The sequence below is a fragment of the Coregonus clupeaformis genome, unplaced genomic scaffold (genome assembly GCF_020615455.1).
Source record: "Coregonus clupeaformis isolate EN_2021a unplaced genomic scaffold, ASM2061545v1 scaf0005, whole genome shotgun sequence".
Taxonomy (NCBI): Eukaryota; Metazoa; Chordata; class Actinopteri; order Salmoniformes; family Salmonidae; genus Coregonus; species Coregonus clupeaformis.
In genome coordinates this window covers 51,691-340,048 of record NW_025533460.1, presented here as the reverse complement: position 1 = coordinate 340,048, position 288,358 = coordinate 51,691, and the positions used below count along the sequence as shown (strand labels likewise).

At 43.0% G+C, this 288,358-nt stretch overlaps 14 protein-coding genes across 28 annotated transcripts; 4 read left to right on the top strand and 10 right to left on the bottom strand.

Moving 5' to 3' along the window:
* Positions 1-35,851: 35,851 nt before the first annotated feature.
* LOC121578577 (HIG1 domain family member 1A, mitochondrial-like) lies at positions 35,852-37,696 on the top strand. Its single transcript, XM_041892945.1, has 2 exons — positions 35,852-36,505; positions 37,183-37,696. Exons 1-2 carry the CDS (start codon positions 36,418-36,420, stop codon positions 37,326-37,328), a joined length of 234 nt encoding a protein of 77 aa, XP_041748879.1. The 5' UTR covers positions 35,852-36,417; the 3' UTR covers positions 37,329-37,696.
* A 6,384-nt stretch (positions 37,697-44,080) lies between these two features.
* Positions 44,081-68,967, bottom strand: LOC121577820 (natural resistance-associated macrophage protein 2). Of its 2 annotated transcripts, XM_041891736.2 has the most exons (17): positions 68,313-68,967; positions 65,222-65,327; positions 57,202-57,356; positions 56,548-56,667; positions 53,163-53,282; positions 52,937-53,043; positions 52,613-52,683; positions 52,428-52,495; positions 52,120-52,275; positions 51,635-51,793; positions 51,388-51,474; positions 51,085-51,204; positions 50,744-50,893; positions 50,335-50,408; positions 49,894-50,047; positions 49,621-49,683; positions 44,081-44,778 (listed from the first exon to the last, which is right to left on the bottom strand). In XM_041891736.2, the coding sequence occupies exons 2-17, from the start codon at positions 65,253-65,255 to the stop codon at positions 44,701-44,703; spliced, it is 1,716 nt and encodes a 571-aa protein (XP_041747670.1). In that variant the 5' UTR covers positions 65,256-65,327; positions 68,313-68,967; the 3' UTR covers positions 44,081-44,700. The 2 variants fall into 2 exon arrangements, with proteins under 2 accessions (XP_041747670.1, XP_041747669.1); XM_041891735.2 differs by lacking the exons at positions 65,222-65,327; positions 68,313-68,967 and adding an exon at positions 64,546-65,199.
* Positions 68,968-77,092: 8,125 nt separating this feature from the next.
* Positions 77,093-82,316, bottom strand: LOC121578802. Its single transcript, XM_041893175.2, has 3 exons — positions 82,011-82,316; positions 81,612-81,724; positions 77,093-81,218 (listed from the first exon to the last, which is right to left on the bottom strand). Exons 2-3 carry the CDS (start codon positions 81,692-81,694, stop codon positions 77,093-77,095), a joined length of 4,209 nt encoding a protein of 1,402 aa, XP_041749109.2. The 5' UTR covers positions 81,695-81,724; positions 82,011-82,316.
* Positions 82,317-82,905: 589 nt separating this feature from the next.
* Positions 82,906-85,289, bottom strand: LOC121578576 (EEF1A lysine methyltransferase 3). Its single transcript, XM_041892944.2, has 3 exons — positions 84,826-85,289; positions 84,538-84,649; positions 82,906-84,261 (listed from the first exon to the last, which is right to left on the bottom strand). Exons 1-3 carry the CDS (start codon positions 84,988-84,990, stop codon positions 83,864-83,866), a joined length of 675 nt encoding a protein of 224 aa, XP_041748878.1. The 5' UTR covers positions 84,991-85,289; the 3' UTR covers positions 82,906-83,863.
* Positions 85,290-85,498: 209 nt separating this feature from the next.
* On the top strand, positions 85,499-102,491 carry LOC121577818 (syntaxin-16-like). 5 transcript variants are annotated; one of them, XM_041891733.2, is made up of 10 exons: positions 85,499-85,890; positions 86,787-86,816; positions 87,821-87,832; positions 87,991-88,098; positions 90,759-90,899; positions 94,346-94,508; positions 94,758-94,846; positions 100,643-100,786; positions 100,911-100,991; positions 101,145-102,491. In XM_041891733.2, the coding sequence occupies exons 1-10, from the start codon at positions 85,810-85,812 to the stop codon at positions 101,244-101,246; spliced, it is 951 nt and encodes a 316-aa protein (XP_041747667.1). In that variant the 5' UTR covers positions 85,499-85,809; the 3' UTR covers positions 101,247-102,491. The 5 variants fall into 5 exon arrangements, with proteins under 5 accessions (XP_041747667.1, XP_041747662.1, XP_041747668.1 ...); XM_041891728.2 differs by having other exon boundaries at positions 85,499-85,941; XM_041891734.2 differs by lacking the exon at positions 86,787-86,816.
* A 661-nt stretch (positions 102,492-103,152) lies between these two features.
* LOC121577817 (probable aminopeptidase NPEPL1) lies at positions 103,153-120,651 on the top strand. Its single transcript, XM_041891727.1, has 12 exons — positions 103,153-103,329; positions 104,427-104,612; positions 105,103-105,273; positions 113,292-113,381; positions 113,633-113,714; positions 116,873-117,015; positions 117,281-117,358; positions 117,525-117,625; positions 117,871-117,994; positions 118,936-119,112; positions 119,334-119,444; positions 119,883-120,651. The coding sequence occupies exons 1-12, from the start codon at positions 103,180-103,182 to the stop codon at positions 120,045-120,047; spliced, it is 1,578 nt and encodes a 525-aa protein (XP_041747661.1). The 5' UTR covers positions 103,153-103,179; the 3' UTR covers positions 120,048-120,651.
* Positions 120,652-121,652: 1,001 nt separating this feature from the next.
* On the top strand, positions 121,653-134,975 carry LOC121577815 (cathepsin Z-like). 3 transcript variants are annotated; one of them, XM_041891726.2, is made up of 6 exons: positions 121,653-121,791; positions 128,320-128,483; positions 129,167-129,346; positions 129,507-129,657; positions 132,699-132,864; positions 133,438-134,975. In XM_041891726.2, the coding sequence occupies exons 1-6, from the start codon at positions 121,766-121,768 to the stop codon at positions 133,561-133,563; spliced, it is 813 nt and encodes a 270-aa protein (XP_041747660.1). In that variant the 5' UTR covers positions 121,653-121,765; the 3' UTR covers positions 133,564-134,975. The 3 variants fall into 3 exon arrangements, with proteins under 3 accessions (XP_041747660.1, XP_041747658.1, XP_041747659.1); XM_041891724.1 differs by lacking the exon at positions 121,653-121,791 and adding an exon at positions 122,414-122,568; XM_041891725.1 differs by lacking the exon at positions 121,653-121,791 and adding an exon at positions 127,036-127,077.
* A 213-nt stretch (positions 134,976-135,188) lies between these two features.
* LOC121577814 (negative elongation factor D) lies at positions 135,189-140,732 on the bottom strand. Of its 2 annotated transcripts, none has more exons than XM_041891722.2 (15): positions 140,095-140,732; positions 139,779-139,891; positions 139,587-139,696; positions 139,269-139,378; positions 138,901-139,008; positions 138,654-138,806; positions 138,130-138,260; positions 137,555-137,720; positions 137,144-137,278; positions 136,800-136,939; positions 136,554-136,668; positions 136,113-136,208; positions 135,862-136,002; positions 135,575-135,704; positions 135,189-135,461 (listed from the first exon to the last, which is right to left on the bottom strand). In XM_041891722.2, exons 1-15 carry the CDS (start codon positions 140,149-140,151, stop codon positions 135,427-135,429), a joined length of 1,740 nt encoding a protein of 579 aa, XP_041747656.1. In that variant the 5' UTR covers positions 140,152-140,732; the 3' UTR covers positions 135,189-135,426. The 2 variants fall into 2 exon arrangements, with proteins under 2 accessions (XP_041747656.1, XP_041747657.1); XM_041891723.2 differs by having other exon boundaries at positions 139,779-139,910; positions 140,095-140,731.
* Positions 140,733-142,677: 1,945 nt separating this feature from the next.
* Positions 142,678-168,449, bottom strand: LOC121577810 (lysine-specific demethylase 5B-B-like). 3 transcript variants are annotated; one of them, XM_041891714.2, is made up of 27 exons: positions 168,311-168,449; positions 167,733-167,900; positions 163,101-163,178; positions 158,493-158,615; positions 158,115-158,285; positions 154,283-154,408; positions 153,865-153,964; positions 152,668-152,762; positions 152,283-152,441; positions 151,827-151,946; positions 151,482-151,640; positions 150,983-151,164; positions 150,531-150,693; positions 150,324-150,443; positions 149,807-150,001; positions 149,386-149,567; positions 148,891-149,015; positions 148,398-148,548; positions 148,080-148,200; positions 147,489-147,844; positions 146,441-146,579; positions 146,152-146,331; positions 145,795-145,953; positions 144,961-145,489; positions 144,593-144,792; positions 143,945-144,196; positions 142,678-143,595 (listed from the first exon to the last, which is right to left on the bottom strand). In XM_041891714.2, exons 2-27 carry the CDS (start codon positions 167,883-167,885, stop codon positions 143,461-143,463), a joined length of 4,473 nt encoding a protein of 1,490 aa, XP_041747648.1. In that variant the 5' UTR covers positions 167,886-167,900; positions 168,311-168,449; the 3' UTR covers positions 142,678-143,460. The 3 variants fall into 3 exon arrangements, with proteins under 3 accessions (XP_041747648.1, XP_041747649.1, XP_041747650.1); XM_041891715.2 differs by lacking the exon at positions 168,311-168,449 and adding an exon at positions 168,013-168,028; XM_041891716.2 differs by lacking the exon at positions 168,311-168,449 and having other exon boundaries at positions 152,677-152,762; positions 167,733-168,056.
* A 166-nt stretch (positions 168,450-168,615) lies between these two features.
* Positions 168,616-171,065, bottom strand: LOC121577813 (guanine nucleotide exchange factor MSS4). Its single transcript, XM_041891721.2, has 2 exons — positions 170,474-171,065; positions 168,616-170,039 (listed from the first exon to the last, which is right to left on the bottom strand). Exons 1-2 carry the CDS (start codon positions 170,624-170,626, stop codon positions 169,791-169,793), a joined length of 402 nt encoding a protein of 133 aa, XP_041747655.1. The 5' UTR covers positions 170,627-171,065; the 3' UTR covers positions 168,616-169,790.
* Positions 171,066-172,081: 1,016 nt separating this feature from the next.
* LOC121577811 (adiponectin receptor protein 1-like) lies at positions 172,082-177,830 on the bottom strand. 2 transcript variants are annotated; one of them, XM_041891717.1, is made up of 9 exons: positions 177,674-177,830; positions 176,963-177,047; positions 176,656-176,878; positions 175,962-176,069; positions 175,440-175,611; positions 174,886-175,072; positions 174,515-174,702; positions 174,068-174,261; positions 172,082-173,512 (listed from the first exon to the last, which is right to left on the bottom strand). In XM_041891717.1, the coding sequence occupies exons 3-9, from the start codon at positions 176,797-176,799 to the stop codon at positions 173,384-173,386; spliced, it is 1,122 nt and encodes a 373-aa protein (XP_041747651.1). In that variant the 5' UTR covers positions 176,800-176,878; positions 176,963-177,047; positions 177,674-177,830; the 3' UTR covers positions 172,082-173,383. The 2 variants fall into 2 exon arrangements, with proteins under 2 accessions (XP_041747651.1, XP_041747653.1); XM_041891719.1 differs by lacking the exon at positions 176,963-177,047.
* A 103-nt stretch (positions 177,831-177,933) lies between these two features.
* Positions 177,934-192,781, bottom strand: LOC121577812 (NADH-cytochrome b5 reductase 3-like). The gene is made up of 9 exons (XM_041891720.2): positions 192,643-192,781; positions 183,183-183,329; positions 182,904-182,976; positions 182,313-182,419; positions 181,940-182,069; positions 180,315-180,398; positions 180,090-180,175; positions 179,804-179,903; positions 177,934-179,608 (listed from the first exon to the last, which is right to left on the bottom strand). The coding sequence occupies exons 1-9, from the start codon at positions 192,655-192,657 to the stop codon at positions 179,436-179,438; spliced, it is 915 nt and encodes a 304-aa protein (XP_041747654.2). The 5' UTR covers positions 192,658-192,781; the 3' UTR covers positions 177,934-179,435.
* A 128-nt stretch (positions 192,782-192,909) lies between these two features.
* On the bottom strand, positions 192,910-201,298 carry LOC121578801 (aminopeptidase B-like). Its single transcript, XM_045212317.1, is given in 11 exon segments — positions 192,910-193,674; positions 193,926-194,026; positions 194,029-194,067; positions 194,305-194,529; positions 195,981-196,089; positions 196,322-196,437; positions 196,611-196,654; positions 196,656-196,710; positions 196,993-197,228; positions 197,500-197,616; positions 200,935-201,298. Coding segments are annotated over 11 exon segments (1,212 nt in total). The 5' UTR covers positions 200,958-201,298; the 3' UTR covers positions 192,910-193,527.
* A 277-nt stretch (positions 201,299-201,575) lies between these two features.
* LOC121577808 (innate immunity activator protein-like) lies at positions 201,576-277,559 on the bottom strand. Of its 4 annotated transcripts, none has more exons than XM_045212277.1 (10): positions 277,478-277,559; positions 213,489-213,598; positions 211,939-212,072; positions 209,447-209,569; positions 208,932-209,163; positions 208,757-208,810; positions 208,407-208,644; positions 207,156-207,317; positions 204,600-205,350; positions 201,576-202,666 (listed from the first exon to the last, which is right to left on the bottom strand). In XM_045212277.1, exons 2-10 carry the CDS (start codon positions 213,541-213,543, stop codon positions 202,574-202,576), a joined length of 1,842 nt encoding a protein of 613 aa, XP_045068212.1. In that variant the 5' UTR covers positions 213,544-213,598; positions 277,478-277,559; the 3' UTR covers positions 201,576-202,573. The 4 variants fall into 4 exon arrangements, with proteins under 4 accessions (XP_045068212.1, XP_045068213.1, XP_041747647.2 ...); XM_045212278.1 differs by lacking the exon at positions 277,478-277,559 and adding an exon at positions 221,160-221,289; XM_041891713.2 differs by lacking the exon at positions 277,478-277,559 and adding an exon at positions 220,311-220,416.
* Positions 277,560-288,358: the final 10,799 nt, after the last annotated feature.

Sequence of the window (288,358 nt, the reverse complement as noted above, 5' to 3'; positions counted from 1 at the left end):
GCAAGGTAGACCAGGAGAACCGTCAGTTCAAAACTGACTGGACTGAGAGGTATTGCTTTTTTTTACCGGACCACAACAGTGCTGAGCCCACATGCTTAATATGCATGCAGACTGTAGCTGTAATCAAAGTGGACAATCTGAAGCGGCATTTTAACTCTATTCATGCCAGTTTTAATGCAAACTACCCAAAAAAATCTGACTAGAACAAACAAAAAATTGCAAGCATGTTAACGTCATACAAGCACTCGGTTTTAACTATGTGTAAAACAACATCGGCACAAGAGAGCGCAACAGCTGCCTCATTACAAGTTTCTTGGAAGCTTGCAAGAGCTAAGAAGCCATTCGCCGATGCAGAGTTAATTAAACAATGTGCAATCGACATGGCTGCCGAAGTTTTAAACCAAGAGGAACCAATAAAAAAAGAAGTTGTTGAGCTGTTGAAGCAAGTGCCGCTGTCGGCTAACACGGCAACTAGAAGAGTCGAAGTTTTAGCGGAGGAGTGTTTTTCCAGTCTACTCACAGATTTGAGGAAAACCGAAGCATTCTCACTGGCAATAGACTCGTCTTGTGACCGAACCGACATGGAACAGCTGTCTGTGTTCGCAAGATTTTTTGATGGGAAGACATTCCGGGAGGAGCTGCTGTGTTTGATTTCTCTACCCGGGCGTACAACCGGGGAAATAATATTCAACGAGCTGACACAGTTCTTCGAAAGGAATGGCTTAGATGTGAGTAAAATTGTCTCTGTTGTTACCAACGGGGCTCCGTCAATGGTGGGACACCGCCAGGGCTTGGTAAGCAGGCTTTCTGCCGTTAACCCAGCACTCCTGGCATTTCACTGCATTATTCACAAGTCAGGTTTATGCACAAAACTGTGTGGAAAAATGAAAGAGACCATGGATACTGTGACTCGACTAGTTAACTTTGTCCGTGATAGCTCTAGTCTGCAGCATCGCCTTTTTAGAGCATTACTCGAGGAAATGTCAGCTGAACACAAGGATCTTTTGCTCCACAATGACGTTCGCTGGCTGAGCAAAGGCTGTGTGTTGGAGAGGGTGTGTGACCTGCGTGATGAACTTGTGTCATTTTTATCCAGCCTGCAGAGCCAAAAAGCCAGTGACTTTTTGAACTTTTTAACTGACAACAAGGTGATATCAGATGTTACTTTTTTGTGTGACATCATGTCTCATCTAAATCACCTTAACCTGCGACTACAAGGCAAGAACCACACTTGTTGCTGACATGTATGAGGCGATTGAAGCTTTCCGGTCAAAGCTGCACCTCCTGGAGAGAGACATTCATGGGAGAAAGTTGCACTTTCCACATCTGTGTGAGCATTGTGAGAAGAATAAAATGCAGGAAGATCCAGCAATGAAGGATTTTGTGTCCAGGCTGGCAGAAAACTTCAAGGAAAGATTTGAAAGCTCCCCTAAACTCTCAGCTGACATCCTTCTCTTCGTAAGACAGCCGTTTTCTGTGTCAGCTGACGGCCAGTGGACTGCAGAGGCCAAAAAGCTGGTGCCTTCCATAGATGAGGCTGCTCTTCAGATGGAAATCTTGGAGATGGGAACATCTGATTTGCTTAAAGCTCAACACAAGGATGCACTGGTGAGTGACTTTTGGATCAACGTGGTTCCCCAAGCTCGTTTTAAAAACACCAGAGATATTGCAATGCTCCTACTCACGATGTTCCCCTCAACATACATCTGTGAATCAGCATTTTCTTCAATGAATGCTATCAAGAGCCAGGACAGAAACAGACTCTCAGATTCACATCTTGGACAGTGCCTCAGGATTGCCACAACAGAATACAAGCCTGACATCAGAAAGGTTGCCTCATCCCGTCGCTCTCACTTCTCTCACTGATTGGTGAGTGAACCAGATCCAATTATTTTTTTGCTATTTTTCAATCTTCTTGTGGTATAATAATTATTACAATGAAATAACCATTTCATATTTAATAGCATGTTTCCTACTAAATATGCTACACAGCTTAAATAAAAGTAAATGGCATCCAGCTAGTTAGTAAAATGTAAAACTTAATACACAGCAATAAAAAAATAATACACAAATAAAAGCTAATTAATTATATTGTCACATTAATATCAAACACTTTTGGTTGTTAACAGCTTGATATTATTTGGTTCACATATTTTAAAAGTTTAAAAACGAATGTGGCATATTCTGATAACACATTTGAAAAGTACCTAACTAAAAATCTCTGTCTGTCTGTGTTTGTCCTTCTGTCTCTTCTCTTAGAAAGACCGCCTGAACGCAGATATCCAAAGCATGGGTGTTCCAGACAGAAGTGGGCGCTGTGTGTGTGTGTGTGTGTGTGTGTGTGTGTGTGTGTGTGTGTGTGTGTGTGTGTGAATGTGTTTGCTGGACTTTTTGTTTGCTGACTGTTTGCACAGAATATGCTCCAGGGGCATTTCATAATTAAATAGTTGGTTGTGGACTAATTTAGTATTTTTCTCTTATGTGACTCCTAACACCACTACTAATAATTATAAAATCACAATAGAAGTGAAAACTGATAAAACATAAAACTGTCGCCAAAAAAACAAACATGTTGGCCCTCGGCTTGGCATGCCCTTTTGGAAATCTAATTGGGGAACCCTGCAGTACATACTGGTCTGATGTTATCCTACAGATCCTCTTGTAGTTTTATGTATGCATGTAATAAGACCTCAAAGTCCATTATAATAAGATTTTCTCCCCATAGTGCAGAGAGAGAGAGGATACAAACCTCAACATCAAAACCTTCAATCCAAACAAAATTCCATACCTAAAACCTTGATTTTGGACAGAATTACCTGAATGGACTATTACTACCAAGGACTATCAATAAAAAACTTCTAACAAACCAAAACCTGCAGAAGAAACACAGCGGAACCTGGAAATACCATCCAACACAAAACTGAGTGAGTAATATTCAGTCTGAAGCTACTTCTGAAGCCAAAAAGTAAAAGACAATCTTTAGGTAATTTTGTTATATAAAGCTAAGTAAAGCTACCGAGCTGCTAGGACACAACAGACCTGGCTGCAACTTCAATTAGCACTGAAGTGGGGAAGAGGGGAACGTAAGCAACTTAATTTTCCAAACAGACCATCCCTTGGCATGGCACAGTGCTATAAGAGCACACTACCCCTATGTCAAGAGAGAGGGTATTGGCCCAGGGTGGAAACTCAGAATTCTAGACATTGAGGAAACTGAAACAACCTCAGTCAACGTGTACAAGTCTGGGACAGTAATGGTGCAGGGCATCCTCATGCAGTTCCAGCAGGACTTTTACGGGATCAAAGAGAGAGCACAGCAGGAAATCTCTCTCTCTGTGACGACTCCCCCATGCTGAGTGAGTCTGATCACACCTCTTCAAACTGTCCTGCAGACGAGGATAGTCAACCCCCCCAGCACTGAACACACCCAGGTCCTACAACTGCACTGCTCCTCCATCATTGAGAGGGATACATTCACAAAGCTGGAGAGAGACATGGTGGAGCTCAGAGAGCTAGTCTACACAATCCAGACAGAACAAACCCACAAAACAGACCAGCACAACAACACCCCCCCAACAAGACACAGAGGGCAGAAGGTGGAGATTGACGGCTGTCTGAGAGAGCTGGCTGCTCTATGGACTGAGGTGAGAGAACTTAAAGAGGGAAACATGGCACTGAAGGAGGAGGTGAGAAAGCTGAGGTGTGACAGAGAGCAGGCCACTCCCCCAGAGAAGCCAGCAGAACAGCCCACCTCAGACCTGGACCACAACCTCAACACCACAATGGGACAGACAACACAGGACCCACCAACCCAACAGACCCCACCCCCTCCTAACAGCCCTACTGTCAACTACCCCGATAGCCCTCCTGACAACCCCCCCACATCCACTGAGGACACACAAAAGCCAGAGATTTTGCTCCTCATTGACTCAAATGGCAAATACATTCAAGAGGATAAACTTTTTCCCAAACACAAAGTGGCTAAACTCTGGTGCCCAAACACTAGGCATGCCCTGGAGCTTTTGTCAGAGGACAGACTAGGGTCCCCCAGCCACATCATAATTCACAAGGGCACAAATGACCTGAGGGCCCAGAAGGAAAGGGTGGCCACAGCACTCAAGGGAGTGATTGAAAAAGCTTTTTCCACTTTCCCCAAGCACAAGTGGTTATCTCCACCCTGCTACCACGAAAATACTTTCACCCTGCCACCATACAGCGGGTGAATGCAAGCATTTCATGAGACTGTGCCTCAAAAACCTAATGTCTACCTGGCCCACCACTCCACCCTGGACTTGAACAGCCTTTACGACCAGGTCCACCTCTACTTTTGCCAGGACCCTGAAGGACATCAACCTCAACCGTCGCCCCAGCACCTCACACAGGAGCAACAAAGCAACGGACACCCCGCCCAGACCAGCGAGACTCCCTCCCAGACCTGCAAGACCCCCTCCCAAAGGACCTGCACCGAGAGAACCCACGCCAAGATGACCTACACCCAGACCACAGCCTCATCAGCCACACCACAACCAGCTAAGACCACCCCAAGCAAACCCTGGCCACACCCTATATAGGCCCCCCCATATCAGACCTATGCCCCTTCTGCCCACCCCATGCCCCCCGCCCCTTTGGCAAGGACCTCAACATGACAGCAGGACATATGCCCAGGCCGTGAGCAGAGCAACAGGCCCAACCCTCACTATTACACCCGCCCAAGCCCCATCCTGTGACCTAAGAGGTATGTATCAGATGCTCAACATGCTCTGCTCACACCTACTGTGATGGTCCGGGCCTAAACCCCACAAAAACAACACTAGACACTATGGAACACAAAGCTTTTACTATCTCATCCTGGAATATACCAGGTCTGAGGTCATCTGCCTTTGGCCTAAAGAGCTGGAACCCAGACTTCATCAAATAAATTGGAAATACAGACTGTCATCCTACAAGAAACGTGGTTGCCCTCTAGGTTTCAGAGAGCTGGTAGTCCCATCCACCAAACTACTCGGTGTGAAACAGGGAAGAGACTCAGGTGGTATGCTAATTTGGTATAGAGTAGACCTAACACTACTCTATTAAATTAGTTAAAACAGGAACATTTTACATCTGGCTAGAAATTAATAAGGAATTTATCTCAACAGAGAAAAATGTCCTCATGTGTGCTACCTATATCCCCCCCAATAGAATCCCCCATACTTTAACGATGACAGCTTCTCCATCCTAGAGGGGGAGATCAACAATTTCCAGGCCCAGAGACATGTACTAGTCCATGGCAACCTAAATGTCAGAACTGGACATGAACCGGACACCCTCAGCACACAGGGGGACAAACACCTACCTGGAGGTGACAGCATTCCCTCCCACATATGCCCCCCTAGACACAACTCCTGCAGCTCTGTCGGACGCTGGGTATGTACATAGTCAATGGTAGGCTTCGAGGGGACTCCTATGGTAGGTACACCTATAGCTCATCTCTTGGCAAGTAGTACTGTAGACTACTTTATCACTGACCTCAACCCAGAGTCTCTTAGAGCGTTCACAGTCAGTCTACTGACACCCCTATCAGATCACAGCAAAATAACACTCTACTTGAACAGAGCTATGCTCAATCATGAGGCATCAAAGCCAAAGGAACTGATAATATTAAGAAATGCTATAGATGGAAGGAAAGTCGTGTGGAAATCTACCAAAAAACTATTAGGCAACAACAAATTAAATCCCTTCTAGACAATTTCCTGGACAAAATGTTTCACTGTAATAGTGAAGGTGTAAACTTGGCAGTAGAAAATCTAAACAGTATATTTAACCTCTCAGCTTCACTATCAAATCTAAAAATTTCAAGTAGCAACAATGACAAATGGTTTGATGAAGAATGCAAAAACCTAAAAAATAAATTGAGAAACCTATCCAACCAAAAACATAGAGACCCAGAAAACCTGAGCCTACACCTTCACTATGGTGACTCACTAAAACAATACAGAAATACACTACGGAAAAAGAAGGAACACCACGTCAGAAACCAGCTCAATGTAATTGAAGAATTCATAGAATCTAACCACCTCTGGTAAAATTTGAAAACAAACAACAACACGAAGAGTTATCTATCCAAAATGGAGATGTATGGATAAACCACTTCTCCAATCTTTTTGGCTCTATAACAAAGAACAAACAGCAAAAACATATACATGATCAAATACAAATCTTAGAATCAACTATTAAAGACTACCAGAACCCACTGGATTCTCCAATTACATTGAATGAACTACAGTACAAAATACAAACCCTCCAACCCAAAAAGGCCTGTGGGGTTGATGGTATCCTAAATGAAATGATAAAATTACAGACCACAAATTCCAATTGGCTATACTTAAACTCTTTAACATCATCCTCAGCTCTGGCATCTTCCCCAATATTTGGAACCAAGGACTGATCACCCCAATCCACAAAAGTGGAGACCAATTTGACCCCAATAATTACTGTGGGATATGCGTCAACAGCAACCTTAGGAAAATCCTCTGCATTATCATTAACAGCAGACTTGTACATTTTCTCAGCGAAAACAATGTACTGAGCAAATGTCAAACTGGCTTTTTACCAAATTACCGTACGACAGACAATGTATTCACCCTGCACACCCTAATCGACAAACAAACAAAACAAAACAAAGGCAAAGTCTTCTCATGCTTTGTTGATTTCAAAAAAGCTTTTGACTCAATTTGCCATGAGGGTCTGCTATACAAATTGATGGAAAGTGGTGTTGGGGGAAAAACATACGACATTATAAAATCCATGTACACAAACAACAAGTGTGCGGTTAAAATTGGCAAAAAACACACACATTTCTTTCTACAGGGCCGGGGGGTGAGACAGGGATGCAGCTTAAGCCCCACCCTCTTCAACATATACAGTGGGGAGAACAAGTATTTGATACACTGCCGATTTTGCAGGTTTTCCTACTTACAAAGCATGTAGAGGTCTGTAATTTTTATCATAGGTACACTTCAACTGTGTAAGTAATTAATTTGCATTTTATTGCATGACATAAGTATTTGATCACCTACCAACCAGTACGAATTCCGGCTCTCACAGACCTGTTAGTTTTTCTTTAAGAAGCCCTCCTGTTCTCCACTCATTACCTGTATTAACTGCACCTGTTTGAACTCGTTACCTGTATAAAAGACACCTGTCCAAACACTCAATCAAACAGACTCCAACCTCTCCACAATGTCCAAGACCAGAGAGCTGTGTAAGGACATCAGGGATAAAATTGTAGACCTGCACAAGGCTGGGATGAGCTACAGGACAATAGGCAAGCAGCTTGTTGAGAAGGCAACAACTGTTGGCACATTTATTAGAAAATGGAAGCAGTTCAAGATGACGGTCAATCACCCTCGGTCTGGGGCTCCATGCAAGATCTCACCTCGTGGGGCATCAATGATCATGAGGAAGGTGAGGGATCAGCCCAGAACTACACGGCAGGACCTGGTCAATGACCTGAAGAGAGCTGGGACCACAGTCTCAAAGAAAACCATTAGTAACACACTACGCCGTCATGGATTAAAATCCTGCAGCGCACGCAAGGTCCCCCTGCTCAAGCCAGCACATGTCCAGGCCCGTCTGAAGTTTGCCAATGACCATCTGGATGATCCAGAGGAGGAATGGGAGAAGTACATGAGGTCTGATGAGACAAAAATAGATATTTTTGGTCTCAACTCCACTTGCCGTGTTTGCAGGAAGAAGAAGGATGAGTACAACCCCAAGAACATCATCCCAACCGTGAAGCATGGAGGTGTAAACATCATTCTTTGGGGATGCTTTTCTGCAAAGGGGACAGGACGACTGCACCGTATTGAGGGGAGTATGGATGGGGCCATGTATCGCGAGATCTTGGCCAACAACCTCCTTCCCTCAGTAAGAGCATTGAAGATGGGTCGTGGCTGGGTCTTCCAGCATGACAACGACCTGAAACACACAGCCAGGGCAACTAAGGAGTGGCTCCGTAAGAAGCATCTCAAGGTCCTGGAGTGGCCTAGCCAGTCTCCAGACCTGAACCCAAAGAAAATATTTGGAGGGAGCTGAAAGTCCGTATTGCCCAGCGACAGCCCCGAAACCTGAAGGATCTGGAGAAGGTCTGTATGGAGGAGTGGGCCAAAATCCCTGCTGCATTGTGTGCAAACCTGGTCTAGACCTACAGGAAACGTATGATCTCTGTAATTGCAAACAAAGGTTTCTGTACCAAATATTAAGTTCTGCTTTTCTGATGTATCAAATACTTATGTCATGCAATAAAATGCAAATTAATTACTTAAAAATCATACAATGTGATTTTCTGGGTTTTTGTTTTAGATTCCGTCTCTCACAGTTGAAGTGTACCTATGATAAAAATTACAGACCTCTACATGCTTTGTAAGTAGGAAAACCTGCAAAATCGGCAGTGTATCAAATACTTGTTCTCCCCACTGTATATCAACGAATTGGCGAGGGCACTACAACAGTCTGCAGCACCCGGCCTCACCCTTCTAGAATCTGAAGTCAAATGTCTACTGTTTGCTGATGTCACGAATTCAGCCGAGGCTGCCCCTCCTCCTTGCTCGGGCAGGTTTCGGCGTTCGTCGTCACCGGCTTACTAGCCACTACCACTCCATTTATCATCACTCCATTTGTCTTGTCTTGTCTTGTCAATCACACACACCTGGTACTCATTCCCTCATTAGTCTGTGTATAAGTGTTCCCTCTGCCCCCTTGTCCTTTTTGAGTGATTGTTCTTTGTGAGAGTGAGTAGCTCGGTTGAGCTACTCTTTCCTTGTATTTCCTTCTATGCCATTAAAAGGAACATAAAATTCGACATACTAATTAGGATCTGGCTAAAAATACTTGAATCAGTTATAGAACCCATTGCCCTTTATGGTCGTGAGGTCTGGGGTCCGCTCACCAACCAAGAATTCACAAAATGGGACAAACACCAAATTGAGACTCTGCATGCAGAAGTCTGCAAAAATATCCTCTGTGTACAACGTAAAACACCAAATAATGCATGCAGACTAGAATTAGGCCGATACCCGCTAATGATCAAAATCCAGAAAAGAGCTGTTAAATTCTACAACCACCTAAAAGGAAGCGATTCCCAAACCTTCCATAACAAAGCCATCACCTACAGAGAAATGAACCTGGAGAAGAGCCCCCTAAGCAAGCTGGTCCTGGGGCTCTGTTCACAAACACAAACAGACCCCACAGAGCCCCAAGACAGCATCACAATTAGACCCAACCAAATCATGAGAAAACAAAAATATAATTACTTGACACATTGTAAAGAATTTACAAAAAAACAGAGCAAACTAGAATGCTATTTGGCCCTAAACAGAGAGTACACAGTGGCAGAATATCTGACCACTGTGACTGACCAAAAATCAAGGAAATCTTTGACTATGTACAGACTCAGTGAGCATAGCCTTGCTATTGAGAAAGGCAGCCGAAGGCAGACCTGGCTCTCAAGAGAAGACAGGCTATGTGCACACTGCCCACAAAATGAGGTGGAAACTGAGCTGCCAAATATATGACCATATTAGAGACACATATTTCCCTCAGATTACACAGACCCACAAAGAATTCGAAAACAAATCCAATTTTGATAAACTCCCAAACTCCCATATCTATTGGGTGAAATACCACAGTGTGCAATCACAGCAGCAATATTTATGACCTGTTGCCACAAGAAAAGGGCAACCAGTGAAGAACAAACACCATTGTAAATACAACCTATATTTACAGTTGAAGTCGGAAGTTTACATACACCTTAGCCAAATACATTTAAACTCAGTTTTTCACAATTCCTGACATTTAATCCTAGTAAAAATTCCCTGTTTTAGGTCAGTTAGGAACAACACTTTATTTTAAGAATGTGAAATGTCAGAATAATAGTAGAGAGAATGATTTATTTAAGCTTTTATTTCTTTCATCACATTCCCAGTGGGTCAGAAGTTTACATACACTCAATTAGTATTTGGTAGCATTGCCTTTAAATTGTTTAACTTGGGTCAAACATTTCGGGTAGCCTTCCACAAGATTCCCACAATAAGTTGGGTGAATTTTGGCCCATTCCTCCTGACAGAGCTGGTGTAACTGAGTCAGGTTTGCAGGCCTCCTTGCTCGTACACGCTTTTTCAGTTCTGCCCACATATTTTCTATAGGATTGAGGTCAGGGCTTTGTGATGGCCACTCCAATACATTGACTTTGTTGTCCTTAAGCCATTTTGCCAAAACTTTGGAAGTATGCTTGGGGTCATTGTCCATTTGGAAGACCCATTTGCGACCAAGCTTTAACTTCCTGACTGATGTCTTGAGATGTTGTTTCAATATATCCACATAATTTTCCTTCCTCATGATGCCATCTATATTGTGAAGTGCACCAGTCCCTCCTGCAGCAAAGCACCCCCACAGCATGATTCTGCCACCCTTGTGCTTCACGCTTGGGATGGTGTCTTCGGCTTGCAAGCAACCCCCTTTTTCCTCCAAACATAATGATGGTCATTATGGCCAAACAGTTCTATTTTTGTTTCATCAGACCAGAGGACATTTCTCCAAAAAGTACGATCTTTGTCCCCATGTGCAGTTGCAAACCGTAGTCTGGCTTTTTTATGGCGGTTTTGGAGCAGTGGCTTCTTCCTTGCTGAGTGGCCTTTCAGGTTATGTTGATATAGGTACTTTTGTACCTGTTTCCTACACCATCTTCACAAGGTCTTTTGCTGTTGTTCTGGGATCGATTTGCACTTTTCGCACCAAAGCACGTTCATCTCTAGGAGACAGAATGCGTCTCCTTCCTGAGCGGTATGACGGTTGCGTGGTCCCATGGTGTTTATACTTGCGTACTATTGTTTGTACAGATGAACGTGGTACCTTCAGGCATTTGGAAATTGCTCCCAAGGATGAACCAGATTTGTGGAGGTCTACAATGTTTTTTCTGAGGGCTTGGCTGATTTCTTTTGATTTCCCCATGATGTCAAGCAAAGAGGCACTGGGTTTGAAGGTAGGCCTTGAAATCCATCACAGGTACACCTCTAATTGACTCAAATGATGTCAATTAGCCTATCAGAAGCATCTAAAGCCATGACATCATTTTCTGGAATTTTCCAAGCTGTTTAAAGGCACAGTCAACTTAGTGTTTGTAAACTTCTGACCCACTGGAATTGTGATACAGTGAATTATAAGTGAAATAATCTGTCTATAAACAATTGTTGGAAAAATTACTTGTGTCATGCACAAAGTAAATGTCCTAACCGACTTGCCAAAACTATAGTTTGTTAACAAGAAATGTGTGGAGTGGTTGAAAAACGAGTTTTAATGACTCCAACCTAAGTGTATGTAAACTTCTGACTTCAACTGTATGTTTATTTATTTTCCCTTTTGTACTTTAACTATTTGCACATCATTACAACACTGTATATAGACATAATGTTACATTTGAAATGTCTTTATTCTTTTGGAACTTTTGTGAGTGTAATGTTTACTGTTAATTTTTTATTGTTTATTTCACTTTTGTTTATTATCTATTTCACTTGCTTTGGCAATGTAAACATATGTTTCCCATGCCAATAAAGCCCCTTAAATTAAATTGAGAGAGCGAGAGAGCGAGAGAGAGAGGGGGTCTGAAGGATTGTTAGGAAATGTAGAATATCTGTTATATTGGCAATCACAGAATCTTTGCAACACCATCTGCAAAACAATGCAATACCAGTCAGAAATTAAATTAATCTATAACGTTTGTATATGGGTTTGTTTAATATTTTTTTACTAATTGTCCTAAGAAATGAAAATATATTGAAAGTGTTCACCAGCTGACATAAAACAGCTGGAAAATAAATGTATGGAATGAAAACAGAATACAACATGCATAACAAAAATGTCAGGAGGAAGTTCAAACAAACAGCAAGTAAAGAACACAGGAAGTGTGGGTTTTTATAAGAGAAAAGGCTAATGAAAAAACAGCAGTGTGAATAGGCTGCAGATAAGAGCTATACATTAATTATATGAATTTCATTGTGATATACAGTGGGGAGAACAAGTATTTGATACACTGCAGATTTTGCAGGTTTTCCTACTTACAAAGCATGTAGAGGTCTGTAATTTTTATCATAGGTACACTTCAACTGTGAGAGACGGAATCTAAAACAAAAATCCAGAAAATCACATTGTATGATTTTTAAGTAATTAATTTGCATTTTATTGCATGACATAAGTATTTGATACATCAGAAAAGCAGAACTTAATATTTGGTACAGAAACCTTTGTTTGCAATTACAGAGATCATACATTTCCTGTAGGTCTTGACCAGGTTTGCACACACTGCAGCAGGGATTTTGGCCCACTCCTCCATACAGACCTTCTCCATATCCTTCAGGTTTCGGGGGCTGTCGCTGGGCAATATGGACTTTCAGCTCCCTCCAAAGATTTTCTATTGGGTTCAGGTCTGGAGACTGGCTAGGCCACTCCAGGACCTTGAGATGCTTCTTACGGAGCAACTCCTTAGTTGCCCTGGCTGTGTGTTTCGGGTCGTTGTCATGCTGGAAGACCCAGCCACGACCCATCTTCAATGCTCTTACTGAGGGAAGGAGGTTGTTGGCCAAGATCTCGCGATACATGGCCCCATCCATCCTCCCCTCAATACGGTGCAGTCGTCCTGTCCCCTTTGCAGAAAAGCATCCCCAAAGAATGATGTTTCCACCTCCATGCTTCACGGTTGGGATGGTGTTCTTGGGGTTGTACTCATCCTTCTTCTTCCTCCAAACACGGCGAGTGGAGTTTAGACCAAAAAGCTCTATTTTTGTCTCATCAGACCACATTACCTTCTCCCATTCCTCCTCTGGATCATCCAGATGGTCATTGGCAAACTTCAGACGGGCCTGGACATGCGCTGGCTTGAGCAGGGGGACCTTGCGTGCGCTGCAGGATTTTAATCCATGACGGTGTAGTGTGTTACTAATGGTTTTCTTTGAGACTGTGGTCCCAGCTCTCTTCAGGTCATTGACCAGGTCCTGCTGTGTAGTTCTGGGCTGATCCCTCACCTTCCTCATGATCATTGATGCCCCACGAGGTGAGATCTTGCATGGAGCCCCAGACCGAGGGTGATTGACCGTCATCTTGAACTGCTTCCATTTTCTAATAATTGCGCCAACAGTTGTTGCCTTCTCACCAAGCTGCTTGCCTATTGTCCTGTAGCCCATCCCAGCCTTGTGCAGGTCTACAATGTTATCCCTGATGTCCTTACACAGCTCTCTGGTCTTGGCCATTGTGGAGAGGTTGGAGTCTGTTTGATTGAGTGTGTGGACAGGTGTCTTTTATACAGGTAACATGTTCAAACAGGTGCAGTTAATACAGGTAATGAGTGGAGAACAGGAGGGCTTCTTAAAGAAAAACTAACAGGTCTGTGAGAGCCGGAATTCTTACTGGTTAGTAGGTGATCAAATACTTATGTCATGCAATAAAATGCAAATTAATTACTTAAAAATCATACAATGTGATTTTCTGGATTTTTGTTTTAGATTCCGTCTCTCACAGTTGAAGTGTACCTATGATAAAAATTACAGACCTCTACATGCTTTGTAAGTAGGAAAACCTGCAAAATCGGCAGTGTATCAAATACTTGTTCTCCCCACTGTACATACAAAATACATTGCAGCGAATGATGAATAGGCCAATATGTCTACAGTTGACACCAGAATGAGACATGTTTTCTATATGTTGTTTCTACAGTGTTTCATCATGGCCTCTGATGACTAATGTAATGGACTAAACTTTCACATGTAATGTCTCACTCTCTGACAACATACTCCTCCAACAACCTGTCCCTGATGTGCCTGATCAGCAATACAGTGTACTGTGCATTGTGGGAGGTCTGGCTTGGCCTTACACTATAGATTAGCCTATACATTGACCTATAGGGAGAGAGACTGAAGAGAGAGCACACGTGCAGGCAGGAGTGAGGTAACAGGGAAACAGAAGGGTTTGATACTGGATGCCCATTGGTTGAATGTAAGGCATTTATGGAAAACCTACACAGAGGTCACGTGATCCTCAGTGTCTGGCAGGAATGAGGGGGCTGGAGAGAGGGGGACAGGATAAGCATGGAACACCAGAACTAACAAGGGTGGGGCAGGTTGACACACATAGCGAAGCTAACTAAAACAGTGGTGTCGAAATACTACACAAAGCTGTGCAGTTTGCATATCAGGGTAATCACCCACTGTACTCCATGCTTCCATTTATCTCTCAACCACATCATAGACCACAAACTGAACTCATTTAAGACAAGAAGTGATGGCACCTCCTGCACCATGTGATTTGCAGGAAGACGCCTGTTCCCCCTCCTCCTTCCCATCTTGCCCTTAGGTGGCCTCAGCCATAGGGCCCTGTTTCCAGGAAAAGGGTCCTAGAAGGCAAACTGTGATGCCTGGGCTGAGTGAAACAGGGGGATATGAGAGAGAGAACAAGATAGAGAATGTGAGAGTGAGGAAAGCGAGAGAGACAGCCCACACAGAGAGGTGTAGTGAAAAGAGGTGATGAAACAAGAGAAGCAAACAAAATTACCCAAATGGAGAGAAGGAAATAAAAGGCGGGAAAACCCTCCCATCTTACATAACTCCCAAAACAATCTCACTGCCCAGCAGTGCAGACTGCTCACTTTGGGAGAATTGGCATTTCATTGAGACAAACCTTCTGTAGAGTGACAAGTCGGTGTACCTGTAAAATGGCATAGAGCATTATGAGTTATGAAAAATTATGAATGTATAAATGATGTGGCTTATTTGATCGAATAGAGGTTTCGTAATGATTAGGTTATTCCAAGTGTAATGATTGATATAAGTAGGACACATGACATCCCGGTGTCGATGCCAGATCTGACTGCCTACCGAATTTGACAGACCGTCGCGCCAATCTGCGTCACAAATAAACGGTTTGGATGCTGATTCGCTGCTTCTCTCCCACAACTCCGCCCGATAGTTACTGTTGCAATCAGTTCCTGGGAAAAGGGGAGACGGATCGGGCAAGCAAGTTGCTGAACCGAAAGCTAGCAATATGATGGCTAATATGTAGCTAGCTGGCTATGGTGAGAGGCACCGGTGTGTTCTGCTAACTGGTTAGCAAAACCGCTTTACTGTATAAATTAGCTTGATTAGGTTACATTTATTTTACTTTTCCATTTAGAATAAAGACTTCTCTCTAGCCACTATCTGAAAAGCACGTCAAGGTAATTACACCATTAGCTACAACATTTGCATTTTATTCTGTTTCGCAGTCTGCCAGTACATCTTTTTGTCTGCCTGTCCACCTAGGACTTCCAGTACAAGGCTGGAGAGTGATGGTGGCCACTGGAGGGCAAGAAACTTCACAGAGCACAGCAAAAACAAATATATTACAAATCTGAAATATTACATTTACATAAGTATTCAGACCCTTTACTCAGTCCTTTGTTGAAGCACCTTTGGCAGCGATTACAGCCTCGAGTCTTCTTGGGTGTGACGCTGTATTTGGGGAGTTACTCCCAATCTTCTCTGCAGATCCTCTCAAGCTTTGTCATGTTGGATGAGGAGCGTTGCTGCACAGCTATTTTCAGGTCTCTCCAGAGATTTTCGATCGGGTTGAAGTCCGGGCTCTGGCTGGGCCACTCAAGGACATTCAGAGACTTGTCCCGAAGCCACTCCTGCGTTGTCTTGGCTGTGTGCTTAGGTCTGAGGTCCTGAGCGCTCTGGAGCAGGTTTTCATCAAGGATCTCTCTGTACTTGGCTCCATTAATCTTTCCCTCGATCCAGACTAGTCTCCCAGACTCTGCCGCTGAAAAACATCCCCACAGCATGATGCTGCCACCACCATGCTTCACCGTAGGGATGGTGCCATGTTTCCTCCAGACGTGAAGCTTGGCATTCAGGCCAAAGAGTTCAATCTTGGTTTCATCAGACCAGAGAATCTTGTTTCTCATGGTCAGAGTTCGTTAGGTGCCTTTTGGCAAACTCCAAGCGGGCTGTCATGTGCCTTTTACTGAGGAGTGGCTTCCGTCTGGCCACTCTACCATAAAGGCCTGATTGGTGGAGTGCTGCAGAGATGGTTGGCTTTCTGGAAGGTTCTCCCATCTCCACAGAGAAACTCTGGAGCTCTGTCAGAGTGACCATTGGGTTCTTGGTCACATCCCTGACCAAGGCCCTTCTCCCCCGATTGCTCAGTTTGGCCGGGCGGCCAGCTCTAGGAAGAGTCTTTGTGGTTCCAAACTTTTTCCTTTTAAGAATGATGGAGGCCACTGTGTTCTTGGTTTTAGTACCCTTCCCCAGATCTGTGCCTCGACACAATCCTGTCTTGGAGCTCTACGGACAATCCCTTTGACCTCATGGCTTGGTTTTTGCTCTGACATGCACTGTCAACTGTGGGACCTTTATATAGACAGGTGTGTGCCTTTCCAAATCATGTCCAATCAATTTAATTTACCACAGGTGGACTCTAATCAAGTTGTAGAAACATCAAGGATGATCAATGGAAACAGGATGCACCCAAGCTCAATTTCGAGTGTCATATCAAAAGGGTCTGAATACTTATGTAAATAAGGTATTTTTAATTTTTAAAATGTAAACATATACAAAAACTTTCTAAAAACCTGTTTCGCTTTGTCATTATGGGGATATTGTGTGTAGATTGATGAGGAAAATGTCTTATTTAATCAAATTTAGAATAAGGCTGTAACGTCACAAAATGTGGAAAAAATTAAGGGGTCTGAATACTTTCCGAATGCACTGTATACAGGGCGCATTTGTAAAAGGTCTAGGTCTCCAAAATATTGGTGGCAAGGAAAAGCTCAATACGCATTGAATGTAGGATTTTCACCCTTGTGAAGTAAGGTGTATCTTTAAAAGTATTGAGTCAAGCAAATATGGTGTACACAGTGTAAGAGTACTGAAGGGGCAGAGCAAGCAGGTGGGCTTCATCCATCTGTGGAGATCACTGGGTGGAGATACTCTGATTGGCGCAAACTGTGTGGAAGAGATGATGACCAGTTGTAAGCAAGCAGACTTTAGTGGACTAGCTACAGTGGCTTGCAAAAGTATTCACCCCCTTGGCATTTTTCCTATTTTGTTGCCTTACAACCTGGAATTTAAATTGATTTTTGGGGAGTTTGTATCATTTGATCTACACAACATGCCTACCACTTTGAAGATGCAAAATATTTTTTGTGTGTGAAACAAACAAGAAATAAGACATAAAAACAGAAAACTTGAGCGTGCATAACTAGTCACCCCCCCAAAGTCAATACTTTGTAGAGCCACCTTTTGCAGCAATTACAGATGCAAATCTCTTGGGGTATGTCTCTATAAGCTTGGCACATCTAGCCACTGGGATTTCTGCCCATTCTTCAAGGCAAAACTGCTCCAGCTCCTTCAAGTTGGATGGGTTCCGCTGGTGTACAGCAATCTTTAAGTCATACAACAGATTCTCAATTGGATTGAGGTCTGGGCTTTGACTAGGCCATTCCAAGACATTTAAATGTTTCCCCTTAAACCACTCGAGTGTTGCTTTAGCAGTATGCTTAGGGTCATTGTCCTGCTGGAAGGTGAACCTCCGTCTCAGTCCCATATCTCTGGAAGACTGAAACAGGTTTCCCTCAAGAATTTCCCTGTATTTAGCGCCATCCATCATTCTTTCAATTCTGACCAGTTTCCCAGTCCCTGCCGATGAAAAACATCCCCACAGCATGATGCTGCCACCACCATGCTTCACAGTGGGGATGGTGTTCTCGGGGTGATCAGAGGTTCTGGGTTTGCGCCAGACATAGCGTTTTTCTTGATGGCCAAAAAGCTCAATTTTAGTCTCATCTGACCAGAGTACCTTCTTCCATATGTTTGGGGAGTCTCCCACATGGCTTTTGGCAAACACCAAACGTGTTTGCTTATTTTTTTCTTTAAGCAATGGCTTTTTTCTGGCCACTCTTCCGTAAAGCCCAGCTCTGTGGCGTGTACGGTTTAAAGTGGTCCTATAGACAGATACGCCAATCTCCGCTGTGGAGCTTTGTAGTTCCTTCAGGGTTGTCTCTTTGTTGCCTCTCTGATTAATGCCCTCCTTGCCTGGTCCTGGTCCTCTCTTGGCAGGTTTGTTGTGGTACCATATTCTTTCCATTTTTTTATAATGGATTTAATGGTGATCCGTGGGATGTTCAAAGTTTTGGATATTCTTTTATAACCCAACCCTAATCTGTACTTCTCCACAACTTTGTCCCTGACCTGTTTGGAGAGCTCCTTGGTCTTCATGGTGCCGCTTGCTTGGTGGTGCCCCTTGCTTAGTGGTGTTGCAGACTCTGGGGCCTTTCAGAACAGGTGTATATATACTGAGATCATGTGACAGATAATGTGACACTTAGATTGCACACAGGTGGACTTTATTTAACTAATTATGTGACTTCTGAAGGTAATTGGTTGCACCAGATTTTATTTAGGGGCTTCATAGCAAAGGGGTGAATACATATGCATGTACCACTTTTCCGTTATTTATATTTTAGAATTTTTTGAAACAAGTTATTTTTTTCATTTCACTTCACCAATTTGGACTATTTTGTGTATGTCCATTACATGAAATCCAAATAAAAATCAATTTAAATTACAGGTTGTAATGCAACAAAATAGGAAAAACGTCAAGGGGGATGAATACTTTTGCAAGGCACTGTACTCGAGTCCTCTTACAAATGGACAAAGACATCACTTGTTGATCAAGCTAAATTATACAGTAAAACGGGTTGCTAGACAGTTAGCAGAACAAACTTACCTCGCACCATAGCCAGCTATCTAGGATAGCTAGCTAGCTAGCTACATATTAGCTATCATATTGCTAGCTTTCGTTTCAGCACCTTGCTTGCCCGATCTGCCTCCCCTTTTCCCGGGAACTGCTTGCATGCGCCTGCTAGTCTTAGTAACTATGCAGCGGGGTGGTGGGAGAGAAGCAGCAAATGAGCATCCAAAACATTTATTTGTGACGCAGATCTGCACAACCGTCAGTCAGATTTAGTAGGCAGTCAGATGTGGCATCAGGGTTGCCAGGTCTAGCTAAAATATCTAGCCCAAAGACCACTCAAAACCTGCCCAAAAGGCCTGAAAACTAGCCAAATTGTTTTTTTCTCACAGCAAGAGAAGAGTTGCCATATTTATACAATGAACACTTTTTCCATAACGTTAGCGAGCCAATTAAAAAGGAATATCGTAGTACCTTGTAACGATGTTATAAGCAAAATTAGGTATTCCTCAAAATAATAATTATTGCGGGCTATGACATGACGTAATAAAGGAATTTGAATATGTGACAGGAGAAAAGATAATTCACCCTTAAACTCGCAGACCATTTTCCATCATTGGATGTCGATTTAACTCGTTTGACTGATATGATTTGTATTTGTATTTATTATGGATCCCCATTAGTTGCTGCGCTACTCTTCCTGGGGTCCAGCAAAATTAAGGCAATTATACAATTGTAAAAACATTACAATACATTCACAGGTTTCACAACACACTGTGTGCCCTCAGGCCCCTACTCCACCACTACCACATATCTACAATACAAAATCCATGTGTACGTGTGTGTATAGTGCGTATATTATCGTGTGTTTGTGTATGCATGTGCCTGTGACTATGTTTGTGGTGCTTCACAGTCCCCGCTGTTCCATAAGGTGTATTTTTATCTGTTTTTTAAATCTAATTGTACTGCTTGCATCAGTTACTTGATGTGGAATAGAGTTCCTCCCATTGTCTGTTCTGGACGTGGGGACTGTGAAGAGACCTCTTGTGGCATGTCTTGTAGGGCATTCATGGGTGTCCAAGCTGTGCGCCAGTAGTTCAAACAGACAGCTCGGTGCACTCAACATGTCAATACCTCTCATAATTACAACTAGTGATGAAGTCAATCTCTCCTCCACTTTGAGCCAGGAGAGATTGACATGCATATTATTAATGTTAGCTCTCTGTGTACATCCAAGGGCCAGCCGTGCTGCCCTGTTCTGAGCCAATTGCAATTTTCCTAAGTCCCATTTTGTGGCACCTGGCCACATGTCTGAACAGTAGTCCAGGTGCGACAATACTAGGGCGTGTAGGACCTGCCTTGTTGATAGTGCTGTTAAGAATGTAGAGTAACGCTTTATTACGGACAGACTTCTCCCCATCTTAGCTACTGTTGTATCAAAAGGTTTTGACCATGACAGTTTACAATCCATGGTTAATCCAAGCAGTTTAGTCACCTCAACTTGCTAAATTTCCACATTATTTATTACATGATTTAGTTGAGGTTTAGTGAATGATTTGTCCCAAATACAATGCTTTTAGTTTTAGAAATATTTAGGACTAACTTATTCCTTGCCACCCACTCCGAAACTAAGGCACTGCTTCTCAGTACTTGAGGCGTCACTACAGACTCCCTGGTTCGATTCCAGGCTGTATCACAACCGGCCGTGATTGGGAGTCCCATAGGGTGGCGCACAATTGGCCCAGCGTCGTCCGGGTTTGGCCGGTGTAAATAAGAATTTGTTCTTAACTGACTTGCCTAGTTAAATAAAGGAAAAAAATGTGTTATGGCTTTACACCCCCTGCTATATTGTGGATAAAGAGTTACCTGTCTAACAGAACACAGAGGGTGTTCTTTAATGCAAAGCCTCTCCAACATAATCCAGGTAGAATCAGGAATTCCCCAGGGCAGCTGTCTAGGCCCCTTACTTTTTTCAATCTTTACTAACGACACGCCACTGGCTTTGAGTAAAGCCAGTGTGTCTATGTATGCAGATGACTCAACACTATACACATCAGCTACTACAGTGACTGAAATGACTGCAACACTTAACAAAGAGCTGCAGTTAGTTTCGGAGTGGGTGGCAAGGAATAAGTTAGTCCTAAATATTTATAAAACTAAAAGTTTTTCCAGCAGCAGACTATGATCAATAATGTCAAAAGCCGCACTGAAGTCTAACAACAGCTCCCACAATCTTTTTATCATCAATTTCTCTCAGCCAATCATCAGACATTTGTGTAAGTACTGTGCTTGTTGAATGTCCTCCCTTATAAGCATTCTGAAAGTCTGTTGTCAATGTGTTTACTGTAAAATAGCATTGTATCTGGTCAAACACCATTTTCCCCAAAAGTTTACTAAGGGTTGGTAACAGGCTGATTGATTTGAGCCAGTAAAGGGGGCTTTACTATTCTTAAGTAGCGAAATTACTTTTGCTTCCCTCCAGGCCTGGGGGCACACACTTTCTAGTAGGCTTAAATTGAAAATATGGCAAATAGGAGTGGCAATATCGTCCGCTATTATCCTCAGTAATTTTCACTTTATGAAATTCAAAATGACAATGCTTGTCTTTCATAATTTGGTCAGATATACTTGGATGTGTAGTGTCAGCGTTTGTTGCTGGCATGTCATGCCTAAGTTTGCTAATCTTGCCAATGAAAAAATCATTAAAGTAGTTGGAAATATCAGTCGGTTTTGTGATGAATGAGCCATCTGATTCAATGAATGATGGAGCTGAGTTTGCCTTTTTCCCAAATATTTCATTTAAGGTGCTCCAAAGCTTTTTACTATCATTCTTTATGTAATTTATCTTTGTTTCATAGTGTAGTTTCTTCTTCTTTTTATTCAGTTTAGTCACATGATTTCACAATTTGCCATTTGGTTGTGCAGCCAGACTTATTTGCAATTATTTTTGCCTCCTCCCGCTCAACCATAAAAAATTTCAATTCCTCATCAATCCACGGGGATTTAACCGTTTTTACAGTCATTTTCTTAATGGTGCATGCTTATTAGTAACTGGAATAACTTTGTTAGCTTTATGGCTAGCAGCTTAGCGGCTCTGTCAAGCAGGCTTCAACCTGTCTGTTAAGTGGGATTCCGGGACAAGAAATAGCGGTTCTAGCTGTTAAAAGCTAACCGTGTTCCGGAATCCATGCAAAAACAAGTTCTGTATTTATATTTAACGAGTATTGGTTATGTTTTAGTAAAAAGTAACAAACTGAGTGTTTCCAGCATAAAGTGTTCAGCTGCGCACTCTGATGACGTCACTGTTCCCTCTGTCGCATGTGTCTGTACACTTTCCAGCCCTTGTGCCTTATTAAGCAATAAGGCACAAGGGGTATGGTATATGGCCAATATACCACGGCTAAGGACTGTTGTTAAGCATGACACAACACAGAGTGCCTGGATACAGCCGTTAGCCGTGGTATATTGGCCATATACCACATATATTGGCCATATACCAGAAACCCCCGGGGTGCTTTATTGCTATTATAAACTGGTTACCAACGTAATTAGAACAGTAAAAAGTAATTTCTTGTTATACCCATGGTATATGGTCTGATATACCACGGCCTTCCACCAATCAGCATTCAGGGCTCAAACCAGGTTTATAATTGTAAATAAATCCCCTTTGCGCATGTGCATAACTGTAGATAAATCCAACAGGACAGTTTGAGTGATGAAAGCTGGACAGGGGATCTCGAAATCTCTGAGCAAAAAACACTTGGACGAACATAAAAAAACTAATGTCAGGGTATTTTCTGGCAATTGTGCTGTTATTATGTGCCAGATGTTAAGACTACAAACCGTTATAAAATGGTCAATTTGCGAGATCGACTTGTCATTTCAATAGGCATAGGCTATAGATACAAATCTGGGTTTATGATTGTAATTCAACTTTGCCATGGTTTGCTTGGATCAAGGCAGGCAGCCTATAGCCACTGTAATGCCTACATCTCATTTCAGATAGTCTACAGTAGCTTAGACAAGATGTAGGCAAGATGTAAACTGAACGATTTAGCAGCTTGCTTAGTTCAAATTAACAGACTAATTTATTCAACATGAATAGCGAGGCGATTTCGAGGTAATAAGTGCTTGTGTTTCCCAATAGCCTTCTGGAATAGGCTGCTGAGGATGGGGGTCATAATTTCAATAACTGAATTAAATATGAATAATATGTATATGAACTGAATATGCTTGTCAACAACAGCCAGTGTTGTTGACAAGCATTTTTTATTTTTTTATTTACCTGTAGCCTAATCTGACTACTGTTACCGTCAATCTAATGCGTTCTAACAACTGATTGGCAATTGCGATAGAGCTTTGATAACTTCCAATTTCATTAAACATGTCCTTTAATAATTGCATAATAACAAGGCTACAACATCAATAAACTGAAGTTATAGGCTATTTATTAAATTGGTTTGCCAGCTCCAGGTAGGCTAAACAAGTGGTACAAATTGATTTGCAATGACTCCAGTGATATCGTCATTTCAACATATGTATTGTATACAATGATAGCCTACAATGGCATATAAATTAATATGCTACTTGATGGCCAACAGAGAGGCACATGTATCATTCTCCACATTTAATATCAGTTTCATTGAGGACTTTTCCCCATAAAAAGAACCACGCGAGGGAGTTCCATATCTTACATTTCAAAATTCCACCCGGGCAGCCCCCAAGATCCAAGAACTGAGCATGCATAAAACACTTTGTTTGATACCGTTTTCTTTAAGCAAAGTCAACTTTAGAATTAAGCAATAAGGCACGAGGGGGTGTGTTATATGACCAATATACCACGGCTAAGGGCTGTTCTTAGGCATGATGCAACACAGAGTATATTGGCCATATACCACAAACCCCTGAGGTGCCTTATTGCTATTATAAACTGGTTACCAACATACTTATAACAGAAAAAAATATTTTTTTGTCATTCAGCCAATAAGCATTCAGGGATGGAACCACCTGTTTATAATGCAGTTTAAACCACATCTGAGTGAATTTATGTAATACACTCTAGTGTGCCAAAAGTAGTTTTCCAGTGCTTTGTCTCCATTATTTATTGATGTGCATCAGTTCTAGTGTATTCATATGTTTTATGGAAAAAGGGTTGGAAATAGATATCTCCATAATGAAAATCTAAATAGCGTACCTACAACTGGTAAATAGTTGTCACGATGTGCGTGCTTGCTGCCAGTGTTGCCAACTCCTCAGTAAGGAAAGTAGCTATTGACTGTCCTAAAAGTCGATAGAAGTCGCTAAATGACGTCATCACCTCATTTGCATTATTGGCCATGTGCATGTAATTGTGATGGAAGCTGTAGGAGAGAGGAATAAAGTCGTGGGAGAGACAAAAAGTGAGTAAAAAACACCCTAAATATGTTTAAACTACAAATGAACTTTCTTCTGTCGATTTTTGTTTTAAAAAATGTTATACATTTACATCCCGCCCTGAATGTAAGCCAGGGCGGGATCAGCCAGCGGCGGCTTCCCGCATGCGCGATTCATTTGCAGTCTGGATGCAGAGGGGTGAACATCTCCTGCTCTGACTGCAGCTGGGAGGGACTGCTGCGAGAGGACTGGGCCGCCTGTAAGTGCTTTGGGACGTTGAGAAGAGTAAGAACGATACGTGCTTTCGCGTCAGAGTCTCCAAAAGTCTCCAATAACACCAGAAAAAGTAGCTAGATTTGTCGCTATTCGCTTTTTTGAAAATGTGTCGCTAGAGGGGTCTGAATACTCGCTAAATATAGCGACAAAGTCGCTAAGTTGGCAACACTGCTTGCTGCCCTCGCTCCTCTCGCTCACGTGACTCAGCCAATAACTGTAGTGCTCTCAACACACACACACACCACTCCGGCCCTCCCCACCACTCACTCACTCAGCAACAGCCTGCCTCACTGCCTGACAGTCAGCAGCAGGTCACAGTGAATATCACAGTGAAATATATATTTAAAGAGAAATGCCATGGCTTCCGCAGTGCAATTTAGAAATAGCCCAAACACCCGCAACCCGTGACCAATTAATTTTCACCCACCACATCATTTTCAAAGTAGCCCAATTTGGTGGGAAAAACGCAAACATCGACACTAGCAACTTTGAGAAAAAACACTTTATATCAGAGTTGTGCCTGGTTGTCTCTAGTTACCACAAACACAAAGCCATAAACCCAGCCTCTTCTTAAAATGTGATTTTAAACCTAACACTAATCTTAACGACACTGCTAACCTTATGCCTAACCCTAACCTTAAATTAAGACCAAACAGCAAATGTTTGTTTCATTACTTCTTATGTGGCTGTGGTAACTAATGGAAACCGTTGTACCTGTTGTTCATCACACGCGTATCTGCCCTCTCATTGGCTAGAATGGTCCCACCTGATCTTGCCTCCTCCTGAGTGCCTTCCATTTTGGAAAACATTTATTTTCATTGTGAAAGCGGCCACTAGAGTATCTGGTCAATATAATGGATCATCTGTGGTTGAGGTCACAAGACAGTTGTTTTTGCTCACGGGCACCCCCGTGTGTATTCAGATGGTAAGCATTGCCAGAGATTTGGGTGCCATAGCATACCAAGTATGGGTAACTGCATACGTGAAGTGTGTCTGAAAGTGGGCGTGTCAACTGAAGTGGGAGGCTCAACAGCGATAGGCGTTACACCTGCGCTCTGTAAACTCTGTAATTGGTTAGATGGTTTTGATTGAGCGTGTTGTTTTTCGTTTCTCAGCACGTTTTTATTGTTCAGTTCCCAACCGTGTGAAACAAGACTGGGAGAGCAAAAAGCCAGTCTATTGTTGATATATTATCATACTGTGCCATTTGAATGTTAACAAAACAAACACCTCACTTATAGCCTAAATATAAAAATAAAATAAATGTTAAATCAGTTATTAGTCCACCAGTTTTTCATGTATTACCAGTAAATCTTAATTCATTATTAGGCCTATAACTCAATGACATCTGTTCGGCTATCTGATGAAGACAAAATGGTGTTTTGTGAATAAGACTATAATTTCTCTTGGGCAGCAAACAGCCTACCAATTTTTCATTTACAAATACATCTATGTTTGATTATTTTAACTCATGGCATCTATTTGCCTATCATCAGATGATGAAAATGTAATTGTGTTTGGCTCAATGTAATTATTATTGTAGAATTGGGCAGCAAACTAGCTTAGAATTTTGTGTATTCAAGAAAAAGGGTTAACAATAAAATCCATCACTAATATGACTCCCATCAGAAAACCACTGTATACAACAGGCGAAAAGAAAATGGCAAATTAACTTAATGACTTCTGCATAAAGTTTGACTGACATTACTTCTCTGCCAAGTGTGTTAACAGGCTCAGCACCATTGTTATTGATGACTGAGACCAAGTTAGAATTTAACCCTAGAGAGGTCACAAGAGTATTTTAGCAAACAGGCAACAGGCCCAATGGGTCTCTGCTTTGTGCAGAGGAACTTACACCAGCCTGGGGCCCTGTCTTTCAGAGGTCTGTACATTCCCACACAGTTTCACCTCGATGGAAGAAGGCAATCATCACCCCTCTTCCTCAAAAGCCTTCTCCCAAAGAAAACAAAGACTGTAGACCTATTGCACTGACCTCCATTGTAGTGTCTTGAAAAGATCATGGTGTGTAAGCTTCAGTCAAACTAAACACACTGTTGGACCCGTATCGGTCCAAATACAAACGTGGCACTGATGAAGCAATCCTCAGCATAGTGCATCTCATCCTGCAACATCTGGAGATCCCCAAGGCCTATGCTCGACTACTATTTGTGGATTTTAGTTCAGCATTTAACATCTTGCAGCCACACATCCTTCTCAGTAAGCTCAGACAGATGTCAGTCAAACCCTATACCATCAGTTGGTATCACTCATTTCTGACCAACAGGACCCAGCAGGTCCGAGTGAACAAGACCCTGTCCGAGCACAAGGTCATTAAGGTGCCCCCCTAACACTGTATACAAATGAATGTACAAGTAGACACCCTGATAACTATATTGTCCAGTTTTCTGATGATACTGCTATATTGGGTCTAATGTATCGACACTACTGTGGATAGGTCAGAGATAGAGGTTTGTGCAGTGGTGTGATGACCAACACCTCATCCTAAATGTCAAGCAAACTGAGGAAATGGTTTTTGACCCCAAATCTGTTGGTGAACACTCACCAGTGGTGGTCCATAAAGTGGACACTCTTTCAAATGCTCTAGGGTCCAACAACGCCTTTATTTTTGGGTAGGTTCTGGATTTTTGAAGTCAAACAGAAGGTCATGCTCCTATTCTACCAGGCTGCCAGAGAGCATTCTATTCTGTAGCATTTCAGCCTGGTTTGGCAATTTGTCAGTTACCTTAAAATCACAAATCAATGGCCGTGTCTAGACAGCCATGCAGGTGATGGGAGTTAGGTAGCACCCATTACTGTAGACTGTCTTTGAACAAACAATCATGAGACGGGACAAGAAAATAATGTCAGACCCCTCCCATGTACTCCACCCAGAGTTTCAGCTTCTCCCCTCAAGCAGACGAAACAGGGTTCCTCAGTGTAAGCTGAACATATATAAGCACTCCTTCATTCCCCTGTCAGTCAAACTCCTAAACAGCAGTATGTAGGTGGAGACCATGTGCAATGTGATAAATACTGTATGTAGGTCTGATTAAATCTGTGATTTGGTGGGCTATGTATGATAGGGACACATGCAATGTTTGTGATTGAATGCACTTTCATGTTTGTATTGTTACTGTAAGCAGCAGCTATACGTGTCCAATAAACATTTCCCCTTGGGGGACAATAAAGTTCATCTTCAATTACCTTTGAAAACACAATGATCTGTCCTGAATGATAGGCCTACATATTATTCTGATACATAGCCTATTCATCTTGACAAACATTAAGCTATACACCTGATGAAATGTACAGTGGGGAAAAAAAGTATTTAGTCAGCCACCAATTGTGCAAGTTCTCCCACTTAAAAAGATGAGAGAGGCCTGTAATTTTCATCATAGGTACACGTCAACTATGACAGACAAAATGAGAAAAAGAAATCCAGAAAATCACATTGTAGGATTTTTTATGAATTTATTTGCAAATTATGGTGGAAAATAAGTATTTGGTCAATAACAAAAGTTTCTCAATACTTTGTTATATACCCTTTGTTGGCAATGACACAGGTCAAACGTTTTCTGTAAGTCTTCACAAGGTTTTCACACACTGTTGCTGGTATTTTGGCCCATTCCTCCATGCAGATCTCCTCTAGAGCAGTGATGTTTTGGGGCTGTCGCTGGGCAACACAGACTTTCAACTCCCTCCAAAGATTTTCTATGGGGTTGAGATCTGGAGACTGGCTAGGCCACTCCAGGACCTTGAAATGCTTCTTACGAAGCCACTCCTTCGTTGCCCGGGCGGTGTGTTTGGGATCATTGTCATGCTGAAAGACCCAGCCACGTTTCATCTTCAATGCCCTTGCTGATGGAAGGAGGTTTTCACTCAAAATCTCACGATACATGGCCCCATTCATTATTTCCTTTACACGGATCAGTCGTCCTGGTCCCTTTGCAGAAAAACAGCCCCAAAGCATGATGTTTCCACCCCCATGCTTCACAGTAGGTATGGTGTTCTTTGGATGCAACTCAGCATTCTTTGTCCTCCAAACACGACGAGTTGAGTTTTTACCAAAAAGTTCTATTTTGGTTTCATCTGACCATATGACATTCTCCCAATCCTCTTCTGGATCATCCAAATGCAAACTTCAGACGGGCCTGGACATGTACTGGCTTAAGCAGGGGGACACGCCTGGCACTGCAGGATTTGAGTCCCTGGCGGCGTAGTGTGTTACTGATGGTAGGCTTTGTTACTTTGGTCCCAGCTCTCTGCAGGTCATTCACTAGGTCCCCCCGTGTGGTTCTGGGATTTTTGCTCACCGTTCTTGTGATCATTTTGACCCCACAGGGTGAGATCTTGCGTGGAGCCCCAGATCGAGGGAGATTATCAGTGGTCTTGTATGTCTTCCATTTCCTAATAATTGCTCCTACAGTTGATTTCTTCAAACCAAGCTGCTTACCTATTGCAGCCTGGTGCAGGTCTACAATTTTGTTTCTGGTGTCCTTTGACAGCTCTTTGGTCTTGGCCATAGTGGAGTTTGGAGTGTGACTGTTTGAGGTTGTGGACAGGTGTCTTTTATACTGATAACAAGTTCAAACAGGTGCCATTAATACAGGTAATGAGTGGAGGACAGAGGAGCCTATTAAAGAAGAAGTTACAGGTCTGTGAGAGCCAGAAATCTTGCTTGTTTGTAGGTGACCAAATACTTATTTTCCACCATAATTTGCAAATAAATTCATTAAAAATCCTACAATGTGATTTTCTGGATTTTTTTCTCTCAATTTGTCTGTCATAGTTGACGTGTACCTATGATGAAAATTACAGGCCTCTCTCATCTTTTTAAGTGGGAGAACTTGCACAATTGGTGGCTGACTAAATACTTTTCCCCCCCACTGTATCTGTATGTCCTGATCTAAGGTTTTAAATGGCTTTTTGTACATAATGTTGTCATGTTTATACACTACATGACAAAAAGTATGTGGACACCCGCTCATCCAACATCTCATTCCAAGATCATGGGCATTAATATGGAGTTGGTCCCCCGTTTGCTTCTATAACAGCCTCCACTCTTCTGGGAAGGCTTTCCACTACATGTTGGAACATTGCGTCGGGGACTTGCTTCCATTCAGCCACAAAAGCATTAGTGAGGTCGGGCACTGATGTTGGGCAATTAGGCCTGGCTCGCAGTCGGTGTTCCAATTCATCCCAAAGGTGTTCGATGGGGTTGAGGTCAGGGCTCTGTGCAGGCCAGTCAAGTTCTTCCACACCGATCTCGACAAACCATTTCTGTATGAACCTCACTTTGTGCACGGGGGCATTGTCATGCTGAAACAGTAAAGGGCCTTCCCCAAACTGTTGCCACAAAGTTGGAAGCACAGAATTGTCTAGAATGTCATTGTATGCTGTAGCGTTAATACTTCCCATCACTGGAACTAAGGGGCCTAGCCCGAACCATGAAAAACAGCCCCAGACCATTATTCCTCCTCCACTAAACTGTACAGTTGGCACTATGCATTGGGGCAGGTAGCATTCTCCTGGCATCTGCCAAACCCAGATTCGTCCATTGGACTGCCAGATAGTGAAGGGTAATTCATCACTCAAGAGCACGTGTTTCCTTTGCTCCGGAGTCCAATGGCTCGAGCTTTACACTACTCTAGCCGACGCTCGGCATTGCGCATGGTGATCTTAGGCTTGTGTGCAGCTGTTAGGCCATGGAAACCCATTACATGAAGCTCCTGATGGACAGTTATTGTGCTGACGTTGCTTCCAGAGGCAGTTTGGAACTCTGTAGTGAGTGTTGCAAATGAGGACAGACGATTTTTATGCGATACGTGCTTCAGCGGTCCCGTTCTGTGAGCTTGTTTGGCATACCACTTTGCAGCTGAGCCGTTGTTGCTTATAGACGTTTCCACTTCACAATAACAGCATTTACAGTTGACTGGGCAGCTCTTGCAGGGCAGAAATTTGACGAACTGACTTGTTGGAAAGGTGGTCACACGTTGAAAGTCACTGAGCTCTTTAGTAAGGCCATTCTACTGTTGTCTATGGAGTTTACACTTATCAGCAAGGGGTGTGGCTGAAATAGCCGAATCCACTAATTTAAAGGGGTGTCCACATACGTTTGTATATATAATGTACTTTAACAGGCTAACTTTACTTTGGTAGATTATATCAACGTTAATGATAGACAGCAATAAAAACCTAGTATACATACACCAAAGACACCGCTCAAAGCGAATGGCACAATGTTTCGCCTAACTGAAATTCCTTTCTGTCATCTCTGCTAACCAAGACCATGACGAAGATTCACTGAAAGTTTGAAACATGCAGCAACGCAAAACGGTCTTGAGTGACAACAAATCTGCCCAATTAGCTGGTTCGCTTGAAATATGCCCACTTCGGTTGATCTGCGTACTTCGGTTGACACGCCAACTTCCAGACACTCCACGTACCCATTACTCTAGCATACGGCACCATACCTTGATGACTCAGGCATACTTGCTGACTGAGATCAATCAGCACCTTTTATTAATTTGAAATAAACGAATGTATACCTTCCAAAAATCACTGGTACCTAACGTTACCTACATAAAACATCGAAGAAAAAAATAAAATATTGGATCATTTTGTCCTTCTGCACGTTTTTATAGTATATTACGGTACACTGACGTTCCCGCTGCTGTTCTATCGTGGGCCCTTTTCACGATGACGTCATCTAACTTCCGCCTTTCCGCGTAGCAGGTTAACTTCACTTCCGTTCGCCCGTAACCTGAGACTTCTCAACGAAAATACAACTGTTGACCACTAACTAGCAAGCTAGCTACTTGAAGAAATTCCAAAAGGTACGTTTAAGTTAAATTAGTAAAGTTAAGAGTAATAATGTTTACGTATATGCAATGGTTTGTAACTTGCTAACGTTATTGTTAATTCATAATTGTTCACTGCCTTAGTTACTTAAAAGTGGGCTAACGTTAGCTAACAACAACTTAGTACCAGATACCGATAACGTTAAAAGGTAGCGTTACATTGCTGCCTGGCTGTAATGTAACAAGTTTACTTAGCTAGCTATCTAACCCTTTGTTAGGCAGTTAGTTTATTCATGAATGTATAGTAACTCACCTATTCAAATACTGTTGTGCATGATAGCTAGATAAATATTGATTCCTGGTCAAAGCTGAATGTTAATTTAGCTGTTTCTTTTCTCTCGGTGTCTGTATCGCAACAGTATCCCATCCAACACCGAAGCATGGCACAATCTTCGAGAAGATGCTATTGCAGTGTACCATTTTGTTCAAACAACAAACAGAAATTCCTGTATCTGAGTTTTCACGATTTCCCTGTTGATGGAGAAATACGTGCCCGTTGGGTGAGGGCGATCAGGAGAGATGAGGGACCAAGTTTTAAGATTCTTCGTGGGAGCACCTTTGTTTGCAGTCAGCACTTTCCCCCTGAGGATAGATACACATCTGCCAGTGGACGGATCCGTATTAAACAGGGATCAGTGCCGTCTAGATTCCACTGGAATGATTGGGGTAAGGATAGGTAGACAGCGTTAAACGTAATACTACTGTAATCCAATAATATATTACTTGTACAAAATGTTTAATAATTTAATCCTGATGCAATATAGCTGCTACTGAAAGTCTGTATACTAAGTAACAAATAATAATCACTTTTATGTTTGTATTATTTTAGAAATGCACTAAAGTCTTTGTGCTCTAGTACAGGCGGGGGCTCATTCAGACTCACCATCATAGGCTCGGTACAGTGTGCACTTCACACCAGCTCTGACACTTGTTTTTTTCTTAGCCGCTGGTTTACACACCGCCATATCATTGGTGGCCTCTGGTACAATTCCCTGTGATATAATAATGATGAACAATACATTGTCAAAAGTCAATACAAACTGCAAAGTTCTGCATCAGTGTAACAAATAATGTCTGACCTGTGTCCTAGGCCGGTGCCAGGTCTGCAGTGCGCTGGTGCATGACAGAGGCAATGGCACTGTCTTAAAGCCCATGGTAACATAGTGAGCACTTTGAAAAAGAAGTGCTACTATGTGATTACATAGTGCTTTCCCAGCAGAGCAGGAACATGACATGTGATTGAGTACCACAGGAACCTCTGCAGAGTCTAGTGTAACCTGTTCATAGAGACATAACAATTAGTGCAGTACTTACAAAACATTTTTTCTGCGTTTCATTATAAACTACTGTACACAATTTTCAAAACCCAATTTCTTTTTTTAATTAAGAAAAATTGGCTGTTCTGAAACCTTTGACAAGTAGTGCCAACACTTATCGAAAATTTGAACATTTTGAGTTATCACAGAATCTTTCCCAGTCTTTATTGCCGTCAACAACCCACATCGGTTTGTAAGAATTTCGTTGTGTATTAAGTTTAATGATACAAAATCAGAGCTCAGACTGAGAAACAAACTGATCCACAGTGGAACTTTGTGGAATCATTCTTATTAAATCTGCAACCGCAGCAAAACACAACAAAAGAAAACTTATCTATCTTAACCTATCTTATCATAATGTTAGAGAACTGTTTATCTGAGAAACCTGAAGCCGATGAGCCTCCTCATTTTTTTTTTTTTTTTTGTAACATCGCCCTCTCACTGTCACCTCACCGTTAACTACACTTGAGACTGTTTCAATACAGTGATTGGGAGAAAGGGCGCAGCATTAGCCATTAATACATTACTGACTCTTATCTTACGGTCGATACAAACAGCAGTAATATTAAAAAGAGGCTGCAAAACAGAAACTCGTCAGCTCATAACCTTCGCTAGCATAGGGCTAATTTAAGCTAAATAAAGATAAACACGTACCTTCATAATCAAACAGGTAACCTTCAACGAAGAACTTGTAGCCTTTATCAAGCTTCGATCTTGAAGTAAGGGACCACTTGTCAGCAAGTCGTTCTACGTCGTTAAGTCGTATTGGTGGCAGATGTGAAAGGGACTGGGTGAACTCCATAATGATGTGCTACTAGCTAAGCGTTCCTAAGCGACACCGGATGTAAACATAACCTGCATCGCGGCAGAACGGAAGTTGTCTGACGTCACGTGAAAAGGGCCTATTGCGTGATACGGAAACGATACATTGACTTGACTTCAAAGGTTGGAATAGACAGCAAAAGGTAGCCAAAAGAGAACGTCGTTATCATTTAACCGGATCGTTCTACAGAGAACGAATGTAAGTTATTAACCTACTAACATTAAAGCTCCCTCGAAGGGCTGTGTAATGTGTCCTGTGAATACTGAGAGATGATGTTGTGAATTTTTATTTTATTTATTTTTATTTCACCTTTATTTAACCAGGTAAGCCAGTTGAGAACAAGTTCTCATTTACAACTGCGACCTGGCCAAGATAAAGCAAAGCAGTGCGATAAAAACAACAACACAGAGTTACATATGGGGTAAAAAAAAAACATAAGGTCATAAAATACAACAGAAAATATATATACAGTGTGTGCAAATGTAGCAAGTTATGGAGGTAAGGCAATAAATAGGCTATAGTGCAAAATAATTACAATTAGTATTAACACTGGAATGCTAGATGTGCAAGAGATTATGTGCAAATAGAGATACTGGGGTGCAAAATAGCAAAATAAATAACAATATAGGGATGAGGTAGTTGGGTGGGCTAATTTCAGATGGGCTGTGTACATGTGCAGTGATCGGTAAGGTGCTCTGACAACTGATGCTTAAAGTTAGTGAGGGAGATAAGAGTCTCCAGCTTCAGAGATTTTTGCAATTCGTTCCAGTCATTGGCAGCAGAGAACTGGAAGGAATGGCGGCCAAAGGAGGTGTTGGCTTTGGGAATGACCAGTGAGATATACCTGCTGGAGCGCAGACTACGGGTGGGTGCGCTATGGTGACCAATGAGCTAAGATAAGGCGGGGATTTGCCTAGCAGTGATTTATAGATGGCCTGGAGCCAGTGGGTTTGACGACGAACATGTAGTGAGGACCAGCCAACAAGAGCGTACAGGTCACAGTGGTGGGTAGCGTATGGGGCTTTGGAGACAAAACGGATGGCACTGTGATAGACTACATCCAATTTGCTGAGTAGAGTGTTGGAGGCTATTTTGTAAATGACATCGCCAAAGTCAAGGATCGGTAGGATAGTCAGTTTTACGAGGGCATGTTTGGCAGCATGAGAGAAGGAGGCTTTGTTGCGAAATAGGAAGCCGATTCTAGATTTAACTTTGGATTGGAGATTCTTAATGTGAGTCTGGAAGGAGAGTTTACAGTCTAACCAGACACCTAGGTATTTGTAGTTGTCCACATACTCTAGGTCAGACCCGTCGAGAGTGGTGATTCTAGTCGGGTGGGCGGGTGCCAGCAGCGTTCGATTGAAGAGCATGCATTTAGTTTTACTAGTGTTTAAGAGCAGTTGGAGGCTACTGAAGGAGTGTTGTATGGCATTGAAGCTCGTTTGGAGGTTTGTTAACATAGTGTCCAATGAAGGGCCAGATGTATACAAAATGGTGTCGTCTGCGTAGAGGTGGATCTGAGAGTCACCAGCAGCAAGAGCGACATCATTGATAGAGTGAAGAAGAAGAAGAAGAGTCGGCCCAAGAATTGAACCCTGTGGCACCCCCATAGAGACTGCCATAGGTCCAGACAACAGGCCCTCCGATTTCACACATTGAACTCTATCTGAGAAGTAGTTGGTGAACCAGGCGAGGCAGTCATTTGAGAAACCAAGGCTATTTAGTCTGCCAATAAGAATGCGGTGGTTGACAGAGTCGAAAGCCTTGGCCAGGTCGATGAAGACGGCTGCACAGTACTGTCTATTATCGATCGCGGTTATAATATCGTTTAGGACCTTGAGCGTGGCTGAAGTGCACCCATGACCAGCTCGAAACCGGATTGCATAGCGGAGAAGGTACGGTGGGATTCGAAATGGTTGGTGATCTGTTTGTTAACTTGGCTTTCAAATACTTTCGAAAGGCAGGGCAGGATGGATATAGGTCTGTAACAGTTTGGATCTAGAGTGTCACCCCCTTTGAAGAGGGGGATGACCGCGGCAGCTTTCCAATCTCTGGGGATCTCAGACGTTACGAAAGAGAGGTTGAACAGGCTAGTAATAGGGGTTGCGACAATTTCGGCGGCTAGTTTTAGAAAGAAAGGGTCCAGATTGTCTAGCCCAGCTGATTTGTAGGGGTCCAGATTTTGCAGCTCTTTCAGAACATCAGCTGTCTGAATTTGTGTGAAGGAGAAGCGGGGGGCATGGGCAAGTTGCAGCGGAGGGTGCAGAGTTGGTGGCCGGGGTAGTGGTAGCCAGGTGGAAAGCATGGCCAGCCGTAGCAAAATGCTTGTTGAAATTCTCGATTATTGTAGATTTATCGGTGGTGATAGTGTTTCCTAGCCTCAGTGCAGTGGGCAGCTGGGAGGAAGTGCTCTTATTCTCCATGGACTTTACAGTGTCCCAAAACTTTTTGGGGTTAGTGCTACAGGATGCAAATTTCTGTTTGCTGAACCATCCTAGTTAGCCAGATTATGACTCCTGATTCTGTTTTTTGAAGGGATGCTAGCTGGTAGCAATTAACGTTAGGTGAAAATCTAAGGTCACGACGACAAATAACTTATGAAAACAAAGCAGTGACTAATGATTGTCAAACATCTGTTTGTTTAACATGCGACATCAAGTCGCTGGGCGGAAGTTCGAACTGGGGGCGCATCAGTCTAGTATTGAGTCTGTACTGTAGTTGATTAGTAAACTGAAACGGTTAAGTTCAAGGCGGGTTCCTGCTTTGTGTCACGTAGGTAGTATGTTGTGTAAGGACATGTTGTGTTATAAGCAATGCATATGGAATATAAATGATGATGATTAAATTATCGACTTTGTAATGGACTTGTAGGAAAAACGATATACATTATTTTAGCAACAGTCAGTATGACAGACTAGAGTACCTACTGAAATTAGAGGAATACAAGTTGGACTGTGTGTTATGGTCCATCAAGCCAGTATTTTCTCATGTCTGCCTCTCTTTCCTCCCAGTCATCATGTCCAACAAAAATGTGTCATCATATGATGATGAGAATGATTCAAAATGTATGAGGAAAGCGAAGGAGTCGCCATTTGTCCCAATAGGTAAGTGAAGCTGTACACTGTAGGAAAAAAATAATACTTCAAGCGCAGGAATTATGTTGGTGGTTTCACTGCAGTGGAAGTAGTCCATAGTGAATGTTTGATTGAATCCCAGTCAGTCATGGAATACATTGCAATCCACTTTTCCAACCCTGGTTCTATGGTTAGATATCATACACCCAGTAACATACACACACAATTGGCCCAGCGTCGTCCGGGTTTGGCCGGTGTAGGCCGTCATTGTAAATAAGAATTTGTTCTTAACTGACTTGCCTAGTTAAATAAAGGTAAAATAAAAATAACGTAGCAGGCATAAATGAACTCCGGCGCGGAGTTCTCACATCTGGTTTTAAGCGGAAAAGGAAGCTAGGTTGAATTAGCTGTATCCCTGAATACCGGATGCATCCGGTTGTTGGCCACTCCGCTAAGCCCAGTGCTTGACTTGGGCAGGAGCTCAGCGGAACTAAGTACCAGCACCTGAAATGTTCTACTGCTTGAGCTCCTGTACCTCTTATAGAATATCAGTTCAAAAGTATTGTGGAGCTCCTGCACTTAAATGTAAACAGTACCGGCACCCAAAATGAGTACCGGCACCTATTTCAGTCCAAGTCGAGCACTGGATAAGCCTATACACACAGAGACCCAGTCATCATTACATTTCCCATGTGTGTGTTTTACAGGCATGGCAGGATGTGCTGCAGTGGTAGCCTTTGGTCTGTGGAGTCTCAAGTCGCGGGGGAACACAAAGATGTCAGTCCACCTCATCCACATGCGTGTTGGAGCTCAAGGCTTTATAGTAGGCGCAATGACATTAGGTAAATCCTAATCCAATATGTGCTGTGTAACAGATACACAGGCCCAACAGCTAATATATCTTTATCACTTTACAGGGGCAACATGTATCACACAAGACTGACCGTGTTGTGCCCTTACACACTAACATAAAATAGAACACTAACATGACTGTAATGTTTGTCTATTTTGTAAGGGTGATCTACTCTATGTACAAAGAATACCTGGCCCACAAGAACCCAGGTAAAGACAGCAAGTGAGCCTACCAGCCAATCAGCAAGTGGCTTGACCAGAGAATGCGTCATGCCTGCCATTCCTGCATTGTACCTTTCGAAATAGAGGTCCTAGAATGGATCATATCTGTCAAAGTAACATTCCATTGATAGCAAGCCATTTATACTGAACAAAAATATAAACGCAACATGCAACAATTTCAAAGATTTTACTGAGTTACAGTTCATAAAAGGAAATCAGTCAATTTAAATAAATAAATTAGGCTCTAATCTATGGATTTCACATGACTGGGTGGGCCTGGGAGGGCATAGGCCCATCCACTGGGGAGCCAGGCGCAGCCAATCAGAATTAGTTTTTACCCACAATAGGGCTTTATTACAGACCGAAATACTCCCCCGTTTCATCAGCTGTCCAGGTGGCTGGTTTCAGACAATCCCACAGGTGAAGAAGCTGGATGTGGAGGTCCTGGGCTGGCGTGGTTACGTGGTCTGCGGTTGTGAGGCCGGTTGGACGTACTACCAAATTCTCTAAAACGACGTTGGAGGCTGCTTATGGTAGAGAAATGAACATTCAATTCTCTGGCAACAGCTCTGGTGGACATTCCTGTAGTCAGCATGCCAATTGCACGTTCCCGCAACTTGAGACAGCTGTGGCATTGTGTTGTGACAAAACTGCACATTTTAGTGGCATTTTATTGTCCCCAGCATGAGGTGCACCTGTTTAATGATCATACTGTTTAATCAGCTTCTTGATATGCCACACCTGTCAGGTGGCTGGATTATCTTGGCAAAGGAGAAATGCTCAATAACAGGGCTGTAAAGAAATTTGTGCACACAATTTCAGAGAAATAAGCCTTTTGTGCTCATGGACAATTTCTGTGATCTTTTATTTTAGCTCATGAAACATGGGACCAACACTTTACATGTTATGTTTTTATTTTTGTTCTGTATATTTTGGGTGAGGTCATAATTTTTTTGTTTAGTAGCATTTCAATCTGGCAATCACTTTGAAAAAGGATATACATTTCAGAGGAAATTGGCCGGCACATCTATTGTGTGTTCTGTTTCTATCATTATCTCTCTGATAGACAGCTGCTGTAAACCACTAGTAAAATATCACCTTTTAGGCAACTAAATCCATAGACTACTATAGCTAATCCACACACTGACCACTGATAACCTCACCATGAAGGGTTATTATATTATATATAATATATAGCTTATTTTCTAACATTTACAGTGAAATGTGAGTAAACTGTTTTTATTCCACATGAACAGGTACAGAAGTAGGTTAAAGGTTATATTTTCAACCAACTATCCACACACTACTACCTAGTCTAACGAGAAGTATTGGAAGAAAACCTCATCATGGAGCTCAAGGGGTCTCACTCTTTCCAGTGTCCAGCCTCACTGTTCATGAGTTTGTACATTGAGACATTTGTATTTATCTTTGGAAAGTGACAAACGGAAATAAATAAATATTTTTCATTTTTTTGCCATGATTTGTACTTTTAATAATACAAAATATATGGTAACAGCTAAACTTGTAACATCCACAAACTGTTGTTCCTTTGGTTTTCCTTTGAAAAATAATATATATATATATATATATATATATATATATATATATACAGTGGGGCAAAAAAGTATTTAGTCAGCCACTATTTGTGCAAGTTCTCCCACTTAAAAAGATGAGAGAGGCCTGTAATTTTCATCATAGGTACACGTCAACTATGAAAGACAAATTGAGAAAAAAAATTCCAGAAAATCACATTGTAGGATTTTTTATGAATTTATTTGCAAATTATGGTGGAAAATAAGTATTTGGTCACCTACAAACAAGCAAGATTTCTGGCTCTCACAGACCTGTAACTTCTTCTTTAAGAGGCTCCTCTGTCCTCCACTACGTTACCTGTATTAATGGCATCTGTTTGAACTTGTTATCAGTATAAAGACACCTGTCCACAACCTCAAACAGTCACACTCCAAACTCCACTATGGCCAAGACCAAAGAGCTGACAAAGGACACCAGAAACAAAATTGTAGACCTGCACCAGGCTGGGAAGACTGAATCTGCAATAGGTAAGCAGCTTGGTTTGAAGAAATCAACTGTGGGAGCAATTATTAGGAAATGGAAGACATACAAGACCACTGATAATCTCCCTCGATCTGGGGCTCCACGCAAGATCTCACCCCGTAGGGTCAAAATGATCACAAGAACGGTGAGCAAAAATCCCAGAACCACACGGGGGGACCTAGTGAATGACCTGCAGAGAGCTGGGACCAAAGTAACAAAGCCTACCATCAGTAACACACTACGCCGCCAGGGACTCAAATCCTGCAGTGCAAGACGTGTCCGCCTGCTTAAGCCAGTAAATGTCCAGGCCTGTCTGAAGTTTGCTAGAGTGCATTTGGATGATCCAGAAGAGGATTGGGAGAATGTCATATGGTCAGATGAAACCAAAATAGAACTTTTTGGTAAAAACTCAACTCGTCGTGTTTGGAGGACAAAGAATGCTGAGTTGCATCCAAAGAACACCATACCTACTGTGAAGCATGGGGGTGGAAACATCATGCTTTGGGGCTGTTTTTCTGCAAAGGGACCAGGACGACTGATCCGTGTAAAGGAACGAATGAATGGGGCCATGTATCGTGAGATTTTGAGTGAAAACCTCCTTCCATCAGCAAGGGCATTGAAGATGAAACGTGGCTGGGTCTTTCAGCATGACAATGATCCCAAACACACCGCCCGGGCAATGAAGGAGTGGCTTCGTAAGAAGCATTTCAAGGTCCTGGAGTGGCCTAGCCAGTCTCCTGATCTCAACCCCATAGAAAATCTTTGGAGGGAGTTGAAAGTCTGTGTTGCCCAGCGACAGCCCCAAAACATCACTGCTCTAGAGGAGATCTGCATGGAGGAATGGGCCAAAATACCAGCAACAGTGTGTGAAAACCTTGTGAAGACTTACAGAAAACGTTTGACCTGTGTCATTGCCAACAAAGGGTATATAACAAAGTATTGAGAAACTTTTGTTATTGACCAAATACTTATTTTCCACCATAATTTGCAAATCAATTCATTAAAAATCCTACAATGTGATTTTCTGGATTTTTTTTTCTCATTTTGTCTGTCATATTTGACGTGTACCTATGATGAAAATTACAGGCCTCTCTCATCTTTTTAAGTGGGAGAACTTGCACAATTGGTGGCTGACTAAATACTTTTTTTCCCCACTGTATATATATATATATAAAAATACAGAAGTCATAAAATATATCTACTCGATTGTTACATTTGACAAATTACGAGTACTGGTCTGGCTTTCTACAGTACATAAAATCCCACTTTAAAATCAGTTTCATAACTATATACCTTACTCAGTGGATGATTTCTGTTAGAATATTACATAATTAAAACAATCCAGGGTAGTAACTTGACTAAAGTGGTGTGACCATGCACACGCAGAGACCTTATATTTGTGATAGATATTTATGAGCTACGCTCCAAATGCCAGTAGATGGAAACTCAACAATGGTCACCACCATGGTTGATTCATATTGGCTTTGTCATCAGGAGCTGTACAGTGGGGGAAAAAAGTATTTAGTCAGCCACCAATTGTGCAAGTTCTCCCACTTAAAAAGATGAGAGAGGCCTGTAATTTTCATCATAGGTACACGTCAACTATGACAGACAAATTGAGATTTTTTTTTCCAGAAGATCACATTGTAGGATTTTTAATGAATTTATTTGCAAATTATGGTGGAAAATAAGTATTTGGTCACCTACAAACAAGCAAGATTTCTGGCTCTCACAGACCTGTAACTTCTTCTTTAAGAGGCTCCTGTCCTCCACTCGTTACCTGTATTAATGACACCTGTTTGAACTTGTTATCAGTATATAAGACACCTGTCCACAACCTCAAACAGTCACACTCCAAACTCCACTATGGCCAAGACCAAAGAGCTGTCAAAGGACACCAGAAACAAAATTGTAGACCTGCACCAGGCTGGGAAGACTGAGTCTGCAATAGGTAAGCAGCTTGGTTTGAAGAAATCAACTGTGGGAGCAATTATTAGGAAATGGAAGACATACAAGACCACTGATAATCTCCCTCGATCTGGGGCTCCACGCAAGATCTCACCCCGTGGGGTCAAAATGATCACAAGAACGGTGACCAAAAATCCCAGAACCACACGGGGGGACCTAGTGAATGACCTGCAGAGAGCTGGGACCAAAGTAACAAAGCCTACCATCAGTAACACACTACGCCGCCAGGGACTCAAATCCTGCAGTGCCAGACGTGTCCCCCTGCTTAAGCCAGTACATGTCCAGGCCCGTCTGAAGTTTGCTAGAGTGCATTTGGATGATCCAGAAGAGGATTGGGAGAATGTCATATGGTCAGATGAAACCAAAATATAACTTTTTGGTAAAAACTCAACTCGTCGTGTTTGGAGGACAAAGAATGCTGAGTTGCATCCAAAGAACACCATACCTACTGTGAAGCATGGGGGTGGAAACATCATGCTTTGGGGCTGTTTTTCTGCAAAGGGACCAGGACGACTGATCCGTGTAAAGGAAAGAATGAATGGGGCCATGTATCGTGAGATTTTGAGTGAAAACCTCCTTCCATCAGCAAGGGCATTGACGATGAAACGTGGCTGGGTCTTTCAGCATGACAATGATCCCAAACACACCGCCCGGGCAACGAAGGAGTGGCTTCGTAAGAAGCATTTCAAGGTCCTGGAGTGGCCTAGCCAGTCTCCAGATCTCAACCCCATAGAAAATCTTTGGAGGGAGTTGAAAGTCTGTGTTGCCCAGCGACAGCCCCAAAACGTCACTGCTCTAGAGGAGATCTGCATGGAGGAATGGGCCAAAATACCAGCAACAGTGTGTGAAAACCTTGTGAAGACTTACAGAAAACGTTTGACCTGTGTCATTGCCAACAAAGGGTATATAACAAAGTATTGAGAAACTTTTGTTATTGACCAAATACTTATTTTCCACCATAATTTGCAAATAAATTCATTAAAAATCCTACAATGTGATTTTCTGGATTTTTTTTCTCATTTTGTCTGTCAGTTGACGTGTACCTATGATAAAAATTACAGGCGTCTCATCTTTTTAAGTGGAAGAACTTGCACAATTGGTGGCTGACTAAATACTTTTTTCCCCACTGTACCTATGATGAAAATTACAGGCCTCTCTCATCTTTTTAAGTGGGAGAACTTGCACAATTGGTGGCTGACTAAATACTTTTTTTCCCCACTGTATTTAGCAGTGACACCTCTGACTTCATAGACAGCGCCACGCAGCAGAAAAGGCCTGCATCTTTAATTTGTTATGGGCTTTGGATACAAACTTACTCTTCAACAGAATTTAAATGGGTAGAGTTTTGTACAAACAAAAACACTGGCTTTTACAGAAACATAACATATTTGTTAGTATCACATCGTCATTTTCCCTTAAATGATCCTCAGGAAATGGGATAATTTGGGCATGACATGGGCTTTCATGCCTTTCACTGTAAAGCCAAAGCAACAGTTTTACTGAGGTGCTTTGACCAAAATAGCAGGAAATTAGTAAAATAATCAAATTATACAACAGATTTTAAATGACTACACCCAATAAATCTATTAGCGTCTTGGGTGTGATAAATTGCATTTTATAAATAAAATCTATTATTATTTTGAGCACCCCTGACCCAGTTTAAGAAGTGCAGTGGGTGTATATGCATGTTTATCTTCTTTTGAAAATAAATAAAATGGTGGCCAATATATTCCAAGTGCCTGAGCAATTAGGTTAGGAAGTTAAATCAAATTAAAATGTAGAAGATGTTCTTAACAATAACAAAGCCGTCACCCCGCCTGTGTATTGTAAAAAGATGAGGGATGGGCCTGGAGAAATGTAACCACTCAAATTCATAGACCGAGCTATGGAAGCAAGGACTGACCTTCCAAGATATCAAAATGACAGCTTTAAGCATGTGTCGAGGCTATACAGTGTTTGTTTACATTTACAATGTTTACAGACATTGGCGTAAAACAAGCTTATATTTTTGGTTCTGATGGGGTATACCAGTTGAACTAAGCTCATGAGGCATTTCTAAGATATAATACTCTTCAAGAATCAATAGATATACACTGAGTGCATGAAACATTAGGAACACCATCCTCATATTGAGTTGCACCCCCCTTTGCCCTCAGAACAGCCTCAATTCGTCAGGGCATGGACTCTACAAGGTATCGAAAGCGTTCCACAAGGATGCTGGCCCATGTTGACTCCAATGCCTCGCACAGTTATGTCAAGTTGGCTGGATGTCCTTTGGGTGGTGGACCATTCTTGATACACACAGGAAACTGTTGAGCGTGAAAAACCCAGCAGCGTTGCAGTTCTTGACACACTCAAACCGGTCTTGCCCATTCACCTTCTGAATGGCACACACACAATCCATGTCTCAATTGTCTCAAAGCTTAAAAATCCATCTTTAACCTGTCTCCTCCCCTTCATCTAGACTGATTTGAAGTGAATTTAACAAGTGACATCAATAAGGGATCATAGCTTTAACCTGGTCCTTCTATGTCATGGAAAGAGTCATGTTTTGTACACTCAGTGTATATTAATTTATACACAAAACAATTCATGTAGCAACTGTGGATAGGCCCTTTAAGTGCTCTATATCTTCTCAATTCTTACCAAAGTGAAGTTCTCTGTTCTCAAATAAAAACATCTACAACATTCATGCATATCAATTGGAGGAAATTGCCTTTTTGGTAACAAACTGTGTAATACATACTGTGTATTTCCCATCTAAAATTATAAAAGCTTTTCATAGTCATATGGAAATGCTGACCTGTGAAAAGGCCGGCGCACTTGCAGATTTTTAAAAGCATGCTCGACACGATAAAAACCAACAACTGATTGGGGCTAACTTTAAGATATTGCCAATCATAGTTAGGCTACCTGCCTAGTGGAATGTCAAGTGAAGGGTTCAAGGCTTCTTGTAAGGGATAGATGATGACGAAGGGCACTTACAATGGTCTCGTTGGCACTAAGGCAAAGGAGGAGGAGCACTGTACTGGCTGAGCCTGTGGTCCCATGCATCCACCATGTTCGGTCACCCCTGTCTAGCTAATGACTGTACCACTGCTAATATCCACCCCTCCAACGTGTCCTCCTTATCTCTCCACCATCATGTTGCTGTCCATGTCATTCAGCAGGTAAATGTCCGTGTGGCACGTCAGCCTCAGACGCATCTGTTGAGAAGAGAGGAGGGTGAGAGATGGTTCATCTCATGTAATCTGAGTTTGATTATCGTATTACTTAAAGTCATATGCACTCGATTGGTGGGACGTCCCGTTCATCAACTCATGAATCATTCCCGGCATGCTTAAGCAGTTGTATGTTGACTACGCATAGGCTACGTACTGTAAGCAGCAAAGCACTTTTCATCAAGTGATCGTGACTGGGATTGTTCAATACTAATACGTTGGAATCTATAGTCTCAAAAACTTAGAAATGCAAAGAAATCTATTCACTGACACCAACCAAAAACATAGTATGTGCTTACCAACACAACACTTTTTACTCATTGGGCCTGGTGGTATTTATTAATTATTGTGAAATCACAGTACAAAGTTCAGGAGCATAAAATGCGATCAGCCCAGTGCAATGCATAACTGCAGGAGTATGGGACATCAGGACTTTTATTATGAAGTGGTTGCTAAAGACCAAGAGCTAAAACACCACCCACATCAACGGATAGTGGTTTGGATCAATTGCAAGTGATCATATCTTGAGTTCATTCATTTACATTTACATTTTAGTCATTTAGAAGACGCTCTTATCCAGAGCGACTTACAGTTAGTCTCTTGCTTTGATTGTTCTTCATAATGGTGGAAGTATCAGGCCTGCTCACCTTAGGTGATAAGTCACATTTTGAAACCATGGACGGTGGGGTATGGATGAAAATTAATTCCCACACCCACTGACACACAGTCATGCTATGTATATTTTTTGCCCCTGGTGGAAGGGTGCATGGGTGGAAAACAAACTTGCCGTGACATAACTGGTAACACTGAAGTAGAAAGGCTTTATATAAGACAGTGACTATCTACTTCGGTGGATTACACCTGACACAAAACATTCATTAAAATTATCAGTTGTGTGTATTTTTCTTCCCATGAAAAAATATGAATACCCCACTTTGGTTTATATAATTCTACTCATGAACATTAATAATATTTTATCATGTATTGACTACACCTCTTACACACCCTTTCCCTTTCAATGTTGCCATGAGACAAGATGGAGTTTTTTTTAACAGGTTGGTGATGAATAGAGTGGGGTGGGGAAAGATGAGTGTTTTACTTACTGCATGGACGTCCTGTACAACAGGAACAGCCAGCTTGTAACATAAGTCAACAGAAACGGGCGTCAAAGACCACCTAATTACAGACATCGGAGTAAAACAAGCTTATATTTTTGGTTCTGATGGGGTATACCAGTTGAACTAAGCTCATGAGGCATTTCTAAGAAATAATATTCTTCAAGAATCAATACACTGAGTGTATGAAACATTAGGAACACCTTCCTAATATTGAGTTGCACCCCCTTTTGCCCTCAGAACAGCCTCAATTCGTCAGGGCATGGACTCTACAAGGTGACGACAGCGTTCCACAGGGATGCTGGCCCATGTTGACTCCAATGCTTCCCACAGTTGCGTCAAGTTGGCTTGATGTCTTTTGGGTGGTGGACCTTTCTTGATACACACGAGAAACTGTTGAGCGTGAAAAACCCAGCAGCGTTGCAGTTCTTGACACACTCAAACCGGTGCGCCTGGCACCTACTACCATACCCCGTTCAAAGGCACTTCAATCTTTTGTCTTGCCCATTCACCCTCTGAATGGCACACACACACAATCATGTCTCAATTGTCTCAAGGCTTCTTTAACCTGTCTCCTCCCCTTCATCTACACTGATTGAAGTGGATATAACAGGTCACATCAATAAGGGATCATAGACTATCCAGGTGAAAGCCATGTCATGGAAAGAGCATGTTTTGTACACTCAGTTTAATCTATACAGGACCTTCTAAGCAGGTTTGCATGGCTGGGAGTTTCAGCTTTCCGTGGTGACATCACCACGTGGTACATTTATTAATAGACCAATAACAAAGAGTTCCAAACCTCTCTGCCAATAACAGCTAGTTTTCTGTTTGCCACGCCCCAGACCACTCCCAGACAGTCCTAGTACAATTCTTGCTTGAGAAATAGTTGTTTGCTAAAAAGCAGTAAGGTACTTAATTGTTACCCAGAAGCCTAGTGTTTAAGAGCGTTGGACCAGTAACCCAAAGGTCGCTGGTCCGAAACACTGCAACGACTAGGTGAAAAAATAAAATATCTGTCTGTGCCCTTGAGCAAGGCACTTAACCCTAATTGCTCCAGGGTCGCCGTCAATGGCTGATCCCTGGCTGTGACCCCACTCTCCGAGGGTGTCTCAGGGGGAGTGGGATATGCAAAAAAAAAAAATGTTCAATTCACATGCATATAATACACACTTGTACATGTGTGAAATAGGACAAACATAAGCACCCACCTAATTATTATTAAAAGAGGATTTTTGTTGTTGTTGAAGAAACTGATATTAAAAACAAAGTTGTATCGTAAATCCTTTATCGGACACCAAGACACGAGACATCTAGAAATATCCATGTTTGTTTTGATTTTTATTTTGGATACATGGTGTTGCTTCATTCAGTAGTGAGAGACAGACACTGTCGTATAGCTTATATCTACAGTATGCTTCACTTGGTTCTGCTGGGTTCAAACACACCTCTAGTCAGAACAATGCACTGGTAACAGAGTCTGCTCAACATGTCTGTCTGCCTGTATTACACAGAGAGAGGTACTGGTATGACACTACAGATAAAGTTACATTTGAGTTTCATCTCTTAAAACATTGTTAAAAACATAGTAAAATCCTTAAAACCTTTTATAGCTGCTGAATATTATTCTTGGTCAAATAGATTGAGCTTGACCATGCAAGAACTGCATGAATTAGGCTTACAGATTTCATTTGGTCTGTTGCATTAAACATCAGCAAGAAACCAGTTCTGTGTTTGTATGTTCAATCTTAAAACAATAATATATTGCTGACAAGCAAAACATTTTGGGACTATGTCAACAATGGACTAATGAACCAAATACCAAAAGATAGTTTTTGGGTGGAATCTTCCTTTAAAGGGATGTCCCAGAGTCAGATGAACTTGTGGATACCATTTTTATGTCTCAGTGTCCAATATGAAGGAAGTTAGAGGTAGTTTTGCGAGCCAATGCTAACTAGCATTAGCACAATGACTAGACTTCCAGTCATTGCGCTAATGCTAGTTAGCAATTGCGCTAGCACTAGTTAGCAACTTCCTTCAAATTGCATGCAAAGACATAAAAATGGTATCCATGAGTTCATCTGACTCTGGGGAAGTAGATAAAGGGCCTCATCGCCAAAATCCCGAAGTATCCCTTTAAGGGCAATCAACTTGTTATAATAGAATTTCAGTGTCTGACTTTGATCTCACTTTGAATTATAGGTTTTTGTTATCTATCCAAGGTTTTGTTGGAATGAAAACAATCATATAAATCTTATGAAAAAGCATTGAGGCATGATAGGAAATTACTCATGAACACTTTTAACAGTCCTGTAATTCCAATCTGATGTTTATCAAAACTATTACAATTAACATTCTCAAGATAAAGAAACTAACATCAAGTGGTATGTCATAACAGACGTAATTTAGTAAAGTGAAGGTAGCAAGGTGCAATGTTATTAGTATCACATTACAAAAAGTCTACCACAGGGTTTTGTTAGACAATTGGCAAAATTCTCAATTAAAAGATATGCGAGAATTCTTTAATTACTCGCCATAACAAGGACATTACACTTAAAGTTTGTTGTCCTTTCTAGTCACATCCAAATTGTACACACTTGTCCATGCCTCTGTCCCAAATCCTCACTTCTAGTGGGTAACAAACCCTCAATATACGAACGGATGATAACGTTAACAGTTTTGAACTCTGAAAAGATCAGTTTGAATGTAGAGGTGTGTTCAGAATACTGACTAAAAGCTAGTTTTTAAAATGATGCTCAACCCAAACTAAAAGTGTTCCCTTCCCATGTTTTCTTTTGCTGAAAGGTGAGAAGCTGGACTGTTAACTGTAATTATAATGTTGAACAAAATTCTAAAATTAATTCAATAATACAGCGAGGAAGAGAGATATACTCACAAGTTCTACATTTGACCAAATAATCATAAATGGTGTCTTCACATACAGAGGTACAATAACGGAAATACATACAGATAGATAGCAGCTGCCAAATACTGTAGACTTCAGCTTATTATGATGTCAGCAGGTTAAGAATTTCCATTTTGCCAGATCAGAACTTTTCATATCTTAACCTGGAATAGGACTGCAATAATTGGAGAGAAATAGAATTCAAACTTAATTTTCTAATTGAAAAGCATAAGAATGTCACACCCCCTCTGCTTGAGCATTGAAAATAAAGGAGATGGGATATCAAAAACTATGGCTGAACACTGAGGATTCTCTCAAAGGGACAGGGAGGCCTTTGAACAGGAGGGAGGTTATTTGTTGTAACTGGGTTTTACATAATAAACTTAAAATAAACCCCACATACCAGTAGCTCAACAGAACTGAACACGATAAAACATTTAGAATAGTGGGGGGGAAATGTTCTCTAAACTGTTGATCTCATGATTAGAGATATCGGGATATGTCTTAAAATCTCTATAAAAGGTGCAAGTCTCTCTCTCGCGAAGCCTGAAGGACAAGACAGACCAACAAGAACATCTGTTATGCGCAGCGAGTGCGTCATTTTCTGTTCGGACGTCATTTTCTGTTCATTTCCCAACGATTCTACATGTTGAATGGCCAACGTTTGTCGACACCTAGCAGGTGATCTACTGTGCACGGCCGACGTTCGTGTTGGTCTGTCTTGTCCTTTAAACACTGTCCTGTTCCGTTTTAGGTGTCATACGCTGGCTGTTCCTCAATGAACACAGCAGGTCTGTTGTTGCTTACCCTGCTGCCCAGACAGGACACGTCCAGACAGGAGACCCCGAGGGCTATCAGACACTGCCACGTCTGTAGACACACAGAGAGGGGAGGAGGTCAGAAGAGGGTCACTGTACTCCCTATAATAGTTTAGAATCTATCTTTCCAAACCATATCCCTGCATTCAGTATCTAGTATTCAGCATTGAAAGGTAGCCACTTTATTTCGGAATTGATCTACAGTGTTGTGTGCTCATCTAGCCCGGTTCATGCTGTTATAATGAATGCTACAGTAACTCACCAGGTAGCACACAAAGCTTAGGTAGGCTATGCAGAGCAAGGCCACCAGCACGTAGAGCGCCACACTGTTCAGGCTGGTCACGTAGACCACCACAAAGTACATGTTTATGGCACAGACCACCAGGATGACCACCCCTCCGCCAATCTTCCACACCCTGAGGAGCACAGTCACAGCCGAGACGGTTAGGCGTCACAATGATAAAGTGTCACTGTTATCACATTAATTAATTAATTGGTCTATCAGTGCAAATACAGAAACAATCTGACTGCGTCCCAAATGGCACCCTATTCCCTACAGAGTGCACTAAGTAGGGCACTATATAGGGAATAAGAATCCATTTGAGATGCTTCCCGTCATCACGTCTATGAATGAATTGGTCTATCAGTGCAAATACAGAAGCAATCTTCAGTGTTATATGGGTTGAGGGTTATGGTGACTCACAGTCCATTAGCAAAGTCATCCATGATGGATGTCAGACTGGTGAAGGTCAGGATGGGGATCAGAGCAAACGGCAGCTGTGGAACAAGGAGAGACAGAAAGAACAGTAAGAACTCACTACATTCAGTCTCCTTCAATAGCTTTTAATACAAGCATCAGTATAAAAACCCCAAAGACTCCCAACCAGCCCAGAGTAGCTGCTACCCCTCTCTCTAACCTGCAGTCCCTAGCCCCCGTCTCCACTCTCTCCTCTCACGGTCCTGCACCCGTCTCCTCTCCTCCCTGACCAGCCCAGTCTCTTCTCTCTCTGCATGTCCCCAGACCCCTTCTGCGTCCCAAATGGCAACCTATTCCCCATTTTGTGCACTACTTTTGATAGGGCTCTGGTCATGTCTTCTCTTCTCTCTCTGACCTGCATGCTCTGCAATACGTTGAGGAAGTCGTTCATGCCCGTTAGGTGCTGCACGTCCTGAAAGATGGCCACCAGCAGGGTGGGGAAGATGGCGATGGAGCGGGTGAGAAGCACCCGGGCAAAACGGGACCAACGCAGGTTCAGGAAACCCTGAGGCAGGGGAAGAGAGAGAAAATAGTCAACATACAGACAAACACACATCCCGACTGACAGAACCCTGAGGTGTGTACATACCAACACGCATACACAAGGATTAACTTAAAAAGGTTAACAATACAATGTGCACTCTCACACACACAAACAAACAAACACGGTAGTTGGGTACTTGTGCATGTTCTCACCTCCATGACAAACTGGCCAGAGTAAGTGCCTGTCATGGTGGAGCTCTGTCCGGCAGCCAGGATCCCGATGGCCCAGATGTAGAGGGCCGCAGGGCCAAAGAAACAACCCAGCACCACCCCCTGTATAGAGTGAGTGAGAGAGGGAGTTTGTATACATTCCCTCCATGGTTATTCATATTATCAACACCGAACAAATGTTCATTTCATGGCAAAATGATCGACTGAGATAGCAGGTATATGCAGTATCAAAGTGATTTCATATCACAGGTTATATAGATTGTTGTTCATCCTTAAAAGACGTACCCCTTTGTAGATGTCCACCTGTAGCGTGCTGTTGTCCAGGGGGAAGAGGTCTGTGTGAGGACTGCCTGATGCATTGCATTTTGCATTCTGTGACAAACAGATAGGAACAGCAGCACATCACAAACAAGGAAGGTCACTGGTTTAAAGGTGCCATACTGATGCTATATTACTGTATAAATCATCTGTAACGGATTGTTACATTCTGAGACAAGGAGACATGCTGGGTCTGGTTAGTTGTTATACCCACCACCTCAATGTTGGTTTTGTCATAGAAGGCCTCAGCAAACACTGCTACAACAAAGACGTTGATGAGGAAGGAGATGAAGAGAGCGATAGTTGACTCGATGAAGTAGTATTTGTTGGCCTCCTTCACCTCTTTCTTGTTCCCACGATCTATTTGCCGAGACTAGACGATAAAATATCATTCAAATTAATGAACTAACATATAATCCCAATTCCTGTGACATTGTACTTTCTGGTTGTTTGGCCCAAAAATGTATAAATGATTTTATTCCAATCGTTCTTAAATGTTTTCACCAATATTTTGTGTGTCATAGTAAAGGTCCGTGACGACCCTGTACTATGTCATAGTGAAGGTCTTTGACTCCTCAGTGCTATGTCATAAAGCAGGTCTTTGACTCCTCTGTGCTGTCATAAAGCAGGTATTTGACTCCTGTGTCATAGTGAAGGTCCTACACTCCTCTATACTATGTCATAATGCAAGAGACCTACCTTGACGAGGGCAGAGTGCAGGTAGATGTTGTGGGGCATGATGACTGCTCCTACGATGCCCACAGCCTGCTCCATCTGAGAAGAATCACAGTCCTCACAGTACGGCAGAAACATCCCCTTCAGCAGCTCCCCCTGGTCCGGACGCACCATCACATACTACAGGCACACGCAAGAGAAGACAGTCAGATGCACACACGCAGAAACAAAAACCTACCAAATTCTATCAAAGCTGCGCTACATACTATCAAAACCAGCTGCCAGGTTTACGGAAGTTTTATAGATGAACACTGGGAAAAGCTTGTTCTTACCTCATACCCAAAGCTTACAGCCATGATGGTGATGAGAAACCCAAAGAAGGCTTCAAGTTTCCTCAGGCCTAATAAACAAAAGTCAGATATCATATTGAAACACGCCCAGACAGAAATGGACACACACCTGAACCCAAGGATTATTATATCACATACACATCTTAATGTGTCGAAGAAACACTCACCATATTTATCTAGAAAAAGGAACACAAAGGTGTCAATGATGGTGATAAGGACACCTCCCCAAAGTGGAATCCTGGTAGATAGCAAACAACAATGTTAGTTTGACCCCAATACATTTACCTCTAAAGCGGCCGTTGTATGCATCCCAAATGCCACCCTATTCCCTATATAGTGCACTACTTTTGACAAGAGGCACCCTATTCACTATATAGAGCACTACTTTTGAACAGGGGGCACTGTATAGGGAATAGGGTGTCATTTGGGAGGCACTCTTTGTGTAGTGTAGTAAAGTGTAGTTGGGTGCTGGTGGGTGGTACTGTAGCTACCTGCCCATAGAGAGGAGGTTGAAGGCGATGGCACAACCGATGACCTCCTGCATGTCTGAGCCGATGATGGCCAGCTCCACCATCAGCCACAGGATGATACGAGGAACCTTGGACAGGATGGAGGTGTGAAGAACAAGACTGGATATAACACACAGCAATCACATTCAATTAAGTTCACCAAAACCAAACCCTTCTATATGGTGTAGGGCGAGGGAGGGTTACTCACAGTGGGGTACTGGCGGTTGCAGACCTCTGCGAGGTGCATCCCTGTGACGACCCCCAGGCGTGCAGCCAGTCTCTGCAGGAGGAGGCCGATGATGGTGGCCCCCAACAACACCCACAGGAGCTGAGAGAGAGAGAGAGAGGGGGGGAACAAAAGAACGGTGATGAATCATGGGAGTAAATGAGTAAATAAAAGATAACCAAGAGCAAAAAGACCAGAGGGAATGCTGATTATAGAATTTAATAGAATAAAATACAACATTACTGTCCAACCGGAGATAGAACTTTGCCTTTGAGTAAATTATTTTTCATAGTATTTGAGCATGGTTCAAAAAGCTCTACAGCTGCACCATTGAAAGCATCTTGTTGGGCTGCATCACCGCTTAGTATGGCAACTGCTTGGCATCCAACCGCATGGCGCTACAGAGGGTAGTGTGTACGGCCCAGTACATCACTGGGGCCGAGCTCCCTGCCACCCAGGACCTCTATACCAGGCGGTGTCAGAGTAAGGCCCTAAAAACTGTCAGACTCCAGCCACCCAAGTCATAGACTGTTCTCTCTACTACCGCACAGCAAGCGGTACCGATGCACCAAGTATGGAAACCAGGACCCTGAACAGCTTCTACCCCCAAGCCATAAGACTACTATATGATATATTTGACAAAAATCACAATACAACCACACATGTGGATACAATGCATTTAAAAATCATCAAGTATAATTAAAAAAGGTTTGAAACTTATTATTTCCATTGTGGTCCCCTCTTGTTAACTAAATACATCATTCATCAATGAACAACAAATGAAAGCTGGAAAACGAATAGAGTTGAGGCAGTTTGGAAAAGTCAGTATGGCTTGAGTGGAGGGGGCATCGATGGTACAGTACAGCTAGGGAGAAAGTCAGTCTGTCAGACAAGCTAGAAGCTCTTCATCAGGGTCCATCACTTTGTCTGACGTTCCCAGTTCCTTCATAGTAGCCGCTCCTCCGTAGGTAGCTGATCCTCCATTGCCGACAGTGTAGCACCCACCTGGGTGATGCTTTAGCTTCAGTAAAGCACCAGAAAATTAACCACATATCAGCAGTGGTCAGGAACAGTTCCTCCGCCTCTCTGACATCTCAGACACCGCAGTCTCCACCTTCCAACCGGCAGGTGAAACAAAAAAGCCGGAGCTGCTGCTGCTGCATTATTTAAATGCAAACATTAGACATCCAGCTAGCTAGCTAGCCAAAGCAAACACACGGATTTAACATCAAAGTCCTGTAACTTTTACATTGAAGACCACCATGTGATCAAAACAGAGAATTATAAAAAATAAAAAGTTTATTTAAAAATGTAACATAAACGAGTATGAAATATTTACAAAATGTACAGGAGCTCTCTTCCTAGGCTCACAGCACCATGGCTAAATAGTTAGTTAAATAGTTAACCAAATAGCTACCCAGACTATCTGCATTGACCATTTTTACACTAACACTAACTTTGACTCATCACATATACTGCTGCTACTGTTTATTATCTATCACGTTGCTAGTCACTTTATTCGTAGTTATATGTACAGTGCATTCGTAAAGTATTCAGACCCCTTGACTTTTTCCACATTTTGTTACGTTACAACCTTATTCTAAAATTTATTTTTTTATAATCTCATCAATCTACACACAATACCCCCATAATGACAAAGCAAAAACAGGTTTTTAGAAATGTTTGCAAATGTATAAAAAATAAAACACGGAAATATCACATTTACATAAGTATTCAGACCCTTTACTTTGTACTTTGTTGAAGCACCTTTGGCAGCGATTACAGCCTTGAGTCTTCTTGGGTATGACGCTACAAGCTTGGCACACCTGTATTTCACTCCTGAGTGGCGCAGTGGTCTAAGGCACTGCATTGCAGTGCTAACTGTGCCACTAGAGATCCTGGTTCGAATCCAGGCTCTGTCGCCGCCGGCCGCGACCGGGAGACTCATGGGCGGCGCACAATTGGCCCAGCGTCGTCCAGGGTAGGGGAGGGAATGGCCGGCAGGGATGTAGCTCAGTTGATAGAGCATGGCGTTTGCAACGCCAGGGTTGTGGGTTCGATTCCCACGGGGGCCAGTATAAAAAAAATATGTATTCACTAACTGTAAGTCGCTCTGGATAAGAGCGTCTGCTAAATGACTAAAATGTAAATGTAAATGTATTTGTGGAGTTTCTCCCATTCTTCTCTGCAGATCCTCTCAAGCTCTGTCAGGTTGGATGGGGAGCGTCGCTGCACAGCTATTTTCAGGTCTCTCCAGAGATATTCGATCGGGTTCAAGTCCGGGCTCTGGCTGGGCTACTCAAGGACATTCAGAGACTTATCCCCGAAGCCACTCCTGCATTGTCTTTGCTGTGTACTTAGGGTCGTTGTCCTGTTGGAAGGTGAACCTTCGCCCCAGTCTGAGGTCCTGAGTGCTCTGGAGCAGGTTTTCATCAAGGATCTCTCTGTACTTTGCTCCGATCATCTTTCCCTCGATTCTGACTAGTCTCCCAGTCCCTGCCGCTGAAAAACATCCCCACAGCATGATGCTGCCACCACCATGCTTCACCGTAGGGATGGTGCCAAGTTTCCTCCAGACATGACGCTTGGCATTCAGGCCAAAGAGTTCAATCTTGGTTTCATCAGACCAGAGAATCTTGTTTTTCATGGTCTGAGAGTCCTTTAGGTGCCTTTTGGCAAACTCCAAGCGGGCTGTCATGTGCCTTTTACTGAGGAGTGGCTTCCGTCTGGCCACTCTAACATAAAGGCCTGATTGGTGGAGTGCTGCAGAGATGGTTGTCCTTCTGGAAGGTTCTCCCATCTTCACAGAGGAACTCTGGAGCTCTGTCAGATTGACCATCTGGTTCTTGGTCACATCCCTGACCAAGGCCCTTCTCCCCCGATTGCTCAGTTTGGCCAAGCAGCCAGCTATAGGAAGAGTCTTGGTGGTTCCAAACTTCTTCCATTTAAGAATGATGGAGGCCACTGTGTTCTTGGGGACCTTCAATGCTGCAGACATTTTTTTGTACCCTTCCACAGATCTGTGCCTCGACACAACCCTGTCTCGGAGCTCTACGGACAATTCCTTCGACCTCATGGCTTGGTTTTTCCGAATGCACTGTACATATCTACCTCAATTACCTCGTACCCCAGCACATCGACTCAGTATTGGTACCCCGTGTATATAGCCAAGTTATCGTTACTCATTGTGTATTTATTATTACTTTTCTATTATTTCTCTATTTTCTTTCTCTCTGCATTGTTGGGAAGGGCCCGTAAGTAAGCATTTCACCTGTTGTTTACGAAGCATGTGACGAATAACATTTGATTTGGTACCCCTGCCCCTTGAGCGAAGGTCAACCAAGGCTGCTGTTGTGTTTGTGTTCACCTTAAAGCCAGCTTTAGCTCCAGACTGCAGGTCGGACTCGATGTTCCCTGGGTCAAGATAGGCTATGCTCATCAGGAAACCTGGTCCCGTAAAGGCCCAGAGTTTACGGAAACTGAACATCTGAAAAGAGAGGATCACAAATAGTACAATCAACACCTGAAAATAAATCTTAACATGAAGTATTATCTGTCATTGAAGTTATAATTTCTAAATTATTCTATACTAATAGTAACTTTGTGTATCACTTTATTCAGGTCATAAGCTTAGTGTAATAGGCTCTTTGAGGTCATAAGCCCTTAGAAGATAGGCCCTGTGATGTCAATGACCATGTGAGGTATTGATAATCCCTGTGATGCCATAGGCTCTCTGACTCAATAATAACTGTGATGTCATAGACCTAATGAGGTAATAATAATTCCTGTGATTCCATAGGCTCTATTCCTCAATAATAACTGTGATGTAATATACCTTATAAGGTCATAATTGCCCATGTGATGCCATAGGCTCTGGGTTCATCTGTGTGAGGTCATAGACCTTGTGAGGTCATAACCCCTGTGATGCCATAGGCTCTGTGAGGTAATACTTCTTGTGATGTCATAGACCCGGAGGTCATAGGTAATCTGTGTGAGGTCATAGGCCACATGGCCTCAGTACCTGGGTGACATCCTCTGGAATGGGCACCTTCTCCTCAAAGTATGTGGAGAAGGGCTCGTCGTCCAGGTCCCCGGCCACTGGCGAGGCAGGAGGGGAGGTGGAGCTGTACAGGCCCTGGGTGCTCTGGATGACCCCATTCTCCTGAGGAGGTTCCTCTGTGAGTGAGTGATTGATTGAGAGCGAGAGGCAAAAATGACACTAAAATTTCCACCCAAGAAGCATGTTGCCTATACTTTGTTCTACTGACATGAAAACAACTATTGTGATCACATGACCCTGAGCAATATGAAGAGAGATTCTATTCTACCCACACTATTCCCATGACCAAGACATTTGTTCCATACAGCAGCAGATTAAAGCAGACATTCATTGGCAACCTTGCCACAGTCAAGATATTGAAAACCATACTTTCAGTCTCTACTAGCTACAGTGGGGAGAACAAGTATTTTATACACTGCCGATTTTGCAGGTTTTCCTACTTACAAAGAATGTAGAGGTATCTAAAACAAAAATCCAGAAAATCACATTGTATGATTTTTAAGTAATTCATTTGAATTTTATTGCATGCCATAAGTATTTGATACATCAGAAAAGCAGAACTTAATATTTGGTACAGAAACCTGTTTGCAATTACAGAGATCATACGTTTCCTGTAGGTCTTGACCAGGTTTGCACACACTGCAGCAGGGATTTTGGCCCACTCCTCCATACAGACCTTCTCCAGATCCTTCAGGTTTCGGGGCTGTCGCTGGGCAATACAGACTTTCAGCTCCCTCCAAAGATTTTCTATTGGGTTCAGGTCTGGAGACTGGCTAGGCCACTCCAGGACCTTGAGATGCTTCTTACGGAGCCACTCCTTAGTTGCCCTGGCTGTGTGTTTCGGGTCGTTGTCATGCTGGAAGACCCAGCCACGACCCATCTTCAATGCTCTTACTGAGGGAAGGAGGTTGTTGGCCAAGATCCCGCGATACATGGCCCCATCCATCCTCCCCTCAATACGGTGCAGTCGTCCTGTCCCCTTTGCAGAAAAGCATCCCCAAAGAATGATGTTTCCACCTCCATGCTTCACGGTTGGGATGGTGTTCTTGGGGTTGTACTCATCCTTCTTCTTCCTCCAAACACGGCGAGTGGAGTTTAGACCAAAAAGCTCTATTTTTGTCTCATCAGACCACATTACCTTCTCCCATTCCTCCTCTGGATCATCCAGATGGTCATTGGCAAACTTCAGACGGGCCTGGACATGCGCTGGCTTGAGCAGGGGGACCTTGCGTGCGCTGCAGGATTTTAATCCATGATGGCGTAGTGTGTTACTAATGGTTTTCTTTGAGACTGTGGTCCCAGCTCTCTTCAGGTCATTGACCAGGTCCTGCCGTGTAGTTCTGGGCTGATCCTCACCTTCCTCATGATCGTTGATGCCCCACGAGGTGAGATCTTGCATGGAGCCCCAGACCGAGGGTGATTGACCGTCATCTTGAACTTCTTCCATTTTCTAATAATTGCGCCAACAGTTGTTGCCTTCTCACCAAGCTGCTTGCCTATTGTCCTGTAGCCCATCCCAGCCTTGTGCACGTCTACAATTGTATCCCTGATGTCCTTACACAGCTCTCTGGTCTTGGCCATTGTGGAGAGGTTGGAGTCTGTTTGATTGAGTGTGTGGACAGGTGTCTTTTATACAGGTAACGAGTTCAAACAGGTGCAGTTAATACAGGTAATGAGTGGAGAACAGGAGGGCTTCTTAAAGAAAAACTAACAGGTCTGTGAGAGCCGGAATTCTTACTGGTTGGTAGGTGATCAAATACTTATGTCATGCAATAAAATGCAAATTAATTACTTAAAAATCATACAATGTGATTTTCTGGATTTTTGTTTTAGATTCCGTCTCTCACAGTTGAAGTGTACCTATGATAAAAATTACAGACCTCTACATGCTTTGTAAGTAGGAAAACCTGCAAAATTGGCAGTGTATCAAATACTTGTTCTCCCCACTGTATCTATACAGTCACTTGTAAGCATTTATTACTTTAATGACAGACGTGTTTGCCAACTTCAACAAGGAAGTGCCACAAAGTCCCCTGTAAAGAGCGTGTCAATCAACTCTCTGAACCCGGCTGAGTCTACAGGAAGTGCCAACAAACCTGTTTAATGACACATTGTGAAACACTTCAGGTTATAAAGTAAAGGATACGTAACGTTTTTATATATATATATATTTTATATATATATATATATATATATATATATATATATATACACACACACATACACTGCTCAAAAAAATAAAGGGAACACTTAAACAACACATCCTAGATCTGAATGAATGAAATAATCTTAAATACTTTTTTCTTTACATAGTTGAATGTGCTGACAACAAAATCACACAAAAATTATCAATGGAAATCAAATTTATCAACCCATGGAGGTCTGGATTTGGAGTCACCCTCAAAATTAAAGTGGAAAACCACTCTACAGGCTGATCCAACTTTGATGTAATGTCCTTAAAACAAGTCAAAATGAGGCTCAGTAGTGTGTGTGGCTTCCACGTGCCTGTATGACCTCCCTACAACGCCTGGGCATGCTCCTGATGAGGTGGCGGATGGTCTCCTGAGGGATCTCCTCCCAGACCTGGACTAAAGCATCCGCCAACTCCTGGACAGTCTGTGGTGCAACGTGGCGTTGGTGGATGGAGCGAGACATGATGTCCCAGATGTGCTCAATTGGATTCAGGTCTGGGGAACGGGCGGGCCAGTCCATAGCATCAATGCCTTCCTCTTGCAGGAACTGCTGACACACTCCAGCCACATGAGGTCTAGCATTTTCTTGCATTAGGAGGAACCCAGGGCCAACCGCACCAGCATATGGTCTCACAAGGGGTCTGAGGATCTCATCTCGGTACCTAATGGCAGTCAGGCTACCTCTGGCGAGCACATGGAGGGCTGTGCGGCCCCCAAAGAAATGCCACCCCACACCATGACTGACCCACCGCCAAACCGGTCATGCTGGAGGATGTTGCAGGCAGCAGAACGTTCTCTACGGCGTCTCCAGACTCTGTCACGTCTGTCACATGTGCTCAGTGTGAACCTGCTTTCATCTGTGAAGAGCACAGGGCGCCAGTGGCGAATTTGCCAATCTTGGTGTTCTCTGGCAAATGCCAAACGTCCTGCACGGTGTTGGGCTGTAAGCACAACCCCCACCTGTGGACGTCGGGCCCTCATACCACCCTCATGGAGTCTGTTTCTGACCGTTTGAGTAGACACATGCACATTTGTGGCCTGCTGGAGGTCATTTTGCAGGGCTCTGGCAGTGCTCCTCCTGCTCCTCTTTGCACAAAGGCGGAGGTAGCGGTCCTGCTGCTGGGTTGTTGCCCTCCTACGGCCTCCTCCACGTCTCCTGATGTACTGGCCTGTCTACTGGTAGCGCCTCCATGCTCTGGACACTACGCTGACAGACACAGAAAACCTTCTTGCCACAGCTCACATTGATGTGCCATCCTGGATGAGCTGCACTACCTGAGCCACTTGTGTGGGTTGTAGACTCTGTCTCATGCTACCACTAGAGTGAAAGCACCGCCAGCATTCAAAAGTGACCAAAACAGCATAGGAACTGAGAAGTGGTCTGTGGTCACCACCTGCAGAACCACTTCTTTATTGGGGGTGTCTTGCTAATTGCCTATAATTTCCACCTGTTGTCTATCCATTTGCACAACAGCACGTGAAATTCATTGTCAATCAGTGTTGCTTCCTAAGTGGACAGTTTGATTTCACAGAAGTGTGATTGACTTGGAGTTACATTGTGTTGTTTAAGTGTTCCCTTAATTTTTTTGAGCAGTGTATATATACAGTGGGGGAAAAAAGTATTTAGTCAGCCACCAATTGTGCAAGTTCTCCCACTTAAAAAGATGAGAGAGGCCTGTAATTTTCATCATAGGTACACGTCAACTATGACAGACAAATTGAGAAAAGAAAATCCAGAAAATCACATTGTAGGATTTTTAATGAATTTATTTGCAAATTATGGTGGAAAATAAGTATTTGGTCACCTACAAACAAGCAAGATTTCTGGCTCTCACAGACCTGTAACTTCTTCTTTAAGAGGCTCCTCTGTCCTCCACTCGTTACCTGTATTAATGGCACCTGTTTGAACTTGTTATCAGTATAAAAGACACCTGTCCACAACCTCAAACAGTCACACTCCAAACTCCACTATGGCCAAGACCAAAGAGCTGTCAAAGGACACCAGAAATAAAATTGTAGCCCTGCACCAGGCTGGGAAGACTGAATCTGCAATAGGTAAGCAGCTTGGTTTGAAGAAATCAACTGTGGGAGCAATTATTAGGAAATGGAAGACATACAAGACCACTGATAATCTCCCTCGATCTGGGGCTCCACGCAAGATCTCACCCTGTGGGGTCAAAATGATCACAAGAACGGTGAGCAAAAATCACAGAACCACACGGGGGGACCTAGTGAATGACCTGCAGAGAGCTGGGACCAAAGTAACAAAGCCTACCATCAGTAACACACTACGCCGCCAGGGACTCAAATCCTGCAGTGCGAGACGTGTCCCCCTGCTTAAGCCAGTACATGTACAGGCCCGTCTGAAGTTTGCTAGACTGCATTTGGATGATCCAGAAGAGGATTGGGAGAATGTCATATGGTCAGATGAAACCAAAATAGAACTTTTTGGTAAAAACTCAACTCGTCGTGTTTGGAGGACAAAGAATGCTGAGTTGCATCCAAAGAACACCATACCTACTGTGAAGCATGGGGGTGGAAACATCATGCTTTGGGGCTGTTTTTCTGCAAAGGGACCAGGACGACTGATCCGTGTAAAGGAAAGAATGAATGGGGCCATGTATCGTGAGATTTTGAGTGAAAACCTTCCATCAGCAAGGGCATTGAAGATGAAACGTGGCTGGGTCTTTCAGCATGACATTGATCCCAAACACACCGCCCGGGCAACGAAGGAGTGGCTTCGTAAGAAGCATTTCAAGTTCCTGGAGTGGCCTAGCCAGTCTCCAGATCTCAACCCCATAGAAAATCTTTGGAGGGAGTTGAAAGTCCGTGTTGCCCAGCGACAGCCCCAAAACATCACTGCTCTAGAGGAGATCTGCATGGAGGAATGGGCCAAAATACCAGCAACAGTGTGTGAAAACCTTGTGAAGACTTACAGAAAACGTTTGACCTGTGTCATTGCAAACAAAGGGTATATAACAAAGTATTGAGAAACTTTTGTTATTGACCAAATACTTATTTTCCACCATAATTTGCAAATAAATTCATTAAAAATCCTACAATGTGATTTTCTGGATTTTTTTTCTCATTTTGTCTGTCATAGTTGACGTGTCCCTATGATGAAAATTACAGGCCTCTCTCATCTTTTTAAGTGGAAGAACTTGCACAATTGGTGGCTGACTAAATACTTTTTTTCCCCACTGTATATATACAGTACCAGTCAAAAGTTCGGACACACCTACTCATTCAAAGGGTTTTATTTATTTTTTACTATTTTCTACATTGTAGAATAATAGTGAAGATATAAAAACTATGAAATAACACATATGGATACATGTAGTAACCAAAAAAGTGTTAAACAAATCTAAATATATTTGAGATTTGAGATTCTTCAAAGTAGCCACCCTTTGCCTTGATGACAGCTTTGCACACTCTTGGCATTCTCTCAACCAGCTTCACCTGGAATGCTTTTCCAACAGTCTTGAAGGAGTTCCCACATATGTTGAGCACTTGTTGGCTGCTTTTCCTTCACTCTGCGGTCCAGGTCATCTGATGCAGCACACCATCACTCTCCTTCTTGCTCAAATAGCCCTTACACAGCCTGGAGGTGTATTGGGTCATTGTCCTGTTGAATAACAAATGATAGTCCCACTAAGCGCAAAGCAGATGGGATTGCGTATCGCTGCAGAATGCTGTGGTAGCCATGCTGGTTAAGTGTGCCTTGAATTCTAAATAAATCACTGACAGTGTCACCAGCAAAGCACCCCCACACCACCTCCTCCATGCTTCACGGTGGGAACTACACATGCGGAGATCATCCGTTCACCTTCTCTGCGTCTCACAAAGACACAGCGGTTGGAACCCAAAATCTCAAATTTGGACTCATCAGACCAAAGGACAGATTTCCACCGGTCTAATGTCCATTGCTCGTGTTTCTTGGCCCAAGCAAGTCACTTATTTTTATTGGTGTCCTTTAGTAGTGGTTTCTTTGCAGCAATTCGACCATGAAGGCCTGATTCACGCTCTGAACAGTTGATGTTGAGATGTGTCTGTTACTTGAACTCTGTGAAGCATTTATTTGGGCTGCTATTTCTGAGGCTGGTAACTCTAATGAACTTATCCTCTGCAGCAGAGGTAACTCTGGGTCTTCCTTTCCTGTGGCGGTCCTCATGAGAGCCAGTTTAATCATAGTGCTTGATGGTTTTTGCAACTGCACTTGAAGAAACGTTCTTGAAAAGTTCTTGAAATGTTCCGTATTGACCGACCTTCATGTCTTAAAGTAATGATGGACTGTTGTTTCTCTTTGCTTATTTGAGCTGTTCTTGCCATAATATGGACTTGGTCTCTTACCAAATAGGGCTATCTTCTGTTTACCACAGAGTGTGCAAAGCTGTCATCAAGGCAAAGGGTGGCTACTTTGAAGAATCTCAAATATAAAATATATTTGGATTTGTTCAACACTTTTTTGGTTACTACATGATTCCATATGTGTTATTTCATAGTTTTGATGTCTTCACTATTATTCTACAATGTAGAAAATAGTAAAAATAAAGAAAAACCCTGGAATGAGTAGGTGTATCCAAACTTTTGACTGGTACTGTATATATTTTTATTGTCACATACACTAGATAGGTACAGTGGAATGTGTTGTTTTACAGGGTCAACGATTGTAGTACGGCGCCCCTAGAACAAATTAGGGTTAAGTGCCTTGCTCAAGGGCACAGAGATTTTTCACGTTGTTGGCTCGGGCATTCGAACCAGCGACCTTTCGGTTACTAGACCAATGCTCTAACCACTAGGCTACCTGCCACCCAATAGATTAATGGAAGGTGGCATATTTTTCTCTTTCAATGCACCTTCTACATGAATAGGCTATATCATACCTCCGAAAAGTATGCTAAACAAAGAGCAATACTTAGGCTAAATATCTATTTGCGTAACAGTTTAAATATGAACAACAGACTAATCACATGACTATTCACGTCATATGAATCAAAAGCCTACCAATCACATCATTACACAATAATTCTAGACCCTTAATGCATCCTCCTCACATTCTTACACTAACAGTGTACCAGTCTACCGATGGTCTGATACAATGATCTGTACTTACTCAGGTTGGAGTGTTCATTGTGCTTCTCTTCCTTCATCTCCCAAAGGTTCCTCTCTCACTACGGTCTCTCAGGGTCCAAGTCTACTTCTACTTCTTCTAACAGGAGCGTTGCTTACATAGGCTATATGTAGCCTACCTCACTGAATGTCTCAATAACTTCCTATTTCAATACACGAGTCAGACTCAGGATGACTGACTTACTACCCCATTCCCCTTCAATCCATGAAAAGAAAGCTTGGTCACAACCTCCTGATTTCTATTATTGCCACATCATCATCCCCCTTACACCTACACACAGGAATTCCTTTAACAAGCTTCTATGCAATTCATTAACCAGGGAGACAATCTGAAGAAAACGCAGGATATTGCAACAGATGTGATAGACAAAATGTGTGAACTAATTTTATACACTTTAGAAGAGGGTTATCACACACACTACCACCAAGTTTCTCTCATTGTAGTGCTGGGAGTTACTGCCCTAAAATCAACAAGGTGAATCTCACTTTGTCTTGAAAAAGGTATTGGATCGAAAATGTGCAGAGATAAATTGTGTTATTTTTTCTACAATGTATTGTGTATACTGGCATAGAGCCTATAGTGTACCATGTGTGCTGAGCTGACCACAGTAAGGCATGGGAGTTAGTGTGGTGGAGTGTCTTGTTTCTGTTAACATTACCTTCCAGGAGGTCCGCTTCCCACTCTGTCTCCATAAGGGTGGGTTGGGGTTAAAGGGGGGTGGGGGCGGAGGGGGAGCTCTGGAAACGCACGGACTGGAGATCTGTCTGGAAACAGACAACTGAAATTAAACAACTGTAAATATTAAGAGAAATATATATAACACAACACTGCAGAGACTAGTAACACTGTTATTTAGGGTTTGAAAAAAGGTATGCTTCCATCTCTAGCCTTAATTCCTGACCAATTAAACTCTGGTCATTGTGGGTATCTGCAGGCTGTCACTCCAGTCAGCCACTGAATCACAGAAGGATCCCAAACTGTGGGTCGCATCCAAGGGGTCGGCGGGGGGACGCAAACTCAGTCCGGCTTTAAACTTACTCTTGAAAGTTGTAATAGTAGAATGCACAAAGTGCAATTTCGAAATTGAGTAGTGCACCATTAGTTCCTCTTACATTTACATTTACGTCATTTAGCAGACGCTCTTATCCAGAGCGACTTACAGTTAGTGCATACATTATCTCTTGTTTTGTTAGTCATTGCATACCTTAGAGAACTATTTATAATTTGTCAGAAATGTCCAGATCAACTAGCCCATGTCAGCTAATGTTTTTTTATATAGGTTTTTTGCCCATAGATATAGTTGTAATTTTTAAGTCACTCAAATATCACATGAATACACACTGGGCAAAATGTATAGAATTGCAAGGACATTTGCTTTAAAACTGAACATTTTCTTTGCACCCCATGACAAAATGTGTAGAATTGCAGGAAATAAGCTTTAAACCTGCCAAATTATCTCCACCAACAAGAGGGGTGTGAACAGTTTGTGTCATGAACAGTGTGTCATGAACAGTGCTTGTGCCCATAGAAATAGGCATGGCGCATGCGTGCGGGGGGGCAAGGGATGTTCCCCAATGCTGTAAGGGGGGCCCCCCTAGTGAAAAAGTTTGGGAACACCTGGGTTAGAGTTCCATTTCTTTCCACCATTTCTCCACTTGGGCCTAAATACTGCTTTGCCAGAGAAGAGCAGGACCGCTATAGAAAATGGTGAGAGGCTGACTGGTGCGTGCTGTACTTTGTAGCGTTAGACCAGATCTTACACATGACAAGATAAACTAAACAAAAGTAACCTAGAAAAAAGGTATTCATAACAATGGGAAATAAGCACTCTTTAAACTAGTATCAATAACCCATGACAGAAGACACAACTGATGCTGCTGAGTAACTAATTCTGCAACAGCAAAATGACTCAGCAAATGCACATGACCGCTTCATTCAAGTTTAAAGTTTTTTATGTCACATGCACAAGTACAGTGAAATGCCTTTCTTGCAAGCTCTAACCCAAACAATGCCGTAATCAATAACAATGTAATACAAAAAATATTAGGTTAAGTGTGAGAATATTTGGTACAAAAGCCTTAAATAGACCTCAATATGGTCTCCGTGATTTGAATACATCTTATTCAGTACCCACTAACCAAATTTCACATCCCTCAACGAGACCATATTGAGGTCTATTTAAGGCTTTTGTACCAACGAGACCCTGACCTTATTCACACAGTGTACCGTCAACACTTTACAAATGCCCATACAAGATAAATCAGGAGACGCTATCCTTTGTCAACCTTGGGCTTACACCCCTATCAATGTAAATAAAATAAGTTGTATACTGTGTATATACTCACAGTCAAAATTGTCAAATTAGAAGCTCCGATCATTCATTCTTCCCAAGAAACAGAAGCATGAGACTGAAAAGAATGAGGGGCTGTGAAAGCGTGTAACTATAAAGTCATATGACTCATTGAAAACTTGGGGTGGGAAAGAGAGAACCGAGTGGAAGCAGTTTTGCTCTCCCCCTAACCTTGGGCCTTTCCTCGCCCCCCTCCTCTCTCTCTAACAGACCTAATCTGTAAAAAACAGCTCACTCTATATCTATGTCACCTCCCTAACGGAACAAGGACCTTAAACACACACCCATCTACCCATCTCTTTTGAGGTATAGCAGCCTAGGAAGAAAACACAAACCTTTAGGCTACATTCCTCACATAAGACAAGGACTAGGCTTGAAATCAGGAAACAGAACAGTTTGGCCTAGAAATGTCTCTGAGGGCTGAATGCCTGTGGCAACAGTCTGGCAACTTCAGAACATGTTATAGTGTGTCCAAATCAATGATTAGACCTACATATCTGTCAAACCAAGGTCAGGCTGACCATTTTCAGGTCAAATCTCAAAGGTTGTGGTTTAAACAGTGAAGTGATTAAAGGTATTTTATATTTATTCAATCTTGTGCAATCTAAAAGCTGTCCATTAATTTCCATCTACACTGCATACACTAGACTAGATGTATTTATTGTAAGCTGTTTGCTGGTATGGGCTCACTTTGACATTGAAACCCAGTCAAAAACAACTGACTAGCAAGCAAGTGTGGTCAACTGGATAGGAAGGGAGGCCAGAAAGTCTACACATTTTTATGGCAGCCATCTGAAATGACCTAAAAGTAAGCATCAAAGGAGTGCCATAACAACCCAATGGAATGTGAGCAAAGATATGATTGTGACTTTCCTTTTGAGTCTGTTTAAATGTAAGAAGTCAGATGAGTGACTACATCAGCCAAACTGCCTGGCTGACCAGTTTTCTGACGTCTATGCTAACTAACTGTTATATATCTGAGAAACATTGATTATCGCCAAAATCTTGGATAGGTAGCTAGCTAGCTGGCAAATAGTTGGCTAACCACAAACTAGCTACATTCCCCGGCTAGCGCTGCAGCATTGGGTAACTAACGCTAACATTGACTCTAGCTAGCTAGTTACCAAACTTCTACCTAGATAGCTAGCTAACTAACATATGCTGCATTAATATAAAACTTCAAATACGTGTTATTTAAATAACATTGCTGTCAATTATTTACAGTAACATTTAACTAGACAACTAACTAACCAGCTAGTTAGTTAACTTTGACCTATGATGTGGCAAGCAATTAGCCTAACTAGCTACTAATGTTAACTTGGATGCCATGTTGTTAGCCGGCTAGCTGTAAAGTTAAAGTAAAACAACCACTGGAATGAATAGATCAGCGTCGTCTTACCTGGAAATAGCTTATGTACAAAACGTGTGTTCATGTACATTTAATTACGTTAAATAACGAATAGATAAACTGACATAACATTAGGACAGTATGAAGGTTTCCATTGACCCAGGTTTATTCGACAAAAGCAATGTCGCAAAAAAAAGTCATTGCGACATGTGTAATGGAAACGGCAATTTCTAAAGATCGACAACATTTTTTATCCCTTGGACAGGGGTGGATTTTTCTTCTGTCGAACTTTCTTTATTGCGACAAATGATGATTGAAACTAACAAAAAAATATTCCAATAAATGATGATTGCGGAATCATTTTAAAGATACACGGGGCATGCGATGTCACCGCGTAAATATTAAGCTCCACCCCATAATTAATTCTAAATGCCTACGTCTTGGGAAATCATTTTTTTCGAATATAAAAATGTTTCTTTGAAGGACATGGATTGTCGAGCAGCGTGCTGACTAGCGAAGGCGTCCAGACTTATTGGTTGGCAGCACATTGCACCGGAAAAACAAACACATTTTACTCGGTGTGGCGGAGGTTTGGCACGGCGTGCTGTGAATGGGTCAGAGATGGTAGGAGATAGTGATGGAAAGGAAAGTGAAGCAAGTATGGAACATAGTGGTACAAATAAAGGAGCGAGTAAGAGAAAAAGAAAGCGGGAGAGAAAGGGAGTAGGGCAGGGTTCTTAAATTCCGGTCCTGGAGGGCCGAAACACTTCTGTTTTTTAATTCTACCTGGTAGTTAATTGCACTCATCTGGTGTCCCAGGTCTGAATTAGCCCCTGATTAGAAGGAGAGGATGAAAAACAGGTGTTTCGGCCCTCCAGGACCGGAATTGAAGAACCCTGGAGTAGGGGAATGAAGGGGAGCGAGAGGTCTATGTCGGTAGAGAGGAGGCAGAAAAGGAAGTTTGAGGAGAGCAACCTAGCTTCCAACGCTAGCGGAAGTTCGGAGGTAGAAAGTGCAGAGGAAGGGCAAGATAAGACACGAGAGGAACATGGAGGTGAGGAGGAGCATAAAATGATTATGAAGTTTAGGGAGGAAGGTGGAGTTGGGGCGACGAGTCCGATAAGGTTGACAGCTGTGAAAAGAGTTGATTGGGGAAGTTGTTAATGCTAAAGTGTTAAGAGATGGGAGATTGTTGGTGTGCTGTAAAGACATTGCCCAGAGGAAAAAAGCTATCGGAGTGAAGCAAATAGGGAAGTGTAAGGTGGAGTCGAGCAGCTGGACTGATCAAGCAGGGAAGCAGTGGAGTAAAGGGGTGATAACAGGAGTGCCTGTGAGTGTTAGCACTAAAGAGGTAAGGGAACATTTGAGAGGAGGCGTTCTAGTGAATGTACAGAGATTGCAAGCAACAAGGGGTGGAGATAGGTAGATAGCATGTCTATTCTGTTACATTTTAAGGACTGGGTACTGCCAAATAAGGTAACAATAGGATATATGAGGTATTATGTGAGGGCTTATGTACCGAAGCCTTTAAGATGTTATAAATGCCAGAGGTTTGGCCATGTGGCAACAGTCTGTAAAGAGAAAAAGATGTGTGCCAGGTGTGGAGGAGAGCATGAGTATGGGAAGTGTGGAGATGGTGTACAACCAAAGTGCTGCAACTGTGGAGGTGCTCATAGTGTGGCATATAGTGGGTGTGAGGCTATGAAGAAGGCAGTGGAGGTGCAACAAGTGAGAGCGGAGAGAAGGGTGTCATATGCTGAGGCAGTGAGGGTGGTCCAGGAGAGAAGGGTGTCATATGCTGAGGCAGCGAGGGTGGTCCAGGTCCAGGGAGAAACAGGTTCAAGGGAGAGATGGGTAGGTGACCTAGACCTGGGATTACGGGGCAGGTGGGAAGGGATATGGTATACATAGAAAAGAGAAAGCTGGTGACGTTCATAGCAGGAGCTATCAATAGCACTGATAAAGTAGAGTCTAAAATGGAGAGGATTAAACTAATAGTGAAAGCTGCTGGGAGACATTTGAGTATGACAGGGTTGACATGGGAAGAGGTTCGAGATTACCTCAATCAGCCGATGGTGGAGTCATGTATTACTGAATCTTAGTTATGGTGGTAGTACTACAATGGAATGCTCGAAGCCTGTTGGCTAATGGGCAGGAATTCAAGCAGTTCATTGTTGATATGATAGCTAAGCCTGATGTGATTTGTGTGCAGGAAACATGTCTCAAACCAAATGTGGAGTTTATCATTCAGGGATATGTAGTGGTTCGTAGGGACCCGAGATATAGGGGGAGGGGGCGATGTGCCACCTTCAGAAAGCAAGGAATTCCCTACAAGATGATAGGCAAAGGTATTGAACAGGTGTATGTGGTGGTGGAGGTGTGGATGAGAGGAGGGGTGCTAGTGGTAGTGAATTACTATAATCCATGTCAGATATTGGAAATGGAAGTGCTGGAGAGGGTGGAGGGCCAGGAAAGAAGTAAGGTAATGTGGTGTGAAGATTTTAACGCTCACAACACGCTTTGAAAGATCTGGTGTGCCTGAATGATGGCCGAGGGACCAGGATTGATGTAGCCACAGGGAAAGAATCTGCCTTGGACCTCACTCTGGTATCTAGTGCGATGGCAGGAATATGTGAGTGGGAGGTATGGGAGGAGTCGACAGTAGGGAGTGATCATTACCCCATTGTATGTACAGTAGGCCGGAGGGAGGAGGAGGTGTCAGTGGATGGAGTAGGCAGGTGGGTGTTTGGAAGGGCAAAGTTGGATCAGTTTCAGGAGCTGAGTGAGCAGGTGATGGCTCGGGTGGATATGAGAGGGGATGTAGATGGTATGAATAACTGGGTGAGAACAGCGTTAGTGGGGGCAGCTACTGAGGCTATACCTAAGAGTTCAGGGAGGAGGAGGAAAGCAGTCCCGTGGTGGACGGAGGAATGTGGGGCAATGGTGAGGAGTAGGAACAGGGCATTTAGAGTACTGAAAAGGACGCATAACTTCCAACATCTGATTCAGTATAAGCAGGCCCAGGCCATGGTGAGGAGAACTATCTGTCAGGCAAAGAGATCATGTTGGCATCGGTTCTGTGACACCATTGGAAGGGCAACACCTGTGGGGGATGATTAAGAGGATGAGTGGGATCAGAAGGGAGTGGCATTATCCAGTGTTGACTAGTGGGGAGGATGTGGCAGTAACAGATGAGGAGATAGCAGAGATGATGGGCAAAGCAATTGTCCAAGTGCATAGCTCTGCAAATCTGTCAGAGGAGGGGCAGAGGGCGAGAGAGAACACGAGAGAGGAGCATCCTGGAGTGCTGGAAAGGCGGGAGGATGTAAATGATGTGTTGAGTGCACCATTTACCAGGGCAGAGGTGAAAAGAGCAATAGGTAAGGGTGGGTTAACTTCACCTGGGAAAGATGAGGTGTGCTATGTTATGTTGGCCCATCTTAGTGATGAGGCACTGGATAAGGTATTGGTGTTGTACAACAGAGTGTGGGAGGAGGGGAAACTACCAGGCAGTTGGAAGGAGGCAGTAGTGGTACCTATCCGGAAGCCCAGGAAGGATCCAACGAAGCCAACAAGCTATCGGGAGGTCGTTATTTGCAGATGATGGTGCCTTATGGAAGAGTGGAAGAAATGTGCCATACTTAGTCAGGAAGCAATTGATGAGGTAGAGCGGTGGGCATTAATGTGGGGATTCAGGTTCTCTGTAGAGAACTCAAACAGTGTTCTTTACTAGGAGGAAGGTGGGAGATGAGGTATGCTTGAGGTTATATGGGAGAAACTTGGAGAGGGTGGGGGCCTTCAGGTTCCTTGGGGTATACTTTGATACTAGACTGACCTGGGCAGAACACATTGAGAGTGGTGGGAAAGTGGAAGAAGGTGCTAAATGTGATGCGCTGTCTGACGGGGAAGGAGTGGGGGGCTGGGCGTTCCTCATTGAAGACCATGTATATTGCATTGATCCGATATGTAATAGACTATGGCAGTATAGCATATGGTTCGGCAGCCTGGACCTCACTGGAAAGGCTAGATGTCATACAGGGGCAAGGACTCAGAATATGTAGTGGGGCGTTTCGGATGTCCCCAGTGGCTGCATTACAGGTGGAGATGGGGGATATGCCGTTGCAGATTAGGAGACAGCAGCTGGCAATGAATTATTGGGTCAACCTATAAGGACATGGGGTGTCTCATCCTGCGAAAGGGATTTTACAGGCATGCTGGGAACATGAGTGGAGACCGAACATGAGCTTTGGGTGGGTGGGTAATACCCAGGCGAAGGAGATGTGACTGTATGGAAGGGAGTTTAGTCCAATGGTAGTTATTCCTGTAAATCCACCATGGCTACTCCCGCCTCCAGTAGTTGATCTAGAAGTGTTGAAGAGAATACAGAAAGATAGGGAGGGGGTTGATTCAGCTGATTTCTTTAAGAGACTTCTGGAAACTGTGTATCAGGATTTTGTTGCCATTTACACAGATGGTTCAAAAGATCCAAGGACAGGACGTACTGGGTCAGCATTTGTAGTGCAGGAGTGTGGGGTGGAAATCAGGAAACGTATTACAGATCATCTGGCTGTATATACGGCGGAGCTGATGGCCGTAATGTTGGTCTTGCAGTGGGTGGAGGAAGTTAAGTCAGACAGAATAGTTATTTGCGCTGACTCATGTGCAGTGTTAATGAGTCTCCAGTCCTTTAGCTCACGTAGCAGACAAGACCTGCTTTATGAGGTGCTATAAACCCATGGAAGGATTAAACAGATGGGTATTCAGATAAGATTTACTTGGGTTCCATGTGGGGGTGGAGGGGAACGAGGCAGTAGATGAACATGCTAAACAAGCACTTAGTAGTGGGGATGTTGAAGTGTCAATGAGCAAGGCAGAGGCAAAAAGACTGATATATACAGTGATGGTGCAGAGATAGCAGGAGCAGTGGAATATAAATAATAAGGGAAGGCATTCATTTCCGGTACAGAGGAAAGTCAGGGAGGGGAGGACGGCAGGAAGGGACAGAAGAGAGGAGGCTATTTTTACAAGATTAAGGGTGGGACACAGCCAGTTGAATAAGACATTAAACGTGATAAGAAAGCATCCATCAGGAAAGTGTGATTATTGTCAGGAAATAGAGACTGTGGAGCATGTATTGCTACAGTGTGGGCAGTATCAGAGGGAAAGAGAGGATGATATTTAGTATGAGGGAGAAGGGGATACAGGAAATTAGTTTAAAGAGTATATTGAGCAGAACGTCATTAGATATAGTCTCAAATATTTTTTCTTTTTTAAGAGAAACAGGGTTGGCAGGTAGGATTTAGTTTCTTCCTGTCTCTGGCCCACATTCCAGTCGGTAGGTGGCGGTAATGCACCATAATGTTGGATGCCAACCACCGATAAACCCCACTGAAGAAGAAGAACATGGATTGTCCTGACTTTCAAGAATACCTGAATTGCTTAAGCTTGCTTTTCTGGTTGGCTGGCAAATTTTGTATAGCCTACATAATGAGATTATTATGGACAAAAGAGTGAGATTATTTTTATTTGTAAAATGCAGCCAAGGATCGATAATCATGTCACCAGAGACCCTCAATATTTATTGGACAGGAGCATCAAGCTCATCACCTTGCACTTTCACCACCCTGTGAAGTTCATCATAATTGATTTACTCTGTAGCCTAATAAACTGCATGTTTTCCTGACGAGTTGTAGTGGGAGGACCACACAACATGTCATTTCATGACTCCAAATTTACTTTGATATGGTTATTATATCAATATTTCGGCATAAAAGCATTTCCACCTACATTAATTTTACTGACACAAAAAGATCCCACCTTGTTTTGTCGACATTTGGAAAGTTTACCGGAAACTGTTATTTCCATCAGGCCAATCATTACATTTTTTATCCGACATGTACTAGCATAAAAAGGTTGGATGAAACATGGTTAGTGCATTTCTCGAATAAACTGGCTAGCTAGCTAGATGTCGAAACAGGCAAGTGGGTAATGGCTAGAAGGGATCCAGCTTTAGTCAAATTAATGTCAAAAGTTTTTATTTTGTATTTTTTAAATTTTAGCCCTAACCCTTTTCCTAACCTTAACCTAACTATCCTAACCTGCTAAATACATTCTCCTAACTTGCTACGAAAAGTCAAATCTGAAGTTATTTGACGAAAGCTGGATACCTTCTAGCCATGACCAGGCAAGCGAAGTGACACTTCTAGACACTCACCCATATGCTCAGGTTATTGGATAGAGAGACTCTCATTGGCTGTTGAGATCCATCACTCAACAACTATACAGTAAAACGTTTCATCATGGTTCTGTCCACATACTGTTCTGACTAGAGGGAGTACAGCTACAATTGGAAGTGACTTTTTCGTAGCAGGTTAGGAGACTTAGGTTAAGGTTAGGAAAAGGGTTAGGGTTAGCTAAAACACTCCTAACCTGCTAGGAAAAGTAAATTACAGTCATAGATGTACTCCCTCTAGTCGCAAGCTTTCATCACTTCAGCAACTTCACCTTCAAATGTCAAAGGTGAGCCTTTTGGCTGCTCCATATGTAGTCTCAGGCTGGGTAGAAAATAAATTGGGTACTGTTAAATCAGTGAAGGTAGCTTGAAGTGGACTTGTGATGATTTTCTGTGTTTCTTCCGTCCAGAGGGAGCGGGCACTTTGCATCATCCGACTAGGGACAAGACCTGTGACTTGCTTTGCTCTCCAGAGCAGGGCGTCTTTGAAAAGAGTGATTACTGGGGTGGCGTTAAGTGTTGAGGTGGAGCAACTGAAATGGAAAATTCCCTGTGTCTGTGAAGCCTGCCATTTAATGCAACGCAGACCCGGTGGCAAGCGTGGTGAAACTGAGAAGACATTGTCTGTCCTTTTGAGTTTTGAAGCAGAGTCTACCTGATAATGTCATGTTTGGATATGTCAGTTCTCCAGTGAGAGCTTTTGTGCTGAACCCAGTAAGGTGTTTCAGATGCCAAGCTTATGGTAATGTTGTAGCAGTGTAGGGGGGAGATTCTGAGATGTGAGAAGTGTACAGGAGGGCATGGGAAAAAGGAATGTGTAGTATCGGTGGAAAAAAACTGTGTGTCAATTGTGGGGGTGCCCATGTTGCTGGGGATCAGAAGTGAAGAGAGTAGAGGATGATGGGTCAAGGGTGAGTAGTAGGTCAATACAGTGATACAAATTTGTGCTTCAACAAGGTTGGCTTCTTAGCATTCATTGCCATGGTTATCAACTGTACCACAGAAATGTAATGTAAATCACTGAAAATACTGTAGATGTTGTGGTGGCAGCTGCAGAGAAGTACTTGGGTGTGCAAGGTTTTACTGCAGAAGAGTTACAAGGTATGTTGAACGAAAGAGTCCCGTCCTCCCAGGCCGTTAGCCTGGTGGAGGATCAGTTAGTGTCAAAGTAGTGGAATGGGCTGGTGATGATTTTCTTTTATGAAATAGTGGTATATAGGTGTAGGGTTAGTTGATGGTGCAAACTTTTCCTTTCCCCCCTTTTTTGTATTTTTTTTAAATCACAAAATGTAACGTGATTGACCACACACTATCGCACAGTAGGTGGCAGCATGCACAAATAAAATGTGCGAACGCCATGATACCAAAGAAGAAGGAATTCACCTGACACACAAATTGTATATAAACGCATAAGGTTTATAAGAAAATATTTGCATGACCTAGGCCTAACTCAAAGAAGATTTGAATAGGATAGTTTTCAAAACTCAATAGTTATACAATAAATTATAGCCTACATTAAATTCTATGAGAATAATTCTAGTGTGTTTTACTCATTTCCACATAAAGAAAATGTAATCTCTGTGCTATATGAATGAATTGTTCATGAAATAATTCAGACACCTTGCTAAAAGTAGGCCTAATGAGTTGTCATGTAAATCATGAAGAGGACATACTGTATCAATACTTCAAAAGGCGACCAATACCATAAACAAATTATTGACTTGTTGAAAATGATATATTACACAGACTATATCATCGTTCACTTATTCATTTATTTATTTATTAAAACAGCACAATTATCGAAGCATAATTATGTCAGAGTATGTCAAAATGCAGCATACTAAATGCACATCTCTAAGCCTATAATCTCACAGCATAAATATTAATGGAAAAAGTAGCTCTATTCCCAAACACAGCAAATAGATTGTGACCATTGAGAGATGCTTTGGCAATAACTACACCCTGCCATACAATACATCTCGGAGGTCTTGCAAAATGCCCTTTAAAGGGGCAATTTGTATTTGCTACATACATTTTTCGACTTATAAATTAATGATATGTACCCATTGATTCTTGAAAAATATAACTTAGAAATGCCTCATGAGCATAGGTCAACTGTAGTACCCCATCAGAACCCAAAATATAACTTTGTTTTACTCCAGTGTTTGTAAACAAAGTAAATGTAAACACACTGTATAGCCTCAAAACATGGTGAAAACTATAATTTGTGATATCATTGATGGTCAGTCCTTGCATCCCTAGCCCATCTCTCAGCGTTTTAGCAATACTGTGATGGGTAGAACACCTTGTTATTGTTTCAACTGCTGATTGCCGCTTTAATAAATGAAATATCCTTATTCTACTATTTAAAATTCTGTATGTCTATAAATAGTCAAAGCCCACACACATAGACGTTTCCTCAATCTCAATATAAGGCTCTGAAGGAATTTAAAATGTAAATTAGCTAATTCAAAATTGTATGCAAGATCAAGTTCATGCTCTGATAGAATGATATACCTCTTGCAGCCCTACCTATTGACTTGACTGACAAGGAATATCCTCCTGAGTCACAGGATTTTTCGTCCAAAATGATATTTTCTTATGCCACATTGCTGCTACACATCTCCTCAACACTTTCCACCACCTCAGTGCATTGTGCACTATAAACTGTTTCACCATTGTTATGGTGTTGCCCATTATCACTTTCCTCTATCCCCTCTACTGTCATGCATCCATACTGACCCTTGTCACCCATAGCCCCACCAGATAACTTTTCAGATGTGGTTATGTTGACCAAACCTCTGCTCTCCTCCCCCTCAGAGTTTCTCCCTTCCCCAGCGTTCTGACTCTCTACCATATGCCTTTCCTCAATTTGCAGTGTTGTCACCTGTGTCTCAGACAGATACCCCTTGTTTTGACAAGGCTCAGCTGTGTCCCTCACCTCCCTGTCTCTCTCATCATCTCCCTCCCCCTCCACTACAACATATCTCTTTAGGCCTACAGTGCAGCTCCATTCCTCTCCCTCAGCAACACAGTGCTCCACGTTGGTGTCAGGCTCCTCCTCACTGATTATCTCAGATTCACAATCTGTCTCCTCCTCAGTCTCTGTCTCAGAGTCAGACTCTCCCTCAGCCCCCATGATGACCGTGTCCCCTGAGCCGTGGCTGTCTGTGCTGCTGCAGGAGAGCGTGTCATCTTCAGCCAGCCCGCTGGGCTCTTTCTCACAGCGTTTTTCATCCTGTGTTGACGTAACCAAAATGTGTCCCTCTTTGTGATCCCTTTGCACCTCTAAGTCCTTTGCTACTTCAAGGGAGCTTCCGCCAGTGCTGAAAATGATCCCCTGTCTCAGGCTATTACTACTCTGGAACAACATCTCCCCAATGCTCAAATCAAATTCTTTGCATAGTGCAGCACCATCCTCACCAGCACTCTCTGGATCCCACAGCTCACCTCCCTCCTCCTCATTTTCTGAGTCAGGGGCTGTGTGCTTCCGGATGCATTTCACTGCATCCCAGAGGGACTTGGGGTATTGGGGCTCCTCTATACGTGTGGTGGGTGTGGTGGATGCGGACAGGACAGGGGTAAAGGCCTCGGCCAGTATCTCTAGGCTCCAGGGTCTAGAGGAGGGGTCTGGAGGGGGAGGAGATCTGGAGGGGGAGAGTGGGACCGAGGGAAATAGAGGGGGAGAACTGGAGGGGGAGAGTGGGACCGAGGGAGATAGAGGGGGAGAACTGGAGGGGAAGAGCGAGACTGGGGGAGAGGGAGGGGGAGATGGGAATCGGGACAGGGAAATGGAGTCTGAGAGTTGAGTAGGAGGGAAATCAGGGTGACGGGGTAAGCTTATAGCTGAGGGAGAGAGTGGATCTTCAGGGAGAGACAGGGGATCTGTGTTAAACTCAGGGGGGAGAGATAATGAAATGAACTGGAAGGGTAAAGTCAACAAGTGATGAGAGGAAGAGGGGGGTCTTGAATTAGAGGGGGAGGTAGCATCTAAAGGTAAGTGTGGGGGAGAATCAGGGTAACTTAGAGGTGGGTTGAGGCACTGAGAGATGGGTGGGGGGAAACCATCATCACCAAATGGACCAAATTGACCTGCTTCCTGGCAGGGATCGAATGGAGGCTCGTTTGCGCTATCTGTCTCTCGTAAAGACATAACCTTTACGTCAGGCAGACAGTCACTGGAGTTCTCCACAGAGACATCAAATGTTTGTTCCCTCAGCTCCATCTTGGGCTCTGCAACTATATCTGGTGCAGACTGGTCATCTAAAGTGACAGTAGTGTCTGTAGCAGAAATATCATCTTCAGTTAGACCAATCTCAGGCGATGCCTCTGACACTGGCTCAGGAAGGCACTCAAAGGCGTCATTGTTCTCATCTTTTGGTGGCTGTGGCATCTCATCCTTTTCTGTTTTATCCTGAACGCTAGAGTTCAGAAAAGGGATCCCCAAAATCCTCTCAGCACGCTCCTCCCAGGTCTCATTGTCAGGGATCGAAGGTGAGGGCAAGAGCGATTCAGGGAGTTGGCTTGTCTCCTCTATCTGCTGAGGCAAGTCTTTTTCAGTGACAGTTGTGTCAGAGGGTTTGAAATCACTCACAGGCTCTTCACTATCTAACAGGGGGCAGATCTGGGCTGATATATCAATGCCCTGATCAGGTGTAGTATCCTCCTTGACTTGGTTATCTATTGGGATAGCGGAGCTCGGGTCTAGATCAGGCACAGGTGGGTCACTAGGAGTTGGTAAGCACAAATACTGGACATGTTCTTTTTTAGGAGGGAAAATGAACTCCACTCTGACTACAACACAAGTTGCGTTGATGACCAGAAGACCACTGCTACCATCAGACTCTGTGTCTCTCTTGAGCTCCAATCGCCTCACTTCAACATCAAGAGGATGATTGCAAGCATCAGGGCAATTTTCTGTACGATCATCATTCAGATTCTTACCTGGTTCGCCCTCCTCCCAGGTACCCTTCAAATAGTTAGGTGAGGGATAGTCACTCTTGACTCGGCCCATGTAACTAGGCTCCCTCCATAAGGGATACTTGACTGACACAGGAGCCAGTGCTTGCATCCCTTTTCTCCTGGATACAGGGGATGAAGCATTAACCTGGGTGCCTTCTGTCAAGGCAACTTCACTGTCTGTTGTACTGGGTAGGCTTTGGAGGTCTCTTTCCTCTCCTTGAAGCCTTGGTCTGCTCTGAATGGCCCTGAGAAGCTCATCCCTGTGGGCTGCTACTTGCTCACTTCCCATCCAGTCTAGCGCCCCCTTCAGTTTAGGTTTGAGATTCCTGTCTCTGATGGAGACAGAGGTTTGGGCTGAAGCACTGGAATCATGCTGGAGTGATGGCACACCTGAATCAACTTCATCTGCAAGCTTATGCGATTCGTTACTGGCACCACACTCCTCTAGGTCGCTAGATACCCTGCTTAACTCACTGTTTGACACAGTTGTCAGAGGTGAGGTGGTGAAGAGTGGCAGGGAAAGGGTTTTTAGTGGTTCTTCAGGAGAACTTGACAACCCTGCCACTTCACCCATGCGAGACACCAAGCAAAATATGGTCTCCCCTCCTCTCCTTTTCTTTAGGCTGACTTTCCTTTCTGTGTTGGCACTGTGGTAGGCCGTCTCACTGAGGTTGGCCATCTGAGGCTGTTGTGGGGACTGCAGCAGAGGTGAGAGGCTTTCAGACTGGATTGGCATGTTCTGTGGATGGGCTGGAAAGCCTGTCCATTGACCAACTACAACATGTCCTTGCTGCCTATGCCCTCCAGGATCAGACCAGGTCCTCTGCTTCCACTCCTCTTTCATAAACTCATCTCCCCCTCCTCTTTCCCTATGAAAGTCTAGTACAGAGTAGTCTTGCTTCCTCGGAGTAGGCAGTGTGCAGTATTTGTGTCTGCTAGCTCTTGGATCCCACCCTGCATACACAGAAGCCATCGCTTCTTTAGTGGTATGTTTCTCAGCATGTTGCATTACTGGTGAAATGTTATGTGGGGCATTATAAGGCGGAGGTGGAATGTAGCCTGGAGGTTGACTTAACACCCTCTTCTGGTAGCTTGTCTCATTCTCCTTGGTGTCTGATGGGCATGTTGTATAAGGAATGACCGGCTCAGACAAGCGGTGGCGCATAGTTTGCTGTGTGTCCCTCCTCTCCCACTGTCCCGCTGGATGCATTGCACATGCTATGGGTTCTGCTCCACCTCTGTTGCCCCATGACTCTCTCTCCAGGATTCTCTCACTCTCCGGCACCCCCTGGGCCCCCCCCCACAGCCCTGCCTCCAGGCGTCTCTTCCTGGGGAGTGAGTGGCTGTAGCGGGCTGCCCAGGCCTCCAGCTCCCGATAGCTACTGTCGCTCAGACTTCTCTTGGCTGGCTCCCTCCTGTAGCGGACAGGACTACAGGGCTCCCACCTCCTCTGCCACCCCTCCCTCTGCATCCTTCTCTCACACTCCCTTTCCCTCTCCCTAGCTGCTGCTCTATGAGCCTCTCCCACCAACCATTCCCTCTCTCTCTTCTCTTGAGCCTGATAGTCCCTTGAGCCCTGGAGCTGTCGGGGCTGGCTGTCTAGAGCAAAGGGGAAATGAGGGCCAGAGGGCGATAGACCTTGATCAGTCCAGTTGGAATAGTCCTGTAGGACCCCTCCGGTCCTAGAACCTGGTACTGTCCAACAACTGGGCTCCCTGCCCTGGTATGGTTGAAAATCTGCTGCCTGGTGCTTGTCCTGATATCTGTGGAAATAATAGGGTGGAAAACAAAACATGGAGATTACCCCCATACCTAGCTTTGCAGGACACAGTGTAGTAGCATGTTACAAGGACACCTAATAACCCATATAGACAATAAAGAAAATATTGCATGTAGTAAATTCACTTGTAAGTGAAATATATTTTTGTATGAATACAAACAACCTTATTTACATGATCTTTATGTGATACTATTGCAGGCAGGTTTCTTTTTTTTAGGATTATGAATATTCTGCTCTACTTCTGTTTGCCAACAAAGAGACATGAAAACAAACTAAGCAGACTATATAGCTATTTGTTTACGTTTCTCACCTGGCAAGCTTTCACAGAGACAAACACAATATCACTTTGAAACAGCTTAAAGTGAACTGAACTCACACATGTGCAAAGTTTTGTCCAGGAACAGTCCCAAATTTAGCATACATGGGTGGTTGCCCCTGACTCCCAGCCCAGAACTGCATCACAAGAGGTTTGAAACCAGGGACTAACTCCTAAAATTATTGTAGAGGAAAAACATACATTTTATTGTTCTATCCCTGATGTAGATATGCCTTTTCAACTACAGAATAGCTCTTAGCATTTTGAAAAATGTTTTCTCTATTTCATCAAATGAGATGCAATTTCACTGTTGAAGTAGAAAACTACACTTTTATAGTCCAGACTTGCATACAAAAGTCAAACTTTAGATTAAACCAACAAGTGTGAATTTGTATGAATATTAAATAAGATAAACTGAAAGCACATTTAATAATCCAATGACTGTCATATCACACATACCGCTGGTCAGTGCGTCTGGATGAAGGTCCTTGCTTTTAGGGTATGGTCTGATGATGACCACGCCAACTGGGCAACTTGTTTTAAAAAGAGAATGTTATTGATCACCCCCTCCTCGTGCCACACACACTCACTCCCCCGTCACCGCCAGAGAGGGCATCCTCCTCGTCCACAGCCAACATTCCCAGTCAAAACATCACAGTGGAATTATTTTAAGAGGCACACTCCTGGTTGCAACAAACATTCCCCACTCAGTCACATTCCCTGGGCTGACGGATAGCAGGATGAGAGAAGTGGGAACAAAAACTGTGTCTGTACATACACACGGACCAATGTGACACAGCTGGTAAAAAAATACTATGGCTGCTCCCAAATGCTTACTTCAGCGTTTTTTGGCTGAAGTTAATTGTTTGGGGCGACAAAGGCTGTCTGCCATGAATTTACGGTCCTTGCTATCCGGTATCCTTGGGACGTCTCTACCCGATTTAAGTTTAAATAAAAAATGGTTAAGGTAAGGGTTAAGGTTAGGTAAGGGTTATGGTTAGGATAAGGGTAGGGTTTAGATTAGAGACGCCCTAAGGATCCTGAATATAATTTATTGGGATTTAAGGACTGATCGTTTTGGGGTCAGATTGAGGATTAGGGACTGCAGTGGTGGAGGATTTAAGGATGACACTGTACAAGATATCTTTCCAATGATGTCATCCTAAATACCTTGATTTTTATGTTTGCTTGTACAATGCTGAAATGACACAGAGGGTTGGCACGCTTCACATTGTGTGTACATGGCTGATGTGCTTAAAAGTGACTGACATTGCAAGCCAAAGGAAAAAAGCATTACAACATGTAATCAATTATATCAATGACAAAGCAGACAAGGAGATTATGTTGCTGAAAAAGTTGTATACATTTTAACTTTATTTCTCAGAAGTGTTGCTTCTCAATCAATCATTTGATAATTGAAAAAGAAATAATGTATCTTACAGGCACCATAGGCATAGGAAATTAACGCATAACATTGTATTTTATGTTGTACCACAGGTTACTTTTTGTACAACTTGCTTGGGCATTATCATTACAATGTTGATCAAAGGATTATTACACGCACAATGAATGACAGTTTCTTGTATGGGGACCCTGTGGACCACTGGTGGAGAGCAGACTGTGAATATAGATAGGGATCTGTTGTTTTGTCGGGTGAGCTATAGCACAGAGAGAGGTGGAGGGGGGGTAGGACGGCCGGTCTCTCTTTCTTTGAAACTCTCCAGCGGAACAAACAGGCTTTTCTTTTCTAAACAGAAACTCTGCACATCAGCAGAGAGCAGGAGAGTGAGGGGATGAAGTACGTACAGGCGGAGGGAGGGGGGGCAGAATCTGTCAATGTTGCCAGAAAAGTTCTGCAAGTGGATGGTATAAACAACGTTTTCCCAGTAATCAACCCCGTCAACCTGTACAATATAGCACGTCCTCAAACCGGATCAAACACAACTTGATTTGACTGTAGTAACCTGACAAAGACAGGAAAATACTTTTACTGCCCACAAAAGTATTATTTTATCTCTGTTTCTTACTAGACCATACAGATCTTTTCATTCAAGATGATGACCTATTGGTCTATATTTTGTTTATTAATAACACTTTTGGGAGCACTAAAATCAGAGTGAGGAGCCTTTTGTGTCAGTTGCCTATTCTTTCGTACCAGCACCTGCACAAAGTTTTTTCAGAGAGGATATCTAGAAGACTCCCTCTTAACCAGAGGGTTCAGAGAGTCAGGCACTGTTGTGTGGTTCTCCTCCAAGTCTAAACCTATTTTACAGTCCATCACAGTCTCCCAGTCCTATCCAGTCTCATTTCTGTCACTGCTTCCCTCTCAGAGTAGCGCGGTAGATGTTGATGTTCTGTGTGGGGTCGCGGTGCACCAGCTTTACATGGAACCTCTGTGGCAGAGTGTCTCTGTAGAATCCAGGTGTTCCGTGCTCTCCTCGCATCTTGGATGAGAGGTACGCTACGGCCCCATCCTTGCACAGGTGAACCAGTGTGTCCAGCAGGAGGGAGTAAGTCTCAGCCAGGTACACAATGTCTGCACCCAGTACCATGTCCCAGTCCATGGGGAAGATGTGCTGGTCCTGGCCCCAGGAGAGGGGGAGGACGGAGGGGGCAACAGAAGGCCAGCCGGAGGACGGCATGTTGGCTGATACGTTGCTTTGCAGTTGTGGGACAGCAAGGGGGAGGTCTGTCAAGGTCACATCCGCTCCTGTAACAGTGGGAAATTAGGTAAATACACCTTATGATTATGTTTGTGATTTTGTAATGTTTTATTGTAGTGTTTCAAAACCTTTGAAAAGTGCATTTGTAGGCTAATGTGTGTGTGACAGGATGGAACAGTGTGATGGGAAAGGCAATGAAAAATCTATAAAAGGCTATTAAAAAATAAAAATAATAATGACTAGGCTATTGAAATAACAGTGGCTGCTACTGAAAATCGACATTGCCGACCTCTACTGGACGGACAAAGAATGAACCAACATACCCAAACGTGCTGCCAAAATGCCAACAATGCCAGTCCCTGCGCCCAACTCAATGATGCGCTTTCCCTTCAGGTTGAGCGAGTTTTCCTCGAAATAGCGGCATAGATGAAGCGCCTATTTAACCAACAGTAAGACAAACAGTAAATACAACAGGCAGCTCATTGCATTCCTTGTATAACAATACTGTATTAAATGCACTACTACATAACCAATAAAGCTTTATTCATAATGTGCAGAATAAATGTAGGCAATGTAGCCAGCGTGTACTAAGGAGCCAATCGTGAATTTACCGCGTCCCACACTGGCGCTGCCACGCCGAGGTTGGCGCTGAACACCTGGCTGATCTTTAACTCTTGACCGATGAATTTGTACACGCTATCATCAGAAAATGTATCAGCAAATAAACCGTCATCTACAGGCAACATGAATCCCTCTTCCTCTCCATATTCTGTCATTGTAAATAAAAATGGTTAGACTGTTTATGTAGTTTACCCTTAGCCATTAGCTACGCATTCAAGGAAGCATGCGCGCTAGAGCTTCCAATGGGGACGTTCCTGTTCGCTGATAGTTGTAGTTGGGGGTAGCGCTAATACTGACATTCGTGAATTAGATTTTCTCTTTAAAAACGAATATATTCCTCTGTTTTATAGATGGCAATGCTTTTATTTCAATATAATACTATACAATGCAGAACTATGTATCATGCATCCTTGATTGTCTTCATTATTTAAACTCTTCCAAAATATCGGTGAACTGAAACCTTGTGGGATTGACCCGGTAAAGAACACCTTTCTCGTTTTTATGTATTTATTTTATTAATATAACATTTTATAGTATGAAAATAAATAAAATATTATCAATGATGATTCGATTCAGTTTTATCGAGCTTTAAAAATCTATTCTCTTTGATAGAGGTCTCCAATTCAAATTGAAATTGTTGACCTGGAAGTGTTTGGTCACGAAGCTCTTATTGTGTATTTATATTTTCCACGTAGATGAGGCCATAACACCGACCCTCTCTTCATTACGTTTTTCACTGAAGACAAACGACATCCGTCATATTTTATGTTTTATTTATGTACTTCATGAAAGCGAACAAGCTATATGTTATTGTGAAGATAGAAAGGGGAAGAACCCTTCGATTAGCCGGTGCAGGCTAGCTGAGTTCGCTAACTTTCCTTGCATTGTAGCTAGCTAGCTAGGTTGTCGTCGTAGTCACTGTGCGCTACGGTTTGTTATTTGATAGCTGCCAATCCTTCGTGTGTAAATTAATCATGGCAACTAGGCGCTTGACCGATGCCTTCTTATTAATGCGGAACAATGCAATCCAAAATCGGCATATATTGGCTGAGCAAGTGAGTACATACGACCCCCGTCGTACTCTGAGTACACGTAGCAATGCTGCGGTGAGTCTAACGTTAATCGTCTGGATTTGACATTTGATGTATGTGTGTGTGATGATGGCTAACACATTCATAAACTAACCGTATCTTGATTAAGTCTCCTCGTTAGCTAACTAGTTAGTGGCCATCTACCAAACATTAATCTGATGTTGGCTACTTTCTGCGTTTAGCTGTCAAGCTAGAACGCAGCAGCTAGGTACAGTTCGCTGTCAAGCTAGATGCGCACATTTGCTTTGGCTTGAGTCATGTCACAGAGGCATGCATTTGGAGTACTGATGCCCTCAACTTGCATTTCCTGTCTAGCCAACACATTTGACCAGCTCAGTTTGCTACCAATAATCAAAGAGCGTGCATATTCCTTTGACATGATTACATCAATTGAAACAATGCATTTGTCAGAGTAAGAAATGAATTAAAAGTTTAGATAAAGGTAGAACATGAAATTCAATTTAGGGGCAATGTTCAGTACTTGATAAAGAAGTCATAACAGTGCATGCTGGAATGAGTTGGCTTGTCTTTTGTTAAACAGATGGTCAAATGTAACAGTTGACATGTTACATTTAATGAGGTGTTTGTTTATAGTGTGTGCCCTTTTTTGCTTTTTAGTGAGTTGCATGTCTTTCTCAAACCTACCCTTTTAGATGGTGCTTTGCTCTCAGTTTTAGATTTAATTGATCCTGTGCTTCGTATTGGGTTGTTAAACTGTTATTTTAAAGGTATTTGACAAACTTTACATTAATATAGCCTCGGCCTAGTTGTTACTAAGATATTTGTGTATGGTCATTTAGAATACCTAGTTTGCACTGTTGGTTACTGATATATATTTTCTATTTTTCATTATTGACCAGGATGCAGGGCCTTTTACAAATGCTGTCTATGTAAGTCTATAATATCTTAGCCTATTTATTTTGCATAGTTTCAAAACTCTAAACAGTTTTCCCTTTCAGTCCCTCTTTCATTCACCCTCTTACTTTTGGGCTCGAAGGTGTTTTGACTGTGGGACCATTATTGTGTCTAGCAGCTTCGAAGTAGATCTTAAATCCAGACATTGAAATGCCTTCTTTTCATCCACCTAATTGTGGATAGTAGCTTGGATAGGCTACTCAGAATTGATCTGGCACTGACAGCACCAACGGCAACAAAAATGATTTTAAAAAAGTTAATGTTTGTTCGTATCTGAAGAGGAAGCGTTAGGCCCAATTCATTACAAGACAAATCAGTCGTCTGGTGTTTTGGGGAATGGTAATGTTTGTTTGGATCAAAGAGCAAATCCAGTGGTTACTAGGCTTTGAGTTTATGATTGATATAGCTTAGGTGCTCCTCCTTGTTTTTATGGCATTATTTCTCTTGTATGGTGTTCTGTGTGCTCATGCTGAGTGATCTGCATGCATATCAAAATCCTGTTATAATGCTAATTATTGGCCTGCATCTTTCCTTTCTCTAGGCCTATATGAAATGCTTCTGTGGTTAGGATAATCATTTGGGAATCGGGGACATAGGCTAGCCCTATATCTTTGCCTTCACACACACACTCATGTCACACTTCACTGACCCAATGTATTTAGGCCTAGCATAGATTTCTCAAAGACTGACCTACATTTTTTAAAAGAGTGATTTTACAGGTTTTAAGAACCTCGATTGATATAAAAATGTTAAAAAATGGTCAGTCACAGAATCTGGTGACTCAAAATGAGACATTTTGGAACATTTGTATGATCCCTCTTTAAACGGTATCTGTGACATTGCATGCAAAATGTCTGTGTGAAGCTGATCACTGCTTTTTGTCAGGGGCTCACTTACTGTTACTTCTGTCTCACGTCATTTCACCTCTCCCTCTCTCCTCATTGGATGGGACTTCGCTGGGGTCTGCCAATCACATTAGGAGCTTGATGAGGTACTGTCCAATCTCCTCTTATCCAAACTGTACTATTAGTCACAAGGACCTATTTTTCTGGGGGGGAAATAAACCATGCGTTGTATGGAAAGTCTGCAAACAACAATGCTTGAAATGGGTAGTGATATGCTGTGTAATATCTGTGATGTTCCTGTCAGTTGGCTGATGACCGCATGGCCCTGGTCTCCGGGATAAGTCTGGACCCAGAAGCTGCCATCGGAGTCACCAAGAGACTGCCACCCAAGTGGGTAGATGGGGTAGATGAGGTAAGAACCAATCACATGCTTTCTACAGTACTTCAGTATGAGAAGTTTGGATATTTGATTTTTCTATAGAGTGCATTCGGAATGAATTCAGACCCCTTCACTTTTCCCACATTCTTTTAACGTTACAGCCTTATTCTAAAATGGATTTTAAAAATAATAATTCTCATCAATCTACACACAATACCCCATAATGTCAAAGTGAAAACATGTGTTTAGACATTTTTGCAAATGTATTAAAAATATCAAAATTGAGCTCCAGTGCATCCTGTTTCCATTGATCATCCTTGAGATGTTTCTACAACTTGATTGGAGTCCACCTGTGCTAAATTCAATTGATTGGACATGATTCGGTAAGGCACACACACCTGTCTATATAAAGTCCCACAGTTGACAGTGCATGTCAGAGCAAAAACCAAGCCATGAGTTTCGAAGGAATTGTCCGTAGAGCTCCGAGACAGAATTGTGTCGAGGCACAGATCTGGGAAGGGTACCAAAAAATGTCTGCAGCATTGAAGGTCCCCAAGAACACAGTGGCCTCCATCAGTCTTAAATGGAAGAAGTTTGGAACCACCAAGACTCTTCCTAGAGCTGGCCGCCCGGCTAAACTGAGCAATCGGGGGAGAAGGGCCTTGTCAGGGAGTTGACCAAGAACCCAATGGTTAGTCTGACAGAGCTCCAGAGTTCCTTTGTGGAGATGGGAGAACCTTCCAGAAGGACAACCATCTCTGCAGCACTCCACCAATCTGGCCTTTTATGATAGAATGGCCAGACAGAAGCCACTCATCCGTAAAAGGCACATGACAGCCCGCTTGGAGTTTGCCAAAAGGCACCTAAAGGACTCTCAGACCATGAGAAACAAGATTCTCTGATCTGATGAAACCAAGATTGAACTCTTTGGCTTGATTGCCAAGGGTCACGTCTGGAGGAAACCTGGCACCATCCCTACGGTGAAGCATGGTGGTGGCAGCATCATGCTGCGGGGATGTTTTTCAGCGACAGGGACTGGGAGACTAGTCAGGATCGAGGGAAAGATGTACGGAGCAAAGTACAGAAAGATCCTTGATGAAAACAACATTCTCCAGAGCGCTCAGGACCTCAGACTGGGGCGAAGGGTCACCTTCCAACAGGACAATGAACCTAAGCACACAGCCAAGACAACGCAGGTCTCTGAATGTCCTTGAGTGGCCCAGCCAGAGCCAAGACTTGAACCCGATCGAACATCTCTGGAGAGACCTGAAAATAGCTGTGCGGCGGCGCTCCCCATCCAACCCGACAGAGCTTGAGAGGATCTGCAGAGAAGAATGGAAGAAACTCCCCAAATACACGTATGCCAAGCTTGTAGCGTCATACCCAAGAAGACTCAAGGTTGTAATCGCTGCCAAAGGTGCTTCAACAAAGTACTGAGTAAAGGGTCTGAATACTTATGTAAATGTGATATTTCAGTTTTGTATTTTTAATACATTTGCAAAAATGTCTAAACCAGTTTTTGCTTTGTCATTATGGGGTATTATTGTGTGTAGATTGATGGGGGAAAAAATGATTTAATCCATTTTGGAATAAGGCTTTAACGTATCAAAATGTGGAAAAAGTCAAGGGGTCTGAATACACTGTATATATCATATTTTTATTCACAGTGAACGAAAGATACAAATTTAAAGACATTGTACATTTTCCCCCTTTTTGTCCCCCCTCGACCAATCTTTGAGGCTAAGGGAGGATTGATAGATTTCCAATCCAATAAAATTATTCTGCAGGCCAACAGGGAGGAAAAGGCAATGGCATCTCGCTGTCTATTGGTCAGGGAAGGATTGTTGTTTGGTAGTCCAAAAATAGCCTTTTCTGCACTAGGCTGCAACTCTATATCAAATGCTTCAGAAAGGGTTTTAAATAAAGTGGACCAATAGTCTGCCAGACGGGGACAGGACCAGAACATGTGAGTCAAGTCCACCAAGGAGCTTTTACACCTGTCACATGTACCATTCATATTTGGGTAGAATTTGGACAATCTGTTCTTAATGAAATGGATACGGTGAAGTACCTTAAACTGTATAAGGCTGAGCCGGGCACAAGAGGAGCTTCCATTTACTCTAAGTAAGGCACTATTCCAGACTTCATCAGAGATCTCTCCACCAATTTCCTTTTGAGGACTTTCTTATTAAAGGAGTAGTTTACTATTTTACAACTTGATGTTAGATGGTCCCTCATCCTGAAAGTAGTCTATGGGGTCAGGATAAACTAATCCATGGTTCAGTTTTCTTTAAACAGCCACTACAAACGTCAGCTTACTTTAGCCACCACAAGCTAACAATCAATGGACGTGAGCATGTCTTTTTTGTTTTTTTTCTAATGGTCAAATCGCCTTTTAAGTAACATCTAACCAAATATGGAGTTACTTTCAGGGTGAGGAACAATCTAACAAGTTGTAAAATAGTGAACTAATCCTTTACGTTTAGGCTATTACATATGCCTAGTTTCACCACCATAATGAAACTATTGAGCTATAGATACTTCAGAAAATGTCAGCCTACTAATATTAGCCTATACCAAATTCCAAGATCCTGTGTTAGTCTTCTTTAAAATTGCATTTTTATTGGAGCTTTCAGTGCATGTGCTGTTCTCTCGTGCATCTGTGTTAATCCTGTGGTTGCGTGGGCTTTCAGATTCAGTATGAAATCACACGGGTCCGGCAGAAAATGAAGGAGCTGGCCGCCCTCCATGATAAGCACATGAACCGTCCCACCCTGGATGACAGCAGTGAAGAAGAGCATGCCATAGAAATCACTACTCAGGAGATCACACAGGTTGGTCAGTGACAGAGGAGTCCATACAAGAAACCCCATTGAACGAACTTTGAAGAGTCACTACTATTATTATCACCTAGGATACCTGCTGAGGCAAAAGGTGGCACACCTCATAAGTGGCCTTCTGGAAAAGCCACCGCCTATAAGGAGTGCCTAACTATTGTTGTTATGAATGGAGCTCTTTGTTTGACAATATGATCTAAAAATATTTAAGACTTGTACATGTTTACATTTGTGCCTTTTTATAAGGGCCTACAGTATACAGTGAGGGGAAAAAAGTATTTGATCCCCTGCTGATTTTGTACGTTTGCCCACTGACAAAGACATGATCAGTCTATAATCTTAATGGTGGGTTTATTTGAACAGTGAGAGACAGAATAACAACAACAAAATCCAGAAAAATGCATGTCAAAAATGTTATAAATTGATTTGCATTTTAATGAGGGAAATAAGTATTTGACCCCTCTGCAAAACATGATTTAGTACTTGGTGGCAAAACCCTTGTTGGCAATCAGAGGTCAGACGTTTCTTGTAGTTGGCCACCAGGTTTGCACACATCTCAGGAGGGATTTTGTCCCACTCCTCTTTGCAGATCTTCTCCAAGTCATTAAGGTTTCGAGGCTGACGTTTGGCAACTCGATCCTTCAGCTCCCTCCATAGATTTTCAATGGGATTAAGGTCTGGAGACTGGCTAGGCCACTCCAGGACCTTAATGTGCTTCTTCTTGAGCCACTCCTTTGTTGCCTTGGCCGTGTGTTTTGGGTCATTGTCATGCTGGAATACCCATCCACGACCCATTTTCAATGCCCTGGCTGAGGGAAGGAGGTTCTCACCCAAGATTTGACGGTACATGGCCCCGTCCATCATCCCTTTGATGCGGTGAAGTTGTCCTGTCCCCTTAGCAGAAAAACACCCCCAAAGCATAATGTTTCCACCTCCATGTTTGACAGTGGGGATGGTGTTCTTGGGGTCATAGGCAGCATTCCTCTTCCTCCAAACACGGCGAGTTGAGTTGATGCCAAAGAGCTCAATTTTGGTCTCATCTGACCACAACACTTTCACCCAGTTCTTCTCTGAGTCATTCAGATGTTCATTGGCAAACTTCAGACGGGCCTGTATATGTGCTTTCTTGAGCAGGGGGACCTTGCGGGCGCTGCAGGATTTCAGTCCTTCACGACGTAGTGTGTTACCAATTGTTTTCTTGGTGACTATGGTCCCAGCTGCCTTGAGATCATTGACAAGATCCTCCCGTGTAGTTCTGGGCTGATTCCTCACCGTTCTCATGATCATTGCAACTCCACGAGGTGAGATCTTGCATGGAGCCCCAGACCGAAGGAGATTGACAGTTATTTTGTGTTTCTTCCATTTGCGAATAATCGCACCAAGCTGCTTGGCGATGGTCTTGTAGCCCATTCCAGCCTTGTGTAAGTCTACAATCTTGTCCCTGACATCCTTGGAGAGCTCTTTGGTCTTGGCCATGGTGGAGAGTTTGGAATCTGATTGATTGATTGCTTCTGTGGACAGGTGTCTTTTATACAGGTAACAAGCTGAGATTAGGAGCACTCCCATTAAGAGTGTGCTCCTAATCTCAGCTCGTTACCTGTATAAAAGACACCTGGGAGCCAGAAATCTTTCTGATTGAGAGGGGGTCAAATATTTATTTGCCTAATTTAAAATGCAAATCAATTTATAAAATTTTTGACATACGTTTTTCTGGATTTTGTTGTTGTTATTCTGTCTCTCACTGTTCAAATAAACCTACCATTAAAATTATAGACTGATCATGTCTTTGTCAGTGGGCAAATGTACAAAATCAGCAGGGGATCAAATACTTTTTCCCTTCACTGTATGCAGCCTGCTGATGTAATATGTCAACCATTGTGGCCATTCTTGTTATATAGTAGAATAAGAACGTATTTTTTTTCAGTAAGCTTTTCTGCCGTGCTCTCTCCTTTGCTTTGGTCTGTGTAGATTAGTGGTGTGCGGGTCAGCTGTTTGTTCACCCGCACCTGCCCGCAATTGCTAATAACCCATCAACAACATATGATAAAGTGAAAATCTGAGGCCTGCACCCGACCCTAACCCGCAAATATAGAAAATGCGCTGTAGGCTACAGTCAGATGGCGGACCGATTTTTTAAAAAAAATTTACAAAAAATTTTTGGACAGGAGGTGCAGGAATTTTTCTTGTATAATTTAGATATGTTTCTGCTTATAATTTCTGACATTTTGGTAGGCTATTTGTTAGTCAACTTGTCTATAATTAGAAACATGCAGCTTCTCTTCTGTCATTATATGTTGCCCCAGAAGACTAAATAAACCCTTCCTCACCAGAATAAATTATAATGAATGCTTTAATCTAGTTGACGTCGGTATAACGTTTTCTGTCATCGCTGCTTCTTTCGTGGAGCAAAGACATTTAGGGACCGGGAAGAAAATGCAATAACTCTTTCTTTGCAAAATTTCCAAATTACGTCAGTTTGACAGGTTGTAAGGAAATAGAAAGCTGTGAAAACGACGCAACACGTTTCTGATAAGATTTCAGTTTGGCCTGGATGCATATTTTATGTGGTTGAAATACTATCAGCTTTTATGATGCTGATTAAAGATAGCACCTCTACAGACAGTCCCTAACTGCACATTCATTCGCATTCTCTCAAGATGCTGAAACAAATAATATTTATCTACTCCTGTTCCCAAGTCTAAATGTACATTTAGTGAATCACTTTACAGCAAGAAATGCTTAATTATGCAGGAGTTAATGTTAAAACTATGTGAGAGGCTATAGACCTACAGTCAGTTTCCATTTCACCCATCTACCCCAGTAGGCTACAGTTCCCTTGACGTGCCATAGGCCTATTTGAAGTTCCCGTCTTGTGACTGTCAAATTTGTATAGCACCTCAGAATCATCACACACAGCATAGGCACTGCTATCGTCCTCTTTTACCATCTTTCCCAAACATTCTCTTTATTTTCAACTCTCCATTTCGCAGCTTTTCTCTTATTTCTCTGACATTGTCCTTTTTGCCTCAGTGGATGACATTAACTTTTTCTGCCCGTTCCCAAAAGCGTTTGGTGATTGGCATGTAGGCTATTTGGCACGCGTAAAGTTTACGCACTAATGCCAGATAGCCTAAAAATAATGAAATAAAAACCTCAATGTAGCCTATAGATATAAATTGCACAAGAATTATACATTTATGGATTTATTTTCTCTTTATTCAACCTGACGCCACCCGCCCGCCATTCATCCACACAATATTGAATGACCCTAAACGCGCCCGCCCTACGGATATAACCACGGGAACTGTGGGTTGAGTCAACCCGTACATCACTAGTGTAATGTTCATTATTTATTTTTGAATTTAAATTGAACAAAGGTCAAATGTTTTTCTCTAATATGGCAAAGATATATTGAGTGCTCTCTCCTTTGCTGGTGTGTGTAGATGTTCCACCGGTGTCAGCGTGCGGTGACAGGTCTGCAGTCTCGCTGTGGCCACTGCACAGAGCAGGAGGAGAGGCTTTTGAGAAACGTGGTGTCCTCATTGGCAGGGAGCCTGCAGGAGCTGTCCACCAACTTCAGACACACACAGTCCAGTTACCTGAAACGTAAGCGAGCACTCACTCAAACTGAATGGTGGTATTTCACTTGTTACTGTATTTACTCCTACACCTCGCAGCTATCTTCATTTTTTCCTTTCCATTAGTTTCCATATTCCATCCCTCACTTCTCTCTCCTTGCACGAACTTGCACACATACACCAAACACACACACTCTTCATTTCTCTCGTCTTTGGTTTCACCTCCACCCTCATCATGTCTCTTTTATTGTCATAATGTTGATGTTTTCTGTTACAGGCATGAAGAATCGTGAGGAGAGATCCAAGCACTTTTTTGACTCCGGTCCTCTAATGGAGGAGGATGAAGACATAGCACTATATGACAGGGTGAGCTTGGAACTGACAGTGTATTTTGACATTTCCCTGATCAGCATCGGTGCTTATATATGTCTCTCGGGAAAAATATAATATCCAGGTGTAATAAATTATATATAATATAGAAATGCATGTTTTTGTCTGCGAATGTAAGATACAGTAGGCAGGGCAAACCAGTTTTGGTGATTTCTGGTATATCAAAATAAATCAATCACAGCATGTTTTTGGGCACATTCAGCAGTTTTTACCTGGTTAAGTACAATACCATTGGAAATTAATGTTGAAAGTTCCATTTATATTCTTAAAACTTAAGTTGAAAATGATGCTGTCGCTGCTTCCTGTTGACAAGACATTTTGATAAATAGCCCAATGTCAAAACTGTTTGTGTCCAAATCGATAACCAATTTGCAGAAACAGTTTGTGATATATTGAAAATCTAAACAGCGCCTTTTAAACACACTAATTAACTCTGCGTTCGAAGTCCTGCGCACCCCAGCGCATGTGACAAAATCAACGGTACAAAACCAAAGATATTTATCTGTTTTAAGCAATCGATCTTATGTCATCGTGATGACTATAAACTTTTATACTAACATTTACATTTACATTTACGTCATTTAGCAGACTCTCTTATCCAGAGCGACTTACAAATAGGTGCATTCACCTTATAGCCAGTGGGATAACCACTTTACAATTTTTTTTTGTGGGGGGTGGGTTGGAGTAAAGGGGGGGGGTAGAAGAACATCACCAATCTGCGGTAAAAAGGACGTGTAATTCCACAATATTTTATGAGGTGAAAATGCAAGCTTGTGTACAGTAGTAACACAAACTGTCCACATTAGGGAAATTAGCACAATATAAGTTAATATGGCAAAATAATTAAACATGTCAATTTTAAGATGATAGTATAAGTTTCCCTCTCACAAACTATTGCAACAATGCCTCTATTTCTCCCTCATTTAACCATTATAGAGTAAAAAATGTCTTAACACAATTTAACTGGCCGCTCTAGACTAGAGCCTCCGTAGTGTCTGAACGTTTTGACGTCCCGAATTCACTTAGTAAGGGATGGATCGGAATTTACATAATGGGTACTTGGAGGAAAATTAGGGAGGGTCATGCTTTTTCAATTTCCATCAAGGGGAGGGTTTAGTATTTTTTTAAAGGGAGGTTCATGTAATTTGTAATTTATGAAATTCTTATAAATATTGCACGCGGACTAGCATATAGTGTATGTTCTGTTCAGTTTGAGAAGGAGAGCGCGAAGATGATGTGTACCAGAGGTCAACTTTGATACCTTGTACTACTATAATAGATTTTTATTAAAAACAATATGTTTCTTGCCCATTATGTATTTATCAGAGTTATTGACCTCACAATAAGCCAGATTCGAGTAACTTACATTGTGGTGCTGAAACTTGTAGCAGCAACCGCGGCACAATCAATCGGAAATGGACAGCCCATGGTGCTGAAAGTAGGCAAATTCAAGTAGGCATAATTTTTTTTTTTTTTTATTATTTAATTTTATTTAACCAGGTAAGCCAGTTGAGAACAAGTTCTCATTTCCAACTGCGACCTGGCCAAGATAAAGCAAAGCAGTGCGATTTAAAAACAACAACACAGAGTTACATATGGGGTAAACAAAACATAAAGTCAAAAATACAAACAGAAAATATATATACAGTGTGTGCGAATGTAGTAAGTTATGGAGGTAACGCAATAAATAGGCCATAGTGCAAATTAGTTACAATTTCGTATTAACACTGGAATGATAGATGTGCAAAAGATGATGTGCAAATAGAGGTACTGGGGTGCAAAATAAATAACAATATGGGGATGAGGTAGTTGGGTGGGCTAATTTCAGAATGGCTGTGTACAGGTGCAGTGATCGGTAAGCTGCTCTGACAACTGACGCTTAAATTTAGTAAGGGAGAAAAGTCTCCAGCTTCAGAGATTTTTGCAGTTCGTTCCAGTTGCATCCAAAGAACACCATACCTACTGTGAAGCATGGGGGTGGAAACATCATGCTTTGGGGCTGTTTTTCTGCAAAGGGACCAGGACAACTGATCCGTGTGAAGGAAAGAATGAATGGGGCCATGTATCGTGAGATTTTGAGTGAAAACCTCCTTCCATCAGCAAGGGCATTGAAGATGAAACGTGGCTGGGTCTTTCAGCATGACAATGATCCCAAACACACCGCCCGGGCAACGAAGGAGTGGCTTCTCAAGGTCGAAGGAAGCATTTCAAGGTCCTGGAGTGGCCTAGCCAGTCTCCAGATCTCAACCCCATAGAAAATCTTTGGAGGGAGTTGAATGTCCGTGTTGCCCAGCGACAGCCCCAAAACATCACTGCTCTAGAGGAGATCTGCATGGAGGAATGGGCCAAAATACCAGCAACAGTGTGTGAAAACCTTGTGAAGACTTACAGAAAACGTTTGACCTGTGTCATTGCCAACAAAGGGTATATAACAAAGTATTGAGAAACTTTTGTTATTGACCAAATACTTATTTTCCACCATAATTTGCAAATAAATTCATAAAAAAATCCTACAATGTGATTTTCTGGATTTCTTTTCTCATTTTGTCTGTCATAGTTGACGTGTACCTATGATGAAAATTACAGGCCTCTCTCATCTTTTTAAGTGGGAGAACTTGCACAATTGGTGGCTGACTAAATACTTTTTTCCCCCACTGTATATACACAGAGAATAGTCGGCCCGAGAATTGAACCCTGTGGCACCCCCATAGAGACGGCCAGAGGTCCAGACAACAGGCCCTCCGATTTGACACATTGAACTCTATCTGAGAAGTAGTTGGTGAACCAGGCGAGGCAGTCATTAGAGGAACCAAGGCTATTTAGTCTGCCAATAAGAATGCGGTGGTTGACAGAGTCAAAAGCCTTGGCCAGGTCGATGAAGACGGCTGCACAGTACTGTCTTTTATCGATCGCGGTTATAATATCGTTTAGGACCTTGAGCGTGGCTGAGGTGCACCCATGACCAGCTCAGAAACCGGATTGCATAGTGGAGAAGGTACAGTGGTATTCGAAATGTTCGGTGATCTGTTTGTTAACTTGGCTTTCAAATACTTTCGAAAGGCAGGGCAGGATGGATATAGGTCTGTAACAGTTTGGATCTAGAGTGTCACCCCCTTTGAAGAGGGGGATGACCGCGGTAGCTTTCCAATCTCTGGGGATCTCAGACGTTACGAAAGAGAAGTTGAACAGGCTAGAAATAGGGGTTGCGACAATTTCGGCGGCCAATTTTAGAAAGAAAGGGTCCAGATTGTCTAGCCCAGCTGATTTGTAGGGGTCCAGATTTTTCAGCTCTTTCAGAACATCAGCTGTCTGATGCGGGGGTGGCATGGGCAAGTTGCAGCGGAGGGTGCAGAGCTGGTGGCCGGGGTAGTGGTGGCCAGGTGGAAAGCATGGCCAGCCGTAGCAAAATGCTTGTTGAAATTCTCGATTATTGTAGATTTATCGGTGGTGACAGTGTTTCCTAGCCTCAGTGCAGTTGGGAGGAGGTGCTCTTATTTTCCATGGACTTTAGTGTCCCAAAACTTTTTGGAGTTAGTGCTATAATTCATTTCAACAGTCTTCATTTTAATTACACTTTACTAACAACAAGAGGGCTTTGTGTTGTAGCTTATTTCTTCCTATTTAATAAATAAGAGGTAGGCCTACGAAATTAGGATGCTATATCCATAGATTTGTTGGTCAATTCCTCCAAATCAACCATGCGGTAGCAGGGAGAACAGTCTATGACTAGGGTGGCTGGAGTCTTTGACAATTTTGAGGGCCTTCCTCTGACACCGCCTGGTATAGAGGTCCTGGATGGCAGGAAGCTTGGCCCCAGTGATGTACTGGGCCGTACGCACTACCCTCTGTAGTGCCTTGCGGTCGGAGGCCAAGCAGTTGCCATACCAGGCGGTGATGCAACCAGTCAGGATGCTCTCGATGGTGCAGCTGTAGAATTTTTTGAGGATCTGAGGACCCATGCCAAATCTTTTCAGTCTCCTGAGGGGGAATAGGCTTTGTCGTGCCCTCTTCACGACTGTCTTGGTGTGTTTGGACCATGATAGTTCGTTGGTGATGTGGACACCAAGGAACTTGAAGCTCTCAACCTGTTCCACTACAGCCCCGTCGATGAGAATGGGGGCGTGCTCCACCCACCATGCACTCTTTAAATAGCCTACCTCAGTGTCAGTGAAGGGCTGTTAAGTTAAAACCAAGACTCGAATTGAGGGGGTATGAGAGGGTATGCCATAGGCCTACTTTTTTATTAAAGAAAATGGTAAAAAGCATAGGCCTACCCCTTGTTAGCTTAAGATTTTAAAGAAAATAAAACTGATCCGATTATATAAAGTAATCTATAACAGCGCCTGACATTGAGGCTGAGCTACAACCTTCTATAGCCGAGGAGACAAAACATGTACTTTACTTGGAAAGTAATCAAATTCTGTCACTATCAATTGATTTAAACTATTCACTTTCTGTACAATAGAAGATGTTTAAACCCAGACAGCTTTTAGGGAAACACTTGGGTTAAGCCTTGAAAGAAGAGTAGCCAGCCGTTAAAGCTTACATTTTTCTGCATCGGTAGGCCTACCTACTCTGTCTGGGGTGGAAGGTACCATGCTCAGATTCCTAATGACGTCTCAGATTTCATTATTTGCAAACAGGGACAGTTTAATTGCAAACAAGACGCACTGATTTGGCATTGGAGAAATATGATAAGATGTCCATTCTTAGACTGTAATTTCAGTCATTTGTGTGGTATTAAAAAAGATTCTGCTAATATGTCAAATATAATTGCATGAAATGTTTATAAAAGGCTTTTTTTTTCTCTGACCTGCAAATAAAATGATAGATTAATGCAATGCTTTTACTATGAAGGAGATCTTTCCATCCCTACTCTTGTCCATGGTGGTCTGCGAACCCACAACCTTCAAAATTCCTGCGTTTCCATGTAATGCATACAGTACGAAGAACAGTTTCTAAAACTGCATATCTAAGGCTCTGGTCTGTCCAAGAAGTGAGGTTAAAAGGTAAACATGTTCTCTGCTATCCACTTTGTTTTAATTATTTTTTGTTGTTTTTTTCAAGCGTTCAGGGAGGGTTTAGGTAAAATATATTATGTTGAAGGGAGGGCCATCCATTTTCATTTCAGAGAGGTCAGATTTTCTCCACGTAACCCTTATTATAAATAACCTTCGCTCCCTAACAAGAATGTGAGTTTCACTAAGTTGACTTGTTGAAGCCTCATGAAAATCGGCGGGGAGGAAAAAACCCTGTGTTCTTTGTTGTGCTTTATTTTGATGTAACAGGAAGTCACCCTTACATTTTAACAATACTCCTCTGATTCATCTGATACCACATGATTTATGTGGACATCCACCAAAACGTTTACATACCTTCAGTTTCTTTTCCTGAGATGGGCAAAATAACATTTATTTTTAAAGGATTCCTCTTTTGCTGTGAGATAAGCAATAAAATGCCAAGCCGTTTACTAAAGCAATGCAATTGTGTAATCAGTTCGAAAGGTGCAATGAGAACCTGGTCAAAAGTAGTGTGCTATGAAGTGTTGAGAAATAACTTGTTCCAAGGATCAGGCAGAACTCATTTTCCAGTTTATAAGAGTTACTGGACAGCAGGGGAAATTACCAGTGAATAGCTCTATTCAACTCAAGCATTTTCATAGTAAATTTAGACTGTAACAAAACAATTGTTCCCCCACAGAAGGGAATAGGGTGCCATTTGGAACGTAGACAAAGTTCTATTCAGTGAGCCCATATTTCTGATCTCTCCCAGGGGTTTACAGATGACCAGCTGGTCCTGGTAGAGCAGAACACAGTGATGGTGGAGGAACGCGAGAGAGAGGTCAGACAGATAGTCCAGTCCATCTCTGACCTGAATGAGATTTTCCGAGACCTGGCTGGAATGGTGGTGGAACAGGTCTGTGAGGGAAACCCTATTCAGTGTTTGGAAACATAACAACACCATCATGTGTCAGTATGGCCCATGGATATATGGCTTTATGTCTTCCCAACTGATTGTTTCTTTCTTTGTCCAATATCAGGGCACAGTACTTGACAGAATTGACTTCAATGTGGAGCAATCGTGTGTCAAAACAGAAGAGGGGTTGAAACAGTTACAAAAGGTGAGGACACAACGTTAAAGATTGTTGATGTTTCAGATGTGTGTAGTGCACAATGGTTAAAACGAAGCCCAATTGATGATGTCCACGACAAGGGGAAATATGTTATCTTGCCCGCAAACTTAATTATAACATTTTCTCTCTGATTTCTTTCAGGCTGAACAGTATCAGAAGAAAAACCGAAAGATGCTGGTCATTTTAATCCTTACCGTTATAGTTGTTGTTCTAATACTTATTCTATTTGGGACAAAGTTCTAGTGATGCATTCCTTTGCTTTTGGTATGTCTGTGTGTCTGTTTGGTGTGCATATGTGTGCTTGTATGAGGGTCTTCTCTGTACTTCAAACAATGCTGACTACCTGTCCAACTTTCCAATCACCCTTCCAAAATCTCTCGCTGTATGGCTCATGGAGATGTGTTGAATGCATGATCCTTAAGAGAGGACAGCCAGGGAGAGTTCCTATTTAACTTTGGAACAGGCCTGCACACATGCCCACTGTCTGCCCCAATACACTCTTGAACATATCCTCCATGTGTCATGGTACTGCTACAAACAAACACAGAAAAAACACTCCTTAAATTTCCTTGTGGTCGACTACTGATTGTCATGGCCATACGTTTTGCTTTGTTTTTGGAGAAAATAAGTGGTTTTCTTGTGATAGTAAGCATCATCTGTCCAGTTTTATTGTAAGCTATAGTTGTAAGCCCTGCTTTCCCATGTCTGTTATTCCAAGAGAATAATTCTGACAACTCAGCTACTGCACAGGTGAATACTGAATGTCTATGAACATTTGTGTCTCGTGGTGTTGCTTTTACGGACCCTGGTCATTGCAGACACTTGATTCGTTGTGCATTTGTTTCATTTTCTGCTTTATCATGTTTCCTTTTTTAAAGAGGGAGAAATTACAAGGGTTTTTGTGTCTCTCAGTGACTGAAGAACTACAATACTGATTCATTGATCACCAAAACTTCCTTTTGGATTCAGAGCTGTACTTGACCATCCTAAATTCATGTCTCTGTACCAACAGCAGTGTCTTTCATGATGTTGCACATTTTAGATCACTTGATGACTGCTTTCTCTTGTTTCACGACCCTTTATATTGTTCGGTATCGCTAACTGATACATCAGTTGAGTTTATTATTTAGTATTTTATACCTCTCACAGTTTGCACATATCGAAAGACTGATGTTTGGTTTCATGTCTGTCAAACTACTGTCTCCTGTATAATATGAAATTATAATTATTTATTTTGAATTCAAATTGTATAAAAGGTGAAAGGTTGTCTAATATGGCAAAGATGTATTGAGTAGCCTAAATTGTGTCTATGGCAGCCTGTGTTGGAATGAACAATGTGATGCAAGCCTTTGTGCTCAGAAATTACTTTGCCGATCCCACTACAAAATCAACACTACTCTACTGTTTCTTATGAAGAATGGACCTGTTTTTTGGAAAGATGTGACCCATTTCATGTTAAATTCAGTATAGAATTCTTTGTTTGCTCAAGTCTTCCTTTATTACTGATGATGAAGCTGAATTAATGGCTAAGTCCCAAATGGCACCCTATTCACTAAATAGTGTACTACTTTTGACCAGGAGCCATAGCCAGGGTATAGGGTACAATTTGGGATTTTGTCATGGACAGAATTTTCCATTTCTAAAACATTGCCCAAGTTCAGTTATATATAGATAATATTTATACACACTTCAATGATAAATCATAATCGTTCATGTCTGGATGTTTTCTGTGTGGGAAAAAAACCCACCTACGTCCCAATGGTATGTTATGGCTAATGTTATCTTATGGGGGGTTTTTTCAATAATTTTTTACGATTGTGGATATTAGCAGTTCAAAAATAATAATACACGTGCATTGCATTGGTTCGTATCGGCAGTTTGAGATCCTGCTGCTTGCCAAGAAAACAATATGCGTAAGTAGGGTTGGATAGGCTTTCCATTGAGTCTTTTCCACTTAGATTTTACGGGGGAAATGAAAATTTACTGATTTAAAAATCTATTTCTCACACACACACACACTATGTACAACTACTGTACAGAAATATGGAAAATCCAATACTATTCAAGGACGGCGGTAACGCTGACCTCCCATTCAATCTCATCTGTGACACTTCTCTATGAAAAGCAGGATGTGCGATAAAGTGCAAAGGTCATCAAGCCATCGCTTTGTTCAAAGATGGCGAACGTGGTGCTGGAGTTCAAGGCTTCTGCCGGAGACTCCGAGCCCCAAAATCGCCCGGTCCTCATTGTCGGTCAACTGAATAACCTGCAGCAAGCAAACTGGACCCAAGTCAAGGGAAAATTGCAGCCAGCTGTCAGCGAAAAGGTGAGGAAATAAAAAAATAATCGGGGCTGCTCGCGCTAGAACAGAGTGGCGCCAGAGCTCCCCGGCAAGCACTCACTTGTCCTCTCGCGCTAACTTTGCAAGCTAGCGTCAGTAAAAATGTTATAGCTAACTAACTAGTAATTATAATATGAAATAATGCTTAATTTGACTCTTGGTATTGTGAAACAGTTCAATGGGCCATGTATAGCTCCTTACATTGAATCTGACTTAATGCTAACGACGTTGCCTAACTTGTTTGCTAGCTAAGTTAGCTATCACAAATCAAGTCATGCTAGCTTAGCTTTTAACATGTCATCTCCATTCTCCAACCAACCACATTGGCTCGTTACTTGATCCCTGACTATTTTATTGGCCTTTATTCTTTAATTTCAAGAAATTCTAATTTGTAACTTTTCCCCCATTTTACTTGAAGGAAAGTCAGTCTTACTGGGTTAACTAGCATGTTCCAACCTTCGCAATTATGTTCATTTGTCAAGTTGCATGTGCCCGACTAATCTAACTATTGTTGCTCATGACTACTTAATGTTTGGTCCAGCCAGGTTGACTGTGGAGTCAGACCAATTATCTTTTGCCACTAATTAGTCTTTTGACCAATCAGATATTTTGCCAATAATTGGGGGAAATGGTCATTTGACATTTACATTTTAGTCATTTAGCAGACGCTCTTATCCAGAGCGACTTACAGTTAGTGAGTACATACATTTTCATACTGGCCCCCCGTGGGAATCGAACCTACAACCCTGGCGTTGCAAGCGCCATGCTCTACCAACTGAGCTACACAGGGCCAGATCAGTATTGGGCAGCCTGTGTGAACGCAGCCTCCTATTTGGTCTTCTGCTTTGCAAATATATTATCACTCAGTTTGACAGCACTGTGTGTGCAACTTGCAGGTGAATTGTTCAACAATTTGCCACATTGTGTCAGACAACTTATGTCATATGCCTTCCCAAGTCTTACTGTATTCAGGGCCATTCAGAATTGGTGCCAGCGCTTATGTGATCATCATAATATAGCCAATGATTGTCACTCAGTCAGAGCTAACAAAGTGAAATATTTGTTCTTTATTTTTTATCCAGGTCTGGCAGGCGGCCCTCACTGCTCTGAACCCTAACCCTACGGACAGCTGCCCTCTCTACTTGAGCCATGCAGCCGTGGCAGCCCTGCCCTCCCGGGTTAGCAGACACAACAGCCCCTCCTCTGCCCACTTTCTTTCCCGTCTGGTCCGTACCTGCCTGCCTGGAGGGACGAGCCGCTGCATCCTGGTCAGTCAGTTCACCGTACTGAGATTAAAGACCTATACGGGGCCGGTTTCCCAAACACATTAAGCCTAGTCCTGGATTTAAACGCACTTTGAATGGAAATTGTCCATTGAGAATAGTTTTTAGTCCAGGACTAGGCTTAACCTGTGGCGGGAAACATGCCTGTGGAGTTTATGGTAATGCTGACCTTATCTTCCATTATGCGTCAGACACCAGACATTTATTATTAGATCCTTAGTGATAATGTGATCGTTAAGCCATAGATGGGCCCCTACAGCTGTCCAAAGTCTCAAACAAATAAAGGTTAGGCCTACATGTGGTTGCATAGGTCAAGTAGGCCTATGTCCTGTCTTCTTTTGATTTTACTTCTAAGGCAATATGCCAAATTGCATGCTTTGTGATTAACACACTGCATTCATTGATCATTTTAGACAGACCGTTATAACAGATTTGTTATCAGACAGTAAAAGTGTGTTTGTTCCTGTCTGTCCAGGTGGTGTGTGAGCGGTCTGATGTGTTTGCCTCAGCCTGTGCCATCGCCCGGGCCTTCCCCATATTCTCCCGTCGCTCTGCCTCCTCCCGCAGGACCGAGAAGAAAGAAGTCACTGTGGAGTTTATCACTGTGGGCCAAGATAACGGACCACTGGAACTCACTATACTGCAGGTACCTCTGACTTCTATACTAGTGAATTATGTGTGTCTGTCTCATTGCCAGAGCCATTGTGGACCTATATCAGCCACTGTTGTTGCTGCCACCCACTGGTTTTGTTTTGTTGCTGGCTGACCAAACTGACTCCAAGATCTATATGGAGTGCTTTTATGATGTGCATTTACTAGGGGTGTAACAGTACAAGTATAAACCGTTTGGTACGGGGACCTCGGTTCGGTCCGCACTGTGAACCTGAATGAATACATTTAAAAATAGATTTATAAAAACAATAGGCCTATAGAGTAAATCTGAGCTGAAAAAACATTTTAGGCTATTCTGTTAAAACAACTACAGTGCTCGACATTGAGATTTGTCCGCTTGCCCAGGGCAAGTAAAACAAATTGTTGGACAAGCAGATTATAGATTTAAAAATCACTATCAAACAATTATGCTACTCCGATCAGAATTGGATCAGTATCCTCCGGACGCGATGTTTTGCTCACTCTCCGCCCAATGTCTGTAGTGTGCATCGGAGTATCATTATTGTAGGCCTGCATTGACAGGCACGAGCGGTCTTTCAATCATGCAGTCGCGAGATGTTTTTGAGATCAAAGCGAGCAGTGTTTGCACATTTGTTGATATTCATTGCTAGTGACGTATTTGCCCAGTTATAGCAAATTTTTGGTCAGCAATTAAAATCCTGGAAAAGTAATGGTGTGTGCATTACCTGCAGAGAGCGAGACTAACTAGATAGCAAATTCAAAACATGTTGTAATTTGGCTGCTTAACTATTTAGCATACATTAATGTCATTGTCATGTCCTAAAATAACTTTTCACCGGCACTCGTGTATAACCGCAAATGGCCAACACGCAGTTGATACGTGTGCGCAGTTGATGAAACCAATGCTGCATACTGTTGTAAAACTGTCTCTCAAGCGCTCAAAATTGGCTAGGATTCTCTTCTATTCAATACTAGCCATGTAATTCTAACAAAGTAAAAAAATAATAGCCTAATTGACAAGTAACTCCTATGCGGTCAAGATCTCCTCTGAACACAGAATATTTTAACCATACAAATAGATAAACACCTTAGTTAGCTACCTTAGCCATTGATCCCTGGTTCATTGAATGAGGGAATTATTTTACAAAGACAAAGTATTTGGTTGTAATTGTAATGTTGCAGGGTTGCCAAGCCTCATCCTGTAGAGTCCAGGAGAGCTAATAGGTATGCAGGCTTTTGCGTCAGCCCTGCTAGAACACACCACATTGTAAAATAAAATCAGCTGCTCAACAGGACCTTGATAAGCTGACTCTGTTTAAGCAGGGTTGGATAAAAAGCCTGCACAATCAGTAGCTCTCCAGATGGAGGGTTAACGGACCACGTGTTTTATACAGTAGCCTATCAGTGCAGTATTTTACTTTGTAGGGGGGTTGTTAAGTGCCTTCTATGTAGCCGTTAGCGATGATGCTAATAATGACAACCGTCTTCTGGTAGATGGAAAGGCTTTCCCAAAAACCTTCTCAATGTTAACTACAAAGTAGTCTATGCATACCTGGCAGAATGATATGATTATTTGCATCAATCAGTGGTGATTTGTTCAGCAAACTCTGCAATCACATGTGTGCTACAGAAACACTGCTAACCAAGCAAGGCTCTTGCTGGTGCTCACCTAAATTAAAGGGTATCTACTAGAGTTGGGTGATATGGACAAAAATCCATATCGCGATAAATTGACATTTATTGCTTTAACGATAAATACTTTTTTTGAGGGGGAGGTGCACAGTTACTCTACCCTGGCTGACGCGTGACTACACAGCGAGCTGCAAAATGTAGAGGCTGGTGTTAGAAAGACTACAGTTACTCTCCATTACCGCCCTTTTTACACTGTCATAAATTGCCATATTAGCCTACGTTATTTGGTTACCAGGTGATCCAGCATATGATTTATAAGATGATATAACGCTGCTACAGAAAGAGACCTGTATTTTTAACATTCATTTAGTTATGCATTTCTTATTTTTAAATGTAATAGCATTTCAAACCAAGTTCAAGATCATTAGTATATTTCTTTGGTAATTGCAGCATATTATTTGCTCCAAACACAATCAAAATGTAGGCCTATAACTTTTTCCTCAATTATATTTAACTTTATTACAATAGAAATACATAATGATCGCGAGATTAAGTCTATGGCCAAAACACTGCAACCTCGTCCATCCAGTTTGGTTGTTGACTTTCACGACGTTTGCCCCACTGTCCGTCGCAATGCTGATCCCAGGCTGCTAGCGAGATCCACAGCCCCTGGCCTGGGCTATCATCTCCCCAGTGTGGTCCTCTGGAAAGCCTGCTGCACGGCTTCCAGTCGGGATCGATGTAGGGCAGTGTCAATTACATTTTTGGATCCAGTTGTCGCGAAATGGTGCACCTGTTTATATTTTTTTTTGCATGACATTTCTTGTACATGGCATATTGTATTTATTGTCCAGAGTGTGAACCATCTACTTGAACCCACTTTGTTCAACTGTTGAATTTGGGGCCATGTCTTTTGCGATGTCATGTTATTTCATTCCACCGGTGAGAGCGTTGCGTAGGGAGTTGTGTGTCTGTGTGCAAACTATTCCGTATTGGGTTGTTGCCTGGGCTTTGCTCTTGTCATGCGGCTTGTTGGCCTCTGCCTCATTTGTCTTCGCCATCCATTCGTCATGCTGTATTACATGCCTGTGTTTCAAAGGGTGGAATAAGTTGCTCGTGTTTTCTCAACTGGTTGCTATAGTTTTGCGACAGTTCAAGCATACTGCCTCACTCTGCTCGATGTCACTAGGTTTAAAAGCAAAATAAACCCAAACAACCGACACAGCATCCTTCTTTGGCATTAATTGTTCTTGGATTTCTGAGACTGCATTTTCTTCGTCGCCGTTCATTTCCCCCGCTATTGAACGAAGCTACTCGCAACATCACTTGGGAGAGATGCCAACAACCGGGTCGGAAGCGTGGGATAGAACGCTGCTCTGATTGGCTGCTGTAGTCTTGTTTCAAATTAAACTGCATAGAGGAGTGTTGAGCTCCAGAGCGCAATAATTTTTTTCTATGGCGTTTCGCTTTCATATATGCCGCGCGGCTCCGTAGGTTATTGTTGAATGCAGGCAGGAACATTGTAATCGCCTAAAATTACAGACATACGCAAAATTGCTTCGGTATGAGGATATAAATGTCGGTGTCTGTAATTTCCGGTTTATAGTCCCAGCTCTAGTGAAAATGTATTTGATTTTCCCCGAGACCTCAAATGGTCTCCTTATGTGGTTTAAGCATGGTTGTGGACTTAGAACCTCAAATTTTGTTTTCCCATATAAAAAGTGTGATTTTGAGAGTGAACCTGTAAAACAGGGAAAAATCTGAAACCTGGAAAACAGAATCGGGCAAAAAAAAACAACAGATTTTTATAATAATAATATAATAATATGCCATTTAGCAGACTCTTTTATCCAAAGCGACTTACAGTCATGCGTGCATACATATATATTTTTTTGTGTATGGGTGGTCCCGGGGATCGAACCCACTACCTTGGCGTTACAAGCGCCGTGCTCTACCAGCTGAGCTACAGAGGACCACATATAGGGCCCTACATTATGTCTCATGACCTATTCCTGGGTTAGTTGACCTCATGACCCATTCCAGGGATGTAGCTCAGTTGGTAGAGCATGGCGTTTGCAACGCCAGGGTTGTGGGTTCGATTCCCATGGGGGGTATGAAAAATAAAAAAATAATGTATGCACTCACTAACTGTAAGTCGCTCTGGATAAGAGTGTCTGTTAAATGACAAAAATGTAAAATGTAAATGTAGTTTAGCATATTTTGCCAAAACAAAAATGAACTACAGTAACTGCTGGCATTAGGCTTGGGCGGTATACCATATACCGGGGTATTTGGAAAAAGCCACAGGATGGTTTTTCAGTACCGTTGAAACTAACTTTTTTAATAAATGTGCATATTTGTAAATACTTTTAAAGTTAATACCTGCAGTCAACTTGTGCAATACATTAGGAGATAAAGAACATTGCCTTCTTCATTTCAGCTGTCACATTATTATGAAGCTTATGGTAGTCCCCAGTCATGTGGTGTTTGTTTACAGGCACACCCAAGCCTTGTGAATCACTCATTGTTGTGCATCATTCGCCAGGTGATCTAGTTACAGAATGGAATTCAAAACTTAATGTTTGCCTGCTAGATATCATATAACTATTAATTTAACTGTCTAAAATGTGCTAAATGCTCTGCAGTTTTTCATTTGGTTTGCTAATTTAGTAGCTAGTTAGTTATCTAGCTAAGTTGTTAGCTTCTTCCCAAATCAAGCATTTGCTTGATAACAGCAGAGAATCTCCTCCTGGATCAAGAGCCTCGCTGGCTAATATTTATTTTGTGCTTGCAGAAAACTGTGCATAGCATTTTTTTTTTGTTACTTGTATAGTTTAGGTCAGACATTTAGTTGGCTTTCTCTATGGGGTTTTACATGTACTTGTTAGCATTGCTAACCTTCGGATTACAGGGTATTAGTGGGCATTTGAAAACGGCGCCCCTTTTGTTCAGTGCCGGTATTACTGAATATCCCGGTATGGCACAAGGTCAGTATGAAGGTATGACAATCTGGATACTGCCCAAGCCTAATTGGCATTTCATTTTCCTGCTGTACCAAACCGTGACTTCAAAACTGCAATATGTACCGAACCGTGGGTTTGTCAAACGGTTACACCCCTTGCATTTACTGAACAAATGTCCCATGTGTTATTTTGTCTGTGGTGGTATGTACAGTGCATTCGGAAAATATTCTTTTTCCACATTTTGCTTTGTTACAGCCTTATTCTAAAATGGATTAAATACATTGTTTTCATCAATCTACACACAATACCCCATAATGACAAAGCGAAAACAGGTTTTTATTAATTTGTGCAAATGTATTAAAAATATTCAGACCCTTTGATATGCGACTCGAAATTGAGCTCAGGTGCATCCTGTTTCCATTGATCATCCTTGAGATGTTTCTACAACTTGATTGGAGTCCACCTGTGGTAAATTCAATTGATTGGACATTATTTGGAAAGGCATACACCTGTCTATATAAGGTCCCACGGTTGACAGTGCATGTCAGAGCAAAAACCAAGCCATGAGGTGGAAAGAATTGTCTGTAGAGCTCCGAGACAGGATTGTGTCGGCACAGATCTGGGGAAGGGTACCAAAACATTTCTGCAGCATTGAAGGTCCCCAAGAACACAGTGGCCTCCATTCTTAATTGGAAGAAGTTTGGAACCACCAAGACTCTTCCTAGAGCTGGCCGCCCAGCCAAACTGAGCAATCTGGGGAGAAGGGCCTTGGTCAGGCAGGTGACCAAGAACCCTATGGTCACTCTGACAGAGCTCCAGAGTTCCTCTGTGGAGATGGGAGAACCTTCCAGAAGGACAACCATCTCTGCAGCACTCCACCAATCAGGCCACTCCTCAGTAAAAGGCACATGACAACCCGCTTGGAGTTTGCCAAAAGGCACCTAAAGGACTCTCAGACCATGAGAAACAAGATTCTCTGGTCTGATGAAACCAAGATTGAACACTTTGGCCTGAATGCCAAGTGTCACGTCTGGAGGAAACCTGGCACCATCCCTATGGTAAAGCAGCATGCTGTGGGGATGTTTTTGAGCGGCAGGGACTGGGAGACTAGTCAGGATCGAGGGAAAGATGAACGGAGCAAAGTAAACAGAGATCCTTGATGAGAACCTGCTCCAGAGTGCTCAGGACCTCAGACTGGGGTGAAGGTTCACCTTCCAACAGGACAACAACCCTAAGCACACAGCCAAGCCAACGCAGGAGTGGCTTCTGGACAAGTCTCCTGAATGTCCTTGAGTGGCCCAGCCAGAGCCCAGACTTGAACCCGATTGAACATCTCTGGAGAGCCCTGAAAATAGCTGAGCAGCTACGCTCCCCATTCAACCTGACAGGGCTTGAGAGGATCGGCTGAGAAGAATGGGAGAAACTCCCCAAATACAGGTTTGCCAAGCTTGTAGCGTTATACCTAAGAAGACTAGGCTGTAATCGCTGCCAAAGGTGCTTCAACAAAGTACTGAATAAAGGGTCGGAATGCTTATGTACAGTGGGGGGAAAAAGTATTTAGTCAGCCACCAATTGTGCAAGTTCTCCCACTTGAAAAGATGAGAGGCCTGTAATTTTCATCATAGGTACACGTCAACTATGACAGACAAATTGAGAAAAAAAATCCAGAAAATCACATTGTAGGATTTTTAATGAATTTATTTGCAAATTATGGTGGAAAATAAGTATTTGGTCACCTACAAACAAGCAAGATTTCTGGCTCTCACAGACCTGTAACTTCTTCTTTAAGAGGCTCCTCTGTCCTCCACTCGTTACCTGTATTAATGGCACCTGTTTGAACTTGTTATCAGTATAAAAGACACCTGTCCACAACCTCAAACAGTCACACTCCAAACTCCACTATGGCCAAGACCAAAGAGCTGTCAAAGGACACCAGAAACAAAATTGTAGACCTGCACCAGGCTGGGAAGACTGAGTCTGCAATAGGTAAGCAGCTTGGTTTGAAGAAATCAACTGTGGGAGCAATTATTAGGAAATGGAAGACATACAAGACCACTGATAATCTCCCTCGATCTGGGGCTCCACGCAAGATCTCACCCCGTGGGGTCAAAATGATCACAAGAACGGTGAGCAAAAATCCCAGAACCACACGGGGGGACCTAGTGAATGACCTGCAGAGAGCTGGGACCAAAGTAACAAAGCCTACCATCAGTAACACACTACGCCGCCAGGGACTCAAATCCTGCAGTGCCAGACGTGTCCCCCTGCTTAAGCCAGTACATGTCCAGGCCCGTCTGAAGTTTGGTAGTGTGCATTTGGATGATCCAGAAGAGGATTGGGAGAATGTCATATGGTCAGATGAAACCAAAATAGAACTTTTTGGTAAAAACTCAACTCGTCGTGTTTGGAGGACAAAGAATGCTGAGTTGCATCCAAAGAACACCATACCTACTGTGAAGCATGGGGGTGGAAACATCATGCTTTGGGGCTGTTTTCTGCAAAGGGACCAGGACGACTGATACGTGTAAAGGAAAGAATGAATGGGGCCATGTATCGTGAGATTTTGAATGAAAACCTCCTTCCATCAGCAAGGGCATTGAAGATGAAACGTGGCTGGGTCTTCAGCATGACAATGATCCCAAACACACCGCCCGGGCAACGAAGGAGTGGCTTCGTAAGAAGCATTTCAAGGTCCTGGAGTGGCCTAGCCAGTCTCCAGATCTCAACCCCATAGAAAATCTTTGGAGGGAGTTGAAAGTCCGTGTTGCCCAGCGACAGCCCCAAAACATCACTGCTCTAGAGGAGATCTGCATGGAGGAATGGGCTAAAATACCAGCAACAGTGTGTGAAAACCTTGTGAAGACTTACAGAAAACGTTTGACCTGTGTCATTGCCAACAAAGGGTATATAACAAAGTATTGAGAAACTTTTGTTATTGACCAAATACTTATTTTCCACCATAATTTGCAAATAAATTCATAAAAAATCCTACAATGTGATTTTCTGGATTTCTTTTCTCATTTTGTCTGTCATAGTTGACGTGTACCTATGATGAAAATTACAGGCCTCTCTCATCTTTTTAAGTGGGAGAACTTGCACAATTGGTGGCTGACTAAATACTTTTTTCCCCCACTGTAGATGTGATATTTCAGTTATTCATTTTTTTTATACATTTGCAAGAAATTCTAAGCCTGTTTTCGCTTTGTCATTATGGGGTATGTGTGTAGATTGGGGGGGGGCGATTTAATCTGTTTTAGAATAAGGCTGTAACGTAGCAATATGGGAAAGTCAAGGGGTGTGAATACTTTCCGTATGCACTTTACATGCATAAATGTACATCTAAAGTACATGTTTGCATTGTTGTAAGTCTCACTGGATAAGAGCGTCTGCTAAATGAATAAAATGTAAACGTAATTTATGCTTTGGTTCTTGCCAGTGTCTTGCCAATGCTGCTGATGGAGTGAGACTGGCAGCAAGGATTGTGGACACACCGTGCAACGAGATGAATACTGATCACTTCTTGGAGGCAAGTGATATCCTAATGGGGTTATCGGTTGCGTCCCAAATGGCACCCTATTCCATACACAGGGTACTGCTTTTGAGCACTATGGGCTCTACTAAAAAGTTGTGCACTATATAGGGAATAGGGTGCCATTTGGGACGCAACCATCATAAAGCAATAGCACCCAAATAATGGACAATCGACAGTGACTTCTTAAAACAACTTAATTAAACGAAATGTAATTTATTTGACTGGGTATACCTTTTTGTCTTCAGGAGATTAAGGCAGTGGGGACTGAACTGGGCATTACTCCTGTTATCATTCGAGGAGAGGAACTGAAACAGAGAGGTTTTGGAGGTACTGTATCAGGACAGGAGGGTCTTGGCTATGCGTTATGCTTGGCTGTTATGCTTCTATGGATTGGGACCAGAGTATGTGAGCGGAGCTGGAGCGGAGCGTGCCCAATTTGACTGGATCGCGGAGCGAGTTTCCCGAAGGCTGGAGCATCAGCCTTCCTGCTCGCTTCAATTTCACTCCAGTAGCGCTTACTTCACGAGCTCAGGGCATGCCCGGCCCAGCATGCATTTGTAGGCTACTTGTGTGCTGCTATAGCCCCTTGCTTTAGCTACTGTAATGGAGTTTTCTAAATATTTTCATAAAGAAACTGATAAAGCACACCGGTGCAGAATCAAGGTGACTTACAAAGATTAGGACCAAGAGCAAGAGAGGGAGTGTTATGATGTAGTGTCCACAATTAGTCATCGCGAAATCTGAAAAGACTCGTATCCCGAAAGCATGATGGTGTACTACGTGCAAATGCTAACAGAAAGTAGTGAGGTGGTTAGCAAGCTAAGTGTCATTGTAGCAAAGTATTTACAAACAAAAAATCTGATCTCCTTAATTTTCATTCATTTTTGTTCTAGTATCTATACAATAGACTATCATTGATTTTGGCACAATAGGCCTGACATATTACCTCTTTCCGTTTTGATAGGGTTATTTTGCCTAAAAACCTTTAGGCCTACCAATAGAAAAATAACTCTGCATCCCTGCCCAGCCTGGCAAGAGTGGCCCGAAGGGTGTTTAGCTCTACAAGCGCGGAGAGGGTATTCTCTGCGTCTGGTCTGCTCTGCAGGCACCATCACATGAGCCTGAAGCCACACTCTGGCCAAACTTGTGTTTCTAAAAGTGAATTCAAAGGCACTAATAATTAATTAGATTTGTATTTAATTCTAAGTAAGTCACAGCCTATATGCACAATTTATAGACTATAATGACTTAATACAACACAAAATGTTTTTTAAATGCTGAGCGCTTAATGTTCCTGCCAGCCTAGTGTGTCGACACTCGCAAATGCTTCAAAATGTATTTATTTGTAGGCTATAGCCTTGTAATAATAGGCCAATAATATACAGTGCTATGAAAAAGTATTTGCCCCCTTTCTAATTTTCTCTACTTTTGCATATTTGTGATACTGAATGTTATCAGATCTTCAACCAAAACCTAATATTAGATAAAGGGAACATAAGTGAACAAATAACACAACAATTGCATATTTATTTTATTTATTTCATAAACAAAGTTATGCAACACCCAATTTCCCCTGTGTGGAAAAGTAATTGCCCCCTTACACTCAATAACTGGTTGTGCCACCTTTAGCTGCAATGACTCCAACCAAATGCTTCCTGTAGTTGTTGATCAGTCTCTCACGTTGCTGTGGAGGAATTTTGGCCCACTCTTCCATGCAGAACTGCTTTAACTCAGTGACGTGTGGGTTTTCAAGCATGAACTGCTCGTTTCAAGTCCTGCCACAACATCTCAATTGGGATTAGGTCTGGACTTTGACTAGGCCATTCCAAAACTTCCAATCTGTTGCTTTTTAGCAATTTTCATGTAGACTTGATTGTGTGTTTTGGATCATTGTCTTGCTGCATGACCCAGCTGCGCTTCAGCTTCAGCTCACAGACGGATGGTCTGACATTCTCCTGTAGAATTCTCTGATACAGAGCAGAATTCATGGTTCCTTCTATTAAGGCAAGTCGTCCAGGTCCTGAGGCCGCAAAGCATCCCCAAACCATCACACCACCATGCTTGACCTTTGGTATGATGTTCTTACTGTGGAATGTAGAGTTTGGTTTTCGCTAGGCATTACTGGAACCATGTCGTCCAAAAAGTTAGACTTTTGAATCATCTGTCCATAGAAAGTTCTTCCAAGAGTCTTGATGATCATCCAGGTGCTTTTTGGCAAACTTGAGTCAACTTTTTGGACGAGATGGGTCCCATTATGCCTGGCGAAAACCAAACACTGCATTCCACAGTAAGAACATCATACCAAAGTTCATGCTTGAAAACCCACACGTCACTGAGTTAAAGCAGTTCTGCATGGAAGAGTGGGCCAAAATTCCTCCACAGCGACGTGAGAGACTGATCAACAACTACAGGAAGCATTTGGTTGGAGTCATTGCAGCTAAAGGTGGCACAACCAGTTATTGAGTGTAAGGGGACAATTACTTTTTCACACAGGGGAATTGGGTGTTGCATAACTTTGTTTATGAAATAAATATGTAATTGTTGTGTTATTTGTTCACTTATGTTCCCTTTATCTAATATTAGGTTTTGGTTGAAGATCTGATAACATTCAGTATCACAAATATGCAAAAGTAGAGAAAATTAGAAAGGGGGCAAATGCTTTTTCATAGCACTGTAGCCTAAATAATTCATTTTCATTCCTCCTTAGGCTTCCTGTCTGGCTCCTGACCTATTTAAAGTGTTTGTATGCTGTTTAATACGACATGTACAGTAGCCTATTTGAAATTGAGTGCTTTTAGTCACCTTTTTATTAAAATCATATGGTTTGGTTTCAATACTTCAAAACCAAATGGAAGTTCCAGGTAGTCACAAAAATAAATGGCTGTTGGTTAAATTGTGATTTTAAGGAATGGAGCGAATTTGGAGCATCAGTTTTTTTTCTTCCTGTGAATGAGGAGTGTTTTTTAGCGGAGCGGTTGGAAAGAATGTGGAGCGCCAAAGCAACTCCGCTCACATACTCTAATTGGGACTCAAATCTGTTTGGTTCTTTGTTTGCCATCACACAGACTAACGTGTGGGCCGGTTAGAAAAACGTATTTTCAAACTGTCTGCGCTCTTGTGCAGTGTGTTTTTATTTTTTTAGCATATGTATTAGCTCGCATGTATGATGACCACACGCTTTCTTCCACTTCCCTTTTGGAGTTTTTTGGGGGTTGGTTTATTGGTTCTCTTCTCTTTGTCTTTGAATGTGCAGTGTTTCTATTCTGCTTTATTACTTTCTCAGCAAAACTAGCTAATTAATGGGACCCAGAAGATTTGGGCAAAAAGGAATGTCAAATTAAATAGTTTTCCCACATTGGAATAAAGCTTGTATTTTAGTTTGAGTTGTCAAATGATGCAGATATACTCATGGTTGTTTTCCTGATAACTCAAAATTAGTTTCTGTGGTTATCAACTCAATCACTTTGGACTGTTTGGGCCCTCAGGGATATATGGAGTGGGCAAGGCAGCGGTGAACCCCCCTGCTCTGGCAGTCCTGAGTCACAAACCAGATGGCGCCACCCAGACTATTGCATGGGTGGGCAAGGGCATCGTATACGACACTGGAGGCCTCAGCATCAAGGGAAAGGTAAAGGCAAGCATGAGGCTGGTCAGTTGGGTTGCATCCCAAATAGCACCATGTTCCCTATAGTGCAATACTTTTGAACAGAGCCGTATGGGCCCTTGTCAAAAGTGGTGTACTATAAATTGAATAGGGTGCCATTTGGAACAGGTCCTTGATGTGATCATTGTCTTTTGTATAATTAAATGGCTATTTAACAGTAGCCTGCGAAATAAGTATTCAGTTACAATGTTGTAAAGGATGAATGTACTTTTTTTATTTTTCTTATAAGACCAACATGCCTGGGATGAAGAGAGACTGTGGTGGGGCAGCAGCCATTTTAGGCGCTTTCAAAGCTACTGTCAAACAGGTGAGGTCTACCTACTACCGCTGGTTAATCTTTCAAATCAACCTCTTATTTTGCAACATAAGGTCCTGTTCGGAGACACCCTATGGGAACGTATTGACAGTTTGGTTAGAGCTTTTGAAAAGTTGTGTGCGAACCTTTTTTGAAATGCATGTCTTTTTTTTTTCAGGGCTTCAAAGACAATCTCCATGCCGTATTCTGCCTGGCAGAGAATGCAGTCGGACCCACTGCCACACGGCCAGATGACATCCACACTCTCTACTCTGGAAAGTGAGTACCCTCCTAACTGTTAGGTTCATTTTAACCAGTTAGGCAAAGTAATGGGAAACAGGCCAATACAATGGCAACCTGATGGAGCAAAGTAGGGTTTTTCCTTCTGATGAGCTTTGTGTGGGAAAGACACAATTGGCTGATATTTGACCAAGGATCCATTATTACGTTGCTGGCTTAGTTTGTGGTTGATTTGTGGTTTGAATAGCCTTTTTTGTTCTCTTTTTCCTGCCTTTCTGATGAAGGACTGTGGAGATCAACAACACTGATGCCGAAGGCAGGCTGGTGCTGTCTGATGGTGTGGTGTATGCCAGCAAGGACCTCTCTTCGGACATCATCCTAGATATGGCCACCCTGACAGGGGCACAGGTGTGTGACTGGCGGCCTCATCTAGGACCACAGCACTGCATCTTTGGCAACAACAGACACCTACATTACTTTGGTGCCCCACAGTTCTTTAATCACTTATTGTTGTTGTGCTTCAAGCAATGGATATAGTTTTGCCCTTATAGAATAGATTTAAGCCTCTAGGCATTTGATATATTTGTATTTCTATAATATTTGGTCGGTACATTATTTTCAGAAGTGATGGTTGGGTAATAAATGTTAGCACAAGGTAGTCACACCACATGTACATTGTGGAAACACTCATAAAAGCCGGTCAGGGCTGTTTAACAGTCACTGCACTTTGATCAGAGCCATATATAGGCTAAAATGAACATGTGCAAAGGTTAACAGGGCTTGTGACAGACGTAATTATACCCAGTACCCCGAAAGTTTTACTTTTGCTGATCTTTGCCTTAACTGACATTTTCGTGGGCTAAAGCTAAAACTCAGCACATTCTCTGAGGAACTCAAAACAACTGTTATCAAGGTTGTCTCACACAAATGCATGGTGTGTTTGTGTCCAACAAAATCATTAGGCCTAAATATTTGATCTTCCTTATAACAGTTGTGTTCTAACTCAAAACACAGCTTGTGCTGACAATGATAAAGCCACATCATGTGGTAGCCCTCATGATGCACTGATGAGCTCATTCTGTAAGTCACATGCACCACACTGAATTATTTTGGCTACCCAGTGAAGTAGTTAGCTAGTGAAATGTCACTGAGGTCTGATGCACAAAAACAAGGCAGATTTTTGTTGCTGACCATCATAAGCGTTAGGTGAATTTGTACTCAATATACACATCACTGAACTTCTTATTACCACCTTTCACTTTAGTTCATTACCATAGTTCCTGTATAACAAATTACTACACAAGTATATGTTTCAAACAATGGTTTTAATTTGTGTCTGGCTCTCCTAGGGGATCTCCACAGGGAAGTACCATTGTGCCGTGATGACCAACAATGAGCAGTGGGAGATTGCATGTGTGAGTGCAGGCCGCAGCAGTGGAGACCTGGCTCACCCACTGGTCTACTGCCCAGAGCTGCACTTCAGCGAGTTCACCTCAGCTGTGGCAGACATGAAGAACTCTGTGGCTGTGAGTGGCCCCACTACTCCTCTCTCTGCTGTATGCGCAGTCTACCAGGTCCTAATCCTGGATCGGAGTACAATCAAAAGTAGCTCAGAAGTAGAGTTAATGCTTCTACAGTTTATAATGATTGTTGATCATTTTCCTTCAGCCTATTATATATTTTCTGGATAAGAGCATCTGCTAAATGACTCAAATGTAAATGTATGCCTTTTCTGTGTCTTTGAAAGGACCGGGAGAACGCTACGAGCTCCTGTGCCGGCCTCTTCATCGGCTCTCACCTGGGCTTCGACTGGCCTGGGGTCTGGGTCCATGTGGACATAGCCTCCCCCGTCCATGCTGTGAGTGACTGGATATTTGGGTTAAGTGGGGGTGTTTTCCTGGACACCGATTTTAAGCCTAGTCATGGACTAAAAAGATAACTTAATGGAGAATCCCCACTGAAAATGCTTTTTAGTTCAGGATTAGTCTTAATATGTGTCCAGGAAAGTATAATATTTTCAAAGTATAGACATGATCTATTAAATCCATTTCAGCCCCTCACATATCTTGACAGACTCAAATAAACAAAGGATCTTCAGAAAAAGTGTACCCAAACCTGCTTCAGCCCAGCTTGAACAAATAGGGAACAAAGGATCTTCCTCTGTATACCTTATCTGTCTAGTGCTTGCAGATCGGTGAAAAAACAAATGTGTAAGAGCTAAGGGAAGGGGGGCTGGGAACCAAAATAGAGTTGAGTCATGGTGTAACCTGTTCTCTAATTTTCTTCCTTTCTGCAGGGGGAGCGTGCTACCGGCTTCGGCGTGGCTCTGCTCATGGCTCTGTTCGGCCAGGCCTCCGACGACCACATGCTCAACCAGGTGTCTCCTCTGGGGGCGGCCAGAATGAATGCTGCGTCCGGGGACCCGATGGCGCGTGACAGCAAAAGGAGGAGACTGGTGTAAAACCTCTAAGCAGCCACCTCTGCCTCACCAACTCTGCCTCACCAACTCCAGACCCTCACCTGACCCACACACCTCCCCTCTTTACACTGACATGCACTGATCACCTAGAAAGCATTTCCAATCGTCAATTCTTATTCTACTCCTTTACAATGCAGTGAATAAAATGTGAAAAAAATAAGCAGGTGGCTAGAATTTCTCTCAGATTTGTTCATGTTGTATTTAATTGACTCTTTGATTTTTGTCTCAGATGTCCCACAAAGAATTGGCAGGAATTATGAATATGCAAATGTTTATAGGATGTTGTACACTTAAGGGTTTTGCCTTCCTTGAATAATTACCAGAGCATTATCTCAATTTCAGAAAATTTACCATAGCTGTAATGAAATCAAAATACGCAGTCTGAAATTGACTGTTAAAGTAACTAAATGAGGTATGTGATCCTGTGTTATAAGTGATTTTCCTTTTTATGTTTCAATGTCTTTCTTGAGCAAATTAGCTAGGCAAACATGTATTTTGGTTTGCGGCCATAGCTTATCCACTGATGCCAAACTTGTCATTATGGACATTGGGAATAACGTGAATAATAATAAAGCAATCTTACCTGCTTTGTCTTATTCCTTGTCAAATGATAATTGCATGAAATAAATAGACAAACTTGCCTGTAACAAATGTGGAATGTGTTTGGGTAGCAAGCAAACTATATAATTTGCACTTTATTGACGCAGGTCTTATGATATGGGGGGTAGTTTAGTGTTAGCAGCCAGGCAACATACTACCAAGATACACTACAGTCCATCCCCAGGTGGCAGCACCAACTCGGTCAAGGGCTCTGCTCTGCCAGGAAGCCTGGATAAATCGACAGGTGTGAGCAATCAGGATGATTGGCATTCTCTGACCAGAGTCTTCTCGGCCTGTTAGTGTTTGTTGTTTTGTGTTAGTTAACCTCTAGTTTATGCTTGCCTCTGTAGTTATCTTTTTGTATATATTTATTTTCAGTCAGCACTTTTAACAAATACTAATTGCTTGGACTGAGCTAGCCCTGGAGCTAAGGTAAGGTTACTGTCTCCCGGACACATGCATTCAACACCTGGTCGCATATGCTTACTTCTCACATTTATGCACACATCAAATCAGGTTACAGACCCCGACATGACAGGGCGGTTTCGCTGGCAGATTAAGCCTAATCCTAGATTAAATTGCACTTTTAAACTCAATTGACTGAAATGGCATTTATCAGACATGCCCTAGTTTAGATTGAAAAAGTATTGATTTCCAGAAGGACGATTATAGGTAATTTAGATCTAAGTGAAGGCTTAAATTAAACCTGGACAGAGGCAACTTTAACTTCAGATTAATGGATGTTGGCAATGGAGGAAAATTGGTTACCTGGACTATTTCAATGATCAAAGAGCACCACCAAGCCCAGACAGAAGGGCGGTTATAGACAGGAGCAACCCACTGAATGATTTAGATTAAATCAATTTTCCATGCAACTGACATTTGTTTGCTTGAGCCAAGGCTTTCATCTGACTCTCTTAGGGGAAGGCCCATTCCTGCTTCCCTACAAATACTGATCACCTTGAGGATTTTGGCATCTGAAACCTGCCATCATGAAACAGGAGATTTGTGTGGTGTAAGTGAACCGACTGTATGCGGAATAGTCCACAAAGTCTGCACTGCTATATGTGAACTGAAAGACAATTACATCAAGTTCCCTGATGCTGCTGCCCAAGCCAACTACAAGGTAGAGTTTTATGAATATGGTTACTTGCCTGGAGTCATTGGCTGTATAGATGGATGTCATGTCACAGAACAGATATACCGCTTCTTAGACTTGCTTTCGATGATAATTAAATATCTATAACTCACATTTCTATATGAATTTGGTCTGGTCGCCCAAAAAGTTACACATTGTAGCTTTAACTATGTGTTGAGGCTATATAGTGTTTGTTTACGTTGTTTACAAACATTGGAGTAAAACAAGCTTTAATTGTTTGTGTTTATCAATGGGTATATATCATTAAGTCCACAAATGTATGTAGCAACTAAGGATTCTAGCTTTAAAAAGCAACAGTGGGTTCAGTTGTTGGTTGGTTTATTAATTAATTAGAAGGTGCAACGTTTGTAAAACAATCAATTCAGCTGTTCCTGTTATACTGTGTGTAGTGAGTCACTAATCACGGGATGGCATTTGCTATGTGGTTGTTCACATAGGTCGAACTGTGCAGTGAGAATCATATCGTCCTGTCTGTAAAACAGGCAATCAATGACAGGGAAGTATAATCCTTACGACACAAAGATCAGCGAGTCTGTGCTGCGCCTGCGCGTTGTTCAGGCTGACCCTCGGGTGAAACTATAAAAACCCACCAAGTTCCTATTAAGTCATATGACTGATATTTTCCAACATGGCTCGAGCGCTGTTGTTGTTTGTGTTTATGTTGTCTGGTGTCTTTGCTGGACGCTACTTTAACGAGAAACAACCGTGCTATCGACCCAAGCTGACCAAGCACAATGGAGTCAGGTAACTTTAGCTGTCTTCTATCATCTAATTTGATATGTTTTCTGTCGAGTGCTTGCTCTCGAGCAAAAAATAGTAGCTAGAGTTGTTGCAACATGATTCTAGTCATTTTCTTCCAGCTGTATCAGGGTGTTTTCACATAGGCCTCTTTAAAATAACCGATCTCAGTCATTTTTAAAGTGAAATATGGGGTAAAAAAAACAACCTGAATAACTCCCGTCATCTTTGTATTCACACTGCCCTTGCCTTTGAATAAGGGCTCAACTCTTTTGCCAGTTCACTTCACCAGTTGAGTGGTCCGAGTACTCTTTGCATTCACATTGCTATGTTTAGAAAGGAACCAAGGTCTTTTTCCAACGTTCACTCAATGCACTCTGGGTTTTTACAAAGTGCAGGACAAGCCATTCCATCAGATCGTGCTATCGGATAGCTTGATATACCTACCGTACTTACATTTTGGAAGCTAATAGATTACATTTAGTTAAGAGATGAGAAGGCACTTTAACTTTTCCCGTTAGCGCTGACTTTGCTGATGAATACTTTGAGGGAAAATGTACTTGATACGATTGTGATGTCTTGTTGTTTCACCTAGCGATCTTAAGATGAACGCACTAATTAAGTCGCTCTGTATGAGAGCGTCTGCTAAATGACTAAAATGTAAACAATTTATAATTGTAATAAGATACTATTAACATGTAAATATTATTGGTAACAGAATAAATAGCAGAAAAATAACTGCGGATTAAATAATGCTGTAATTGAAAATAGTACACCCAATGTAGGCTACTGATCCTTTAAGAGCTATAATTGATTTTGTACCCTATGTTGTGATACTCACCAAATATGTTGGCTTTGTTGGCTTCTAACACTATTCAAACCCCACAATCGAATAAACAGTTTATGAAGCTCTCTTACATTTACATTTTAGTCATTTAGCAGACGCTCTTATCCAGAGCGACTTACAGTTAGTGAGTGCATACATTTTCATACTGGCCCCCCGTGGGAAACGAACCCACAACCCTGGCGTTGCAAGCGCCATGCTCTACCAACTGAGCTACACGGGGCCCATATATCTTAGCCTATAGATCACATATTGCAATAAAAAAATCTGAACTAAAAACACCACACATATTTTGTAATTTCTGTACATTCTTGACAATCGCTAATCAATATGCAAAAACAGCACACGTTTTTTCAACGCACCTGTACATCATCGTCTCCCTTTTGTGGCACCAATGTGAGGAGTTATGGCCGGGGAAACGTTGTTTCAGTAGTCTCGTGTGGGGTGCGGGAATAATGACAAGCGAACCTGGGGAACTTTGTGTTCACATTGCTCTAAGTGAACCAAACTCAGACCACCTCTCGAGCTCGCTTCGGGGGCTCTTTTGAGTGTTCACACTGCGCAAAAAATTAAGCAAACCGCACTGAGTTCACAAAAGTTGTATGAAAGGGACCAAATGTGAAAACACCCTTAATGTCTAAAGATGGTCAATTATTTTGTACTTGCACAACACTGCATCATTCGTTTTTTTGTAGTATATACTCTGATAGCATATAATCATAGCCATCTCTCTGAAATGGGAAGTAGGGTGGCCAGCAAGCTAATGTCATAGAGATAGATGACTCAAGTGACCAAAAGCCTGTTTCAGCATGGGTAGCGCCATTTGAGGACTTTCACCATTTTGAAGTAGTCAACTGGGTGGGACTTCCTATGGGTTAAGGAAGGATCAGTCAATTAATGATTTGTAAGCAAACATTCCATAACTGCAGGTGGCAGTACTTCTTCTTCGATGAGGTTTAACGGCGGTTGGCATCCAATTTGTTGCATTACCGCCACCTATTAGACTGGTGTACAACTCCCTTATACACTGCTCAAAAAAATAAAGGGAACACTTAAACAACACAATGTAACTCCAAGTCAATCACACTTCTGTGAAATCAAACTGTCCACTTAGGATGCAACACTGATTGACAATACATTTCACATGCTGTTGTGCAAATGGAATAGACAACAGGTGGAAATTATAGGCAATTAGCAAGACACCCCCAATAAAGGACTGGTTTTGCAGGTGGTGACCACAGACTACTTCTCAGTTCCTATGCTTCCTGGCTGATGTTTTGGTCACGTTTGAATGCTGGCGGTGCTTTCACTCTAGTGGTAGCATGAGACGGAGTCTACAACCCACACAAGTGGCTCAGGTAGTGCAGCTCATCCAGGATGGCACATCAATGCGAGCTGTGGCAAGAAGGTTTGCTGTGTCTGTCAGCGTAGTGTCCAGAGCATGGAGGCGCTACCAGGAGACAGGCCAGTACATCAGGAGACGTGGAGGAGGCCGTAGGAGGGCAACAACCCAGCAGCAGGACCGCTACCTCTGCCTTTGTGCAAGGAGGAGCAGGAGGAGCACTGCCAGAGCCCTGCAAAATGACCTCCAGCAGGCCACAAATGTGCATGCGTCTGCTCAAACGGTCAGAAACAGACTCCATGAGGGTGGTATGAGGGCCCGACGTCCACAGGTGGGGGTTGTGCTTACAGCCCAACACCGTGCAGGACGTTTGGCATTTGCCAGAGAACACCAAGATTGACAAATTCACCACTGGCGCCCTGTGCTCTTCACAGATGAAAGCGGGTTCACACTGAGCACATGTGACAGACGTGACAGAGTCTGGAGATGCCGTGGAGAACGTTCTGCTGCCTGCAACATCCTCCAGCATGACCGGTTTGGTGGTGGGTCAGTCATGGTGTGGGGTGGCATTTCTTTGGGGGGCCGCACAGCCCTCCATGTGCTCGCCAGAGGTAGCCTGACTGCCATTAGGTACCGAGATGAGATCCTCAGACCCCTTGTGAGACCATATGCTGGTGCGGTTGGCCCTGGGTTGCTCCTAATGCAAGACAATGCTAGACCTCATGTGGCTGGAGTGTGTCAGCAGTTCCTGCAAGAGGAAGGCATTGATGCTATGGACTGGCCCGCCCGTTCCCCAGACCTGAATCCAATTGAGCACATCTGGGACATCATGTCTCGCTCCATCCACCAATGCCACGTTGCACCACAGACTGTCCAGGAGTTGGCGGATGCTTTAGTCCAGGTCTGGGAGGAGATCCCTCAGGAGACCATCCGCCACCTCATCAGGAGCATGCCCAGGCGTTGTAGGGAGGTCATACAGGCACGTGGAGGCCACACACACTACTGAGCCTCATTTTGACTTGTTTTAAGGACATTACATCAAAGTTGGATCAGCCTGTAGTGTGGTTTTCCACTTAAATTTTGAGGGTGACTCCAAATCCAGACCTCCATGGGTTGATACATTTGATTTCCATTGATAATTTTTGTGTGATTTTGTTGTCAGCACATTCAACTATGTAAAGAAAAAAGTATTTAATAAGATTATTTCATTCATTCAGATCTAGGATGTTATTTTAGTAGTACCCTTTTTTGAGCAGTGTATTTTGCTTGAAAAATAAAATAAAATAAATACCCTACCATCTAACACTACACTCACAAATTCAAAATTATTATTAATAATTACCACCCCACTCCTTTAATATATTCATTCCTACCTCATGCCCTCAACCTGAGATGATGGAACATCACCACTTAACACTCCCTGTAACTCTTCTGATGTCAAGTCTCGCACACCCAAATACCTCTCTGCAGCTGCCACCACAACCTCAATTTTTTAATTTTACATTTGAGTCATTTAGCAGACGCTCTTATCCAGAGCGACTTACAGTTAGTGAGTGCATACATTTTTCATACTGACCCCCCCGTGGCAATCGAACCCACAACCCTGGCGTTGCAAGCGCCGTGCTCTACCAACTGAGCTACAGGAGGCTTACATTCCATCCCTGCAGTACAATTAATAACCATTGCTATAAATGCTAAAAATCCAATCTTACTGACACATATATCACTTGTTGTCCTATCCCACTGTACTGGTACATATATCCTACTCTCACCACTCCTCCCCCTTGACCCATCTTCCTCTACTTTCTTCACTGTCTCAGCATATGACAACTTCTTCACTACTCTTACCCTGGAAACCTCAACCTGCCTCTCTCGCACAGGACATTTCTGATCCCTGCAGGTGGCAGGAAATCACCAACCTTGACTTTATACCTGTTAAAACCAATGGGCCAGGGTTCTGGTCTAGCACGGTTGACTGCTCCTACAGTTTTGCTTCAGTACTGCAGTTTAACTGACACCCGGCCCAGACAGACAATTTCCATAGACGGCCACATAGAGAAGTCGGATTTGAAAATTCCTAATAAGACACTTTAGTCATTCCTTTGTGCACAAGACATCCATTAAATTATATTAATAATTGTCACTGAGGCCCATTATCACTCACAGCTGAAGATATTAATATTTTATATTCATCCAATGTCTTCCATGTTTTTGGATGGCGTGATGGCGTCGTCGCTTCTCTCGCTGTTCCCTGTGCTCATGTGATGTTGCTCCGTATAAACCAGATGCAACCCAGATGTAGAAGGTCCATGAATCGGCGTATGCGAAAGTGAGTAGATTCCCTTGAAAACAATGGTCGGACATCTAAGACAGTCTCCATTTATTATTATATCTCAGTGGTTCAAACACACTACAGGTGGCAGTAGGCACCCTTTGTTTTCCAACTCATAGAAGTAGTAGAAGAAAATTGACTACTTAAAAATGGAGATGGTCTCAATGGCGCTGCCCCGCACCCACAGGCGCCATAATGGGACAGATACAATGATGCGATGTCTATGGCGCATGTCTGTCTTTTGCCTCTAGTGTTTTAAATTGTCTAGTGTTGATTTTATTTAAGTGTTCTTTATTTATTCAGGTGTGAATTGCCTGCATCTTCTGCACTCAATTGATATCATTAGTCAGTAACTGAGTATGAGTTTATTGCACATCATTCTTTCATAAAAAGGTTTAATAATGGTTCAAATGTTGCCAAGTTCCTGCAGGTTTCAGAATTGTCCCAGAATGAAAATTAGCTGATTGGTAGGCTACTACATAACTTTCTTCTTTAAACAATACTCAAGTGCAGAATTTTTACCCCCTGTGATTTTGACTCAAGTGTTAATCAGTTTATTACAGAAAAGGCATATCATGGCTATCCAAAGTTTGAAATCAATGAAGCAATCAAAGCCGAGGGTGGAAACAAGGTAGCAAAGTTCTGACATGTCTGTGAGTGGAAGGAGATGACTGGGTCTCCAGTAGCATGGGAAGAAATTGTTTGGGATCTGACGTTTTTAAAGCTTTTCATCCCATTTTGCTATTGAGCGCTCAAAATTCTGCCCTCCTGAAATATATAATTTGACAACTGGATGTCTCCAGAAACATGCATGGCCCTTTCAGCGGTAGTAGCTATTTGGCTTCTGAGTTTTGAAAGTATGCTTGTGCTGTGGATGCTTTTGAATGCTTGACCTTTGAATGGAGAGGCAGATCTGCCAAGCTTGATCTGGGGTGTATTCATTACACCGATTTCTGTTGCTAAACGTGTCTTAAACGAAAGCAAATGGCACGAAACTGGGAGGGATCTACCTGAATTTGTCCAATCAAAACTCGTGTTTTAGTTGCAACCCATTTTGCAACTGTTTGGGCTAATGATTACACCCCTGGTCAGGTTTTGAATTGGCCTGTCATGGTATGGGACCTTATAAGTGCGCACTGCATTTTGTTATCCATCATGTTTGCAGAGACTGTTTGAGCCGCTCTACATTAGGAATTCTGTCTAGAAAACCTTGTACCCTGATGTCATGTCTTTCATCAGGACGATGCCCAGACCCCACGAGTTCCTGAAACTCAATGAGCTCCCCAAGGCGTGGGACTGGAGGAACATCAACGGCACCAACTACGTCAGCACCACCCGCAACCAGCACATCCCCCAGTACTGTGGCTCCTGCTGGGCACACGGCAGCACCAGCGCCATGGCAGGTAGCCTAACCTCAAGTTTGCCTTTCCGCGGTCATCCGACTTGTACAGCTCATAGAAATGAACAAACCATATACAATTTACTTGGTCGTTTTACAGACTCTCTTGCAACAGAAGGGAACACCGTACGAAGGGACAAATGGATGAAGATCAGATTGTGAAATGCTATCCTATTATTTGGCCACAGATGTCTGCAAACCTCTTCACTATAAGTACAGTGTTGTACATTTTGGTAATTCACCTTCAAGATGGTCATAAAGATGGTTTACCAATCTAAAGTCACTTGGAAACTAGATTTTATAACCAAGGTGGAATAAACATTGCAGTAATTGTTCAGACATGCATGCCTGTCAGGCTTTTAACACATGACTCACTCCACTGACTCAAATTCAGGGTGGTATGGCAGTGAAGCGTTGTGGCAGTGCCAACCCCTGAATGTGCAGACATGCAGTTAAAGCTTCATGGTTTCCTGTAATTCAGGTTTCCTGTAAATCTGTGCATGTTTGTTGTAAAATGCAGTTCCTCCTTTGCTCATACAAGTAGTCCTTTAGCATTCTGAAGTCATGGTATTGTTATGATAGAGTAGTCCTTACTAATTTTGTTGACTTATGAACATCTAAGAGCAGATTCTGTCACCTGTACTGAATTAATGGACTGGTTGTTGGTGGTTTGCTCTCCTTTGTCAGATCGCATCAACATCAAGCGGAAGGGAGCCTGGCCCTCTGCTTATCTGTCAGTCCAGAATGTGGTGGACTGTGGCGAGGCCGGCTCCTGTCATGGAGGGGATCACTCTGGGGTGTGGGAGTACGCCAACAAACACGGCATCCCTGACGAGACCTGCAACAACTACCAGGCCAAGGACCAGAGTAAGGCCTCAATAACTCTGCTATCTCCTAGCTGCACATTACTTTTACTTGGTTGAACAGTTTTTTTCCATGACTTGATAACAAGAATTTCTGTCACATCAAATTAAGGTTAATTTACAATTTCTCATGCTTAATATGTTCTCCATATTGTGTCTTGCAGAGTGCAAACCGTTCAACCAGTGTGGAACCTGCACAACGTTCGGGGTCTGCAACATCATCCAGAACTATACCCTGTGGAAGGTCGGAGACTTCGGCGACGTAGGTGGGAGGGAGAAAATGATGGCCGAGATCTACGCTGGAGGACCTATCAGGTTAGTAGCTGGACTTGGTCAACATGGGCTGTGTCCCAAATGCAGGGGTGCAACTTTCACTGGGGATGGGGGTGACATGACTCCCCCCCCCCAATTTTTGTCCACCCCAGTTTTATCATTAGCGGCATCGTGTGCTTTAGGACCATGCTGAGCTAGTAGTGTAACTGACATGTAACGTCAGCTAATGTTTCATCCCCTCTCGACTGAAATTCTGTCTGAAGAGAATGAACTAGCTAGCTAGTAGCTACCACAACCAGTTGAGCTTTAGCTATCTGTCAGATAGCAGTATCTAACAGTTGTTGTGTGTATGGAAATGTCCTTTTTGTCCCGTTTCAACAGAAGTAAATTAACTTGGCTAGTTTTTGCCAGTTGATGCACCATTAGAGCTAGCCAACATTAGCTAGCTAGCTAGCTAGCTCACTAACTTTAGGTATTATTTTTGCCTGTGTAACATTATTGATCTGTCAGTTTCCCTAGCTAATTCCCTACTTTTCGCACTGACACAGTATAAACAGCTCTACAGACTACACTGTCATGGTGCACAGTCAGTGCACAACACAATATTGATGATGACGATGAATGGATACAGATATTTTTGAATGCCCAGTCATGTTCATATAATCTCAGACATAAATTACAGTTTAAGATCATCAATAGAACATCCTATATGCCAGTGAAACTGAATATCATGCACTCAGACATGTAATTCCTCTGTTGGAAGTGTAAAACACAAAAGGGGACATATTTTGCAGATGTTATAATCATTTGAAGGCTGGCTGAATTCTGGCAAAGTGTATGTTATTTTATCTCGGCATGTCTACAGGTTCTCCCAGTTTTTTTTGCTCAGAAATGTTGATACTGGAGACTGTTATCAGAAGAAACTGTCTAACCTTGCATTTATAGCGGCTAAGAAATGCATCGCCATTTAATTGGAAGGTTGATTATCCTCCCACAATGTATGGCAGAAATGTCAAGTTATGTATCACTAGATTTGATTTTATACAAGATTAAGGGTATACTGTGGAACTTTCATAACATCTGGGTGCCTTATATGGAATAGCCTACTATATGACAAAAGGGGTCTGTATTGAAAACATGAGATTTTATTTAGTCGAGCAGTCGCAAATAGATTATATTTTTCATGGCACACGAGACACCTGTGTGATTTGCGCCTGTCTCGGTGGACTAATCCATTGAGGAGGCCACGGGGATGCCACGGTCCAAGAATATGGCACCTCTCTCCAGAATGCACGCTCTCCTGCCATTTTGTGGGTATTCATAACTTAATTGTGTGCATTGTTTGCTGTGTATCAATTCCCCATTACGTACATCACCAGTAGTAGCCTACATTGACCTTTAATTCCCATAATTTTAATCTGCGATGTTTGTTTTGTTTATGGTAATTTCTGTTAATGCATTCAATATATTATTACAGTCATTTACCGTTCTCGTTGTCTGTGTGGACATGTGTTTTGCAGAACTCACAACCTATGCTACACTTGTGAGAAACAAGTTTTTGTTTATTTCATTCCATTTACGAGTTTTGTCAATGTATTCATCGTCTTTTGTTTGAAACGCTCCTGTCAATGTTGAGTAAGGATGAGCACCTGATTACGCATATAGAAGTAGGACTAGTCTACCTGGCCTTCGTGCAAATGTAGCCCTATGAATGTGCCCATTTGGGGATGTCTGATAGTATTTCTGATTGTCTTAACTCACCACCACTAATGAGCTGTGGAGCTTCTCAAAGTAATTTTTCTTCACCTCAAACAGCAAGTAAACAAAGTCTGTTTTTAGAATCAATTGAGAATGACAATAGTTCCTCACAGTATTTGAACAATATTTCCAGCTCTCTCCCTTTCGATAACCACATGCATTAAAGGGAAACATGTAATGCTCTGATCCAGTGGAAACGTCCTAAAATACCTGATTTTACTTCTTATCCCCCCCTGCACAAATAGCCTACAGCTGTGTCTGTCCCGAGCTCACTGGCGCAGGAAACTGAGGGTCCAGAATATTTTATACAATGTTTCAAGTTTTGGGGTGACCCAGTTAATACAATGTTTCAAGATCGTTGCAGACAGGCCATGCATAGCCAATGTGATTCATAGGATATTTATCTGGATATTTTCTACTTGCAGGCTGCAAGGTTTTGGCTTTATGTAGGTTATTATTACATAGTTGGCAATGGCAAAAAAGCTACTTTTAGATTTGAATATTTTTCATTTAGATAGAATGTAGATTAACCACAGACAAGGATTTTGAGATACAAAGATTATTATAAATGAAAAATGTGCATATGAAAATCATAACTGTTATCTCTGGCTCCCTCTTGAGTCATTTGTGTGTCTTCATTATTTAATCAAACAGCGTACTTAAAGCATCAGACAAGTTCAGTACAAGTTCAAACACATAGGGTGTGTCTATATAGGCCTGTGGAAAAATAGACGCTTAAGACTACTCTTGGTGTGCCAAGATATTTTTTTAGTCAGGGACAGCCCTAGTAGAAATGCAAAGTTGCGCTCCTGCCCAAATGGCACCCTATTCACTATACAGTGCACTATGTAGGGAATGGGGTGGCATTTGGAACTGGACTGGGTCAACATGGTGACTGTTTCTCTTCTCATGAGCTCCACCTGTCCTAACAGTGACTGTGTATGGATTCGCACGAGAAGTAAAGCCAAGTCACAGTCAAATAGGCAAATATCTGATGTGTAACAAAATGACTGGAGTAGCAATATGACTTGTTGTCAAAGCTTAAAGGAATACTTCAGGATTTTGAAAATGAGGCCCTTTTATATACTTCCCCAGAGTCAGATGAACTTGTGGATACCAGTTTTATGTCTCTGCGTGCAGTTTGAAGGAAGTTGCTAACTAGCGCAGTTCCTAACTAGCGTTAGCGCAATGATTGGAAGTCTATGTGTATCTGCTAGCCCTCTATTCTGTTTCCCTTCCCGCCCCTGCAAAAACATACACAAACAAACATGCAGACTGTAATTAGTTAAAGCGAAACAAACATTTTTGTTTTCTGTCCTTGGTAGCTGTGGAATCATGGCCACCGACAAGTTGGACGCCTACACTGGAGGCCTGTACTCTGAGTATATCGAGGAGCCCTCCATCAACCACATTGTGTCTGTTGCCGGCTGGGGCATGGATGAAAACGGTGTGGAATTCTGGATCGTCCGCAACTCATGGGGAGAGCCCTGGGTAAAATTTTAGTCATTTAGCAGACGATCTAATCCAGAGCTATTTACAGTTTGTGCATTCATTTTAAGGTAGCTAGATGAGACAACCACCGATCAGTCATAGTACTTTTTTTTAAATTTTTTATCCCAAAGTAGCTATCCGCAAAGTCGGTGATAAGAAAATAGAAGTGAGTGCTGGTGCAAGAAAGGCAAGGGTGTTTATTTGTATTTTTTTTGGGGGGGGGGTGCTATGGGATTAATCAAGATGAAGAGGTAGGTTTTCTCTGCTGTCCTGACATTAGGGGGAAGCTTGTTCCATCCTTATCGACTGAATTAACACAATGCATTCCATATTGGAGCTGGTAGTCTGTAGTGATCTTTCATGGCACTAACTGCAGCAGAGAATTTAAAACCTCATGCTCTACTATAGAATTACATTTAGTGTTCAAAATGGGGCAACAAATCCTAGCCTATAGCAGTTCCTGTAGTTTATTAACTTTACTTCTACATGAACTTCACTTTCTATTGTTTGTATGTTCTACCATATTTATCTAGCTGAAACTCCAGATTGAGTACGTTTCTGTTTTCTTGCCAGGGTGAGAAGGGCTGGCTGAGGATCGTGACCAGCGCATACAAGGGAGGAAGTGGCAGTCAGTACAACCTGGCCCTGGAGGAAGACTGCATGTACGGAGATCCCATCGTGCCTAAGACCTACCTGTAGACAACAGGCAGTGGGACCAACCAATGTTTCTTCTAAAGACCTGGGGCCTCTTAACAATCGTTGCGTAAATTTCACACTAAATATCTGTCCGCCATTTCTGAGAAGAATACGTAGGTATAAAAATAGAGATTTTATAAATCAGACCTGTCCTACAACTGTGCACGCATGAACGAGCGTTATAACACCGCCTGGAAAATGCCTCCATTCACCTTTTTATGGTGACAATAACGCCCTTTATTTGCTGTATCATTTGGAACTATTGGAATTGGCCCAAAGATTTTTTTTAAACGAGCAAATTTAGTTAGATTGTATCTTATAAACCGCGCTGCCTATGGGATCGCATAGGCTACAGTAAAACTTGAAATGCATAGCCCATCTATTTACTAGGCCCAATTAAATGATGTGCATGGTAATTTGTTATATGGCTAGCGTCCAGAAAAGTTGAGGAATTTATTCTGCAATGGTTATGAAAATAAAATAAATAGGAAATAAATGTCTAATTATTTTAGATTCCAAAAACAAAACGAATACCGGTACATTTTTGCTCTTCTAACTAACTAAACGCAAATGGTTGAAATCTTGTTTATTTTTACATTTTATTTTTTTATCAATAAGCATGTCAGCATATCCACCATTTGCACAAAATACTTACTTGCCTGCTTGCAATACCATACTTCAACCACTACAAAATGTGCGTACGCATGGTCTGAAGTTTGCATGGAGGTAAGCACATTTGATTATATAAATGCCAACTTTTGCAGGTAAACTAGCGCACGCATGTTTTGGGGGTATATTTTGTATGTATGAAACGTTTGTAAATGAGGCTCAGAAGCTGTTAAACTGAATAGACAGCATTGTATATCTACAGTTTTCTATGACAATCTCAGGCTACTTCCACATTGTAACAATGTACCATGGTAAAATGGAAAGGGGACATTTTTTTTTGCCTTTGTGTTTTTTAAGATCTTTTCTTATACAAAATGTGACTGAACAAGTCATTATGTACTTCGCCTTTTGAACAAGTACAAATGCTGACAATATTTGGTGCACAATTAGCTTAAGATCTAAGTGCCAGTAAGATAACTAATTGTGGCTGTAAATGTTGAAGCCTTGATAAATTCTGATGCCTTTTGTTGTATGCAAATTTAACTGAATGATTTTTCAGGATTTTAACAGCAATCCACGTGGCTTACAGGTAATTTATGCTTGAGTCTTCATGACGGTTTCCACAAATGTGATCTCTGCTAAAGTCAGATTGTGCAGTTCAATGTGTTTGAATCCAGGCCTAGGATGGAAAGTTGTAATAGTTGATACATTTTCTGAAACGTACTTTCCTTGAACCACCTCAAAAGAAGTGATGCAGAACGGTGGATGTCGCTTCGTGTGAAATGAATAAAACCAAGACGTGTCAATATTCTTGTCAAATTGAAAAGGATAACCATGAAAAAGGCTTAACCTTTTCAGTGGGAATTTCAACAAACCTTTTGAGCAGTCAGTCATACATATTTAAACACAAAGCAACATAGAAAATGAACAACGAAACCTTAGCCCATACCAATGGAAACTACAGTGAAACAAATAATGGAGCTAGAGAAGTTCTCCTCATACCTCCAGACAAGCAAAGATACACTACATCCTTTTAATTCTGAAAGTAATTTGTGTTTACGCCACATTTGAAAATAAAATTGCAGGTCAAAGTCTATATGCAAATAGTCAGCCGTCTGCCTCAAAATTGGCAATGTTCAATTCCTCGTTCAGCAGAACACATCCAGGGATTGGCTCATAACCAAGAGATCCCGCCTTCTGCCCCTCCCTGCTCTTCCCACTACATCCTCAGTCAAGTTAAACCCACCAGTGTCATTCTCAGTTCATCATGATGAAGTTGGATTTGCAGTGAGCTGAAACAGAGCAGAATGATAATTATATTTTAAGCTTCTATAACTGGGCCAAATGAAAGTAATCAATATGTAGACAGTTTTTGGCCATGAAAAAGATGGTATAAGAGACTGACCTATGAACTCCACGACAGGGTCATGTTCTCCCTCTGTCCGAATGGTTCCAGCGATGCTGTCGTTCTCCAGGATGGGCAGGAACAGCTGGACGAAGTCTGAAGTGTATGGAGGGGCAATCACATCCAACACCTGATAGGGCAAACAGAAATATCAGTATTTTCACTTCCACTACCATTTCTTCAAGCGCAACTAAATTGGACTGACGGTGTCTTTAGAACGTTTCACTTCTCTTTATCTGGAATGTTTCACTTCTCTTTTAATAGTTTCTGGTTTCAGCAGGCCATACTTCTGTTACAAAATAGCGAATGAGAGAGATGTCTGTGTTGAGCTTCTCCAGGCACTTGCGGATGTATCCAACCACAGGCAGCACGTAGCCCCGACTCAGCAGGTGGACCATACGATCCAACAGGGTCTTCTTCAGCTCCATCTGAAAGGGACAACACTCATACAGTCAGCTAAGAAGTCATCCACTGAAAGTCTATGGGGTGGTTGCATGGGCCCAGATTAAGCCTATGCACGCATGCACAACCCACACACCTGCTCCATGACATCAAGCTGGGAGTGTTCTGTCTCAAATAGCTTGATCAGCAGCTGGAGGACCTGTGGGTGCAGGAGCTGGTGACAGGTGCTGATCTGGGGAATAAAAACAAACATAATGGTCTCATTAATCTCTGTCCCTACCACCTGATTGGGGATCAGTCCTAGTCTTTAAACCGCAAAACAATTCCAAGAATGACAGTTAAATGCACAATTTGTGTGTACAACCAAATTGCACCCTATTCGTTATATAGTGCACTACTTTGACCAGTTCCAAATGGCACCCTATTCCCTATATAGTGCACTACTTTTGACCAGGGCACATAGCGTAAAAGTAGTGCACTATATAGAGTCATTTGGGACTTATATATCATAGTGAGTTATCCATAATAGCACAACAAAAACATCCTCCCTCAACCAGTGAAAAAGTGCAACCTCTACCTCATCCAGAAGTGCTAGATGGACAGGGGTATGGTCTGTCTGGAGCTGGAAGTAGCGAGGCTCAGAGACTGTCCAATCAACCCACTTCAGCACCCCCATGGAAACAACCGGGAACCTGAAAATGGACATAATGATGTCTCAACCAACAGTGGTAACCAATTACATTCTTGGAATCCTCTGGCTTTAGCTACATATTGGAGATCCATGATGGGCTCACTAGGTTGGCTAGTTGGCTGCTGGGCTCACCGGATGCACTGGTACAGAGTGCTGAGCTCAGCCACCAGCTCTGTGGCTCCTTTGTTCTCATTGCAACACAGGTTATGGACCGTCTCAATGGCCTTGGAGGTGGACTTGAGCTCATCCTTGTTGATGTTCACTCGCTTGTTCTGTGGATGGATGAAAAGAGAGGCATACTGTTATCTGGGCGTTTTTATTTGGGAAAAAACAACACCTGTCATTGGAAAAAATATTTGTACATACTGGTAAGAAAAACATTTCAAATTCTGCACATAAGTATGAGCAACGACAGAACATCTGATAAACTTAGTAGTATGAGGGATTTATGTCAGGGGCGTTTTTGTTTCTGGTACCTTTTTCCATGTCTCGACCACACTGGCAGCGTAGGCCAGGATGTGAATGTATTTGTGTTTATGGTCCTGGTTGATCTTGGAGCCTGGCTTGAACAGCGACTGCATGAACAGGTCCAGGAAGGCAGGCACTCGAATCTGAAGATATACAAGGGAAAATACTTCACCCATTCTCTCAAAAGACAATATCAACAGCTGAAAGACAAGCAATTCTCAGTTTAGCTTCCAGCTAAGGCTAGCCTGGTCCCAGATCTGTTTGTGCTGTCTTGCTAACTCATATTGGTCATTGTCACGTCAAACATGCAAGGCAACCAGTGAAAATATCCCTCCATCTAACTTGGATAATGGCACCTTATTCCCTATGTAGTGCACTACTTTTGATTTTTAAAAAGTGGCTTGATGCCCCACACTAACCAGCTCTACGGGAGGTGGGTCCATGCTGCTGAACATCTTGAAGAGCACAGTGATGTCGGCAGGGTTGAGTGCCCCTTTGGACAGCATTGCACCCAGGGCCTGGCAGGCTCGAGGGTAGGCTGCTGCTGTGCCCAATGCCAGGGTGATCTGACTGGCATCATGGCCCCTGCACAGCACAAGGAACAGTAAAACACTCAAATTAGCTCACTTACTTACTTAAACCGCTTTGCTCCTGGAGGAACATATGGCCTGTAATAAAATTAGCTACTATACAACATTACTACACCCATTCAGTTGAGATTGTGACAGTTGAGAGCATAACTTCATTTTCCACAAAGCTGCTCACTCAATGTTAATGTTTATTGTAACACTGGATTTTACAGATAATACAACCATAATTTTCAAAATGCAGAAATCAATTGAAATAAATGAAATACATTTCCTCTAATCATTATGTAATTCTGCCAAAATGCTGCCAAGATGGAGGACATTCGTCAACGGCCTATGCTCCTTATAGGAGCCAAGAGCTTGTCAAGTAAGTCAATGCTGGCAAAATAGTGTAGAGGGCAGGATACCTCTGATGTGCAGACTTCTGTACTTCCTGGCCGATCCTGCGCATGGCCGACCCCCCCTGCTCCTCCTGAGACATGATGGACATCATGGCCTGGGCAAACAGGTAAGTGTGCTCCCCATGACACACCATCTTCTGTGTAACACAGAAATGGAGGAGAGAACAGTTCAGCTCCAAACCAACCACACAAACAAAGACACTCATGCCAAAAGACAGGTAACCTGCAACATCATGTTGTGCTACCAATGTCCTGCAATTCCATATTGGTTAGAGCAATATTGATTGTAGTACCGCTTTCAAATGATTGAAAACCTTGAATACAACACATTTCCAAAACCATCAAACCAAGGATTTGTATTGAGTGAGATAATGACAGATATGCCTAGATCTTATTCTTGGGAACACCAGGGCCGGTATTCATAAAGCGTCTCAGAGTAGGAGTGCTGATCTCTATAATCAGTATTGCCTTTTAGATCCTAATTAATATAATTATATGGACAGGGGGGGGGGACCTGATTAGAGACTCACAGCGAACTCTGGCAGGTTCTTCTCCAGGTTGTCCTCACCTCCATCCAGCAGTGTGGCCAGAGAGGTCCTCAGGACCCTGGAGAACACCTCCAGCTGTTGGCACGCCGTGGACACACTGGTGATCTCCCCCTGGTAGCCTGCGTCTGAGATGAGCTGAGGACGGACACAGTCAGCAAGGAGAGGAGGAACATGGCACTGTTTGACCCATAAAGACATTAGTTATTAACTGCTGGGTGATCATCAGTACCTTGACAGTGAAGTTGAGCATCAGACAGTCTGGGTGGGCCTCGGCCAGCTTGTAGAAAAGGTCTCTCCAGGTGGTGTGGGCGATCATCTGTTCCAACCAGGCAGGAGTCTGAACCAACACAGGAGGACAGGGTTACTATATACTCTGTATACTATAGGGTTTCTACTATACTCTGAGGGAAATGCATCACATGCAAGAACACAGAGAATTAAAACAATTTATATGATTAATCAAGTTTTTTTCTAGGAGAGGAAAACAGTGAAAAAAACAGCAAGCAAGCAAGCAGGAGAGCACCAGTTTTGAGCTGTCACATCCAGACCACAGCAAAGCATTGGTGGTTTGTCCTTCACTGGCGACTGATATCTCACCTCTCCCTCGACGGTAAAGATGGAGTCAGCCTTCTGGGGGTCAAAGTGCTTGATCAGGAGACTCTTCAAGTGATTCTCTACCCGTTCCTGCACCTGAGCTGGCTCTACACCTGCGATACACAGACAGAAAAAACATTAATTCTACTATGCGTCTCAAACAGTGTGAGAGGAACAAAAACCCTATATTTTCAGTGATTGTGGAGTCCAGGGCTTCGTCCCAAATGGCACCCTATTCCCCATGTAATGCACTACTGGTCAAAAGTAGTGCACTGCATAGAGAAACGGGTGCCATTTGCAGCTCAGTCCAGTGTTGTTTACCCATCTGGATGAGCCACTCTGCCAGCAGGTTGACAGTCTGGGCCACAGCTGAGTAGTTCTCCGACAGGAGCTGGATGACGTGTTCAGGGGAGCCACCAGCCTGGAAATACCTGTGGAAACAGAAGCCTCTTCAGGAAATGATTTGACTCTTCACACACTAACGTTACTAGACACACACAATACTGTGTTTACGTTTTAAGGGTGTTGAAGACAGCAGGCTCCATGATGTAATCTCTGCTGGAAAACTTCTGTAGGCAGTCCTCCTGAACTTTCCCATCGTTCTCCCCTTCAATATAGTCGTCTTGCTATATGAAAGTCACATCACTTCAGCCAAGGAAAGAACATCTTAACATTGAATCTATCACCATATAAATTCGCGATTTGGCTCCGTCAAACAATGAATCAACAGCCAACAACAATGTAGTTACTAGCTATCTTAGCTACATTGCCATTACTAGCGACATTGTACATTCACTAGCTTGCTACAGTAGCTAAAGATGATGCTTACATTGCCATCCGGACCATCCCAGTCTCCAATATTCCTCTCGTAATATTCCTCGTCCATGATGACGAGAGAGTGAGTATGGTTTATAATGTGAAGCACACGACAAGTTATAATAAAGCAAGCCTAGAAAACAAAACAATACAGAATGTGTTTTCAAAACAATTAGATAGCCTTTGCCTAAGCTAACTGGCTAGTAAAAAAATCTCAATCAGATAACTGAAGGTCCATAGTTACATGCGCCCATTGCGCCGCCTTGTGGCTCGGCAGAATATATGCATGTTTCCTTCTGTAGTGTATACAGACCACGAACAAGAGACAGACAAACAAATAGAGATTAATTCCAGTTGATTTGCTCTCGAAAATAATGGACATATTGTTGTGCGCCTTTTAAAACTGGAGTTGCACGACTGGGGGGTAAACAAAGGGTAAAAAGATGGATATGGAACTGTTTTGATAACCGGTGTTAGGATTTGATAGAAGAAAACAAAATGGTGGAAAATAGAGCATTGGGGAAAGAAATCTCGCATCTTCACTCATCAGTGGTTAAAGAAAAGATGAGGACTGGAAATTACACTGAACAAAAATATAAACGCAACATGTAAAGTGTTGTTCCTATGTTTCCTATGAGCTGAAATAAAAGATCCCAGACATGTTCCATATGCACAAAAAACTTATTTCTCTCAAATCTGTTTACATCCCTATTAGTGAGCATTTCTTTGCCAAGATAATCCATCCACCTGACAGGTTTGGCATATCAAGAAACTGATTAAACAGCATGACCATTACACAGGTGCACCTTGTGCTGGGGACAATAAAAGGCCACTAAAATGTGCAGTTATGTTACAACACAATGCCACAGATGTCTCAAGTTTTGAGGGAGCGTACAATTGGCATACTGACTGCAGGAATGTCCACCAGAGCTGTTGCCAGATAATTGAATGTTCATTTCTCTACCATAAGCCGCCTCCAACGTAGTTTTAGAGAATTTGGCAGTACATCCAACCGGCCTCACAACGGCAGACCACGTGTAACCAAGCCAGCCCAGGACCTCCACATCCGGCTTCTTCACCTGCAGGATCATCTAAGACCAGCCACCCGGACAGCTGATGAAACTGTGGGTTTGCACAACCAAAGAATTTCTGCACAAACTGTCAGAAACCGTCTCAGGGAAGCTCATCTGCGTGCTCGTCGTCCTCACCAGGGTCTTGACCTGACTGCAGTTCGGCATCCTAACCAACTTCAGTGGGCAAATGCTCACCTTCGATGGCCACTGGCACGCTTGAGAAGTGTGCTCTCCATGGATGAATCCTGGTTTCATCCGTACCGGGCAGATGGCAGACGTGTATGGCGTCGTGTGGGCGAGCGTTTTGCTGATGTCAACATTGTGAACAGTGCCCCATGGTGGTGGTGGGGTTATGGTATGGGCAGGCCTCAGCATGATAATGCATGGCCCCATGTCGCAAGGATCTGCACACAATTTCTGGAAACTGAGAATGTCCCAGTTCTTCCATGGCCTGCATACTCACCAGACATGTCACCCATTGAGCATGTTTGGGATACTCTTGATCGACAGCGTGTTCCAGTTCCCGCCAATATCCAACAACTTCACACAGCCATTGAAGAGGACTGGGATAACATTCCACAGGCCACAATCAACTCTATGCGAAGGAGATGTGTCAAGCTGCATGAGGCAAAATGGCGGTCATACCAGATACTGACTGGTTTTCTGATCCACGCTGGGGAGCCAGGCCCAGCCAATCGGAATGAGTTTTTCCACACAAAAGGGCTTTATTACAGACAGAAATACTCCTCAATTTTTAAACGTTATCTATGACCAACAGATGCATATCTATATTCCCAGTCATTATGGCCTCCTGTAAGTCGCTCTGGATAAGAGCGTCTGCTAAATGACTAAAGTAAAGTAAAGTAATGAATTTATTTCAATTTGACTGATATCCTTGTATGAACTGTAACTCAGTAAAATCTTTGAAATTGTTGCATGTTGCGTCTATATTTTTGTTCAGTGTAAAGGAATTATTTATTTGGATAGAAATAGCTAAGCATCAGCGTGAGCTGAATAAGAATACAATTTGTAATATTTTATTGGAAGATTGGAATGTGACTCATTTGATTGTTAACAGTAGGAGTTATTTTTAAAGTTGTCTTTGGATGATATAATCCTACATAATATTTAATTGTAAGTAGTAAATATCTCATGTATCATGTTTAGCCCACTCTATTCACAGTACACCAGTGGATTATTATTCTCAGCCATTATAATCCCGTTATTCTTCATATAATGAACTATTATTGTCCATGTGAGACTCAGATATTAAAGTTAAGAGTAAGGGGTGGCAGGTAGCTTAGTGGTTAAGAGCGTTGTGCCAGTAACCGAAAGGTCGATGGTTCTAATCCCCGAGCCGACTAGGTGAAAAATATGTCGATGTGCCCTTGAGCAAGGCACTTAACCCTAATTGCTACTGTAAGTCGCTCTGGATAAGAGAGTCTGCTAAATGACAACAACAAAAAAGAAGGAAAAAAAAGAGTTTGGATAGCTTCTACACTGAGGAAATAAGGACAACATACTTGTGGGAACAAATTATTTTATTTCTTATGCAAACTGCAACGCATGAATCATATTTACCCAAAGGAGGAAAAAAGTCAAATGATACCCGTGGCAGTTAATTCACACAGTTCCTTATGTTAGCCATGTTGCAAGTCAAACACATCACTTTCAACCTGCAAGGGCGCTCTATAGGTTCTATAGTATAGAACCACTTCTAAGCAAACATAGCTCAGACAAAAACTGAACTCAAATGAATTAACAACTCAGTTATTGCTCAGATAAATAATATTAGCTCTACAAGAGAAGAAAAGGGGTTCACATTGTTGTTCAGATGCATGTATAAAAACTGGGTTCCAAAAATGTTGTCCAATTGACTTCTTCTGGTTGAAAAATCCCTGCGTTGTCTTGTTATACATGCAAGTAAAGTCAGTCAAGTGAAAATGTCTTGTTTCCTCCACTTTATTCTCCTTCGTAGACAGTTGGTACCTCACACAGTACAATCGCAATCATGTCGTTGTTGATTGGAAAGATAAAGTTGATTGGCTGTAAAGCCAGCCACTATAACAAAATAGTGATGAAAGAGTCTCAATAGCTCTGAAAAGCAGTCTGGGCTGGGAAGGAGGAGGAAGTAGCACTGTTGTCACCAAGAGTAGCCAGATCAGGAAAGTCAATGAGGAGGCAGTGGGGCCAGAGCATAGCTAAGAATGGGGAAGGGAAATCACTGGGTGGTTATACACCCAGAGCTGTGACTAAGCTAAAACTGATGATCCTTCAAAACTGTTTTTTCTTTCTCCTTTCGATCTTCACTCCCTGGTGTGGTCTGGCTGTGTGCAGCTGATACAGATGTAGTCCTCTTTCTCTGCCTGCTTTGCAGACACTCCCACACAGATCTGGTGGAACCACTGCTGGCAGCTGCCGTCACACTGGACCCAATTCACCTGAGAAAAAGAGAGGGAAATAGACACTGATCACCTTTTGTATAATGGTATAATGCAAAATGCATCATACCGGCTGTATTTCTGTATTTTGAAAGTTATATATCTTGATAACTTGATTTCTGACATGCAAAACATTTTGGGACTATGTCAACAATGGACTAATGAAACAAATACCAAAATATAGTTTTGGGTGGAATTTTCCTTTAATACAAATCATACTACATACTATTTTCAATATACTACGATAAGTCTATTAGTCTAATTGCTAAAACAATTTGATATGAGGGGAGGGAAAACACACTGAAATTACCCACAACATAATGCATTGGAGGGGGGGTTTAATGCTCACCTGTTTCCCCTCTGGCTCTCGGCACCACGGTGCAGCGCACAGGGTGAAGTCTTCATCAGAGTCCGACAGGGAGAGGTCAGAGTGAGTGGTGGTGGGTGAACAGGTCCCCTTGGCCCCCTGGCTCCTCTCCATCTTGGGCTTCTTCTTGCGGGGCTTCTTGGCTTTGTCCTTGCGCTCGGAACCCTCCTTCTCCATGTGCCGCTTGGTCCGCTTGCCATTCATAGCCTCCTTCTTGAGACAGGCTACTCCGTTCTGGTGAAAACAGTAAACACGCATTAAGGTCACACACATGAATGTGATGTTTTTGTTTGAATGTAATGGTTTTGTTTGAACGTCAATGTTTTGTATGTATGAATGTAATTTTGTTTGAATGTAATGTTTTAGTTTTGTAACTTTAACTTGTCTTTTAAAATCATTAGATGTTTGTTTTACCATCGTGGACCACTTTGGAAATAAGTGTTTTAATTAATGCTTTTAAGTGTCATCTTCTGGGATCCAGTGCAGATCTTGTTGTATTATTTTTCACCCAAATAAATTCATTCAAAATAATTAATGTCAACATGAAGAACAAACGTTCAGAAACTTCTCAAACACATCAATACAACAATTTTATGAGCTGTGCCTCACAGTAGTAGACTAGTATGTTACCTGGTTATGAGGGGGGCTCCCTCCTTGAGAGTTGTGCTTGTGTTGGTCCTGCTCTGTGCTGTGCTGGGGGGAGGGGCTGTCTGTGTGGTTATGGGAGGCCAGTCTGCTGAGGAGGGACATGTACAGCTGCTGGGTCTCAGGCAGAGTCACCTGCAGCAGGAAGCCCTCCACCATCAGCTCCTCCAGCTCAGGGCTCAGTCCTGAAACACACACCAATAACACGGCTCAACACATACCTTAAAGGAATAGTTTATTATTTTTTTCTGTGCAATACATTTTATGTGATAGACATTGATAGAAATTTGATAAAAATGTGAATTGTTATGAAAGGTTGGGATATTGGATGTTGTTGCTAGCCCGACACTGACCTTGCAGAGGAATGCACTGGTGATCCGTGTAAAATGATGCGCTGTATGTTTCCTGAGATGGAACCCAGGTGGGACTGGATGAGCCCCAGCGCTGATGTGATGTCATCACAGCCACCCCCTCCCCCAGCACCCCCTCTGCGGAGGCCTGCTGCACGCGGTGCTGCCAGCGGACCGTCCTCTCAATGAGGAAGCGTAGGGCATCGCCTTCAGGCAGCCGCACCCTGATGCGCTGCAGGGAGGCCAGCAGGGGAAGCACCCGGTCCAGAGGTGGCTTTTCCGAGCGCCGGCAATGGGGGCACAGCCAGGCCTGGTTGGGCCGGGGGTCCTGGTTGGAGCCTGAGACACAGCTGCGGTGAAAGGTGTCACTGCAGAGCTCGCACTGCAGCATGGCTCCCAACGGGGCCTTGTGGCACACGCACACCCTCAACGCCCCGCAGTCGCCCGCTGGGAGGAGCTTGGACTCATTGGAGGCCCTGAGAGCCAGCAGACTCTCCATCTCCTTCTGACGCACCTCGGCTAGAGTGGCCATCTACAGAAAGGGGAACCAGCACAGGTTGGCATGACAACACGCAATGCTCACTACATCAACATACATGTAACCAAACAGTAACCTACACAGTTACAGTATATGGAATTACAATACTGTATCAAACCATACATTGAATTATTTGCACTTTCATATCATGGGTGCTTATATCAATCAATGTAGAGGATTGCAATAGTTGGGGTCTTTAGAATATGTTGGAAGCTAATCAGTGAGTTCAATGGTGTGCTTTTTATTTTTATTTTTTTTAAACATGTACGTAGACAGATGGAGTAACAAGCAGCACGTACAGCAGAGGCGGAGTCCTTGCTCTCTAAAAGGGCCCTCTCCACGTCACTCAGGCAGTCCAGCAAAGTTTCATTTCTCTTGCTGCACTGGGCTGCATCCTTTGCCCTTTTAGACTTTGACTTCTGAGACCCCGTCCCACCCTCACACTGGGGGCACAGCACCTAAACACACAAAGGAGACAATGAGCCAAATCCCAAAAGACTCTCCTTAGGATAAAATGATAGGGGTCTGGTCAAAAGCGGTGCACTATAAAGGGAATAGGGTGCCATTTGGGACGTAGCCTAAGTGACTATTTAGTGAAACAACCCCTAAGGTGTCTGATTATATGTATTGGCATTAGATTGTTGTAGGTAGTTTACCTCCAGCAGGGAGTAAGGGGAATTCTTCATTAGAAAGGTTTTGGCGGCGCTCTCCTTCCAGGCCTGCACGTCAGAGACCAGGGCCTCCAGTCGAGCCAGAGGGTCCAGCCAGACAGGGATGGCCTTGGCCCGGGACACCAGGTCAGTCAGGGTATCCAGTACAGGGATACGGCCTCCCAGCTACACACAAACACACTCTTATAAGCATATAGACACTCTCACAAGCAGTCTGGCTCCCCCCCCCCCAAAAAAAAGTAGTGCACTACATAGGGAATAGGGTGCCTCATACCTGCAGGGTGTCTGCTTCCTGAAGCCAGTCTTTAGCCTGGTCCACCGTGTCCTTCAGCAGCAGACAGTTGGGCAGATAGGCAGGGATACTATCCACCTCCTGCAGAGTTGCCTCAAGAGTTTCCACACAGTGACAGGGCCTGGAGAAAATAGAAGCTAGGCTTAAAAACACAAATAGACACAGTACTGCTTATCTTTAGTGTCAAGTTCTGTCAACACCTTTCATAACTTCTCAAAACCAGGTGGTACAAATTAGTCACTCATTTCACAGTTCATATGGTTCTACAGTGGTCACTCTTCACATTAGCACTATGAGGAGCTAGATTTCAGCTTGTCTGAAGAGAGCGAACTAAACCAATAGAATAAACCAACTCTTTAAGCGATGTTGCTTATGGACAGTGGAATTAGATTTCTGTACATAATTTCTCTATTTCAAAAAGTTCAGAGTTGTCAAATAAGACCTTAGGGTCCAAGATGTCTCAATTCAGGCAACCGCCACAGTTTACCCTCATAGCAATGGGACCCAGCTCTGCGACTAGCGCCTCTGTGTAAACTGTTGCGTGAGCCAGCCGAGCAGAGCATTGTCCCAACCCACTGATCCAGTTAATCAATCAGTGAGCAGCTTTCAACTCCGAATGCAAACCTTGCACTTTTCACTCTCTGCTGGCTGAACTTCTAAGCAGCTTTTCGCAAGGTAGGTGTCAGGGCTTCATATTTACTATTAACTATGTCAGTGTGCTTTATTTTGTTTTACACATCTCATTCGATTTTTAAAATCTTGTTTTGTGCATCCTAATGAAAACATGTCTATGGCTTTACTATTAAAGTTTTTGTATTACTCAAGTTATGAAAGAAGTGGCCTTGAGACATGGCTGTAGACCCCCACTACAGCTAGGAGTCTACAGCCATGTCTCAGGGAAAGAAGGAAAGGTGAAACTACTGAATCAAGAGTTTTTCCTGTACATAATGTGATGTAGGATAGAACTGGTCAACTTGCATATTCAACTACAGTACTGTCTAAGGCGCTCTCCTCCTCCCTTGCCTCTCACCTGGCCTCCATGAGGCCGAGCGCCCGCTCCTCCCAGTGCTCAGACATGGTGAGCAGCTCCTGCAGGCGCGCCATGGCTTTCTCTACCAAGGCGTGCGGGGCCAGACCCACCCCCTGGTCTATCAGCCTCCGCATGGTGTCCAGACAGAGGCTGTGGGGCTGGCTGCTGGCCCCCTGAACCACCTCCAGCCAGCGCGCCTGCTCCAGCCTCTCCCTGAGCGGGACCAGCTGGGGCAGCTCCACATCCAGACCGAGGCTCACGTCCAGCAGGGTCTGCAGCTCCGCTGGGCTGGGGGCCCCGTCACAGAGGAGCCGCTCGCTGCGCTGCTGGAAGTCATCCACGCGGGTAAGCAGGTCCTGGGGGGAAATACAAGCAAGTAAAAGGGTCAATCAATGAACGCTGTTGTTGTTTTTGTTCAGTGTTATCCTTGTCCTGAAAGACCACTGTGGCTGTACGTAGGCTTTGTCCCCGCCTAGTGCATCTTCAACTAATCAAGACTGTGCTGAGCGGAGTCAGGTGTGATAGCGAAGTGAGGAAAGCAGGAATTGTCACTGTGATAGTAGTGGATATATTCTGGCCCTATAGTTGTACCATGAGTAAGGGGGCCTGGCGGATGCTGCAGGGCAGGTTGTGCAGCTGCCTGACAAACAACCTGAGCTCCTCCACCGTCAGCAGGTTCTGGCTCTGGGACTTCCCTCCACCTGAACGATACCTGACAACAACACACTAAAGATCAGAGACACGGCTAACCAACAGAGCACACAAGCTTAAACTATTTTCACTAGAGCACATTATTGCTTTGCGCATTAGTTATGACTATTTGTCTAACCATGTGTCTAGCAATACTAGAATTAGGAGTGGTAAAGGATTTTAACATTAGAAAGCATGATAATACAATAATAGAAATACCTGGTCTGCCTTTTCCCATTGAGCAGCTGCTGGGCCACCACGGCACACTTCTCAGCATCCAGGGAAACAGTGCAGAGCTGCCGCAGGAGGTCACTCTTAGGGAACTGCTTCACCTCCGCCTCCTCCACCAGGGAGCGCAGTACCTCCAAGCCTGAACACATAAATAAACAAACAGTGCTTCAGAACACTGCTTTAGACACAGTCATCAATTCATCCAAAGAATCAAGGTCCAATTATCAAGTAAACTGTATGATTAGCAAATGGTAGAAAATAATCTATTCTGGTATTTTGTGTGTATCATTAGACAAAGGCAACATATTTGGGTGACGAGAAGTACAAAACATTCCATAATACATTTGAGAACATCCTGTCTACTTGGGGTTATGCAAATAAGCAGCAATAACATAATTTTGCATTTTGTTATGTAATGACCCATTTAAATTCCACAGACGCCTGATTCCAAAGAGGTATCCTACTTAGGGTTAGTACTTACTGCTTTTCCTGTCTTGTTTGGCCTCCAGTATGTTACTGACATGGGAGACCCAGCCTGTGTAGGACTCGGCACGCAGAGTGACTGCTTCCATCATGGGGTAGAGCTCAGCCATGGTAAACCTGTAGCTGAAGACCAAGACACACAACCAGGTAAACACGTCTATAGTGTTTCTGAAGACTGGAATCTTGGCTGAGTAACTGTTGTCACAACTGTTGATTTTCTGGCCAGGTGACACTTGTTTGTTTTTCATCAGAAGGTTCTAGAAGGCTTTTAGAAGTTTTAATGCTGCTCACTCTGAATTTGACCCTGACTTTAAGTTGATAGATGTTCTTAAAGGGGCATTTTACTTGAAAACTGCAAAAAAAAAAAGTTTTAACTTATGAGCTTCTGTTGATTGCCCGTTTCTGTAAAACATGGGATATATGTAATGATGGGGATGAATGTTAACATTCTAATGTGTGCATCTAGCACCAACTTAGCTGTGGATAGACCTACTTGAGTGTGAGGTTGTTGGGGGGGCAGGAGCAGAGGTCTTGGGCATGGTGCAGACACACCAGCTGGCCGGGGTTACAGGGACAGGTGAGGGCAGACAGGTAGCAGGTGGTCCTGCACTTGGAACACTGGCGTTCCTCGTCTGGCAGCAGGTCGTACTCCACCTGCTGGGACTGCTGCACGCCCTGGGGACACACGGAAACACAAACAGATTAGTAGTATCACACACAGACAGATGATGAGTGTCATAAACACACACCCACAGATGAGTAGTGTCACAGAGATCACACAGACACCCACACCAGTAGTGTCCTATGGATGACTCAGGCACAGACACGAGGAAAGTTTACTCTGGCCATTTGCTTCTCTAATGATAATGTTGTCAAAAATCAATGAAAGTGTGCCAGTATGAGAGGCCTCTCACCATCTTGCGGACTTTGTCCCTCAGCTTGTCCTCCTCCTGGAGCATAACGGTCATGTCCCTCTGCACGGCCGAGGCCAGGGCCACGTCCATGGTGTCCGCCTTGGACGTCATCTTGCAGACCATCTCGTCATGGGAGAAGACACAGTACCTATTCAGCTGTCTGTAGTGGTCCACACACATGCGGCCCATGGGCATCTAAAATGACAGAGCAGGAGGCTTTAGGTTAGAACTATACTATAGATTTAACACTATTGAACTGAGCCGTACACAGTGCTGGTTACATCATTAATAACCAAACTTGATCCAAAGAGCTACAAGGTATACAGCCTTTTGTTCAAGCCCAGCATTAACACACCTGACTGAGCTAATGTATTGTTCATCCGGACCATGACAAGCCTGTACATCATGTAGCTCTCCAGGACCAGGTGTATTGACCACTGGTCATTAGAAACAGCTTCCAGTTATTCATTTATTAGCTTCTGTATGGTATTGACGAGGGACTTCCAAGGCATCTTACCCAGTCCATGGTGCAGAAGTTGACAGCCTCAGCGAAGTTGAAGCCCTGGTTAAATCCGCTGTGGTAGGCTCTAGGGAAGGTGATGACAAACTCACCAGCACACTGATTGGTGCGATAGATCTAGAGATGAGTGGGTATGCAGTCATGGTTAGACCATAACTATAAACACAGTGTGTGTGTGTGTGTGTGTGTGTGTGTGTTACTTACGGGGACACCATGGTTCATCAGTGTGTTGGGGTTCATGATGGTGACCAGCTGGTGCAGGAGGTCAGGTTGAGACTCAAACAGCTCGGGGGCCAGTTTCCTCATCACCCCCTCCAGCTTCTCCGCAGCGTACCCCGGAGCGCCGTACCACGTCTTGGGCTCTCCCCTGAGGACACAGATGCCAGTTTGTCAAAAACACTGATTGCTGTTATCACTCTGAAGATTGAGGTATATTGAGGTGTTTAATACCACGTCAACCAATAAACTCCAATACTATGCAAGCAATTGGGTTTGACAAGATTCCTCAAAATGAAAGAAGCAGAGGCCATTTGCTTAGACCTATACAGTGCATTATCCTGTGGAACAGGAGTCTTTCCTGGTCCAGTCACAAGGTCAGGTAAAACTCCAGTCCCATACTAATGGCCTATGGGGCCTTAGAGGCAGCCTGTATGTACCAGTGCAGGTAGTTGATGGAGTAGCTCCAGTGGTCCTCAATGTGCCAGCAGAAGGAGGAGAAGCACATGCCCACGTAGAGCCATGGTAACTTCATCCCACAGATGTCGGCCGTAACGTGAGTCAGCACCGAGGAGTCTATCACGGGCATGTTGTTCAGGTTCCAGCCGCTGCTCAGGTAATTCTATGGGTCAGAGACAAGTACAAGTTAAGGCTCGACTCAACTGCGGGTGATACTGGCTAGGGTTTAATCTCCAGTAGAACTCCAATATCACCTTAAATATAAGCCACAAGTGCTACCACAGTCTGAGAGCATAGATGTATGTGGGTTGTGAGCTATAGAACTATTTGAGAGTAGTACATTTTCATTTATTTATTTTTCATGACAGTTCTCTTGGTCTGAAATTGTGTACCGTTGCCATGATGTTGTGGTACAGTCAACTTCAGAATCATCCCAATACTTAGCATATGTTAACTTGTAAGAGGAGAGCCTTTGTGTACCTCATCCTCAGGGGAGACTTGGAATCGTCCGCCCCTGATGGGGAAGCCGCTCCCAAACTCCTTGGAGGCGATGTCTGCTCCATACTCCACAGTGACGTCCTCCTCGATGGTGCTAACCAGCCGCCAGAACTCCTTTTCCACCAGCTCTGTGGGAACCATCTGACAAACAGAGACAGAGAAAAACATTACCTCAACTACAGGCTGAGCTTGGTTGAGCTACGTCTAATACAGCTTATATCAGGTGGGGGTTCAGTAGGCACAAAGACACTGGGAAAATACTTTGAAACCGAGGTTCCATCTTAAACATGACACTGATGAGGACAGTACATCTGCTGCCAAACTTACATGAACCGGCATGTTGAAATAGTCTGACTTGAAGGAGTCGGCCATGTCCCCAAAAGTGCGTAGGGAGTAGTCCCTGCCAGCCTGCTCGAAGCCAAAGGCTACCTGGGGTTTGCCACACTCCTTTAGGGAAGACAAGGATGAGATAAGCACTAATGCAGCAAAATGTCAACATCAAGTTATACTTGCCGAAAACAATACCAACAGGAGTAGGATTCTACTGAGCAGCTCCGGTATATGAGATAACCACAAAACAACAGAGGTTTAGCATTCTTTTGTTTCGCTTTAAGAGTCTAGTGTTTTAGCCTTTTAATGAAAACAAGATTCAGTTCCCATTTCACGACTACTGCTGCTTCTGCGTTCAGCTTCCCCAGTGGACGGGGTGTGTCGAGTTGGTTTACAGAGTGACAGTGTAGTACGGTAATTAGGGCTGGGGGAGAGCGGGAGCATGTCTGTCACCTGAGCCAGGCACTTGGGACATCTCCAGTCTCCTTTGGGGACATCGTGGAGGGGCGGGATCAGACAGAAGGTGTGGTAGCTGTCGTCACAGCCATCACACAGCAGCAGGCGGTCCTCTTCACTCCCGCTGCCACACACCAGACACATGTACTGATCCACCTGAGGAGACAGAGACAAGACCATGAGGCTTCTTATCCACTATAGAGCAAAAACATCACCCAGGTTGGTGGAAGGGATGAGTTAACTAACCATTAAAATGTAAAGAGCTTAAGCAATTGTACTTTTGTGAGAGACCTGAATAAATGCTATCCATTATGGTTATTATCATCATCGTAGTAATAATGAAGTGACAATTAGCCTTGATTAGCTCAGCATATAAACGTACTTTACTCACTGCAGGGTCGTTTTTCTTAGCAAGCACACTTTCTTTGTCACTTGTTATTGGCTCCTCGTGCTCAGTGGGTTCCAGTTTCACTTCCACTGAAATACATTTATCACATGAATAATGGAGGCCAGGGCATACAGTATGTACTCATATCAACACAACCCTGTTCTTATATACACTGCCGTTCAAAAGTTTGGGGTCACTCTGAAATGTCCTTGTTTTCGAAAGAAAAGCAATTTTTTTTGTCCATTAAAATATCAAATTGATCAGAAATACAGTGTAGACATTGTTAATGTTGTAAATGGCTATTGTAGCTGGAAACGGCAGATTTTTTATGGAATATCTACATAGGCGTACAGAGACCCATTATCAGCAACCATCAGTCCTGTGTTCCAATGGCACGTTGTGTTTGCTAATCCAAGTTTATCATTTAAAAGGCTAATTGATCATTAGAAAACCCTTTTGCAATTATGTTAGCACAGCTGAAAACTGTAGTGCTGATTAAAGAAGCATAAAACTGGCCTTCTTGAGACTAGTTGAGTATCTGAAGCATCAGCAATTGTGGGTTCGATTACAGCCTCAAAATGGCCAGAAACAAATAACTTCCTTCTGAAACTAGTCAGTCTATTCTTGTTCTGAAAAATTAAGGCTATTCTATGCGAGAAATTGCCAAGAAACTGAAGATCTCGTACAACGCTGTGTACTACTCTCTTCACAGAACAGCGCAAACTGGCTCTAACCAGAATAGAAAGAGGAGTGGGAGGCCCCGGTGCACAACTGAGCAAGAGGACAAATACATTAGAGTGTCTAGTTTGAGAAACAGGCGCCTCACAGGTCCTCAACTGGCAGCTTAATTAAATAGTACTCGCAAAACACCAGTCTCAACGTCAACAGTGAAGAGGCGACTCCGGGATGCTGCACTGTATTTCTGATCAATTTGATGTTATTTTAATTGACAAAAAAATTGCTTTTCTTTCAAAAACAAGGACATTTCTAAGTGACCCCAAACTTTTGAACGGTACTGTAGATTTAAAATATTATAAAATGTTAATTTCCTTCACCATTTTACTTTTTTTAAATGTAATAATTATCAAAACTTAAATTAAACATGAGAAACATTTTCATTTGTTCATGAAAAATATTAAAATTATTTCACATTGCACTAGACTTTGCCAGAGGACAGAGGTCAGTGTTTACCAGGCTGTGGCTCTGGCTTGGCCACGTAGGAACCCATCCTCCTCCTCAGGTTGGGACGGTTCTCACAGTCATCTTCGGTCTCAAACTTCATACAGCCTCCCTGTCAGAGAGAGAGGGGTTCATGCCATGTGGACTACGACAGGAAATTCAGGAAGAGCAACATCCTTTTCTAGAGGTCACCATTGCATACACAAACAGGCTCTTTTGGTCAGTATCCAGAAATATACGCAAAGCTGCGAACCAAATTGTGCCTTTGGGCTTTTCACACAATGACTCGGATAGAGCTGTCTTCCATGTAACTATTGTGGGTTAGAATTGTGACTTATGGGGAACCAGAGCCACTGACTGAGGTAGAATGTTTACTTATGGCGACCTAGAGGTAGAATTGTGACTTATGGGGAACCGGGAAGAAGCTCACCTCAGCTCTCATGCGCTTGGCTCTGCGAGCAATGCTGCAGGTCTCCAGGGGCTGGACAGACTGGCGCTGGGGCAGGTCATGGGGGATGTAGTCCATGTCCTTGGTGTCATTAGTCAGAGTAGGCTTCTGTAGGGGAGACATGGGGGAGTGAGTGGGCATGTAGAGCTTTCTAACACAGAGTCCCCATAATATCATCAATGAGACATTTTCACAGATATCAAACATATGTTTGTTTGAAAATAATGAGAAGCAAATGACAATAATTCTGTTTGAATGACAACAGAAAGTGCTTTGCTAGCTCCTTGTCACTCCTACTACTATTATGCTGTGACAAATTCAATTTGCCAAGAACAAACTAGGCATCGTACTACACCGGCTCTGACGCTCGTCGGATGTGGCAGGGCTTGAAAACTATTACAGACTACAAAGGGAAGCACAGCCGCGAGCTTCCCAGTGACACAAGCCTACCAGACGAGCTAAACCACTTCTATGCTCGCTTCGAGGCAAGCAACACTGAAGCATGCATGAGAGCACCAGCTGTTCCGGATAACTATGTGATCATGCTCTCCGTAGCCGATGTGAGTAAGACTTTTAAGCAGGTCAACATTCACAAGGCCGCAGGGCCAGACGGATTACCAGGACGTGTACTCCGAGCATGTGCTGACCAACTGGCAAGTGTCTTCACTGACATTTTCAACATGTCCCTGACTGAGTCTGTAATCCCAACATGTTTCAAGCAGACCACCATAATCCCCATGCCCAAGGACACTAAGATAACCTGCCTAAATGACTACCGACCCGTAGCACTGACGTCTGTAGCCATGAAGTGCTTTGAAAGGCTGGTCATGGCTGTCAGGACAGCGGAGTCACTGACCACCTTCCGGAGACACTTGAAACCCTACCTCTTTAAGGAATACCTGGAATAGTATAAAGTAATCCTTCTACCCCCCCCCCCATAAAAAAAAAAAAAAGTGGTTGTCCCACTGGCTATCATAAGTTGAATGCACCAATTTGTAAGTCGCTCTGGATAAGAGTGTCTGCTAAATGATCTAAATGTAAAGGCTCACAACACCAATATCCCAGAAACGCTAGACCCACTCCAATTTGCATACCGCCCCAACAGATCCACAGATGATGCACTCTCTATTGCACTCCACACTGCCCTTTCCCACCTGGACAAGAGGAACACCTACGTGAGAATGCTATTCATTCACTACAGCTCAGCGTTCAACACCATAGTGCCCTCAAAGCTCATCACTAAGCTAAGGATCCTGGGACTAAACACCTCCCTCTGCAACTGGATCCTGGACTTCCTGACGGGCCGCCCCCAGGTGGTAAGGGTAGGTAACAACACATCTGCCATGCTGATCCTCAACACAGGGGCCCCTCAGGGGTGCGTGCTCAGTCCCCTCCTGTACTCCCTGTTCACCCATGACTGCATGGCCAGGCACAACTCCAACACCATCATTAAGTTTACCGACGACACAACAGTGGTAGGCCTGATCACCGACAACGATGAGACAGCCTATAGGGAGGAGGTCAGAGACCAGGCCGTGTGGTGTCAGGATTACAACCTCTCCCTCAACGTGACCAAGACAAAGGAGATGATTGTGGACTACAGGAAAAAAAAGAGGACTGAGCACGCCCCAATTCTCATCGACAGGGCTGTAGTGGAACAGGTTGAGAGCTTCAAGTTCTTTGGTGTCCACATCACCAACGAACTATCATGGTCCAAACACACCAAGACAGTCGTGAAGAGGGCACGACAACGCCTATTCTCCCTCAGGAGACTGAAAAGATTTGGCATGGGTCCTCAGATCCTCAAAAAGTTATACAGCTCCACCATCGAGAGCATCCTGACTGGTTGCATCACCGCCTGGTATGGCAACTGCTCGGCTTCTGAGCGCAAGGCACTACAGAGGGTAGTGCGTACGGCCCAGTACATCACTGGGGCCAAGCTTCCTGCTATCCAGGACCTCTATACCAGGCGGTGTCAGAGGAAGGCCCTCAAAATTGTCAAAGACTCCAGCCACCCTAGTCATAGACTGTTCTCTCTGCTACCGCACGGCAAGCGGTACCGGAGCGCCAAGTCTAGGTCCAAAAGGCTTCTCAACAGCTTCTACCCCCAAGCCATAAGACTCCTGAACAGCTAATCATGGCTACCCGGACTATTTGCACCCCCACCCCATCTTTTTACGCTGCTGCTACTCTGTTAATTATTTATGCATAGTCACTTTAACTCTACCCACATGTACATATTACCTCACCTACCTCAACTAGCCGGTGCCCCCGCACATTGACTCTGCACCGGTACCCCCCTGTATAAAGCCTCCCTACTGTTATTTTATTTTACTTTACTTCTGCTCTTTTTTCTCAACACTTTTTTGTTGTTGTTTTATTTTACTTTTTTATTAAGAAATAAATGCATTGTTGGTTTAGGGCTGTAAGTAAGCATTTCACAGTAATGTCTACACCTGTTGTATTCGGTGCATGTGGCAAATACAATTTGATTTGATTTGATAAACAGAGGCAGGGCCATGTGGTTGTTTAGGTGCCTAGTTGTCTTACAGTTCCCTTGGGGGTTTGATTTCCAATCTTTCATTGTTGCCTTTGAACAAAATAATTGTAATTGAGTTGTTGAATACCATGGCTTGATAAATTCAACCATCTAATTCAAACTTCAACATTACCCACCACTACACACATGGGCTTCAACTGTTGATACTTGTTTTTGTCTTGCCAGATCAGCACATGGTCTCTAATCTTTCTGTTGACACCACTCACATGACAAAGAGGAAGACAAGCAGCAACACTGAGGTGAGGTGGGGGTTGGGATCACTGACGCTCTGCTGTCTCTGGTGTATCAGGAGGACAGTGCGAGGGCAGCAGCCAGGCCAGAGACAGCTAGGCCTCTACACAGGGAGGGTGGGGCAAGAGGGAGGAGGGTGAAAGGGGAGGAGAGGGAGGGGATCAGGGGAGGTCAAGGCCATCAGGTTGAGAGAGAGGCATGCAGCACTGCAAAGAGAGGATGAGCTGCTGCTAACCACAAAACCCAACCAGGGCCCCAAGGTACAATCAGAGAAGCTGCAAGAGACAACTTAGGCCTTCAATAAAATAAACACGGAAAGAAAAGAGGAAACCGGTACTAAATTATACAAAAATAACCCAATGGGGAGGAGAGCTCACTAAGAAAATGGTTGGTTTGTTGCCAGTTTGTTGTCAGGATTCCAGTCATGCTTTTTAAAAGTCCCAGGCTTCATCTAGCATATAACTAAATGTGTGTGCAAAACCCAGGACCCTTCAACTCCTCGTTATACCAAGGGACAAAGCAGACCTACTGCAGTTAAGAAGACCTACTGAATACATAATTTGACATTATCCCTGGCCAAATATCAAACTTATAGAGTAGTGTGGAAAAGAGGCCACGTGAGTGCCAGTTCACTTCTGACGTGCCTTCTCTGCAGTAGTAGGGCAGTTAATAATGAGCTTGGCTGGTATTAGCTTAATTTAGGGTGATGCTCTACATACCGAGACAGCAGGGAGTGACAAGTCACTTTTACACATTTTACGCAGGAAAAAAGAACTGCCAATTATTTGTACAGTTGACCCATTTATAAAGTTGACCCTGCTTCCATCTTCGAGCAGGTATTTATTGGAAAATAAATGTTATATCAACAGCTAAAACTTTTTTCTTTTTTTGACATTTCGCTATGGACAATGTCTACACCTTTGACGCAGCACAACCTCTTAGTCCTCAACTCGAGATAAGAGCACATTAGTAAACAGCCCAGAGCAGAGCACCATCTGCTGAGAGAGCGACCATCTGACTCACCAGAAGGTTGGCTCCAGTCTGGAACAGGTTGTAGGGGTAGAGGATCCTCTCATAGTGAGAGCGCAGATGAGAGCCTATGGCCTTGCCTGGAGCAAAGCCCATCTTTAGGGCTATCTTAGACCAGCGTCTCTCTCTGCAAACCGCGTCAAAACCCCGGTCATCGTTCACCAACTGGGAAAGGAAGGAGGATACCAATCAATTAGATTTACTGTGTGTGTGTGTGTATGTGTATAAAAATGTGTAAACATAGCACAATAAGAAGCATATAGAGCTCCCATGCTTATATGAGTGTATAACACAAATGCCCCCTGGATCATATCCAAGAATAGCTGGCCAGTTTCCTGCATCCAGGGTGTGCCAGAAGTTGTAGCTACATACCTTGTTGAGTTGGTACAGGTCCAGATTCTTTCTTTCCACATGAGGGATTTTCAGGGTGCACCCTTGTAGCTCCCAGAACTTTGCGATTTGATCCAGGAAGTTGAGCTTGACTCTGGTTTGAGCCTACAACATAAAATCACAAAACATTGGTACATTTCACACATCGGCAACATAAAAGAAAAAACAAATAATACTTATCAAATGGTGCATTACATGCCATTGTTTCTATAATAATTAATCCCCTGCAGCGCTACTTTTAAATGCAAATGATAGGACTTTAAGGTTGGGCGATATAACGTATACAGGGGTATTTTTTAAATACCCACGGTATGATTTTAAATACCATTGAAACAAATGTTAGTTTAATAGATTTCGATATTTGTACTTTTTAAATAAATACCTGCAGTCAACTTGTGCACTAGGTTAATCGATAAAGAAGATTGTGCTCTTCATTTCACATGTTATTTTTCATTATTAAATTGACTGGTAGTTCCCCCAAAACAGCTGATTGAGCGAGCTTTGTGAAGTGAGTCACTCCTGCAGTGCAACTTAAGTGAGGTGATCAAGTTACACATTTCAAGTTATGAAATTCACTACCAATGTTTGCGAGCGAGATGTACAGTGGGGGGAAAAAAGTATTTAGTCAGCCACCAATTGTGCAAGTTCTCCCACTTAAAAAGATGAGAGGCCTGTAATTTTCATCATAGGTACACGTCAACTATGACAGACAAAATTAGAAAAAAAAATCCTGAAGATCACATTGTAGGATTTTTTATGAATGTATTTGCAAATTATGGTGGAAAATAAGTATTTGGTCAATAACAAAAGTTTCTCAATACTTTGTTATATACCCTTTGTTGGCAATGACACAGGTCAAACGTTTTCTGTAAGTCTTCACAAGGTTTTCACACACTGTTGCTGGTATTTTGGCCCATTCCTCCATGCAGATCTCCTCTAGAGCAGTGATGTTTTGGGGCTGTCGCTGGGCAACACGGACTTTCAACTCCCTCCAAAGATTTTCTATGGGGTTGAGATCTGGAGACTGGCTAGGCCACTCCAGGACCTTGAAATGCTTCTTACGAAGCCACTCCTTCGTTGCCCGGGCGGTGTGTTTGGGATCATTGTCATGCTGAAAGACCCAGCCACGTTTCATCTTCAATGCCCTTGCTGACGGAAGGAGGTTTTCACTCAAAATCTCACGATACATGGCCCCATTCATTCTTTCCTTTACACGGATCAGTCGTCCTGGTCCCTTTGCAGAAAAACAGCCCCAAAGCATGATGTTTCCACCCCCATGCTTCACAGTAGGTATGGTGTTCTTTGGATGCAACTCAGCATTCTTTGTCCTCCAAACACGACGAGTTGAGTTTTTACCAAAAAGTTCTATTTTGGTTTCATCTGACATTCTCCCAATCCTCTTCTGGATCATCCAAATGCACTCTAGCACACTTCAGACGGGCCTGGACATGTACTGGCTTAAGCAGGGGGACACGTCTGGCACTGCAGGATTTGAGTCCCTGGCGGCGTAGTGTGTTACTGATGGTAGGCTTTGTTACTTTGGTCCCAGCTCTCTGCAGGTCATTCACTAGGTCCCCCCGTGTGGTTCTGGGATTTTTGCTCACCGTTCTTGTGATCATTTTGACCCCACGGGGTGCGATCTTGCGTGGAGCCCCAGATCGAGGGAGATTATCAGTGGTCTTGTATGTCTTCCATTTCCTAATAATTGCTCCCACAGTTGATTTGTTCAAACCAAGCTGCTTACCTATTGCAGATTCAGTCTTCCCAGCCTGGTGCAGGTCTACAATTTTGTTTCTGGTGTCCTTTGACAGCTCTTTGGTCTTGGCCATAGTGGAGTTTGGAGTGTGACTGTTTGAGGTTGTGGACAGGTGTCTTTTATACTGATAACAAGTTCAAACAGTTGCCATTAATACAGGTAAAGAGTGGAGGACAGAGGAGCCTCTTAAAGAAGAAGTTACAGGTCTGTGAGAGCCAGAAATCTTGCTTGTTTGTAGGTGACCAAATACTTATTTTCCACCATAATTTGCAAATAAATTCATTAAAAATCCTACAATGTGATTTCCTGGATATTTTTTTTATCTATTTGTCTGTCATAGTTGACGTGTACCTATGATGAAAATTACAGACCTCTCTCATCTTTTTAAGTGGGAGAACTTGCACAATTGGTGGCTGACTAAATACTTTTTTCCCCCACTGTATATATACACATCTGTATCCATCTCTATCTAATAAGTGCCAAATAAACTCTTTCCAGCTGTGTATTTAGTTTGAATCTTGGTAGCAGCAGAGACAACCCCCTCCTGGATTAAGATCCCTGCTGTCTAATTTTTGTTTTGTGTATGCTCAAACTTTGAAAGGCTGGTCATGGCTCACATCAACAGCATTATCCCAGAAACGCTAGACCCACTCCAATTTGCATACCGCCCCAACAGATCCACAGATGATGCAATCTCTATCGCACTCCACACTGCCCTTTCCCACCTGGACAAGAGGAACACCTACGTGAGAATGCTATTCATTGACTACAGCTCAGCATTCAACACCATAGTGCCCTCTAAGCTCATCACTAAGCTAAGGATCCTGGGACTAAACACCTCCCTCTGCAACTGGATCCTGGACTTCCTGACGGGCCGCCCCCAGGTGGTAAGGGTAGGTAACAACACATCTGCCACACTGATCCTCAACACGGGGGCCCCCTCAGGGGTGCGTGCTCAGTCCCCTCCTGTACTCTCTGTTCACCCATGACTGCATGGCCAGGCACGACTCCAACACCATCATTAAGTTTGCCGACGACACAACAGTGGTAGGCCTGATCACCGACAACGATGAGACAGCCTATAGGGAGGAGGTCAGAGATCTGGCCGTGTGGTGCCAGGACAACAACCTCTCCCTCAACGTGACCAAGACAAAGGAGATGATTGTGGACTACAGGAAAAAAAAAGGACTGAGCACGCCCCCATTCTCATCAGCACGGGCTGTAGTGGAACAGGTTGAGAGCTTCAAGTTCCTTGGTGTCCACATCACCAACGAACTATCATGGTCCAAACACACCAAGACAGTCGTGAAGAGGGCACGACAAAGCCTATTCCCCCTCAGGAGACTAAAAAGATTTGGCATGGGTCCTCAGATCCTCAAAAAATTATACAGCTGCACCATCGAGAGCATCCTGACTGGTTGCATCACCGCCTGGTATGGCAACTGCTTGGCCTCCGACCGCAAGGCACTACAGAGGGTAGTGCGTACGGCCCAGTACATCACTGGGGCAAAGCTTCCTGCCATCCAGGACCTCTATACCAGGCGGTGTCAGAGGAAGGCCCTCAAAATTGTCAAAGACTCCAGCCACCCTAGTCATAGACTGTTCTCTCTGCTACCGCACGGCAAGCGGTACCGGAGTGCCAAGTCTAGGTCCAAAAGACTTCTCAACAGCTTCTACCCCAAGCCATAAGACTCCTGAACAACTAATCATGGCTACCCAGACTATTTGCACTGCCCCCCCCACCCCATCCTTTTTACGCTGCTGCTACTCTGTTAAGTATTTATGCATAGTCACTTTAACTCTACCCACATGTACATATTACCTCAACTACCTCAACTAGCCGGTGCCCCCGCACATTGACTCTGCAACGGTACCCCCCTGTATATATAGCCTCCCTACTGTCACTTTATTTTACTTCTGCTCTTTTTTTTCTCAACACTTTTTTTGTTGTTGTTTTATTCTTACTTTTTTTGTTTAAAATAAATGCACTGTTGGTTAAGGGCTGTAAGTAAGCATTTCACTGTAATGTCTGCACCTGTTGTATTCGGCGCATGTGACCAATAAAATTTGATTTGATTTGAAACTGAGTAGCCTTTTGAGATACTTAACTTTATGAGCTGGGTTGTCTGTCCTTGCAATTTATGTTTGCATGCTCTCGTTAGAATTTACTATGGGAATTCCTTAGTACATGTTAGCATTTTTTGTTTGTTTTTTACAACAACAAAAAATCGTGCCCTTATGTGCACCACTGGTAATACCGTATACCCCGGTATACGACAGGCATGGTATGAAGTTACGGAAATCTGGATACCGCCCAACCTTACAGGACATTGACATTTAAAGTAGCTCATTGTATCAAAAAAAGGGGTTAAAGGTCTAGGAACCAGTGACCTTTGACCTGATGTCATCAACTTTTTCTACAAGGCACACTTCAGAGGCCAGAGAGCACTCTGGCTTCAATAGACACCCTGTTGCTGGGTGTTATTAGCCTGTTGAAGCCACTGTTTTACTGACAATGTCACTCAATGCATCAATGTAGCCTTCAGATTCGCGTTAGATTAGGCCTAAAGAATTAGCAGACTAATGTGTTTATTTGTCAGTTTTCTTTTATTTCTTTAGCACTTATAAAATAGTAGGATAATAATGTGGATTGAGAAGATGTATTCCCCAAAATAACTTTGTGGAACATCTCATTGTAAAAAAGTAATCTACATATTAAAAATAAAAACGTGGCTACATACATATCCAGTCGCTCATAATAAGGTAACTAGATATACTATTATTAAAAATAGGTACTGTATGGATAAACCAGTTAAGTAGTAAAATGAACATACCTCCAATTCATTAAGTCTCTGGATCCGGGGCGTGAAGTGCAGTCTGTCCACATCACACGCAAACGGTGGCTGCCATTCCTGCAGGAGTAAATACCATCTTGTCAAACTGACTGAGGTGTCACTCATTTTTCCTAGCTCATCCTCCATTTTGAAGAATCATTATCAGTTGAGCCACAGTCTATGCTGTATTTGAATACATTTAAATACGTCATCTATACTGCACCATTTAGGAACATTGTGACATGGCAGGCCATGTTCCATACAGAAAGTAATGTAGGCTGTTCATCTTTAGTCTAAATCCATATTTGATCTCTTCTGTTACACTCCTAATAAACACGACTAAATTCCAATCAAACCTGAGTAAAATACACATGAAAATGATTTTAATATTATCACATAAAACAATGTGACCTGAGTGGATATGAAACCTCTTATAAACGGGTGCATGTCAATAGTTACCTACTCAGGTGAGATGCTGATTAACCGAATGCAAATGTTATCATTTACAAATAGTCCAATACATTTGCATAACCATAGTTACTTTCATTGTGCATCTCAGTCTTATTTCAGCACTGGACCAGCAGTTGCAATGCAGTATTTGATGCACATAAAAGAGGACTCAAGCATTTTCTTTGATATAGGCCCTCTGAGGAGAGTTGGTATTTCCAGTTCTCTTGTTTTCTATTAAACATTGGGTTCAGAGAGAGAGAGAGAGAAAGAGAGAGAGACTGTTTGACTGGAATCAACAGGAAAGTGTGGTGCAGATAGAACATTAAGGTCACTACAGCCTTCTTATCTTTGGAGACTACACTGTCTCTGTAACCTTGCATGGCATCTCAGAGTGCCAGCATGCCTGTTCGAATGTGCATGATAACTCAGGAATACAGAAAAGGCTTAAATAGGCTTTAAATAGGCTACACAAGTGCTAGCCTCTATCACACAGCAATTCTGCAAATTCATCCCAAGTGACAAATAGGACAAAACCCTTTTTGATCAAAAGTGGAAGAGTCCATCCTAAAAGCCACTACCTAAACAAGAAGACCTAACTGTCACCTCAGACTGAGAAGTGAACCAGCTGGGGACGTGGACGAGTCCAAGTGCAGTCATCAAAAAATGCTGGGAAAAAATATGGCTCCCCTGGAGCCGGGGAGGAGGGGTGTTGATAAGACCACCATAAATTTAGCCGCCATAGATTACCCTTTGACTCTGCACCCTTTGTCTGCAGTGCACAGCCCAGATGGGGGCATGGCTTATGAAACAACAGCTCTGGCTGTATTTCCAGCAGCCCCTTTGTGGAGTAGTGGAGCTACGACAACGGACAGGCCCATTGCATAAGCACTCCCATTCTGCACAAACAACTTCCATCCTCTGAACAGCTAGCCAAATTCAGCCATCATTAGACTACCTACAGTAGGCACAGCTGAGCGATCTGGAGTGCATATTTTGATGTTTATCCAGTGTTGTAAAAACAACATTCAGATTACACAACTGCTGTGCAAGATAGTAAATCGAGAGAGAGGGGTAAAATTGTGGTTATTGAGAAAGCGGTTCACTTTCTTTGTGCCCAGTGCAGGGCAGCTAGACCAGATAAGAAACAAAGCCAGTCACAACTCTACAGATAGGTAGGAAAAACTGTTTGAATGAAGGAGGAGAACAAAATTGATCACATAATACAAAACAAATGGTGGAAGGAATAAACACCCTACTGCCAAATAAATAATTATGCATAAATAAATAAACAGGTTGCCTTTGTAGTTTCTCAAACAATTCACATTTGGGTTATTTTAGGTGTACATTATTGTTTCATAGTATTTGAGTAATTGTAAATTAGCATATTTCATTATTACACCAGTGGAATAAAGGACAGTCCCTATTCCTGTTGTGTAATTAAATTCTCAACTCAATTAGGTCTAATCAATTAGTCTATAATGCAGTTACTATGGTGTGCAACAACATTAGGCTAATAGGCCTACCAAGTGCAATTACAGTTTTACTGCATAGGTATAAGAATAACTCATGTAAAGTGTTACCCAAATTACTATGTTTAATCAACTACTATCAACTCTTGTAGAGATCTTTTTTTTTGCAAACCAAAATGACAGTAATACATGCATGCCCCAGTAAAAGTTAAAGCTGCAATAGATGGGTTGGCTGACAACATCACGAAAACGATGTGCACGCTTCATGGGGCAGAAGTCAGTCTTGTTGTGATTCTGGATGGCCAGATTGCTAGCAAGAATGACAAGAACCTGCCATGTCGGGAATCATAAGTGTCTAATTTCAGCTTGTTGTTGATACCATGTCTTGTTTTGAGGCGTTTTGACTGATTTCATGTCAATGCTAATATGGCTAAAATTTGCTAGCTAGCTAAACAACAACTATCGATGTATGCGAGACAACAAGTGGTCATTGTGCAAATGTGTCTGTTTTCAATATACATTGTTGACAACATGTAAGCTATATTTAGTCTCCAATCTAAACCAACCTCTTCTGTTCGGCCCCATGGTTGTGCATGCGTCGTTTTTGTTGCTAAACAACCAACCCCTCTATATTTAACTTTTTGGGCGACCCGACCAAATTCACATAGAATTGTGAGTTATAGATCTGTCATTCTCATTGAAAGCAAGTCGAAGAAGCGGTAGATATGTTCTATGTGCGCTATTTCTATGCTTCCCGGTCTTAAGTTTTGTTTTTGCGTCTTTTACTTTCGGTTTTGTACACCAGCTTCAAAACAGCTGAAAGTACAATATTTTTGGTTATGGAAAATATATTTCACAGCGGTTTAGATGGTACAATGATTCTTTACACTATGCTTGTTTTGTCAGAAACTGAAATTAGGCAAACTATTAGATCAAATAATTTCTGCCTAACAATTAGGTACCTTACTGTGATTGTTTTCAATTAAAATGGTCAAAAAGAAACAAAAATAACTAATGCCCTTTAAGTGTAAGAGCTGTTTGAGAAGACCACCTGACATTTTAGCCTGTTTTGGTGGGATGGAGTTTTGGCCTGCCTAATCCCCGAGCCAACTAGGTGAAAAATCTGTCGATGTGCCCTTGAGCAAGGCACTTAACCCTAATTGCTCCTGTAAATCGCTCTGGATAAGAGCGTCTGCTAAATAATGTAAATGTAATCACTAGGCGGTAAATGAGTTGATAGAACAATAAGAAAGAGTTTCAAACCTCTCTGCCAATAACAGCTAAGACAGTCCTAGCAATATTCTTGATTGAGAAATTGCTCTTTACTAAGAATTGTTTCTTTTTGAACATTTTAATTGAAAACAATCACAGTAATTTACTTAATTGTTACCCAGAAATTATTTGATATTGAGACAAAAATGGTTGCATTGGACTTTTAAACTAATTTACCACCAGGCAGGCCAAAACTTCATCCCACCAAAATAGGCTGACATTTCAGGCTGCATTTAAAAAACAGCTCTTACACTTAAAAGGGCATTATCATCATTTTCACAATATTATTCAGTGATAACCAATGTTCAGAGGCCAGCCCTTCAAGAAAACCAGTTGGTTACCATTGGAAAGCGGTACATATTTTTCACAGATGAATTATAACAAATGATCCCTACCAAAATCGTATTATTCTTTAATATGTTAATAAACTCCAAAGGAAAAGCCACACAATCCAGTCCACACCCACTACCACAAAGGCAACATGGAGGACATTAACAAGCTAGAAGAGTCTTCTCAGCAGGCCTACAACATACAGGCCTCTAAATCAGCCCCACTCTCAGTTAATATCAAATAATCTAGGTTGTGTAGGCAAGAGGCAAAACAACATTTCAGTCAGCACAATAAGCTGTCCCTAATACCCTTGAGGAGATTTAAGGGCGCTCACTGCTCACCATTACCTAACGTGGTCAAATAAGCAACGGGATGAAAACAAGAAATGTCGCAAGTAGTGCAGACCAATACAGAACCAGGAAACTTCCTCCCCCATGTTCAAGAAACAAGTAAGCTCATGTATGAAAATTGCAGCACGGTAGTCGACAATGCAGTTTCCTCACCAACTAATCGGTTTTCCTTTACAACGAATCACACTCCATAAAGAGTTCGTCATTGTGCACGTAGCTGTCACACGGAAATCCAGCATCAAAACATTGTGATGTCAATACAAGTGAATATAAAAAACAATATGGTATGTTAAATTATACATATCTTTCAATTTCACATTCGAAAATTGAATTGATAACAAGCTGGAAGGCATTAAAGTGATTTGGTGAAATGTCTTATTTCCGTGTCATTTTACAATTAACAACTCGCAGGAAGAGAAAAGGTAACCAACCTTCTCACCCATCAATTTGACCAATAGCCTCTAAAGATGCATTGTACTTGGGTGTAACGTTCTCTGGAATATAAGCGATACTTTATTGTAACTTTGTCGCGAGTCTGTCTGCACAGAGATCACTGGGCGCGTGCGTGTCCTTGCACACCTACACAGAGGCACACAAATAACCTACGCTCGCATAGAAGCTGGCAATTCAACTCAAGCCGCAATCCGCCATGTTGAAAATATGTCTAAAAAGATAACTAAACGACCACAAATGTCATCAAAAACTGTTAGAAAATGTTTTCAGCAGGAGTTTGAAATCATACCCTAATTAAAGACACTCACCTTCGGCGGTCGGACCTTGCAGATACCCGTTTTCTCTGCAATAGGCCGTATTTTGTTGATATACGCAAATGGGTCGGCAAATTCCTCCCAAGTGGGCTCAAAAACAGGACACTCCGGTGGAGCAATGAACTCGTTGGGCCGAGATTGGGTCATCGTTGCATCTTCGTTCTAAATAGTGGAGAGTTGCGATTCAAAGTATTTTAATTAAAGTTCAATGAAAGCTGTCCCCTTTGAAGAACTGTTCCCTTTAACTCGGTCAATTAAGAACATCACCACTCACTCATTGAAGTCGCACTAGCATTATCTGGTCGGGGGACAGCACCTAGGCTACTTCCGCTTCAGAAAGTAGAAACCACCATACACACGGATGACAATGGCATACTAGCTACAAAATATAAAACAAATAACTACACATGGAAGGTAAATTCATGGCATGTCATTTTCTCGGGGTTTATATAAAAAAAGACCTCATTATCAATGCACTAGCAACGAGAAACTAAATTGATTGCTGTAAATAAGAGACAAAAGGTCAGTAAACAAAAAATCCACGTAATCAAAATATGGTGTACACAACCTACCGTTTAATTTACAATTGGTAGTATAAAAAAAATATTGAAGTGAAAATAATTGTCCTTTAGGGCTATATATTTTAAAATAAAACGAATTAATAAGCAAAATGTATAAGGCTACATTTGAGTTAAGCATCCTAGTGGAAGTGAAACAGATGAGCGCATTCATACTAAAGCCTCGTGGTGACCGGGACTTGTTTTTTTAAATGGACTCGATAGGCTCGATGATTGGGTGTCGTTCCTTGGATTCTGGTGAGAGGGGGGCCACCGACTTTACAAGTGACATGTAAAAATTACAAGCTATAGGCAACATCTAAATAGTGAATATGTTTAAGTTAGATAAAGACATGTTCCGAACCAATTAAAGTATTGTAAATCTCATGAATTCCATCAGCAGCGACTTCCTATTTCCCATGCAATCAAGTCAATGAGGGTGAACTCCATTCTAGAACTAGAATTTACAAACTGGTCAAAAAGCACATTAGTGAGTGATACATTTTATTTTACAGAGTTTATAACCGTTTTAGAGAGCATTAAAATGCAGCGAAAGAGAAGCGACAAACAATAGAGCTCACATAGTCAATCCAGTCCTCAATGCAGATGGAATGAAATACATTCCAGAACATATGACCATGATGAGCATGTACTGTGGAGATCTAATGGGGGCCTCTGGTATTAGTTGGCAATAGCTGAGGGCCAACATGGTGGCAGAGCAGCAGTCAAAGCCAATGTGGTATATCAACAGACAGAACACTGTCACTTGAAATGTATCAGCAACAAATGCATACAGCACACTCAACAAATACAACCACTCCCATTATTCAGCATGCAAGGCAAAGGGTGTGCTATGCTGATAAGCACACTAATCATTCAAACAGTAGAAGTCCAAATGCACCACATCATTTCACATTAGCATCTGCAATAAGTGTTAGAAGAACAGAGATATTCTGATAATATTTCAGAAGTTGAAAGTAATAATAACAAGTAGGCCTATACAAGTAATACAATTCCAAAGGCTGTAGCGTTAACCTCAGACCAAAGCATAACACCTGAATATGGGTTAGTTACAGTATTGGATTGAATAACAGTTTTATAGACTGATAAGACATTTGTTCAGAGAACCACATCAATACGATTGTTGATCAGTAGAGAACAACGTTGCTGAACTAAGGAGTCATCATAATAACCGAGACAGCATCCAGCACCAGCCAGAGGGAAAGTGAAGATCGAAAAGAGTTAAGGACAAGCCAGACCAACGCATATGTTGCCCATGCGCAGTGGGTGACCGTCCTATTGCCTCTGACCACAGAACATTTGCCGTCATTTTCTGTTGATTTCACGACAATTCTACATGTTGAATCGGCACTGTCTTTCGACACCCAGCGAGTGATCTACTGCGCAAGGCGACGTTTGTGTTGGTCTGTCTTGTCCTTCAGTTCCAAATGTGTACACCCTCTTAAGTTTCCCCAGGTTCTTACAGTGGGCCACACTAGGCATGATTGACTCTTTCCAATGCAACATAGAAGCTCTTTTTGTCATCCAGGCAGTGCCAGCCAATGGGTCCAATCTCACAGTCTGCACAAATGAGGTACTTGATTCTCCCCACGTCCTTAGTGAAGCCCACATTCTCAAAGGTGTACATGTCGTCGACTAACCAGTGGGTAGTCAGTGTGTCCCCATCCACGGATCCCTCTGATTGGGTGATAGTGGTCTTCTTCCGCATTGAGGGCAGGAACAGCTGGTGGATATAGGGGAGGAAATACCAGACAAGATTCATCATGACAATGACCATTAATATGAATAGATAAACAGAAGTGATATTCCACTCCCTGACATTTTTTAGTCACATCATGACATAGCTAATTGCACATTGTAGGATCCCCTATAGCTCAGTTGGTAGAGCATGACGCTTGCAACACCAGGGTTGTGGGTTCGTTTCCCACGGGGGGCCAGTATGAAAAGGTATGCACTCACTAACTGTAAGTCGCTCTGGATAAGAGATTCTGCTAAATGACTAAAATGTAAAAATGTATGAAAAATATCATTTTGTGCTACAGTTTAGGTGGTGGTAAGACATTGCACTAACTTGAAATAAAGCAAATGATGAATGCCCATTCAGATAGGAAAATACGTCAGTTATGAATCACATAACCTGTCTGAGGTGAACCTTACCTCCTTCTCTGCAAAAACTGCCATCCCTGGGCAGAGGACCTTCGATCCACAACGTTGGCACAAAATTGACTTGATATTCTTTCCAACCCCCGACACCAGCGTAGACCGGTCGACGCATCCTTCAGAGGGAGAGCAGTGTTCTTGGTTGTCCATGTTGAACGCGAATGGAAGGCAACTTATGTGACTATACTACACTTATAAAGCGAATGCTAAGATGGTTAGCTATAGTCAAACCACTGCTCTATATATTTGTTCAACTAACGTTACCAAGCTAGCTAACGTGAGCTAGCTAATATCGGATAATGTAATGCGAATTTTGAGGCGTCAACTCACATCTGCTGAAAAACCTGCTCAGAAAGAATGGCTAGAGTACACCTAAACTATTACCAAGCGGGTAGTACAAGTAATGTAACTAGTAAAACCCCTCGGCCATATAAACATTTTGTCAAACAGACCGACCGAACAAGCGTTGCTGGACAGTGTGCACCCGCTGAAACTTCCGTTCGGAATCCACATCGCTCAATTATATCGTTCCTCCGTCGTATAGATCGTTCTTTATCCACAATTAAACAAATAATGTCATTTAATCTAATCACAATAACATATTTTAGGGAAATAGTTACTATATCTCAAATATGTTTAAAACCAAACCATTGTTTACCTTTGGATAAGATAAAAATAGACTTACACTTGTGATAAAATCGGATTAATCTGAGTAATAATCATATCCACCCAGTTAACCAATTAGTCAAGCGTAAGGTCAACAATATAGAAGATGCCAGGATGTGGCAGATACTGCACAAATCATTCATAATGAAAGGGCACCCTTGAAGGGAAAGGGGATACTAGTCAGTTGCACAACTGAATGCATTCAACTGAAATGTCTTCCGCATTTAACCCAACCCCTCTGAATCAGAGGTGCGGGTGCTGCCTTAATCGACATACACACGTAGGGCGGTTGTTGTTGGGGGTTTACTGCCTTGCTCAAGGACAGAACGGCAGATTTTTTCCACCTTGCCGGCTCGGGGATTCGAACCAGCGAACTTTCAGTTACTTCACCTTTAAGCTACCTGCCTTGTCATATGACCCATCCAACTGAACAGGATTTTTTTAGCTATCATACATAGACTGTACCTCTCTGCAAGTTCTAAGATACTGTATTTCTAATCAGTGGAAGTCATTGCAAACCACCAGTCTCCCCATCTCTGCTACCTTCAGGCAGAATTGTAGAACTCCCAAGGTGTGTGGTCTTAAGAGACATCGTTTGCACTGGGTAAAGAGAACGTTCCAACTTTTTGCGACCATGCATGCAGCGAGCTACATAACTAGCCCAGGTGCATAGCCCCCTGCATGAAACTAACAATGACATTCCATAACCTGAGTGATTAAATGCTATGCAACACCCCAGATAAAATATTATTTGTAAAGCTGTGTGGATATAGACAATACATGTGGCAGAAATATGGTCAAATATGAAATTGACTACATTGCAGCAGCATTGGTAACCCCAAAACATAGTGACAATGACAAACCATGTTCATGTGTGTGAAAAGTAAAGTGTGATGAAGTGCCATAACACTACATTGGAAAGAAAAGGCATGACTTGGGTTAGTTTCCCATTTTACCATTAATAAATATTTATTATGTGTTTACATTTCAGGGAAATGTATGATCCATCAACTTGTCTACACGGGACACAACACAAAGTCAAGAATACACAGATTGTTTAGTCTTTGTAATAAAGCCACATAAAGTCAGCTTTTTAAAAATGGTTGTCTTAATAAACAGCAGTTTGAGCAAACTATTGGAGGTCAAAAGTTTAATAGTGATTTCATTGGGTATAAGGACAAGAAAACAAAAAAGTTTGTTATCATCATTATATCTGGAGATCCTAATGAAGTTCACTTGACTGCAATATTGGCCCATCTATTTAAAAACTATTTCCATTGGCCTAAGGCACAGGAATACTAAAATATTATTCCTATTTCCTACACACTACATGGTGGACCCCATGCAGTGACAAAGTTTAATGGTAATAACATATTGTTAAGCCGCAATAATTTGACCTTTAGAGTTCTGAAATATAGCCTTAAAAAGAAACAAATCTCAAGCTGAAAAGGGAAAGAGTTGACCTATTCCCAGATTTGCCCATTGTGCGTTTCCCGGTTAGTTTCATACCAGCTATCAATCATACAAGATTCTGTTTGATTGAAAAGATTTTGTTCAATTGAAAAGGGACATGAGGGGTAAGGGTACCAAGCACTGTGTCTTTTAGGAAAGTAATTCGATTGTTTGACTTTCAGTTCCATAACCCATACCTGGATTGTGGTTGATTGCATGTCAACTAAATGTAAATCAACAAAATAAAAAAAAGCTCTTAATCAATTGTTCTAATTGCCCATTGTTTTAAATTAGGACTTTTACATTTTAAAAATTCATGAATTGAATTTCGATAATTCCTTCTATTGACAGAATAAAAATGGAAAAGCCTGACCCCAACCCGGACCCATTCTATCACATAAGCCTCCTACAGCTTGATTTGGGAAGCTCTGGAGGCCAAGAGAGACAATATTACAATATCTCTACGCCTCTCAGAGGTTGAAGGGAACATGTAATCAATCTGGTCAAAATCCGCTGTTGTTCTTCATGAGCTAAAGTGGTGCCTAGAGCTCCCTTTTGATTAAAAAGTGCTGCTGCATCACTGAGATGCCCCTCCATATAGTTCACTGGCTAAAGCTACTTTAATGGAGAAAAGCAGAAAAAAACACCACCAGAAAACCAAATATGACATGAGCAAATCAGGGGGGGGGAAGAGGGGCGGAGAAAAGGAGGACCATTGCGTGTTCCAGTAGCACTTTATAGGGAGGGGGATCGACTAGGAAATGGCTGAGGGGGCCACAGCTGGGCCTCTCAGAGAAGGGTGTCGTCAGTGCACCCGCCCTCCAGGCCGTAGCGGAACTCCTGCAGGTTGGAGACGCCGTAGAAGTGGATAAAGGCTGCCGCCACCACCAGGACGTGGAAGATCTGGTGGGAGTGGAACTGGGGAGAGAGGGATGTCAGAAGCTGCTTACCAAATGGCACCCTATTCTCTATTTAGTGCACTATTCCCATAGGGCTCTGGTCAAAAGTAGTGCACTAAATAGGGAATAAGGGGGGGGGACCGCAGACAGAGTATGTCCAAAGGCTCCTCTGGTTAGAGCATGGTGTTTGCAACACTAAAGTTCTAGGCATTTGATTACTGCATGGGCCACATATTCCTACAGTACAGTTCAGTACAGTGCAGAACATGTGTGACCGTAACTCATATCGCATAAAATGACAATAACATTATAATAATAATATATAATCATCATCAGCATCATATAAATGAGGACATGGGGTTAGTTCAGGAGCCAGCGACAAGCCTGCGTCTGCATCCCAAATGGCAGTCTATATCCTATATAGTGCACTACTTTTGACCAGAGCCCTATTTAGTATTTTATTATGATCCCCAATTAGCCACACTCTTCCTGGGATCCCCCTATGGGCCCTGGTGAAAAGTAGTGCAGTATAAATGTAATAGGGTTAAATTTTTAGCCTCTGTTACACACTTACCCAGATGTCACATTTGCCGGGGAAGTAGCGTTCGGGGATCCTGGCTGCATACAGTCCGGCGCCAGTGATGTACATGGCGCCCATCAGGTAGAACCAGCCCATCTGTCCCACAGTGGTGGCCTTGACGAAGCCCTCCTCAATGGTGAAGTGCACTGTGGGGACGATGCCACTCAGTCCCAGGCCCATGAACACTCCTGTGGGAGACATGGTGGGGAAAGGTTGGTTGGTAGAAGCAGGAGCAACTGGAGCAGTCATAGTATAGGATCCTATAAGATAGTCAAACTTATACCAGCTATACACACACAAGTAGGAGAAAAAAGCAATTCCTGATGATTTTCTCATGGTTTTAGCTATATGGTATGTTGTATTAACACATTTACATGTATGCCATTGCTCTGCATCTATGTCATAATACACTGACAGGCTGGTTAATATGTGGTGCAGCACCTGCTCGTGTGGGCCGGTGTGCGGGCGTGGAGAAGCGTTCCCACTGGGCCACTATGATGGCGGCGATGCCCAGCACACAGACAATGGTGAGGTAGATGAGGCGCGGCTGCGGGGAACAGTAGAACGAGTAGTAGAGCCAGGGCACAAATGAACCCATGATCAGCAGGGCGATACCAGAGTAGTCAAGTCTGAGGGAAAACATAACACTGAGTTTAGAAGAGGAACATCCATTTAAATGACACTTTAACATAAAAATAAATAAAAATGAAATGAAACGTCACATTACTTTTCAGAAACACAGGAGAGCTAATCGAAAGAAGAAAAAAAAACATTTATGTGTGAGCAAGAGGGAGGGGGGCATGCAGCCTTACTTGGAGAAGGTGCGAGACACTTTCTCGGAGTGGCAGTAGACGGTGTGAAAGAGCCAGGAGAAGCTGAGGCAGAGCACGGCACCCAGAAAAAACATCCCAAACACCACCTTCTCCTGCAGCGGGGCCATGAAGTACATGTTGGGCCGTAGAATGGTGTACGTACCCAGACAAATAAACAGGATCAACCCTGGGGGTTGGAGAGGTGAGGACATCATTAGTGGACCAGTAATCATATAGGGCATATCTTAACAAATGAATATTAGCAATAGAAAGGGATCTCTATGTGGCATACTGTATATACAGTGGGGGGCACAATCAGGAGCATTGTATATGGACATGTGTTGTGTAGAAGAGGCACTCTTTTTTGCTATGTAGTATAGATAAGTGACTGCACTATACATACATTGCTTAATGGCAGAATGCTGAACTTAGGACCTACTGAATGTACTCTAGTTGTGGGTAACGTGGACTTGTGCTTCACTGCAACTTTATAGGCGATGGTGTGAGGTTCAACATGTGAGGATTCAGTCTCCTCAGATATCTCACACACTCACCCAGAAGGTGGGTCCAGATGTTGCCTGTTTCTGTGTGGATCCTGAAGATGCTTCCAAAGCATGCGCGGAAGGAGGGCATGGGGGGCCGGTGTCCATGCAGGAGGTAGTCGTTGTCCTTCAGCCACTCCGGCAAGACATGAAATGGGATGACCCTCCAGCTACCCTTCCACACCTTAAAACACAAGGGTATAGGCTACCATGAATGTCCTGTTCATCTCACCAGTCTTATTCTCTTATTATCTCTGTATATGAAGTTAGACAGAGCAGCCATGGGGGCTGTTCCAGAAAGCAGGATCAATGAGTTAGCCAGCTAACTGTCCCAGAAATTCTGAAATAACTTCATCTTTTCGAGAAATATAGACTTGAAATGGGCATGGTATAATTGACTCGACAACCAACAACCCATTTTCAAGTTTAGCTTTCTAAATGAATCAGAAAATCAAGAGATACATTTGGCTGCTTATCAAAGTTAGCTGGCTAACTTAATGATCCTGCCTTCTGGAACAGCCCAATGATGCCTACTTTGTGCACAAACTCCTCCATCTTCTCCATGGCGTGGTGAGCCTGGAGGGGCAGTGTCAGGACCTCTTCCACCTCTTCATCATCCTCATCAGGCAGAACTGAGGCCCCCTGCAGAGACAGAATGTGGAAGGTGATTTAGTTAGGTGAGTAGAGCAGATGTCTTTGCAGCGCAGGATAGAAGTTAAAACATGGGAACGAATCCCAGTTGGTTTGGTCTACGTTTCCCTGACCATTACTTAGGTGTGACCCCACCCAAGCTGAGCTCTATTGCCCAATGACCTCCACCTACATTTGTTTTGTCTTCAACTGGGGTCTATTCATGAGGGTGCAATGCTACAGAACATTCAGATAGAAACTCAGTGTGTAGAACAAACAAGTTTGTTTGCGATGTAGAATAGGCCAATGGGGAGATCTGCAACATTCTGAACTTTCACCTCTCTGAATACACCCCTGGTTTCACTAGAAACGTTGGTCTTGGCAGATCACCTGAATCTTCCAAATGTTGATTTGGAAGATTCTGCGCCCGCTTTAGAAAATACCTAATACCTGTGGTAATAGAGGAGTTGAGTCAGGCTACATTCCAACTGGCACCCTATATAGTGCACTACCTTTGACTAGGGCGCTGATCAAAATTAGAGCACTGTGTAGGGAATAGGGTGCCATATAGGACATAACCTGTCTCCCCCACTCTCACTTCTGACATCATGCCTTTCCCCGCTGTCTGCCGTCCCGTCTCCTCCAGCAAGGGTCCCAGCTCCATCAGCTCCACATCTGGGACCCGACAGTCCTCTGAGATCCGACAGTCTGCATCACTCGCAGACCCGTTTCGGCCTGACATAGGGAGACTGCCTGATGACCTGTCCTCTGCCTGTGTGTACTGCTAAAGCCTGGCACTTCAATCCGCAGTTGGCCCAGTGCTGAGAAATCACAATTAGACAAATACATTAGTTACTGGAGTTTTTCACTGAAATAACTAGATTCCAAATTTCAACTAACTTCACCTGTGACAATTGGACCTGATGTGGACTTTTGGTAGGTCTATATTTCCCACCGACAGATGGTCCTTGCCTGCTCTTGCATTCAGCACTGAAGTAAAAAGTGCATCTTCCAGTTTTACTTTGACATACATTTTTACACCATCAACAAAGTCTAATAATATCATGTCGTGAACATATTCACTCGTTAAATTAGTATTTTACAACAGTTAAGACGAATAGCTACTCGGCTAACATGGCAGGAAGACCAAAATTATTCTTGCGAGGCGGCCGAAAAAGATAGTTGGCTGGCAGCTAACAAACAAAACTGGCAAGACTTTGTTGTGTCAGCTGGTTGGCTGCCTAGAACAAAGCAATCATACACTAGCATCCGAAGAAACATGGAATTGGAATAACAATATAACGACTTGATTTCCCCCAACAAAACTCCTTCAACAATATGATTTAGCTGACATGATTCCTGACGTACACCGGCAAATTATAGCTAGCTAGAGCCCTAAGGTAACGTAGGCTAACCGCAGTTGCTAGCAGTCTAGGCTAGCACTAGCAGGCTAGCGGAACTAGCTAGTTAGCTTTCGCATATTCGAAGAAAACTGGTCATCTGGCTGTATCGAACCAATACCAAACACCCCGACACAGTTGCAAATACAATGCAATAATATTGTTCATTGTTGTAGCTAGTTAACGTTTGCATTTTCATTCAGCAGACGTAGCTACCTGATACTCCAGACGTCAAAGGAAATGTGATCCCTTCTCGATTCTCACAAAAACAAGCCGAAGCCCGGAACGAACAGTTACGCAGCACGGCTAACGAAAATGACAAGTCAATGCCAAGCTAAGTTTCAACTGGTTCTCATAAACAATGAAGCAGCGTCTCCATCTAGTGGTTAAAATTACAATTTAAAAATGTTTTAGAAGTAACACCAAAATATTATCTGTTTATGTAGCTATGATATCAAATTAACATAGACTCAAGATAGTAGTACACTGTTTTATTCCCAGGTCATGCACGTGCTTCTGCTATAAATGATTGAGTGGAATCACATTACCTCCATAATGGTGCCTGCATGAACCCACATGAAACATGACACCCAATCAAAACAGATGCTTGGTGTAGTTTACAATAATGTATGTACAGTATGCGAAAAGTTCTCTTCAGCACTGAGTTGCCTAACCCACATTTTAGCAGCACAAGAAAGGCTGAATTAAAAATGAAAATAAGAAACCCTCATCAAGCCCTTTACTTGTGGATAGAGCTACTCCTACTCCTACCCTGTAAACAAACTACCATCAGCATCTCCATTCCTCAATAATCCCTAATCCCTGTCAACAAAGGGGTCCTGTACTGTAGTAGGCAGTGGAATTAGATGACATTTTCCAACTCCCACTCTGTCCCAGCATTTAGACCAGACTACATACTGCCCCAAGCACAGATTACTCCTTGTTGTGACAGCATTCAACTGTTGCAATCAGAGCCACGTTGTTCCAGCAAACTGAATGGTGTCAAAATTGTTTTCCTCCTCAACACTCTATTTTGCAACAAGGGATAATATCTAAGGAATGGTCCAGCCAATACATAAAGAGAACAGGATTATGGATCACGTATATGAGTATAGACAATTTGAAATGCTGGCAGAAATGTTGTCTTTTCTCTTCATAAACACATAAAACATTTTACAAAGTGTAGTGCATTGCAGATTAAACTCTGAAATTATAATATATAAAACAAAAAGAGCCTTGAATAATTATGTTCACTCAATCTCACAGAAATCCAATAAGAAATAGAGTCAGATCACATACCCACACAACAAAAAGCCCCACATATATGTCACACTCACAACTGAAGCAGATGCCAAAATACAGTATAATGCATCTCTACAGAAGCTGTAATACTTAAGTGCATATAATTTGTTATGTGTGCGTTTAAAGCAAAGCTGCCTGTGCGGCCTCCTCATATTTAGCACCGCATCCCTGGGCGTAATCCAGGTCAGTATGCGGCTTTATCTTTAAGTTATGTTCTCTCTGTCCTGTTTTTAGGAGGAATGCTCAAGGCTAAGAACATCAATAATAAATCAAAGCCTCAAACCTCACCTAAAAATACACAGGGCCCAATCAATTGTAGATATCAGTAGGAGATGGAGGCTAATAATACAAAGGTAGGACCTTGGTTGCAAGTGAGCATTTAATGCTCAACCTGATAGATAAGAGGCCATGTCTGCACTTCTCATAAGGGGCTTTTGGCAGTATACTTGATGCAGTGCTTTCAGTGGACTGAAATTGGTGCCCGTACTCATTTTGGGTGCCGGTACTGTATATATTTAGGTGCTGGAACTCTGCAATATTTCTAAGCCAAAATTCTATAAGAGATGCCGGTACTCAAGCAGTAGTTCCGGCCCAATCAAGCATTGAATTGATATCATTGTTGCATTGAGAATGCCCATGCTGGGGGTGGCTGGGAGGATAGTTCCTAGGCTGGTGACTAGTAGCTGAAGCACTGACTCTGCCGGTAGCCCAACTTGTCCAGGTTGGGGTTGCAGGCAAACTGGATCATGGGGGGCGGACCGCACATGAGCACCATGGTGTCCTCACTGAGGGTGGGCAGATGCTCCTGGATCATGTCCGCATTGATGAAGCCCTCACTGTACTCCCAGCCTGAGCGACACAAATGAATCATAATTCAATCTTTCATGGGGTCGCAAACAAGTACCGTTATGCATAATGATTGTGCCATAATATACACAATTAAAACAAATTCAAAAGATGATAAAATGTACACATTTTGTTAAGACTTCTGAAATCTTGATGTCAACACTTGAGCAATGCAAGCAAAAGCCGTAAGGCACATACCCTCGGGTGCCCTGTCCACTGTAAACCACAGCTTGAAGCGGTCTGGGTGTCTGGCCTGGACCTCCTCCAGCTCATCCCTCAGCAGGATGTCCTTCTCAGTCTGCCATGAACACACCACACACACACAGTTCAGTGTTAACTCTCAACCTAAGCAAACCTATGAACTACATCCACAGTGAAGCTAGTACAAGCATTTACAGTATCTATCCTTTATTTATAGAGATGAGCCCATTGATATTAAAAGTCTCTTTTAGGAGAGAGGCCAGTGTGGGCAGCGGCCACACACCTGGTTGGCATATAGCAGGCTGCAGGTGGTCCTGTCACTGGGGTCCTTCATGATAGCGCGCACCAGCTGTAGCATAGGGGTGATGCCTACAGACAGGGAAGGGAGTTCAGCACCATGAACTAAAAGCGCTCACTCTACATTTACCCCCTGGCTACAACAAGACAACATTTAAGTGTTTAGGTTCAGAGTGCTAGGTTGCGAAGGGAAAAAAATAAAAAAAATCACCTGTTCCTCCAGCTATAAGACCAAGAGTACTGGCAACTTTTATCTCCGCAGGATACTTCTTGTCTGTCTGAACTGCAAACTGCCCTGTTGAATGGAATGGGAGAAAGTGATGAGACACAAAAATTAAGCCAACACAATCCAGAGATTATTTCCCTTTTCCAGTGTGCTTGGGGAGCAAATGAACAAGAGTTATCTGGTCCCAAATGGAAGACAGTTGTTGGGTGTGTCCATCATCCTAGGTTGTGGAACATACAATCAAATAATACTGGGAGTATTAGTATACATTTTAAGTGACAATACAGTAAATGTATATCCTTTAGGCAGCGCTTTTCTGGAGCCTTTGGGGCATGAAAGTTTCAAAATGCGATGCAGCAAGCCAGCAAATTGCTCAGAGATATTGTACATTTACTGTTGACTTATTCAGTAGACTTAAGGTTGAAAAGAAGTGTGTACACACAATCACTCTCAGCCAGCCACACCCAAGTACACAAAGCTAAAACCCCCATTCCATTAGAGACTGTGTGCGTCCCAAATGGCACCAGATTTGCTAAATAGTGCACTACATTTGACCAGAGCCTTACGGGCCCTGGTCAAAAAATAGTGCACTAATATTAGGGCTGGGAATTGCCAGGGAGCTCACGAAACGTATGTGTCGATAAGATATGTACAGCGATTCTCATGATTCTATTTGTATTGCGATTCGATACTGCAATTTTATTGCAATTTGATGTTCCAAACATATTGCTCACTATACGTTTGCTGCAAAGAGACAAGAGAGAGCATGAGAAAATGAGTTTTGATCAGTGAAGGAAATTAAAGTGCTGAAAAATACTGGAGTTTTGGCGCAGGTACAGCCGACTAGCGCTAGCTAACGGCATCTACATTAGCACCTTTTTTTAAACTATTTTTTTTTGTTTAACTTTCATTTTACAAATTGATACTTGGGAGTCAAATAGCAATATTATATAGTCCAAAAATAATATTGCGATATGTAACTGTATTGATCCCCCCCCCATCACTATGCACTACACAGTGGACAAAACATTAAGGACACCTTCCTAATATTGAGTTGTACCGGCCCCTTTTCCCCTCAGAACAGTTTCAATTCATCAGGGCTTGGACTCTACAAGGTGTCGAAAGCATTCCACAGGGATGCTAGCCCATGTTGACTCCAATGCTTCCCACAGTTGTGTCAAGTTGGCTGGATGTCCTTTGGGAGGTGGACCATTCTTGATACGGGAAGCTGTTGAGCGTGAAAAACCCAGCAGCGTTGCAGTTCTTAACACAAACCGGTGCGCCTGGCACCTACTACCATACCATGTTCAAAGGCACTTCAATCTTCTGTCTTGCCCATTCACCCTCTGAATGGCACACATTCATAATCCATGTCTCAATTGTCTCAATGCTTAAAAATCCTTCTTTAACCTGTCTCCTCCCCTTCATCTACACTGATTTTAGTGACATAAATAAGGGATCATAGCTGTCACCTGGTCAGTCTGTCATGGAAAGAGCAGGTGTCCTTAATGTTAAGTACACTCAGTGTACATAGGGTATAGGTTACCATTTGGGATGCATCATTTGTAAATATCAGAAGGAGGGTGTGCCAGGCAGCGGACTGGTCGTACCATGCCCTTTGTACTCCAGCAGTCCTCCTGGTCCTCTGAAGTTCACCACGTCTCCCAGGTGCAGACTCTCCAGGTACTGGGACATCTTGCCTCCGTCAGGAAACTTGAGGTGCACATTCCTGAAGTAGATCTGGGGAGGAATTTTCTACATGAAATATGGTTTGCAGATCAGGGTCTGTATGTATCAAGCGTCTCACAGTAGCAGTGCTTATTTCAGATATTTTTTCCCCTTTTAGATCCCAAAGAATAAGATGACATGCTGGACCTGTTTGTAGATCATCACTCCTACTATGAAATGCTTGATACATATGGTAGTACTAGTGTGTTCAGTTTCAGTATATGATATAGGATTGCTTTGACAAGCCATACATACTTTCACAACCAAGTCAACATAACCTTTGTCGTCGTCGCTGGACACAGGTGTGTACGGTCTGACTACCAGGCTGCCGTCAATACGGGCAGAGAGGTATACATGCTTCCCTGGAGGAAACAAATAAGGTGGTTAGAAACACAAAGACAACACTGATTGAAAATACTGATAGGGTCATTTTGTGTGGCTTCATCCACTGATTGTTCTGCTAAATGACTCATACAGTAGAGGGCATTCCAGGAATGGGAAGCTAAGCTTTCTAGTTTCCATCAGTGCAATACAACGCCATCAAGTATTACATTATGAGTGTAGTTATAATGCTGGTGAGCTAAAGGACTATTTGAGCGTCGGGCCACTAAGCAAAAGGTTGCTGGTTCGAATCCCCATGCCGATTAGGTGATAAACAGGTAGATGTGCCCTTGAGCAAGGCACATAACCCTAATTGCTCCTGTAAGTCGCTCTTGATAAGAGCATCTGCTAAATTACTAAAATGTATTTATATAAATGGCATGGCACTGTCTCAAATAATAATCAATTATCAAACACTGTCACTTGACAAAACCCAAAAAGAACAATGTGCAAGCGAAGACTTACCTACAGGCAGACCCAGGATATGTTCTGCTGAGGGAAGTCGAAAGCGGAACCTGCGAGTATCATGGCTGATCACCTATGGAAAGAGGCCAAAGACATATCGAACCATACATACATTGGTTTTGTAAAATAATGTGTCAATTCAATGCAAAGACATCTACTACCAACATTTGATTAAATGTTACACAAAAATGATTTCCATGGAGTATATACATGTATTAAGCACAGGCCTCTGAAGCACATACCAAAAATGTCTAATTGATTTCAATAGCACACATGTACCTCTTTATCAATGAGCGTTAGCTGGTATTTTTGGGTAGCGTCAAGCAAGGTGACTGGAGGCTTCTTCTTCTTGCCTAAGTAGAGGGCTACAATTATGCCCACAGTGGACAGCAATACCACCCCAGCAGTCACAGCTACCGTCGAGAACTATATACAAGAGAGAAAGAAGATTGTTTTGGCATAATCATTATCATGTATAACATGGGTACTGTTGAAAAAAAGAATACAAAAATAAAGAGAAGCAGATATTTGACTCTGTTTAAAGGGGCAATCTGCAATTCGTACATCCCTTTTTGGACTTAAATTAATGATATATAGACACTGATTCTTGAAGAATATCACTTATAAATGCCTGATGAACTTAGTTCAACTGTCAAACCCCTTCAGAAACCAAAATATAAGCTTGTTTTACACTAATGTTTGTTTACATTTACAATGTTTACAAACTGTATTGCCTCAAAACATGCTTGAAACTATAATTTTGATATATTGGATGGTCAGTCCTTGCATCCAAAGCTCTGTCTATGATGCAGTCTATTTTTTGGGGGGGTAGATCAGCTTAATATTGCAGATAGATTGTAATTGTCTGCATCACTTCCAATCCCCCATGTTTTTACACACATACATACATACATACATACATACATACATACATACATACATACATACATACATACATACATACATACATACATATATATACATACATACATACATACATACATACATACATACATACATACATACATACATACATACATACATACATACATACATACATACATACATACATACATACATACATACATACATACATACATACATACATACATACATACATACATACATACATACATACATACATACATACATACATACATACATACATACATACATACATACATACATACATACATACATACATACATACATACATACATACATACATACATACATACATACATACATACATACATACATACATACATACATACATACATACATACATACATACATACATACATACATACATACATACATACATACATACATACATACATACATACATACATACATACATACATACATACATACATACATACATACATACATACATACATACATACATACATACATACATACATACATACATACATACATACATACATACATACATACATACATACATACATACATACATACATACATACATACATACATACATACATACATACATACATACATACATACATACATACATACATACATACATACATACATACATACATACATACATACATACATACATACATACATACATACATACATACATACATACATACATACATACATACATACATACATACATACATACATACATACATACATACATACATACATACATACATACATACATACATACATACATACATACATACATACATACATACATACATACATACATACATACATACATACATACATACATACATACATACATACATACATACATACATACATACATACATACATACATACATACATACATACATACATACATACATACATACATACATACATACATACATACATATACATACATACATACTGCTCAAAAAAATAAAGGGAACACTAAAATAACACATCCTAGATCTGAATGAATGAAATAATCTTATTAAATACTTTTTTCTTTACATAGTTGAATGTGCTGACAACAAAATCACACAAAAATTATCATTGGAAATCAAATGTATCAACCCATGGAGGTCTGGATTTGGAGTCACCCTCAAAATTAAAGTGGAAAACCACACTACAGGCTGATCCAACTTTGATGTAATGTCCTTAAAACAAGTCAAAATAAGGCTCAGTAGTGTGTGTGGCCTCCACGTGCCTGTATGACCTCCCTACAACGCCTGGGCATGCTCCTGATGAGGTGGCGGATGGTCTCCTGAGGGATCTCCTCACAGACCTGGACTAAAGCATCCGCCAACTCCTGGACAGTCTGTGGTGCAACGTGGCGTTGGTGGATGGAGCGAGACATGATGTCCCAGATGTGCTCAATTGGATTCGGGTCTGGGGAACGGGCGGGCCAGTCCATAGCATCAATACCTTCCTCTTGCAGGAACTGCTGACACTCCAGCCACATGAGGTCTAGCATTGTCTTGCATTAGGAGGAACCCAGGGCCAACCGCACCAGCATATGGTCTCACAAGGGGTCTGAGGATCTCATCTCGGTACCTAATGGCAGTCAGGCTACCTCTGGCGAGCACATGGAGGGCTGTGCGGCCCGCCAAAGAAATGCCACCCCACACCATGACTGACCCACCGCCAAACCGGTCATGCTGGAGGATGTTGCAGGCAGCAGAACGTTCTCCACGGCGTCTCCAGACTCTGTCACGTCTGTCACGTGCTCACTGTGAACCTGCTTTCATCTGTGAAGAGCACAGGGCGCCAGTGGCGAATTTGCCAATCTTGGTGTTCTCTGGCAAATGCCAAACGTCCTGCACGGTGTTGGGCTGTAAGCACAACCCCCACCTGTGGACGTCGGGCCCTCATACCACCCTCATGGAGTCTGTTTCTGACCGTTTGAGCAGACACATGCACATTTGTGGCCTGCTGGAGGTCATTTTGCAGGGCTCTGGCAGTGCTCCTCCTGCTCCTCCTTGCACAAAGGCGGAGGTAGCAGTTCTGCTGCTGGGTTGTTGCCCTCCTACGGCCTCCTCCACGTCTCCTGATGTACTGGCCTGTCTCCTGGTAGCGTCTCCATGCTCTGGACACTACGCTGACAGACACAGCAAACCTTCTTCCCACAGCTCGCATTGATGTGCCATCCTGGATGAGCTGCACTACCTGAGCCACTTGTGTGGGTTGTAGACTCAGTCTCATGCTACCACTAGAGTGAAAGCACCGCCAGCATTCAAAAGTGACCAAAACATCAGCCAGGAAGCATAGGAACTGAGAAGTGGTCTGTGGTCACCAACTGCAAAACCAGTCCTTTATTGGGGGTGTCTTGCTAATTGCCTATAATTTCCACCTGTTGTCTATTCCATTTGCACAACAGCATGTGAAATGTATTGTCAATCAGTGTTGCTTCCTAAGTGGACAGTTTCACAGAAGTGTGATTGACTTGGAGTTACATTGTGTTGTTTAAGTGTTCCCTTTATTTTTTTGAGCAGTGTTTATACACACACACACACATATACATATACAGTGGGGAAAAAAGTATTTAGTCAGCCACCGATTGTGCAAGTTCTCCCACTTAAAAAGATGAGAGAGGCCTGTAATTTTCATCATAGGTACACGTCAACTATGACAGACAAATTGAGAAAAAAAATCCAGAAAATCACATTGTAGGATTTTTAATGAATTTATTTGCAAATTATGATGGAAAATAAGTATTTGGTCACCTACAAACAAGCAAGATTTCTGGCTCTCACAGACCTGTAACTTCTTCTTTAAGAGGCTCCTCTGTCCTCCACTCGTTACCTGTATTAATGGCACCTGTTTGAACTTATTATCAGTATAAAATACACCTGTCCACAACCTCAAACAGTCACACTCCAAACTCCACTATGGCCAAGACCAAAGAGCTGTCAAAGGATACCAGAAACTAAATTGTAGACCTGCACCAGGCTGGGAAGACTGAATCTGCAATAGGTAAGCAGCTTGGTTTGAACAAATCAACTGTGGGAGCAATTATTAGGAAATGGAAGACATACAAGACCACTGATAATCTCCCTCGATCTGGGACTCCACGCAAGATCTCACCCCGTGGGGTCAAAATGATCACAAGAACGGTGAGCAAAAATCCCAGAACCACACGGGGGGGACCTAGTGAATGACCTGCAGAGAGCTGGGACCAAAGTAACAAAGCCTACCATCAGTAACACACTACGCCGCCAGGGACTCAAATCCTGCAGTGCCAGATGTGTCCCCCTGCTTAAGCCAGTACATGTCCAGGCCCGTCTGAAGTTTGCTAGAGTGCATTTGGATGATCCAGAAGAGGATTGGGAGAATGTCATATGGTCAGATGAAACCAAAATAGAACTTTTTGGTAAAAACTCAACTCGTCGTGTTTGGAGACAAAGAATGCTGAGTTGCATCCAAAGAACACCATACCTACTGTGAAGCATGGGGGTGGAAACATCATGCTTTGGGGCTGTTTTTCTGCAAAGGGACCAGGACGACTGATCCGTGTAAAGGAAAGAATGAATGGGGCCATGTATCGTGAGATTTTGAGTGAAAACCTCCTTCCATCAGCAAGGGCATTGAAGATGAAACGTGGCTGAGTCTTTCAGCATGACAATGATCCCAAACACACCGCCCGGGCAACGAAGGAGTGGCTTCGTAAGAAGCATTTCAAGGTCCTGGAGTGGCCTAGCCAGTCTCCAGATCTCAACCCCATAGAAAATCTTTGGAGGGAGTTGAAAGTCCGTGTTGCCCAGCGACAGCCCCAAAACATCACTGCTCTAGAGGAGATCTGCATGGAGGAATGGGCCAAAATACCAGCAACAGTGTGTGAAAACCTTGTGAAGACTTACAGAAAACGTTTGACCTGTGTCATTGCCAACAAAGGGTATATAACAAAGTATTGAGAAACTTTTGTTATTGACCAAATACTTATTTTCCACCATAATTTGCAAATAAATTCATAAAAATCCTACAATGTGATTTTCTGGAATTTTGTTTCTCATTTTGTCTGTCATAGTTGACGTGTACCTATCATGAAAATTACAGGCCTCTCTCATCTTTTTAAGTGGGAGAACTTGCACAATTGGTGGCTGACTAAATCCTTTTTCCCCCACTGTATATATAAACCCCAGTCGTACTTTATCAAATGCCTTTTCGAAGTCTGCTATGAATAGCAGGCCTGGTTTCTCCGATTTTCCATAATGTTCTATTGTTTCCAATACTTGCCTTATATTATCTCCAATGTATCTTCCTTGTAAAAAACCTGTCTGATTAGAATGAATAATATCCGACAATACCTTTTTAATTCTATGCGCTATACATTTTGCTAGAATTTTTGCATCACAACACTGAAGTGTAAGGGGCCTCCAATTTTTTTTTATGGACTGGATCTTTATATTTTCCACTTGTATCCTGTTTCAGTAATAATGAGATCAGACCTTCTTCTTGAGTGTCAGATAATCTACCATTTACATAGGAGTGGTTAAAACATGCTAATAGCGGTCCTCTTAGTATATCAAAAAAGGTTTGGTATACTTCGACTGGTATGCCATCCAACCCTGGAGTTTTCCCAGACTTAAAGTCTTTAATTGCATCCAGAAATTACACCTCTGTAATTTCACCTTCACATGAGTCTTTGTTCATTTTACATTATCAATAGAAAAAAAATCTCTACAATTAGCTTCAGTTAGAGGAGATGGAGGCGACTGAAATGAAAACATATGCTTAAAGTACCTTGTTTCCTCCTTCAAAATATCATTTGGTGAATCATGGGTTACTCCGTCAATTGTAACCAATTTCATTAAATTATTTTTGGTAGCATTCCTATGTTGAAGATTAAAAAAGAATTTGGTGCATTTTCCCCCATATTCCATCCAGTTTGCTTTATTTTTATAATATATTACACTTGATCTTTCTTGAATAGGTTTCTCCATTTCTTTTTGTTTTTCCTCTAATTTATTCTGAGCCTTTATGTTACAGTTTTTATTGCCATCTATCTATTCTGTTAGACTTTCTATTTCCTTTGTTAGTATAAACTCTTTTGACCTAAATTGCTTTTGTTTTCGAGATGAGTACTGAATTGCATGGCCTCTAAAGGCACATTTAAAGGTGTCCCATACAATAAGGGGATTTGCTGTACCTATGTTATGTCGGAAAAAGTCAGTTATAGTTATAAATTCCTTTGTTCTAGTTAAAAATAAATTATCATCTAATAGGCTTTGATTAAATTTCCAATATCTTCGCCCACGTGGAAATTCAGTAAGAGTAATGTATATGCCAATTATATGATGGTCCGACCGCATTCTGTCCCCTATCAACACTTTTTAAACTTTTGGTGCCAACGAGAATGAGATAAGAAAGAAGTCAAGACGACTAGCTTGATTGAGTCTCCGCCATGTACAGTGGGGAGAACAAGTATTTGATACACTGCCGATTTTGCAGGTTTTCCTACTTGCAAAGCGTGTAGAGGTCTGTAATTTTTATCATAGGTACACATCAACTGTGAGAGACGGAATCTAAAACAAAAATCCAGAAAATCACATTGTATGATTTAAGTAATTAATTTGCATTTTATTGCATGACATCAGAAAAGCAGAACTTAATATTTGGTACAGAAACCTTTGTTTGCAATTACAGAGATCATATGTTTCCTGTAGGTCTTGACCAGGTTTGCACACACTGCAGCAGGGATTTTGGCCCACTCCTCCATACAGACCTTCTCCAGATCCTTCAGGTTTCGGGGCTGTCACTGGGCAATACAGACTTTCAGCTCCCTCCAAAGATTTTCTATTGGGTTCAGGTCTGGAGACTGGCTAGGCCACTCCAGGACCTTGAAATGCTTCTTACGGAGCCACTCCTTAGTTGCCCTGCCTGTGTGTTTCGAGTCATTGTCATGCTGGAAGACCCAGCCACGACCCATCAATGCTTTTACTGAGGGAAGGAGGATGTTGGCCAAGTTCTCACGATACATGGCCCCATTCATCCTCCCCTCAATACAGTGCAGTCGTCCTGTCCCCTTTGCAGAAAAGCATCCCCAAAGAACGATGTTTCCACCTCCATGCTTCACGGTTGGGATGGTGTTCTTGGGGTGGTACTCATCCTTCTTCTTCCTCCAAACACGGCGAGTGGAGTTTAGACCAAAAAGCTATATTTTTGTCTCATCAGACCACATGACCTTCTCCCATTCCTCCTCTGGATCATCCAGATGGTCATTGGCAAACTTCAGACGGGCCTGGACATGCGCTGGCTTGAGCAGGGGGACCTTGCGTGCGCTGCAGGATTTTAATCCATGACGGCGTAGTGTGTTACTAATGGTTTTCTTTGAGACTGTGGTCCCAGCTCTCTTCAGGTCATTGACCAGGTCCTGCCGTGTAGTTCTGGGCTGATCCCTCACCTTCCTCATGATCATTGATGCCCCACGAGGTGAGATCTTGCATGGAGCCCCAGACCGAGAGTTATTGACCGTCATCTTGAACTTCTTCCATTTTCTAATAATTGCGCCAACAGTTGTTGCCTTCTCACCAAGCTGCTTGCCTATTGTCCTGTAGCCCATCCCAGCCTTGTGCAGGTCTACAATTGTATCCCTGATGTCCTTACACAGCTCTCTGGTCTTGGCCATTGTGGAGAGGTTGGAGTCTGTTTGATTGAGTGTGTGGACAGGTGTCTTTTATACAGGTAACGAGTTCAAACAGGTGCAGTTAATACAGGTAATGAGTGGAGAACAGGAGGGCTTCTTAAAGAAAAACTAACAGGTCTGTGAGAGCCGGAATTCTTATTGGTTGGTAGGTGATCAAATACTTATGTCATGCAATAAAATGCAAATTAATTACTTAAAAATGAGATTTTCTGGAATTTTGTCCCCAGCACAAGGTGCACCTGTGTAATGATCATGCTGTTTAATCAACTTCTTGACGGGCCACCCCCAGGTGGTAATGGTAGGTAACAACACATCTGCCACGCTGATCCTCAACAAGGGGGCTCCTCAGGGGTGCGTGCTCAGTCCCCTCCTGTACTCCCTGTTCACCCATGACTGCATGGCCAGGCACGACTCCAACACCTTCATTAAGTTTGCCAATGACACAACAGTGGTAGGCCTGATCACCAACAACGATGAGACAGCCTATAGGGAGGAGGTCAGAGACCTGGCCGTGTGGTGCCAGGATAACAACCTCTCCCTCTACGTGATCAAGACAAAGGAGATGATTGTGGACTACTGGGAAAAAAAGAGGACTGAGCACGCCCCCATTCTCATCGACAGGGCTGTAATGGAACAGGTTGAGAGCTTCAAGTTCCTTGGTGTCCACATCACCAACAAACTAAGACAGTCGTGAAGAGGGCACGACAAAGCCTATTCCCCCTCAGGAGACTGAAAAAAATTGGCGTGGGACCTCAGATCCTCAAAAAGTTATACAGCTGCACCATCGACATCATCCTGACTGGTTGCATCACCACCTGGTATGGCAACTGCTCGGCCTCCGACTGCAAGGCACTACAGAGGGTAGTGCGTACGGCCCAGTACATCACTGGGGCCAAGCTTCCTGCCATCCAGGACCTCTAAACCAGGCGGTGTCAGAGGAAGGCCCTAAGAAATTGTCAAAGACTCCAGCCACCCTAGTCATAGTAGACTGTTCTCTCTGCTACCACACGGCAAGCGGTACCGGAGTGCCAAGTCTAGGTCCAAAAGCCTTTTCAACAGCTTCTACCCCCAAGCCTCCTGAACAGCTAATCATGGCTACTCGGACTATTTGCACTGCCCCCCATCCCACCCCATCCCCCTCTTTTACGCTGCTGCTACTCTGTTTATTATTTATGCATAGTCACTTTAACTCACTTTAATGTACATATTACCTCAACTAGCCGGTGCCCCCGCATATTGACTCTGCACCGGTACCCCCTGTATATAGCCTCCCTACTGTTATTTTATTTTACTGCTGCTCTTTAGTTATTTGCTTTTATTTTTATTTTACTTAAAAAAATAACTGCATTGTTGGTTAAGGGCTTGTAAGTAAGCATTTCACTGTAAGGTCTACTACACCGGTTGTATTCGGCGCATGTGGCAAATATTTTTTTTTTTGATTTGATATGCCACACCTGTCAGGTGGATGGATCATCTTGGCAAAGGAGAAATGCTCACTAACAGGGATGTAAACACATTTGTGCACAACATTTGGGAGAAATAAGCTTTTTGTGCATAGAACATTTCTGGGATCTTTTATTTCAGCTCATGAAACCAACACTTTATTTTACTTATATTTTTGTTCAGTCAATTATGGTATTGGCAATTGTCTAAGGTGAAATAAGCTTCATTTGTTTGCTTAGAAGGCTGTTAACACGGTGACAGATGTACCAGCACAGTTGGTTGCTTGGCTGACAGCTAGCCAAGATGAGTCGCCTGCACAAGTTTACAACATGAGTTAAAACATTTATTAGCCGGATGTACAGGATACACATGGTATACACTGTCCAACGAAATGCTTACTATACTTGAGTCACTTAGCTAACTGTACTAGGCTAGTTTGTGATATTTTAAATCAGGTCAATCTCAGAGCCAAATCTTCCAATTATGTGCATTTACTTTGACATAATATGACCAGTTAAGGGCAGATAAATTATCTGACAGTGAGTGACAGTTGCAGTGCCTTGTTACTGCTCTGTTTAACTTATCAAAGTACCGTTAGCGAACGTTAGCTGACTGGCTAATTTACTACTATCACAGATAAAAGGTGAAACCAAAGCAACCCTGGAAATAATTTCGACAGGATATTCTTACCAATGCGTACTTCATGGCGATTCTGAATCCTCAGAGCAAGGTCACATTGGTGAAGCGAAGAAGTACTTGGCTATCTAGTTAGCTTCTCATCAAAGAAGCCACACCTCAAAAAGAATTGAGTTGTGGGAGGGCGTATTTAGCGGTTACACCAAATATGTACAACTTCCGTTGGAGAGAAGCAGAAATGCCACTAACAGGGATGTAAACAAATTTGTGCACAAAATTTGAGAGAAATCAGCTTTTTGTGTGTATGGAACATTTCTGGGATCTTTTATTTCAGCTCATGAAACATGGGACCAACACTTTACATGTTGCGTTTATATTTTTGTTCAGTGTAGTAAAATAAAGTATACAGTTAATGGCGAATAGGGAATGAAAGCAATAATATACATTGAATCTTTCAGGGGAAAAACACCAACCACTACAGATTTACTTCAAAATAATGTATTTTTACTGTTTGGAACAGTTTAAAATACAGCTTAGTTTGGATGAAAAAACACAATCAAACTGTTTTCCAACATACTCAATACATCTAAGTAGTAATTTAATTTTTCCTTAAATCCACTTTTTGTAAAAAGATAATAATAATCATAAATACAGCTTAATTATGGTCTTAAGCCCTCCCACAGTATGCAAAGAATTTACCATACAAGCTCCATGTGAAATATGTAAAATTGCCTCTTTTCCTGTGACACTGACCAGGCTACAGAAAAAACAAGATGATATTGGCATCTCAACCTGACCTGGTACAGTACATTTAAGGAACGGAGGCCATCTAAAAAGTACTGGGAAAGACCACTACTGCTACTCCTCCTCTATAATATCTCTAGGCCAGGGTTAGCTAGACTACACTCTGGATCTCATGTTCAGCTCCTATGATGACACTCAGGCGATGATCTTCTTGACGTAGTTGCGGACATTTACGTGGAGCTGATGTGAGGTGGCACTGAAGATCTCTGTGGCCAGAGCCCTGGTCTCCTCCGATCCATTCCACAGTGCACGGTACACAAGCAGTGTGTACATCTGTTTCCCCTGGGAGCAAGATACAATGAAACTATCTATTTATTCATATATTATTGCTAAGATACTACTATTTACATGATCTTTTAAGATACTTGAAAAACACTAATTTAACTTTAAACTGACACACAAAAAAAAACATCTGCTATATCATAAATATATACATTATATTTACTATAATAAAACATTAAACTGGCCTAAAACACTTGCTTGACAAATACTGTAATTGATGGTTGAGGACCAAATGCATTTGTTTTTCTAACCTGGCAGCTGAGTAAGCTGCGCACATGTTGATATCCTGGCTGGTGCTGATTCTTGGAAATTATCTGGGCCCAGCGCAGTCGTAGCTCAGCGTTGTTTGACTTATGATGTGAGGGTACTGCTCCTCCAGTTTCTCCATATTACCTTATCAAAGTAAGAGTGAAGGTACATGATTGGTGTGACTAATTTTAAAAGTACTTTACGCACATCCAGACTTACAGGTGCAATGTACAAAACATAAAGTAATGAAATAAAGAATAGATAGATATCCGCACACTGATGAATTGGGGTGAATCACATACTGGTAAATCACATGTATATCCAGTACAATGATAGTGCTAGGGGTATCAGTGCAGAAGTGTTGCTACCATCGTGTCCTACCTCTAGGAAGTGGGGACTTCTCTATGATCTTCTCCAGGAAATAGACAGTCTGGTAAGTCTTCCAAGCCTGGATGTTGGTCTTCTTGATGCTGGCCATATCCAGGCCCTCGACAGCCCACAGCTCTGACAGCTGCTCAGTAGGCTTCATCAGGCTCTGGCCAGCCGACAAGTCAGGGAGATAGGGAGGCCAACCAGGCACATTGAGCCAGCTATCAAACTCCAGACCTAGCAAAGGAACCACAGGGAGAGTGAGAGGTCAGTTTCAGTGGCGGCTCCTGAAAAAATTCTCAGGGGGGGCAATTTTTCTGATGATTTAGGTGACCTACACACATTTTAAAAAAGATATGTCCAGCAACAACATGAAGACAGGGGCAGCATATAAGTCAATACCAGAAGCATTTATTGACTGATCTCAAAAGTGTTGGCTTACCAGGGTTGGTGGAGCCCTCAGTTTCATCTTTGCCTCGCAAAGCTAACTCAAACACTCCGCAAAACTTCACACACTGGATTAGCCGGCTGAGGATGTGGCGGTTCTTGCTAATGTCGTAGTAAATATATTTGTTATAGTGAATATGGAATATGATATGTTGAGTAAAATGTTGTGCTAAGATCTATTTAGGTCAGGAGCTGGTTATAAGTTCTGTTCCTATCCAATAACAATGGACAAAAGGGTCCTATCTTGTCAGCCTTGTCAGTTTCAGTTCTCCAGTAAACTTGTGATTATCAACACTAACCTCATCGTTGTGGCGGCGGACAGCTAGCCTGTATCCCTCATCCAGTTGAGTGGGAATGTTCACTCTCCCCAAAGCAGACAATCTCAAACAGGTATCCATGTGGGTCTTTGACAGCTCATGTTTCTTAATCTTTCCTGAAAGATGGTGCATGTCCGTTACACACCAGTCGCTGTCCAAGCGGTGCTGTCTGCCGTGCCGCCTTCAGGGTGAAAGAGTAAGCAGGGGGTAGCAGAAGACTGCATTAGCTACATCGCAGCCTGCTAGCCAGGTTTTTCGTTCGTACCAATTTTTGGAAAATCCTCGGGTGTAGGACTTCCCCCCTTTAGTAGAAACCTGTTGAATTATTAAATTTGGTCTGGGAGGTCCTAATTGTTTCGTTGCCAATTTATCTTCATTTGTTCGCCGACAAAAAGGAACTTCTTTCAAAGACACAATCGAGTTGCACTGAAGCCTAGCCATTTTGACAGTAATAGTGAATTGATTGACGCTGCTACCCGCTCTTTTCTTAGTTACGTTCATGGTTATGTTACGTATGACGAAAGCGCGTAAGTGCAAGCCCTCAGAAACCCATAGAGATTGTATTGAAAGCTCTGATATTTGAAAAAAAATAGATTTTACATGGGAGTCTATGACAGACTTCTGGGCGATTTTCAACCTGACTGAAATCGCCCCAAAAGGGGGGGGGGGGGGGCCATTTGAAGCACGACTTTAGCCTGATTGGACATTTAGTGGCACTGTGGCAGATCAGACGTCTAGATTACAACACTGATAACTACTGTTGCCGTGATATAATTGATTAGAAAAAAAATCCCTTCCTTTTCCCGTTTGGCAGTGCGTCGCCCATATCGCCCTATTGAACACACCGCCCCTGGTCAGTTTGCTGTTACAAGCTCACTCTCATGCTTAAAGACACGGTCTACAGTCAACTACACTGCCTTTTACCCTCAATCTTGTGCACTCCTTTCTTCTTCAGGTCAGGGAAATACTCCAGGAAGAACTCCAGGGCATCCTCTGCCATAACACTGTGGAACTTGAACCTGTCAATATAGGCCTGTGAGAAGAAACACCCACATGTCAGACTGTTGCCCTCATACCCTCCCATGTACTCTCTGCAAAATAGCCTACTACGTGCAAGAAGCCTTCATTTCTGTCAAGTAGGACAGTCAGGAGAGGGATGGTGCTTATGTAATAACCTTTAAAAAATGTTCTATCAAGCAGACATTCTTAGTGTGTTTACTGATGAGTAGCACAGTAATATATACAGAATGAAAAGTAACAGTAACGTTGAGGAAGGCATTGAAACAACTCTGGTCGCCAGCCAGGTGGGCCAGGTAGGAGACAAAACAGAAGCCCTTCTCATAGGACGTGTCATTGTAGGTGTCATCAGGGTAAACACCGGAGGGAGGGGAGAAAATACAGATGACATTTGTTGCTTTAACTTGAGTAGTCGTGATCGAGTGTATCAGTTCTTTTGGGTCTGCAGCTTAAGGCAAAATCTCAGTCGGTTGAACTACTAATTAAATTGGACATGGCCTTAGCAGTAAAGGGTAAATGTAAGCCAAGTCTGACCTGGTTTGATCTTCACATGCAGTTTGTTGAGTGGGTGGTCCTTTGCTGTGTTGTCTGAGTAAAGCCCTCCCAGTCGCTGCCTCCAGACTAGAGTAGGCCTCTCCTGCAAATAACAACAACCCAATACACTTCAGGGCTTTGAAAGAGATAATACAGCCAGGTGTGCACGTTTACTTTGGAGACAAAAAACAAATAGCTGTGTAGACAACCCCTGTTAACTTTCAAATGGAAAAAGTTGTGGGACTTGAGGATGAGCCCATCATACTATGTGAGGCAAAGTCAGTCTACAGTCTACTGCAAAACACTTTGACAAAGTGATGTACTGTGCTGATATAGAAAAGGCTTTATAAAATAAATGTGATTTATTAAATTGACAGTATCTTACCGTAGTGCTCCCTGCACACCCGGCGCTGGGCGTACATGGTGAAGCCCTCGTTGAGCCAGAAGTCGCCCCAGTTGCCATTGGTTACCAGGTTACCGAACCAGCTGTGACAGATCTCGTGCACAATGACGTCAGCAAGCGAGCGGTCTCCGGCCAGGATGCAGGTGGTGATGAAGGTGAGGCAGGGATTCTCCATACCCCCGAAGGGGAACAACGGCGGCTTGAACAGCACGTCATACCTGACGGGCAGAACCAATGATGTAGCTGTATGTCTATAAGCAGAAGAAGTCATGTCACTGCAAGCTCCAAGTCGGTGGTCACCATCCCTAGTCATCGAAAGAGCTACAGAGTGCATTGACTTTTCAACTAATCAAATTCTTGTTGAGCTGTTGTCAGGTCTGGTGTTTTAGTCCAGTGCTGGAACAAAATCCACACGCTGTAGCTCTTCAGAACCAGGGTTGTTGACTGACCACTGAAGTATTGGACATATTGTTTATTGGGGAATCTCACCTTCCCCAGATGTAGGGTCCAAATAGTTTCTCCCCAACGACCAGGAACTCCTCGATGACTCTGTCATACTCCTGCTTGGCTGCCTGCAGCAGGCATGGCTCTGTCCACACTCGGGTCCTAAAAAATACAGAATTACAATGACTACCAGGTATTGAAACGCCATAGGCAAACACTATCGTGCATATTCTTCAGCAGCATTATATAGCCTCTAAGTGGAAAGTGCAGTTTTTACTCAAGTTCAAAGTCCATTGAAGTTGAACTTTCATCCTGCTATTTGATTCTCATCTCTCTATTCAGTCTGAAACTGAGATTGCATGTTGTGGTTCAATGATCAACACACCCAGGTTATGGTATCGATAAATGCTTTTGACAGGAGAGGAATATTGACTGTCCTGTACGTAACCTCAGGTCTATAATACATGCCATTTAGCAGATGTTTTTATCCAAAGCGACTTACAGTCACACTTGCATACATTTATACGTATGGGTGGTCCCAGGAATCGAATCCACTATCCTGGCGTAACACGCACCAGGCTCTACCAACTGAGCTACAGAGGACCACATTTACATTTACATTTACGTCATTTAGCAGAAGCTCTTATCCAGAGCGACTTACAAAAAGGTGCATTCACCTTATAGCCAGTGGGATAACCACTTTACAATTTTTTTTTTTTTTTGGGGGATGGGTTGGGGTAAGGGGGGGTGTAGAATGATTACTTTATCCTATCCCAGGTATTCCTTAAAGAGGTGGGGTTTCAAATGTCTCCGGAAGGTGGTGAGTGACTCCGCTGTCCTGGCGTCGTGAGGGAGCTTGTTCCACCATTGGGGTGCCAGAGCACCCCAATGAGTGTAATTTGCTCAATATTAGGAGTTGAGAAATAAAGTTAACATCATTAGAAATAATATATTCTCCTCTTTTCTACTGTAGGTATGTAATTCACAATTAGTTTATTCTGTTGTTGCTAGCGATATTCATAAAAACATTTTAAAATATTATATTTATTTTATTTATTTAAACAAAACAAAATTTGCGGACTGCCTGCAGTACCCCCAGTTGAATACCAGGGATTGTAGGTTCTAATCACTGAGCTATAAGGAGGTTCTAATAGAGTACAACAGTATGAGTCAAAATACCCATAAAACCTAGCGGTCAAACAAGGAAATGGTTCCAGTTTTTTCCACCATTCATTTTTCCCATAGGGGATTTTAGAAACAATGAAAATAAGGGCTTTGTTTCACATAGGCTTACCCTGGCATGATGTTTTGATAACCATGTAAATCTCTCTAGGACAAGGTGACTTTTATCAATATATTCACCTGTATTTAACCCCAAAAAATTTAACGCTAATTTGCTGCTATCATAAAGAACTATACTGAACAAAAATATAAATGCAACATGTAAAGTGTTGGTCCCATGTTTCATGAGCTGAAATAAAAGACACTAGACATTTTTCAGATGCACAAAAAGCTTATTTCTCTCAAATGTTGTGCACAAATTTGCTTACATCCGTGTTAGTGAGCATTTCTCCTCTGTTAAGATAATCCATCCACCTGACAGATATCAAGAAGCTGATTAAGAAGATGATTAAACAGCATGATCATTACACTGGTGCTGAGGACAATAAAAGGCCAGTTTTGTCACAACACAATGCCACAGCTGTCTCAAGTTTTGCGGAAGCGTGCAATTGGCATGTTGACTGCAGGAATGTCCACCAGAGCTGTTGCCAGAGAATTGAATGTTCATTTCTCTACCATAAGCCGCCTCCAACGTCATTTTAGAGAATTTGGCAGTACGTCCAACCGGCCTCACAACCGCAGACCATGTGTAATTTAGCCAGGACCTCCACATCCGGCTTCTTCTGAGACCAGCCACCCAGACAGCTGATGAAACTGTGGGTTTGCACAACTGAAGAATTTCTGCACAAACTGTCAGAAACCATCTCAGGGAAGCTCACCTGCGTGCTGGTCATCCTCATCAGGGTCTTGACCTGACTGCAGTTTGGCATCGTAACAGACTTTAGTTGGCAAATGCTCACCTTCGATGGCCATTAGCACGCTGGAGAAGTGTGCTCTTCACATATGAATCCCGGTTTCAACTGTACCGGGCAGATGGCAGACAGCATAGCATGTATGCCGTTGTGTGGGTGAGCGCTTTTCTGACATCAACGTTGTGAACAGAGTGCCCCATGGTGGCGGTGGGGTTATGGTATGGGCAGGCATAAGCTTCGAACAGCGAACACAATAGCATTTTATCGATGGCAATTTGAATGCACAGAGATACCGTGACGAGATCATGAGGCCCATTGACGTGCCATTCATCCACCGCCATCACCTCATGTTTCAGCATGATAATGCATGGCCCCATGTTGCAAAGATCTGTACACAATTCCTGGAAGCTGAACATTTCCTAGTTCTTCCAAGGCCTGCATACTCACTAGACATGTCACCCATTGAGCATGTTTGGGATGCTCTGAATCGACGGGTACGACCACGTGTTCCAGTTCCTGCCAATATCCAACAACTTCACACAGCCATTGAAGAGGAGTTGGACAACATTCCACAGGCCACAATCAACAGCCGGATCAACTCTATGCGAAGGAGATGTGTCGCGCTGCATGAGGCAAATGGTGGTCACACCAGATACTGACTGGTTTTCTGATCCACGGCCCTACTTTCTTTTTTTAAAGGTATATGTGACCAACAGATGCATATCTGTATTCCCAGTCATGTGAAATCCATAGATTAGGGCCGAATGAATTTATTTAAATTGACTGATTTCCTTATATGAACTGTAACTCAGTAAAATCTTTGAAATTGTTGCATGCTGCATTTATATTTTTGTTCAGTGTATAAATGCCATTATGATCTGGACGAGACTGACGAATCGAGGCAAATGTAAGAATCTCTGGATTAACTATCTAATGTGTACATAAATTTAGTAACGAAGAAATTGGCTACATTTCTTTAAATTGACAATTCTGTGAACTGTCTTGTGCAAGTTTTAAATTGACACAATACCTGTTAGCAAAGGTGTCAGCTAGAGATGACGTGCAGGAGCTTGCAGGGATTTGTAATCTTGCATGATGTCTACTTTGACGCTAATTAGCATTTTCGAATCAGAGTAAATTGAGATTAATATATTGACATGTCACCTTGTCACATGGTTATCAAAACGTCACGCCAGGGTAAGCCGACACAAAACACTGCCCTTATTTTAAGTGTTTCTAAAATTCCCTATGGGGGAAATGAATGGTAGAAAAACGATTGGAACCATTTCCGTTTGATCACTAGGTTTTATGGGTATTGTGATTCCTCCACCGTGGGACTCTATAGAAATAATTTCTGAGGAACCAATCATCTCTAAATAACAGGTCTACTTCCGTGGTTGATAGGTAGATTGGTTCTAGTTAGGACGGGTGAATGACGTTCTCTTACCCCTGGTCCATCGGAGGCAACATACTTGACCACTAATCGAAACTCCTCAATTATACATGGTGATGGGACATTTACAACCAGGGTGGTGCCATAAGTGGTGAAGTAGCGCGTGAGAAATTCTACTTTAACCAAATCCGAATCATCTTCACTTCGGCAGTAGGACACCTCTTGCATTGAGAGAGAGGGGTGAATGTCCAACAGTAACTCGCTTTGAGAATCTTGGATGCATTTCAGCTGAAGCGTTTCAGTTCCTCTCAAAGTTCTCTTCTCGAAGTCTACGCTTAGATCCAAGTGGAAGTGTTTTATCTTGAATTGACCAAAGCTCCTCTGCTAGATTGGTGTGCAGCATGAGAGATCTTTCCATATTGAATGAATGGGTAAATGTGATTTTTCCTCAAACTATTAGCTGTCGCCGCGTCTGTAACTTCGGTTGTATTGAGAAAAATAAACGTGCCTCTAAAAACGATTGTCAAGTATGGCTTTACTGCGCAAGAGTGCCACAACGAGAGGTTCGATTGAGGTCCAATCATGGGTAGGCTACAAATAACATGGGTACATTTCAGAAGAGATTGGGTCGATACAAACTTTTGTTTAATTATTGAAACAAATACTTTACTTTATTAAATTTAGTTTTACAGGGACATTAATCAACATTACTGTAAAAGTGCCCGTTTTAGCCAGTCAGCTAAATGACTAATAGCTTATGTAAACAAAAAAAGGACAAACTGATTACAACTATTAATATGAATATCATTCATAGGATACGTGAAACAAATGAGATTTTATTTAGAATAACATAGGATCACTGTTCAATGTGACATGTGACATCCATAGCAAAATATTCGAACTTTTAAGTACCATTTATCTATGTACAAAAAGTGCATTCATATGCATTATAAAATAATGGTTTATCAATGGCGTAATATATGTCCACAACCAGGTGGTGAAAGGTGAGAAATAAAGGCATCAGTTGAACTCGGTTGCCAGTCAAGTGTTTTGCTTCAAATATCTGTCAGGTAAATAGTACATTGATAAAGATAGTGCATCTTCAACGCTGAATGTACGACTGATGACAAAATAATACTGGTACTTATTCTGATTCAATTAAACAAAATATTTGACAGGTCCACATTCCTGTTGGAATTGAATTCCCAACTCTGAAGAAAGTTTAATTTACAACAGAATGACACTGACAGGATTAACAGTATAAATCTTTATTTAATTATTTATTAACTTTATTAACTACAGAGAAAGATTTTTTTTAGAAAAACAATACATATTTTAGAAAGATTTTTCATAGTACTAAACGCAACAGATCCGTACAAAAAACAGCTAACAAACTAACCATGAAATAATGTTCAAAACAGTAGCTTTTTCACAGTAAAAAGGTAGGCACCATGGTAACATTGTGGTCTGTTAATTCATGCCTTCAGTTGATCATTTGTTGTTGCCCGGGTAACATTTTGAGGTCAATGGTATAAAGCCTCAGGTCCGCTTTGATATTATGCCCAGTCTCTCGCTCATCTCATATCAGCACCAGGTTCATTGGTGTAATAAATTAATGAATAAATAGGGCTTTGTGGGCCGGAGGTCAGAGTGTTCCAGAGAGGGTGTGGCACTTGGGGCCCTCTCCCTAGTCCTACACCTGACTGACGAGCTCCGAGTCGTCTCCCACAAACCACTGCACCGGGGTCCCATCCGCTGCCCTCTGGAGGACCCGTCTCTGGGGAGCCTGCAGACGGGATAACAAAAACAGGGAACATTTCAATGTCTGGTTTATCAAGTCAGTACTAACAGAGTTATACTTTTAAATATCACTAGCAATAACATTATTGGAAGGTCACAGTATGGAGAGAAGGCAACAAAGTAGATCAGTGCCTACAAGCACAATGCTGTTTCTGCTTGTAGTTCCCTGCAACCCTTCAGGGCAAGGAGTGACAGCAGAGACCAAGCCCTCAGCTGCTGTATTACTCACTTCTCACAACACCAGGAAGTTGGAGACACAAATGTGATGTTAAAGGAAATAAGGTACATAGCACTGTGTGGTATAACTTCACCATTTAGAGCTCCATAATGAGAAGGTCATAAACATTCAAACCAAATCAAAACATGATGAGTTCAGCCATGATGTCTCAAAATGCTTGGCTTTCAGCAGCTGATCCACAACAAGGGTGTGGTGTTTTTCCCTACAGTGAGTCACTCAGCGTGACGTTGCGTGATTCAGTGGTGATGTTGACTATGGGAGGGCCACACGCATGTTCTCTCCCACACTGCAGCTGTCTGAACGTCTCTCAAACCTGATTTACTTTCTGTGAACAGAATTTCCCCTCAAATGAAGAAAGGTCACCACTACTGAGTAATACGCGACCCAAGTAGATCCACTACTGTACTACAGCTGCCCATGCTTTTCCAACCCCATGCAATATAAATCATCGCTGAAGAGTAAAGACAGTAAAACGATACAGGAATGTGGCACCTGGGTTTTACACTTACATATGACCTTTCCCATGCCTTGCCCTCTGGAGAGAACTCGGGATACCAACTGCCTCTCATATTATAACCATTTCAATGTCTCAAGATCACATTGACTCACCACCTGCCTCCATAGATTTTCTTAAACTGTATCTGAACTCAAAAGATTACAAATCATTGTAGTTAATTTAAGTGGCAGTTCTTTATCAGGCATGAGGTTAATTTTAGATTGATAAAGTATGTAACTAAATAGGCTGCGTCCTGAGAGAATACTCAGGGTCATGCGCAGCGTTTTATGACGCATAGTGTGCGAGCTATCTGTGAGGCTGACAAAACAGCAATAAGGACGCCATGGGGTGGGGCTGGAAAACAGTGTGTGCATCACAAATGGCCCTCTATAGTGCACTGCATTTTACAAAGGCCAATAGGGCTCTAGCCAAAAGTAGTGCACTATGTAGGGAATAAGGTGCCATTTGGGACGTACCAAGTGGATCATAGTTTCTCTCTCTCTCAATGCAATTCAGTGAGCGTGAATTGGACAATGGGACCAGAAATACGATATTGTGTGAACGGTGGCTCCTGAACAATTCAAAACAACCATTGGATGTCATAAAACGTGCTGAGACGAGTATCATTGAACAGTTCCATTTTGTCCAATGACTCCTTTCCTCATAGTGTGCTTACTAGTTCATGGAGGTAATACTTGTGTGTCAGGTGTGATTGCCAAACAAAGTTAATTAGAACACAAAGTTCGCTTGTAAAGACTATTAAGATACGGCACAAACATTTTAAAGAGTTCTGTTGATTCCATGGTCCTCTGTAGCTCAGCTGGTAGAGCACGGCGCTTGTAACGCTAAGGTAGTGGGTTCGATCCCCGGGACCACCCGTACACAAAAAATGTATGCACGCATGACTGTAAGTCGCTTTGGATAAAAGCGTCTGCTAAATGGCATATTATTATTATATTATTATAACTTGCAGACAGGACACAGCACCTCAGAAGGATCCATCTTAACTAATTAGAAATTCCCTTCTCCTGTTAAAAGCCTGCCGACACCGACTGAACAGTTTTATATTCCAGTGATATTCAGTAATAAGGTGGTGCTGACAGTAATTCCGCAAAGGCAGTAACTTAAGATTGGGCAACTACATTGTAATCATGTAGTGAGTGAAGTGCTGTCGTGGCTGTTTACCTGTTCAGGGTATTTGTGGTGGTGGGAAAGAGGTGATTCACAGCCAGGTACGTTCCTCACCCTGTCCGCAACCTGTCTGTCCAGGGAGCGAGGTCTGAACTGGTTGCGCTGGTGCCATGACTTGAGCTCCTCGTTTACCACCTGCCGGGGGAAGCCTCTGGAGGGGTGGTGGGGGAAGCCTCTGGAGGGGTGGTGGGGGTACTCTCTGAGCGAGGGGGCGCGGGACAGTCTGATGTGGGGGGGCAGGGGCGTGAGAGCCCGCTGGGGGTGCACAGGGGCCTCCTCATACCAGTGCTCATATCGACTGGAGTGACAGGGGGGCAGAGGGCCGTGATACAGCCTGGCCATGTCCATCTCTGAGGGGTAGATCCCGTGGTCATAGTAACCCCTGTGGAAGCTGGGGGTGGACTGGTGCTGGTGGTTTTGGTAGAAGCCGGGGCCTGGGGGGTAGGCCATTGGTCCATGATTGTTGTTGGGGCTGGAATGTTGGTACCTATAGGTGGGCTGACACTGCCTTGGCAGGTCACAGGGCATCTCATGACACGGGGAGCTAGTGTAGGATAGGGCAGAGTGTTCAGAGTTACTGTCCTCAGTCTCAGAGTTGGAGTTGTAAATGGGGTTTCTGTATCCTCCCCTCTGGACGGGGGACTCGCCTGGAGAAGTTACAACGTAATCCGTCAGTAGCCTCCTGGGAACACGGGTACGACCCCGGTCCTTATCCAGGTTCAACGGAGGCTCACTGTTGGGAAGCCTGTAAAATATCACATAGAAGCATTACAAACTAGGCCAAAACTGTACAAAATGAAACAATCATTTGAAAGATCAAGTGAGACAGTTTCAAAATGTAAGCAGTGTGGGGACAGTGTGGATGAAATATACAAATGGTTGAATGCACTGACTAAGTTGCTCTATACAGTGAGGGAAAAAAAGTATTTGATCCCCTGCTGATTTTGTACGTTTGCCCACTGACAAAGACATGATCAGTCTATAATTTTAATGGTAGGTTTATTTGAACAGTGAGAGACAGAATAACAACAAAATCCAGAAAAACACGTCAACATTTTTATTAAAATGCAAATCAATTTATGAGAGAAATAAGTATTTGACCCCTCTGCAAAACATGACTTAGTACTTGGTGGCAAAACCCTTGTTGGCAATCACAGAGGTCAGACGTTTCTTGTAGTTGGCCACCAGGTTTGCACACATCTCAGGAGGGATTTTGTTCCACTCCTCTTTGCAGATCTTCTCCAAGTCATTAAGGATTTGAGGCTGACGTTTGGCAACTTAAACCTTCAGCTCCCTCCACAGATTTTCTATGGGATTAAGGTCTGGAGACTGGCTAGGCCACTCCAGGACCTTAATGCGCTTCTTCTTGAGCCACTCCTTTGTTGCCTTGGCCATGTGTTTTGGGTCATTGTCATGCTGGAATACCCATCCATGACCCATTTTCAATGCCCTGGCTGAGGGAAGGAGGTTCTCACCCAAGATTTGACGGTACATGGCCCCGTCCATCGTCCCTTTGATGCGGTGAAGTTGTCCTGACCCCTTAGCAGAAAAACACCCCCAAAGCATAATGTTTCCACCTCCATGTTTGACGGTGGGGATGGTGTTCTTGGGGTCATAGGCAGCATTCCTCCTCCTCCAAACACGGCGAGTTGAGTTGATGCCAAAGAGCTCGATTTTGGTCTCATCTGACCACAACACTTTCACCCAGTTCTCCTCTGAATCATTCAGATGTTCATTGGCAAACTTCAGACGGGCCTGTATATGTGCTTTCTTGAGCAGGGGGACCTTGCGGGCGCTGCAGGATTTCAGTCCTTCACGGCGTAGTGTGTTACCAATTGTTTTCTTGGTGACTATGGTCCCAGCTGCCTTGAGATCATTGACAAGATCCTCCCGTGTAGTTCTGGGCTGATTCCTCACCGTTCTCATGATCATTGCAACTCCACGAGATGAGATCTTGCATGGAGCCCCAGGCTGAGGGAGATTGTGTTTCTTCCATTTGCGAATAATCGCACCAACTGTTGTCACCTTCTCACCAAGCTGCTTGGCGATGGTCTTGTAGCCCATTCCAGCCTTGTGTAAGTCTACAATCTTGTCCCTGACATCCTTGGAGAGCTCTTTGGTCTTGGCCATGGTGGAGAGTTTGGAATCTGATTGATTGATTGCTTCTGTGGACAGGTGTCTTTTATACAGGTAACAAACTGCGATTAGGAGCACTCCCTTTAAGAGTGTGCTCCTAATCTCAGCTCGTTACCTGTATAAAATACACCTGGGAGCCAGAAATCTTTCTGATTGAGAGGGGGTCAAATACTTATTTCCCTCATTAAAATGCAAATCAATTTATAACATTTTTGACGTGTTTTTCTGGATTTTTTGTTGTTATTCTGTCTCTCACTGTTCAAATAAACCTACCATTAAAATTATAGACTGATCATTTCTTTGTCAGTGGGCAAACGTACAAAATCAGCAGGGGATCAAATACTTTTTTCCCTCACTGTAAGAGCATCTGCTAAAAGACCAAAATCTAAATCTAAAACATTTAAATGTGCTGACCTGAGAGAGAGCTGGCGGCGAAGGTGCATCTCCGGGGTGGAGGGGGCGCTGTTTGACTGGGTGTGGCACAGTCTGAGATGGGAGGAGAACTGCAGGGGCAGAGCAGTGTCTTCATAACAGGCTTCCACTGGAGGCAACACAGGGGTCACGGCTGGACTACTGCTGAAAGGTAACATGGACAGGAAGGAGAGATAAGAGGGTTAATGACTAAACCCTGAAGATGTTTTCATTCAGATGAAAAACAAGCCATGAGGGGGCCAAATGAGTGCATGTGCTTTCCATGCTTAAACCTGTTCCATGTGCCCTTGTCTCAGTCTATTTGCGCTGCCACTCAAAGACAAGTTGTGACTTGAATCAAAATGTTCCCAAGTAATATCCTCCCCGAAATACCAAAGTACGCCTTAATGCCAACTTTAGCAAAACCACTTCAAAAGGAACACTTTTTTCAAATATCAAATGGAGTTTAAGTTGCAGATAAATGCTGCCAAAGCATATTTTGTATACACTGAGTATACAAAACATTAAGAACACCTGCTCTTTCCATGACAGACTGACCAGGTGAATCCAGTTGAAAGCTATGATCGATCCCTTATTGATGTCACTTGTTAAATCCACTTCAACCAGTGTAGAAGAAGGGGAGGAGACAGGTTAAAGAGGAATTGTTAAGCCTTGAGACAATTGAGACATGGATTGTGTATGTGTGCCATTCAGAGGGTGAATGGGCAAGACAAAAGATTTAAGTGCCTTTGAATGGGGTACAGTAGTAGCTGCCAGGCGCACCGGTTTGTCAAGAACTGCAACGCTGCTGTGTTTTTCACGTGCAACAGTTTCCCATGTGTACGAAGAATGGTCCAACATCCAAATGACATCCTGCCAACTTGACAACTGTGGGAAGCATTGAAGTCAACATGGGCCAGCATCCCTGTGGAACGCTTTCGACACGAGTCCATGCCCCAACGAATTGGGTGGGGGGGTTGGTGCAACTCAATATTAGGAAGGTGTTTCTAATGTTTGGTAAACTGTGTATTTGGGTTCAACTATGAAGCTTATTTTAGAGCACTACAAATGCATGAATTCAAAAAGTCAAGGCAATCTTATATTAGGCTACATAATGGCTTGCGTATAAGAGAGGTTTCACCAACCCGTGAGGCTTCCATTATAGCTATTCTTGGGATTTCCTGTACAATAAATTCAAGGGTAGCGTTCATATAAAATTACAGGAGGCACACTGGGTTCTCCCTTGGCCTTTACCTTGACTTGCTGCTACATGAGTGTGACTTCTTCTTGGTCTTCTGGTAAGGCTGGTCCAGACTGGACTCGGTCCAAGGTGAGTGCTCAATGGGAGGGGGCTCCAATTCCAGGCTGGTGTTGAAGCTGGACTGTAGCTCCTCCAGGGTTGGAGTAGTAGGGGGTGGCTGGGGAGGGTCTACTGGTCCTCCTGGGTGAGGGGGCTCCACGGATGGTTCAGATGACTGACTGATCACCTCTTCTGGAGAAGAATAGAAATAATGACGTTAAGAGAGTACTCTGGTGCTATTGTCAGAGCATGTTTATCTATATAATTTTACAAGAGTCATTTTTGCACATAGTAACGCTCTAACCTTCATCGAGCAGTGCCGAATCCGACAGAGCGCTATCATCAGAAGTGCCCTGATCTGGAAACAAAAGCAAAGCAAACAACTGTATTAATCCATGGGAATGGCACTGGAATTACATTTCTCTCAGATCAGAGATGTCAATGTTGTTTTATTAGTTGGACAGTAGGGCGTCGCTCACCTCTCCGTGTGCTGATGCAGCCTGGCCGTGGTGAAGACCGCCCGTGCTGTAGGCGCAGCTGAAATGCTGTTTCCTGCAGTTGTTTGACTTTCTTCTCCTCACGCTTGCACTGCTGTAACCGGCTTCTCTTCACCGCCTTGCTGAGGTGTTCCTCATGGCACAGTCTTTGGGCCGCTTTGTATATCTGCAGCTGAAGGGATAGCTCAGCTTCCACAGAGTTTAGCTCTGAGTCCTACAGGAAGTGACAAAAGGACGTTGGGCAGAAAGTAGTGGCTGAACATCAAATCTCTCTTCCTGGCTCTTACGATGACAGAAGCCTGACTAATGATGGCTGGTGCCAAGGAAGGTAGGGCGATGGATTGAATTAAGAAACAAAACATTTCCCTAAGGGGAACCACGGGAGTGGCCTTCAGTATTAAGTACACCTGTGTGTGGGACTTTTACAACCACTGTTAAAGGAAGAGTCAGTGTAAATGACAATAGTGTCCATGTCCAACCCTTGTCAGACTCTTTACCTCTGTTCCCTGTGGGATGCTCTGCTCGTCTAGTTTGAAGGCTGCTCCGATGCGTTGGCGAATTTGAGGCGGCTGCTCCCCAGGCAGCAAAGGGTAGTCTGCAGACAGCCGACCAGTTAGCTCCTATATGACATGGAAAGAAGACACCAGATTTAAGTTGGTTAAAATGTGTTGAATCAGATTTTAATGAAACACAAATCACGTACTGTATGTTAATATATAGTGAACTCCAAAAATATTGTGACAGTGACATGTTTTGCTGTTTTGGCTCTGGACTCTTCGGCATTGTATCATTTCAAATCCAATGGAGGTTAAAGTGCAGACTGTCAGCTTTAATTTGAGGGTATTGTTATCCATATCGGGTAAACTGTTTAGAAACTACAGCACTTTTTGTACCTATTCCCCCCCTTTTAGTGGACCAGAAGTATTGGGACAAATTCACTTATATGTTTATTAAAGTAGTCAAAAGTTTAGTATTTGGTCCCATATTCCTAGCACGCAATAATTACATCAAGCTTGTGACTCTACAAACTTGTTGGATGCATTTGCTGTTTGTTTTGGTTGTGTTTCAGATCATTTTGTGCCGAATAGAAATGAATGGTAAATAATGTGTCATTTTGCCATCACTTTTATTGTAAATAAGAATATGTTTCTAAACACTTCTACATTCATGTGGATAATACCATGATTACGGATAGTCCTGAATGAATCGTGAATAATGATGAGTGAGAAAGTTAGACGCACAAATATCATACCCCCAAAAATGTCTTGGGGGTATGATATTTGTGCCTCCAACTTTCTCACTCATCATTATTATTTCACGATTCATTCAGGACTATCCATAGTCATGGTAGCATCCACATTAATGTAGAAGTGTTTAGAAACATATTCTATTCTTATTTACAATAAAAGTGACTCCAAAATGACAATACATTATTTACCATTCATTTCTATTGGGCAGAAAGTTATCTGAAACACAACCAAAATCAAACAAGCTTGATGTAATCATTGCTGTAATTTCTAAACGGGTCACCAGATATGGATGAAAATACCCTCAAATTAAAGCCGACAGTCTGCAATTTAACCGCATAGTCCCTGTACCATTTCAAATCCAAAGTGCTGGAGTACAGAGCCAAAACAACAACAAAAATGGTCACTATCCCAATACTTTTGGAGCCCATTTAGTTGGAGGTAAGAACATTATGAGGGGACCACTGCTACTTCAGAGGTAATATGTCCCCATTCCCTTCAAATCAACCAGGTTTGTGAACCCTCATTGAGTTCATTTTGAAATATTGTACAAACATTTCTGCTTCCCAACTGACACTTGAGATCATTCTCAAGTGTCAGTTAGGCAATGCTGCCTTTCCATAGAATCCTACTCTTTCACAACACATTCTCAGGGCCTCACCTGTCCAGTGAATGCAACCAAACTGGCCTGCCCTCTAGCTAAATCTACACTCAACCTGAGCGTGAGAGTGCATATTACTGATTTCATTTGGGAACAGACATAACACACCCTGTGTTTGTTTTGAGTTAATCTACATAAAAAGGTATATCCCCCCCCCCGACACAAACACTAGTGTCACAAGTGTTGGTCATGATCTCAGTCGCTGTATTGTTCCTGAGAGCAGGAAGAGGAGTTATCAGAGCCTCCTTCCAGGCAGCATACCTCGACAGGACAAGTCCCGACGGGCGAGCCAAGCCCAATTGTCAACAGAAAAGAATGATCAGACCTGGGCTGCGTCTCAAATGGCACCCTATTACCTACATAGTGCACTACCTTTGACCAGAGACCTATCGCAAAAGTAGTGCACTTTATAGAGAATAGGGTGTCATTTCATACGCACACTCAATGTTTCCCTCAACAGCAGCTTGTTACAGGGGACTGGCTCTCCCATAGCTCGTAACGATGACGGATGGCACAGTGACATTCTTAGGGCTGAATTCATTTCTGAGAGACAGATATGGGAGAGATAATCTAGTGTGGTATAATAGGGACACTTAATGTCCATTGGCTGCCTCCCAATTGCCCTAACTTGTCTCACTTAAAAGCCCAACAAATCAGCCTGACTGAAAGGGAAGGGGACAGTTGTGTTCTCATTGGTCAGGAGCACCAAAACAAATAAGCTTTTCAGCTCAGACTGTGGGCAGCCTTTATCGGCTAAGTAGTTTGATTGCCAGGCAATTATTGATGAACATCTCGAAAGAACAGAAAAACATGCACACTGCTCTTGCTAGTATCACTTTAGTTTATTAAGCTTACGTATCGGCCACTCTGCCTTTGTTAGGTCTTGATTAACATCACTCCTCCATCTATTCTACTATGAAACAAACACCCCCCGTCTAAATAATGTGTAACTGTTGACATCACAGTCATGGTATCACTTATGGGGAAATTCCCACTGATATGGTGAAAACGACCTGAACCCTGATAGAGTGGAGTGGAGAGCGTGTGTGTGTGTGTGTACACTATATCCAGGGGTACTCACAGCCTCTCGGATGCAGAGTTTCTTCAGCTCCAGTAGGCAGAGCTCTAGCCGGTCCTCCAGTGACTGGTGCTTGAGTTTGACGGCCCGGGTATGAGTGATCACGTCCTTCATAATCTTGCAAGGACTATCAGGGCCTTGGACACACAGTGACAAAGAGGCTACTGTGAGGTCTCAGGGTTGAAAACAGCAAGGCTATAGATAGCTGGACACAAGTTTACAATTGGTAATGCTTGCTTATCAATTTCGTATAGATAACCCAACTGGTTGGAGATAATAAACGGTGTCCAAATCGAGGAAAGTTTGCTCCAATCCTGACTTGTTTCTGCCCACTCATGAGCAGCAACAATGAAGATAATGAGCCAAGATGACACCTAGACAAGACAAGGTTCTTTTGAGAGATAATGAGTGTCTGTACTTGTACTGTTTACTGTTGGGCAATTCCACGGTAACAGAGTGACACAGACTCAGATTTTTCATTTTAAAATGTATGTCAAACAAAAACCAATGATTGGAAAGTTAAACTATACAACTCTATGCAGAATGACTGGTTTTTAAAACATTTTTAAAATGTTGTGTGGAAACTGTTAAATGTATTCTTTGTGCATCGAATTTTATGGTTTGTTTAATTTTGCAATCATTGGTTTTTGTTTGACATACATTTTAAAGTGAAAAATCTGAGTGTGTCACTCTGCTACCGTGAAATTGCCCTGTTTCATTAACTGATACTGAAACTGTCATGAAAGTGTGATAGGATCAACCTGGGAGTGAAACCAAGGCGATAAACAATATGTTGTTGCTCTACTACTGGAATAGTTAGGTGGCTCTCCAGCACTGCTGTGACTACCGACAACTGGTTGCATCCCAAATGGCAGCCTACTCCCTACATAGTGCACTACTTTGACCAGAGCCCTAAGGGTGCCCCTACGGGTAGCACAAAAGTAGTGAACTATATAGGGAGTAGAATGCCATTTGGGATACAACCCTGAGTTCATTCACAGGGCTACTAATGACTCCAGGCCAGCTGCATTGTGTGTCACATGCTTTCAGAGATTATCAACTCAATCCCTGCAGGTACTGACAGACAGCAGAGAAAGCCACCAGAGGCGTGACTGCCACCGGAATGGCAACCATGCAGGAGAAAATAAACAGTAGAAAACATGCCAATGACAAAAAAAACGTATTCTGTCTGGATCAATTATCTCCCATTGTGGGAAGCAGACAGCGTGTGACTAAATGACATATGTGGTGAAGAAAGTGACCAGCAATAGCTCAGCTACTGGTTTATAGAAACCATTGGTAGTGGCCACTGCATCATCTTTGAAAATGGAGCACAAAATAATAAATAACAGGACTATAAACCACTTTTGAATAGTGTGGTTTGCTTGCTTACTACTTAGTTATAAGTAGAACACAAATAGGTTTCTAGGCCAAAACCCATGCATATCAAATTTGAAAGAATGTTGACTAATGTCTCACTACAGGCATCCCGTTATAGTGAATAACTGTTAGTGTCATGCAAGTTGAAAGGTATTTGGTGGCTTGGTGCTTACCAGAGTGGAGAATGATACCACTGTCTGTGTCACTGATCTCTTCTTTGCCCTCCATGTATATGGGTCAGGTGGTGTTCATAGGTAGGGGGAACGTCCACTTTCACGATGCCCTGCAAAAATACACATTTATGTTAATTTTCTTCAACGATACAATATACTTTATTGTCCATTTGCGTGGAAATTCATTTTGAAGTCAGCAGGCAAATACAACACTTATATATGGCCTACACTACAGAGAGTGATCCCATTTAATAGTACTCAATTGTTGCTTTTCAGCACAATTAAAATATCTAATTTTAGACATAGATAATGGTCTCCATCCACCATTGAGAGATTACACTTCTAACACACCACTTAACCCTTCAACCATGAAAGTCACAGGGGTCAAACCAAATTCCCAGAGACTTTGCTCAGGAAACAATGGTGCTTAAAAAAGGGCCACTCTTTCCCATTACTTTGAGCCATTCCCTCCAGCTACGTCCTGTCAGCACAGCCTCACCAGGGTTCAAACCAGAGTGGATTCACACTGTGACCATCTAACACAGGTTGAGTCCTGAATGGTACCCTATATAGTGCACTACTTTTGACCAGGGCTCTAGTAGTGCACTATATAGGGAGTAGGGTGCCATTTGGGACTCAAACCCACACTGTTCTTCATCAGGTGAATGTTTAGCCTGCAGCTAATGGGCTGGCTACTTTAGGGGGAGGTTGAGGAATGCCTGAACACATCAGAGGAGAGGCCAGTCCAACAACAATTAGGCCTATAAAGAATAACAGACTACCAACAAAATACAGACTGAAAAAGAGTCTGAAATAATATCCCAATGTCCTCCAGAAATATTAATCATCAAGTAATACAATACAAAATAATTCATAGATTTTAATTCACAGATTCTATTTGATCTTTCTCTTACTCCAAATTGTCTGTTGTGTTGTCAAATAAATATTGGAACCTACATGCACATGATGTGGTACTTCCGCAGTGTGAAGACCTTTTGGTCACAGGTTGCCAGGCCTGTGTCAAGCATAGTAGGTGTTGCTATTCCCTGTCTCCCCAGTATTTATTGGTTTAGATTTTTTATTGTTGAACGATGACTCTTCACTAAGTCTCACAGTACCCCAGAAACGAGTATTGTTGTCCGGACTGACTGCGGCAAAAAGAATGTTGGTGACCAGATGTAAGCCTCCACATAAGCTCAGCATAACTCAATGGCTACAAAACTTCCTTGACGTCCTTTCACTAGAGCTCTCCATAGCTTGTGTGAACAACACCAAGGAAAGGACATTAGATACATTCAATAGAGCAGTCGAAAAAGGTCAAAAGCTTATTATGAGTTAATGTAATCATGTTTAAATTCATCAACTGTATTTTGAATATTTGTATCGAATATCGATGTATGCAGGCTGACTTTATTCATGTCCCTTGTTCCTCCAAACAACTGTACAAACATAAGACGAGTTATCCATTATGTTTTGTTTAAAGCATTGATACAGTGCCTTCAGAAAGTATTCACACCCCTTGACGTTTTCCACATTCTGTTGTGTTACAGCCTGCATTTATAATTGATTAAATTGAGATTGTGTCACTGGCCTACACACAATACCCCATAATGTCAAAGTGGAATGATGTTTTTAGACATTTTTACAAATTAATTAAAGATTAAAAGCTTAAATGTCTTTTTTTACATTTTAGTAATTTAGCAGACGCTCTTCTCCAGAGCGACTTACAGTTCGTGAGTGCATACATTTTCACAACCCTGGCGTTGCAAGCGACATGCTCTACCAACTGAGCTACAGGGACTACAGGGGTCTTGAGTCAATAAGTATTCAACCCCTTTGTTATGGCAAACCTAAAGAAGTTCAGGAGTAAAAATGTGCTTAATAAGTTACATGGACTCACTGTGTACAATAATAGTGTTTAACATGATTTTTGAATGACTGCCTTATTTCTGTACCCCAGTCATACAATTATCTGTACGGTCCCGCAGTCAAGCAACATTGTAGTTACTCCACAATACTAACCTAAATGAGAGGGAAAAGGAGGAAGCTTGTACAGAATAAAAACATGACAAAACATGCATCCTGTTTGCAATAAGGCACTAAAGTAAAACTGCAAAAAAATTGGCAAAAGAAATTACTTTATGATGTCCTGAATACAAAGTGTTATGCTTGGGGCAAATCCCACACAACGTCACTAAGTACCACTCTTCATATTTTCAAGCATGGTGGTGGCTGCATTATGTTATGGGTATGCTTGTCATCAGCAGGGACTAGGGAGTTTTTTAGGATAAAAATAAACGGAATAGAGCTAAGCACAGGCAAAATCCTAGAGGAAAACCTGGTTCAGTCTGCTTTCCAACAGACACTGGGAGACAAATTCACCTTCAAGCAGGACAATAACCTAAAACACATGACCAAATACAAACTTTAAGTTGCTTACCAAGACAACATTTAATGTTTCTGAGTGGCCTAGTTACAGTTTTGACTTAAAATCGGCTTGAAAATCTGTCAAAATTTGAAAATGGCTGTCTAGCAATGATCAACAACCAACTTGACAGAGCTTGAAGAATTTTAGAAAATAATATTGTGCAAATATTCTACAATCCAGGTGTGAAAAGCTTAGACTAACCCAGAAAGACTCAGCTGTATTCGCTGCGAAAGGTGGTTCTAACATGTATTGACTCAGGGGTGTGAATACTTATGTAAATTATATATTTCTATATTTCATTATCAATACATTTGCAAAAATGTCTAAAAACATGTTTTCACTTTGTCATTATGGGGTATTGTGTGTAGATTGGGTGATAAATTTTATTTTTTTAATTCAGGCTGTAACAACAAAATGTGGAATAGGTCAAGGGGTCTGAATACTTTCTGAAGGCCCCTGTAGCTCAGTTGGTAGAGCACGGGGGGCCAGTATGAAAATGTATGCACTCACTAACTAAGTCGCTCTGGATAAATGTAAATGAAGGCACTGTATGTCCACAACATGAGCCCGTTGGGGGGAGGGAGATGGGGAGAGGAGTGGAGAGAGAGGGGGAATAGGTCGCACCTACTTAGAAGGGGGAGGGAGAGGGGCGATGGGACAGACAGGACAATCAACTTATTTATTGTTTGTTTTTTTGGTGTTGTCTTGTATCCATGTTTTTATTTTCTACCGTTTTTTATTTTCTTTATCTATGTACTTCTTGAATATTATTGCCCGTCTGATCTGAACCCCTCACAGAAAAATCATTATAATAAAAAGTTACTTTTTTTTAAATAACAGTACATTCGGAAAGTATTCAGACCCCTTAACTTTTTCCACATTTTGTTAAGTTACAGCCTTATTCTAAAATGGATTAAACAAACAAAAATGTCCTCAATCAATCTACACACAATACCCCATAATGACAAAGCGAAAACAGGTTTGTAGAAATTTTAGCAAATGTATTTTTAAAAAATACCTTATTTACATAAGTATTCAGACCCTTTGCTATGAGACTCAAAATTGAGCTCAGGTGCATCCTGTTTCCATTGATCATCATTGAGATGATTCTACAACTTGATTGGTGTCCACCTGTGATAAATTCAATTGATTGGACATGATTTGGAAAGGCACACACCTGTCTATATAAGGTCCCACAGTTGACAGTGCATGTCAGAGCAAAAACCAAGCCGTCGAAGGAATTGTCCGTAGAGCGCCGAGACAGGATTGTGTCGAGGCACAGATCTGTGGAAGGGTACCAAAACAATTCTGCAGCATTGAAGGTCCCCAAGAACACAGTGGCCTCCCTCATTCTTAAATGGAAGATGTTTGGAACCATCAAACTGAGCAATCGGGGGAGAAGGGCCTTGGTCAGGGAGGTGACCAGGAACCCGATGGTCACTATGATAGAGCTCCAGTTCCTTTGTGGAGATGGGAGAACCTTCCAGAAGCACAGCCATCTCTGCAGCACACCACCAATCAGGCCTTTATGGTAGAGCGGCCAGACGGAAGCCACTCCTCAGTAAAAGGCATATGACAGCCCACTTGGAGTTTGCCAAAAGGCACCTAAAGGACACTCAGACCATGAGAAACAAGATTCTCTGGTCTGATGAAACCAAGATTGAACTCTTTGGCCTGAATGCCAAGCGTCACGCCTGGAGGAAACCTGGCACCATCCCTACGGTGAAACATGGTGGTGGCAGCATCATGCTGTGGGGATGTTTTATCAGTGGGCAGGGACTGGGAGACTAGTCAGGATCAAGGGAAAGATGAACAGTGCAAAGTACAGAGAGACCCTTGATGAAAACCTGCTACAGAGCACTCAGGACCTCAGATTGGGTCGAAGGTTCACCTTCCAACAGGACAACGATCCTAAGCACACAGCCAAGACAACGCAGGAGTGGCTTCGGGACAAGTCTCTGAATGTCCTTGAGTGGCCCAGCCAGAGCCCGGACTTGAATTGAACATCTCCGGAGAGATCTATAAATAGCTGTGCAGCGACGCTCCCCATCCAACCTGACAGAGCTTGAGAGGATCTGCAGAGACGATTGGGAGAAACGCCATAAATACAGGTGTGCCAAGCTTGTAGCGTCATACCCAAGAAGACGTGAGGCTGTAATCGCTGCCAAAGGTGCTTCAAGATAGTATTGAGTAAAGGGTCTGAATACTTACGTAAATGTGATATTTCCGTTTTTATAAATTTGCAAACATTTCTAGAAACCTATTTTTGCTTTGTCATTATGGGGTATTGTGTGTAGATTGAGGGGAAAAAAACAATTGAATCCATTGTAGAATAAGGCTAACGTAACAAAATGTGGAAAAAGTCAAGGGTTCTGAATACTTACCGAATGCACTGTATGCAAGGAAATTAGGCTTGATTGTTGTTCAGTGACCGAATATCCCAAACTATTCAACTTGCAGTGGCAAATATAAAGGAAGTTATTAATTGCACTACAAATAAAGATGAACATTTAACATTCTCTGGTATTGTCTTACCGGTAATCTATGTACTGAAAAAGGTTGATCAAAGTGATACACTTTAGAGTGTCAATAGAAATAGCTCTAAATTCAGTCATTTAAATTAATCAACTTTACAGAGCCAGCCTAAAACCCCAAAGAGCAAGCAATTTAGAGGCAGAAGCAGTGTCTAGGAAAAACTCCCTAGAAGGCAGGAACCTAGGAAGAAACCTTGAGAGGAACCAGGCTCCGAGGGGTGGCCAGTCCTCTTCTGGCTGTACCGGTAGAGAGTTAGGAGTAGATGTGGCCATTTAGACAAGATTCAGTCTGTCCACTGTGAGTTTCTCCAACCAAATGTTAACTTGGTTGACCATGTCCTTGAAGCCAAGTCAGACAAATTGGCTCCTTCAGATAGAGGCCAGTTGGTGGAATTACTAAGGTATGACATGATCTTGGTGACATCACCTTGATCCATACACTGTTGCAGTGTTCAGAACAGGGAACTCGAAACTCTTCGACTTCTGAGTGTTCAAGACAACTGGGAACTCCGAAAAAAAACGAGCTCTAACTGGAAAAAATCGTTTTGCATGATCATCCAACTTGGAATTCTAAGTCGAGAACTCCAGCCTCTCTCTAGAGTGCAGACATTCCGACCTGAAGATCACTGACTTCATGATTTTACTTTGGTTTTTTCTGAGTTCGAATGCCGCTTTCAAAACAACTGGGAACTTGTGAAAAATACGAGGTAAAATCATGAGGTCAGTCATCTTCAGGTCGGAGTTCTAGAAAGAGGCCCGAGTTCCCGAGTTGGAATTCCCCAGTTGTTTGAACGCACTGAAGTCGTTGATTTCCGAGTTCCCAGTTGTTTGAACGTATTGACTAGTATGACACATACATCTTGCTAACATAGTCTAGGGAGCTTCCTGTGATTGTTGAGCTGTTTGTGAAACTTCCACGTCATTAGAGTTGACTGACTGCAATCTCAGTTCAGGCAATGATTGACAGAGAAAAAAAAAGCAGGCCTTTAATTGGCTGATGCAACTGTGTGCCAAAGGCTTATTGACAACAATGCGTTTATTGTTCCGAAACTGCTTGACTCCAAATGCAATGCACCTTTAGCGCATGAGGCATGTGGGATAAGGATAATTATAATGGAATTCAATCTCATATCTATAGTATGCAAGGCAGGTTATGTTTTGTGGAAAAGCTGGCACGATAATTATAATTAGGTAATTCTTAATATACAACACGGAATAAACTTTGTTATAATAAAACTCATGACGCGTGGGAACAGAGGTATAATTTATTACCCGAGACTGAATGGGCTATTCATGAGTAAAATACTAGAACCTCCATAATATCTATAAATCCAAATGATATACAACAAGACAAAGACAGACAAAAGACAAAGCCTAAACATTTCAACTACATTTTAATTAGACGTTAAGCAGGAAACGATTGATTCCGCGCAAATCAAGTGTCCATCATCTCCCCAGGTAGCTTGCATGAAGCATAAAGACCGTATAACAATTGAGACAAAAGTCCCCCGTCACTTTCAAGAACTGTTTAATCTAACACGTCTACAAGATCTCCCACACACTTCCAATAGCCATGGTTACGGAGTCATCTAAAACGAAGATGGTCAAATTTCTTTAATTAAAGGACATTACGCGCCAAACTTTTTATTTTTCAATACAAACGAGGTTCTTCTAGTAAAGGATAGCGGACAGGGTATTCCAGCAGAATGAATGACAATCAACATAGGTTACGTTTCATGATTTAAAAAAAAGGAAAGTATTTCGACTATATAAACAGTTAAACTAAATCGTCATTTCAACTGAACACCTCGGAAATCATTTTGCGTAAAGTTAATGCACATTAAAAGGGATTGCACTTACATTTTCAATAACCTGGTTCAAAAGTCGACTCCTGAAAACTGCCTTACTAATACTATTCTCGTATTCCCCACTTGAATGGAAGTGATTGAAAGGCGAACTGCCTAGATTTGAAGTAAGGTAGATGAAGGACGACTCACACGCAAAAGGGGAGTGGTCCGCAGAGGTGGGACCAAGTCACTATTATTAGAGTCACAAGGTCCAAGTCCAGTCCCAAGTAGAACTGGCCGAGACTCGAGTCAAGTCACAAGTTTTTCAAGTCAAATATCAAGTAAAACAAAACATTTATATAGGCAATGACTTGTTCACCTAAAAATCTTTGTCTATTTATTGAGGCTACCAGGCAGCCCTTGTCATTATTTTGTCTACAACACATTTTATGTAATTAATTTTAACAAATTCCAAATTTAAGATTCATAAGTAAATTATCAATTTCAAGCAATTTTGACATACCAAAAGACCAGTAGGCCTATGCTAGTAATTGTTGCTTGATTCCCTATTGCTGGTGAGCTTGCAAAGTAAACGGTTCAGATTCTTGATCACCAAACAATTTGTGGAGCTGCATATTCATTTATGGCAATCCTCTCTCCCTACAATTTGACGTTTGCGCTGCACCGGATCCTATAGCTGTAGAGCAAATCACCAATCTGTTCGTTAGCTCAGTGGTTTTCCAATTTGTTGACCCAATGTAGCCTGTCATTACAGCCATTAACGGTGATGCATTTTCAAAACGCAAGATACAGAAATAAACTGCGTTTTACACATGCATTTTGAGCTAAAAGTCATTAATGTTAGTAGTCAATATCAAGTCACTTCTCTGGAGTCCAGAGCAAGCAGGATAATACGGCCTACCTGTATGCAGCGGAGGTTGCAGGATCAGATGTAAAGCATGGTCTGTATCTTTTTCTTCCTCACAAATATCGTAATTAATAAGCCAGAATTATTTAAGGTAGTCCGATGTTACAGCTATCTATAGGCTATAGCCAGTACCACCACTGAGGTATATAATTAAATGAACCCACCCAAACAAGGCCTATCTTAATTAAATCAATAGGTAGCCTATTGTTCTGGCAAAGATGCGTCCATAGCAGATTGAAACGGTACTTTATATGGACAATAACGTAGGTCAGGGTTCTTCAATTCCGGTCCTGGAGGGCCGAAACACTGGTAGTTAATTGCACTCACCTGGTGTCCCAGGTCTGAATTAGCCCCTGATTAGAAGGAGAGGATGAAAAACAGAGGTGTTTCGGCCCTCCTGGACTGGAATTGAAGAACCCTGACGAAGGTAAACTACTCTGTTTTTGCCTAGCAACACATGAGAAAATTAAACAAGGCTTTCTGATGTGGCAGGGCTTGAAAACTATTACAGACTACAAAGGGAAGCACAGCCGCGAGCTGCCCAGTGACACAAGCCTACCAGAGGAGCTAAACCACTTCTATGCTCGCTTCGAGGCAAGCAACACTGAAGCATGCATGAGAGCACCAGCTGTTCCGGATGACTATGTGATCACGCTCTCCGTAGCCGATGTGAGTAAGACTTTTAAGCAGGTCAACATTCACAAGGCCGCAGGGCCAGACGGATTACCAGGACGTGTACTCCGAGCATGTGCTGACCAACTGGCAAGTGTCTTCACTGACATTTTCAACATGTCCCCTGACTGAGTCTGTAATACCAACATGTTTCAAGCAGACCACCATAGTCCCCGTGCCCAAGGACTCTAAGATAACCTGCCTAAATGACTACCGACCCGTAGCACTGACGTCTGTAGCCATGAAGTGCTTTGAAAGGCTGGTCATGGCTCACATCAACAGCATTATCCCAGAAACCCTAGACCCACTCCAATTTGCATACCGCCCCAACAGATCCACAGATGATGCAATCTCTATTGCACTCCACACTGCCCTTTCCCACCTGGACAAGAGGAACACCTACGTGAGAATGCTATTCATTGACTACAGCTCAGCATTCAACACCATAGTGCCCTCTAAGCTCATCACTAAGCTAAGGATCCTGGGACTAAACACCTCCCTCTGCAACTGGATCCTGGACTTCCTGACGGGCCGCCCCCAGGTGGTAAGGGTAGGTAACAACACATCTGCCACACTGATCCTCAACACGGGGGCCCCTTAGGGGTGCGTGCTCAGTCCCCCTCCTGTACTCTCTGTTCACCCATGACTGCATGGCCAGGCACGACTCCAACACCATCATTAAGTTTGCAGACGACACAACAGTGGTAGGCCTGATCACCGACAACGATGAGACAGCCTATAGGGAGGAGGTCAGAGACCTGGCCGTGTGGTGCCAGGACAACAACCTCTCCCTCAACGTGACCAAGACAAAGGAGATGATTGTGGACTACAGGAAAAAAAAGAGGACTGAGCACGCCCCCATTCTCATCGACGGGGCTGTAGTGGAACAGGTTGAGAGCTTCAAGTTCCTTGGTGTCCACATCACCAACGAACTATCATGGTCCAAGCACACCAAGACAGTCGTGAAGAGGGCACGACAAAGCCTATTCCCCCTCAGGAGACTAAAATTAATTCTACAGCTGCACCATCGAGAGCATCCTGACTGGTTGCATCACCGCCTGGTATGGCAACTGCTTGGCCTCCGACCGCAAGGCACTACAGAGGGTAGTGCGTCCGGCCCAGTACATCACTGGGGCAAAGCTCCCTGCCATCCAGGACCTCTATACCAGGCGGTGTCAGAGGAAGGCCCTCAAAATTGTCAAAGACTCCAGCCACCCTAGTCATAGACTGTTCTCTCTGCTACCGCGACGGCAAGCGGTACCGGAGTGCCAAGTCTAGGTCCAAAAGACTTCTCAACAGCTTCTACCCCACAAGCCATAAGACTCCTGAACAGCTAATCATGGCTACCCGGACTATTTGCACTGCCCCCCCCACCCCATCCTTTTTTACGCTGCTGCTACTCTGTTAAGTATTTATGCATAGTCACTTTAACTCTACCCACATGTACATATTACCTCAACTACCTCAACTAGCCGGTGCCCCCCGCACATTGACTCTGCAACGTTACCCCCCTGTATATATAGCCTCCCTACTGTCACTTTATTTTACTTCTGCTCTTTTTTTTTCTCAACACTTTTTTTGTTGTTGTTTTATTCTTACTTTTTTGTTTAAAATAAACGCACTGTTGGTTAAGGGCTGTAAGTAAGCATTTCACTGTAATGTCTGCACTTGTTGTATTCGGCGCATGTGACCAATAAAATTTGATTTGATTTGATTTGATTTGATGAGATGTTTACTAAACAAGAATTTGGTGCAATGCTGTAGGCCTATGTTAGTGACCAGATCGAATAAGCAAAGGTAGGCTATACATATAAAATACTAGACAGGTAGGCTATATGTCAGTGGAGGCTGCTGAGGGGAGGACGGCTCATAAATGGCTGGAATTGAGTAAATGGAATGGCCTGAAACACATGGAAACCATCTGTTTGATGTATTTGATACCATTCCACCTATTCCGCTCCAGCCATTACCACAAGCCTGTCCTCCCCAATTAAGGTGTCACCAACCTCCTGTGCTATATGTAGACTGTTTAAAATATGAAAACTATATACTGAACAAAAATATAAACGCAACATGTAAAGTATTGGTCCCATTTTTCATGAGCTGAAATAAAAGATCCCAGAAAATGTTCCATATGCACAAAAAGCTTATTTCTCTCAAATTTTGGCACTAAATTGTTTATATCCCTGTTAGTGACCATTTATCCTTTCCCAAGATAATCCATCCATTTGAAGGTGTGGCATATCAAGAAGCTGATTAAACAGCATGATCATTACACATGTGCACCTTGTGCTGGGGACAATAAAAGGCCACTCTAAAATGTGGAATTGTGTCACACAACACAATGCCACAGATGTCTCAAGTTTTGAGGGAGTGTGCAATTGCCATGCTCACTCCAGGAATGACCAACAGAGCTGTTGCCAGATAATTTAATGTTAATTTCTCTACCACAAACGTTGTTTTAGAGAATTTGGCAGTACATCCAACCGGACTCACAACCGCAGACCATGTGTAACCACGCCAGCCCAGGACCTCCACATCTGGCTTCTTAACCTGTGGCATTGTCTGATGTGGGGGGTGCTGAGGAGTATTTATGTCTGTAATAAAGCCCTTTTGTGGGAAGAAATTTAGGCCCTAATCTATGGATTTCACATGACTGGGCCTGGCTCCCCAATGGGTGGACCTATGCCCTCCCAGGCCCACCCATGGCTGCACCCCTGCCCAGTCATGTGAAATCCATAGATTAGGGCCTAATTAATTTTTCTATTGACTGATTTCCTTCTATGAACTGTAACTCAGTAAAATCTTGGAAATTGTTGCATGTTGCGTTTATATTTTTGTTCAGTATATATTTTTCCCATTCAGTTTCACACTCGCAACCCAAACCCTTCTCACTGCACTAGCTCACCCGACCTGTGTTGATTGACAGTTTGCTGGTACAATCAGAGGGTTGAGTGTGCGTTTCACTAGCCAATCTGTTTTTGTTTTTTTTGCAAGGGCGATACTGTCTCTAGCTGTGTGGAGAGTAGCCCACAGAGACTCTGCCAAAAAATGAGTCTTGAGGCTCCAAGTCAAGTCTCAAATCATCACATTTGTGACGAGTCCACACCTCTGGTGGTCCGTGAAGGCGCGCATGGGGCATACCCTACCTGTGCACTGCTGAACCTTTTAGGACGGGACGCGATTTATTAGTACACTGCTCGTATAGTTGGGTTTCTAAGTTGGGTTTCTAAACAACTGTGTAAGCAATGATGATGATTGATGATAAATGGGACATTTACCTTTAGTCCCTTATCAAGGTGTGAGGTGACAACCAGGTATGAACAGAGATTAGGCTACAAACTATTTGTGTCAAATGTCAATTAAGCAATAAGGCCCGAGGGCGTGTGGTATATGACCAATATACCATGGCTAAGGCCTGTTTATTATGCATGACGCAACACGGAGTGCCTGGACACAGCCCTTAGCCGTGGTATATTGGCCATATATTACAAACCCCCAAGGTGCCTTATTACTATTACCAACGTAATTAGAGCAGTAAAAAAAATTGTTTTGTCATACCCGTGGTATACGGTCTGATATACCACAGCTGTCAGCCAATCAGCAGTCAGGGCTCGAACCACCCAGTTTATACTGGCCATTTTATGATAGTCTAACCTTATTGATTTCACAAGTACACTGTGATCACAATTATTTCTGAGTTGTTGATATGGCGTCATTTCCGTCTCACAATTTCGAAGGCGCAGGGGAGCATGTCGAGAACGCGGAAAATAATGTTGAACGCGCATAACGCGTAAAAGACGGCTATATTGGTCCGCTAATACAGTGGTTCCCAAATTATTATTATTACATTTGTTGGGGAACTCAGTCCGGCTTTCAACTTACTTTTCAAAGTTGTAATAGTAGAATGCACAAGGTGCAATTTCGAAATCGGGTAGTGCATCATCAGTTTTCCTCTTGTCATGTCAGTCATTGCATACCTTAGAGAGCTATTTATAACTTGTCAGAAATGTCCACATCAACTAGCCCATGTCAGCTAACGTTTTTTAGGTAGTTTTTTCCCCCATAGATTTTGTTGTAATGCTTGAGTCACTCAAATATCACGAGTACACATTAGACATGGCAAAAATGTATAGAATTGCAAGAAGATGAGCTTTAAAACTGCAACATTTTATCTGCACCTCATGACAAAATGTGTAGAATTGCAGGAAATAAGCTTTAAAACCTGCACAAAAATGTATCTGCCAACAAGAGGGGTGTGAACAGTCATGAACAGTGCTTGAGCCCATAGAAACAGACGTGGCTCGCGGTGGGTGCGGGATGTTCCCCAATGCTGGAAGGGGGGCATGAGTGGAAAGGTTCGGGAACCCCTGTGCTAATACAGGACTAGTAAAGGCCCAGTGCACTATTGTTGTGGGGGAAAACAATGTTCAAAAAACACAATTTGTTGTATATACTGTACAAGTCAAAAGTTTGGCACACCTACTCATTCAAGGGTTTTTCTTTATTTTTACTATTTTCTACGTTGTAGAATAATAGTGAAGACATCAACACTATGAAATAACCTATATGGAATGATGTAGTGACAAACAAAGTGTTAAACAAATGAAAATATATTTTATATTTGAGATTCTTCAAATAGCTACCCTTTGCCTTGATGACAGCTTTGGCTCTCTTGGCATTCTCTCAACCAGCTTCTCCTGGAATGCTTTTCCAACAGTCTTGAAGGAGTTCCCACATATGCTTAGCACTTGTTGGCTGCTTTTCATTTACTCTGCCGTCCGACTCATCCCAAACCATCTCAATTGGGTTGAGGTCGGGGGGATTGTGGAGGCCAGGTCATCTGATGCAGCACTCCATCGCTCTCCTTCTTGGTAAAATAGCCCTTACACAGACTGGAGGTGTGTTGGGTCATTGTCCTATTGAAAAACAAATGATAGTCCCACTAAGCCCAAACCAGATGGGATGGTGCATCGCCTGATTCACACAGTCCTTTCTGAACAGTTGATGTTGAGATGTGTCTGTGACTTGAACTGATCCTCTGCAGTAGAGATAACTCTGGGTCTTCCATTCCTGTGGTGGTCCTCATGAGAGCCATTTTCAACATAGCACTTGATGGTTTTTGCGACTACACTTGAAGAAACGTTCAAAGTTCTTGAAATGTTCCGTATTGACTTAAAGTAATGATGGACTGTCGTTTCCCTTGGATTATTTGAGCTGTTCTTGCCATAATATGGACTTGGTCTTTTACCAAATAGGGCTATCTTCTGTATACCCTCCCTACCTTGTCACAACACAACTGATTGGCTCAAACGCATTAAGAAGGAAATAAATTCCACAAATTAACTTTTAAGAAGGTACACCTGTTTATTGAAATGCATTCCAGGTGACTACCTCATGAAGCTGGTTGAGAGAATGCCAAGATTGTGCAAAGCTGCCATCAAGGCAAAGGGTGGCTATTTGAAGAATCTCAAATATAAATTATATTTTGATTTGTTTAACACTTTTTTGGTTACATGATTCCATATGTGTTATTTCATAGTTTTGATGTCTTCACAATTATTCTACAATATAATTTTTTTGTAAAAATAAAGAAAAACCCTTGAATGAGTAGGTGTGTCCAAACTTTTGACTGGTAGTGTATACTTTTTTAATTCCGATTTTTTAGGGGGTGTTGCAGCACCCCTACTTCCCGCGGCTATGTGGGCACCCGTGGAGAGAGTTGAGATAAAACATCTTGAGGGTGCAGGAGCTGAGAGAGAGTTAAGAGCTGCGACAAAATGTTTGTATGCCCAGAAAGTGGAATTGAGCACAATAAATTAAGTGTTGCATGCATCTCCCTGCTCACGGTATACTTGCGCTCTCTCGAATTGTACCCGTGCTTGCGCGATATGATCTCTGTGTGCTCGCAAATCAAATATGATTGGCAGCCTTAATGACCAATCATAGCACAGTTTGTTACAATGCCATTGATTGTCTAGCTAAATGGAAGATGGGACCCATACAACGTGATGTTTACATCCCAAGGTAGCTAACCAGTAGCCTCATTGCAACATGGAGGACTCATGCAAGGCGCTTCTTCTTTTAGGTAAGAACACTAGCTAGCTAATTCAACCTAATGCCATTTCAACGTGTTTTTGATGACCTAATTTATTTAAAGATTTGCCAGTCCAGTGGATATCTGTAATCGTAGGCTCAGTAATTCCACTAGCTATGAATCTATAAACCTTTCTCTGATGTGATGTCATTCCTTCGGATTTCATCTCACTCAATTATCTAACGTCGCCCATATAGCAACTAATGTCACACATCGCATTCATCCTAGCTACTGTACTATCAACTGGCTTGCTATATTAGGCAGCTCTAGATGCGAGGGGAAAACAAATATTTATATTATCTATAAAGATTATAAAAAGGCCATTAGGTAGCTAGCGATCTAGCTTAAATGCAATAGGATCATGATCAGGGTCAGGCTGTCTGGTCTCTGTTTCACTGCAGCTTAAGCCTGTTGGATGAGCTAGTTAGCTAAGTTGAAACTGCTTGTGAAGAGCTAACTCAAATCAAATCAAATGTTATTTGTCACATACACGTGTTTAGCAGATGTTATAGTGGGTGTAGCGAAATGCTTGTGTTTCTAGCTCCGACAGTGCAGTAATATCTAACAAGTAATATCTAACAATTTCACAACATATACCCAATACACACAAAACTAGTAAGAAATGGGATTTAAGAATATATACATATATGGACAAGCAATGACAGAGCGGCATGGACTAAGATACAGTAGAATATTATAGAATAGAATGAAGTATATACATATGAGATGAGTAATGCAAGATATGTAAACATTATTAAAGTGACTAGTGTTCCATTTCTTAAAGTGGCCAGTGATTTCAATAGGCAGCAGCAGCCTCTAATGTGCTAGTGATGGCTATTTAACAGTCTGATGGCCTTGAGATAGAAGCTGTTTTTCATTCTCTCGGTCCCAGCTTTTATGCACATGTACTGACCTCGCCTTCTGGATGATAACTGGGTGAACAGGCAGTGGCTCGGGTGGTTGATGTCCTTGATGATCTTTTTGGCCTTCCTGTGACATCGGGTGCTTTATGTGTCTTGGAGGGCGGGTAGTTTGCCCCCGGTAATGCGTTTGGCAGACCGCACCACCCTCTGGAGAGCCCTGCAGTTGCGGGCGGTGCAATTGCCGTACCAGGCGGTGATACAGCCCGACAGGATGCTCTCAATTGTGCATCTGTAAAAGTTTGTGAGGGTTTTAGGTGCTAAGCCAAATTTCTTCAGCCTCCTGAGGTTGAAGAGGCTCTGTTGCGCCTTCTTCACCACACTGTCTGCGTGGGTGGACCATTTCAGTTTGACGGTGATGTGTACGCCAAGGAACTTGAAGCTTTCCACCTTCTCCACTGCGGTCCCGTCGATGTGGATAGGTGGGTGCACCCTCTGCTGTTTCCTGAAGTTTGTTTTGTTGATGTTGAGTGAGAGGTTATTTTCCTGGCACCACACTCCAAGAGCCCTCACCGCCTCCCTGTAGGCGGTCTCGTCATTGTTGGTAATCAAGCCTACTACTGTTGTGACGTCTGCAAACTTGATGATTGAGTTGGAGGCGTGCTTGGCCACGCAGTCATGGGTGAACAGGGAGTACAGGAGGGGGCTGAGCACGCACCCTTGTGGGGCCCCAGTGTTGAGGATCAGCGAAGTGGAGATGTTGTTTCCTACCTTCACCACCTGGGGGCGGCCCGTCAGAAAGTCCAGGACCCAGTAGCACAGGGCGGGGTTCAGACCCAGGGCCTCAAGCTTAATGATGAGCTTGGAGGGTACTATGGTGTTGAATGCTGAGCTATAGTCAATGAACAGCATTCTTACATAGGTATTCCTCTTGTCCAGATGGGATAGGGAAGTGTGATGGCAATTGCATCGATCTGTGGATCTATTGAAGTGGTAAGCAAATTGAAGTGGGTCTAGGGTGACAGGTAAGGTAGAGGTGATATGATCCTTGACTAGTCTCGCAAAGCACTTCATGATGACAGAGGTGAGTGCTACAGGGCGATAGTCATTTAGTTCAGTTACCTTTGCTTTCTTGGGTACAGGAACAATGGTGGCCATCTTGAAGCATGTGGGAACAGCAGACTGGGAAAGGGAGAGATTGAATATGTCCATAAACACACCAGCCAGCTGGTCTGCGCATGCTCTGAGGACGCTGCTAGGGATGCCGTCTGGGCCGGCAGCCTTGCGGGGGTTAACATGCTTAAATGTCTTAATCACGTTGGCCATGGAGAAGGAGAGGCCACAGTCCTTGGTAGTGGGCCTCGTCAGTGGTACTGTGTTATCGTCAATGCGGGCGAAGAAGGTGTTTAGCTTGTCTGGAAGCGAGACGTCGGTGTCGGCGACGTGGCTGGTTTTCCTTTTGTAGTCCGTGATTGTCTGTAGACCCTGCTACATACGTCTCATGTCTGAGCCGTTGAATTGCGACTCCACTTTGTCTCTATACTGATGTTTTGCCAGTTGAATTGCCTTGCGGAGTGAATAGCTACACAGTTTGTATTCTGCCATATTCCCAGTCAGCTTGCCATGGTTGAATGCGGTGGTCCAACTTTCAGATTTGGCGCAAATGCGCCATCTATCCACGGTTTCTGGTTAGGGGTAGGTTTTAATAGTCACAGTGGGCACAAAATCACCTATACACTTCCTGATAAACTCAATCACCGTTTCAGTGTATTCGTCTAAATTATTTTCGGAAGCTACCCGGAACATATCCCAGTCTGTGTGATCAAAACAATCTTGAAGCGTGGATTCCGATTGGTCAGACCAGCGTTGAATAGTCCTTAGCACGGGTACTTCCTGTTTGAGTTTCTGCCTATAGGAAGGGAGAAGCAAAATAGAGTCGTTGTCAGATTTGCCGAAAGGAGGGCGGGAGAGGGCCTTATAACCATCCCGGAAGTTCGAATAGCAATGGTCAAGGATTTTGGCAGCGCGAGTACAACAGTCGATATGTTGATAGAACTTCGGCAGCCTAATCCTCAAATTTGCTTTGTTAAAATTCCCGGCTACAATAAATGCAGCCTCAGGATATGTGGTTTCCAGTTTGCATGAGGTCCAGTGAAGTTCTTTGAGGGCCGTCGTGGTATCGGCTTGAGGGGGGATATACACGGCCGTGACTATAAACGAAGAAAATTATCTTGGGAGATAATACGGTCAGCATTTGATTGTGAGATATTCTAGGTTGGGTGAACAGAAGGACTCGAGTTCCTGTATGTTACTACAATTACACCACGAGTCGTTAATCATGAAACACACACCTCCGCCCTTCTGCTTCCCGGAGAGATATTTATTCCTGTCTGCGCGATGAACTGAGAACCCATCTGGCTGGACCGATTTCGACAGAATATCCCAAGAGAGCCATGTTTCCGTGAAACAGAGTATGTTACAGGCATTGATGTCTCTCTGGAAAGAAATCCTTGCCCGTAGTTTGTCGACCTTGTTAACCAAAGACTGAACATTAGCGAGTAGTATACTTGGAAGCGGTGGATGGTGTGCGCGCCTCCTAAGTCGAACCAGCAGGCCACTCCGAGTGCCTCTCCTCTGCCGGCAATGTTTTGGGTCAGCCGCTGGAATCAGATCAGTTGCCCTGGGGAGAGCAAACAAAGGATCTGCTTCGGTAAGTCGTATTCCTGATCGTAATGCTGGTGAGTTAGCGCCGCTCTGATATCCAATAGTTTTTCCCGGCTGTATGTAATGATGCAAAACACTTTCTGAGCTAATAATGTAAAAAATAATACATACAAAAACAAAATACTGCAAAGTTTCCTAAGAGCTAGTCGCGAGGCCGCCATCTTCGTCGACGCCATCAGCTGAGTTCATCAATGTAGCTAGCTAATGATTTTAGAAAATAAAAACTATATATTTGCTAGCAATATTTTAAATATTTGCTACTGACTATTGAACACTTTTTGCAAAAGGAGTTTGTTCCCCTGACTGTTTATTGATGAATTGGTAATTGAAAAAGTATCAAAGAGGCTGCTGTTTTGGTACAATTTAGGCTGATAAAGAATAGGCTTGTACATGTGTATGGGTGATTCTACGGAAATGGTGGCTTTCCTGTCCCCTGCCTTATCCACCAGGGAAAAACACCAAAATAATCAGATTGACACAAAATGTATTTGTTTTAATTTAAGTGTATTATTGGAAATATACATATGTAAGACAGTTATATTGCAAATTATATTTTTCATATTAGCGTAGAACACGGTCAGCACCATGAAAATGTCTTGTCCCTCGAGCCGGGAGTCATGGTTTAATGACATTTTGAGTCAAAATATATATTTTTCTCCAACTTTAAATGTCATAATACAAAGTAAAGTATTATAGCTGTTTAGGGAATTACTTCAAAAACTAAAATATCAACTAAATATTATAGATAATTTACAGGGAATAGCTGTCCCTCCATTTCATGTCACTGGTGTTACCCTTCATAAAAAAAAAACACCACTTGCAGCATCCTTGCCAACTTCTTCCTGGGTCAAATGTTCATTGGAGGCGGGACTGTTTTGAAGAGCACATGGTGAGTCTGCACTCTCTCTTCATTTGTTAGCAATTATATGATTAATTTTGTAATTTTAATGTGAAGCTTTAAAACCCGCCACTGGTGTTATACAGTATGGGGAAAGGAAATATGATTGAAATAATTGATCCAATCACATTATTAAGTGATTTATTTACAATTTAAGAAGTGTGGTTTGAGCTACTGTGGCCACCATTTAAGATATGCCATCTTGTCAGCAGATTCGTCACTGGTGTTACTGTTCCTGCTGGTAACACCAGTGACAATCAATAACACTGCTAACTTTTTATATCAACGTAAGGCTTTACTGTTTCAATATTGTAATTTGTAACATAATATGGCTTTCCTTTTGATAGATATTACAAATAAAAAAGTAAGTTCTGCTGAAAAGCAAAGACTCTACAGACAGCACAGGGATGCTGACCCAGACCGCAGAAAAGCCTACCTTGAAAAAAAACACCAGACTTACTTAAAGGATTTAGAGAGTCAAAAAAGAAAGAGTGAATGATCTCACAGAAAGGAGCGAAAGCAATGGTGGGTCAGACAGAAAAAAAACAGAGAGATGTTGAGAGCAGGAGAGACAGTGTTGACCCCACCCCATCTTCTCCAGACAGTCAACCCAGTACTTCAAGGTCAGAATTTAAGATAATGTGTCATGAGTACTTATTTACAGAGTTACTTAAAGGGATAGTTCACCCAAATTACAAAATGGTTTATTGGTTTCTTTACCATGTAAGCAGTCGATGGACAAGGTATGACAGCAGCACATGCTTTGGTTTTGTTTATCTGGCCACTGTTTCAAATGCTAACTTTTTAAACAGTTGCCAGGTAAACAAAACCAAAGCATGGATTGTTGTCCTACTTTGTCCATAGACTGCTTACATGGTAAGAAAACCAATAAGCCATTTTGTAATTTGGGTGTACTACAGTGAATTCGGAACGTATTCAGACCCCTTCAAATTTCCACATTTTGTTACAGCCTTATTTTAAAATTGATTCAATTGGTTTTTTTCATCAATCTACACACAATACCCCATAATGACAAAGCAAAATGTTTTTTTATTTTTTTTTAATGTTAGCAAATTTATAAAAAGAACTGAAATATCACTTACATAAGTATTCAGACTCAGTACTTTGTTGAAGCACCTTTGGCAGCGATTACAGCCTCGAGTCTTCTTGGGTATGACGCTACAGGCTTGGCACACATGTATTTGGGGAGTTTCTCCCATTCTTCTCTGGAGATCCTCTCAAGCTCTGTCAGGTTGGATGGGGAGCGTTGCCTCACAGCTATTTTCAGGTCTCTCTAGAGATGTTCGATCAGGTTCAATCCGGTCTCTGGCTGGGCCACTCAAGGACATTCAGAGACTTGTCCCGAACCCACTCCTGCGTTGTCTTAGCTGTGTGCTTAGGGTCGTTGTCCTGTTGGAAGGTGAACTGTCGCCCCAGTCTGAGGTCCTGAGCGCTCTGGAACAGGTTTTCATCAAGGATCTCTCTGTACTTTGCTCCGTTCATCTTTCCCTTGATCCTGACTAGTGTCCCTGCCACTGAAAAAACATCCCCACAGCATGATGCTGCTACCACCATGCTTCACAGTAGAGATGGTATTGGCTAGGTGATGAGCGGTGCCTGGTTTCCTCCAGACGTGACGCTTGGTAATCAAGCCAAAGAGTTCAATCTTGGTTTCATCAGACCAGAGAATCTTGTTTCTCATGGTCAGTGTCCTTTAGGTGCCTTTTGGCAAACTCCAAGTGGGCTGTCATGTGCCTTTTACTGAGGAGTGGCTTCCCTCTGGCCACTCTACCATACAGGCCTCATTGGTGGAGTGCTGCAGAAATGGTTGTCTTTCTGGAAGGTTCTCCCATCTCCACAGAGGAACTCTGGAGCTCTGTCAGAGTGACCATCAGGTTCTTGGTCACCTCCCTGACCAAGGCCCTTCTCCCCCGATTGCTCAGTTTGGCCGGGCGGCCATCTCTAGGAAGAGTTTTGGTGGTTCCAAACGTCTTCCATTTAAGAATGATGGAGGCCACTGTGTTCTTGGAGACTTTCAATGCTGTAGACATTTTTGGTACCCTTCACCAGATCTGTGCCTCGACACAATCCTGTCTCGGAGCTCTACGGAAAATTCCTTCGACCTCATGGCTTGGTTTTTTGCTCTGACATGCACTGTCAACTGTGGGACCTTATATAGACCGGTGTGTGCCTTTCCAAATCATGTCCAATCAATTGAATTTACCACAGGTGGACTCCAATCAAGTTGTAGAAACAACTCAAGGATGATCAATGGAAACAGGATGCACCTGAGCTCAATTTCGAGTCTCATAGCAAAGGGTCTGAATACTTATGTAAATAAGGTATCTATTTTTTTTATATATATAAATGTGCAAAAATTTCTAAACCTGTTTTCGCTTTGTCATTATGGGATATTGTGTGTAGATTGATGACGAAAAAAATTAATTTAAGCAATTTTAGAATAACGCTGTAACGTAAAAATGTTTGGGAAAACTGAAGGGGTCTGAATACTTTCCGAATACACTGTAAACCTTTTAAGTAGGCTTACAAAATGTTTGTCACATGGTACAATCATTTGTTTTAACAAGCTACATCATTTTAAGGATGGGCATGACAGAAATAGAGTAGGATTTCATGCTTGAATCATTTTCAAAGATTCATCTTTATGTTTTACAGACAAACCAAAGCGCGGAGAGCAAAAGTTAAGTGCATGCACAGGAATGGAGTCGTCAAGTTCTTCTGGCCAAGGCCAAGAGATGATATCAACTGGTATGGGGATGACCAGACTGTGTGTCTGATGCCAAAGCCGCTGCCAGTGAACAAAAGATCAGCTCAGATTGACCACAGTATCTGGAAGTACTTGGAGGAGCACTTGAATGTATGAAAGTGGCAGATGTGAACTGGCTACCAGAGAAGAAGCCGTCAGTGGCTAGAAAGCAATGGAGACTGGCTCGGAGATGATAACAGATGTATGTGACACAATAACATGGCAACGACAAACATATGGACAACCTTTCCTAAAGACAAACACATCTCAAGTAACAGTGAAGTTAGTTTGGGAAATAATTAGTACGTGAAAAGTTAGTACAGGAAATAGGCCTATTCCATGAACATGTTTTACTGCATATAAAATGTTTGTATCAATGCTTTTGGGAAAACGTAGTCTTAGTTTACATTCAATGTTTTGTTTCTATTGTTATTGTGTTTCTATAGTTCTAATAGACATGTTTTATGTTTGTACGACAATGTTGTGTTAGGAAATACATTTTAGTCAATAGGCTTCATCTTTTGGTCTTAATCTTTGACCAATAACCTTCATTTTATTGTTCATATGAAATCAACACGTTATAAAATGATTTGTAATAAAAAATATTACTAAATAAATCACATTTGTATAAAATAATCATATGTTATTTACATTTACATTTTAGTCATTTAGCAGACGCTAAATGACTAAAATGTTAGTGAGTGCATATATTTTCATACTGGCCCCCTGTGGGAATCGAACCCACAACCCTGGCGTTGCAAGCGCCATGCTCTACCAACTGAGCTACACGGGACCAGTGTCATTGGTTTCACATTGTGTTACTGCATGGCATATTGGTGTTCTGGCATCAGTTGCCGCTTTCATAGAATGTTTATTTGTATCTACCCAACTGCTGCTGCATTCATAAGTAAGCATTTTAAGAATATGATAATCCAATTTTGATGACTCAACCGTAATTATTTCTGATGTTAAAACTAAAAACACGTGGTAGAAATATAAAAATGTCGCACAATAGAACTTTACACACCGGTTTAAAGTAAATTATTACTAATCAAAACAATTTCTTAATATTAGCATGAACCTTTTCTGTCTTTTATTATATATGCAAATTATGTTGTGAAATTACATTCAGGAAAGCCTGAATTCTCATCTAAAATATAGGTAACACCAGTGACAAAAAGGCAGCACTTTTTTAAATGTATGTATTAAAAATATTAAAATACATTAAGCTGGCATTTGTTGATTGATAGGGTTAACTATTATCTTACTAAGTTTTGGTAAAAAAAATGTTGGCTCTTCAAAATCCACCATTTCCGTAGAATCACCTTTATGTACATGTACAGTGGGGAAAAAAAGTATTTAGTCAGCCACAAATTGTGCAAGTTCTCCCACTTAAAAAGATGAGAGAGGCCTGTAATTTTCATCATAGGTACACGTCAACTATGACAGACAAATTGAGATTTTTTTTCTCCAGAAAATCACATTGTAGGATTTTTAATGAATTTATTTGCAAATTATGGTGGAAAATAAGTATTTGGTCACCTACAAACAAGCAAGATTTCTGGCTCTCACAGACCTGTAACTTCTTCTTTGAGGCTCCTCGTTACCTGTATTAATGGCACCTGTTTGAACTTGTTATCAGTATAAAAGACACCTGTCCACAACCTCAAACAGTCACACTCCAAACGCCACTATGGCCAAGACCAAAGAGCTGTCAAAGGACACCAGAAACAAAATTGTAGACCTGCACCAGGCTGGGAAGACTGAATCTGCAATAGGTAAGCAGCTTGGTTTGAAGAAATCAACTGTGGGAGCAATTATTAGGAAATGGAAGACATACAAGACCACTGATAATCTCCCTCGATCTGGGGCTCCACGCAAGATCTCACCCCGTGGGATCAAAATGATCACAAGAACGGTGAGCAAAAATCCCAGAACCACACGGGGGACCTAGTGAATGACCTGCAGAGAGCTGGGACCAAAGTAACAAAGCCTACCATCAGTAACACACTACGCCGCCAGGGACTCAAATCCTGCAGTGCCAGACGTGTCCCCCTGCTTAAGCCAGTACGTGTCCAGGCCCGTCTGAAGTTTGCTAGAGTGCATTTGGATGATCCAGAAGAGGATTGGGAGAATGTCATATGGTCAGATGAAACCAAAATAGAACTTTTTGGTAAAAACTCAACTCGTCGTGTTTGTAGGACAAAGAATGCTGAGTTGCATCCAAAGAACACCATACCTACTGTAAAGCATAGGGGTGGAAACATCATGCTTTGGGGCTGTTTTTCTGCAAAGGGACCAGGACGACTGATCCGTGTAAAGGAAAGAATGAATGGGGCCATGTATCGTGACATTTTGAGTGAAAACCTCCTTCCATCAGCAAGGGCATTGAAGATGAAACGTGGCTGGGTCTTTCAGCATGACAATGATCCCAAACACACTGCCCGGGCAACGAAGGAGTGGCTTCGTAAGAAGCATTTCAAGGTCCTGGAGTGGCCTAGCCAGTCTCCAGATCTCAACCCCATAGAACATCTTTGGAGGGAGTTGAAAGTCTGTGTTGCCCAGCGATAGCCCCAAAACATCACTGCTCTAGAGGAGATCTGCATGGAGGAATGGGCCAAAATACCAGCAACAGTGTGTGAAAACCTTGTGAAGACTTACAGAAAACGTTTGACCTGTGTCATTGCCAACAAAGGGTATATAACAAAGTATTGAGAAACTTTTGTTATTGACCAAATACTTATTTTCCACCATAATTTGCAAATAAATTCATTAAAAATTCAAAAAATATATATATGCTCATTTTGTCTGTCATAGTTGACGTGTACCTATGATGAAAATTACAGGCCTCTCATCTTTTTAAGTGGGAGAACTTGCACAATCGGTGGCTGACTAAATACTTTTTCCCCCACTGTATATGCATCAGTGGAGGGGAGGACCATCCTCCTCAGTGAAATAAAAATAGTGAAACACAACTTTGGAAGTATGCTTGGGGTCATTGTCCATTTGGAAGACCCATTTGCGACCAAGCTTTAACTTCCTGACTGATGTCTTGAGATGTTGCTTCAATATATCCACATAATTTTCCTTCCTCATGATGCCATCTATTTTGTGAAGTGCACCAGTCCCTCTTGCAGCAAAGCACCCCCACAGCATGATGCTGCCACCCCAGTGCTTCACGGTTGGGATGGTTTTCTTCGGCTTGCAAGCATCCCCCTTTTTCCTCCAAACATAACGATGGTCATTATGGCCAAACAGTTCTATTTTTGTTTCATCAGACCAGAGGACATTTCTCCAAAAAGTACGATCTTTGTCCCCATGTGGAGTTGCAAACCGTAGTCTGGCTTTTTTATGGCGATTTGGAGCAGTGGCTTCTTCCTTGCTGAGTGGCCTTTCAGGTTATGTCGATATAGGACTCGTTTTACTGTGGATATAGATACTTTTGTACCTGTTTCCTCCAGCATCTTCACAAGGTCCTTTGCTGTTGTTCTGGGATTGAGTTGCACTTTTCGCACCAAAGTACGTTCATCTCAGGAGACAAAACGCGTCTCCTTCCTGAGCGGTATGACGGCTGCGTGGTCCCATGGTGTTTATACTTGCGTGCTATTGTTTGTACAGATGAACGTGGTACCTTCAGGCTTTGGAAATTGCTCCCAAAGATGAACCAGACTTGTGGAGGTCTACAATTTCTTTTCTGAGGTCTTGGCTGATTTCTTTTGATTTTCCCATGATGTCAAGCAAAGAGGCACTGAGTTTGAAGGTAGGCGTTGAAAGACATCCACAGGTACACCCTCCAATTGACTCAAATGATGTCAATTAGCCTATCAGAAGCTTCTAAAGCCATGACATCATTTTCTGGAATTTTCCAAGCTTTTTAAAGGCACAGTCAACTTAGTGTATGTCAACTTCTGACCCACTGGAATTGTGATACAGTGAATTATAAGTGAAATAATCTGTCTGTAAACAATTGTTGGAATAATTACTTGTGTCATGCACAAAGTAGATGTCCTAACCGACTTTCCAAAACTATAGTTTGTTAACAAGAAATGTGTGGAGTGGTTGAAAAACAAGTTTTAATGACTCCAACCTAAGTGCCCAAAAACGCAGTGGTGTTGATAAGCCGCTTGAGAACATCCCTGTTTCTGTAATGACGCTCCAGGAGAGTGAGGATCCATTTGCAGTTTTATTACAACCTTGGTCGTACAAACAGGGTCAATCGCCAGCAGACACAACAGTAGGGATAAGGCAACTCGGAATCCAGGTACAGGCATAAGGTCAGTGCAGGCAGCAAGCTACAACAATCAGTCCAGTAAAGAATGTAGTCCAAGGCAGACAGCAAACAATCAAGGAGGGAAAAACAGTCCAGAGTAAATCCACGGGTAGACAGACACAGGCGAAACGCACAGCAATGATCACCAGGGCTAACAAGACTTCGCAAAGAGAGAGAGTTAGAGAGCACCTAAATAGTCTACTGATGGGAGTCAGGTGCAACGTAATCAGAGCCAGGTATGTGGGAAATGAAGTTCAGGGGTTTAATACTCAGGAGAGGGTTCCCTCTGGTGGTGAGCAGGAGGAACAGCGGGAGTCTCATTTGTGACAGAGCCCCCCCTGCGAGCGGCTCCTGACGCGAAAAGGCGACAACGCCGGGGTCTTCCTCGAGGTCGAGGGCCGGTTTCTCCGGGTGCGTCCTATGGAACTCAGTCATGAGTGCGGGGTCGAGTATGTCCTCTGTATTAACCCAGGATCGCTCTTCCGGTCCGTACCCCTCCCAATCCACCAGATATTGGAGGAGCCTGCCCCGGCGTCTGGAATCGAGTAGATCTCGAACCTGATATGCCTCCTCGCCGTCCACCAAGATGGGTGGGGGGCCCTGATCACTGGTCTGCTCCTCCTCCTCCGCTCTCGGACCACCAGCGGGTTTGAGAAGTGATACATGAAAAGTGGGAGAGATACGATAATTAGAGGGTAATGCCAAACGGAAGGAAACTGGTGTAATCTGTTTAACAATCTGGAAGGGGCCTACATACCTGGGACTGAGTTTCTTGCAAGGAAGTCTGAGGCGTAGGTCTCGAGTGGATAGCCAGACCCATTGACCTGGAGTATATTCGGGATTGGGGCGACGGTGACGATTGGCCTGCAACCTCTGTCTCCTGACAGCACGTAGCAGGTGGGTGTGAGCCTGACTCCAGATGTCCTCGCTTCTCTGGAGCCAGTCGTTGACAGAGGGTACCTCGGTGGGTTCCCCTGACCAAGGAAATAGGGGAGGTTGGAAGCCCATTACACATTGGAATGGAGTTAGACCGGTGGAGGGTTTCTGGAGTGAGTTCTGTGCATACTCCGCCCACATGAGAATCGACTCCAGTCTGCTTGGTTCTGATGACAGTAGGTTCTGAGAAACCGGGTGACTTCCTGATTGAGGCGTTCTGTCTGACCATTAGATTGTGGGTGATATCCTGACGTGAGGCTAATGTTGATGTTGAGTTGTTGGAAGAATGCTGACCATACTCTGGATGTGAATTGGGGCCCCCGGTCCGACACGATGTCCTCAGGCAGGCCATAGAAGCGAAACACAAGGTTGCACATGAGTTCGGCTGTTTCCAATGCAGTAGGCAGTTTGGGAAGTGGAATCAACCGGCAGGCCTTGGAGAAGCGATCTATGACAGTGAGTATTGTGGTGTTCCCATTGGACTTGGGAAGATCGGTAATAAAGTCTATGGCAAAGATGGGACCATGGTCGGTGGGGAACTGGCAGAGGTTGCAGTAGGCCCGATGGTAGTTGTCTGAGATGTTTGCTTGTGTTACAGGTGGTGCATTCGTTAATGAATTTTATTGTGTCTGCCCGCAAGGTTGGCCACCAAAAACTGTTCTGAAGCAGGTGAACAGTGGCAGCGATTCCAGGATGACCGGAGCTGAGTACGGAGTGAACTTGCTGTAGCACTTTCCTGACAGAGAGCTTGAGGTACAAAAGTTTTGTTAGGGGGCATTCGGGAGGAGGGGGTCTTTTGTGAATTGGCCTGGGTGAGCTCTGTCATGATGTCCCACTGAATAGGGGCCACGATTAATGACTCAGGAAGCAGGGTTTCCTTGGATTCAGTGGGAACTACACCGTCGTGTTGGCGTGACAATGCGTCTGCTTTGGTGTTCTTTGAACCGGGACGATAGGTAACGGTGAAGTCAAATCGTGTAAAGAAGAGAGCCCACCTCGCTTGTCTGGGATTCAGTCTCTTGGCAGATCGCAAGTATTCCAGATTCTTGTGGTCAGTTAGAATCACAAACGGGTGTTTAGCTCCTCCAGCCAATGACGCCACTCCTCCATAGCTGCTTTCATGGCCAACAGTTCTCGGTTACCGACGTCGTAGTTCTGTTCGGGGCTGGACTAAGTTTGCGGGAGTAATAGGGCGCACGGATAGAGCTTGAGTGGGGATCCGTGCCGCTGTGAGAGGATGGCTCAATGCCCGTATTAGAAGCGTCCACCTCAACTGTAAACGGGATTTCAGGATTAGGGTGGTGGAGGATGGGGGCCGATGTGAAACGTGACTTGAGTTTCTGCGAAAGCCTCCTGTGCTGTAGTTGACCAGGTGAGGTGTCGTGCATTTCTCTTAGTCATAGAGGTTAAGGGAGAGGCTACCGAGCTGAAATTCCTGATGAAGCGTCGGTAGAAGTTAGCAAATCCCAAGAAGCGTTGTAACTCCTTTAAGGTTACTGGCAATGGCCAGTCTAGAACGGCCTTGACCTTCTTCTCGTCCATGGCGACTCCTTCCTGGCTGATGATGTAGCCCAAGAAAGACGTGGAAGTCTGGTGAAATTCGCACTTCTCTGCTTTGGCGTATAATTGGTGATCAATGAGTCGTTGTAATACTGTTCTCACGTGTTGCACGTGTTCCTCATAGGTGTTGGAATAGACGAGAATGTCATCGATGTAAACAATTACCCAACGATTAAGCATGTCCCGAAAGACGTCATTGATAAACGACTGAAATACGGACGGACTATTGGACAGCCCGAAAGGCATAACCAAATACTCATAGTGCCCAGTGCTGGTAGAGAAGGCTGTCTTCCATTCATCACCGTCCCGGATGCGGAATGAGATTGTAGGCGCTGCGGAGGTCCAGTTTGGAGAAGTACTTGGCTTTTGCGGAGTTGTTCTAGGGCAGCTGGTACCAGCGGTAAAGGATATCGAAACTTCTGACGGTGATGTCGTTGAGACCCCGGTAGTCGATACAAGGGGCGTAGGCCACCGTCTTTTTTTAACAAAGAAGAAGCCAGAGGCTGCAGGTGATGTCGACGTTCTAATGAACCCCTTCGAAAGTTCCTCCTCGATGTAGTTGTTCATGGCTTCTGATTCGGTTGTGATAGAGGGAAGATTCGGCCCTTAGGTGGTGTTGTGCCTGGTAATAGTTCGATGGAACAGTCGCTTGATCGGGTGGGAAGGGAGTTCCATCGCCTTGGTCTTGCTAAAAGCTTCGATGAGGTCAGAGTATTCAATGGGAAGAGTGGGGGAAAAGGACCGGCTCGTCCTTTAGCGTGACGGTCTGAATGGAGAGTGAAGGGCTGCCAGTTAAGCATTTGGAGTGACATGACGGGTCCCATTCGATGATCGACCCTCCCTCCATGAGATGAGGGGATTATGTTGACGTAGCCAAGGAGTCCAAGAATAACCGGGTTATGAGGTGATGAAATGACGTAGAAACGAATTACCTCAGTATGAAGGGTACCGGTCTGTAGTTGAAGGTCCACGGTGGTGTGCAGGACCCTCCCATCGCCGAGAGGCCGTCCATCTAGCGCCTCCACTGCCAATTGAGAGTCACAGGAGATTAATGGGAGTTGTTGTTGTTGGGCAAACTCGTGAGACATAAAGTTCCCGGCTGCTCCTGAGTCTAATAGAGCTGATGTGGATATCTGATTGCCCTCTAGAGATAATACTATAGGTACTTTGATGCAAGAACTGGAGTGATGTGCTTGAACACAAGGACTCACCCGAAGAGGGATTACGAGGAGGTGGTCTGGTGGGGCAAAACGCCCTCAGATGGCCCGGTTGACCACAATAGAGGCAGAGATGTTGACGTATGCGGCGTTCTCGTTCTTCGGAGTCAGGTGAGTATATCCGAGCTGCATGGGTTCAGTTTGAGACAGAGTGACCGGGTATTGTGTGCTGGTGGGTACCGTTCTGAGTGGACGACGTGAACGAATCAGATTATCAATCTGAATGGTTAGTTCGATGAATTGATTCAGCGATCTCCCTTCATCTCGGCAGGCCAGTTCGGATTGCAACTCCAAGCTGAGTCCCTTGCGAAGAGCAGTTTAAGTGTGCTCTCCACCCAGTCAGTTTGAGCTGCTAGAGTGCGAAATGTCAAAGCATATTCTGCTGCGGTATTCCTGCCCTGGCTCAACGCCAGTAGTCGGTCATCAGCTCTCTTACCTCCCTCCGGGTGTTCAAATATTTCCCGGAAGCGTTGAAGAAAGGTACCAAAGCGAAGGGAAAGCAGTGCCATCCTCTCTCCAAACCGCCGTCACCCACTCTAACGCCTTGTCAGTGAGGAGTGAGCATACCAAGGAAATCTTGCTGGCATCGGTGACATACATCGCTGGTTGTTGATCAATGAATAATGAACATTGCAGTAGAAATCCCTTACTTTTTAGTTGGGTTGCCGTCGAATTTATCAGGGAGAGCCAGACGTGGGTTAACTGTGAGTGACGGTGGTGGAGAAGCGCCCACACTCGCGTTCGATTGAGGAGGGGCTGGGTTCGTTAGCGACACCGGCAACCTCTGTAGCGTCCTGACGAGTTCCTCTGTTACTGTAGTTAAATGGGTTAGCTGCTGTTGATGAATGGCGAGTTGGTTAGCTTGAGTGGAGATCTCCGTGGACATCTGAACCAGAGCTGCTGGATCGTGTGTTGGCGAAGTCTTCTGTAATGACGCTCCAGGAGAGTGAGGATCCATTTGCAGTTTTATTACAACCTTGGTCGTACAAACAGGGTCAATCGCCAGCAGACACAACAGTAGGGATAAGGCAACTCGGAATCCAGGTACAGGCATAAGGTCAGTCCAAGGCAGACAGCAAACAATCAAGGAGGGAAAAACAGTCCAGAGTAAATCCACGGGTAGACAGACACAGGCGAAAACGCACAGCAATGATCACCAGGGCTAACAAGACTTCGCAAAGAGAGAGAGTTAGAGAGCACCTAAATAGTCTACTGATGGGAGTCAGGTGCAACGGTAATCAGAGCCAGGTATGTGGGAAATGAAGTTCAGGGGTTTAATACTCAGGAGAGGGTTCCCTCTGGTGGTGAGCAGGAGGAACAGCGGGAGTCTCATTTGTGACAGTTTCTTCTTACTTTCTCGACTTCAACTGTAAATGCCCACATCAGATTCAAGCTTCTGGGAAAAAGCTGCATCGATCATGATCGAAGGTCTGCGTACTCAAACTGCGCAACACAACGAGAAAGTAAGAAGAAACAGGGATGTTCTCAAGCGGCTTATCAACACCACTGCGTTTTTGGGCATGCAATAATTGGCTTTTAGAGGACACGACGAGAGGGAAAGTTCCGCTAACCAGTGCAACTACAAGTAGCTTGCAGCGGTAATTGCACGTTACGATGCTTTACTTGCTGAACATATGAAACTTTCTACTGTCTTTTCTGGGATGTCGAAATAAATTCAGAATTATTTGATAGCTTCCATCGCATCATCCAATAAAAGTTAGTTTAAAGAGAGGTTTACGCAGCGCATTTTTCCCGTGCGCGCTCAAGTAGGCTTTCCACTTTCCTCCGGTATTTATTTAGCAAAGATGATAACACATAATCACTCCAGACAGACACAAGCAAAAACTCAGTACATAAATGTTGCAGCAGCCTAGGCTACACCTAAACATTAGAGATCTGACATGCTGTATGGGATGAAAATGATAATTATTTTCAGTCTGATCAACTGCAGGCTACTAATAAGAGCAGCTGCATACAGCCTATGTGCGCTGTCCATTTGGTCAAGGTAACTAATTGGTATCATTATGTATTTATAGTCCATTTGTGTGTCAGGAGAAAATGTGAATGTGATCAAATTTGGTTTATATTCAAACTTGGACTGGCTAGACTGCCTATATGTTTTCAATCCAAAATTATTAACTGGAATTAATCAATCAACATAATAGTGATGACAGATGTGAGTTAAGTTTTTTTATAAGGCCTACAGTTGCATAGGCCTGTATGATGCAAACATGCATAAAGCAAGCTCAGCCCCTGTGAGTTCTATTGTCTATCAGTTGTTGTCTCTGTGTCTGGGTAGAGGAAATCCCCCTCCTAATCTAGTCTAAATATAATTAATATGAACAAGTATAAGGTTGCTGCAGTTTGACAGGGTTTTCAGTTTTTTTTAAACCATGTGACCTGATTAGGAAAAAACTGGACCCATCATAGCCCTTTATAAAACCTTTTTACAACTGATTAATCACTGTCATACCTAATAGGGTCCAGAGTTTTCCTGGTTAGGTTAACAGATAAGGAAAAACTCTGGGCCCCAGGGGATAAAAATGCCCCCCCCCCCACTCTGGGACCTATGGTGCCACCAGTCTGCTTGCAGTTGTCAGTTATCGTCAGGTATGTGGATGATCAGGGCTTTATTCAGGTATGTTTCTTGGGCTACTTTGATGTGTCAAGTGGGCGAGATGCGCAGTCTGTGTTTAACTTCATGGAGAAACGTGTTGTTCAACCTACAATGGCGCAGCTGTAATGGAATATATCTGCTATTTGTATTTACAGCTAAGTCCCCTCCTGTTCCCTGATTAAGAGGTGATGACAGCTCCACTCCACTACCATTGTCAACTCTCTCCTGACATGAACTGAAGCCACGTCTCATCTATTGGCACATTGAATGTTTCCTCTCCAAGCACTGTGAGTACCCCTATCAATTTTCTCTCATTACTGTATGTAGAGTCAATCACATACACAAAAACAATCACATTATTACACATCAATGATTTTACTCCTTGCTTGTACTAACTCATTCTTAGATATTTTGTCTAACTGGGTAGTGTTATTGTTTTTTGTCTTCCCAGTCAAATCCTGTCCTGCACTGAAGTCAAGCCTCTGAACACCTCAACTCATGCCTCATACCCTCATTCAATCACTGCTGTGATCCCTTCCCAACACTGTGTAACTAGCCCTCTCATTCCCATTCCCCATAATATTGTGCTATAAATGTCTTTATTAAATGCTTTAGGTTAAAATAAATACTCCCGACGATTTTTGAAACACACTTTGACGTCTCCGTGCGTTCCGCGCCTATACCGTGGGTATACTGTACATTAGTGTTTCATTAGTTAGCTAAATGACCGACTGATTAGGCACATTGCTATTCATGTTTTTGTTGTTATTGCATTTCAGGTGGATAGGGAGTAAGATCACTAAAAAGGAGCATGCTAACAGACCAGGAAGAAAGCTGTTGTTGCACAGCAGAGGAATTACAGTCAATGCTTATGAACTGAATATTGTGTGTGAATTGCCTATTTATATCATTGGCACTAACAAAAGGGTTGGATTGTTCAGCAACATGAGCAGTACATGCTAACACTGCTTTGGTGATGAAAAGTATGTCACAGAGGTGACTATTAGAAGCTGCCCCCATACATTGCATTATATGCCCAGAACCTAATTCACCTGGTACGGGTTTCACCCAGACAAATATAAGGTGCGCACCTCTTTTGCCCCTGGTAACTCTTTCCCCTGTTGATCACACAGGAGTAATTAATTGACTCATCACTGATTGGGACCTGGGAGTTGCTTGCACCTGTTCTTTATTTAAGGTCAACGCCAGCAGCAGCACACTATCGATGTGAGCTGGGAGCAGTGTGGCTGCAAAGCCGGAGCCGAGGCAACTGAGGAGTACGCGTGCTTTTAATCTGTAGCTCAGCTGGTAGAGCACGGCGCTTGTAACGCTAAGGTAGTGGGTTCGATCCCCGGGACCACCCATACACAAAAAAAAATGTATGCACGCATGACTGTAAGTCGCTTTGGATAAAAGCGTCTGCTAAATGGCATATTATTATTTAATGGAGCAGACCAGGACCAGTGTTGAAACGGAGAGAGAAGGCCTTTATGGGAATTGGGATGGTGAATGCGTCACCCTTCCCAAAGCTAAGTACCTCTCTGTATCCAACTCATTAATGCCAGTGTGCCTGTGGATTGAGCCTATAGCTGCTGTGACCTGACAGGAGGATGAACTGCGACTCAACAAGCCACTGTGGACTGGATTGACTGCTGCGAGCGGGAAGAACGCAGTGCTTCACCCTTCCCAAAGCTATGTACCTCTCCATATTCCATTTCACTTGCTAGCAATGCCTGCCGACGTTCTCTACTGCTTTGTGAGTTACGCACTTGTTAATGATAGTCTACCTACTGTGAACCAGAGAGAAGGCGTTTTGGGATACTGGGAGGGTGAAGCACGTTCACCCTTCCGTAAGTTAAGTAGCCTACCCTTCTCATTCCATCTGCACCGGTATAGACTCCCAACCGGGGCGAATTCCTTTCGATTGCACTCGAGAAGTCATTGTGGATTATAGCAATTTTTCGGCCTTGAACACTACCTGCTCACATCTGGACTATTTGAGTCACTAGTGTCCCTCCACGGGCCCTTACCACAAAGACTATTGAAAACCTGAACTTTTGTAAATAGACATGATTGACTTTTACATTTTAGTCATTTAGCAGACACTCATATCCAGAGCGACTTACAGTTAGTGAGTGCATACATTTTTCATACTGGCCCCCCGTGGGAATCGAACCCACAACCCTGGCGTTGCAAGCAACCTTTATTGATACCAGATAACATTACTCGAGCCACTATCCCTGCCTCCATTTATTTTGATGTATCAAGCCTTGTTAATTTTACCATTTAAGTGTGTTTAAATCTTTTGACCATTTCCCAATTACCATTTGTTTTTGCTCTGATATTATTACTCCTTTCCTAAGTTCTATTGTGGCTTACTGTGATTTTGTTTAATAATTTTTGGAGGTATTGTGGAGGTTTATTGTACTTGGCCCTACGGAATCTCAGCGCAATCTGCTGACAGAATATTTGGCTTACACTCAATACAACACAACCCAGGAGAGGCCTGCTGCGAACACTGACTTGGATCCCTCAGAGTGTGCCTGCCATGGTGGGACCACGGAACACTCCTCAAGGGCTTTTAAAATAGGACTTTTACATTTGATATTTTTGGACTTGTCCACTTGGGACTTTTAGTCTATTTTAGCTATTGTTAAATAAATATTGTGTGGAACACCCTTCAGTCTCTGGTGTGTTTGGAAGGTCTACATATCTTGTAACCACTCATTCATACAAACTGATACAAATGCAAGAACTGACTTATATTCACTTGTCGATTGTCCCATTCTTCAATATCGTCTTTGATATACACTGAGTGTACAAAACATTAGGAACTTTGCATGACAGACTGACCAGGTGAAATCTATGATCCCTTATTGATGTCACTTGATAAATCCACATCAGTGTAGATGAAGGGGAGGAGACAGGTTAAATAATTATTTTTTTAAGCCTTGAGACATGGATTGTGTAAGTGTGCCATTCAGAGGGTGAATGGGCAAGACAAAATATTTAAGTGCCTTTGAATGGGGTATGCTAGTAGGTGCCAGGCGCATCGGTTTGAGTGTTTCAAGAACTGCAACGCTACTGGGTTTCACGATCAACAGTTTCCTGTGTGTATCAAGAATGGTCCACCACCCAAAGGACATCCAGTGAACTTGACAACTGTGGGAAGCATGAGTCAACATCGGCCAGCATTCCTATGGAATGTTTGACACCTTGTAGTCCATGCCCTGATGAATTGAGGCTGTTCTGAGGGCAAAAGGGGTGCAACTCAATATTAGGAAGCTGTTCCTAATGTTTTTTGCACTGTGTATATTTTAGTTGATACACATGTGATGTCTCATACACATGAATAAAAATGTATTCTCCCTGGACATGAGACTTTAATCAATTTTTAGAACTTTTGAATCAGAAGCTCTAAGTGTTGTCTTGATTTATAGTCTGCATGTTTAAGTTACCATAGTAAAACAGACTGAGAAAGTAAATCATTTTTTAACCTAACCATTATTTATTTTTTACATGTACTGTTTATACACAGCTTTAATGCATTTAATCATTCCCCAAATTCAGCCATTGAAAGCCTTGACCGTTGTATCCTTCCTCAGGGAATGGCCTGACAACAGGGTGGCATGTATTTTGATGTGCTGCTCTAGAGTTCCATGGCCCAGCAGACTCACCTGGGGACTGGGGGAAAGATGCATGTTCGTTTTTTATTCAAGTCAGAGACTTTGAGGGAGGAGAGCGCATGAGTTCTGAAGTGAGTACAGTAAATCCAACCAGTGACCCTTGATTATATGCTATATCACAGACTGCAATACTGAAGGTGCATAAGTATACTATTACGATCGGAGCCTACTTCTCTGTGCTCTGGCGAGACCACAGGTAGTTGGTCAGAAGGCTCTGGAGGCCCTTGGAATATTGTGTCTCTGTAGCACCTGGAGAGAGCTGGATAGAAGTACTGCGTGTGCTTGAAAGAAATCAAGAGTTAACATGTAACAAGTATTACATTGATTATTGAGGACTATAAGGGGGTCTTCAAATCAGACAAATGGATGTAAGAGACACAGCAACTCAATGGTTTTAATGGGAGGAGTGCGTTGGGAAGCATTGTGTTGCGCTGTCCATCAAAAGATGCAAAGACGTACGCATTGAAAACAAAGTCTTTCTCCTCACCACACTGCTGCGTCGGACATGCATTATAGGCATTTTGATTTGAAGGCAGCCTTACTCTATATGAAGATGTATCTTCATGTCTGTATCTTCGCTCTTACTTGCCACAGATGGGTGGCGATATCACTAAGGACCAATGGAATGGTATAAAATGTGCAAAACTCCACCCACCTGGGGGACCGGGCCATGTTAAAACGAACTGGCCCACTCTCTCTGACCCCTAAGCCTTCACCCGTGAACCCTCATTGGCCCAGGGTCTCCTGTCTAACCCTCTAATCACAGTTTCTCTGACAGGAAGTTACTCCACTAGACAGGTTTATGGTGCATAGGGCTTCTCCACTCATATGAGTGGAGTATTAGTTCTTCAAATAGTATCGGTAGGGAGCCCAGCGCCTAAGGAGTTGGATCTATAACCGAAAGGTGGCTTGTCGAATCCCGGGCCAGGTGCTAGAAAAAAGGAGGGAACTGATCTGGCAACTGGAGGGCTGCTGGGTTCACATCCTAAAGATATTCCCCTACTGTTGGGCCCTTGAGCAAGGCCATTAACAGCACATGCTCTCCATCCAGGGGTGCTGCAATGCAGCTTGACCCTGAGCTCGTCTCAACTGTAAGTAGGGTTGCACGATATTGGAAATATTTTGTTTTTCTGCGATATGAAAAAATACAGGATGTCTTCACCAGATGACTTAAAGCTCTATTTGAGAATAATTAATTATTCTAGAATGATTGGGGTGATTTTATAGGGAACTGCATCTTCATGAAAAAAAAATAATAATAATGAAACTGAAAATGTAGGGGCATTTAATTCCATTGTTTGTTATTGTAAACAAATGCAACATTTAAACAAAGATAGCAGAGATATATAGATATGAAACATTTATGCCATAGGATATGCCCTGGCAGTCAGAGCTTTGGCTATCAACCTGACAGTCTGTATCCTTCATTCTTCCCCAGCCCAATCCTCTACAATAAAGATATATGAAACTTATGAAAATTTTAATATTTCAGAACAGGTTGCTAGGTAATAATATGTAACAGTAATAGTATAGCAATAGCAACAGTAGTAAAATAGAATGCGCAATTGGGCATACAGTGGGGAAAAAAAGTATTTAGTCAGCCACCAATTGTGCAAGTTCTCCCACTTAAAAAGATGAGAGGCCTGTAATTTTCATCATAGGTACACGTCAACTATGACAGACAAAATGAGAAAAGAAATTCCTGAAAATCACATTGTAGGATTTTTAATGAATTTATTTGCAAATTATGGTGGAAAATAAGTATTTGGTCAATAACAAAAGTTTCTCAATACTTTGTTATATACCCTTTGTTGGCAATGACACAGGTCAAACGTTTTCTGTAAGTCTTCACAAGGTTTTCACACACTGTTGCTGGTATTTTGGCCCATTCCTCCATGCAGATCTCCTCTAGAGCAGTGATGTTTTGGGGCTGTCGCTGGGCAACACGGACTTTCAACTCCCTACAAAGATTTTCTATGGGGTTGAGATCTGGAGATTGGCTAGGTCACTCCAGGACCTTGAAATGCTTCTTACGAAGCCACTCCTTCGTTGCCCGGGCGGTGTGTTTGGGATCATTGTCATGCTGAAAGACCCAGCCACGTTTCATCTTCAATGCCCTTGCTGATGGAAGGAGGTTTTCACTCAAAATCTCACGATACATGGCCCCATTCATTCTTTCCTTTACACGGATCAGTCGTCCTGGTCCCTTTGCAGAAAAACAGCCCCAAAGCATGATGTTTCCACCCCCATGCTTCACAGTAGGTATGGTGTTCTTTGGATGCAACTCAGCATTCTTTGTCCTCCAAACACGACGAGTTGAGTTTTTACCAAAAAGTTCTATTTTGGTTTCATCTGACCATATGACATTCTCCCAATCCTCTTCTGGATCATCCAAATGCACTCTAGCAAACTTCAGACGGGCCTGGACATGTACTGGCTTAAGCAGGGGGACACGTCTGGCACTGCAGGATTTGAGTCCCTGGCGGCGTAGTGTGTTACTGATGGTAGGCTTTGTTACTTTGGTCCCAGCTCTCTGCAGGTCATTCACTAGGTCCCCCCGTGTGGTTCTGGGATTTTTGCTCACCGTTCTTGTGATCATTTTGACCCCACGGGGTGAGATCTTGCGTGGAGCCCCAGATCGAGGGAGATTATCAGTGGTCTTGTATGTCTTCCATTTCCTAATAATTGCTCCCACAGTTGATTTCTTCAAACCAAGCTGCTTACCTATTGCATATTCAGTCTTCCCAGCCTGGTGCAGGTCTACAATTTTGTTTCTGGTGCCCTTTGACAGCTCTTTGGTCTTGGCCATAGTGGAGTTTGGAGTGTGACTGTTTGAGGTTGTGGACAGGTGTCTTTTATACTGATAACAAGTTCAAACAGGTGCCATTAATACAGGTAACTAGTGGAGGACAGAGGAGCCTCTTAAAGAAGAAGTTACAGGTCTGTGAGAGCCAGAAATCTTGCTTGTTTGTAGGTGACCAAATACTTATTTTCCACCATAATTTGCAAATAAATTCATTAAAAATCCTACAATGTGATTTTCTGGATTTCTTTTTCTCAATTTGTCTGTCATAGTTGACGTGTACCTATGATGAAAATTACAGGCCTCTCTCATCTTTTTAAGTGGGAGAACTTGCACAATTGGTGGCTGACTAAATACTTTTTTTTCCCCACTGTAACTTACCAACTGCAAGATGCAGTCTGTGGCCAAAGCACTGCAATCTGGTTCACTTGTTCAGGGCAGCAGCCTTCGCCATGTTCGCGGCATTGTCTGTTATACTGACTAGACGACTCATCTAGGCCCCAATCAGCTAAAGCTTCTCTCATCCCTGTTGCGATGTTCTCACTTGTATGTTCCTCTGGGACTTTTCAGGTGGAAGTCCTCATTAATAAAGTGTACGGTCAGACTTATGTAGGGCTCCGTTGTCCGGCTGGACCACAAGTCCGTTGTTGCTGTATAATATTCCACTTGTGACAGCTCTGTTTCAACTTGTGCCTTGCATTTCCCGTACAACTCTGAGATGGCAACTTGAGAAAAATAGTGGCGTGATGGCATTACATACCGCTTGTCAAGCGACCGGATCATGTTTTTAAAACCCTCTTTGGTAACCGTGTTAATTGGTACCATGTCTTTGGCGACGTGAAATGTTATTGAATGTGTGATTTCTCTCTGCCGTTTGGAACCTTTCTCGTATGGTGTAATACTGGCAAAGGCTTTCGAAATAGATTTTTGCTTTGGAGGGCATTGAGATGCTTTGCACTCGTCATATGAAGATTTGTGGTGCTGCCTTAAATGATCAAACAAATTGGTCGTGTTGCCTCGTGTTGTGGCAACAATTGCAAGGCACTCTCGACAAAGTACCTGTTTTTAGTCAACAACATCCTGTCTGTAGCCAAAATATTTCCATATAATTGACGATGCATTTATTTTTGCAACCAAATTCTCAATTTCTGTCTTTTTTGCCTGTTCCTCGCTCATCATTTCGTTACGCGCAAGCAGAGCCTGCATGTCAACCACGTGCAGCAACGAACTCAGTGTTTAAAATAATAATAATACTGTATCCAATAACCCATAAATCTGAGTAAATTACATTATATCAGACGGATATAATGCTAGTTTAACATTTTAAAAAATATATATATTGTAGACTTATATGTTTACCTTACTAAATCGCACGTTCTGCGATGTGACTATTGCGGATGCATACATCGCAATGTCGATGCTGAAACGATATATCGTGCAGCCCTAACAGTAAGTAATGTGTGCCGTCATGACATACTGACACTGACATGGGGTGCTCCATGTTCCTCCTGGTAGCAGGCCTTAACCTGGATGTGGGTAAATGCCCTGCCTTGGAGTATGGTTGCATCTATCTCCACCAGGCTCTTTGGAAATCAGGTGACAAACCTGCATTGATTAGCAAAATAAAATTGTACCTGTATTATCATTAACCAGTGTGAAAATGTATGCACTCACTAACTGTAAGTCGCTCTGGATAAGAGCGTCTGCTAAATGACTAAAATGTAAATGTATTTAGACAATTGTAGTCAAGACACCCAGTTTTTTTTTAACAGGAGTGTACAGGTTTTTGTTCCAGCACTAACACTTCACTTAACTAATTGTGGTCTAAATTGAAGACCATGATTAGTTGAATGAGATGTTTGTGCTAAGCAGGAATAAAAACGTGCACACAGTTCAGTCCCCTGGGACTAGGGTTGCAAAAATCTAGTAACTGTCCCAAAATCCACAGGTTTCCTAGAAATCCTGGTTGGACGATTCCAGATTTCCTGCTTATTCCCTCCTGATTCGGGGAATCTTCCAACCAGGTTTTCTGAAAGTTACCAGATTTTTGCAACTCTACCTGGGACAGAAATCACCCATGTCTGTATATAGAACGAGCTCCCTAAGTTACAATGATATAGTCAATAACATTTGTGGATGTACAGGTAACTGCCAAAATAAAGGAAACACCAATGAAGTGTCTTAATAGGGCGTTGGGCCACCATGAGCCAGAACCACTTCAATGCACCTTGGCATAGATTCTACAAGTGTCTGGAACTCTATTGGAGGGATACCACACCATTCTTTTACAAGAAATTCCATCCTTTGGTGTTTTGTTGGTGGTGGAAAATGCTCCAGAATCTCCCGTAAGTGTTAAATTCGGATGAGATCTGGTGACAGACGGCCATGGCATATGGTTTACATAATTTCATGCTCATCAAACTATTCAGGCACTCGTGCCCTGTGGATGGGGGCATTGTCCTTCTATGGGGGCATTTCCATGGTTGCCAAAATAATGGCCTGCCCAGTATTTTTATACATTACCCTAAGCATGATGGGATTTTCATTGCTTAATTAACTCAGGAACCACACCTTTGTGGAAGCATCTGCTTTCAATATGATTTGTATCCTTCATTTACTCAAGCATTTCCATTGTTTTGCCAGTTACCTATATTTTTATATCTAACATGTTACACCTTCCTGAATAAACCTCAAGAGATTTTCCTGGTGCTCAGGAGGTCCCTAAAGTTATACATCTGTCTGGGTGTTATGTGCTTAAGTCTTTCAAATATAACTAGCAAATATATAGTTAGGTTTCTAGAAACTAATCATTAGCTACATTGATGAACTCCGCTGATGGTGTGAGTTAGCTATCTAGCTAGCTCTTCCCCAGCAGTTTCAGCCTAGCTAGCTCCCTACCTAATGGCCTTTTACAATCTTTATAGATAATATTAATTTTACTCTTGCATCTAGAGCTGCCTAATATATCAAGCCAGTTGATAGTACAGTAGCTAGGATTAAAGCAATGTGTGACGTAGCTATAGGCGACATTAAATAATTGAGTGAGGTGAAATCCGAAGGAATGACATCACATCAGAAAAAGGTTTATAGCTAAACTGGAATTACTGATTCTACCATTACAGATATCCACTGGCAAATCTTTACATAAATGAGATCAAAAACATGTTGAAATAGCATTAGGCTGAATAAGCTAGCTAGCTTTCTTACCTAAAAGAAGAATTGCCTTGTGGGGAGTCCTCCATGTTGCAATGTGGCTAGCTACCTGAAGATAAAACATCATGTATGGGTCCCGCCTTCCATTTAGCTAGCCAATCAATGGCATTGTAACAAAAAGCAGTGTTATGATTGGCCAATAAGGCTGCCAATCATATTTGAGTAACATGTCATTGTAGATTAGCGAGCGCAGGCAAGTATACCGTGGGCAGGGAGATGCGTGCGCGACACTTAATTTATTGTGCTCAATTCCACTTTCTGGGAACGCAAATTTTTTGTCTACGCTCTTAACTCCCCCTCAGCTCCTCAACATGATCCTCTGTGCCCTCTTTTTTTTCTCAACTCTCTCCACCCACACTCAACATTATTTTCCACATTCGACATGCCCCCCTGCGCCCTCGAATTATGAGACAGAAATGATGCCATAGGTTGATACCATTTTAATAGAAGAAATGAGTGAATCCTCGTTAGCTTTAAGTCTGTTTTTTCCCTATATCTTCACAGAAATGTTACCATGGCAAAAACTTTGGGATTTGGCAACAGCTCAGTTGGGCATGCCTATTAAAGGTTTGTTTATGAGAACCACACAAACATTAATGAGTAGTTACTTTACCATGTTTAGACACAAGTTAGCACTTTTAAACATTAACTGATTTGTTAGAATGTACATTTACTGCCCTCTCCTGACCGTTTCAGTTAATTGCCTTGGAACTAGGCCTATCCAAATTAGTTATGCATTTGATTTTAAAATAAAGCAGTTTAGAGAACCTCAAATAACAGGGGAAAGGGGGGATACCTAGTCAGTTGCACAACTGAATGCATTCAACTGAAATGTGTCTTTCGCAGTTAGCCCAAACCCTCTGTATCAGAGAGGTGTGGGGGCCTGCCTTAATCGACATCCACGTCATTGGTGACTGGGGAGCAGTTGTTGTTGGGGGTTAACTGCATTGCTCAAGGGGCAGAACGGCAGATTTGTACACCTTGCCGGCTAGGGGATTCGAAACTGCGACCTTTCGGTTACTGGCCTAATGCTCTTAACCGTTAGGCTACCTGCTGCCTATAACAGACTATTTACATAATTTGGCAACCCTATAATCTCTGTAGTGTCATCACAGAGAGCTATTTCATAGAGAATGTAGACCTGGTATACCACCAAACATGCACAGTATACAGTAGGTGTAAAACAGTTCAGTGAAATGCTTACTTGCAAGTTCTTTCCCAACAATGCAGTATCAAGGTGAGATGAAATAATATAAAGGAAATAACTGGGCTATAACATGTAATATTTGTAATCCTCTGAGATTGCAGTTGAACTCACTGCTCAAGTGCAGTCAGATCTTTGGTATAAGGGGCATAGCCTATTATGAGTGAGTGTGTGAACCAGCGGAGGACCCACAATGCACAGTGCCCACCAGGGAGGGAAACACATAGTGGTGGGAATCAGAATGTGTGGACACAGCACCTGCTTCCCCACTGCATAGCTCAAATACACTCAAAATCCCGATATTCACTCTAGCTCTCAAAAGAATGCTGGTGCTTAGGGACCCTGAACAAGCCCCTACAATTCCCAGACAGCAGGGTATCAAATCACCAAGCACCAAGACATCAGCAATTAAGAAAGAGGCCGATATCTGGTTCAGTCAATTCCAATATTAAACACACTGTTAACCCCAGTTGCTCCACGTTCATAAATTAGCCTGGTATTAAAGTAGTTATAACCTAAAAGTAGGCTAGTATCTGTGGTCTTGCCCAAGTGCATAGAAGGCCTAGAGGAGCAAATATTTTGTAGATGCTTTCAATTTAAAAAAATGTTTTAAAGGCTGGCACATTCCACAATTCACTCTCTGTAAAATCAAAAGATTGGACTTGCGTACAAAGACGGCATGTGAGGCAAATCTAGCTGGCCCAAGAAGTGAAAGGAAATCTTGTGTTGCACAGCCACACAGCGCTTTGTTTGACATCTATAGGATTTCCATGGGATTGAGGAGAGAGCCTCCTCGTTAAGCCTTGTATAAGATTAAATCTCCATATTCTCTGAGGCCTTGATGATTTCTATTGTCGCACTTCCTGGAACTGCGTCCCTATTCCCTATATAGTGCACTACTGTGCACCCTATGGGCCCTGGTAAAAAATAGCACACTGTAAAGGGAATAGAGTGCCATGTGGGACACTTCCTGGGTTTACAGTGGGTGGGAGCTGAGTGTACACAGGCGACTCTGAGGGGGTGTTGTTGTGGTGATCCCCCCCCCACAGTCCTGCCCATTCACACAGGGAGCTCATGTGTACTGAGTGTGGCGGTGAACCATGGCCCGGCACAAAGCTGGGAGTAGCACAGTCTGCTTTTACACCGCCACTCACTCAACCATGGCAACAAATGCCTCATGGGTGACTAGTCCCTGCACTCGCCCTCTCCTTTCTCTCTTGCTCTGTGAATACCCTCTGGGGCAGTCTGTCTCAGCCAGGGCCGAGGTCTACTGACACCCAGGACATTGCCATCAGTGCTGCAGAGAGACAGATAGGCTCAAGTCCGGCACAAAACCAACCCTGCCTGGGTTCATATGGAGGATGTTATGGACTGGTCATACCAACTAGAAAACCCAGAGAGACACAGATTGGATTTTGTCGAAGGGAACATAGCAGCTGGCAAAACAATATTCCCTGAATGTTCTTGTCTTTATAAGAACATAACAGCACTGCTAGGCTATACGTAGCCACTAAGAATTACCCTCAGTAAGCTGCCAGGGTGAGAAGCACTTCAGGCAACAGTCAGACCTTTTCAACAAGTAACACTTAGCAACTTTACTGGCTCCGGCATCGGTAATTAGTCATTTGCAGATTACTTGGTTACTGGTGCTCTGAAAAGTAATTGCCAGTTGAGAGGTTTTGAGAATGCTAAGTAAACGAGACTCTCAGGGCTAGTGAACTCTCTCGCCCTTCTGGTCAGTGCCTGTGTGGCCTTGTGAGGCTCCCTTGTGAGGCTTCAATAATGAAGATGTGTAACGGGAATGTATTTGTGATGAGCCAAAGCAGAGACTGGAGCATCTCTGATGTGGACGGCACAGGTTGCCTCCTAAATAACACCCTGGCTTTTCCCTATGTAATGCACTACTTTTGACCAGAGCCCAATAGGGCATAAGGTGCCATTTGGGATGCAACCACAGTCTCTGGCTGCCACACCAGCAGCCAAACCCAAGATGGCTCCAAGTAGGCTTGGCCAGTATACCGTATATTTCCTATACCAGGGTATTTGGAAAAAGACACAGGATGGTTTTTCAATACTGTCAATACATTTGAAACTATTTCATTGAAGTTTGTTTTATAAAATGTGAATATTTGTAGCTACTTTTGAAGTAAATACCTGCAGTCAACTTGGAGATAAAGAATATCACGTTCTTAATTTCACCTGTCACATTTTTCATTATGAAGCTTACCAGTAGTACCCAGTCACGTGGTGTTTGTTTACAACCACACAACGGCGAGAGACCGGTGCCTTGTGAGTCACTCACTGTTGTGGAGCACACGCCAGGTGATCTAGCTACAGTATGGAATTCAAAACGTAATGTTTGCCTGCTAGATACACTACATGATCAAAAGTATGTAGACACCCCTTTGCTGCTATAACAGCCTCCACTCTTCTGGGAAGGCTTTCCAATAGACGTTGGAACATTGCTGCGGGGACTTGCTTCCATTCAGCCAGGAGCATTAGTGAGGTCGGCACTGATGTTGGGCGATTAGGCCTGGTTCCAATTCATCCCAAAGGTGTTTGATGGGGTTGAGGTCAGGGGTCTGCTCAGGTCAGTAAAGTTCTTCCACACCGACAAACTATTTCTGTATGGACCTCGCTTTGTGCACGGGGGCATTGTCATGCTGAAACAGGAAAGGGCCTTCCCCAAACTGTTGCCACAAAGTTGGAAGCACCAGAATCGTCTAGAATGTCATTGTATGCTGTAGCGTTAAGATTTCCCTTCACTGGAACTAAGGGGCCTAGCCCGAACCATAAAAAACAGCCCCAGACCATTATTCTTCCTTCACCAAACTTTACAGTTGGCACTATGCATTGGGACAGGTAGCGTTCTCCTGGCATCCGCCAAACCAAGATTTGTCCGTCGAAGTGCCAGATGGTGAAGCGTGATCCATCACTCCTGAGAACGCTTTTCCACTGCTCTAGAGTCCAATGGCGGTGAGCTTTACACCACTCCAGCCAACGCTTGATATTGCGCATGGTGATCTTAAGCTTGTGTGCGGCTGCTTGGCCATGGAAACCCATTTCATGAAGCTCCCAACAAACAGTTATTGTGCTGACGTTGCTTCGAGGCAGTTTGGAACTCGGTAGTGAGTGTTGCAACCGAGGACAGACGATTTTTTCGTGCTACGCGCTTCAGCACTCGGCAGTCCTGTTCTGTTAGCTTGTGAGGCCTACCACTTCGTGGCTGAGCCATTGTTGCTCCTAGACGTTTCCATTTTACAATAACAGCATTTACAGTTGACCGTGGCAGTTCTAGCAGGGCAGCAATCTGATGAACTGACTTGTTGAAAGGTGGCATCCTATGACAGTGCTCGTTGAAAGTCACTGAGCTCTTCAGTAAGTCCATTCTACTGCCAATGTTTGTCTATGGAGATTGCATGGCTGTGCGCTCGATTTTATACACCGGTCAGTAACAGGTGTGGCTGAAATAGCCGAATCTACTAATTTGAAGGGGTGTCCACATACTTCTGTAAATATAGCATATCCCCATTTTTGCCCGATTTTGCATGCCTTCTCAAACAGCTGCAACTGTATATGCATTCGTAAATCAAGTCCTTTCTTGAGGAGAGTGATGGAGTGCTGCATCAGATGACCTGGCCTCCACAATCCCCGACCTCAACCCAATTGAGATGGTTTGGGATGAGTTGGACCAGAAGTGAAGGAAAAGCAGCCAACAAGTGCTCAGCATATGTGGACAATCCTTCAAGAATGTTGGAAAAACATTCCTCATGAAGCTGGTTGAGAGAATGCCAGAGTGTGCAAAGCTGTCATCAAGGCAAAGGGTGGCGACTTTGAAGAATCTCAAATCTCAAATATATTTTGTACTTAATGCAGTTGGTGGCCACACCAGATACTGACTGTTACACACACCCCTCCCTTTGTTCAGGGACACATTATTCAATTTATGTTAGTCACATGTCTGTGGAACTTGTTCAGTTTATGTCTCAGTTGTTGAATCTTGGTATGTTCATACAAATATTGCTGAAAATAAACGCAGTTGACAGTGAGAGGACGTTTCTTTTTTTGCTGAGTTGTATGTATGTGTGTGTGTGTGTGTGTGTGTGTGTGTGTGTGTGTGTGTGTGTGTGTGTGTGTGTGTGTGTGTATATATATATATATATATATATACACACACACACAGTGGGGAGAAAAAGTATTTAGTCAGCCACCAATTGTGCAAGTTCTCCCACTTAAAAAGATGAGAGAGGCCTGTAATTTTCATCATAGGTACACGTCAACTATGACAGACAAATAGAGATTTTTTTCTCCAGAAAATCACATTGTAGGATTTTTAATGAATTTATTTGCAAATTAGGGTGGAAAATAAGTATTTGGTCAATAACAAAAGTTTCTCAATACTTTGTTATATACCCTTTGTTGGCAATGACACAGGTCAAACATTTTCTGTATGTCTTCACAAGGTTTTCACACACTGTTGCTGGTATTTTTGGCCCATTCCTCCATGCAGATCTCCTCTAGAGCAGTGATGTTTTGGGGGCTGTCGCTGGGCAACACAGACTTTCAACTCCCTCCAAAGATTTTCTATGGGGTTGAGATCTGGAGACTGGCTAGGCCACTCCAGGACACTTGAAATGCTTCTTACTGAAGCCACTCCTTCGTTGCCCGGGCGGTGTGTTTGGGATCATTGTCATGCTGAAAGACCCAGCCAAGTTTCATCTTCAATGCCCTTGCTGATGGAAGGAGGTTTTCACTCAAAATCTCACGATACATGGCTCCATTCATTCTTTCCTTTACACGGATCAGTCGTCCTGGTCCCTTTGCAGAAAAACAGCCCCAAAGCATGATGTTTCCACCCCCCATGCTTCACAGTAGGTATAGGTGTTCTTTGGATGCAACTCAGCATTCTTTGTCCTCCAAACACGACGAGTTGAGTTTTTACCAAAAAGTTCTATTTTGGTTTCATCTGACCATATGACATTCTCCCAATCCTCTTCTGGATCATCCAAATGCACTCTAGCAAACTTCAGACGGAGCCTGGACATGTACTGGCTTAAGCAGGGGGACACGTCTGGCACTGCAGGATTTGAGTCCCTGGCGGGTAGTGTGTTACTGATGGTAGGCTTTGTTACTTTGGTCCCAGCTCTCTGCAGGTCATTCACTAGGTCCCCCGTGTGGTTCTGGGATTTTTGCTCACCGTTCTTGTGATCATTTTGACCCCACGGGGTGAGATCTTGCGTGGAGCCCCAGATCGAGGGGAGATTATCAGTGGTCTTGTATGTCTTCCATTTCCTAATAATTGCTCCCACAGTTGATTTCTTCAAACCAAGCTGCTTACCTATTGCAGATTCAGTCTTCCCAGCCTGGTGCAGGTCTACAATTTTGTTTCTGGTGTCCTTTGACAGCTCTTTGGTCTTGGCCATAGTGGAGTTTGGAGTGTGACTGTTTGAGGTTGTGGACAGGTGTCTTTTATACTGATAACAAGTTCAAACAGGTGCCATTAATACAGGTAACGTGGAGGACAGAGGAGCCTCTTAAAGAAGAAGTTACAGGTCTGTGAGAGCCAGAAATCTTGCTTGTTTGTAGGTGACCAAATACTTATTTTCCACCATAATTTGCAAATAAATTCATTAAAAATCCTACAATGTGATTTTCTGGATTTTTTTTCTCTCAATTTGTCTGTCATAGTTGACGTGTACCTATGATGAAAATTACAGGCCTCTCTCATCTTTTTAAGTGGGAGAACTTGCACAATTGGTGGCTGACTAAATACTTTTTTCCCCCACTGTATGTATGTGTATGTGTGTGTATGTGTATGTGTATGTGTATGTGTGTATGTGTATGTATATATATATATATATATATATATATATACACACACACACACACCCAGTCAAAAGTCTGGACACCTACTTATTCAAGGGTTTTAATTTATTTTTACTATTTTCTACATTGTAGAATAATAGTAAAGACATCAAAACTATGAAATAACACACATGGAATCATCTAGTCACCAACTAAGTGTTAAACAAATCAAAATATATTTTATTTTCTTCAAAGTAGCCACCCTTTACCTTGATGACAGCTTTGCACACTCTTGGCATTCTCTCAACCAGCTTCATGAGGTAGTCACCTAGAATGCATTTCAATTAACAGGTGTGCCTTGTTAAAAATTCATTTATGGAATTTCTTTCCTTCTTAATGCGTTTGAGCCAATCAGTTGTTGTGACAAGGTATACAGAAGATAGCCCTATTTGGTAAAAGACCAAGTCCATATTATGGCAAGAACAGCTCAAAAACCATTCTCAAAACATTTGCTCTTATTTAGTGTGTACCGAACGTGATCCAGTATTTTTCCGTCAGCTCTATTCTTACGTAGTTGAACTTTTTAGTGAGAACTCAAAAATGGGATTTGGGAGGTCAATTTAAAAATGTGTTGTGAAAAGACAGTGAATGTTTGAATTAACATAATATCAGTCAGTGAACCATTAGCCTACCCTATAGCAACTCCAGTGGCGGTCGGTGCAGTTTTAAGATGAGGGAGGATGCAATAAAAATGTATGCGCATGGCCTTATTTCTATTACAGTATATTGGATATTCCATTCACCCAACTCAATGTAACATCGATAGGTTTAGGCTACTACATGATTCTGTCATTTTTCCTGTACCCATCATGAGGTTGCTACACCTAGCCTATGAATTAAAGTTTACAACGTAGGTGCACACCGGTCGAGAGAAAATTGACATGACAGACAGTGACACATTCTATACCGCCTTGCACACTCTTGCCTGCATCTAGCTGATATAGGGTGTAATCATTAGTCCAACAGTTGTAAATGTGAGTTTCTACTGGACAAATGCAGGTATGTTTATCCCTGTTTGTTCCATTTGCTTCCGTTTAAGATACGTTTTTCAACAGAATTGGCGGAATAAATACACCCCTGATCACACGCAAACACAGTTCACTTTCATAGCAGCCACATAAAAACAGCATGATCACTTTGCTCGATGAATATACAATTCCTTTTCGCAACTATCTACGCATTCTCCTCCTCTCACCTTTTCCCTTCGCTTGTGGACTTCAGTGCACAACACATCAGCTGTCTGTGACCAGGCACAAAAACTTTCCAAGCCAAACCTTCATATCATGACAGCTATCCACTACACACAGCCTACATTGTTGTCACATCGTAGTCAACATAGCTACTAGAACTAACGAGTTAGCAAACCTGCTACAATCATGAAGTACAGTGAACAGTCAGAAAGCAGTCTTGCAGTTACACCGGCGGGCCCCGGTGGCGATCAATTAATAAAACCAAAAGCTTACCTTAACATGGTTCCAGTGTTGGGTAGCCATAGCCAGCTAGCTAACATAGCATCTCTCTCTGTTTGAGCCGGGAGATTGAATAGGCTAAACTAGCTAGCTGCATTCACCAGCTATTTGAAAGTGAAAGGAAAAAATAATACAACCAAATATGTGACTCGTTTCAGGAAACTAGGCGTATGTCACTACTTCACAGGAGAGGCATTTGAACGTACATTTTTATTTATCAAAATGCTTTTTTTTGGCAGAAATTCCTTCTGGAAGATGTGTACTTTCATGTGCCTTAATAACAACGTGTATGCCATCTGTAAATATGAATAAAATTGCTAAATTACGAGCCTAGTTGGTTTAGCCACGGAAAAAAAGACAGGAACCTTCCCACTAGCCATGATTGGCTGAGATAATGGATGGGCTGGACATGCTGAGAGAGGAGTTCAGATTGGTCTGCCATGTAGCATGCTTCTGTCTATAACAAAGGGCTGCTCATTATGTGTAGGTAATCCTTTAACGCAGCTTTAACGAAGAACTGCAAAAGTTTTGCTTTCCACTTTCTAGAGGACTGAGTTTTGAAATCAGTGGAATGCCCGGTGGAAGCAGAGTATGATAGCTAAGGAAATTGAGAAAATTCTGCCGTTTGACTGCAAATATGCGGAGGAAGTCAAAAAGAGAACACACAGAAGGCTGTTGTATAAAACACCTCTCTCCGGATTACATCTTCAAACTAAGGGCAACCGTGGCATCCGTGACAGAGAGGGAGAAGCGTTCATCCATGTATACGGGTAAGAGAGTCTAGCTAGCTACATTTTCAGATATTATAAGTTTCAAATTTTGTCAAAGTATTTTTCATTGCAAGTTAAAGCGTAATGTTAGCTAGCCAGCTAACGTTAGATGGCTCGCTAGCTAACGTTACGTGTATGAACTGTGTAGTAATATTATCTCAGAGCCATTTGCCTTTCTAGTTATAGCATAATGTTAGCTAGCCAACTAACATTTAACCTAGTTGGTTAGCTACCTGCAGATTCATGCAAGGTAGTAACGTTATGAGTTGGGATTATGGTTCATTGTTTGTCTAAACAAAAGACGCAAGTAACCATTTCACAGTACTGTTTACACCTTCTGTATCCTGTGCATGTGACAAACTTTGATTATATTTGATATAGTGTGTTTACCAGAGACGGTAATGTGAAGAACAACATGACCTGCACCAAATTATTAGGATATAACGTTAGGCCAACGAGAAAGTGTCCAAGTGTTGAAATTCTCTGGTAGAATGCCCTGCTTTTATGACGTCACATTCACAACCATAAGCTATTTTCTGTAATTAGCTTGCCATTAACTTGTAAATAATGATCTTGTTGCGAGTTTATTTTCCTGTAATAACTTTAGCTAATTTGTATTCATTAAGACGTTGTCAGCTATATGATAAGGTCATTATTTGAACTGGCTAGCCAGCTAACTTAACGTTAGCTAGCTAGCTAAAAAGCTAGAAACAAACCAAAACATTGTTTAGAAAGTTGCTTTTAGTTGCCTGGTTTGCTAGATTTACATATACTAAATTAATTTTTAAACAGATGGGTTTAATGGTGTTAAAATAAACCAGTTATGCTATTTTGGACCACCAGGCTGCTGATGTCATTCATGTGAATCCTTAAAGAGATGGGGGGGGCTAAAGATTAAGAGGGTGTGAACGATGCTGAATGGGTGTAGACAAAGAAGAGCTCTCCAGTAGGTGTACAAAAACATTCAAGGGCCATTTTCTCAAAAGTGGGGTTACAAGTTTATCAACTTTCAAAGCAGAATTATTTTCCCATTGTTCCTCAACTGTAATGTATGATATACAATTTTTCTAGCTCTGAGTCTCTACTTGTAAAAAACAACATTTCAAATGTTGCTACATAAGACCCGAATCGAGCTGGGTCGGTCACATATACAGTTGAAGTCGGAAGTTTACATACACCTTAGCCAAATACATTTAAATTCAGTTTTTCACAATTCCTGACATTTAATCCTAGTAAGACTTCCCTGTCTTGGGTCAGTTAGGATCACCACTTTATTTTAAGAATGTGAAATGTCAGAATAATAGTAGTGATTTATTTCATCTTTTATTTCTAACATCACATTCCCAGTGGGTCAGAAGTTTACATACACTCAATTAGTATTTGGTAGCATTGCCTTTTAAATTGTTTAACTTTGGTCAAATGTTTGGGTAGCCTTCCACAAGCTTCCCACAATAAGTTGGGTGAATTTTGTCCCATTCCTCCTGACAGAGCTGGGTGTAACTGAGTCAGGTTTGTAGGCTTCCTTGCTCACATGCCTTTTCAGTTCTGCCCACAGATTTTCTATAGGATTGAGGTCAGGGCTTTGTGATGGCCACTCCAATACCTTGACTTTGTTGTCCTTAAACCATTTTGCCACAACTTTGGAAGTATGCTTGGGGTCATTGTCCATTTGGAAGACCCATTTGCAACCAAGCTTTGACTTCCTGACTGATGTCTTGAGATGTTGCTTCAATATATCCACATAATTTTACTTCCTCATGATGCCATCTATTTTGTGAATTGCACCAGTCCCTCCTGCAGCAAAGCACCCCCACAGCATGATGCTGCCACCCCCGTGCTTCACGGTTGGGATGGTGTTCTTCGACTTGCAAGCACCCCCTTTTTCCTCCAAACATAACGATGGTCATTATGGCCAAAGAGTTCTATTTTTGTTTCATCAGACCAGAGGACATTTCTGCAAAAGTCCGATCTTTGTCCCCATGTGCAGTTGCAAACCGTAGTCTGGCTTTTTATGGCGGTTTTGGAGCAGTGGCTTCTTCCTTGCTGGCGGCCTTTCAGGTTATTTCGATATAGGACTTGTTTTACTGTGGATATAGATACTTTTGTACCTGTTTCCTGCAGCATCTTCAAGGTCCTTTGCTGTTGTTCTGGGATTGATTTGCACTTTTCGCACCAAACTACGTTAATCTCTAGGAGACAACGCATCTCCTTCCTGAGCGGTATGACGGCTGCGTGGTCCCATGGTGTTTATACTTGTGTACTATTGTTTGTACAGATGAACGTGGTACCTTCAGGTGTTTGGAAATTGCTCCCAAGGATGAACCAGACTTGTGGAGGTCTACAATTTTTTTTCTGAGGTCTTGGCTGATTTCTTTTGATTTTCCCATGATGTCAAGCAAAGAGGCCCTGAGTTTGAAGGTAGGCCTTGAAATACATCCACAGGTACACCTCCAATTGACTCAAATGATGTCAATTAGCCTATCAGAAGCTTCTAAAGCCATGACATCATTTTCTGGAATTTCCCAAGCTGTTTAAAGGCACAGTCAACTTAGTGTATGTAAACATCTGACCCACTGGAATTGTGATACAGTGAAATAATCTGTCTGTAAACAATTGTTGGAAAAATGACTTGTCATGCACAAAGTAGATGTCCTAACCGACTTGCCAAAATTATAGTTTGTTAACAAGAAATGTGTGGAGTGGTTGAAAAACAAGTTGTAATGACTCCAACCTAAGTGTATGTAAACTTCACTTCAACTGTAGCTGCCTCTCTTTGTTTTCCTTAATTTTGGAAGAAATTAATGTGTTCAAAACTGTTCAACTATTGTCTTACTCTCTCTTAGAGTCAAACTACTCACCCCATTTTTATGCACTGCAGTGCTAGCTATTTGTAGCTTATGCTTTAAGTACTAGATTCATTCTCTGATCCTTTGATTGGGTGGACAACATGTCAATTCATGCTGCAAGAGCTCTGATAGGTTGGAGGACGTCCTCTGGAAGTTGTCATAATTACTATGTACGTCTATGGAAGGGGGGTGAGAACAACAAGCCTCCCTAGGTTTTGTATTGAAGTCAATGTACCCAGAGAAGGACAGAAACTAGCCGTCCTCCAGCTACACTATGGTGCTACCCTACAGAGTGCTGCTGAGGCTACTGTAGACCTTCATTACAAAACAGTGTTTTAATCAATTATTTGGTGACGTGAATATATTTAGTATACAGTGCATTCGGAAAGTATTCAGACTCCTACACTTTATTACGTTACAGCCTTATTCTAAAATTGATTTAAAAAAAGTATTCAAATCAACACACAAGACCATCATAATGACAACGTGAAAACAGGTTTTTAGAAATGTATTTAAAATAAACAGGAATACCTTATTTAATTAAGTATTCAGACCCTTTGCAATGAGACTCGAAATTGAGCTCATGTGCATCCTGTTTCCATTGATCATCCCGGAGATGTTTCTACAACTTGATTGGTGTCCACCTGTGGTACAGTTCAATTGATTGGACATGATTTGGAAAGGCACACACATGTCTATAAAGTCCCACAGTTGACAGTGCAGCATGTCAGAGCAAAAACCAAGCCATGAGGTCGAAGGAATTGTCCATAGAGCTCCGAGACAGGATTGTCAGAGGCACAGATCTGGGAAGGGTACAAAAAAACATATGTTTGAACTCTGACCTTGATTAACAAGATTCTCTGGTCTGATGAAAACAAGATTGAACTCTTTGGCCTGAATGCCAAGCATCACATCTAGAGGAAACCTGGCACCATCCCTACGGTGAAGCATGGTGGTGGCAGCATCATGCTGTGGGGATGTTTTTCAGGGGCAGGGACTGGGAGACTAGTCAGGATCGAGGGGAGATGAACGGAGCAAGTACAGAGATCCTTGATGAAAACCTGCTCCAGAGCGCTCAGGACCTCAGACTAGGGGCAAAGGTTCATCTTCCAACAGGACAACGACCCTAAGCACACAGCCAAGACAACACAGGAGTGGCTTGGGGACAAGTCTCTGAATGTCCTTGGTGGCCCAGCCAGAGCCGGACTTGAATCTAACATCTCTGGAGAGACCTGAAAATAGCTGTGCAGCGACGCTCCCCATCCAACCTGACAGAGGATTGAGAGGATCTGCAGAGAAGAATGGGAGAAACTCCCCAAATACAGGTGTGCCAAGCTTGTAGCGTCATACCCAAGAAGACGTGAGGCTGTAATCGCTGCAAAGGTGCTTCAACAGAGTACTGAGTAAAGGGTCTGAATACTAAGGTATCTTTTTTATTATTTTATACATTTGCAAAAATTTCTAAACCTGTTTTTGCTTTGTCATTATGGGGTATTGTGTGTAGATTGAGGGTCTGAATACTTTTTATTTTAGAATAAGGCTGTAACATAACAAAATGTGGAAAAAGTGAAGGGTCTGAATACTTTCCAAATGCACTGTATATAGTGTATTACAGAGCAAGCGGTAAAGCTTCATATGACACCAAATTTGCTTTGTAGCACCTACAGACTAAACATTATGGAGTCTTAAAGGGATAATCCACCCCCAGAAATAAAAAATCATGAAACTCCTGTCAATTTGGTGAACGCCTATGTTCTATCATTGGGTAAAAAAAAGAAAAATCCCCATGATTTTACTTCCCTAAGTGGTCCACCTGTGAAAATCAGGAAATCGTTTAGGAAGCGACGTCATAGCTTTAATTATTGTCACTGGGGATGGGGGATTACACACTCACATTTCACAACGCTTTTAAAACAATTACCTGCACTCCAGATCGCCAATGGAAGTACGGCCATACTTATCTAGAACACATCCATCTGTTTTTATATCGTCATGACAAAGTATAGATTTCACTTAGATGAGCTCAATCTAAACAGTGTACCAAATTATTCACCTCCGTTTCTCCTTCAAGTACCATGTCGCAATGCGCCATGTCTGTAGGAAACCGAGACATTACAGAAAGGAGATAGGAATCCCATTGGGCAATAAATGGAAAAACGCCCCACCCAACTGACTGTCGACCAATCGCATTTATGTTAGCATGATGCGTCAAGCAATCGGATTCTAACAGAGTTTCCCATCTCCTCAAAAGTATCTCTGTGGGAAAGCAACGTCCTGCTCTCGCTCTGGGCAGAACTAACTGCAAACTGATAGTGCAGTTTGTTTAAGCGATTTTACAGCTAGCTAGCTACTTCACATGCTGATATTGACTTTGGTATTGTGTGTGTAGCTATGTTTTCTAGCTAGCTACCTAGCTAGCCAGCCCAGGGAGAGAGAGAACATTGCATTGTGGGTTTTGTAGTAGACTTGAGCTGGAACAGATTTCCCAAAATGATTTTCACCTGTTTCTACCAATCATTTATGACAAAATGAAACATTTGTTCACGAAAAAATAATAATAATCACATAGTGTTATTTAACATTACATTTACGTCATTTAGCAGACGCTCTTATCCAGAGCGACTTACAAATTGGTGCATTCACCTTATAGCCAGTGGGATAACCACTTTACAATGTTTTTATTTTTATTTTTATTTTGGGGGGGGGTTAGAGGATTACTTTATCCTATCCCAGGTATTCCTGAAAGACCTGTCTGCTGCCTTTGATACTGTGAACCATCAGATCCTCCTCTCCACCCTCTCCGAGCTGGGCATCTCCGGCGCGGCTCACTCTTGTTGCGTCCCTACTTGACAGTCGCTCCTACCAAGTGGCGTGGCGAAAGCTGTCTCCACACCACGTGCTCTCACCACTGGTGTCCCCAGGGCTCAGTTCTAGGCCCTCTCCTATTCTCGCTATACACCAAGTCACTTGGCTCTGTCCATCTCCTCACATGGCCTCTCCCTATCATTGCTACAGCTGACGAAGCACACAACTAATCTTCTCCTTTCCCCCTTCTGATAACCAGGTGGCGAATCGCATCTCTTGCATGTCTGACAGACATATCCGAGTATGGATGACCGGATCACCACCTCAAGCTGAACTTCGGCAAGACGGAGCTGCTCTTCCTCCCGGGAAGGACTGCCCGTTCCATGATCTCGCCATCACGGTTGACAACTCCGTTGTGTCCTCCTCCCAGAGTGCGAAGAGCCTTGGCGTGACCCTGGACAACACCTTGTCGTTTCTCCCGCTAACATCAAGGCGACCCGATCCTGTAGGTTCTTGCTCTACAACATTCGAAAGAGTCGACCCTGCCTTACACAGGAGGCTGCTGGGGTCCTAATCCAGGCACTTGTCATCTCCCGTCTGGATTACTGCAACTCGCTGTTGGCTGGGCCCTCCCTGCCTGTGCCATTAAACCCCTACAACTCATCCAGAATGCCGCAGCCGTCTGGTGTTCAACCTTCCCAAGTTCTCTCCGTCACCCCGCTCCTCCGTGCACTCCACTGGCTTCCAGGTTGAAGCTCGCATCTGCTACAAGTCCATGGTGCTTGCCTACGGAGCTGTGGGAGGGGGAACGCACCTCCGTACCTTCAGGCTCTGATCAGTCCCTACACCCAAACGAGGCACTGCGTTCATCCACCTCTGGCCTGCTGGCTCCCCCTACCTCTGTGAAGCATAGTTCCCGCTCAGCCCAGTCAAAACTGTTCGCTGCTCTGGCACCCCAATGGTGGAACAGGCTCCCTCACGACGCCGGACAGCGGGTGTCACTCCCACCACCTTCCGGAGACATTTGAAACCCCACCTCTTTAAGGAATACCTGGGATAGGATAAAGTAATCCTTCCTTCTCCCCCCCCTTTACTCCAACCAACCCCCCAAAAAAGATTTTTTTTTTAAACATTGTAAAGTGCTTATCCCACTGGCTATAAGGTGAATGCACCTATCTGTAAGTCGCTCTGGATAAGAGCGTCTGCTAAATAACGTAAATGTAAATGTTAATAATAGGAATTAGTGGTTTAGGCTGGATTATCCCTTTAAAAGGAAGTCTGGGTAAGGCCAAAATGTCACAAATATTCCAACTTCAATTAATTCTTTCTCAATTATGCTTTAAAAGCTGCAATATGTAACTTTTTGGGCGACCCAACCAAATTCAAATAGAAATGTGTGTTTTAGATCTGTCATTCTCATTGAAAGCAAGTCTACAAGCGGTAGATCTGTTCTACTGGCGCTATTTCTATACTTCCCTTTCTTACGTTTCATTTTTGCGTCTTCAAGCTCCAAACAGCTGAAAATACAATAATTTTGGTTTGGAAAATATATTTCACAGCGGTTTAGATTCTTTACACTATACTTGCTTGTTTTGTCACAAACTGAAATTAGGCAAACTATTCGAGCTATTTCTGCATAGTGCATCTTTAAAGATACAAATGTCATATGTCAACAATCCTTCCACCAATGGATCCTTCTATGGATTACATTTCGTAAAAAATACAAAAAAATCATGGTATTTCTTGGTTCTAGTTTTGTGAGGAATCACCCTACAGGTATAGCCAGGTCTCGCTCTAAAGAGGTCCTCTGATCTCAACGGAACCTCCCTGGAAACAAAATAATCTAGGACTAATCAAATAAGATCAACATCTGAACTAAATCATCATACAACCTTATGGATGAAGCGATCCTTAAAGGGGGAACAGTAAGCATGTTGTGTGAACATGCCATGCCAATAGACTAGATTGATGCATTATCCACTGGGGTGACTGTCACGCGTATCACACATCCTGAGATTATAGTCAAGAACTAAAACTCAAAAGTCAGCAGCTGAATGGCGCATGCTGTTCTCCCCTCTCCCAGGCATCACCCTGGCCCCTAACCCCACAATGGCACAGATTCCAAAACTTCACACTGTTGTTCCTAGCACATCCACCAGTCCCTGTTAAATTTTCTAACCACTTAATTCACAGAATGACATTAAAGTCACTCCTAGAGGCAGCAAATACCCATCACTTTTTAAGAGTTCTGCATGGAATACAGATGCAGATATGGTTTTGAGCGATGGGAATGTATGCGTTTAAGGCTTAAGCATTCAGAGGGAAAATGGAGCCTGAACAAATTGGCTCTTGATATTCCACACCACATGGTAGATGCATGCTGGCTCATAGGCGATAGTCAAATCAAATCAAATCAAATTTTATTGGTCACATGCGCCGAATACAACAGGTGCAGACATTACAGTGAAATGCTTACTTACAGCCCTTAAGTATGGTGTCTGCAGTGGCTTGGGAACCAGACATATCCTCCTAGGAATATCTTTGCATCTACATCCAAGAAATACAATCTGAATGACATAAGTGTGTATCTTGATTCCTGATGAAAATGTGTTAATACGAAAGGCGCTTTACACAACTTCGTCTGATTGGTAGAGGTCCAGTCACAATGACAAGCTTCAGCATGTCTTCACTCATAGGTACAGGCCTACTAAAAATGTTAACAAATATCCATTCCATATTGCTGTTTAGGCTGTAGTCTATTAGTCATACTCTGGACCTAGTTTTTGTCCCATGGAATAAATGTTGTAGATCTTAATGTTTTTCCACAAAAATCCTGGACTATCGGACCACCATTTTTATTACGTTTGCAATCGCAACAAAATAATCTGCTCAGACCCCAACCAAGGAGCATCAAAGTCGTACTATAAATTCTCAGACAACACAAAAATTCATTGATGCCCCTTCCAGACTCCTTCTGCCTACCCAAAGACGTCAGAGGCAGCAGACAAAAATCAGTTAACCACTTAACTGAGGGGAACTCGGAATTTAACCTTGCGCAATCCCTAGATGCAGTTGCACCCCTAAAAACGAAAACATTTGTCGTAGAAACTAGCTCCCTGGTATACCAGAAAATGCCAGCTTTGAAGCAAGCTTCCAGAAATTGGAACGAAATGGCGCCACACCAAACTGGAAGTCTTCCGACTAGCTTGGAAAGACAGTACCGTGCAGTACCGAAGAGCCCTCACTGCTGCTCGATCATCCTACTTTTCCAAATTAATCGAGGAAAATAAGAACAATCCAAAATTTCTTTTTGATACTGTTGCAAAGCTAACTAAAAAGCAGCATTCCCCAAGAGAGGATGGTTTTCACTTCAGCAGTGATAAATTCATGAACTTCTTTGAGGAAAAGATCATGACCATTAGAAAGCAAATTACGGACTCCTCTTTGAATCTGCGTATTCCTCCAGGGCTTAGCTGTCCTGGATCTGCCACTCTGCGAGGGCCTGGGATCGGGAGAGACACTTAAGTGTTTTAGTACTATATCTCTTGACACAATGATGAAAATAATCATAGCCTCTAAACCTTCAAGCTGCATACTGGATCCTATTCCTACTAAACTGCTGAAGGAGCTGCTTCCTGTGCTTGGCCCTCCTATGTTGAACATAATAAACAGCTCTCTATCCACCGGATGTGTACCAAACTCACTAAAAGTGGCAGTGATAAAAGCCTCTCTTGAAAAGCCAAACCTTGACCCTGGGAAAATATAAAAACTATCGGCCTATATCGAATCTTCCATTCCTCTCAAAAATTTTAGAAAAAAGCTGTTGCGCCAGCAACTTCACTGCCTTTCTGAAGACAAACAATGTATACGAAATGCTTCAGTCTGGTTTTAGACCCCATCATAGCACTGAGACTGCACTTGTGAAGGTGGTAAATGACCTTTTAATGGCGTCAGACCGAGGCTCTGCATCTGTCCTCGTGCTACTGTGGACCTTAGTGCTGCCTTTGACACCATTCGATCACCACATTCTTTTGGAGAGACTGGAAACCCAAATTGGTCTACACGGACAAGTTCTGGCCTGGTTTGATCCTACCTGTCGGAAAGATAATCAGTTTGTCTCTGTGAATGGTCTGTCCTCCGACTCAACTGTTACATTCCGGTGTTCCTCAAGGTTCCGTTTTGGACCAGCTATTGTTTTTCACCTATATATTTTACCTCTTGGGATGTTATTCGAAAACATAATGTTAACTTTCACTGCTATGCGGATGACACACAGCTGTCTACATTTCAATGAAGCATGGTGAAGCCCCAAAATTGCCTGCTAGAAGCCTGTGTTTCAGACATAAGAAGTGGATGGCTGAAAACTTTTACTTTTAAACTCGGACAAAGCAGAGATGCTTGTTCTAGGTCCCAAGAAACAAAGAGATCTTCTGTTAAATCTGACAATTAATCTTGATGGTTGTAAAGTCGTCTCAAATAAAACTGTGAAGGACCTAGGCGATTACTCTTTGACCCTGATCTCTTTTTGAGGTGAACATATCAAGACTGTTTCAAGGACAGCTTTTTTCCATCTACGTAACATTGCAAAAATCAGAAATTTTCTGTCCAAAAATGATGCAGAAAAATTGATCCATGCATTTGTTACTTCTAGATTGGACTACTGCAATGCTCTATTTTCCGCTACTCCCGGATAAAGCACTAAATAAACTTCAAGTTAGTGCTAATACGGCTGCTAGAATCCTGACTAGAACCAAGAAATTTGATCATATTACTCCAGTGCTAGCTTCCCTACACTGGCTTCCTGTTAAGGCAAGGGCTGATTTCAAGGTTTTACTGTTAACCTATAACGTTACATGGGCTTGCTCCCCTATCTTTCTGAGTTGGTCCTGCCGTACATTACCAATACGTACGCTACGGTCACAAGACGCAGGCCTCCTAATTGTCCCTAGAATTTCTAAGCAAACAGCGGGAGGCAGGGCTTTCTCCTATAGATCTCCATTTTTTATGGAACAGTCTGCCTACCCATGTGAGAGACGCAGACTCGGTCTCTAACCTTTAAGTCTTTACTGAAGACTTATCTCTCTTCAGTAGGTCATATGATTGAGTGTAGTCTGGCCCAGGAGTGTGAAGGTGAACGGAAAGGCTGGAGCAACGAACAGCCCCCTTGCTGTCTCTGCCAGGCCGGTTCCCTCTCCACTGGGTTCTCTGCCTCTTAACCCTGTTGCAGGGGCTGAGTCACTGGCTTGCTGGTGCTCTTTCATGCCGTCCCTGGGAGGGGTCGTCACTTGAGTGGGTTGAGTTACTGACGATTGATCTTCCTGTCTGGGTTGGCGCCCCCCTTGGTTTGTGCTGTGGTGGAGACCTCTGTGGGTTATACTCGGCCTTGTCTCAAGATTGTAAGTTGGTGGTTGGGGATATCCCTCTAGTGGTGCGGGGCTGTGCTTTGGCGGAGTGGGTGGGGTTATATCCTTCCTGTTTGGCCCTGTCAGGGGTTTCTTCGGATGGGGCCACAGTGTCTCCGGACCGCTCCTGTCTCAGCCTCCAGTATTTATGCCGTAGTTTATGTGTCGGGGGCTGGGGGTTAGTTGGTTATACCTGGAGTACTTCTCCTGTCTTATCCAGTGTCCTGTGTGAATTTAAGTATGCTCTCTCCTAATTCTCTCGTTCTCTCTTTCTCTCTCTGAGAACCTGAGCCCTAGGACCATACGTCAGGACTACCGGGCATGATGACACCTTGCTGTCCCCAGTCCGCCTGGCCTTGCTGCTATTCCAGTTTCAACTGTTCTGCCCTGCGCTACAAACCCCCTACCTGTCCCAGACCTGCTGTTTTCAACTCTAAATGATCGGCTATGAAAAGCCAACTGAGAGACCTGAGCCCCTAGGACCATACGTCGGGACTACCGGCCGTGGTGACTCCTTGCTGTCCCCAGGTCCGCCTGGCCTTGCTGCTATTCCAGTTTAAACTGTTCTGCCTGCGGTTATGGAACCCCTACCTGTCCCAGACCCTGCTGTTTTAAACTCTAATGATCGGCTATGAAAAGCCAACTGAGATTTATTCCTGATTATTATTTGACCATGCTTGTCACTTATGAACATTTTTTGAACATCTTGGCATGGTTCTGTTATAATCTCCACCCGGCACAGCCAGAAGAGGACTGGCCACCCTCATAGCCTGGTTCCTCTCTAGGTTTCTTCCTAGGTTTTGCCTTTCTGGGGAGTTTTTCCTAGCCACCGTGCTTCTACACCTGCATTACTAGCTGTTTGGGGTTTTAGGCTGGGTTTCTGTACAGCACTTCGAGATATTAGCTGATGTAAGAAGGGCTATATAAAATAAAAATTGATTGATTGATTGATTAGGAAAAGGCCAATACGAAGCTGCGCCAGGGATATACAGCCTAACTGAGGTTACTGCAGTATAGCCTAACTGCAGTTAGGGCTATGTGTCCAAAATATTACAGTTCACTGCGTTGTCATCCAGTAATTTTTTGTAAGCATTGACAATCTTTAGGGGAGAATCTGGCCCACTATGTACACAATCATTACACTGTTTAGAATTTCATTTAGCTAATATATCCTCCATGACAACATTCCATGGAGGATTACCATCTTTACCATTCAACTCTTCATTCATCCCCCAAAGTTATCGTCACGGCCACAGGACCTCCTCAGTAAGAAAAGTATTCTGTCCATAACTTTTTCACTTTTGATTCAAGTATTAACACTAACTTTTTTCCAGTTGCACTTAACAAAAGTTGAGTTAGGCAGTGATAAAGTACAAATAAAACAAAACACTACTAAATGCACAATGTGAACACGTGCAATCATGCATGGAAATGTACTCCTTTTCATTATTGCATACAAAGTAAAGGAAATTATGAAAACGCTTACAATAATTTTCTATAATTTTAGTCAAGGTCTGCAGAAGTTGGTGTAGCATTGTGCTATAGCTAAAACGTTCGCTACTTTATTTTAACAAAAACACATCGTTTGTTTACTGCGAAAGATGAACAGAACAACAGCAACACATAACTACCTTATGTGATATGTCAAATGTCCAATTTTGTAGGGCGTACAAAAACTTTTTGCAAAGCCATCTCAACATTCATCCACGTTTTCCAGAATTTGTAAAAAGTATTCCTCATTCGAAAATACTCTGAAGAGGGACGCCACAACGGGAATGGGCCATGATATCAGTCCCAAAAAATCAGGGCACTTTTTTTACTGAGTTTGCTGCCAAGTTAAACAATCTTACCACGATATGCTTTAACCATTTTAATTTAAATATAATTTAAACTTTTTTAAATACAGCATTACATACAAAAACAACTGTCAAAAGTTACTGTTTAGCTGCACCCCACCAGCTATTGATCTACCAATTCCTTATGAAACACCACAATAAATAATATTTCACCGGATGTATATGTAAGCATCCGCTTGGCGTTTCCACTCACATACGGCAGTGGGAAATAACTAGATGATTTTTGCCGAATTTCTGCAAATTTTCTCATCATAAACATTTGAATCTCAATACAGTTTTCCTGTTCCTAAAACTAAAATATGTTATAAGAGTTATTCACCCGCACTTCACAAAGGGGTTTCCCCTAAAAATATGCATGCATGCTAACCCATATCTCGCTAAGCTCGTGCTTGCTCTGCCCACAATACTCATTTTATTAACCCTGTGGTCTATCTTGGTTTATTATAAAAATATTTTTATACACTTTATCCGTTTTTATATAAACTTCACCCAAACACCTCAAAAAGCAATTTCCCAACAGCAGTGATCGGATTCCTCAGTGTGATTTATGCCAGCTGTTTTTTTTTTCACATATTTTGCTCATCTATATTAAAAATCAAATATATAGAAATAGGTTGACTAAAAGGCTCTGCATTCAATCAATGTCTAAGTGGAATTGCCTTACATCATTACTGCGACCAACCTCTGCAACATTAGGGCTTCCTTACTTCTTGGGCTTAGTGTAGCAGAGCAGAACTGTTGGGAAAAAGTGATCGAGGAGGTGAGTTTGTGTTTATACTGCACCTCCCCAGTGTTGCCAATTTAGCACACATTTTCAAAAAAAGTGATAAATCTAGCGACTTTTTCTGGTGTTATGGAGACTTTTGGAGACTCTACGTAAAGCACTATCGTTCTTACTATTCTCATTAGCATTTGGTGCTTTGTTACCCCCTCCAAAGCTCTCACAGGCGGCCCAGTCCTCGCGCAGCAGTCCCTCCCAGATGCATCAGACGATTCCACCCCTCCTCCACTGCAAATAGATGCGCATGCGGGGAAGCCGCCGCTGGCTGATCCCGCCCTGGTTTGACATTCGGGTGGGATTAAATGGTGTGTTTTTTACTCACTTTTTGTCTCTCCCAAACGTTATTCCTCTCTCTTCTACAGCTCCATCACAATTACATGCACACGTGCCAATTATACAAATTAGGTACATTTAGACAGCCAATAGCTACTTTCCTTACCGAGAGTTGGCAACACTACTCCATCCCCCCCTACCATCAACCAATCGTGTCAATCCGGAGCTATATGCCCTCAGCATTGTACAATTTCCTGATTGCATGCTTGCAACAAGCTCATTTGCCTCTGCATGCCTCCGCCTCACCACCATTATATTCAACCCCTTACTTATTCCACATTTTGTTACATTACCCTTATTCTAAAACGGATTAAATTGGTTGATCAATTTTACATAAGTATTCAGACACTTTACTCAGTAATTTGTTACCTTTGCAGCGTTACAGCCTCAAGTCTTCTTGGGTATGATGCTACAAGCTTTTCACACCTGTATTTGGGGGAGTTTCTCCCATTCTTCACTGCAGATCCTCTCAAGCTCTGTCAGGTTAGATGGGACGTCACTGTACAGCTATTTTCAGGTCTCTCCAGATGTTAGATCGGGTTCAAGTCTGGGCTCTGGCTGGCCACTCCAACATTCAGACTTGTCCCAACCACTCCTTTATCTTGCTGTGTGCTTAGGAGGTATTCCCCCAGTCTGATCCTCCTCTGAGCAAGTTTTCATCAAGGATCTCTTTTACTTTGCTCCGTTCATCTTCCCTCGATCCTACTAGTCTCCCAGTCCCTACCGCTGAAAAACATCCCCCACGCATGATGCTGCCACCACCATGCTTCACCGTAGGGATGGTGCCAGGTTTCCTCAGACGTGACGCTTGTCATTCAGGCCAAAGTGTTCAATCTTGGTTTAATCAGACCAGAGAATCTTTTTCTCATGGTCTGAGATCAAACAGAACATGAAAAACATAGCATTGAGGCTGTTGTAAATGACACAAAGTGTAAAACATAAAAACCAAGCAAATAAAATAAAATTATGATATAAATTATGATATTTAACTGAGGTGCCTTTTGTCAAACTCCCGGCGGGCTGTCATGTGCCTTTTATTGAGGAGTGGCTTCCGTCTGGCCACTCTACCATAAAGGCCTTATTGGTGGAGTGCTGCAGGGATGGTTGTCCTTCTGGAAGGTTCTCCCATCTCCACAGAGGAACTCTGGAGCTCTGTCAGAGCAAGCATTGGGTTCTTGGTCACCTCCTGACCAAGGCCCTTCTCCCCGATTGCTCAGTTTGGCCGGGCGGCCAGCTCTAGGAAGAGTTTTTGGTGGTTCCAAACGTCTTCCATTTAAGAATGATGGAGGCCACTGTGTTCTTGGAGACTTTCAATGCTGTAGACATTTTTTGGTACCCTTCACCAGATCTGTGCCTCGACACAATCCTGTCTCGGAGCTCTACGGACAATTCCTTCGACCTCATGGCTTGGTCTTTGCTCTGACATGCACTGTCAACTGTGGGACCTTATATAGACAGGTGTGTGCCTTTCCAAATCATGTCCAATCAATTGAATTTACCACAGGTGGACTCCAATCAAGTTGTAGAAACATCTCAAGGATGATCAATTGAAACAGGATGCACCTGGGCTCAATTTCGAGTCTCATAGAAAAGGGTCTGAATACTTACGTCAATAAGGTATTTCTGTTTTTCTGACAGGATGCTCTCAATGGTACATCTGTAAAAGTTTGAGGTTCTTAGGGGCCATGCCAAATTACTGTTGCACCTTCTTCACCACATTGTCTGTGTAGGTGGACCATTTCAAATTGTCAGTGATGTGTATACCAAGGAACTTGAAGCTTTTCACCTTCTCCACTGCGACCCCGTCGATGTGGATGGGGGCATGCTCCCTCTGCTGTCTTGGGAAGTCCACGATCAGCTCCTTCATTTTGTTGACGTTGACGTTGAGGGAGAGGTTATTTGCCTGGCACCACTCTGCCAGGGCCCTCACCCTATAGGCTGTCTCGTCATTGTTGGTGATCAGGCCTACCACTGTAGTGTCATCTGCAAACTCAACCAATCATGTCAGTGCGGAGCTATACGGATATCAAGTTACACCCATTGATGCTCGACATTGGTCCGTGGCTATTTCTTTCGCGTTGGGGACAACAGTTGTTGACAACTGTAGCATTGTAGCTAAGCCTGAAAGCCAATTCATGCTTGAGCCGAAAATGTTGTCGGAGGCTTCGTATGGAAGGTGTGACGCAATTGCAGAGCCTGCAGAGGCCAAATCAAGCTCCGTACCGCATCGCCATGCGCCTCTCAAATATTGTAACAATGTGGAGGGCGCCGTATAGCTCCGCATTGACATGATTGGTTGATGGTAGGTGGGGGCGGTACGTCCTGTATTGTGGCGTCCTTCCTAAATCAGTTGCCGGAGAGGAAGGAAACCGCTCAGGGATTTCACCATGAGGCCAATGGTGACTTTAAAACAGTTACAGAGTTTAATGGCTGTGATTGGAGAACTGAGGATGGATCAACAACATTGTAGTTACGCCACAATACTAATCTAAATGACAGAGTGAAAAGAAGGAAGCCTGTACATAATACAAATATTCAAAAACATGCATCCTATTTGCAATAAGGCACAAAAGGAAAACTGCAAAAAATGTGGCAAATAAATTAACTTTATGTCCTGAATACAAAGTGTTATGTTTGAGGCAAATCCCACACAACACATCACTGAGTACCACTCTTCATATTTTTAAGCATGGTGGTAACTGCATCATGTTGTGGGCATGCTTGTCATCGGCAAGGACTAGGGAGTTTTTTAGGATAAAAAGAAACCGAATACAGCTAAGCACAGGTACAATTCTAGAGGAAAACCTGGTTCTGTCTGCTTTCCAACAGACACTGGGAGACAAATTCACCTTTCAGCAGGACAATAACCTAAAACACAAGGCCAAATATACACTGGAGTTGCTTACCAAAACGACATTGAATATTCCAGAGTGGCCTAGTTACAGTTAAATCTTAAGACTTAAATCGGCTTGAAAATCTATGGCAAGACTTGAAAATGTCTGTATTTATTTTAACCCTTATTTTATTAGGTAAGTTGACTGAAAAAACATTCTCATTTACAGCAACAACCTGGGAGAGGAGGGTGATGGATGAGCCAATTGGAATCTTGGGATGATTAGGTGGCCATGGTGGTATGAGGGCCAGATTGGGAATTTAGCCAGGACATCCTACTCTTACAATAAGTGCCATGGGATCTTCAGTGACCACAGAGGGTCAGACACCTGTTTAACATCCCATCCAAAAGACAGCAGCCTACACAGGACAATGTCCCCAATCACTGACCTGGGCCATTTTTTATTAAACCAGAGGAAAGAGTGCCTCCTACTGGCCCTCCAACACCACTTCCAGCAGCGTCTGGTCTGCCATCCAGGGTCCAACCAGGACAGACCCTGCTTAGTTTTAGAGGCAAGCCAGTAGTGGGACGCAGTGTGGTATGCTGCTGGCTCCAAATGATCAACAACCAACTTGAGCAAATATTGTACAATACAGGTGTGCAAAGCTCTTAAAAGACTTACCCAGAAAGACTCACAGCTCTAAGGTGATTCTAACGTGTATTGACTTAGGGGTGTGAATACTTGTGTAAATTAGATATTTTGTCACGAGTTACAAAGCCAGAACCCAGAAGCAGACCAGGACAAGGTAAGTTGAAATGAAGGTGAGTGTTTATTTACAAATTCACGAGTGATGCTGAATAATCCAGGGAACAGAGCGGGCGGCGTGGATGAGTTGTTGAGGGTGCAGTTGTTGGTCCAATGATGGCTCGGCAGCCGCCGACCATCAGGCAGAGGTAGGGTGAAGGTTCCGGACGAGTGACTGCAGATGGAACAAAACGGAGGTAAGTGAACAACAAACCAACAAGGTGCAAAACAACAAAACTAACGCTAGAAGCTCTAAGACTGATACTCTGATAAACCTACTGTTCATGGCTAACGATCCGGCAGGGAATGGATGTTAGGCCAGAGCCTAAGAAGGGTGATGATCAGGACCAGGTGTGCAGATTGCTGATGGGATGCAGGTGCGGAAATCCAGAGAGCTCCCGGAGCGTTCCAGAACCCTCGGGAAACTGGAGATCCCGAGCAGAAAAACTAGTCCACAGACAGGACCCGACTCAGACTGCCGGGATCGTTACAGTACCCCCCCTCCGCCAACGCCACCAGGCGGACTCCCGGAGCGCCAGGATGGAGGCGGTAGAAGTCACGGATGAGGTCAGCATCTAGGATCTGTCGCCGCGGAATCCAACTCCTCTCTTCAGGACCATACCCCCTCCCAGTCCACGAGATACTGGAAACCCCGGCCCCGCCGTCTGGAATCCATGATGCGTCGCACCGTGTAGGCAGGACCACCTCCGATCATCCGAGGAGGAGGAGGAGGAGGCGGAGGAGGCAACAGAGGACTGAGGAAAACAGGCTTGAGGCAGGAGACATGAAAGGTGGGATGGACTCTGAGCGTCCTCGGGAGTTTGAGTCGAACTGCCACCGGGTTGATCACCTTCTCCACCACAAACGGACCAATGAACTTCGGTAACAACTTCCTAGACTCAGTCCGTAGAGGAAGATCCCGTGTGGCCAACCAGACCCTATCTCCGATGGTGTAGGTGGGAGCGGGGATCCGGCGACGATTCGCCTGGAGCTGATACCGGTCCGAAACTCTAAGGAGTGCCCTTCTGGCCCGATGCCAGGTCCGGTGGCAACGACGTAATATGGGCCTGAACAGAAGGCACTGAGAGCTCCTTCTCCTGAGAAGGGAACAAGGGAGGTTGGTAGCCATACAGGCACTGGAAGGGAGACATCCCAGTGGCAGATGTAGGGAGAGTATTGTGGGCATACTCAACCCAAGGCAACTGAGAGACCCAGGAGGTGGGGTTGGAAGAGGCCAGGCAGCGTAGCGTGGATTCCATCTTCTGGTTGGCTCTCTTTCGCCTGACCATTAGATTGGGGGTGAAAACCAGATGTGAGACTGACTGTAGCTCCAATGGCCAAACAGAAGGACTTCCAGACAGCAGAGGTAAACTGAGGGCCACGGTCGGAAACGATATCACTGGGCAACCCGTGGACCCTGAAAACCTCCCTAACCAGGATCTCGGACGTCTCCGAGGCAGAGGGAAGCTTGGCGAATTGGCACAAAAGTGGGCGAACTTGCTGAATCTGTCCACGATAGTCAGAACGACCGTGTTCCCCTCAGAAGCGGGCAACCCAGTGACAAAGTCCAGGGCCAGATGCGACCATGGTCGCGGGGAATAGGAAGGGGGTGAAGTAGTCCAGAGCTGGGCCGATTGGTACCCTTATTCTGCGCACACACTGGACAGGCAGCAACATAACCCCGAGTATCCTCGGCCATGGCAGGCCACCAAAAACGTCTGCGAAGAAACGCCATCGTCCGAGCCACGCCAGGGTGACAAGCCATCTTGCTGGCGTGGGACCATTTGAGGACCGCAGGACGAACCGACTCAGGCACAAACAACCGACCGGGTGGACCGTTACCGGGACCGGGCTGCGTCCGAAGAGCCGCCATCACCTCCTCCTCAATCTTCCACCTAACAGCTCCCACGACGCAGTTCGGGAGAATTGTCTCGGTCTTGGACCCACCCTCCTCCGTCTTGGAGAACATCCGAGACAAGGCGTCCGCCTTGCCGTTCTTAGATCCAGGTCGGAACGTCAGGGAAAAATTGAATCGTCCGAAAAACAACGACCACCTGGCCTGGCGGGAGTTGAGACGTCTAACCCGATTGCACGTAAGCAAGATTCTTGTGGTCAGTCCAGACAATAAACGGTTGCTCCGCCCCTCCAACCAGTGGCGCCACTCCTCCAAGGCAAGTTTCACCGCAGAAGCTCCCGGTTACCCACATCGTAATTCCTCTCCGCAGGCGAAAGGCGACGAGAGTAGTAGGCGCAGGGATGGAGTTTACTGTCCGTGGAGCATCGCCTGCGACAGGATGGCGCCAACTCCCCACATCAGACGCGTCCACTTCAACGGCCGAACTGACGGGCCGTGTCCGGTTGAGAGAGAATCGGTGCGTTGGTGAATCGCCTCTTCAAATCCAGAAACGCTCGATCCGCCTCCGGATTCCACTTGAAGCTCCTGATACTGGAAGTCAAGGCAGTTAACGGAGCGGCCACACGGCTGTAATCCCCGGATGAATCTGCGGTAGAAATTCGCGAAACCCAAAAAATCTCTGGAGCTGCAATCTCGTACCGGGCTGGGCCCATTCCAGAACCGCTCTAACCTTCTCCTGGTCCATCCTAATCTCTCCCCTGGAGATGATGTACCCGAGAAATGATGTCGTGGTGGGCGTGAAACTCGCACTTCTCGGCCTTCACGAACAGGCGATTCTCCAACAATCGCTGCAGAACCTGCCGGACATGCTGGACGTGGTCGGAAGGTTCCTTCGAGAAAGATCAGAATGTCATCCAGGTAAACAAACACAAAGAGACCGATCATATCTCTCAGGACGTCGTCACCATACTCTGGAATACCGCTGGAGCATTGGTCAGTCAAAACGGCATCACCTGATACTCGAAGTGACCCATCGGTGTATTGAACCCCGTCAACCACTCGTCTCCCTCTCTGATCCGGACCATGCGATACGCATTGCGTAGGTCTAGCTTGTGAACACCGTAGCACCCTGTAAGGAGTCGAAGGCAGAACTCATCAAGGGCAGGGGATACTTGTTCTTGACCGTGATGTCATTCAACCCCCGATAATCAATACACGGTCGAAGAGAGCCATCCTTCTTACCCACAAAGAAGAATCCTGCCCCCAGGGGTGATGACGAGGGACGAACGAGACCAGCAGCTAGGGACTCCCTTGATGTAGGTCTCCAAAGCCTCACGTTCAGGGCGGGAGATACTGTATAACCTTCCCTTGGGGTAGACAGCTCCAGGGAACAGGTTGATGGCACAATCATATGGTCGGTGGGGGAGGAGTGACAGAGCCTTCTGCTTACTGAACACTTCCCCCAAATCGTGATATGTCTCGGGAACCAGGGACAAATCTGGGGGTTTAGCCTCAATCACCTGACTGGGAACCGAATGGGGACAGGCAGTCTTGAGACAGTTAGCATGACAATCAAGGCTCCAACTCGTTACCTTGCCCGTCACCCAATCGAACGTGGGATTGTGTTCCTTCAGCCAGGGGTATCCAAGGACCAGAGGAACATGGGAAGACGGCAGAATGAAGAATGAAATCATCTCCGAATGATTCCCCGACAACAGCATCTTAACCGGTTCAGTCCTCATCGTGATACGTGCCAGACTACTGCCGTTCAGAGTGGTCGCTTCAATGGCTTCCGGCAATTGCTCCTTGGAAAGCCCCAGCTGTTCCACCAACTCGGCATCAAGAAAGCTTCCACCGGCACCTGAATCGATAAAAGCGTTAATCGCTAAGCTCTGATTCCTGTTCACAAGGGTAGCCGGGAAACGGGGTCTGACAGAGGTACTGAGAGGTTGAAACTGGCTCGCTAAAAAGTCCTCCCAACTTTAGCGAGCCGGGCAGTTTGACGACCGCCGGGAACAAGTGGAGATGTAATGTCCCGAGCTACCACAGTAGAGGCAGCAGTTGGTCTTACGTCTATGTTGACGCTCCTCCTTGGTTAACCCGTGCCGCCCCACTTGCATGGGTTCAGAATCGGGAGAGAGGACCTCTCCACTAATCCTTTGTGGTGGAGAATGATCGACGTGTTCTGGTCCACCACCCGACCCGACTGGGAACTGAGAAGCTGATCGACTGGACGGACCCCATTGCTTCTCCCTCCTTCGGCTCTCGGACTCGATTATCCACCCGAATAGACAAGGCTACCAAGCTGTCCAGGTCACTAGGCTCCGGATAGGAGATCAGCTCATCCTTGAGCTGCTCCGACAGACCCTGGTAAAAGGCCGCTTGCAGAGACTCCTCATTCCACCCACTCTCCACAGCCAACGTCTTGAACTCGATCACGAAGTCGGCCACGCTGCGAGTTCCTTGGTGGAGCGAAAACAGGCGCCTAGCTGCGTCCCTCCCTCGGACGGAATGGTCGAAGAGCTTCCTCATCTCGGCCGTGAACCCCTGGTATGAAGCCATGCAGGGGTCTTGTCGTTCCCAACACGGCTGAAGCCCACTCCAGCGCTCGACCACGCAGCAACTCAATCACAAAGGCTATCCTAGCCTTGTCTGTGCATAAGAGTAGGGCTGTAGATCGAACACTAACCCACACTGCATAAGGAAAGAACGGCATCTTCCCAGCTCCCCTCATATTTATCCGGCGTCGGAACCTTGGGCTCACGGAAGGACACCGCTTCAGGCGCGGCAGGCGAGATGGGTGAAACCGGTAGTGGATCCTCCACCGGAAACTTGCGCTGGTTCTGGACCTCCGTCAGACCGGTAGAAAGGTTCCGAACTGCCAACGCGATCTCCTGTAGCTCCGTGCTATGATGGCCCAACATCTTCTCCTGATGGGTAATGGCATGGCGAACAGAGTCCAGGTCCGCTGGGTTCATTACTGGCCGGATCGTTCTGTCACGAGTTACAAAGCCAGAACCCAGAAGCAGACCAGGACAAGGTAAGTTGAAACGAAGGTGAGTGTTTATTTACAAATTCACGAGTGATGCTGAATAATCCAGGGAACAGAGCGGGCGGCGTGGATGAGTTGTTGAGGGTGCAGTTGTTGGTCCAATGATGGCTCGGCAGCCGCCGACCATCAGGCAGAGGTAGGGGTGAAGGTTCCGGACGAGTGACTGCAGATGGAACAAAAACGGAGGTAAGTGAACAACAAACCAACAAGGTGCAAAACAACAAAACTAACGCTAGAAGCTCTAAGACTGATACTCTGATAAACCTACTGTTCATGGCTAACGATCCGGCAGGGAATGGATGTTAGGCCAGAGCCTAAGAAGGGTGATGATCAGGACCAGGTGTGCAGATTGCTGATGGGATGCAGGTGCGGAAATCAAGAGAGCTCCCCGGAGCGTTCCAGAACCCTCGGGAAACTGGAGATCCCGAGCAGAAAAACTAGTCCACAGACAGGACCCGACTCAGACTGCCGGGATCGTTACATATTTCTGTATTTCCCTTTCAATACATTTGCAAACATTTCTAAAAACATGTCTTGGTAACACTTAATTTACATATGTAATTACACTGTAACAAGTATTGTAATTAATTGTAATAAAACATAGTTACACTGCAATAAAAGCATGTAACTCGTGGTAATTGCAGTCTGTAATTACAGCTGTGTAACAACTGTTAATGTTTCCGATAGCATCCCAACCATATATCCCAACGCACCACATTTCAGCCTGCACAAACAATGTGATAAGTGTTAGCCAATTTAAAACTGACCACCACATTGACACAATTCTGCAATAAAGACTCTGGAGTGGGATGCCCAGGCCCAAAGGCAAAAACGAGTTCACAAACAGTTCACATAAAAAATACTTTACATTTGTAATGTCCACTCCAGCTCCCCCGCTCCGGCGCTCGACGTCACCGGTTTACTACCCACCGGTCCTGGCAACCCATCTTTATGCACACCTGGCAACCATCATTACGCACACCTGCGTCTCATCAGT

Coding starts and splice junctions, on each gene's coding strand:
- LOC121578577 (XM_041892945.1), top strand. CDS start 36,418: ATGTCCAACAAAAATGTGTCATCATATGATGATGAGAATGATTCAAAA. Junction 36,506..37,182: donor GTCGCCATTTGTCCCAATAG/GTAAGTGAAGCT, acceptor TGTGTTTTACAG/GCATGGCAGGATGTGCTGCA.
- LOC121577820 (XM_041891735.2), bottom strand. CDS start 64,582: ATGAAGGAAGAGAAGCACAATGAACACTCCAACCTGA. Junction 52,684..52,936: donor AACCTCCTCTCTATGGGCAG/GTAGCTACAGTA, acceptor GCTATCTACCAG/GATTCCACTTTGGGGAGGTG. Junction 51,205..51,387: donor AGGTGGACATCTACAAAGGG/GTACGTCTTTTA, acceptor CACTCTATACAG/GGGGTGGTGCTGGGTTGTTT.
- LOC121578802 (XM_041893175.2), bottom strand. CDS start 81,694: ATGCAGTTCTGGGCTGGGAGTCAGGGGCAACCACCCATGTATGCTAAA. Junction 81,219..81,611: donor GGACAAAACTTTGCACATGT/GTGAGTTCAGTT, acceptor TTATTTCCACAG/ATATCAGGACAAGCACCAGG.
- LOC121578576 (XM_041892944.2), bottom strand. CDS start 84,990: ATGACAGAATATGGAGAGGAAGAGGGATTCATGTTGCCTGTAGATGAC. Junction 84,650..84,825: donor CAGCGCCAGTGTGGGACGCG/GTAAATTCACGA, acceptor TTGGTTAAATAG/GCGCTTCATCTATGCCGCTA. Junction 84,262..84,537: donor CATTTTGGCAGCACGTTTGG/GTATGTTGGTTC, acceptor CCACTGTTACAG/GAGCGGATGTGACCTTGACA.
- LOC121577818 (XM_041891728.2), top strand. CDS start 85,810: ATGGCAACTAGGCGCTTGACCGATGCCTTCTTATTAATGCGGAACAAT. Junction 88,099..90,758: donor GGGTAGATGGGGTAGATGAG/GTAAGAACCAAT, acceptor GTGGGCTTTCAG/ATTCAGTATGAAATCACACG. Junction 100,787..100,910: donor CTGGAATGGTGGTGGAACAG/GTCTGTGAGGGA, acceptor GTCCAATATCAG/GGCACAGTACTTGACAGAAT.
- LOC121577817 (XM_041891727.1), top strand. CDS start 103,180: ATGGCGAACGTGGTGCTGGAGTTCAAGGCTTCTGCCGGAGACTCCGAG. Junction 104,613..105,102: donor GGACGAGCCGCTGCATCCTG/GTCAGTCAGTTC, acceptor CTGTCTGTCCAG/GTGGTGTGTGAGCGGTCTGA. Junction 117,016..117,280: donor GCCTCAGCATCAAGGGAAAG/GTAAAGGCAAGC, acceptor TTTTCTTATAAG/ACCAACATGCCTGGGATGAA.
- LOC121577815 (XM_041891724.1), top strand. CDS start 122,453: ATGGCTCGAGCGCTGTTGTTGTTTGTGTTTATGTTGTCTGGTGTCTTT. Junction 122,569..128,319: donor ACCAAGCACAATGGAGTCAG/GTAACTTTAGCT, acceptor GTCTTTCATCAG/GACGATGCCCAGACCCCACG. Junction 129,658..132,698: donor TACGCTGGAGGACCTATCAG/GTTAGTAGCTGG, acceptor TGTCCTTGGTAG/CTGTGGAATCATGGCCACCG.
- LOC121577814 (XM_041891722.2), bottom strand. CDS start 140,151: ATGGACGAGGAATATTACGAGAGGAATATTGGAGACTGGGATGGTCCG. Junction 139,379..139,586: donor AGAGTGGCTCATCCAGATGG/GTAAACAACACT, acceptor TGTGTATCGCAG/GTGTAGAGCCAGCTCAGGTG. Junction 139,009..139,268: donor TCTTTACCGTCGAGGGAGAG/GTGAGATATCAG, acceptor GTGTTGGTTCAG/ACTCCTGCCTGGTTGGAACA.
- LOC121577810 (XM_041891714.2), bottom strand. CDS start 167,885: ATGACCCAATCTCGGCCCAACGAGTTCATTGCTCCACCGGAGTGTCCT. Junction 153,965..154,282: donor CCAAGCGCATGAGAGCTGAG/GTGAGCTTCTTC, acceptor TCTCTCTGACAG/GGAGGCTGTATGAAGTTTGA. Junction 147,845..148,079: donor GCCAGGCCCCCTTACTCATG/GTACAACTATAG, acceptor ATTTCCCCCCAG/GACCTGCTTACCCGCGTGGA.
- LOC121577813 (XM_041891721.2), bottom strand. CDS start 170,626: ATGGACAACCAAGAACACTGCTCTCCCTCTGAAGGATGCGTCGACCGG. Junction 170,040..170,473: donor CAGTTTTTGCAGAGAAGGAG/GTAAGGTTCACC, acceptor TATATCCACCAG/CTGTTCCTGCCCTCAATGCG.
- LOC121577811 (XM_041891717.1), bottom strand. CDS start 176,799: ATGTCAGGCCGAAACGGGTCTGCGAGTGATGCAGACTGTCGGATCTCA. Junction 175,612..175,961: donor TGGAGGAGTTTGTGCACAAA/GTAGGCATCATT, acceptor TTGTGTTTTAAG/GTGTGGAAGGGTAGCTGGAG. Junction 175,073..175,439: donor CATCTGGACCCACCTTCTGG/GTGAGTGTGTGA, acceptor TCCAACCCCCAG/GGTTGATCCTGTTTATTTGT.
- LOC121577812 (XM_041891720.2), bottom strand. Junction 182,420..182,903: donor TATCCTGGGTCTGCCTGTAG/GTAAGTCTTCGC, acceptor TGTTTCCTCCAG/GGAAGCATGTATACCTCTCT. Junction 179,904..180,089: donor GCCTGCTATATGCCAACCAG/GTGTGTGGCCGC, acceptor TGTTCATGGCAG/ACTGAGAAGGACATCCTGCT.
- LOC121577808 (XM_045212277.1), bottom strand. CDS start 213,543: ATGGAGGGCAAAGAAGAGATCAGTGACACAGACAGTGGTATCATTCTC. Junction 212,073..213,488: donor TGGTATCATTCTCCACTCTG/GTAAGCACCAAG, acceptor TGTGTGTCCAAG/GCCCTGATAGTCCTTGCAAG. Junction 202,667..204,599: donor ACCACAAATACCCTGAACAG/GTAAACAGCCAC, acceptor TCCCGTCTGCAG/GCTCCCCAGAGACGGGTCCT.